General features: G+C 46.5%; 1 protein-coding gene across 1 annotated transcript; it reads right to left on the reverse strand.

Moving 5' to 3' along the window:
• Positions 1-14,701: 14,701 nt before the first annotated feature.
• agap1 (ArfGAP with GTPase domain, ankyrin repeat and PH domain 1) lies at positions 14,702-174,345 on the reverse strand. Its single transcript, XM_042336078.1, has 17 exons — positions 174,302-174,345; positions 170,142-170,153; positions 166,647-166,732; positions 166,040-166,181; positions 162,612-162,746; positions 152,026-152,153; positions 150,749-150,904; positions 147,171-147,263; positions 124,060-124,164; positions 113,828-113,996; positions 105,077-105,238; positions 82,379-82,540; positions 61,039-61,193; positions 55,526-55,616; positions 54,768-54,990; positions 16,683-16,938; positions 14,702-16,163 (listed from the first exon to the last, which is right to left on the reverse strand). Exons 2-17 carry the CDS (start codon positions 170,149-170,151, stop codon positions 15,903-15,905), a joined length of 2,334 nt encoding a protein of 777 aa, XP_042192012.1. The 5' UTR covers positions 170,152-170,153; positions 174,302-174,345; the 3' UTR covers positions 14,702-15,902.
• Between the last annotated feature and the right edge of the window lie 114,013 nt (positions 174,346-288,358).

The following is a 288,358-nucleotide window of genomic DNA, read 5'->3' on the forward strand; positions in this document are numbered from 1 at the left end:
GACAGGTGTTGATTCGCTGGCGAGTCTTGACCTGAAATAAACGCTACACGCCAAGACATGGCGAGAACAAGACAAACAACTGCGCTTTTGATCGCTGTCATCATTACCATCATCAGGGGCTTTAATTTGGCTGCCTAATGAGTCAGATAGAGAGAGAGGAGAGAGAGAGGGGGGAGAGAGAGAGAGAGGAAAATTGTCAATCGCTACGGATTTTAATGAATTTTTTTGCAAATTGTAATCAAGCTGGAACGTCGCAGTTCAGTGAATAATGAGCCCCAGGAGGGTGCACTGGTACCTCGCTTTTCATTACATTTCATACACGCTGCACTAAATTAACAGCAACTTGTCTGCGCTTAAAATTAAGTCCCAATGATTAATTTTGATGGGGAGGCTAAAGATTGCTTCGTCCGAATAGTTAGCGGCTCGGGATCTTTTTCCTGAAATTAATAGAGCTCCGAGCTGCTATTTGGGGCTGTTGGTGCTCCCCCCCCCACCCCCCCACACACACATTGAACAATACCCGGGTTTGAGATGAGTGAGTACAATATCATGTGCCCCCTTTTATTGTATAAATAATCCACACAAGAGAGAGAAAGATGGAAGAGAGAATTCATTGAACCACACACACGATTTTCAAATATATCAAACGTAGATTTAAAATAACAGCTACAATCAAATTCCTTACAAATGTGTTCATTTTTTTGGTGTGGGGGGGCACCAGACAAGAAAGGGTTAATGTTGTTAACTGCTCACTTTTCGGATTTGGGTTTATGAATCTCCGTTTGATTTAATCAGGAATTGGGAGAAGGGAAACGCTGTTATGTTATATATATAATTGTAAAAATCCCTGTTAGCAGCAACATACATTATATATACATTATATAATAATAATATATGATATATTATACATTACCATCAACTCAAAAATGTACATTGGTTCAAAGCAAACTTGACAGCCCGCGTTCCTGGGTGAAAAAACTGTCTATTTACATAATCATTTATTCCGTTCCAAAAAAAATATACACATTTGCTGACTCTCGATCTAATTTGAGAGGGGAGGGGAGGCAGTCAGGATTTAAAAGGATAAAATTAAAGGCGGCAGAACAATTAATAAGAATGCTTGCTGTCACGATTTCCTCTATATTCAAGAAAAACACCAACTGTGAGAGAGAATGTGAAAGCATCCGCTCATTTCCATAAGAAGCGGCAGCGGACAGGAACACAATATAAGTGCACATTGTAAAAAGAGAAGGTGCTCTCTCTCTGTTCTCTCCTCTCCCTCTCTCTGTTCTCTCCCTCTCTCTGTTCTCTCCTTCTCCCTCTCTGTTCTCCCCCTCTCACTCTCTCTGTTCTCTCCCTCTCTCTGTTCTCTCCCTCTCCCTCTCTCTGTTCTCTCCCTCTCTCTGTTCTCTCCCTCTCTCTCTCTCTGTTTTCTGCCTCTCTCTCTTTGTGGCTCTCTCTCTCTCTCTCTTTGTGGCTCTCTCCGCTTACAGAAGGGTCGGTTTGGACAAACCAATTTGGTCATGTTAACCTTCTCTGCTTTGGTGCCTAGCAGTGAGACCCTCTCCATGTGTGGACCAGCCAGTGACACAGTAGACCCCCTGAGACCACCACCCCCCCTTTGCCCCCCCCCCCCCCCCCCCCCCCACACACACCCCCACTGACAAAAGGCGATTCTTTAACCGCGAGCGGTCAATGGAGCTAAATTAAGTGAAATAACACATTTTTATTTCAATCCCTGTCTCCTCCACGTATACAAACGCATACACGCAAATATATACACACACACATGCCTGTACGCACACATATACACCCCCAAAAAATATACGCAAATATATAAACACACAAAAAGATGCATATACACACACGCATATATATATACACACAAAAACATACACATCTACATACACACATGCACATCTACACACACACACACATACATACGAGAACCAACTAATAACAAAGGCATTTATAAAAATTTGGATAGCGGTGGTGCAAGAGCGAAATGCATCGAGTGTAGCAATCTTTGGCTGTGAAAACGAAACAAGATAGAGAAAAGATAGAGATAGAGATTGCGAGGTAGCAATGTGTCCGCTTCCCCCCAGGGTGACAAGTCGCAGTGGATTGGAATCGCCACCCTCTTTACATCATTACCAAATCTCAATTCACTGCAAATTCATATCACGGATTTCTGTTCTTAAAAAAAGTTTAAGAGAGAACAAAAACGAGCCACGTTTCCAGAGTTTAACAGAGCGGGATTGTCTCCTGTGATTGAAAGTGCTTTCATCTCTTTAAAGTGTTGGCCAGCTGTGCCAGGTGTGTTTATAGCCCGTTAGTGACAGCCACGCGTTTGGGTGCCTGACTTTCAGTGGCCGCGTTAATATAGGTGCGAGGTAATAGCAGCTCTTAAAAAACCAAACGAGATAGACTCCAATAAAACCTATTAGACAGCTTTGTTTCTCCACCTCCCATTGACTCGTGTACTGAAACAGTTGCTCTGCTTTTCACCCCCCACGAAAAAACATGTTTTTCCTGACCATACCACCACATCTGGACTACAGATAACAGCAATAACAACGAAAACAAATTATATTTGTACGGTACCTTTCACATCGGGAGAACATCCCAAAGCACTGGACAGTCAAGAATTTGCCCCTGAGCTGGGGGTTCGGATGGGCGGGGTGGTGGGCTGGGTGGAAGGCAGGGGGTTGGAGTATGAGAGGACTGTGGGATGAAGTTCTAAACGTTGGGGCAGAGAGGCTGAAGGCCCGACCACCAATGCTGGAGCCTGTTGAGTGGAAGGAGTGGACAGGCCAATGTGGGGCAAACAGATAGCAGAGATATGGAGGACTAAGGCCGCAGAGGGCTTTGAAAACAAGGACAAGGATTTTGAACTCTATGCTCTGGGAGATGGGGAGCCAGTGGATCTGGTGAGGATAGGGGTGATAGGAAAAATACTACAAATAATAATAACCCTTGCATTTGATACCATGCTTTTCATTTCTGGAGGTCGTTTGTGTAGTGGCTGTGTGTTTTGCAGGCGAGTGCCACAGCTAATTTATGCACAGCGCAGCGAACTTCCCACAAACAACAAACTGTGAAGCGAATGATAGATGCAGAGCATCCCTTGGAAATGCCCCCCTCCTTTAGACAGCCAGTTCTTTTTTTTTTTGGGGGGGGGTGGCTAACATTTGTGGAAACCCATCACCTTGCTTCAGAGTATCCAAACCAAACTTAGAATTCCATGCATCCCACCTACACATTGCAATTCCAGAGATAGTTTGTTGGAATGGAATGCACACTCTCTCCCTGGAGAGTATTAGATGCAGGTTGGCAACAGCCAAAGTTTGGGGACCACAGAGTGTGCGTTGGGATCTAACCAGGTAAAACTGAATAGCTTGTCAATGTATGGCGAAATAAACAAGCCTTAGAGAGCTGAGCATTGGGCTGACACTCACAACACTTGCTGGCCTCAGTCACCACACACAGAGAGAAAGAGACAGACAGAGAGGAAGTGTTTTTTATACTTTGGCCAAAACAAGATTTGTTAAAAAAAATTGAAATTCAATTATTTTCGTAACTGGAGAGTTCATGAACAATTTCAAAGTGCTTTATTTGCACTTAACATTCAGGCTGAAAGAATACAGTTTTTATTATTATAATATAAAAATCGGCAGTGATGGGGGAGTCTGACATTAATATGCTAAAAGGACAGGACATCATACAGGAGCACATTCACTTTACCACACATTGGTACAGACTCACTGACTGTATAACACAGATTGTTACTGTCTGATTCACTATTAAACACATAAATGTACTTTTAAACACACTGAGACAATACCGATAAATACATTAGGAATATACAGGTGATAATCACAATCCTTGAATTTGATATAGTGCCTTCAAGGCAGCTCATAACGGTTCACATTACTTTTACTGTAACGTGTAGTTATTTCATAGGTGAACACAAATACTATTTGCATAAAGCAATGTCCCACATAAAACCATGAAGCGAATGATCAATTTTATTTGGGGGAATTGTTGGCCAAGACACCAGGAGAAACTTCCTTCTCTTTTCAAAAAGTGCCAACTAGGACCTCAGATAGTCAGATACAGTGAGAGTCTACAGCTAGATAGTCGGATACAGTGAAGTGCACAGGTAGATAGTCAGATAGTCAGAGACAATGTACGGATAGATAGATAGATACAGTGAGAGTGTACAAGTAGACTTAGATACAGTGACAGTGCAAAGGTAGACTCACTTCCGATGCTAAGTGCGAAGAGGTCCTGGATTTCTTTATCTCTGAGATACATAACATCCACCTGGCTGCCTCCTCCTGCCCCCATGTCACCTACGCGTGTGCAACTTAGGGGGTCAAATTTGATGCCCAGTTTTTCTTTCTATCCCACATCCGGTCCTTGACCAGGACCGCTTTTTTCCACCTCCCTCACATTGTCCACCTCCGTATGTACCTCACAGCCAAAATCCTCGCCTTCATCACTTCCTGGCTGAACTATTCCAATGCCCTCCTCGCTGGTCTCCCCAGCTCCACCATACACAGAATTAATTAATCAAAAACTCTGCCGCCTCGCACAAAACTCTATACCCCCATCACAGCAGTCCTTGCCAGAGTCCATTGGCTCCCAATTAGCGAACGGATCGATTTCAAGATCCTCTCACTCATTTTCAAATCCCTTCATGCCCTCGCACCTCCCTCCCCTCTACCATCATCAGCCACTCCCCCCTCCCTCTCCCCTGGCTCCGTGTTGGACTCCAACACTGTCAAGCGCTCCGCTCTGCTACCCTACGTGAAGGGCGCTATATAAATGCAAGTTGTTGTTAACTATAAGATAAAGTTTGAGTGTGTAGGCAGACTGTCAGATACAGGTAGACTGGTAGGCACACAGAGACACAGTGTTCCAGTTTTACAATACATAATTTGCTGCTCACAGTCTTTGTAATAACAACTTCTGTGGTTATAAAGTCAGTCCAGTATATCCGTCTTTACTTGTTACACATGTTATACAGGTTGCATCAATTGGGATCTGAAGTTAGGGATCGTCGCTTGCAGGCAGTCAGTGCAGAGCAATAATGCGTTTAAATCCGAGTGTGTGTGTGTGTGTGTGTGTTGGGGGGCAATTCAGAACTGAGGTGCGGAGTGAATGAAGTGATGAAGCGCTACGTGTAGAGGAAAACCACAGGCGCTGGATCCTCACTGGCCTTTCAAAGTGACCGATCTGTATAGGAATGCACAGAACACGCAGAGGGAAACTGGGCGTTGAGAGTGCAGATCTCGCTCGCCTTTTGCCCGTATCCCGGGGCGAAACTGGCCACGGATCCCCCCTAATCCGCTTTGGGCCACTTGAGCCCCTGTTGGCGGCTTTGTGTGGCCGCCAGCCCTGCCTTTGTGATGTGGCCGCCGCTGGTTAAACAGCCCCATCGCTGCCCCGCTTTGTGGCTGCCTCAGTCCAGCATTGCGGGGATCTGAGGCATGTCTGAATTACAATGGATCAAGCGGGGATTACACTAAACCCAGCCTTTTTAATAGCAGGAATCAATCTCCACGATGCTGCACGCCTGATCTGCAGTCTCACTTAAAAACCTTCCTTGACTTACTGATTTTTTTCACAAAAAGGCTAAATATTTTATGTTTGAGATGATGGGCGCCAGTCATTATCTCTGGGTAAAGAGAAACTTCCTGGTGTTTGTCCTGAAATGATCTTTTTGATACTCTAAACCTGTGTCATCTTGTTGTGCTGTACTTGTTGCTATCCTACAGTATTGTTCTGGGTTTTCTTTTTCAATACCCATTTAATTGCTGGAGAGTAATCAAGAGCCAGGACCCTGGTTAATTTTCCTCTCCCTAACCTGGGGAGGGGGAAGGGAAGCTGAGGTCAATTGGTGTCTCCCAACTGCTGTCCCACTTCCCAGCTAGGATCAGATAACTCAGCACACAACCGGCAGGACTTCCAAGGACAAATCAGTCACTGGAGGTAAGGAATCCTCCCACTCAGCTCTTGTTAATGCTCCCTGCAGGCCAAAGCCCTAATGGGTAGGGTCGTCCTTGCTGGACAAGCAGTGGGAAAGCTTGCCAGACAGTACTCTCAATGGCAAGCCTTTGTAAATTTAAATGAATGTAAATTTTCTTTTAAAAACCCTCAATACTACTTAATAAGTGCAGGCGTCTGCTGACTATATTGAGTTAACTGGTCTGAGTTACAGAGGTTAGGTGGGGAGTGCTAAGAGGCTGAGGTGGCCTGAGTGCCTCTTGACAAGGGAATGGGTATGGGGTCATTTTGGCATCTCACTCCTTGATGGCGGATTTGGACCTCGAGACCATCAAGGTGGCTGCCACATCACAAGCTGTCCTACAGAGGCCCTCCGAGCTGGACAAGCATCAGGAAAACTTGTCAAATGATGGCAAGCTATGTGGTTTTAGCTGGTTAGACTTCAGTGGTACCCAATGCACACTCTGGAGTCACTAAGCCTTGGCTCTAGCCAATCTGTGCCTAATACTCTCCGGATTTAGCTAAGCAGGATGCATCCTTCCAGGGAGAGAACATGCAATCCATGCCAATACATGAGAATTTCCAAGTGTAGGTAGGATGCTTGGAGTTCATTCAGATTTGGATGCTCTTTTTAAGCATGATAGTGTGTTGCTGTATGTGTTAGAAACCCAGCTGACCAAAAAAAAGGGTGAAGTACTTGCTTGAATGTTAAACAGGAGCAGGGTTGGCTTTAATAGTTCTGCTTCCATCCGTGTTGGCCTCCCACACTTCCAAAGCTTCACTGCTCTTCACTGCCTGGGATCCTGCATGAAGCAGAGACACTTGCATAAATTGACACTAGGGATGAACGTTCCTCAGCACAAGTCAACGCCTTCAACATCCACCACTGCAGCTCGTTCTTATATGTTTACACTGTGTTTTTCAGAGGAAGGTTAAGTCTCAAAGTGCCTTATTGAATAAGGCTGGGAAGGGGAAGGGAGTTTCTCCCGGTGTCCTATCCAACAACCACCCCCTGATAAATTATGATAATAATATAACAATCCTTGCATTTGATACAGCGCCTTATCATGTCGTCAAGACATCTCAAAGTGCTTCACAGGATATACAGTAAAGTGCAGTGACTGGGGTACTAAACTCCCTACCTCCATCACACCAGTGCTCGCCAGGCTCCACTGGCTCCCTATCACAGAACAGATCGACTTCAAGATCCTGACACTCATCTTCAAATCTCTTCATGCCCTAGCACCTCCCTACCTCTCCGACCTGCTTACTATAATAATAATCCTTGCATTTGATATAGCGCCTTATCACGTCTTCGAGATGTCTCAAAGTGCTTCACAGAATATAATGTAAAATGAATTGTGGGCGAAATGTAGCAGCCAATTGCGTACAGCAGTGTCCCACAAAGAGTTGTGGATTGAAGTGACCAATTTATTATTACTATTTTTTTGAAGGAATTATTACCTCCAGGTTACTGCTAGGTAAACAGAGGCATGTGGAGTAAGGAAACCTACCCGACATTTTGCCCTGCTGGGAATTGAACTAAGGTCTCTCGCTTGCGAGCCAAGTGCTACCCACTCCACCACCTGCCGTCTCCGCTCAACTGGCTCCAGCTTCCTGCTTGTCCTTTGTCCACTCCACGCCACATCGGTGGCTGCACTTTCAGGCACCACACCCCGAAACTTGGGAACTCTCTCTTTCAATTCCTCCGTCTTGCAGATCACGCTTGAAGATCTTCCTCTTCGATCACGCCTATGATCACCTCCTCATTCCCCCTTGCTTAATGACAGCCTCCGCCACTATTAAGCGCTCTGAGATGCTACCCCGCTATCCCGCTTGAAGTTAAGAGTTGGGTTTTAAAATTCCTGGTGGCCATTAAGCACATCTCGTGGTTCTTGTACCTCCTGTTGCTGGAGGTTTGTATGATTTGCTTATGCATTTGACTGCATTAATCAGAATATTGAAAAAAATAATAAAATTGGTCACTTCAATCCACGACTGTTTGTGGGACACTGCTGTGGACAATTGGCTGCCGTGTTTCACCCACAACTATATAGTGAATTCACTTTACAGTATATTCTGTGAAGCGCTTTGAGATGTCTAGAAGACGCTATGTCAAATGCAAGGATTATTATCAAAAGAACTGAGGTAAAAACGAGGTTTGATTTCCCGTTAAGAGGATGGGACTCATTTGGATGGACTTTGTTTTATGGAACTCAAGGGGTAACAGGCGTTTTATCAGGAGGTCCCTTTTAGTGTTTAATCATTTATCATCTAACAATGAGACCATTCTTAGGATCCTCCGCCTCATCCCCTTTGCCCATCTTCAGATCGCATCTGACTTTCCACTTGAACCATGCCTATGGTCACCTCTCCTCTTGCCCCCTGGCTTGGTATCAAACTTTGCCACTGTTAAGTGCTCTGAGACGTTACCCCAAGTGAAGGACGCTGTATAAATGCATTGTTGTTGGTAGTTATGGACTCAACAACAAATTACATTTATATAGTGCTTTATGGAGGATGTCCCAAAGTACTAGACGGTCAAGGATTTGCACCCGAGTAGAAGGTTGAGATCAGGAGGGGTGGAGGGCAAGGAAGGTGGGGCTAGGAGGGTGACTGAAGGTGCGGTGGAAAATAGAGTCTTGAGACCTGCCTTGAAGGAGGGGAGGTGGCGAGGCGAAGGGACTGTGGGATGGATTTCCAAAGGGTGGGGGAAGAGAGACTGAAGATCCGACTGCCGATGGTGGGGTGCACCTGAGCGGAGGGAGTGATATCATGTGTCTGCTTCTCTCTCTAATGCTCCAGCACTGATCATTTGTAACTCGACTTGTGTAAAATTGATCCAGACGCGAGCGTTGAGCTGCCTGTCACACGCAGAATTAAAGTCTTTCTAGATTTTTATGGCTTCTTGTTGGTGTCTGTGAGCAAAAAGTCACTGAAAACTCAATGGTGACGAGTGCAAATCTGAATGTTCTGTGTCAGAGCGCTCGCTGATGGATTAAGAGCACAGAGCATTAGCCAGCTGACAAAATATAGATTGGGGTTGGCATGGGAAATGCTGTGTGTAAAAAAAAATGTCAGTGTCAGGCTGGGCTGCTTGCCGGCTGATCACAGGAGCAATTGCTGAGGCATACTGTGAACCGCGAGAGACCCTGATCCTCAGCTGAGTAAAAAGTGGGCCACAGCATATCCTGCCAGGCCCCAGTGATCGAAAAGCTTGGTGGGTGGGAGGGGGGGTGGGGGTAGGGGGAGAATGGGACAATTCTTATCAGCAGAGAGAATGGAATGAGCTCACGGAGCACAGTCTACATCAGAGATTGTCCACTCAGCTCCTGTTAACAATGCAAGCCAAAGTGGTCCTAGCTGGACAAGCAGTGGGAAAGCTTACCTGATGGTGCTCTCAATGGCAAACTATGCGATTTTAGCTGGTTAGACTCCAACGCTCAATCTGGGTCCCCTTGGCTTTTGCCAGCCTCTTTGAAATTAGGTAATAACAATAGTAATAATCCTTGCATTTGATATAGCGCCTTATCAGATCATTGAGACGTCTCAAAGTGCTTCACAGAATATACCATAAAATAAATTGACCATATATTTTGTCGGCGATAACAAGCAGGGTGTGTGAGATTGTGCATTCTATTCCAGACACAGGAATGTGTAGGTGGAATACATGGAATTTTTAGTTTGGATCCTCACAGAACTTATTTATACACAAAAAAGTTTGCATTTGATATTGCACTTTACATGTCAGGCTGCTAGGTTTATTGAAATCTGGTGTAAATTTTTTGGGTCAGTGAGTTAAGGCATTAATCTAATGTGCAACTGTGATTTTGTAATGCAAAGGTGGGGTGTGTTGCATTGTCGGAGGTGCCGTCCTTCAGATGAGACATTGAACGGAGGTCCCGTCTGCCTGTTCAGGTGGATGTTAAAGATCCTGTGGCACTATTCGAAAAGAGAAGGGAGTTTCCTCTTCCGGTCCTGGCCAACAATCCTCCCAAAAGGGTCATTCACTTCACGACTGTTTGTAGGATGTTGAGGTGTACCTATTGATTCATCCGCAGATATACAGTAAAATCCTGTGAAGCACTTGAGACGTCTTGGTGAGTCCCTATATCAAATGTAAGGATAAATTATTACACGGTGGCAGGCAGTGGCAGAAGTAACGGTGAATGTATGGCACCATTATCTTCTGCTCCAGCACGCTATCCGTCACTCTCCGCACTGCATTGAGAGGGAAGGTGGTGCAACAAATCACTCATCACCCCATCAGGTTGCAAACTGGTGGCAGTGATTGAAGCTTGTCTCGCTTTAGACCTTCTGAGCCTGGCCCGGATTCCAGAGATGGGGAGGATTGGGATCTCAGTTTTCTTAGTCCATCATTGGCAGTGGAGCACTTCTGACTAAATTACGCTGTCACGACTCAACTTTGCTCTAGAATTTTGTATACATGATTCAATTTCAAACCCATCGTAATCTGAAAGATGCCAGCTAGCTCAGGGAAGAAGGTCGTGGGTTCAAGACCAGGATTTGCCAGAAAATAAAATATGCTTGAAGTCCAGTCAACCAAATACTAGTCCAAAAATAGCTCAATATTGTGCATCGCATCCTACAGGGTAGTAGCAGAATGGCCAATTTAAGCTCGTGCTTTTCAAACTAAGGTCTTCAAAGGAAAAAGTGTTGCCGATTTAAATAAAAAAATATTTTTTTCACCCAGTCCAAGAAAAACATATCCAATTAGGGGTGAGTTCACCCAATCTGGCAACATTATTCAAGCCCCACTTTGGGGCTTTGAGCACATAGTGTTGACACACAAGTTAGGTGCTGGGGGAGTGCTGTATTGAAGGAGATGCATACTTAAGGATGAGACATTAAACCAAAGTCCATCTGAACACTTTTCAGGTGAATGTTGAAGCACTGTTGGAAAAGGGGAGTTTCTCCCAGTATCCTGGCCAACAATCCCCCAAATAGAATTGATCGCTCACTCCATGGCGATTTGTGGGATATTGCTGTGTCCAAATTGGGTGCTCACGTTCACCTGCAAAATAGTGATCACGCTTTACAGCAAATCGTGTGCAATGCTTTGTGACGTTTTGATGTTATAGGTACTAGATCAAAATCAAGAAATATAATAATCCTTGCATTTGATACAACGCCTTATCACATCACGAGGTACCTCAACCAGATATGTGCACATGTGGGTGGAACTCTCAATTTGGTTTGAATAATCTTAATGGGATGGGTTTCCTTGGTTGACCAAAAAACAAAAGTCTCCCTTTAATTGAATGAATCTCCAAAACCACAATGTATTACGAAGTTTTTCTTTATTGAAAGGAGACGTACAATTGCAGAGTTCGGTCTCCTTGCCCTTACTTTACAGTCTTTAACAGAGTACTGTACAGGTGACCCACACACAAAAAAAATCATAATACAGAACTGGTATGGTCAATTGTAATGTGAGGCAAACAAAACTCCACTGGCAAAAAAAATACAGGCAACGTCAAACTGCTTTTATTCTCAGTACAAACATATAAATAAAAGCGTCTAGTCATTGTGAAACAGGAACTGCCAAATGAGGTAATAGTAGAACCAAAAATCCATTCACTCTGCTTGAGTCCATATTACACCTATTTACACTGAGGAGCACACATCACGCATTGCTCCACACACAGGAGTTCCAGGTTACCACTGTATTATCCAGGATGTTCACAAAATCCTATTACCCCCCCATGTTTTTTTCTTACAATGAATTTTTATTTGCTGTTGCAGATGAGTCGAGTGCAACAATGTCTGACACCAGTAATTTCCTCATTACTCCATCATGTTACAGAAGACGTCGCACTGAACATGGCAACAGGTCATTATCTGCCATGAAAATGATGGCACTCACACCAATCCTCTGGATGTCTAAATAATGTAGTTAAAAACTTGTACTGAATACAATTAAGTACTTCTAAATACAATTATCATCATTTTTCCACGTTTCAGTTGTTGGTCAGCGTACTATGTAAACAAGGGGGGTAACAGGATTTGTGCACACCCTGTATAATGGGGGCCTGACTGAATTCCAGGCTGCCCTGACAAAACAGGCCCAGGGCGAGGTCTGGGATCATGTGCTATCTCATCCCCTGTAAAGTGTAGTGTTGAAGTTCGCAAGGGCTCCTTCCCAGTGAATACTGACAAGGCAATAATCCAACAAAGAGCTTTGCATCGTGTCCATATGAAGGTGACTGTGAGCTGGGATTGTGCTTGCTCCTCACTGGGAGCTGCTTTGTCGTTGGGTACAATATATACACCACAGGGAATTCAGACAGATTCTTTTCATTGCCTTTAGCACCAGTTTTCCTCTTCCACCCCCTCCCCCCACCCCTCCAATCCCTCCACCCGCTCGACCTCCATCCCTCCTCCTGATCCATGCTGAAGGAATGTGCCCTCTGCTATTTTGTCACGTGTGACCCAAAGACTGCGATCCTTACCAGTCTAGTCAGTGGTGAGAGGCATCACAGCCAAGCCTAATCCTGTCCCCACCAAACACACACCTCTCACACACATACACATACACATCCGACCCAGTATTGGAAAGGGGGGGTTGGGGTGGGGGGAAGGTGATTGCTATTAGGACTGGCAATTCTGCCTGATTTCCACTTCTCAGCCCAGGGGCGCTGATATCAATTGTGGCCCCAATGGCTAACCCAGGCCTGAGATCAGGTAAGAGCAGAGACCGGGATCAGAAACAATGACGCGGCAGGCCCTCCAACAGACCCTCCAAGGAAATATAGTGCCAGATTTCTCTTGGCAATTTGGGAACTGGAGACAGAGAATTTTAGATTCATGATGGAGGGCAGTGCTTACAGGCCAGTGTTACAGTGTAGATCAGAGAGATGCTGCCTCCCTTGTACAGATTACACTCAGAGATGAAGTTAAACATACTCAGTGTTGGTTTGGCACGAGGCAGATGAGAATGTTGATAGATTGGGGACTATCCCACACTTCACTCACCTCACTGCTACTGCTTCCTGAGTGTTGCCGCTACTCTTCCCAGTTCTGTGCTTCTGATATTACTTACGCCTGTGATTATTTTCTGCCTGAGGTTTACTCTCCCCCTTGTCATTATCCCCCATGTCACACACTCACACTGTGTCATACACTCATACTGTATCATACACAATCATTGTGTCCCATTCACTCACACCATGTCACACTCGCACTGTGTCACTCACCAATATTGTGTCACACAATCACTGTAATATTCACACTGTCACACACTCATACTGTATCGCACACCGTCACTATGTCCCACTCTCAAACTGTGTCCCACACTCACTCGCACCATGTCACACTCACACACTGTGTCACTCACCGATATTGTGTCACACACTCATTGTGTCATACAATGACTGTAGACAGCTCATCTCATTTGAAGGGAAAATACTGAGGCGGATCCTGGACATTTGAGCTCAAGACCGTCTCTCCAGTGGCAGAGGTGTAGCCAAATACAGTGAAACCTTGCCTGAACCAGAGGAGGAACCAGCCGGGCACTGATAGCACAAAGTCAAAGTAATCTAATTAAATAACACAGGAAAAGTCAGCAGTTTATACGCACACACACACACTCTCGCACACATATGTATATATATATATATTTAAATAGTGCTCTTATGGTTATGGGAGGGAGTTAAGCTTGTACAATGTAGCTCAATGCTCCTAATGACAGAGAATAGAGAAAAGCATTAGCCAGAGACAAGTTCACAAGACATCACAAACACTAGAAAAATAAACATATTTGGACTCGACAGTGGAGTGTAAAAGTAATTGAGGTGAAATTGTGCATCACTGGTTAGTGTTCTTCTGATATCTCTACCCTCCAACCCTGCCCCCAGTAAAACACCACCATTCAGTGTCTCACTCCGGGCCCCACTAACCTTGGGACCACATTGGTGCTCAGCCTAGAATGAATCTGTCCATTCACCATCCCAACCTTCTCATGTCCCCCCACTCCCCACCACGCACCCCCCTCCCCCCACCCACACGCACACAAAAAAAAGGCTAAATCCCCTATGGAATGAACAAAATTATATACAACATATAAATACTATAGCGTCCAAGTTTACAGAATATTTACAAGCAGCACATACAATCTTCTCAGAAATTCCTCCCTGTGAGCATTGCAACACTCAACTGCCATTTGTCAACATGTGAGAGCATGTGTCAGCACATGAGAGCATGTTAATGTGTGTCAGCGTGTCAATGTGTTTGAACCTATCAGTGCGTGAGGATGAGAGAGCACATTAGTCAGTCAGTGAGTGTGTGTGAACATGTGTGCCTGTGAAAGTCAGGGTGTGCTAATAAGTCTCAGTGTTTGTGAATGGATTTGTGTATGTGAACGTATGCATCACCATTATGTATGCGTGAACCAGTGTGTTGAACACTGTGTGTGTGGATGAGTGTGTGTGTCATTAAGTATGTGTCAGTCAGTGTGCGTCTGGGTGTAAGTCAGTGCGAGTGTGTGTGTATGAGTCAGTGTGAGTATGTAAGTCAGTATGAGTGTCAGTATCAGCCAGTCAGTATGAGAGTGAGTTTGTGTGTGTGAGTGTATCAGTCAGTATGTGTCAGTGGATGAGTGAGTGGATGAGTGAGTGTGTGTGTCAGTGTGTGTGTAAGTGAGTGAGTGGGTGTGTCAGTCAGTGTGAGAGTGTGTGAGTGAGTGTATGTCAGTATCGTGTTTTTCCCTCTTATTTCCTTTAAACACATAGCCAATGAGCACGCAGGTCAGAAGGGCAGTGAGGAGCGCCTGAGAAATGAGGCTGCGACTGATCGATTCCCTGTCCTTTCTTTGAAAGGAGGCCGTACTCTCTTCCCTTTAATCATAGACATGGTTCCTATTCCCTGCACAGCACCGGCTGCTTGACCTGACAATCCAGCCAGCGCTCTTTGCCTTTCACCGTTCAAACAGATTGCATTGCAAGGTGGGAAGGGGGCTATGAGAGAGAGAGAGAGAGAGAGAAAGAGAGCACGCAAGTGAGTGAGCGAGTGATCGAGAGAGAGAGTGAAAAAAGACCCCCATCCCATTCTTCCAATGCAAGAAAGAATTAAATAGACACTAAATTATGACAGTGAATTTGGGAAGGAGGGCTCAGAGGACTGGAATTACATGACTGAGCTAATGTGCTGCTACTGAGGATATTGCAGTCACATCCCAGTAACCACTGAACCATAGCACGTAACTACCTTCTCAGCTAATATGCTTTTCTCTATGATGACTAATCATGTTCTATTAAACAGTGGTAACGGTGGAAGAAGGCAACTACACAAGTGTAATGAAGCCAGTATTCTCCCCGGACAGATTAGCCACAACTGATTTGACACATACCATCATAGGATCTTCAAACCTGACAAACTCCGTGCTCTGGGCTGATTTATGTCAGCGGGCGTCTGCGAGAAGAGCTGAATCAACCAGTTTGGTAGAGGTGAAATGTACGAGCGGCTAATTGGCAGCGCTTGAAAGTTCCCAACTCGCTCTCCTTTCTTGCTAACAAGTCTCCCCTTTGGCTCAGGCTGGACGAGCCTTTATAAGTCAAGTCACTTATCAAGTGGCTTTGAAGCGGGCAGGGTTTCTCCTAGGGGGAGCGGGGGGGGGAAGGGGGGGAATAGGAAGAGAGAGGAAGAAGGGACAGTTGTCTGTGAGGGTTTGTTTCCCATTGCTCCAAGCTCTTTCCTCCTGGGACAAAGGGTGGGTAGGAGCACGTCAGAAGTTACCGCTGAATAGGGTTGGGTTGGGGTTGGGTGGGGTGTCACGGGCACAACACTGTATAAAGGCAGAGGCTTTGATTGCAGGCTGGCAGAACAGCCCTGTTCTCTATAGACCGCTTCCAACAAGCCGGGAGAAGGGTTCCTCATATAACGGTGGGCAGCCTGGTGTCCATCCTCATCCCCCCACTATCGCCAACCCTGCCATCGCCATTCCCATCGGCACTGTTGTTGTTGTTGCGATTGGGGTTCTTGCGACTCAGGTTGGGTGTGGCCACCAGAATGAAGTGTTCGTCTGGGCAGCCATACTGCAGCAGCACCTCACTGCACTCCTGGCTCAGCGCCTGCCTGGCGTACACTAGCGCCGTGTTCCCATGAGCGTCACGTCCCATCACATCAACCCCATACTGAAAGGCAAGGGTCAAAAGTTAGGAGCACCGCAGCCAGCTCAGTGACACAATCACTGAAAGACAGACAGACTGAATCACACACACACGTTCACTCACTGATTCACAAACTTACTCACGCACCCATTTGCACACATACTGATTCACACACTCACTCATGCATCCATGCACACACTCACACACGGGCTGATTCACACACACTTGCTCACACATACACACTCAGTCTCTCACACACACTTTGTCTCATCTACACTCTCTTGTCTCGTACACAGATATGTGAGAGCATGTATCAGCAATCCGTCAAATAAAATTGGTCACTCACTCAACGGCTGTTTGTGGGACATTGCTCTGCGTAACCGGTGTTTTGCCCACAAAATACAAAGTCACTTCATTTTACAATAATATCCTGTCAAGAACCTTGGGACGTCCTCCTGACGGGAAAGGTGCTGTATCAAATGCAAAGATTATTATTATTATTGTTGTTAAGTTGCTGCGAGGACCTTTGTGTCCCACACGTACCCAGATCAGGAGCTGTGTGAGGACAACATTGCCTTTCCTGCAGGCCAGGTGCAGGGCATTGCGACCGTCTCCCTCCCCGAACGTCTCGTTCACCTCCTCCTTGGAGCCGTGAGCCAGCAGCAGGATGACGGCACGCAGGCTCTCCTCGGCGCTGGCACACAGCAGCTGCTGTCCCAGCGCCAGGTCCGAGCACGGCAGAGGTGCCAGGAACAGCTTCTGCTCGTACTTGGCACGGATCCAGCGCTGCTTCTCTTCTCTGTGAGACACACAGATGCCAAAACACACGTTAAAACTCGTATTGGTTAGAGCACTCGCCTCGTAAACGAGAGGACCCGGATTCAATTCCCAGGTAGGGCAACACCTCAGGCAAGTTTCCTTACTCCACATACCTCTATTTGCCTAGCAGTAAGTAGGAACCCAGTTGTTAGTCAATTGGCAAATCGCTTTCCGGGGACAATAATCCCTTCAAAAAATAATAATAATTTGGTCACTCAATCCACGACTGGACACAACGTTTACAGTCAATTCACTTCACACTATATTCTGTGAAGTGCTTTGAGAAGACTCGACAATGTGGTAAGGTACTATATCAAATGCAAGGATGATTATTATTGTTGATACCTTGTGATGCTTTCTTGTCAGATGCTCCAGTGCGGCACTGGGGGGAGCACTAATAAAGTGTTAGCCTGGCTCAGTCTCACATCTGAGTCAAAAGATTGTGGGATCAAGCCCCAGGTCAGGACTTGGAACCCATATAGTCTAGGCCAGCAATGCTCAACCTTTTTAGTTGGCCAACAAAATAAGCATAGAAATATCAAAATAGCATAGATTTATGTCATAAATCAAGAAATATTAAATCAAAGAGGTTGGCTACCATTGGTCTAAGATGACCCTCTAGTGCAATGCTGGGGGAGTCCAGTGAACTGTATTGTCATGGGTGCTGCCCTTCAAATGAGACGTTAAACTGAGGCCTTTTGGAAGAGGGAGTTTCTCCAACAAATACCCCAGACAAAATTCACTCACTTCATGGCTGCTTGTGGGACATATGCTGTGTGCAAATTGACTGCTGCGTTCGACTAAAAAATATTCAGTCACAGTAAAATCTTGTAAAGCATAAGAATTATTGAACCCGTATAAAACCCTTGATTGGTTACATACAAAACCTACAGCTCGCTCAGCACAGGCTGGGCTGTGTCCGGTGACCTGTGGTACAGTCCTTTGCATATTGTGAGCCTGCACTGGGGAAGGCAATCTGACCAGGAAGAAGGAAGGAGACAATAAGGAAAAATTAAAAGGAAATCTTTTTGCGTGGAAAAAGTAAGCTTTAAATTAGGTTTGCGTTGAATGCAAGGTGGTTTTGAGGTAACCTCACCAGCTGCCTGAACATCTAAGGCTGTGTTTACACTCTTATCTGTAATCCAGTGCTGTGTTCATTCCCGATCTGAATTAAAATGCTAATGTAAACAGCTTAGCTGGCCATGAATCTGGATTAGTTGCGCGTCGCTTCCTGGTGGGTTAGATTAACTCCGTTGTGACCTTATGTTCACCTGCACTGTTTACAGCCCCTCAGATCACGGCAGTGATATCGGCCGCTCAGCACACGCCCTGCTCCGTCTGCTCGAGGCGACGGGATATGGCTTATTCTGACCTACTACCCCCACCTCACGGAATTCTCTGAGCAGACAGTGGGTGGAGCGCTGTGCCGGACACTGTGCCAAGGAATCCATGGATCAGCAGAGCAGGAAGCTATGTTTGGTTGTAGTTAATATTAATAATAATCCTTGCATTTGATATAGTGCCTGTAACATCATTGAGACGTCTCAAAGCACTTCATAGACTATATTGCAAAGTGCAATGACTGTGTATTTTGTGTGCAAAATGCAGGAGCCAGTTTGCGTACAGCAGTGTCCCACAAATAATCGTGGAGTGAGTGAGCAATTATATTTGGGGGATTGTTTGCCAGGATACCAAGAGAGAGAAACTCCCTTCTCTTTTCCAATAGATATGGGATCTTTAACGTCCATCTGAACAGGCAGACAGGACCTTGGTTTAACATCAACTCCGAACGACAGAGCTAAAAACTCTACGTCCCTCCCTCTCATGTTAATGGTAATTGTGTGTGCGTGTTTGTGGGGGGGAAGGGTGGGGGGACCTGGTGTGTGTATGGGGTGTGGATGAAGGTGGCGATGATTTTAACTAGTCGGGGAGGGTGGTGTGGCTGATGGCAGTGATGGGTTATCTGAAGGCTAAAGGCAGACAGAGAGGGCCCATTGCGTGGTTGAGCTTTGCCCCCAGGCCCCGAGCAGACAAGAATGAGGCTGTGATTCTGTCTCTGATGAGACACTCAGCACTAGAGGGATGGCTGTGGCTTAGCTCCTGTCCACTACCCACAAGCACTCGTCCCCAGCACATCCAGCAGTAACAGTCCGTCCTGGCTCATCTCTCATGAGTAATTCACGAGTAAACTGGTTTCATGAAACCAGATAAAATCAGTCACTCACCCCATGGCTGTTTCTAGGATGTCACTGTATGCAAATTGGCTTCTGTGTTCACCTACAAAAACGGGGAGCAAGTAGAGCTGGGGGATGATGGGTTCACAGAGGACACAAGCTGCAGAGCTCTGAGTGATCTGCAGCTTGTGGAGGGACGAGTTGGGAAGTTTGACGAGCAGGGATTTAGCGTAGTGGAGCCTAATGTGTGCCTGAATGTGGGTCTTGCCAGCCTGAGGTGAAAGGCAGTGGCGGAGGTGGGCAATATTACAGAGATGGGGGAAGGCAGAATGGGTTGTGGGTCCTGGCATAGATGAAATATCCCTTCTCTAATCAGGGATGGAATATCACTGACTTAAGGGGGCGGTCAGCGAATGGAGGCAAAAGGAAGTTGGTGGTAGATGGACAGCTGATGCACGGTATTGACAAAGTGATAGCAGTGGTCAATCCGGCACCGAGGAAGAGAGCAGGGAGCAGGTCAGAGAAAGAGTCATTGTTTCTGCCTTATCAAACACCCATTGTACCCAACCACTGTGTGTTGGTTCACGATCCGAGGCAGTCAATGACAGAGTCAGGCGCTGTTAGCCAAATAGAGAGGAGTTCTGAGATCCCTGAACAAATGTTCTGAGGGGCACTAGGCTATTTAAATTAAAAAGAAAACGTAGTATCAACCTTTGCTTGCACTTGGCTTCCTGAATTTCTCTCCAAGTCCTGGCCAACACTCACCCCCCCCCCCATCCCCAGGTAAATGGAGGTTCACTTCATGGCTGTTTGTGGACTGAGTGCAAACTAGCTTTGCAGGCGATTGATTGATGACTGTGTGTTCCATAGTCAGACCAGCAGCCAATTTGTGCACAGCAATGTTCCACAAACAGCCGTGGAGTGAGTAACTCCTGGAGTCTGAACAGCTAAAGCTGCATAGTTTGCCATTGATAGCCCTGTCTGGCAAGCTTTCCTGCTGCTTGTCCAGCTAAGACCACCCTACCTGGTATGGCTTTGGCTTGCAAGGTTAACAAGAATTGAGTGGGATGACTCCCTGCCCCCAGTGACTGGTCTGCCCTTCCAGGTCCTGCTGATGAGTCATCAGTAGTGCCCAGGAATTGTGCAGACCTGTCTGGCTCAGGAACTAGACTACCAAGACCACCACAGAGGGCTGTCTCGATTCCGACATTCTATTGCCAGGCATGTCACCTTGGAGCCAGTTCAGCTCCAAGGAAACCCCGCTTACCTCCCCCCCCTCCCAGGAAGACAGTCACGAGTTGGTCGTTCGACATCCGACAAGCCCGTGTTTGAGCCTTCACTAGGTGGATGGTAGGTACCAGGAACTCCCTGCAAGCTTCCCGGTGGACAACACAGCTCAGCATGAAATGTGTGAGAGCATTGCCACTGTCTTCCTTCACTGGGTGTTAAATCTAGGAATTCTCTGGGTGTAAAATCTGGGAATAGCCACAAACAAACATTCACTTTACAGTCTATTGTGTGAAGTGCTTTGAGACGTCGAGAAGACGTGAAAAGCGCTATATCAAATGCAAGAATTATTATTATTATTATAACCAGTCCTCGCCAGGCTCCACTGGCTCTCTAGCAACCCCTCCATGCCCGAGCACCTCCCTATCTCTCTGATCTTCTCCTAATCTATTCCAGTTGAGTATTCAAATCGTTTCACGGTTCACCCCTTCTTTCCCAATCTCAATCAGATCATTCTCTCCTCCATACCCTCTATCCTTATGATTCTGGTGCGTTGCTGGCTCCTCACCCTCTCTGTCCCACTCTTGGTGACCTCCTCTCTGCAATTATACTAAAATTGCCTTGCCTTCCTCCTGCCTTTACAATCCTGCTTAGAAAATGTATCTCTTCGGTTCAACACCCTCAATTCTCAGAAAAAAGAAGGGAGTTTCTCCCCATGTCATAGTCAGCCATCCCCCTCAATAAAATTGCTCATTCACTTCATGGCTGTTTGTGGGACATTGGTGTGAGCAAATTGGCTGGTTTGTGGCCCACAAAATACAAAGTTATTACATGTTACAGTAAATCCTATGAAGAACTTTGAACTGCCCTCCCAACATCAAATGGAAAGATGATCATTACGTGGAGTGTAAGCAAAATCTGACACCTGGCCTTTGAAAGGGTTAACTCTGCCTGTTTTATTCCCATGGGAAAGGTGCTGGGCTGAGGTTAATTCGGTACGGTTCTGCATCTGGATTCCTCTTTGTCTCCGTGCCGCCACATCTTGTTCGTTATTTGGCTGCTCACACGGTGGTGGTGCTGTGGGGACTAGACCCTCCAGCCAGGGGTTAACAGCTTTCGTTTGACTTGTTCTGAGCTCTAACCTTGCATAATAGATGCTGCCAGTGGTTTAATTAAAAACGAGTGTCTCCAAGATATCAAAGAAATTGCTGTGTGCAACCCCAGCGAGTGCCCATTCTCTTAGCTTTTTCTTATCACCATAATAATCATGTCAAACATCTCCCTTCACTCTCTCAAACCCAAAACAGGGGCTATCCTAAAAGTAACCTCTGACATTAACACAGTATCCAGGAATGGAGGGAGCGATACCATCCTCCAACAAGCCTCCGTACACATGTCTTCCGGAGTGCCCATGCGATTAACAAGATACGGAGTTGTAGTGAAGTCAGTACTGCTGGGCAGGGGAATGATTCTTCACCCTGAATTCACTGCATTAGAAGTGTTTCATCACTCCCCCCTCAGTCTGAGCAGATGGTTAGGAGCTGCTGTACTTTGGATGAGGCATTAAACCAAGGTTCGATCTATCAGTTCAGGTGAATGTTAAAGATCCCCCAGCACTAAACAGAGTTTCTCCCTCCCAGTCTCTTGGTCAACAATCCCCCAAATAAAATTGGTCACTCACTGTATCAGTAAATCTTTGAAGGTGGCAGGACAGGTAGATAAAGATGTTAAAAAAGCATAACGGATACTAGACTTTATAAATAGGGGCATAGAATAAAAGTCAGAAAGCTATGATGAACCTTTGTAAAACACTGGTTTTAGTGTAGCTACAGCACTGTGTTCATTTCTGGGCACCACATTTTAGGAAGGATGTCAAGGCATTGGAGAGGGTGTAAAGGAGATTTACTGGATGGTACAGGAATGAGGGACTTCAGTTATCAGGAGAGACTAGAGAAGCTAGGATTATTCTCCTTGGAGCAGAGAAGATTAAGAGGAGACTTAATAGAAGTGTTCAAAATTATGAGGGGATTCGATAGGGTGAAAAAGGAGAAAATATTTCTACTGGCAGGTGGGTCGGTAACCGATTTAAAATAGTTGTTAAAAGAAACAGAGGTGGGGGGATGTGAGAAGAAATGTTTTCACACAGTGAGTTGTTCAGATCTGGAATGCGTTGCCTGAAAGGATGGTGGATTCGATAACAAGTTTTAGGAGAGAAATAGATAATTATTTGGAGAGAACAAGTTTGTAGGGCTATGGGGAGAGAGCAGGGGATTGGATCGTTCTTTTCAAAGACTGGATAGCTCTTTTCGTGGCACAGACATGATGGGGCGAATGACCTCCTTCTGAGCTATATAATTCTATGACTCTATGATTCTACTTCATGGCTGTTTGGGACACACTGCTGTTTGCAAATTGGCAGTTGCAAAATACACAGTCACGCTACACTTTACACTAAATACTGTGAAGCACTTTATATCATGATGATGTGATGAGGCGCTGTATCAGATACAAGGATTATTATAATTCTAATAAAGAAATGAATGTTCTTATATTGCTTGTAATGTCAAAAGTGTTTCCCAATAATTTCAGCGTGACATGTTGTATTTTATGTGTGTATAGTGTGTGCGTAGTTTGTGTGTCCACACAGCAGTGCCTATGTATACAGTAGTGTGTGTGTGTATCTATGTAGTGTATGTACAGTATCACGCATGCATACAGTAGCAGGTGTGAACGGTAGCACATATATGTACAATAATATGTGTGGGTACAGTAGTGTACATGTGTACATGTATATAGTAGTGTGTGTATAGTAGTGTATATACTATATATATATAATGTACAGTAAAACTCGCATGAGTCATCTCATGCGTCCCACTCCCATTAAGTTTCCTACTGAAAACAGCTCAGATTTCTTTGCACTAGTTGTATTTTCTAAGTCGAATAAACAGCTAAATCGTAACCATTGGTCCCAAATAATTGTAAATCTTATGCAAATCATCTCCTAACTCATAACGCTGCCACCACATTTACTGGCTGCATTGAACTACACGTGCGCAGTATTCCGCTTGAGTACACTGCTTGAAATAAGTGTGGCAAATGAAGTTTTGACTCGTCACCGCATGCGCAGTGCAGTGTACTCTGCTGAAACAAGAGTGGAAAATTAGGTAGTTGCTTACAATCCAGTAAAACTCACATAATTCTGATCTGTGGAAATAGTATATTCGCTTAAATCGTACATCTGCCCATGTACTGTTGAATTTCCTATTAAATCCCCATAAATTTAAATGTATTAACAATCATGCAGCTTGTAACACTGCTACTGCACTTGCTGCTACCTCACTTGCCGGCTGCAGGGTTAAAACCTGGTTTCACGCACCAACCTGAAACACAACACCACACAGGCCACCCTGAGATTGTTAATATGGTTTCCTCCAGCTGTGTAAAGTATAAGACTAGATATACCTCCCTTTATAACTGAGACAATTAAGTGGACTCTTAACATTCCCCTTCAACTCTTAAATAATTAGTTGTATTTTGTGTATTGTGGAGCTGGGGAGATCAGCATTGGAATAGTCCAGCTGGATGTGACAAAGGCGTGGACGAGGGTTTCGGCTGCATTGGTTGTGAGGTATGGACAGAGGTGGGCAATGTGATGGAGGTGGAAAAAGCGATCCCGGTCTGGGAATGGATGTGGGGTAGAAAGGAAAGCTGGGGATCAAACCTGATGCCTAAGTTGTGCATGGGTTCGTGAGTCTGAGGGAGAGCCCTGGGAGGTTGAGGAGTTCAGACCCACAGGAAAGAAGACATTGTCGGGAGCCAAAGAGTATGACTTCCGTCTTGCTGACATTCAACAGCAGGAAATTTGTGCTCATCCAGACAAGCTGACAGGACATTAGCGGCTGGTGGTCGCAGCTGGAAGAGCAGAAGGAGATTTGGGTATCATCCGCATATATGTGGAAGTTGACCCCAGGTCTGTGGATGACATCGCCGAGACGAAGCATGTAGATAAGGAAAAGAAGGGAGCCAAGGATGGAGAAGAAGTCCAGGACCTCAGAAGTGAAGATTAAGGATGCTTGAGGGGGTGTGGAGGAGGTGGTGGGTAGTGGAGAACAGGATTTTAGGGTTGTTTTTGGCCTCGAGAATGACTTGGGTAGAAAGCGGTTTAGGCTTGTAGAGGGAGCGGTGGTAGGTATGATGATGCTCGAGCCACAGTTGGCGGTGAACCTTAAGGCTGGTTTTATGCCATCTGCATTCCAGCAACCGAGTTTGGGATTAGAGGGAGCGGAAATGACTCTGGGACACCCAGTCTGGCACATCGGCCACAGGGCGATGTGATACAATTTATGTGAGGTTTACTATATTTGTTACATGTGTTAGCTGTATAAAATCCGACTTATACATTTTGTATAAGTCATATATTAGATTTGGAAATTTGCCTGTAACTCATACTTCTTGGGTAAGTCATATTGAATGTTATTGTCCCGATTAATACCACTTACGTGACTTTTACTGTAATCCTCCAGCGGGATAATAAGCACCAGCACAGACATGACTGGCTGTGTGTGTGTTTGTGTGATAATACAATACAGCTTGTATTTACACAGCACCTTTGATATTGGGAGGATGCCTCAAATTACCTATGATAGCTTGTGGTCGTTCTGAAGGTGAATCGGGATGAGAACGGAGCATGGGCCATGAAACTCGCTGCCTGTCCTGCAAACAGTGCCATCATTCGGACTGTCGGAAGCCACAGAACAGCAGATGCCATCAAACACTCACAGCTTCCCCATCACCACCGCTCGGCTTGTTAACTCTGTGACCGCTGTACTTCCCAAACAGTGAACAGTTTTTTTGGGGGGTAGAAAGCTGTGCTGTTTAGGAATTATACCGAACATCTCGCAGACATAAATTAAACATGGAAAACATGCAGTCACTTGATTCAGGTGTTGTAGCATTTAATGGGGTCTTCTATTTTTTAAATGCCTGAATGAACCAGCGCCTCAGGCCTTATAAACGCTACACTGCTTTCCAACAATGATATTATTGCCATAATAACCCTAAATTAGCTCTGTACTGTATTTCATCCTAACCTTTACACTGGCTCTCAGTTCATTATAGAGATGAGCGCTTTGAGATAGCAAATCAATAGATCTCTGATCAATGAACCTAGGATGCCCTTCATAACAACACAGGGGCTGCTTATTTTGTCAGATCTGCGTGTCACCTTTGAGAAGCCTCTCTCTCCACTAGTTCTGTGTTTGCAGGCACCTTGGGTGCAGGGTACCTGCCGTGTGGGAGGGAACCCGTGGTACTGCGGCCACAGCTCTACATCCAATGCTTCAAAAAAGCAGCTTTAATTTTCCCAGTGGAAGAGTCTTGTCCCAGGGCAGAGTCATCAGCTGTAGATCACTTAACTGCTTCCCAAACCTCCAGAGTACAGAGGTTTATATCCCTACTAGCTAATGAGCTAAAGATCAAATTACTGAAGCAACCAGCATTGGGAGGGGGGTGGGGGGCTCTTGTCATACACACCACTGTTCCTTTGTGCTATCTCCCTGTTAGCCACTGGAGATAGAGACAAAAGAAAGAACAGCACAACAAATGAGATTTATTGGGGTGGGGGGGTGGGGAGGAAGTAAGCCTTGTGTCTGATTATATGCCTGATCACAGCAAAGTGCTTCACATGCAACGAGTCACTTCGAAACCGTAGTGACTGATGCTGTGGTGAGGAGAGGGGAGAGATCGCCTACAGTCTGCACTTTTACAGAAAAAAACCTGTGAAGCGCTTTGAGATGTCTGACAGTGTGATAAGGCGCTGTATTAAACGCAAAGCTGTATTGTTAATCCTTGTTGTTATTATTATAAATGCAGGTGTGAATTTGACAGTGGCGTCCCCCTAACAGCAATGTGATGGAGGACAAAGAAACCTGCCTTCTGGTGAATGAAGGGGGGAATACTGGCCAGGCTGCAGAACTTGCTATTCTGTTCATTCACAAAATACACAGTCACTACAGTATACAGTGAATCCTGTGAAGCGCTTTGCAGCATCTTCCTGACATGAACGGCGCTATACCAAATGTAAGGATTATTATATTATTATTAATAACAACACTGGGGATCTTTTAACATCCTTTTTTTGAGCAGCTGAGTGTCTGACACATGAGGAAACTCTTCATCATGTTTAAGAGTATCTAAACCAAACTGAGAATTCCAGGCACCTCACCTACACATGGAAATTGCTGAGTGGGACGATTCCCCTCCCCCTGGAGACTGGTCATTCTGAACAAGCAGAGGATAGACCTCAGTTTAAAGTCTCATCTGAAAGACAGCACTCCTGACAAAACTGCGCTCCTCATTACTGTATTGGAGCCTCAGTCTGGATCATTACTGCAATGGAGCCTCAGTCTAGATTGTGAGCTCATGTATTGGTGTGGGTTTCAAACCAGAGCTGTCAGTGCTAGACTGTGCTAGATTGACACTGAGCTCACAGTCTGTGTGTGATAACTACAGCCTCAAAGTATGGAGAGAATATTATGGGGAAAGAGCAGGGGAATGTGGTTGGAGTAGAGAGCTCCAATGGGGGAGTGAGCACCAGCTCAGATACAATGGAGAGAGAGAGAGAATGGTAATGGGAATAGAGTGGAGAGCTCCAGTTGGGGAATGAGCACCAACACAGACACGATGGCGATTAAAGTGGAGAACTCCAGTGGGGGAATGAGCACTGACACAGACACAATGCGGATAGAGCAGGGGAATGGGATAAGAGAGCTCCAGAGGGGGAGTGAGCACCAGCACAGACGTCAGAGCGTTTTTACAAGAATGATTAGCCGTATCTTGACTTATTTGTAGATAAACACGGAAGCCATTCAGACCAGCAAACTGCATGACCAACTGCAGTTCTGAACAACAATCTCCCAAATGAAATCGGTCATTCATTTCATTGCGGTTTGTGGAACACTGCTGTGTGCAAATTGGCTTCCGTGTTCACCTAAAAACACAGTCACTCTACTGTACAGAATATCCCGTGAAGTGTTTGGAGTTGTCTTCCTGAAGTGAAAGGCGCTGTATCAAATGCGTGGATTATTATTATTATAAATAATATAATAGACAGAGTTTCCAGTCAGTTCCTGACCTTTAAGTTCCTCCAACACCTCAGATAGAATAAATTATTTTAGACGAACTCAGTTACGTGGCACTTTGTAACAGCAACAACAACTTGCGTTTGTATAGCGCCCCTCGCGCGGGTAGTGTATCAGAGCGCTTAACAGTGGCGGAGGGGTAAGTGACCGTAGGCACGTCGAAGAGAAAGGTCTTCGGGTGTGATCTGAACATGGGGCAAGAGGGGGTAAGATGGAGGGAGAGTGTTCCAGATTATCATGGCATAATGTCTGAAAGCACGGCTGCCGATGGTGAAGGGGAGTGGAAGGGACGAGGGACAAACAGAAGGCTGAGTGAAGGCTGTGAGTAGTGGATTGGTAGTGATAAGCAGGTCGGAGAGGTAGGGAGGTGCCTGGGCATGAAGTGTTTTAAACCAGTACAGTCTTTGACTTGATCTAGAAGGATTCAATAATGTACTGCACTCACCCAAACTCAATTAAGTTCCTCCCACACCTTGGTTGGAATGACTGGAGTGTACTGTACAGTCAGGAACTGACTAGAATCTCTGTCTTTTATATTAATAATAATAATTATCTATGCATTTGATACAGCGCCTTTCATGTCAGGAGGATGTCTCTAAGTGCTTCACAGGATAAACTGTAAAGTGGAGTGGCTGTGTTTTGTAAATCGCGGCAGCCAATTTGCGCGCAGCGACATACTATGTTACTGAGACACTACAATATATCATGTATTTATACTTTCTAGTACACATCACAGTGACACAGTAATGGACCACGATACTGAGTCCTTCTGGAACAAGTCAAGGTGAATAAACAGGCAAAGTCCCAGTCGTAAAGAGTTCACAGCCCCTAAAAATCAGGCTCAGGAAATGAGAAGAAAGGCTGGAGTCTGAGGAGTGTAATATACACAGTGTCTGAGGGGTGTAATATAAAGTGTCTGAGAGGTGTAATATACACAGTGTCTGAGGAGGTATAATATACAGTATCTGAGAGGTGTAATACACAGTTTCTGAGGGGTACAAAAATACAGTGTCTGAGAGGTGTAATGTACACAGTGTCTGAGGGATATAACATGCAGTGTCTGAGAGGTGTAATATACACAGTGTCTGAGGGGTGAGATATACACAGTATCTGAGGGTTATAATATACACAGTATCTGAGGGGTATAATACACAGTGATGTAATATACACATGTCTGAAGAGTATAATACAGTGTAATATACACAACAACAACAAAATTACATTTGCAAAGCATCTTTCACGTTGGGAGGACATCCTAAGGCGCTGGACAGACAGAGTTATGGACCCGAGCTGGGGGTCGGGGTGGGGGAGGGTGGAAGGCAGGGGGGGGAAGAAGGGAGATCGAAAACACGGTCGAAGAGGAAGGTCTTGAGACGGGTGTTGAAAGTGGCAAGGGAGGGGGCGAGGCGGAGGGACTGCTTGGTGGAGTTCCAGAGAGTGGGGGCAGAGTGACGGAAGGCTCGCCTGCCAATGGTGGGGTGAGTGAGGCGGGGGACGTGGAGCAGGCCGGAGTCCACTGAGCGGAGAGCACGAACAGGATGTTAGGGGATTAGGCATGAATTTGCATAGTCAAGCCTCGATGTAATGAAAGCATGTATGAGGGTTTCGATGGCCTGCGGTGTGAGACAGTGGCGGAGCCGGGCGATGTTGTGGAGGTGGGGGAAGGCAGAGTGGGTCCTGGTGCAGATGTGGGGTAGAAGGGATAGTTGAAGGTCAAACAAGACCCCAAGATTCCAGACTGGCTTAGTAAGGTTGAGTGTGCGACCATGGATGGTGATGCTGTCAGCACCTGAGGTGTGGAGGCGCTGACGGGAGCCAATCAGGAGGGCCTCGGTCTTGTTGACGTTCAACTGAAGAAAGTTAGCTCTCATCCAGGACTTGATGTCTGACAGACATTCTGTCAGGACAGCAGTGGTCCTGGAATCAAGGGTGGAGGCAGAGAGGTAGAGTTGGATTTCATACGCATACAGTGTCTGAGGGCTGTAATATACAGTGTCTGAGGGGTGTAGTCTACGTTGTCTGAGGGATGTAATAAACTTGGTGCTGACACATGCAAACAGCAGGGAACTACCCACGACCACAACAATCACAGCCGTGAGCTGACACATCCCATACAATAGCCTAAGCACACATGGTCTTTATTGCACTAAAAGATATAAAATGAATAAAAATTGAGATGTGTTTTAAAGAAGTGAGTGAAGTGACAGCAACATACATGATGGAAGGTCCTCACACTATTCCCAAATGATCAGCCCAGACGAGAACCCATTAATCTCCCTGGATCCTGACATTATTGAAGCTTATAATAAATACAGTGGCTCTTCAAAGACGATTTTTTAAACATCTTCTATTTTTCCTTCACAAAAATGTACTCAACATCCCCTCTCATCTCCCCACCACACCCCCACCCCCCACATGACAATACTGGTGTTCTCGTCCACGTTGTCTAGACACACATCTTCTGTCCAGAGATCACAGGATTTATAGGAAGTGGCTAATTAGAAGGATCTTAATGATATGAATTAATTTGTGACAAATTACTTTCAGTGATAGCTTTTTGCTGCCGTCCTTTCTGGTATTCCTACAGATTCAAAACGTTCGTTCGCTTCCTGCCACGGCTAATTAGATTTAATTTGCAAACTTGTTTTGTTAATTGTAACCCGAGCACTGATGGAACCTAGTAAGTGTACACTCAATGGTGTCAAATCCAGCGCCTCATAAGGCTGCTCTCTCAAACCCTCCTACTCGCCGGCCACCAAACCTTCAACTCATACCAAACTCTGCTGCTTTTATCCACTCCCTCCGCATATCCGGTACCTCCCATCCTACTTGGAAAGAGAAGCAAGTTTCTCTCTCCCGGTGTCCTGGCCAACAATCCCCCCAAATAAAATTGGTCATTCACTTCATGGCTATTTGTGGAACATTGTACTGCGCAAATTGGCTGCTGTGTTTGCTCATAAATACAGTAACTACATTTTACAGTAAGTCCCGTGAGGTGCTTTGATGATGTGATAAGTCTCTGTATCAATTATTGTTCTTGCCAGGCTCTAGTAAGTCCCAATGGCTCAGCCGCACATTCCTCGCTCTGGCCATCGAATCCCTTCACGATCTTATCCCTTTCCAACCTCTGCAATCTCATCAGGCCCCACTCTTCCGCCCACGCCCTTCGCTCTTTCGACTATGGTCTACTGCTCCTCTCTCCGTTTCACAATCGGCAGTCTGGCTTTCAGACACCATATCCTGGAGCTTTCTCCCAAAATCCATTCACCTTGTGCCTTCTCTCCTTGCCTTCAAAACCTTCTTAATGTAATAATAATAATTTACCAAGAGAGCAGTTATTAGCAGGTATGTTCACCCTTGTGTCCCACCAGCCAGTGTTCGTTGTGTGGTTCTTGCTGGTTAAACTCCAGCAGTTACCCAAGTGCGCAGAGTGGGGGTCCCCTCACCAAGTTTCGAACTAACCTGCGGGTTGAGGTGAGCGGGGTGCGTCCCTCTGGGGAGAGAGAGCGCACATTCTATACCAGACAAAGGGAAATCGTAAGCAATTGGGAGTCTTAGCAGTTTAATGCAGATGTATTAGTGATGGCTGGTCTTTGGCTGACCCCCTCCAAAAAACATGTATCACACAGTGCTAGATGACACTATCTATAACAGTGCCACTGGGTCTAGCTCAGTGCAAACGTTTCCACACACCCAAACTTTCCCACTCCCCTGAAATCCCAGTAAACAAAAGACTAGGCAGGTGTAGGCAGTCACTGGGGGAAGGGAACCTAACAAAAATCTATTTGCTAACATTCCATTAGCCTTTTTGATAACTGTTTATATCTGTGAGCTTGTTTTTAATAATTCGTGTATGTGGACACCCAAATCGCTTTGCTCTTCCACAATTCTAAGTTTCTCACCATTTAGAAAACATTCTGTTTTGCTATTTTTTGATCCATAGTGGATGACCTCACACTGAATTCCATCTGCCATAATTTTGACCCTTTGTCTACGTTCCTTTGTAACTTCCTGATGTTATTTACACAATTTACTGTGCCTCCTAACTGTGTAATCTGCAAATTTTGATATAAAACTCTCTATTCCTGCATCCAAGTCATGTATGGTGAAAAGCTGAGGCCCCAGTACAGACCCTTGGGGAGCACCTTTGTCACGTCTTGCCAATCAGAGAACGTTCCGCCTACCCCCACTCTCTGTTTCCTGTCTCCCAAATAATTTCCAAGTCACATCACAAGGTTACCTCCAATTCCATGCGCTTTCATTTCTGCTAATAACCTCTTGTGTGGAATCTTATCAAATGCCTTCTGAAAATCCATGTAGACGATATTCATAGACACTCTCTTATCCATCATCCTCTCATATCCACCATTCACCCTATTTGACCTACCCTTCACAAATCCACATTGACTCTCTTTGATTAGCTCAGACTTGTCCAAGTGCTCAGTCACTCTGTCCCCGATGAGAGATTTCACTAACTTCCCCATGACTGAAGTTAAACTGACAGATCTGTAGTTACCTGGTTTCTCCCTCCCTTCTTAAATAATGGAATCACATTTGCAATTTTCCAATCCAAGGTCACAATTCCTGAATATAGAGCTTTGGAAAATTATGACTAACACTCTTCTTCCCCTACTTCTTTTAACACCCTGGGGTGGAATCCATCAGGTTCTATAGATTTGTCTATCTTTAGTCCCATTATTTTCTCCATTACCGTTTTTTTTATTTGTATTAAATCCATTTAGTACTTGTCTTTGGCTTATTTTTAGGTTCCCTTGTATTCTATATTCTGTCCTCTTCCTCTACTTGAAAACGGAAGCAAAGTATTCATTCAACAAGCCTGCCATTTCCTTATTATCCATTATTAGTCTCACCTACATCTGTCTTTAATGGGCCTATATTCCCCCTTACCGCTCTCATAGAATCATAAAATATAACAGCACAAAAGGAGGCCATTCAGCCCATCGTGCCTGTGCCGGCTCTTTGGAAGACCTACCCAACCAATGCCACTCCCCCGCTCTTTCCCAATATCCTTGAAGACCTATCCAATTCCCTTTTGAAAATTGTTATTGAATCTGTTTCCGCCACCCTTTCAGGCAGTACATTCCAGATTATAACAACACTCTGTGTGAAACATTTGTCCTCATCTCCCCATGGGGCTTTTGCCAATTATCTTAAATCTATGTCCACTGGTTATTGAACCAACTGCCAGTGGAAACAGTTTCTCCCTATCTACTCTATCAAAACCCCTCATAATTTTGAACACCTCTATTGAATCTCGCCTTAACTTTCTATGCTCCAAGAACAATCCCAGCTTCTGTAGTCTCTCCACATAACTAAAGTCCCCCATCCCTGGTACCATTCTGCTAAATCTCCTCTGCACCCTCTACAAGGCATACATATCCTTCCTAAAGTGTGGTGCCAGAGATAACCACCCTCAAGGTCCTGGGTTTTTAATTTAGCTCCTAGCTTTTGATACTCCCTTAGCAGGACCCACTTACTGTTCTTTCCTCTACCGCTGGTTACAACACGAAACACAACAACTGCTTTATCCCCTCCTTTTTCAACTTCCTTTCCAGCTGCTTCGAAACATCCCTGACCCTGGCAACCCTCCCTCCTGGCCCCTCAATCGCTATTGAAGAGGACACCATCTATCCCCTTAATTATCAAATCCCCTATAACTACAACATTTATTTTCTGCTCCTCCCCCCCTTGCACTGCTTCCTGCTCTACGTGCCTTGGTGACTATTCTGGCCACCCTCCCCACAGCCTTCTTCCTTATCCCCACAGGTAACAAGTACATTGTACCTGTTGGTCAGGGCCAGTTCCTGCAGTTCCTCCTTCTCTGCCACCACTAGGTTGCCCTTACCCTGCTGCTGTCAGTCACACACACCTCTTCATGTAGCTGTCTTTCTCTATGTGGTGTGACTGTGTTGAGGAGTAAACTGTCCAGATATTCCTCCCGCTCCCTTATGTGTCTCAGTGTCTCTATCACACACTCCAGTTCAAAGTTTCTGAGCCACAGTGACTCAAGACTTAGGCATTTCATAGAGATGTGATCATCTAGGACAGTTTCACTGTCCAAAAATTCCCACATTCTGCAGTCTCGACACACTGCCTGTGCTGCTATTTTCTATTTTTTTAGAACACTTATTTATTTTTATTTTGCCACCATGCAAGGATGCACACTCCACCTTTCTAAGCCAGTCTGGAACCTTGGCGTCTTGTTTGACCCTCAGCTATCCTTTCTATCCCACATCCGTCCCATGACCCACTTTGCCACCCCCCACCTCTGCAACATCGCCTGGCTCCGCCATTGTCTCACACCGCAGGTCGCCAAAACTCTCATACACACATTCATAACATCCAGGCTTGACTATGCAAACTCCCTGCTTGTCGGCCTCCCCAACTCCTCCCTCCATAAGCTGCAGATCATCCAGAACCTTGAGCAAGTTTCCTTACTCCACACGCCTAATAATAATCCCTCCAAAAAAACAAAACAATAATAAATTGGTCATTTTACAGTATATTCTGTGAAGCGCTTTGGGACGTCTAGTAGACGTGAAAAGCGCGATATAAAATGCAAGGATTATTATTATTATTAACTCTGCAGCCCGTGTCCTCTCCCGCACCAGGCTCTGTGACCCTATCACCCCCATCCTCGCCCGACTCCACTGGCTTCCTGTGACGCAGAGGATACAGTTCAAGAATACACCTTCAATGCTCTCCATGGCCTCGCTCCCCCCTACCTCTGCGACCTCCTAACCCCCTACCAACCTGCCTGCTTCCTCCACTCAGCGGGCTCTGGCCTGCTTCATGTCCCCCGCCTCACCTGCTCCAACATTAGCGGGTGAGCCTTCAGCCACTCTGCCGCCACCCTCTGGAACTCCATCCCACAGTTCCTCCGCCTTGCCCCCTCCCTTGCCTCCTTCAAGACCCATCGCAAGACCCTCCACTTCGACCATGCTTTCAACCACCCTGCTTCCCCCACTGCCCTCTACCCTCCCCAATCCCGACCCCCAGATCGGGTCTGAAACACTGACAGTTCAGCGCCAAGGGATGTCCTCCCGACATGAAAGGTGCTTTACAAATTTAATTTTGTTGTTAGTGTTGTTGTCTATTGCTTTTTATTTAATGTAGGTAGGATGAATGGATTCTCAGTTTGGTTTGGATATTCTTAAGCGTGGTGATAGGTTTCCGCATGTATCAGACACCTGGCTGACCTCAAAAAAAAGGTGTGCAAATTTCACTGGCACACTTCTCTGAAATCATATAAGCTTCACCCACCCCCCACCCCCACCAATTCTCAATTCACTTTGGATCCACAAAAATGTGTGACAAAGTTTTGAATGTAATGATTGAATATCTCAGCACTGAGCTGCAACACTGTACAGACACAGCCAGCGGGCACAGAACTCGGTGTAACCTCCACATGGCAGAGTGCAGAGAATTAATGTTTTTTTATTCACAAAACCACGCGATCAGTTTGGATGAAGGAAACCCTTTAGCTCATCTGATCTCTTCATTCCACAATACCCATCCAACCATCCTCCCATAACAATAATAATCCTTGCATTTGGTATAGCGCCTTATCACGTCAGAAGGACTTTTCAAATCGCCTCACAGGAATTACTGTGAAATGGAGTGACTGTGTATTTGTAGGCAAACGTGACAGCACAATTGTGCACAGTAATGTCCCATAGCCCCCACACTCCCACAGTGAGTGACCAATTTTATTTGGGGGATTGTTGGCCAAGACACCGGGAGAAACTCCCTTCTCTTTTGGAATAGTGCATTGGGATCTTTAATCCGGGATCTGAACATTCAGACGGGACCTTGGTTTAACGGCTCCTCTGACAATGTAACATATCCCACCACTACATTGGAATGTCAGCTTAGACTATGTGCTTCCAAGTCATGACCTGGGGCTTGTGCAGTTACATAGGCGCTAAATCAAATGCAAGGATTATTATATTATTATAATCATTAACTGAGGAGCAAAAGGCTAAAAATGGCTTCACACCAATCTTCATGTCTGGTCCCACGCGCTCAACACGCGCACTCTCTCTCTTGGCCTCTGTTGAAACAAGGCAAGTGGAGCTTCTCAGCTCTACACAGGCCAACCACTTGCAAACGTGGAGTCCTGTAGCTCAGTAGTTAGAGCACTCGCTTTGCAAGTGAGAGACCTGAGTTCAATTCCAGGCAGAGGGCGAAACCTTGGGCAAGTTTCCTTACTCCACACAGAGCCTAATAATAATCCCTCCAAAACCCCAAACAATAATAAATTGGTCATTTTCAATCTACGACTGTTTGTGGGACATTGCTGTGCGCAATTGGCTGCCGCGTTCGCCCACAAATATACAGTCAATTCACTTTACAGTGTGTTCTGTGAAGCGCTTTGGGACGTCCTCCCGACGTGAAAAGCGCTATATCAAATGCAAGGATTATTATTATTATTATTAAACACAGACCCTTTGTATATACAGTCAAACACAGGCCGAGCTGAGGGGGACACAATAATAATAATCCATGCATTTGATATAGTGTCTTATCATGTCATTGAGACATTTCAAAGCGCTTCACAGAATTTATTGTAAAAGGGATTGACTGTATTTTGTGGGCGAAATGTGGCAGCTAATTGCGCATAGCAGTGGCCCACAAATATTTGTGGATTGAGTGACCAATTTTTTTTTGCAGGATTATTACCCCTGGAAAGTGATCTGTCAATGGACTAACAACCGGGTTCCTACTTACTACTAGGTAAACAAAGGTATGTGGAGTAAGGAAACTTGCCTAGGGTTTGATCCCGCCTAGCAATTGCACCTGGGTCCTCCTTGTTGCGAGGCGAGTGTCCTAACCACTACACTATGGGACTGAACAAGAAAGAGGTTTGGCTGCCAGGTGTGCAGTAATCCACCAGGGAGATACTGAGTTCAGGTGCACGGTATCTTCACTTCGCACAGTGTAAATAAGACACTGCCTCGATGTCTCCCACAGAAGGTATTAAACAGTCTTTGCGGAGCATCGGAGCACGGAATGAACTACCTGGTGACCCAGGGAAGAGGATGGAGCACAATTCCCACTGGAAGGGAAGAAAGGAGAGCTAGCAGCAAGGAATTTCCCAAGAGCGTTTTTTTCCTGCCTTGGGCAAAGTGAGAGGAGCAGTGGAAGCATGTCAGAGGAGCTGGAACAATGTGCTGAGAAAAAAAGGATCTCTTCCTCTCTGCAGGAGCAGCCCAGTGAATAAGGCACAGGAAGTTTTCAGCACTTGACTGACTTCATATATACATGCCTTCCCTCCCAAGCAGGGTTGCTAGGGTAAAAGGCAGGCAGCTGGGGCCACAGCTTGTGAACAATCGCCAAGAGATGGCACACAATGTTACATGGATATTTATTCCTTAATTACGGAATTCTTCAGGATAGCTGGGTGCTGTAAATCTTACCATTGGGCAGCCTCATTTCTTAAAAAAAGATTTACGCACGACTGTTGAAAAGGAAATAAATATCACAGCAGCTATCAGTCGATACCAGGAATGTGTTTTGCTAACTACCCGGGTGTTTTACGAGGTTCAGTGAATGAGACAGGGAACCCAACAGCCAGTCGCACAAAACTGAGCCAATGTTAATTATTCCCTAGCATCAAAAAGGCACATTCTCCAGCAAAGGCTTTCAAAAAATTAAGCCTTTTTTTTACAAAAAGAAAACGGTTCAGGAGAGTCTCATGTTCACTCACAATCCCTCTACACTGTCGGTACAGCTCTGAGTAAAGAGTAAAGCTCCTTTACACAAGATGTGTCAGAGGATCTTACAGAGGCAGAGGCAGATAAAATGTTAACTGGAATTGAGAAATTCAACTCAGAACAATGCTTCCAAATAATGCCAAGGGAGCAGGAAAAGAGGGCACAGGTTCAACGGTGTGAAGGGCAAATTTAGGGCAGACACCAGGAAGTATTTCATAACTAGAGGGTAATCAACGACTGGAACAAGTTACAGGGAAGAATGGTTGAGACCAGGACACTGGACTCATTCAAAAAAGCTACTTGATTCTGTGATGGTCGGGTGAGTGTTCTGGGAGGCTGAGATCAAATGGGTCGAAGAGTCCATTTCACCCAAACTTCTCATGATCTTTTAATCTAGCATGACTTTGAGCACTGGTCATCAAAACCAAACTTGGTTGATGCTCCCATGGCCCACAATGAACCTGGTTCAATTCCATCTTGTACACTCGGCAAGTACAGCAACAATAAGAATCCTTGGATTTGATACAGTGCCTGTAGAATTAAAATGTCTCAAGGAGATTCACAGAGAAATGCTGCCAAATACAGTGACTATGAATTTCGTAGGTGAACGTGGCAGCCAATTTGGGCACAGCAATGTTCCATTAAATATCTTGAAGTGAGTCACCCATTCATAGGTATTTTTTTGTGGGGGGGTGGATTTTTGGCCAGGACACCAGGAGAAACCCTCTACTCTTTTCCAGTAGAATCAAGGGGACTTTAGAAACAACCTTAACAGGCAGAGGACTTGGCTGAGGTCGTGGAGAGCAGAGCGGGTGAGAACAAGGAAATTAGTGTTGGAAAATTGCAAGAGAAAATAAAAGAATCATCCATTAACTGTACAGGTTGATAGATGCCCTGTGTTTCTACATGAACAACACAACTCTCCAGTGATTTAATGGAGTAAAATCCCATCGGAGACGTCATCAGCCAACGGTAATACCAGACTCACATGTGTCAAACGCAAGCACTTCACCACTTCCGAAGCCACTTGCTTGAATTATTGCCTCTCCTCCCCCTAACCCTGGCAGCAGTGTTATTTTTCTAATTTATCGTAAGAAATGTTCCCCCCCTATCCCCGCCCCAGCTGAATGAACTTTTTGCAGCATTACACACAGACTGGACGTCGAAGGTAACAATCCTGTAATCAGCTGATCTAATTCGGGGGAACCGCGGGTGCTATAGATGGTATCATGCATCAGCCTGTCTCAGCTAGTCGGGCTCTTGCCTCTAAGTTGGAAGGTTATGGGATCAAGCCGCACTTCGAGACTTTGAACTCATATAGTCTAAGATGACACTCTGCTGCTGTATTTCGGATGAGATGTTAATCCAAGGCCCAGTTCATTTTCATGGATGTTAAAGATCCTATCACACTATTGGAACAGAGAAGTGAGTTTCTCTCGGTCTCCTGGCCAACAATCCTCAGAATAAAATTAATCATTCACTCCTTGGTCATTTATGGGGCATTGCTGTGCAAATTGGATGTTGCGTTCATCCACAATACACTTTACATTAAATCTTGTGAAGTGCTTTGAGACATTCCCCCTGGCATGATACCAAGGCATTGCCAAATGTAAGGATTATTATCATCATCATCATCATCATCATCATCATCAGTGGGGATAATCAGATAGGCGATACAAATTCAAAATTGTCTACAAAATACAGTCACTACACTTTACAGCCATTCCAACTTTGAGACATCTCGACAACGGGACAAGGAAAGCTATTATTATAAAGACCCCTTTCCTTTACCACCAGCCCCACTGGTTGGGCATGCGGTGAGGTCAGAATGGTTGGATGTCCCACGAAATTCTGTGAGACATTTCAACAACATGATAAGGCGCTGTATCAAATGCAATGATTAGTGATATCCCTGCCAGGCACTGATAGCCTGGTGAGTGGTGCTTCCCCCAGTGTTTGGAAAAGGTGTCAAATGCTTTTGAGAAGAGAGAAGGAGATGAGAAATGCTGTAAGAAACTTTAGCGAATAGCTAAACCGGTACCTGTTGTCCTGATAGGGTCTAACCAAAGTGGCTATTCTCACTTAACAACAACAAATTACAATTATATAGCACCTTTCAGGTCTGGAGGACATTCCCAAGGCACTGAATAACCCTTTCACTCGATAAAGTGCTTTATCGTGTCGTTGAGATGTCTCAAAGAGATTCACAGAATATACTGTAAAGTGAATTGACTGTATGTTTTGTGGGGGAAAAGCGGCAATCAACAACTTCCATTATATAGTGCCCTTCATGTGGGGTAGTGTCTCAATGAGCGCTGAAAAATAACCCTTGAGCAGAGGAGGAACGCATCATTTTTATACATCTCACAGCGCACTGGCAGTGTGGTGAATGCTGTTCTGGACAGGTGTCCGTGGCAGACACTCCAGCAGAGCACAAACCACCAATGGGGTGATGGGAATCATTCATTTGGAGACCTGAAGGTCTGGACGCCAGGAGATGTTTCTGAGGTAACAGAGCATCATGAAGACAGTCTGGCTGAGACAGTAGCGCTCTTGTCTCCGAGTCAGAAGATTGTGGGTTCAAGCTCCACATCAGGATTTTGAACTCATAGTCCAGGCCTACACTCCAATACAGTGCTGGGGGAGGTGTTAATGTAGGGCGGTTAAGAATATTGGAAGATAGGTTCTTGAGTTCTAACTATTGACTATTCCTCAGTAACTATTATATGAGGATTGTCTCTTAGCGTCAAACCACAAAACTTTTAAGAATTCATAGCACTACTGACACTCCCAGTGAGGTGCCAGGAAGGAAAGGGGGGAACATAGCATTGTCAGTGTTGCCGTCCTTTGGATGAGACGTTAAACCAAGATTCCGTCTGCCTGTACAGGTGGACTTTAAAAATCCCATGGCACTATTCAAAAAGAGAAGGGAGTTTCTCTCTCCTGGTGTCCTGGCCAACAATCCCCCAGATAAAAATTGGTCACTCACTCCATTTGTGAGATACAGCTCTCTCACTCTCTCCTCCACAACTCGCTCTTTATCCTTCTCTATCTCCCTCTTCTCTCTCTCTCTCTCTCCTCATCCACTCTCTCCCACCTCTCACAATCTCTCTTCCCTTATTCTCTCTCTCACTTTGCCCCTCACTCACACTTTCCCCCTCGAATTCAAGATCTTCATCCTCACCTACAAGGCCATTCACGGCCTCGCTCCCTCCTACCTCTCTGACCTACTATCCCCCTACCTACCTGCCTGTACCCTCCGTTCCTCTGGCTCCGGTCTGCTCCACATCCCCCGCTCCAACCGCCCTACTATCGGTGGCCGGGCCTTCAGCCTCTCAGCCCCGAGGCTCTGTAACTCTATCCCCCAGTGCCTTCGCCGCCTCCTCCCTTTCCTCCTTCAAGGCCGGTCTCAAGACCTTTCTCTTTGACTGTGCCTTCAGATCCCCTCTCGACTCTCTATCCTCTCCTCGCTCCCTCCCTTCCCTCCCCTCACCCTGACCATTTCCCCCCTGCTCGGGTCCTGACCCAACTGTACAGCGCCTTGGGACGTCCTCCCGACGTGAAAGGCGCTCTATAAATGGAATCTTGTTGTTGTTGTTATTCTTGTTCCCTCTTCCCCTCTCTCCTCATTTCTCTCCCCCGGTATCCCCTCTCTCTCCCCTCTCGCGCTCTCACCTCTCTGCAAGATGACCCTGTAATAAGAAATGACTGTCAATCAATGCAGTGCACTCACTTCCTCAAACTATTAATTGGATTCCCAGCTGCAAACAGGGCCTTGTCTTTTGACTCCTTTCTCGGGGCTATTCAGGGAGGTGGGGGGGAGGGAGTGTGGCCTCTGCAGTGCTGCGGCCCCTTTGTCTACAATGTTTGCTCACAAATGCAGCTTCCTGAATTTGCCCACCTCCCCTTCCCGTGAGGCTGCCAAGTGTTTACCAACCTTTCAGTGTTTGGTTTGCCGGCAGTATGGTAATCAACAGCTGTTTCCATGCATGGAGGAAAGGAAATACTTTCGCCTGTCTCCCCTTTGAACGGACCCAAACAAGCAGGCTTTTAAGAAACTGACCAAGGGGTCCAGAGTGACTGTATATCATTACCAGGCATCTGTCAATCACTTCCAGGCAGCCCCTGCTTGCTCTGTGGTTTGACGTGACATTCCACCTGTTACTTGATTTCCACGCCACCTCAGAGCGAGTGGTGTAATGCAAATTCTTCACTTCTCTCTTAATTTGTGAAGCCACTTTTTTCTGCAGTTCTTGAAAATGAGGCGGAAAAACGGTTTCAAAATGATCAGAATCACAACAACCGTAGCATTGTATACAGCGGCTCATTATGTTATCAAGACGTTCGCCCACAAATATACAGTCAATTCACTTTACAGTATATTCTGTGAAGCGCTTTGGACGTCTAGAAGACGTGAAAAACGCTATATCAAATGCAAGGATTATTATTATTATTTTGAAGCGCTTCACTGGATTTTTTTTACTGTAGAATGTAGTGACTGTTATTTGTTGGGAAATGCCAATAGGTATATCATTATCTCTGCTGGCCTGGTGCACACCAAAGGAGCTGCAAGTGTGTCTGCATGCTTGCATGCACATGTGTGTGTGTGTGCAGGAATGCGTGTGTGTGAATGCATGCATGCATGTATGGGTTGTCCCAGTTACCCTATTCTTGCAGTCTTTTGTAATGTGTAAATAATATGCATTTATAACTGTATAATAGTATTTAAGGGAAATGGGCAAGCCTGCCCACAGAGTTAGCAGCAGCCAACACGAGTTACAACAAGCTGATGGACGTCAGTTAACAAGCAGCCGCAGAGTAAAATAACACGTGGGCGCCAGCGCAAGAAAAACCCTCGCATTCGCATCATACAGTGGGCGGAGCCACACGCGGATATAAGGCAATGCTCGGTGCTCCTCGTGGTCGCTAACTGACGTGTACAGGACTACTGTGCAGTCAGCGTTGGTTTCATGTTCCTTCACTAATGCAGTACTGTGCTGCTAACTGTTATAATTATGTGTGATTGTTATGTTTGATCCCATTGTTGTGTTCCTTATATACAAGTTTGCCTAAAGCAGCTAGGTTTTAATAACCAGCTGTTGTTTCTGCAGACTGTATCCTCAAGTCTCTGTCGTGTTCTAAACAAGAAAACAAATAAATACTTCGGAGGGTACTCTGCTACGAGTGTGAGCAGACTCCGATTAGACATTCCAGTTACCGGGCATTGGGGTTAACTGGGAATACCTGTATGTGTGTGACTCTGACTTGGTTGAGTCACCTTTGAAATAGGGTTGGGAGAGAAGCAGAGGCTACTTAGTACAAAAGTGTTAATAAAATTTGCACATACATCAAGGGGTGAGAACAACAACAACAAGGTTACATTTGCATAGGGCCTTTCATGTCGGGAGGACGTTCCAAGGTGTTGGACAGTGTACAGCATTTCAGACCTGAGCTGGGGTCGGGAGAGGAAGGGAGGGGAAGGGTGGCCGATGGCATGGTCGAAGAGAAGGGTTTTGAGGCGGGACTTGAAGGAGACTAAGGAGGGGTCGAGACAGAATGACTGGGGGATGTAATTCCAGAGGTTGGTGGCAGAGTGGCTGAAGGCTCTCCCGCCAATGGTGGGGCGGGTGGGTCGGGGGACATGGAGTAGGCCAGAGCCGGCTGAGCAGGGGTTAGGAGGTCGCAGAGGTAGGGTGGGGCGAGGCCATGGAGGGCTTTGTATGTGAAGACCAGGATTTTGAACTGGATCCTCTGAAGGATAGGGAGCCAATGGAGTCGGGCGAGAATGGGGGAGATGGGGTCACGGAGTTTGGTGCGGGAGAGAACACGGGCTGCAGAGTTCTGGATTATCTGCAGCCTGTGGAGGGAAGGCCGACAAGCAGGGCGTTTGTATAGTCGAGCCTGGAGGTGATGAAGGCATGAACAAGAATTTCAGCGGCCTGAGGGGTGAGGTAATGGCGGAGTCGGGTGATGTTACGGAGGTGAGGGAAGGCAGAGCGGGTCATGGCTTGGATGTGGGGGAGAAGACAGTTGAAGGTCGAACAAGACACCTGGGTTCCTGACTGGCTCGGTGAGTTGAAGTGGGCAACCATGGAGGTTGATGTTGCCAGAGCCTGAGGTGCTGAGGCGCTGGCGCGAGCCAATCAGGAGGGCCTCAGTCTTGTTCACATTGGAAATTTGCACTCATCCAGGACTTGATGTCCGACAGGCAGTCTGTCAGGACAGCAGTGGTCCTGGAGTTGAGGGTGGAGGCAGAAAGATAAAATTGGGTGTCATCCGCATACATATGGAAGTTGACCCCATGTCTGCGGATGATGTCACCAAGAGGGAGCATGTAGACATTAAAGAGGAGAGGGCCAAGGATAGAGCCCGGGGGGACGCCAGATGTGACAGTGCGCGGGCTGGAGGAGAAAGCATTAGAGGCAACGAAGGGGAGACGGTGAGAGAGATAGGAATCGAACCAGGCAAGGGCAGGTCTGTGAAGATTGAGTAAAGCGGATAGGCGGTGTATGAGGATGGAGTGGTCGACAGTGTCGAAGGCAACAAGAACCTTCGCAGGGTGCATACATGCTTGCATTCGGGTAATTGTGCAGGCATGCATGTGTGTGTGCATGCGTGCGCACATTTAGAGCATTAAAGCTAAAATACCTTCCACTCAAAGAGTTAAACTCCTGAGCAAGAGAGAGGCCTGACCTCTCGCTGACACAATGCGGTTCTGTGGAGGGGGGGGGACACCACTGAGAATTTTAACAGCAAAGGTTTTGTTTACTGCTAAACAAGTGCCAAAACAAAGACCCCCACCTCGGGCTAAGCATGTGGCAAACTCGCAGACATGATGCTGCAATCATCAAAGTGACTGAACGAAAATACAGCACACACAGCACATGTGAAGCTAAGAGTCTCACATTAACGCAGGCAAACCCCGTTTCTGCGGAGGGCTTTACAGACACCCAAACGTCAAAACCTGGTTGGTGCTTACAGCTGAGTCACAACAAAAGCACCTTTGATCCGGGGTTTAGCGGGGGGGGGGTTACATCAATGTAAATCTTCCGACTTAAAAGATTCTACAGACGACACAAAGTTGCCGTCTTTATGTGCATAACGTGAGCCATTAACTCCGGGAAAAGCATCGTAAAGAGTAATTGAGAGACACACAGGGAGAGAGACGAACACGCCCAGGAATCACTCCTGCGAGGCTTGTGTGCTTTGCATTTCGGGGCAAATTGTTTCTCTCTCTCGTGTGCTTTGACATTTTTATTCCAGCGTCACTGCTGTGTGAAATAACAGCGTCAACACGCCGGCGAGTGGTGGGCGTGAGGAGTGTCTCAGCACTCGGCCTGGGCTGTGGATGGAACATCGGGGAAGGCTAAATTTGGACACTCATTAGCAGCGAATGGCCCAATCATAAGGCCATTACTCAGCCATGTAAAAAAATGATCACAGCTAATTCTATCAGGGAATATTTTACAGATGAATTAGGCCACGGAATCTAATTATTTTTAACGTTCTAACTGCGCTGTCTGTCAAGCCGTGTTTAAGCTACTTAAGATTCGGTAGATAAGTTTGCCCCTATCAATGGCAGGGCTGATAATAGCAGCGGAATGACATGTACAATCAGCTAGTTACATTGATCAAACTGATCTCACCCAAGCTTCATATTCACTAACTAAGCCAAATGACTTATTGCTGGAATATATTGGGTTAGACAGGATGATTTGCTAACTGTGCCGATGACTGACAGTTATTGGGGATTTTGTGACTCCTATTAAACCTCCCCTTCGTCACTGGACGAATGAAGCTGGCTCGCGGGACACGGGGAGGGAGACCAGGGAGCAGTCGGGGTCTCGGTTGAAAAATAGCAACATGTGACAAATTAATGACCTCCTGATGCCACACCGAGGAGCGGAGTTGGGGGGAGGGGGGATTAATGAAATTAGCCAACGGAGGATATGACTGACAAGTGTAGTGCTTTTTCACCACGGTGCAAATCCTGTAATAGCTGCATGCAAAGAGCTTGCACCAAGAACTCTTCCCTCACCCAACCCCTTACACACACAATGCCATGCTCGGGAGCTGCATCTGATGTGATCATGTGATTTATGCTCTGAATAGCTCATGTTAAACACTGAATAAATCACTATGCCTCGTGTGTGTTTGTGTGTGCAAGCATGCACACACCATGCACACACGTGTGTACATCGCTTACAAAACAAACAGCCGCTAGCTACCTTGCAGTGTAAGTTGAGAAGCACTTTGAGGTGTCTTCCTGCATCAAGTGTAAGTATTATTATTAATACTTTGACTGCCATAGACAACCGGGCTATTAAACTCACCCACTCATTGGGAGGGGACAGTGACACCAACCAATCAAAAGGCCTCAAATTCTACTTAATCTCAGTCTATGAGACTATTTAGTGTTTAAGACTGCAGAACTGTGGAAAATTGTGCAATCCGATCTTAATTTGGAAACCAGTTTTCTTTTTTTAAGAACTGCAGAAAACCAGCACCAAATTCCGCATGGATTCAAGTGTTTTTCACAGTTATGCCCCAAATTAACTATTAAGACAAAATGGTGTTCTTGCCAAGACAAGTGGAATTTGGTCACCTGCAGGTTTTATATTAAATGTTTGGTCTCATCTTATATTCTTAACATTGTTACCACATTTCTGAGGCTGTTTAAAGATTAATATCCTCTGTTGCTGTCTCTCTCTCTCTCCCTTGCCCCCCACCCCCCCGCCAGTGGTCTTGCCGATGACATCATGGGCCGAACCCTCAGCCATGCCTGCTTTCATTACCTCTTCAGCCCGTCAAACCACCCACTGGAACAGCTGATTTGTAAAGAGAGAAAGCGACGCAGTTCTGGCAAAAAGACTGAGGGAGCAGATGTAGGATTTTGCAGCCTTTTAATAAGGCCTGCGTTGGATGTCAGAATGTACCGAGCGTAATGTCAGAGCGCTCACTTCAACTCTACACCCAAAATCCCATTAACACAATCCAATTCTATCGAAATTAAACCTCAGCGTCCAATTCATTTTGGCTCAATCCTTATTAAAAAAAACAGCCCTGACGCTAGTCTCAGGCAAAAGATGACTTCCACCCCTGCCCAGTGCTGGAATAACTCAAACACAGTCCACTGGGTATGGCTGATTTAACACTGGATTTAACATTGGAGGACTTCAAGGCTTTGGATGTGAAGCAACAACAGACATTTACAAAGTTCCTTTCAAATCCCAGTTTCCCTGTGTGAGGAACCCTTCTCTCTGTTCTGCACTGTCTCCTAGGTTGGTTGTTTCCCACCCTTGGGTAAAGAGATAGACGTGAGTTATCTGTAGCCCGCACCACTGGGATGGTTGCAAGCAAGATGTTTATTGCCAGCCAGGCTCAGTTGGTTCAATCCACGTCTGTTTGTGGGACACTGCTGTACGCGCAATTGGCTGTTGCATTTTGCACATAAAAATATACAGTCAATTCACTTCACAGTATATTCTATGAGTGCTTTGAGATTCTCGAAGATGTGATAAGGCGCTATACAACAACAACAACAAGATTCCATTTATAGAGCACCTTTCACGTCGGGAGGACGTCCCAAGGCGCTGGACAGTTGGGTCAGGACCCGAGCAGGGTCAGGGTGAGGGGAGGGAAGGGAGGGAGCGAGGAGGGGGTAGAGAGTCGAGAGGGGAGCTGAAGGCACGGTCAAAGAGAAAGGTCTTGAGACCGGCCTTGAAGGAGGAAAGGGAGGAGGCAAGGCGAAGGCACTGTGGGATAGAGTTCCAGAGCCTAGGGGCTGAGAGGCTGAATTTATACGAAATGTTAGGATGATTATTCTTCTTCTTATCGTTTTCTCTCAGCAATGCAATGACTGGTGTGGGGCTCGAACCTACAACCTCTAACTCAGAGGCGAGATCAGTGTCAGCTGAGTTGGGTTGATGCACAAGTAGGCTGTTTTCTCTGGAGCTGAGGCAGGGGCAAGAGTAAGGAACCTATCAAGGGTGTCAAGTGTAAATGAAGAAAGGCTATTATTACTGATTGGTGAGTCAGGAACAAGGGGACTGAATATGTGGAGTAACAACAGAGGACAAAAAGCCTGAGGTAGCAACAACAACTGATGCTGAGCCAGGGGGAGAGGTGACCATAGGCAAGATCGAAGAAGGCTGATACGTTGTGGAGGGCTGTGCCACAGACAAGGTGGTCAGCCCCAGTATATCACAGCATTTAAAAGGCAATCAGATAAATACTTGAGGGAAAGTTATATTGAAGCGATGAGGAAAGAGCAGCACAATGGGATTGGATTTGAAGGCTCCAATGGAGGGGGCTGGCACCACACAGACACGATGGGGTGAAAGGCCCCCTTCAGTGCCATAAACTTTCTGAGATCCCAGGAATACCGTGTTGGGGGGGGGGGGCAGGGAGTTAGAGAGAGTGAGCAAGAGAGTGACTGAGAGAGACATTTAGCCCCCACCTCATGAAAATCCAGGGGTATTTTAAAAACCTCTGGAAGCACCGTACCATAGACCGCTGTGACGCTTGGTTGGAAGCTTTGCTGACAGACATTCACGAACTGTCCAGTGTAAACGCTCCTTGAAGGGGCCTGTCACGCCCAAAGGCCTTCTTCTGCTCTAATCCAGGACGACACTGCGTCTTAGAAAGTTTGTGTATGTGTGCGCCTGCTTGGGAGGGAATGTTGTTACGCAGTCAGACTGTGTGTGAGGTGTTAAGGGGTAATAATAATATTACTAGTGGAGTCCTTTGTGGAGTCCTGTAGCTCAGTGGTTAGAGCACTCGCTTTGCAAGCGAGAGACCTGATTTTAATTCCAGGCAGAGGGCGAAACCTTGGGCAAGTTTCCTTACTCCACACAGAGCCTAATAATAATCCCTCCAAAACCAAAAACAATAATAAATTGGTCATTTTCAATCCACGACTGTTTGTGGGACATTGCTGTGCGCAATTGGCTGCCGCGTTCGCCCACAAATACACAGTCAATTCACTTTACAGTGTGTTCTGTGCAGCGCTTTGGGACGTCCTCCCGACGTGAAAAGCGCTATAGCAAATGCAAGGATTATTATTATTATTATTACTAATTCTTGCATTTGACGTAGCGCTTTATTATGTCATCAAGATGTCTTAAAGTGCCTCATGGAATATACCTTAAAGTGAATTGACTATATTTTTGTGGGCAAAACGCAGCAGCCAATTGCGCATAGCAGTGTCCCACAAACAGTCATGGATTGATTGATCACATTTTTGGGGGGAATTGATTATTACCCCCAGAAAATGATCTGCCAATCGACTAACAACCAGGTTTCTACTTACTGCTAGGTAAACAGGTGTGTGGAGTAAGGGAACTTGCCTAAAGCTTCGCCCTACACAGGAATCAAATTGAAAATTTGATCACTCAATCCGCAACTGTTTGTGGGACATTGCTGTGCACAATTGGCTGTCATGTTTTGCCCACAAACACACATGCAATCCACTTTATAATATATTCTGTAAAGCGCTTTGAGACAATTCAATGACGTAATAAAGCGTCAAATCGGCGTCAAGTGGCTGAAAGCAAGGCCGCTGATGATGGAACGGAGGGCGGAAGGGAAAAGCAGAGGTGATGGGTAGTGGATTAGAGCGTCTAGTTGGTATTTTACAGAGATCAGTGTGGAAAACAAAGCTTTTTGTGCAATTATTCCTTGAAAAATTTAAGTTCTAACTCCGCTCCTCAACTGTGACACCAAACATTTGGTGGGATGGCAGATAGTGGGTCCTGTATTGATTCATTCCTTGGCGATTGCAACTCTGATTCTCTTCTAGACCATCCACACCCCCCTCCCCCCCATCCACCACCACACATGCACAAGCTGCCAGTAGTGATACTGTTGAGCCAATAAACAGTCACCACTTTATAATATATTCTGTGAAGCGCTATGAGACGTCAGTTTGAGATAGTGGCGCCTTGACATCAAATAACACCTCAGAGCGTTTTACAAAGAAAAAACCATCACCAACTCACCCCAAGCAGATGCTAGTTGGGAAAAAGGCTGGGGAGGGAGGTGCTCATGCTCAGACTGGGAGCGGGTGGAATTTGACCATGAGAGAGCCCCAGCAGGGCTGTGGGAGCGCTGAGGAGCTGTACGGTGCTGACGGTAATTTATGGCGAGTTACAATTAGTGTCGCTGTCGTCGCTGTGTGCTCGCGACAATTAATTAAATCTGTCAAAGGGGAAAAACAGGAATGTTCACATGATAATTAATACGGAGAGAGACAAGCGATGGTCGGGCGAGATAAGCAAGCTGCAAGGCACAGGATAATTCCCCCTTCTAGCATTAAGAGAAGAGAGAGAGAGAGAGAGAAGGCGGCCAAAATTGCCCCATAATAATTGTCGTTACTCTGATCGTTCAAGTGGAAGAGGGTTGATTAAAAAATAAAGTCAAGCCTTGCAAGCCTGAATATCGGAGTGCGGGAATGATAAAATCGGAGGAGTTTATTCATACCATTAAGCCTGGAAGAACTTAATTGAAAGGAGAGCCGAGACTGGACCTTGACAAGCAGGAGGTCACTGTAATTGCTGCTGGACATATTTAACATTAAGATAATCAGGCCATTAATTACCTCTCGGATCATTAAATCAGCCAGTTGCAAAATGAAATTTCTGCCTCTATTACTCACATGAGAGATCACAAGGGTGGCTTTCATTTATCAGGGAAGCTCAGGTTACAATGGGACCTTGGCACAAGTGAGCGGCAGGCTCGCTCGCCAGGAATGGGTTGCTGTTTCTCAGGCCCTGTGGAACATTAAACAGGTTCTGTTTCTGTGTGAGCGAGCGAGGGAGTGAGTGAGGCAGGGGGTTATGGAAATGTGCTGGGGGTTGTGGAGGGGGGGGGGAGTTGGAGCCCTTGTAGGAAGAAGAGGAATAAAGATCTAAGGGTGCTCACTACTTAACATTGTAATAAGGAAATCATCCTCGATTATCTGAGCTAATTTGGAGACCGCCAGTAGCTGGTTATGCGGCTTCTTGGTGACATTTCATTAATTCAATTGCTTGTTAATGAGGAAAATGACATGTGGGGAGCAGATGCCATCCAAATACAGATGAGGCCTGGACAGACGACTGCACAGACACACCGCTGCTCTGCCTCTTCCTTTCTCTCTCTCTCTTCCCCCTCTCAAAGGCACCATTCTGTACACACACACCGCACATTTTCACTCACTTACAGGAATTCGAATCTACAACAACAACAACAACTTGCATTTATATAGCACTTCTCACGCAAGGTAGTGCCTTGACAGTGGTGGAGCATGATGCCAAGCTGGTGGAGTGGGTAGGTGACCATAAGCACGGTCGAAGAAGTTGGTTTGAAGATGGAGAAGGAGGGGGTAAGGTGGAGGGATTGAAGGAAAGAGTTCCAGAGCTTTGGGGCGTAGTGGCTGAAAGCAAGGCTGCCGATGATGGAATGGAGGGTGCAAGGGAAAAAGCAGAGGTGATGGGTAGTGGACTGCAGAGTCTAGCCAGTATTTTACAGAGATCAGTGTGGAAAAAGAAGCTTTTTGTACAATTATTCCTTGAAAAATTTAAGTTCTAACTCCCCACCCCAACTGTGACACCAAGCATTTGCTGGGATGACAGACAGGGGGTCCTGCGTTATTATAATAATAGCGCTTTGACGTCAAATAACACCTCAGAGCGTTTTACAAAGAAAAAACCATCACCAACTCACCCCAAGCAAATACTAGTTGGGAAAAAGGCTGGGGGAGGGAGGTGCTCATGTTCAGACCGGGAGCGGGTGGAATTTGACCATGAGAGAGCCCAGCAGGGCTGTAGGACTGATGGTAATTTATGGTGAGTTACAATTAGTGTCTCTGTCGTATAAATGAAAGCTATATATAATAATGCATTGATAACAGTATTATTAACGTCCATGTTTGGAGCTTAAACCCAGATCCGTCCAACCCAGTGACACTGTCTCAGAGAAAGACAGCTGCCAGTGCGAGGGAGTTGTCATTAACACTCTGATCCCGAAAGTCACGGTCCCTCGAACACTCTGACCCAAAGTCAACTTCCCCTTTAACACTGTAACCCCCAGAGTTACCGTCTCTTTAACACTGTGACCCCAAGAGATTTGCAGCAATGACTGGCTGATGGTTCACACAGCCACTGAGGAACTGACTCTGAATTAGAAAATGAATAGCTCCAAATTTAGTAAAAAAAAGCTCACAAATAATTTGTGGAAGATCAAGTTAATTCAGAATGCATTGATTTGATCTAATCTCCCATTCCATGCACTCTCTATGCTGAGAACATTATATCGAGCTAGACGAAGGAGGGGAACTTGGAAATTTTAGATCATTTTATTGAAAGATTTTTCAGCAAGTAATGAAAGGTGCTGTGAGGAGTAATGTCTCCCGTATAAAAATGTTAAGTCAATAGGCTTTTAAGCAGTTGTCGGTTTCAATTTGTTTCTTTCTGTGGGGAAGTTCGGAGGGCGGTTTGGAGGCTGCTGCTAATTGCAGGAAACCATTAAAATCATGCGTAGTGGACATTAAAGGATTAACAAATAGAGCGCTTGCAGCAGACCAGAGTGCTGGGGAATGTGGGGAGGGAGGGATTGACGAAGGGAGGGAAAGGAGAGAGGGAAAAGGGAGAGGGAGGATGCGTTTAACAGACAGCTAGATATGCACATAAGGAGCGAGGGCAGGGTGTGAGGGAGGAGAGGGAGTGAGGGAGAGTGAGAGGAGAGGGAGTGAGGAGAGGGAGGAAGCGAGCGAGGAGAGGGAGTGAGGAGAGGGAGGAAGGAGAGGGAGGGAGAGGGAGGAAGGATAGAGAGGGAGTAAGAGAGGGAGGGAGCGAGGGAGAGAGCGAGTTAGGGAGCGAGGAGAGAGAGTGAGGGAGGAAATGGAGATATAGTGTGACACCACGCTGAAAGGCCATACTGCCTAAACAGCCGGTGCCAGCATTTATATTTCCACAGAAGCCCCTACCCTCCTATTCGTCTCTCCTATACCCTTCGATTCCCTACTCCCTCATGCAGGTATCAAGTTTCCTCTTAAATACATCAATGCTTTTTGCTTCAACCACAGCTTCGAGCAGTGAGTTCCCATTCTAACCGCCCTGTGTGTGAAGATGTTCGTCCTAAACTCCCTCTTAGATCTCCTGCTGACTCCCCTGATATTCACGCAGTATAGGGTTGTTTGCATTCTGGTCAGTGGCCGAGAAGCTACCCTGCGTTAAGGGTACATTTAAGTAATAAATGCAAGCTATCATTTTTAAGCCAGCTCCCGATCACTCTGTAAATACAGAATCAATTCACTTCACAGTACATCCTGTGAAATACTTTGAGAAGTCTCAACGACATGATAAGGCGCTATATCAAATGCAAGCTTTATTTTATTATAAAGAGCCCTGCGGTGAAGGGCGCGTGGATGGTGAGGACGGATGGAGCTCTCCCTACTCATCTGAATAATGAACCCCTGGGCGACAAACAGGAGGCATCTGTGTCTTCAGAGTTGGTCAAATAATAATAATAATAATCCTTGCATTTCATATCACGCCTTATCACATCATTGAGACATCTCAAAGCGCTTCATAGGATATACTCTTAAGTGGATTGACTGTATATTTTTGTTGGTAAAATGCAGCAGTCAGTTGCCACAATTAGTTGTGAATTGCGTTTTTTTGAGGGATTATTACCCCCGGAAAGTGATCCGCCAATCGACCAACAACCGGGATCCTACTTCCTGCTAGGTAAACAGGCATGTGGGGTAAGGAAACTTGCCTAACTAGCCCAGGAATTGAACCAGGGTCCTCTTGCTTGCGAGGCAAGTGCTCTACTCTACAGGACACAGAATCCATTCTTAATCCCTCAACACTGTCTCCCACAACAGTGCCTGGCTGTGGAGAGACTTTGCCAAATGAGTGCCGAGGGGAGAAAACAACAATAATAATAAGCCTCACATCTGATACAGTGACTTTGAACAACAACAACAAAATTACGTTTATAGAGTGCCTTTCATGTCGGGAAGACGTCCTAAGGCGTGGAACAGTTAGGGATCAGGACTTTACAATTAATTCATTCTTGTCGGGAGGACTTCCCAAAGCGCGATTTATTTCAGTGCGTCTCTCCGCCCGGCGGAGAGATAGAGAGAAAGAGAGACGCAGAGTAAATGCTGTCACAGTGGTTAAGCGCCGAGCTGTGCTATAGGGATCCTGCACAAACCTCAGCGACCCAAACAATCCCTTCACAATTTCACACAATGCACCGAACACGATTATTACACCAGTCACTGTTTCACAGTCTCTGTTTTGCTGCTCCAGAGACATTCCTGATTTCATTTCTTACCAAGCGCGCAAGTTATTATAAAAAGTTATTTTTTCCCCTTCATTCAATTTTCTTTCCTCGGGAGAGACCGACCGCTGCCCTCACCCTCTTTCTCCGCCCCCACCAGCCGCTCCCCATCTTCCCAGATGGATCCTAAGCCTAATGCAGGACATTTGCAAAAGGCCTTGTGAAATATAGTCGGGGTCTGACCCCCATTCCTGCCAGCCCGAGCTGACAGACTCTGCTCAGTCATTCACAAAGTCAGGTCAAACGTGAGAACGGCTCCAAGTACATCTCCAGGGCTCGGCCTGTGGGAGCCACGTTTTGCTCACCTTGCAAATTAGACCATGGAGAGTGACCATAGGTTTGTGTGAGTGAGTTTGTGTGTGAGCGTGTATATGAGTGAGTGTGTGTGTGTGTATGTGTGTGTGTGTGTGCCTGTGCATCACCTTTGTGACTCCCCTCTGTGACACCCAGACTCCTGATTTGGAAACCCCACTTTCCGAAGCTCCACTCTCCCGGCTAACATCAGGTGCACCGATTTCCAGTTTCTCATTGACATGAAACTCAATTTCAAACCCTTACATCTTTTTAATTAAAAAAAAGCTTCCCACTTTCTTTCAGTCATTAGGGCCATCTTCAGTCCATTAGAGGCCGGCTATCAGCGCTCATTAGAAGCAAATGTGAAGCTTTGAAGGTTTACAGGCAAAGAGCACTGGCAGTAATCAGCGTTCCGAGGATTCGGGTCAACATCTGTTCCTCTCTGGGCTGCTCTTCCTGTCCTCCCAACCACGTTCCTGCTCCTTAAAAGTATTCCCATGTTCTCACCGCATGTGTGTGTGTGCTCCCAGCAAACTCACCCCCGCGATCTGTTACTCTCAACATAAACTGTCTAAACCCCTGGATTAGCCTCCAGCCTGTATCTCACTTCCGGGATCAGTTACTCTGTACATAATCCACCCAAATCCCTGGGTTAGACTCCCACGCGTTTATGAATAGGGATGAAATCAGGTTGTAAGAAGATTGACATGTTAAACTGTATCAAGCAACCGCCGATGAGGTGTGCTCCCCAGGTCACAGTGGGGTGGTTGTGGCTGCTTGTGGGGTGGACGGCAGGTGTTGGATGTCGCCTGGTGTCTGACTGATGGCCCTTGGCTGAGTCCCACTCTGGCTTGATCACTGGCAGCTCGGCTCGGGAGTAACGGAGCGTGGCAAGGAATGAGCACTTACCGTGGGGAATCCGGCGAGGGTCTCGTGCGCCCATGAGTGCTTCCTTCCCACACGCTGTTGGCTAACTCGTTGCCAATGGATGACATGACCCGGATAAGCTCAAGTGGCCAATCATCGAGGTCCAAGGAGCGAACCCGCGAGAGGTGTGTGCCCAGGTTGCGGTGAATGCCTGAACACTCGATACACATCAGTGCTCCCAGGTTCAAGCTGGCCCAGTCGGGGTCTGAAAGTGATCAAAGTGACAGTCAATATGCAAGTCTCTCCCTCCTCCTCCTACCCCTTGTTTTTTTTATTACAATGAATTTTTATTTGCTGTTGCAGATGAGTTGTGTGTAATAATGTCTGATAACAGTAACTTCCTCATCACTCCGTCCATATTACGAAATATGTCGTACCAAACATGGGACGGGTGAAATGAAAATGATGGTGCTCACACTGATCCCCTGGATGTCTAAATACAGTTAAACACTTGTACAAATAAGTACTTCTAAATACAATATCACCATTTTTCCACATGTTTCAGTTGTTGGTCAGTGCCCTGGGTAAAAAACACACATGGAGTTCACAAGACTTTGTGGACAACCTGTAGAACATGCATCCATGTCCAGTCCGGGATGAATAGAAAATAGCCCACCTATTCCTCAATCCAACTCCCAGAACATTTCCTCTCCTCCAGCTTCACTTCCCTCGCAGGAGTGGTAGAAAACGAGAGAAAACCCAAACTAACACACTCATGAGAGATGATCACAAGGACTTACTCAGTGCCTCACAATCCACACAGTGCGAGTTGCCCCTAATGTTTCGGATCGACTGAAGGGCGATGGCTTCATTCTGACTCGTTAATCGCGACTGAAAGAAAATTGGGAGACAAAGAAACAGAACGTTAGTGCCTTTCGAGCCGGACATCGACTACACAGAGCTGACTTAACAACATCCTCCCCATGGTGTTAGCCTGGCTCAGTCTCCAGCAATCTTGCCTCTGGGTCAGAAGGTTGTTGGTTTAAGCCCCCACATTGGAAGTCTGACCTCGATGCTGACACTCCAATGCAGTGCTCGGGTGCTTTGCATTGTCAGAGGTGTTGTCCTTCGGATGAAATGTTAAACGGAGGTCCTGTCTGCTTGTTCAGGTGGACATTAAAAATTCCATACTATTATTCGAAAGGAGTAATTTCTCCCGGTGTCCTGACCCACAGTCCCCCAGATAAAATTACTTGTTCACTTCATGGTTGTTTGTGGGATGTTGCTGTGCGCAAATTGGCTGTTGGGTTCACCTACAAATTACACAGTCATTCCACTTTACAATAAAATCCTACAACCCAGAAGCGAAAGTGCTACCAACTGTGCCAGGCTGACAGACTCAGAAGGTAAAACTCCATGTAATGGAAGGACACACAACAAAGACAAGCTTGAGAGTGTCCTTCAGGCTGTGATACACTTCAAAGTTCCTTTCGATGGGAGACAGCCTCATAGCTCATTCCAAAGCCATCTTGCAATAATAGTTGGCCTTACATTTGGTATCCCACCTTTCATGTCAGGAGAACATCTGATACGAACATAGGAACAGGAGGAGGCCATTCAGCCCTTCAAGCCTGTTCCGTCATTTAATTCGATCATGGCTGATCTTTATCTCAACTAATCCTTTCAATTCCAATTTCCCACTTTCTCCCCATATCCCTTAATACCCTGACCTACCAAAATCTATCAACCTCACTCTTGAAAGTGTGGATGGATCCAGCATCCACGGCCTTTTGGGGGAGAGAATTCCAGATTTCTACCACCCTTTGAGTGAAAAAATACTTCGTGATTTCACTCTTAAATGGCCTGGTTCTAATTTTAAGACTGTGCCCCTTGTTTTGGATTCCCCCACCAGAGGAAATAACTCTCTCTAACTTATCAAGCCCCTTTATCATCTTAAATACCTCAATCAAATCACCCCTCAATCTTCTAAACTTAAGGGAATACAATCCACGTTTTAACAGTCTTTCCTCGTAACTTAACCCTTTTAGGCCTGGTAACATTCTGGTGAACCTACGCTGCAACCCCTCCAGGGCCAATATATCTTTCTTGAGGTGTGGTGCCCAAAACTGAATGCAGTGTTCCAGATGGGGTCTGACTAATGCTCTATTCAGGTGAAGCACCATTTCTTCCCCTTTGTATTCCAGGCCCCTCGAGATAAAGGCCAACATTCCATTCGCCTTTTTGATTAGTTTTTACATCTGGGAACTAGTTTTTAGTGATTTGTGGATACGGACACCCAAATCTCCTCCACAATTCTTAATTTCTCCCCATTGAGAAAATATTCTGCTTTATCTTTTTCGGTCCATTGTGGATAACCTCACACCTCCCTACATTGAACTCCATCTGCCACAGCTTTGCCCACTCACTTAATCTGTCTTCCTGTAACTTCCTACACAGCTTACTGCGCCTCCTAGCATAGTGTCGCTTAGTGTAGTATCTCAAAGTGCTTCACAAGATTCATTGTAAACTGCAGTGACGGTATATTTGTAGGCCAATGCCGTAGATAATTTACATACAGCAATGTCCCACAAACATCCATGAAGTGAGCGATCAATATTTAGTTGGGGGATTGTTGGACAGGACACCAGGAGAGATAAACTCCCTTCTCTTTTCGAGTAGTGCCATGAGACCTTCACCGTTCACCTGAACAGGTAGACGGGGCCTCGGCTTAATGTCTCTTCCAAAGGATAGTACTCCAACAATACAGAACTCCCCCAGCACTGTATTGAAGTGCCCCTGGAAGAAGTTACCCCCACAATCCTTAACCACTGCCTTGGAGTCTTCTGAACTCCTCTCCCTCTGGCCTTCAACCCTCAATGACCCCTCTTCTGCTCTCACCCTCCTCAACACCCTCTCCTCCACACTTGACACTCTTGCCCCCATCACCTCCCGTACTGTCTCCTACTCTCGCTCCTCCCCCTGGTTCACCACCCACCTCCGCTCACTGAAGAGCCAGGTGCGGGCCGCTGAATGCACCTGCCTCAAATCTGGCCTAACGGTCCACCGACAAATCTGGCTGAACCTCCTCAAAATCTACCGCTCCACTCTAGCCTCGGCCAAGTCGTCCTTCTACTCCAGGATAATCCTGGAGGCGAAGAATAACCCCAGGCTTCTGTTTTCTACCACATCCCGACTCCTCCGTCCCCCTGCCACCCCGCGCAGGTCATCTCTTCCAACCTTCACTGCGAGGAGATGCTGGATTTCCTTGAATCCAAAATCAAGGGAATCCGCTCCGCGGTCACTCCCCCTCCAACTTCCACCCACCCCCCACTCCTTCCCTCCCCATCCTCCCCTACACACCTTCGAACCCGTTTGCCCACCCTCTGTCACCAAACTCATCCTGTCCCTGAAACCCACCACCTGCTCCCTTGACCCCATCCCCACTCCACTCCTTATCTCTCGGCTCCACCTCCTTGCCCCACTTATCACAGACATCATCAACCTGTCCCTCTCCTCTGGCTCTGTTCCCATTCTCCAAAAAACTGCCATCATCACTCCCACTTTGAAAAAACCCTCCCTTTGATGCGTTGCAGCTATCAAGCTACCGGCCCATCTCCAACCTCCCCTTCCTGTCCAAGGTCCTTGAAAGAGTTGTCGCCTCCCAGCTGCGCTCTTTCCTCTCCACCCATGCATTATTCGAACCCCTTCAGTCGGGTTTCTGTGCTGCCCATAGCACAGAAACTGCCCTGGTCAAGGTCACCAATGACATCCTGACCATCTGTGACCAGGGCTCCCTCTGCCTCCTCGTCCTCCTCGACCTATCGGCAGCATTCGATACGGTCGACCACGCTATCCTCCTCCACCGCTTGTCCTCCCACCTCAACCTTCAAGGCCCTGTCCTTGAGTGGTTTAGGTCGTACCTCTCCCACCGTCTTCACTTTGTCTCCACAAATGGCTTTTCCTCCGGCCCCCGCACTGTCTCGTGCGGTGTCCCTCAGGGCTCTGTCCTCGGTCCCCTCCTCTTCACCCTCTATATGCTCCCCCTTGGTGACATCATCCGCAGACATGGGGTTAACTTCCACATGTATGCGGATGACACCCAACTCTACCTTTCCTCCTCTACCCTCAACTCCACGACCACCGATGTCCTGACAGCTGCCTGTCCGACATCGAGTCCTGGACGAGAGACAACTTTCTTCAGCTCAACGTACGCAAAACTGAGGCCCTCCTGATTGGCTCACGTCAGCGCCTCCGCACCTCAGGCGCTGACAGCATCAGCATCCAAGGCTGCACTCTCCACCTCTCAAAGTCAGTCAGGAACCTTGGGGTTCTGTTCGACCCTGAGCTGTCCTTTCTCCTTCATATCCGCGCCACAACTGGCACCGCCTTCCATCACCTCCGAAACATCGGCAGACTACGACACTACCTCTCCCCTCACGCTGCTGAAACTGTGGTCCACACCTTTATCACCTCAAGGCTGGACTATGGGAACTCTCTCCTCGCCGGCTTTCCCGGCACCTCCCTCCACAAGCTGCAGGTCATCCAGAACTCTGCAGCTCGTGTACTGTCCCGCACCAGGCTTCGCGACCACATCACTCCCACCCTCGCTCGCCTCCACTGGCTCCCCATCCCCCAGAGGATCGAATTCAAGATCCTCATCCTCACCTACAAGGCCATTCACGGCCTTGCTCCTCCTACCTCTCCGACCTACTATCCTCCTACCTACCTGCCCGTACCCTCCGTTCCTCTGGCTTCGGTCTGCTCCACATCCCCCGCCCCAACCGCTCTACCATCGGTGGCCTGGCCTTCAGCCTCTCAGCCCTGAGGCTCTGGAACTCCATCCCCCAATGCCTTCGCCGCCTCCTCCCTTTCCTCCTTCAAGGCCGGTCTCAAGACCTTTCTCTTTGACCGTGCCTTGAGCTCCCCTCTCGACTCTCTACCCCCTCCTCGCTCCCTCCCTTCCCTCCCCTCATCCTGACCATTTCCCCCCTGCTCGGGTCCTGACCCAACTGTACAGCGCCTTGGGACGTCCTCCCGACGTGAAAGGCGCTCTATAATGGAATCTTGTTGTTGTTGTTGTTGAAGTGTCAGCTTAGACTGTGAGCTCAGAGTCCCAATGTGAATCCATAACATTCTGTCTCAGAGGCAAGAGTGCTCCCAAATGAGGGCAGGCTGAGACGCTGACATAAACTGGCAATGTGCTGTAAACACTGGAGGGAATTGTCAGGAACCAGGAACTCCGATGGTCCAGTGACAAGGCACACACTATTACCTGCCTTGAAGTACCCAGACCCTCGTAAAGAAAATTACAGCCCATTCGCTTTCATACTCTCTGTGCAAGTTTGCTCAAAGAAATTGTAACTTGCACTAAACACAGATGGCACACAAAGAAAAACTCTGTGGGTTGTGGGATTGGAGACTTATGAGAGAGAGATCCAGAGATCCCTTCATTGTTTCACTCTCCCTGTAAGCATAGTAAAAATAATAATCATTGCAATTGGAAGAGCGCCTTATCACTTCGGAAGGAAGTCTCAAAACGCTTCAGAGGATTTACCGTGAAATGGAATTGACTGTGTATTTGTAGGCAAACGCAGCAGCACAATTGTGCACAGCCATGGAGTGAGTGACCAATTTTATTTGGGGGATTGTTGGCCAGGATACTGGGAGAGAGAAACTCCCTTTTCTTTTCGAATGGCACTGTGGGATCTTTAACATCCACCTGAACAGGAAGACGTTGGTTTAACGTCTCGTCCGAAGGACGGCACCAGCACTGTGTAGTCAGCTTAGACTATGTGATTCCAAATCCCGATGTGGGGCTTGAACCCACAACCTGAAGATAATTCAATTGGAACATTAAATACAGAACGTAAGTGAAGGTTCTGGAGAGTTAATGAAAGGGAGTGGCATATATTTGACTGACTAACTGACTGAGTGACTGACTGATTGATTGACAGTGTGACTGACTGACTGACTGAGAGTGTGACTCACTGACTAACTGACTGAGTGACTGACTGACGGTGTGACTGACTGATTGATTGACAGTGTGACTGAATGACTGACTGACTGACTGAGAGTGTGACTCACTGACTAACTGACTGAGTGACTGACTGACTGTGTGACTGACTGTGTGACTGATTGACTGTGTGACTCACTGACTAACTGATTGTGTGACTGACTGACTGTGACTGACTGACGATGTGACTCACTGACTGACTGACTGTGTGACTGACTGATGGTGTGACTCACTGACTGACTGTGTGACTGACTGACTAACGGTGTGACTGACTGATGTGCGCTGTCGTTCTTGCCTCACCTTGTTCTTGCTGCTCTCACAGGACTGCAGACTGGCCAGGATCTGGCTCTCGATGGCCTGGACCCAGGCGTCCCGCTCCTCGTAGGAGGCCGCTTCAAAGTGCCACGTTTGTCCCGTGAGGGAGACAATAATGAATTCGAGATTTTCTTCCTGCTCTGTGAAGACAAACAGACCACGCCTTTCAGACAGGGACGGCAAGAGCTCGGCAGCAGCGGGCAGAGCTTTGGCATCGCTGAGCATTGGTTAACCCCAGCATTTAACCCTGGCATTTAGCCCCAGCGCTCCTCTGAGGTCAGGGGGATGTGTAAGTGAAGGTCAAATGTTGAACACAGTAATTGATGAGCACTAGGTGAACGACTTGGCGAACACAGCTCCATCAAAGGTGCCATACCAATGCACATTGTTGTTGACTCAGCAAACACTGGCTCCTGGGGCCCACTGTCTGTCTGTGTGTCTGTATGTCCGTGTGTCTGTCTGTCTGTGTGTCGGTCGGTCGCATTATCTCGGGATTAGACATTAAACAGTTAAAGAAGGGGGCAGAGGCAAAGGGTTCACATTTGGAAGCATTTTTGCTGGCAAAAGAAAATTGGCCACAATACTTTTTCATCAGCTATTACAAAGACAACAGATGCCATAATTGGGAATCCCTGGTAGCATTCAGAGAGCAGCTCGGAAAAGACGCTGTCGTTCAAAGGAAATCTTACAACCTGATAGCCGGGGGTCAGGGCAACGCAGGATTGCTTGCTCCTGCTTATGATTTATAACGTTTCAGCATCTGTTCAATCAGCCAGTGTGAGAGGTGAGCGGCGGAACGTGGGGTCAGGCTTGATGATTTGTGCCCCCCCACCCCCCCCCGCCAGATCAGGCCCCCTGGGGGGGAGGGTGAAGAGTCTGAGCAAAGCCCCGCCTCGTCTCCAACATTCACGCAAATATGTACACACGTGCGTACCGATTTGCTAACATACTCCCATACACGTGGAAACACACGCGCAAAGATAGGCATGTGACTCATACCGTACATTCACTCACACTCACGCAGAGATACATACATATATGCACACATGCAGATATATGTGCAGAACAACCGCACACAAAAACAGTACATGGCACCACACAAAAATACATACAGGGTTGCACACAAAATAGAAACAGAAGACGCACAACATAATACAGTGCCACACACACAAATTACATACAGAGCAGACACAAAGTACCTACAACACACACACAAAATACATAGAGTGTACACACAAAATACCTATAGCCTGTACACAATACATACAGGCGCGCACACAAATAATAATACTTGCGTTTTGATATTGCGCCTGATCACGTCTTCTAGACACCTCAAATCGCTTCACAGAAGATATTGTAAAGTGAATTGACTGTCTATTTTGGAAGCCAATTGCGCACACCAGAGTCCCACAAACAGTCATGGATTGAGAGACCAAATTATTATTATTTTTTTTTGAAGGGGTTATTATCCCTTCAAAATTATCCCTTCAGGTATTATTTACTGCTGTGTGTGAACAAGACGTATGGAGTAAGGAAACTTGCCCAACATTTCACCCTGCTCGGGAATTGAACCCAGGTTTTCTTGCTTCCAAGGTGATCACTCTAACCACTAAACTACAGGACTCCACCAAAATCCATACAGCACACAGAAAATAGATACACCACACATACAGAACACATACAACACACTCGCGTGTACAAAAGCAGTGAAAAGCAGAGGAGGCTGCTGTTGATGGGACTGTAGTGAAATGTAGTGTAGCCCAGCCTGTGTTTTGATCTGAATGTTGGAAAGCTGAAATCCTCAGGCTGGCTGGAATATGGCAGCACTGCTCAAACATGAAACCTCGGACATAAAACCTCGGAGACAAGGTCTGGCTCCTAGCACCCAACGCCCCGCCCATCACCTTGCACTGTCCTCCAGCTCCCAACACTGAATCAACACACCTTTACTGTAATAATACTTGTCTGTGGCAACAGTAAGATGTCTCTAAATCAGCAAATAATTATTTACAGCAGAAAATGTTTCAGGTTTAGAATTGATGCCTGCACACTGGCCCGGGAGTAAAGAGATAGTCCCATCTATGCATTCAGGTACTGTGCAGATCTGGCAGTGAGGCGGGGAGAAGGGGGGGAATTGTCTGGTGATTAAGAAGCTATTAATTGAAAACCAATGCAAAGGATATGTGTAGAGTAATGGGGATGTGGGTGTTTAAAGCTTTTGGTTATCCAGCACCTTTCAGAATTCCATGTACAGGGCTGTACCACTCGCACAGCTTGTTGGATAAAACTTACTTTGCATTCTGCCCCTCCTCCCCACCTCACAACAACAACAACAACAACAAGATTCCATTTAGAGAGCGCCTTTCACGTCGGGAGGACGTCCCAAGGCGCTGGACAGTTGGGTCAGGACCCGAGCAGCGGGGAAATGGTCAGGGTGAGGGAAGGGAGGGAGCGAGGAGGGGGTAGAGAGTCGAGAGGGGAGCTGAAGGCACAGTCAAAGAGAAAGGTCTTGAGACCGGCCTTGAAGGAGGAAAGGGAGGAGGTGGCGAAGGCACTGGGGGATAGAGTTCCAGAGCCGGGACTAAATCACAATCCCGGGACTCCAGTTGTTAAATAAAGAGCTCAAATTGGGGCGAGGGGGGAGGGGGAATAGGAATAAATTGACCTTTGACTTTCATATATACAGTACATTATGTATTTTTTTTAAAATGCACACTCGAAATATAATTTACAATTTTCTCGTAACAATGAAAAAAATTTAATCTGGCATTTAACAAAGCTGGCTCCCCTTTCGCTGAAAGCCTTTCTTATTCAAGTCAATTTATGAACTTTGACTTAGGGGGTGACCTTCAGCGAGGGGGAAGGAAAGCAGGACAAGACTGTGCAAGCTGACGCACATGCAAACGCAGCCCGGCACGCAGGGGCTCAGGGCTCAAAGCCCGGCGACAAAGGCACATTACGGCAACCACTTCGCAAAACAAATTAAAGGCCGTACTTAAATGTCACAGCACACAATTGTATTTTGCTACAGATCATTACACCTGGTACTTGCAACTTAAAGAGTAATAACTTGGGAAATATTACATTGAATGCCAGCGTGTACGAGAGGAAAGGCAGGGGGGGTGGGGGGGATGGGGCTGTTGAGGTTGGGGGAGATGAGAAAGGCAATAGGATTTTCTTAAAGTAATTTAAACATCGCTATTCTAAGGGCTACAGGGAAAGGTCAACATTTAAGTAACAAAAGAAAGGAACATGTATGACATGAATGAAGCATAATAACTAAAATTAAAGGCCACACACGTAGGCAAGCATGCTCCAGGCAAACCAGGAACAATTCCTGCTGGGGTGCCGTGTTCTGTGGTCTCTCCCCCCACCCACCCACCCTTTACATTCATTACCTTCTGTGTTGGTGCTGCTGCTGTTGTATATGTTTCGTAAGCTACCTACACGGTTTAGTTTCCATGCTTTACGTTTGGCTGCATCCAGAGAGCAGAAACAGAAGACAAAAGGGAGAGAGAGATGTCAAAGTACAGCGAGGCAGTAGATAACAAGGTGGTTGAGGTTGGGAGGGGGGGGAGGGGTATGTGTGGTGTGAGGTGAGGAGGGGGTTTGTAAGCAGCTGGACAGGAGGCAAAGCACGGCTGGAAGCGAGAGTCTTGGAGAGGTGCGATTGTGGCAAGCAATCAGTCTGGCTGGCATTTGCTGCAATTCTGTAGCAGGACCATGCAGTCAACGAGAGGGCTAAGCTGTGACAGTCACAAAGCACACTCAACAAGCTGAACTGCGCCGAATTATACTTAATGTTCCGCTTTTGCGAAAAAAGAACTGTGAATTGCAAGACGTCTGCTGTTTGATAACAACAAGAATACTAATTGATCCACTGACCTAGCACCTTATCATGTCATTGAGACGTCTCAAAGTACTTCACAGAATATACTGTAAAGTGGATTGACTGTATATTTTGTGGGAGAGATGTGGCAGCCAATTGTGCAGAGGAATGTCCCAAAACAGTCGTGGATTGAGTGACCAAATTATTATTTTTTTAAAAAGGGATTATTACCCCTGGAAAGCGATCTGTCAGCACACAGCAATGTACCACAAATACCGACAAATTGAATGACCAATTTTATTTGGGCGAGTGTGGGCCAAGACACTGGGAGAGAGAAATTCCCTTCTCTTTTGGAATAGTGCCACAGGATCTTTAATGTCCACCTGAACAGTCAGATGGCACCTCAGTTCAACGCCTCATCTGAGGGACTCTCGACAATGCTATGCCACTCCCCCACTTCTCTCCTAGCACTTCTTTGGGAGTGTCAGTGTAGATGGTGATCTTGAAAGTCATGGGTCTTAAAAGCCGCGGGACTCGTGGTCTAACGAGGAGAATCAATCCTCATATAAAGCTACCGAGGAAGCCAGTCCATAGAGCTCAAGAACCAATATTCTCTACCCTCCAACACACCAACTTTAAAGCTATCTCTTCTTTCCCCTTTAGATAGGTCTTTGGTGCCCACATTCTGTTTGTGTCTGTGTTTGGGGAGGGGGAGGGAATAACTGTCCTTCTACTGGTGTCTATCAATGCCACTGTTGATCACCATTGTCCATTGTCACCATAACTCAATCCATCGTCATCAAAGCTCAATCCCCTTTCACCGTAACTCAACCCATTATCACTGTAACTCCAATATCTTCAGGTTCTACATCGTGTATTTCTCCGGGCAGTAAACCAACATTTACAATGCCATGACTCAGATGAAACAGGCCCCATATGACATTATCTTTGCACAATATCAACCCTACCATTTTTCCATTACTGCATCAAACAATCCCTTTCCAACTAAAACTAAGCTGTGACACAATATTCCAAGTACACATTCGCAGCACAAAGTGATCTGTATAAAGCAAGAAAGAGGTGAAAATGACAGAGGACAACAATCAATAGTCAACAAAACCGAACTTTCAGGAATTAGAAGTGGAAGTTTGTGCAGATGTAGCACATTACACAAAACCTCTTTGGAAGCAAAGATTCCAGGCTCCAAACTTGTAGGCAGTGCAAAATGGCAAGAGTCAGAAGGTTGTGGGTTCATAGTCTAGGATGACACTCCAGTGCAGTGCTGTAGGAGTGTCAGAAATGCCATCCTTTGGATGAGATGTCAAACTGAGGTCTTATCTGCCTATTCAGATCAATGGCATTATTCAAAAAGAGAAGCGAGATTCTCAGTGTCCTGGCCGTAAACACTAGGTAGAATGAATACTCGTTTCATGGCTGTTTGTGGGACATTGCTGCACTCAAGTTGGTTGCCCCGTTCTCCCATAAATCCTCATTCACTACACTTTGCAGTAAAATCTTATGAAGCGCATTAAAACATGACAACGTGATATCAAATGCAAATATTATAGAAGCACCAACAAGAGTGTAAAAGATCTGTTCTCACAATTTGTGACTTTGAAAAATCACAACCTATATCCATATATAGGGGTCAGTGTTGTTCAGTTGGTGACAGTCTCATATCGCAGTCAGAAGGTTGTGGGTTTAAGCTTCACATAAAGAGTTCAGCTCTTATAGGCTAAGCTCATCGGCCGAGTCGTAGACTGACTCCACTGGAGTGTTACCGGAGTGTTGTACTGTCAGAGCTGCAGTATTTGGATGAGACTCTATACCATGGTTCTGTCTGCCTGTTCAGGTAGATGTTAACGATCCCATGGCACTTTCCAAAACAGTTTTTCTCAGTGTCCTAGAAAACGGTCCTCAGGGCGAAATGTGTAGGACATTGCTACGTAATTGTGTGGGACATTGCTACGTGACAGTAATTGTCGCGAAATGCTGAGTCATTACAACACAATGAAACGTCATAAAAATGCAAGTTCTTTCCATCTTAAAGCATGAGGTCAAAGATATTCCATGGTGCAGTACAGGCCTGGAATCAAGGCTTATCAAATTCAGAATTCGAAACTTACAGAAAGTAGCATTAGCAGATGTTACTGAGCGCAGAGGGCAGAGAACAAGAGGGCAGAAGCGAACTTTAAAAGCCATAAAGCACACGGAAGGGTAAAAACACTGGGGTCCATGTATTATTGGGGAGATAAGCAATCGAGTCTGACTGCAAAGCTCTGCCATCATTCAGTGCAATTTCTGGATAGGATCAACAGAATCTCAGCTCAACTCCAAATCAGTCTAACGTTGAGGCACATTCATTCAAGACTGTTTCCAAAGCTATCCCAATGAGCTGTCTGTGGCTGTCAATGGGAGCCGAAGACTGTCAGTGACAGAATCATAGGATGTTAGAGAACAATGATAGAGTAAGGCAGTTTGGACAGTTATTATAGGTGTCAACCTGGCTCAGTTGGTAGAGGCTCTTACCGCCAAGTCAGAAGGCAGTGGGATCAAGACCAACATTGGGACTTTGAACTCACAGTTTAGGTTGGCACTAGAGAATGTTCTGTATTGTCCGAGGTGCAGTCCTTAAGATGAGATGCTGAACTGAGGTCCCGTCTGCCTGTTAGGTGGCCAACAATGCCTCAGATAAAATTGATCATTCTTTTTTACGTCTGTTTGTAAGTCTTTGCTGTGTGCAAAACAGATGCCGCAATTGCCTACAAAATACAGTCGCTACACTTCACAGCCATTCCCTGCAGAGAGCAACAAGACATCAAATGCCAGGATTATAGAACACGACGGACAGAGACCTACTGGCAGGTCTGTGTAACGACACCTTACACAGCAGAGGATCGAGGCTCTTCCCCTATGGCTGACTCGGAAAAGACGCCTCTCGGGATCGCGTTTGAGCCAGAGAGTTTAATTCACACACAGTGCTGAAATAGCAGAACTCACCTTGAGCTGCAGTTTGAGCTCTATGAAAACCTTTTGGGCAGGAAGGGGGAGGAAAAGAGAACAAGAAATATAAAGTTTACCAGGATTCCCATTCCTGGTCAGTGACACACCTGTCCCAGGGAAGGTGGGGGTGTGTGAACATTGACTTGGGGGGGTGGGGGCTATTCAATCTGTGACAGGAGCGATCTGGGGTCAGGATATAGGGTGAGATGAGCAGTCACTATCAGGGAAAGGGTAACCATTCCAGGTAACCATCAGTCGCCAGGAGTCCCACATTCCACCACCGCATGCGGACGCCATTTTGCACTGTTATTAATCTGCAGCCTCCGGGTCCACTCGCAGCTCTGTTATTTTAATCGAGTTGCAGCTACAGCTTCATCCAGCAGTAAAAATAACCCTGGGCGTCTCTCAGTGTCTCCAATCATCAGGCGCTCCCAGCACCCTACAGCTTCATTTACACGACAGTGCGGAACCCAGGGACGGTGATTAATGGGCTGAAGAGCCACTGCCATATCCCATTCTTCCTGTAATGACACCCCAAGTGAAAAGCGGGCCTGTTTCTAATGCTGGGTTGCGGACTCTCTCTCTCTATTTCATTCTCTCTTTCTTCCTCTCTCTCACTCTCATTCTCTCACTTGTTTTCGTGCTCTCTTTCTCGCTCACTCTACCTCATTCTCTCTTTCTCTCACTCGTTCTCTCGCTCTCACTCATTCTGTGAGGGTATAAACCCTTTCCCTCTCTGATGGCTCACTTGGCTTTCACAGGAAAACTGAGCCATACAGACCAGGAAGCATGTGGCTTGGAGCTGACTTATCTGATCGGAACTCGGTGGGGGGGAGAGCTACATTTGGAGTCAATGGCCCTTGGGTTAGAGAGGGCAAAATCAGCAGTGGGAAATCAACAATCGCTCCTGATCCCTGGGCTAACTCCCTGCTCATTGGACTTCCCAACTCTTCCCTCCACACCCTGTAGATTATTCAGAAATCTGCAGCTCTGCCAGAGCACCGAGTGGAGAAAGCCAGGTCAGGGGACATGGAGCAGGCCTGTGCCTGCAGAGTGGAGGGAGGGGACAAATTGTTGAAGTTTTGATAGGTCACAAGAGGGCTTTAAAGGTGAGCCCTGACCTTCGAGCAATCCAATACTACTGAGAGCCAGCAGGAGGTGCCATTTAACTGGTGGTGTCCTGGACAATATATTTCTACTGCCCCTCCTCCACCGCTGGGCTTCCACTTGTTGTTCCGATCTTGCTAACAGCTACACATTGGGTGGCACGAGGCTGATGACATTAATTCTGGTCTCTGACGGCCCAGCTGTGGGAATGATCCAAGATCACTAATGCGCAGGACTGCAGACATGCAGGTATCAATACAATTAGTGTTACTGATGCTCATGCATGTTTGTGCCTCCGTGTGCATCTCTGTAAATGTGTATCTGTCTAAGTTTGTGTGTAAGTTTACGTGCGTGTGCATGATGTAGACATTGTTTGTGTCTGTAATTGTGTGTCTAAGTGTTTTTCTCTGTGTGTCTATACGTGTGTGTGTGATTGCATCTGCATGTGTGTGCACGAGAGTCTGTTTGTCTTTAATTTTGTGCGTCTAAGTATATGCTTGTCTGTGTGTGTATGCGTCTGCAAATGTGTGCTTATGTGCGTGTGAGTTTGTGTAGGTGTGTCTGTAATTGTATGTATGCATCTGTAAGTGTGTGGATGTGTGAGCACGTGCCTGTGCGTGTCTCAAGACAGTTTACAGTATATCCTGTGAAGCGCTTGAGATGTCTTGATGACTTGAAAGGTACTATATCATACTATGTACGCTCTCTCTCTCTGCATGTGCCTATGCTAGGGAAGCACGTGCCAAATTCTCTCTGTCATATTATTTTGTCTGAATGTAAAGATCTAGTAAAGGTCTAGTGCTGTAAACAGGGCAATTGAAATTTCCAGTAAAGCTTTTCACTCTGGTCGATGATTCTGTGCAGACACAGTACAATCCCAGGACCCTTTATACACAAAGGGGCAGCTTCTGCACTTCCCACCGAACCGTGGGTCAGGATTCCAAGAATTCCCACCGGACTTCACATTGATCTGATCTCTGACCACTCAGCACCGCCGCTGCCTCGGCACAAACCTAGGCTGCCAAATAAATAATTATTGACCATGGAGCATGAAGACGAAAGCAGTAGGTTTAATGTAATGGCCACAGGACACCACAGATTAGCACCTCCTCTGACTATCACAGGGAGGTCGAGCGCTCGAACACAGTTTTAACTGCACGATACGCCCTTTAGGTCATTCAAAAGCCACTAAAAGGTCCAGGGAATTAGGTGTGGAAATAATTAATCATTCAAGCCTCTCCTGTCACTGAAAACCACTGCACCAGCCCGGCTCAGTCAATCATACTCTCACTTCACAGGCAGAATAACAATAATAATAATCCTTGCATTTGATATAGTACCTTTCAAATCGTCGAAACATCTCAAGCACTTCACAGGATATACTGTAAATAAACTGGCTGCTACGTGAGAGAAACATAGCAGCCAGTTTACACACAGCAATGTTCCACAAACTGCCATTGAGTGAGTGATCAATTGTACTTGAGGGATTGTTGGCCAGGACACCGGGAGACACTCTCTTCTCTTTTTGAATAGTTCAATAGTTCTATGAGATGTTTAATGTCCATCTGAACAGGCAGATGGGACCTCGGTTTTAACATCTCTTTTAAGAGAGAAGTAGATAATTATTTGGGGAGAACAAGTTTGCAGGGGAGAGAGCTTGCAGGGGTGAGTGGGATTGATTTGGATAGCTCTTTTCAAAGAGCTGGCACAGACACGATGGGCCGAATGGCCTCCTTCTGTTCTGTATGATTCTATGATCTCATCCTAAGGATGGCATATCCGACAATTCAGCACACCCCCAGCACTGCACTGAAGTGTCAGTTTAGTCATCTAATTCCAAGTCCAGGTGTGGGGCTTGAACCCACAATCTTTGGACTCAGAGGTGTTGTGGGTTCAAGTCCCAGCTTGAGACTTTGAGCTCAGTCTAGGCTGACACTCCAGAGATATGCTGCAGAGTTTCTCTGGTGATGTTAAACCAAGGTCCCATCTGTCTATTGAAGTGGACGTTAAAGACCTCCCATGGCACTATGCAAAAAGAATTTCATAGAATACGACAACACAGAATCAAGCCATTTGAATCACCTAGTTCGTGCCAGTCTTTATACTCCAGATGAGCCTCCAACCATCTATTCCCCTCTCCCTCATGTATGCAAAAGAACCCTAACCCTTTAAAACCCAAGGATTTTCTCATTTAAAAAAAANCAGGCATCAGGTCAACATTTTACAAAGCAATTTAGGAATTCAGGTTCACAACATCATGGACAATATCAGAGTGCCTTTCACTACCCCCAGCCTCCTCACCATTTCTCTGGATATTTCTACTTCTTCCCAAGTATCGATCCTTGGCACTGCTTTCCAAGCTCTCACTGGTGTCAGCATGGCTCAGTTAGTAGCACTCTCACCTTTCAGTCAAAAAGACCAACGTTGCAACTTTGAACCCACAGACTAGGCTGACACTCCAGTGCACAGTTGGGGGTGTCCTGCATTATCGGAGGTGCCGTTCTTTGGGTCAGATGTTAAACCAAGATCCCATCTGCCTGTCAGATCACTGGTATTATTCAAAAAGAGAAGGGAGTTTCTCCTTAGTGTCTGGCCAACAATCCCGCAAATAAAATTGGTCATTTACTTGATTGCTGTTTGAGGGACACTGCAGCGCGAAAATTGGATTATGCGTTCACTGCCAAAATACTAGATCACCACACTTTACATTGATTCCTGTGAAGCGCTTTGAGACACCCTCCTGATGTGAAACATATCTTATACAAGGATTTATCATTCTTATTAATAATGCAAGTCTAGAGGCCGAGGTTAAAGCCATCAGAGGTCTTTTGTGGATGTGTAATTGGGTCGTGATAATTAGAAAGAAAAGAAACCGCCTGATGCGGGATGAGTGAACGGGAAGCTTTCAGCCACAATTTATGTAACTGCACAGTTCAGAATAACTTCCTGAAAAAACAGACTACAGCCTGTCTTGGAGCAAAGATTCTTAAGGATCAATTTAATGTGCCGTGACTTAATCATGCTATTTTTAACCCTTAACAATAATAAATTCCATCTTACATTAGGGACAAAGTATAGACAACAATAGTCTGCCAATTATAAACCATAAGCTGCCCAGCATTTGCTGATGGATTTCACTAATGAACATACATGGATCATTTGGAACGGAGGAGATGTCATTGCAGTATCAGCAAAGCTTCATGATCATCCATAAGGGCCAATCTTTCCAAATTATTTCTGCTCATTTCGGAAATCAGCAGTGCTGGGTGATCTTGATTTTTTTCCCTAAAGCTGGCCATGCTGCAAGAAGGATTGCTCTGGCTTCTAGGTCAGAAGGTCAGAAGTTTGGACACCGTACACCGGCCTGTCCAGTTGAGGTGCAGTGCTGGGGAAACAGTGTCAGTGGTGCAGTGATTCAGTTAGAAGTTAAACAGAGAGGTCCCGTCTGCCGGAGGTACAGGTGGACGTTTATGATTTCAGCCCATTAGCTGGAGGAAGAGCAGTGAGATCAGCCACTCTCCATGCCAAGAGTGGTCTCTCATCCAAACCTTACCAGAAAAATTGTTCTTTTATCTCTGTGCAGTGGTGACTGTTTTGTACCACTCTCTGGAGCTCCATCCTGGAGTCCCTCTGACTCACTCCTTCACTCCCCTTGCTCAAGGTCTGTCTCAACACCTGCCCCTTTGACGGTGTTTTCAGTCATCTTTCCCCTCCTCACCACCACTCTCCTCACTTCCCACCGCTCTCAGCTTATCAAAGTCCTTTTCCCTCAGATTGACGAGTTATCAGGAGTTTACTGTATATTACTTCTCCACACCACACATCCCCCTGGCTCGGCATCAGGCTCCACCACTGTCAAGCGCTCTGTGACTCTACCCTGTGTAAGGGGCACTATATAAATACCAAGTTGTTGTTGTTCTTATTCACCAAAGAAAAGCTAATGGCAGAAGTGTGACACTTGAGGCATCATCTCTTTACAGAATAAACCGCTGGATGGTGTGGGAAAAGGAGGTCATCGGCCATTAATAAAGGCATCTTGGTACTACTCAGGGTAAGGACGAGAGGCTCATCTGAGACACAACAGCAACTTGCATTTATATAGTGCCCTTCATGCGGGGTAGCGTCCCGGAGCAATTGACAGTGGCAGAGTCTGACAACGAGTCAAGGAGAGAGGGAGATGGAGCTGACCGTCAGCATAATCAAAGAGGAAGGTCTTTAGGTGGGATTTGAAGCATCCTTCACCCAGCAAAGCATCTCGGAGCAGTGCACAGTGATGGGGTTGGATCCTGAGCAAAGGAGAAGGGAGAGTGGAGCTGACCAGCAGAAGACCATTCAGCCCAAAGCTCACTCCACCCCAGACCATTCCAAACTCCACACACTACGTCGGGTATCAGATTATAATCATCTCGCCTCTCGGGCAGAAGGATGTGGGTTCAAGCCCTACATGAGTGATTCTGAACTCACAGTCTGTGCTGACACTTGGAAGTGCCATCCTTTTATTAAAGAGATGTTAAACTGAGGTCCTATCTGCCTGTTCAGGTGAATGTTAAAGATGCCATGGCACTATTCAAAAAACAAAGAAGAGAATTTCTGCCAGTGTCCTAGCCAACATTCCCCCAAATAATATTGGTTATTCACTCCGTGGTTGTTTGTGGGACATTGCTGTGCACAAACTGGCTGCAGTGTTTGCCTAAAAATATATGGTCACGAGAGTTCACGTTGAATCCTGTGAAGCGCTTTGAGATGTCCTCTTGATGGAAAAGATGCTGTACAAAAGCACAGATTAGTATTACTTCAGACAGCAGTTCCCTGTGAAGCACCATGAAATACATAGACATCATGACACATGACTATTACAACCTAAATGAGCTGCTACACAATTTAGGTTGTTTCCACACACACACGCGCACTCGTGCAAGACAACAACAACAACAACAAGATTCCAGTTATAAAGCGCCTTTCACGTCAGGAGGACGTCCCAAGGCGCTGCACAGTTGGGTCATGACCCGAGCAGGGGGGAAATGGTCAGGGTGAGGGAAGGGAGGGAGCAAGGAGGGGGGAAATGGTCAGGGTGAGGGGAGGGAAGGGAGGGAGCGAGGAGGGGGAAGAGAGTCGAGAGGGGAGCTGAAGGCACGGTCAAAGAGAAAGGTTTTGAGACCGGCCTTGAAGGAGGAAAGGGAGGAAGCAAGGCGAAGGCACTGGGGGATGGAGTTCCAGAGCCTGGGGGCTGAGAGGCTGAAGGCCCGACCACCGATGGTAGGGCGGTTGGGGCGGGGGACGTGGAGCAGACCAGAGCCAGAGGAACGGAGGGTACGGGCAGGTAGGTAGGGGGATAGTAGGTTGGAGAGGTAGGAGGGAGCAAGGCCGTGAATGGCCTTGTAGGTGAGGATGAGGATCTTGAAATCAATCCTCTGGGGGATGGGGAGCCAGTGGAGGCGAGCGAGGGTGGGAGTGATGTGACTGCCTACAGCCTCTTACTAGTGACTGGTGTTCTGTGGAAAAATGGATCTGTGTGAAAGGCCTGGATGCCAGGGGCAGCAGGTGACTGACACTGGCAGCGATTAAGTCACAACAATCTCTGAACGAGAATGGATGGACGGACGGACAGACAGACAGGACCTTGTCTTTTGAAGGAATAAGGGGCTTCTATTGGAAAAATGTGATTGATGACCAATTGATAAAATAGACAGAGTTATTTGTGTGACAGATGGACACACAGACAGCAAATAATCACGGTGGCCTCTCTCTGCTCTGTGTTTTATAGCTGCTACAGGGGCCAATAATGAGGATTGCTGAGCGCTGGACCAGCATTGCAGGCTCAGTTAGGATCTGAGAAGAGTATTCCCTGGTATTTTTCATTGCCCGTGCACCCCCCCACCAAAAAAAAATCAATTCGTAAACCACTGAGGGTGAAATAAAAGCCATTAGCAAAGTGTTTCCACCGGGCAGTGAAGCCAAGCTCCTCAGTGCAAGAAATAGATTCTGTCAATACACCAGCGGCTTTGGCGCTTGCTGCAGACTACTCTGTACTTTATAATGCATGTCACCAGCTCACAGGCGACTGGGAAATTTGAACTTTGGGTGGGGGGGTTTTCAAGCAAAATAACTGACTTGGATCTCTCCATTCGCAGCCCAAGGCAGCCTCCTGAGTATTAAGAACCAAATCAGATCAACATTTTACTTGTACGTTACATGGTTATAAATGTCAGGCCGAAATCAGAAAGTCGTTGCTCCCCCCCCACCACCACCCACCTCCCTCTCTCTTTGTTTAATGTTACTTTCTTGCATTTTAATAGGATCAAAAACGTGAACCTTGAAAATTACTTCACCTACATAAAAAATGGGGCTGGATAAATTGGCCCCTCCCCCATCTTTTTAGTTCCACACAAGTTGGCAAGAATTGAGCTATGCGTGCTGTGTTTTGACTAACCACTAGTAGGTGATCAAGAATCCCATCCAAGGGAAACTCTCACTCCCTGTGTGAAGCACTTTGAGACGTCTTCCTGACGTGAAAGGCGCAACATGAATGTAAATTGCTGTTGTGGTGGAAAGTCCCAAGAGACAGATAAAAATAATAATAATTCTTGCATTTGATATTGCGCCTTATCATGTCTTTGACATGTCTCAAAGGGCTTCACAGAATATACTCTAAAGTGGAGTGACTGTGTATTTTGTGGACAAAATGCACAGCCAATGGCTGATAGGTGGGAAGAGGTGGGGGCAGCGATTGCAACACATTGATGGCCCATGGTTAAATATCTTTGTGCTGGCAATGCCAGGGTTGAGCTCCACGGCTGTTAGTTTTCCAGGTAACATGCCCTCCCACGCTCCCATCTCCTCATTACTGCTGGAAGAACTCTACTGTCGTCTCTCTTTCTCTCTCTCTCAGGCACATCTAATGATCCTGATAATCGACTCTGTCGTGGAGCTCGTAAAAAATAAACGACAAATGCATTTTTAACAATGTCTCGAGATTTAAAAGATAATGCGACCTTAATTCTTTTTGGTTTCCATGACGATTTTTAAATTTGTTATTTTTTTGGAGGGGGTGGAATAGGGGATTTTACAGAGTTTTCATGTTGGGGATTCTGAGGCTGAATATTGTGATGTTAAATGAGGTTTATATTCTGTGTACTCTGCAACGTAGCTCAAGCTTGGTCCCAGACTTTATAGGTATCAGCCTGGCTCAGTTGGTGGCATTCTAGCCTTTTGGTCAGAAGGTTGTAGGTTCAAGCCCCACTTCAGGCTTTGAACCCGTCGTCTAGGCTGACGCTCCATTACTAGGGTAGCTCTGCATTGTCAGGGGTACTGTCCTTGAGGTGACTCGTTAAACCAAGCCTGTTCAGATGGACTTTAAAGATCCCGTGGCCCGATAACACCCTCTCCTGGTGTCCTGACCACAATTCCGACAAATCAGTCATTCACTCATGGCTGTTTGTGGGACATTGCTGTGTGCAAACTGGCTGCTGCGTTCGCCTACAAAATACAGTCACCTCTCTTTACATTAAATCCTGCGAAGTGCTGTGAGATATCCTCTTGACGTTTCTAAGACCCTAAATCAAATGGAAAGATTATTATTATTATTATCCAAATTCACTATCAGAGAAAATCCCTGGTACACTCAGTCCTTGATAACGGTTCCTCCGACTATACAAAACACCCCTAGCACTGCACTGGTGTATCAGCTGACACTTGATTCCAAGTCTCAATGTGGGGCTTGAACCCACAACCTTCTGATTCAAGAGGTGAATGCGCTTACCACTGAGCCAAGCTGACAAATGACACTGTGGTGCATGTACTATACTGAAATGGATGTCCTATGTACTACAGTATATTACCCAGCGTTTACAATGGAACCTCAGTGTGGCTGTAAGATCCATCCCTCAAATCACTATCTCCACTAGAATCCAATCCATCACACATTGCAGCGTGACTGTACAGAGCCTGTGCCCCTGCTGGCTGCTTGCCATGCCCCAGACGAATCCTATGAATGTTCCCGACCATCACAAGCTCATAGGGGCCATGCGTAATTGACTAAAAGATGGGCTAAAACTGTGGCCAATCAGTTTGTGATCAAAACGTGTAGAATATTCAGTGCCACTTGATCACAGAATACATATTCTTTGCTCTCTTCCTCTAACACATCACATAATCTCTTCAAGGTCTGGACTGCCGTAATATGATCATTACTGTCAAGCGGTGTAAAGCGTTCACGAAGGCAGCTTCTGCTCTCATTCTTCATCAGCGCCTCTCTGCCTTTTATTTTACTGCTTTTCACAGCGCAATCTATTACAGGATACAGGCAAGCAGGCAGGCAAAGGATTGTATCCAAGCACACAAAAGCACAACTTCTGTGCTGGAACAAGGAATAGTTGCGAGACTTTTTATCTGTTTTTAGTTCACCAGGAAAACACACAGTCACTACACTTAACCGCATACTCTGCGAAATGTGTTTCAATGTGAAAGTGCTGTATCAAATTCAAGGATGATGGACCTTTTCATTTCTCTCCCCGTCTCGCCCTCTATATATTAGAGATTTTTTTAGCTGCCCTCCATGGTCGTGCGTCCCCCTACCTCTGCGACCTCCTAACCCCATGTCAGCCTGTCTGCTCCCTCTGCTTGGCGGACACCGACCTGCTTCAGATCCCCCGCACTTCCCGCCCCACCATTGGTGGCTGGACACGTTGTTGAGATGTCTCAAAGCGCTTCACAGAATACATTGTAAAATGAATTAACTGTGTATTTTGTGGGCAAACCGCGGCAGCCAATTGCGCACAGCAGAGTCCCACAATAGTGGATTGAGTGACCATTGTTGTTGAGGGATTATTAGCTCTGGAAAGCAATCCGCCAATCGACTAACATCTGGCTTCCTACTTTCTGCTAGGTAAACAGAGGCACGTGGAGTAAGGAAACTTAGGTTTTGTCCCTCCTAGGAATCGAACCTGGGACCTTGCGAGGCGAGTGCGCTAACCACTAAGCTGCAGGACTCCTAGAGAGCATTCAGATGTGAAAATCATCGCTTGCATCGCACTAAGTTCAATACGTTCCCCCCCTGAGCTCCCAATAGTTTATACATTGTAACCACACAACTGCTTATTGAACACAGACTCTCGGGTGAAAGAATTCTAAGACCGTACAGCACGGAAACAGCTCAGCCCAACCAGTCTGTGCCACATGGGTCTCCACCTATTCCTTTATCTCCAACCCCCTTCTATTCCGCTCTCCCTCAAGTGAAGGTCCAGCTTCCTCTTGAATGAACCTACACTACCTGAATCAACCACCGCTTCAAGCAGTGAGTTCCAGAATCTCACTCCCCTTTCCTTGAAGTAATTCCTCCTAAATTCTCTGTTTGATCCCCAAGTCACTATCTTATTTTTGTGTCCCCCTAGTTACAGACTCCCTAACCAGTGGAAACAGCCTATTCATGTTAACCTTATCAAATCATTTTATAATTTGAAACACTTCTGTTAGGTTCCCCCCTTAAACGTCTCTGCTCCAGTAAAAAAAAGGTCAATTAAACTTCAGACCCTTTGTCCTAGCAACTAACAACAACAACAACAAAATTACACTTATTGAGCGCCTTTCACGTCGGGAGGACGTCCCAAAGCGCTGACACGAACACAGCGACACACTGCAGTGCTCAATTTGTCATGTGAGAAAAGTTACAACTCTGGTCGAGCGGTGTCCACTGATAAATGTTGATGCGAGTGTTATTAATACACTGGGTTCTGCCAAGGCTAATACGCTTGTTTACCGGTTATCACCACTTGCTTAGGGAGAGTACCTGAAAAGCCTTTGGGAATCAGTTTTCCTGTCACCATATATTTGCATAAATGACTGTCTGCTCATCCTACAGGCCTCGTGCATCAAGATTACACATCTGACCATGCGGTTCAATGCGCAATTTATAATGACCCCTGCAGTGACGACCTGAAATCTACTGCTGATTAGTTGCTGCATAAAGGTTTTAAAAAGTAGGTACAAAAATCAGAAGGTCAGTCAGATCCCGAGAGAGAAAAAGAGAGGGTGAGAGCCCAAGACACAGCAAGAGAGAGATAACTCCCCCCCCCCCCCCCACACCGAGCAATGGGAATTTGCATAAAATTGCAAGCATAGTTACACAGAAGCAATATGAGCTACTGGTAACTCTTTTATTTTGGTCAGCCAGGTTTCTGATACATGTGGAAACCCATGCTTAAGAGTATCCAAACCATTCCAGAGATAGATATTTGGAATGGAATGTGTTCTCTCTCCTGGAAGGACGCACCCTGCTTACCTAATTCCGGAGATTATTAGGCACAGGTTGTAAAGAACCAAGGCTTAGTAGCCCCAGAATGCGCATTGGGGTACTGCTGGAGTCTAACCAGCTAAAGTCACATAGCTTTCCATTGATAGCACTGCCTGGCAAGCTTTCCCACTGGGAAAGGAATACCCATTGGGGCTTTGGCTTGCAGGGTTAACAGGAGCTGAGTAGGAGGATTCCTTGCCCTAGTGACTGCCTACACCTCCAGTCTAGACTCCTGTTTACTAGGATTTCAGTGAAATGGGAAAGTTTGTGTGTGTAGAAGTTTGCACTGAGAAAGACCGAGTGGCACAGTTAGAGATAGTGTGCTCCGTGGCACAGTCCGGACAGTCTGAGTGACACAAATGTTTTTTGTAGGAGGTCAGCCAAGGACCAGCCATCACCATGCTTACATTTCTGCATTAAACTGCTGAGACTCCCACTTGCTTATTATTTCCCTTTGTCTGGTATAGAGTGCGCACTCTCTCTCCCCAGAGGGACGCACCCCGCTCACCTCATCCCGCAGGTTAGCTCAAGGCTCCAAGGTGACATGTTATGCGACGGAATGTCGGAATCGAGCCAGCCCTCTGTGGCGGTCTCTGTAGCCAGGCAGGACCGCAGTACTCCAGGGCACTGCTGATGACAGCATAGCCAGCCTGGCTCATCAGCAGGACTTGGAAAGTAGACCATTCACTGGTGCAAGGAATCCTCCCACTCAGCTTCTGTTAACCCTACAAGCCAAAGCCCTAACAGGTAGGGTGGTCCTAGTTGGACAAACAGTGGGAAAGATTACCAGACAGTGCCATCAATGGCAAACTATGTGGTTTTAGCTGGTTAGACTCCAGCAGCACCTCAATGCACACTCGGGGGTCCCCAAGCCTTGGCTCTTGCCAACCTGTGCCTAATATTTTCCGGAATTAGGTAAGCAACAAAAACAACAAAATTACATTTGTATAACGCCTTTCACGTCGGGAGGACGTCCCAGCAGGATGCATCTCCACTAGGGAGAGAAAGCACATTCCATTCCAATAATCTATCTCTGAGATTTCCATGTGTAGGTGGGATGCATGGAATTCTAAGTTTGGTTTGGATACTCTTGAGCATGGTGATGGGTTTCTCCATGTTTCAGACACCCGGCTGACCAAAACAACAAAAAAATCTGATTAGAGTGGAGGAGATTAGAATGAGAGAAAAGACAGGGAAGTGAATGTACTGCGAGGAAGAACTTTATTCCAGTAGGAACTGTTATACTCACCTAGTGTGCAAGGCAAGGATTATTAAATAGAGCACTGGTCTTGGCGGCAGGTTCAATGAGGCTTTACCCTGGGAAAGAACTGCTAATAGTGCTTTCAAATATCTGGAACAAATAGTGAACTTTAAAAGGCTCTGAGTTAACGACTGATTAACCGATCTGTGTGATGTGTGAAATGGAAATGTAAAAAGCACAGGCTGGAGTTGTGACCATTGACGATGCCGGGTTATGCCTGCTGATTTAATCGCTGAGATGGGTAATTACAATTTTTACGGTGAAGAGAGAGAGGAATTAAAGCTTCTCCTGTCCCCGCGCATAATGCTTCTGAAAGGCAGGCCTCTGGGTGTTGTATACCAGTCACCTCCCAGTTACCCCAGGCCAGAGGGTCCTCAAATTGCTCTGCACCCTAGCCTGTACCAGCATATTTTGTTGTAAGCTTTAAGGCACCTGGCTAATCAATGACTGTAACAGGAAGGGTGGTGGAGGCAAGGACACTGGGACTCATTTAAAAAGCAGCTTGATGCTGTGATGGGAGATGGTAGTGTGATTGGGGGGGGGTTCTGGAGGGATGAGATCAGATGGGCAGAAAGGGCCTTCTTCATTCAGATCAAGCTTGTGATCTTGTGACGTGAAAAAATTATTTGCTTCAGACTTAGTTTGGAAGCTGGTTTTATTTTGAACAACTGCAATTGGCTTCTAAACAGGGACTGGATTCAGAAATTCTGCACCAATCCAGGCGATCTTAAACCATAACAGCAAACAGGCGAAGGCTGGTGGAATCCCAGTGCCTCAGGGGACAACAGCCAATTTTAAGCAACCATAGGACAAGACAGGACAGGCTGGAGAAGGCCTCCACAAGATCAGTTTGGATGAAGAACCTTTGGCCCATCTGATCTCATCTCTCCTGAACACCCACCCTACTGTCCCCCCATCACTGCATCAAACTACTTTTCAAATGAGTCCCAGTGTCCTAGCCTCAAACACTCTTCCTGGCAAGTCTGTTCCAGTCATTGCTTACCCTCTGGGTAAAAAATATTTTCCTGGTGTCTGTCCTGAAATTGTGTGTTCGTGCACAGGAGGGGCTGGACAGGCTGGTTTCATTCTCGAACCTATTACCCCTTCCAGTGGCGGATGGAATAAAACAAAATGTCAGCGTAAAACTAAAACCCAGGTCGCGACTGAGTGAAGTCTCAAAACCTCTGCAGGCGGCTCCAGGTGGACTGGAAAGGGAAGATTGGACCACTCGGGACATTGCAGGATAATTTGTGCATACAATCCTCTGACAGGGAATTAAAAGTGTCCATATCACACAGGATATTTCAACTTTCCTTTTTTCCCTCTCTTTCTGGGAGGCTGATTTTCACTCTCAGACCTCCTGACACCAATTGTTCACCAAGACAGTAAATTGTAAATTGAATTGTGGGTCCTGCTGCCAGGCCTCACACACGACCGGAGAGGAGCACTGTCTCTTTCTCTCTTCCCTTGACAGTGGCGATCGGGGGGCGGGTCCACGGGGGGCTCTGCTCACCACTTCTTTTAGGTGATCAGAAAAGCCTGATGCACAATCTCCTTCCACAACCTGCAACTAGTGATGTAGCAGTGGCCGATCAATAGCAAACACCTCACTCGCAGACTCACGTCTGAGCCACCCTATCTGCAGGTGAAACCTTCCACCGACAGCCAAGACGAGGCACTGGCATGAGTGGTAGAGTTCACAAGAGGCTTTTGGATGAACAAAGTTCTTTTGATCTCATTGTTAACCTCCCGTTACAGTCATGAAATGAACCCACAACATGCAAACTCTAGCCAATAAAAGCGATCCCAGATCAGTAGCTGTAAAGACATTACTAACCTTCTGCTGTGCCCGAAATGCCATCTGCTTTGAAGTTGCTGGTGCTTTTCTTTCTGCGATGCTTCTTCCTGTTAGCGTGAGGGGAAGGTGGGGGCTCCAGCTTGGGGCTGGTGGTGCTGGAAATACTGGGGCTTGAACACACCGAATCTCCCAGGCCGGTATCTTCAACACAGAAAAACAATTCAATTTACAATAGTCAGAAGCATTCTTACCTTTGATATAGCTCCTGGGGGGTAAGGGAGGTGGGGAAAGATAGCTACAAATGGCCAACATACATCATCAGAGTCCCCAAAACCGATTGTGATCAGGCCTTCTGTAACATTTCAGATTGTGCAGAATTTTGGAGAGGGTCTCATACTCAGCCTTCATTTGGAAAACGGTTTGCAGTGATTCTTAAATTTTAAGACAACGGACGTGAGGCTAAGGACTGAGTGCAGGAAGGGACTGCACTCTGTGCTCTCAGTGGAGACCATTACCAGATCAGCGGGATGGCAGCAACGTGTAGCATGGGTTGGTTGGTAATAGTAGAGTCTATAGTGTGGTGGTTAGCACGCTCGTCTCGGAAGCGAGGGGATCTGGGTTCAATTCCCGGGCAAGGCGAAATCTTAGGCAAGTTACCTTCCTCCACACACCTGTTTACCTAGCAGTAAGTTGGACCCGATTGTTAATTGATTGGGGTTTGAACCCACAAGTTCCCAATCGCTTTTTCGGGGGTAATAATCCCTCAAAAAAAAATTGGTCACTCAACCCATTACTGTTTATGGGATATTGCTGTGCAAAATTGGCTGCCGCGTTTCGCCCACAAAAATAAACAAGTCAATCCACATTTCAATATATTCTATGATGTGCTTTGAGAGGTCTCCAAAGACGTGATAAGGTACTATATCAAATGCAAGGTTTATTATTATTAATACAGGGAAATCCCTGTAGCAGGGGTCTAAAAGAAGCATCAATCACATGCTGTCCATCTGTTTGTGGGACCTTGCTGTTCGCTTATCGATACTGTGAATCACTTTGATATCGCAAGTGTGATAATAATAATAATGCAATACAGTACCCATCACATCAGGAGGTTTTCTCAAAGTGCTTCACAGAAATTTCTGTGTAGTGGAGTGACTGTGTTTTGCAGATGAACGCAAGGATAAAATGCAGGGATGATCATCATCATTGCTTGTAATATCTTATTCCTTGCTTAAAAATGTACAAGAAGATGTTTGCTGGCGTGACCCCGGCGAGTGCACCCCCCACCCAAAACACACACACTCGCCCACTCGCTCACCATTGTATTAAAGCCACTGTCCCTTTAAACAGGATAAAAGGCCCACTTCAAATCCCTTGTTAATAATGATTTGGTTCCGCATGCTGCATCGTGTAACTATCAATTTCTATACTAATTGCTGACATGTAAGCCTGACTTGAAGAGAAAGGGAATATTAATTACGATAATTGGAAAATGTTTTACATATAATGTGGTACGTGTAATCTGTGCATAATTTGCAAAGCAAAGGAACATATGGGCATCAGCTTAGCGGAGCATTTACTGCATGACAACAGTAATGATACTAACCACACAATGTACCAGCACTGGTAGGTATCAGCCGGGCTCCGTTGGAGGCACTCTTGCCTCTGGGTTGGGAACTTGTGGGTTCAAACCCCAACCTGGGGAGTTTGAGTTCACAGTCTAGATTGACGGTCCAGTGCTGCTGAGTGCTCCGAGACGCAACCCTGCGTGGAGGGTGCTATATAAGTACAAGTTGTTGTTGTTGTTGCTGAGGTGAGCTCTGCATTGTCCTTTGGATGAGATTTTAAACCGAGATCCCATCTGCCTGTTCATGCCTATTAAAGATCCTGTGGTGCTACTCAAAAAGGGAGTTTCTTCCAATGTCCCGGCCAACAATCAAGTCAGATAAAATCGGTCATTCCCTTCATGGCGGTTTGTGGGACATTGCTGTGTAAATTGGCTGCCACATTCATCAACAAATACATAGTCACTACGCTTCAAAGTAAATCCTGTGAAATGCTTTGAGATGTCTACCCAATGTAATGTGAAAGAGACTATGTCAACTGCGAAGATTATTTACTTAGAATTTTAAAAATAATTATAATATCCTTACATATGCTTCAGCACCTTTCACTTAACCTTGGAAGTATCTATAAAAAGAAACTTCACAGGATATTCTGTAAGGTGAAGTAGCTGTGTTTTTATACCAAATGTAAGGAATATAATTAGTGCTGTATCAAACGCAAATATTATTATTATTCGATTTCACAAGACCTATCAGCTGGAATCATCCTTCACTGTTAGCCAGGGCTCCGGCTCGCAGTGTTAAGGACGTGATTACAGGCATCTTGCTAACCACAAAGACCTGGGCTGGTTCAGGACCAAACCGTTGTGCCAAAGTGGTGAGGGAGGTGTGCTCACCAAACCTGCTGAAAGTTGTGGTGCTAGTTTTTGGCAATGTGATAACAAATGTTGCATTTTAAACCCTGTTGGCACTAACCATAGTGTTCCAACAACAACAAATTGGGAGTGACCAGGGATCTCACTCAGACAACTACTAAAGGTCGGGTGCCTGTGTTTAGGAACCACTGGACATACATCATATATTTTTACAGCACTTGAGGCGGAGTGGGTGGGCAGAGGCAGTGATGACATAATGGGGGGGAGGGGGAACTGCTCCCCCAGCGGCCTTTAGGCACCTTTACCTCCTGCTCTCTTTCCATCGCTCTCCACACTGTTTGGTACAATCTCATGAGAGGCAGCTTGGGGAGTGACAGGCGCTACTAATGCACCTCCCCCCATCCTTTGCAAAACCCGGCTCGACCACTGGGTAGGGATGAGCTTTAGAGAAATGGTGGGGGAGAGGGGGGGGAGATGAGTTCTAGCTGCTGGAACACTGGAGAACAGACACAAGTTGGCAGAGGGAGGTGAAGCACATCCCCGGAGTTGGTGTGTACGAGCAGTGAGATGTTATTTGCCATGCAAGATTACTTTTATTACACATTACAGTGATGTGTGGCATCAAAGATTCAGTCTTTAATGGACTGTACTGGCAGGCAGGCAGGCAGGCACCAAAAGGGATGTTGTTCAGTCTGTTTTTTTNACTGTTCTGCAAATTACTCTTTTCGCAGGTCAGAATGGTAGAGACACAGGACGAGCCATGTTACTCACTCTTACACACGCGCGTGCACACACATAGTCACAGGTACTTATATACAACAACTTGCATTTATATAGTGCTCCTCATGCAGGGTAGTGTCCCAGAGCGCTTGACAGTGGTGGAGCACAACGCAGAGCCGGGGGAAGGTGGGAGGTGACCATAAGCACAGTCAAAGAGGAAAGACTTCAGGCGTGACCTGAAGAGGGGGAAGGAAGGGGTAGGGTGGAGGGATAGAGGAAGAGTGTTCCAGAGTAGTGGCTGAAAGTGCGGCCACCGATGGTGGAACGGAGGGCACGGGGAACGTGCAGAAGGCTGGAGCCAATCGAGAGGAGACAGTGGGTTGTGACTTGGGGAGCTGAGCAGGTCGGAGAGATAGGGGGGTGTCAGGACATGAAGGGATTTGAAAACGAATGTGACGATCTTGAAACGATCGGTTCGGCAATAGAGAGCCAGTGGAGCTGGCTAAAACTGGTATGATAGGGGTAAGGAGTTTAGTGCGGGTGAGTATGCGGGTGGCGGAATTTTTTAGTTCAGCTGGATCCTGTGCATGGTGGAGCTGGGGAGATCGGCAAAGAGGGCATTTGAAAAGTCGAGTCAGGAGGTGATGAATGCATGGTTTCGTTATGTGTTTCGGCTGCATCTGAGGTAGTGTACGGGTGGAAGTGGGCAAAGTGGCGGAGGTGGAGGAAGGCGGTCCTGGTCAGGGAACGCATGTGGGTCGAACCTGACGCTTAGGTTGCGCTGAGTCTGAGGGATAGGCCAACGAAGTTGAGGAGGTCAGAGCCGCAGCACACAAGATGTTGACGGGAGCCAAAAAGTATGGCTTCCATCTTGTCAACGTTTAGTTGTAAGAGGTTTTCGCTCATCCAGGTCCTGATGTCCTTGACATAAGCCGACAGAGCATTGGCAGACCTGGAGTCATAGCTGGAGGAGAAGTAGATTTGTGTGTCATCTGCTAACACGTGGAAGTTTACCCCGTGTCTGCGGATGACATCACCAAGAGGGAGCACACAGATGAGGAAGAGAAGGGGGCCAAGGATGGAGTCCTGGGATAAACCACAGGTGACCGGGCGGGGCCGGGAGGAGAAACCATTTGAAAAGACAAAGTGAAGGTGGTTTGTTAAGTTGGACTCAAACCTGACTAGTGCGGTAACACTAAGGTGGATGACGGAAGAGAGGCGGTGGATGAGGATGGTGTGGTCGACCGTGTCGAATGCAGCCGAGTGGTCCAGAAGGATGAGAAGATAGAGGGAGCCCCGGTCGCAGAGAGAGAGGATGTCGTTTGTGACCTTGACAAGCGCCATCTCTGTCCTGCGGGCAAAGCGGACACCAGACTGGAGAGACTGGAAAAGGGAGTGGAGGGAGTGGTGAGAGCAAACCTGGTTAGCGGAGCTTTGGCAAAGAAGGGCAAGATGGAAATGGGTCAGTAATTTGTGAGGTTGGAGAGGTCAAGGGTGGGTTTTTTGAGGAGGGGAGTGATGACAGTGGTTTAATGGGGAGAGGAACAGAACCTGAGGAGAGTGACTGGTTGACTGTATCGGCCAGCAGCGGGGAGAAGAGGGGGAGTTGAGTGACCAACAAATGGGTGGGGAGGGGGTCAAGGCAGCGGGTGGTGGGCCTCACCTGTAAGATGGTGATTGAGAGGGAGGGGGGAGTAATCGGGGAAAAGAAATATAGGGAGGGTGAGAAGTAGGGGCCATGGTGGAAGGAGGAGATGGTGTAGACGGTCTGGAGGGTGCGGATGTTGACACAAAGGAGGAGGATGCAGTCAAGTGGATATTTTCAATCTTTAATACAAAGAGGTCGAGGACCTCTTCGCACTTGGCGTTTGAAGTGAGGATGGAGGCAGCTTGGGGTGGGGTGGGGGGGGGTGGGGCGTGGCGGCGTATGTGGAGGATGTGATGGATGGTGGAGAACAGTGCCTTTGGGTTGTTTTTGGCATCCAAAATTGTTATGGAGTAAAAGGCAGATTTGGTCTGTGAGAGGGAGAGGCAATAGTTACGGGAATCCTTGAGCCACAGCTGACAGTGGATTGTGAGACCGAATTTGTGCCATCTGAGCTCGAGCATCTGGGTTTTTATTTTGAGGCAGCGGATGTGACTGTTATCCCAGAGAGAGTGGGTAGATTTGGAGACAGACCTGGATTTCAGAGGGGGTAAGGGAGTTGAGGGTCGCAGAGAAGCGATCGTTTAGCAGTTTGATGGCTGCATCAAGATCGCTGCGGGTGGAAGTCCAGAGGGTGAAGAGATCCGAGGAAGAGAGGGTGTTTGTGTGAGACTTGGGTGGAAGCTTTCCCAAGATAGAAAAAAGATGGTAGAGGGGAGGGGGATGTGGGAGAAGAGGTAGATGAGGAAATGGTCTGAGTTGGCCTGGTCTGTGATGAACAGATCGGAGATGTCAAGGCCGTGAGTAGTAACGAGGTTAAAGGGGTGGCAATGGTTCTGGGTCGGGGAGTTTATGTTGAGGGTGAGGCTTAGTGTGGGGATGAGGGCAATGAAGTCATAGGAGATGGGGCAAGAGGAGTTTAGGTGAAGGTTGAAATCATCCATTATGATCAGGTGTTTAATGCAGAGGCAGAGGGATGAGAGGAGGGAGATGTCAGGGATGAAGGAACCAGGAGGTTTGGGAAGATGATAAATAGGAGGATTTTTAAGGAGATGGAGGGATGGTGTAGGATTAAATGTTCAAAAGAGGGGAAGGAGCCGGAGGAATAGGGGGATAGAGCGAGGAAAGTTTGGGAGATGAGGGCCACCCTGGTGTGAAGAAAGGTGCAGCCACATACACACAGCGGCGTAGGCACAGGTATACATACACAAGGACACACACACGAGACATACGTATATACACACAATCACAAGATTTACGTATACACGCACAAGCACAAGTACACACACATAAGAAGACATACGTGCACACACAGGCATAGGGACAGGTACTTATACACACAGAGAGGTAAAGGCGCAGATACATATAGATACATAAACGTACTTGCAGCCACGCACACACACAAACACAAACACACAGTGAGGCTATCATTGAAATGGCTGTGGCGCTGCTGCTTTTTCAGTAAAACCTGTAAGTCTGGAGCTGAAACAGATTCATGAGTGGGCAGAGTTGGGCTGTTTCTGATTTACAGCAGTTGGTGGTGGCTGCCGTTTTGCCTTCAGACCACTTCTCGGTTGAGAAAAGAGCCGAGAAGTCCAACTGATGATCAGGAAGCAGAATTCCTCCTGCTCTCTCTCTCTCTCTCAGTTTGCTCACAAGGCTTTCAGAGACTCCATTGTTATATGTCTCATAGCCCAGGTGACGGCATGGTTGACCACACAAAGCAACAACCACAACAAAGTTCATTTATATAGCGCCTTACACACTTTGAGGCACAGGTTCAAATTCAGGTCTATGAATTCACTCCCTATCGCTATCCAGAGATAGCCCTGCTTCCCCAGCTAGCCTCCTGTTACTCTCGGGGTTCAGCGATGCCCCCCCAGCACACATCTGCATAGGCCCCCAGCTCACAGGCCCCCAGGTCACAGGTCCTCAGGTCACGGGCCCCAGGTGTCCAGGCCTTGCAAAACGAGAGCCTTGTAAACTGAGGCTGAGCTAAGAACAGGCGGCTCACTTTAATATCAATCACCAGTGCAAAAGGGGGCAGGAATTAGACAAGAGGGGTCATCACTCTCACTTGGGAAACGGCCTGTGACAGGAGCATTAATAGGCGCACGGTTTCATTTCATCGGTGGGAGGGGGAAGGTTCAGCAGCGGGCAGGCGGCCAGTCTCGGATATTAGGTTTTTCCAACGATGGTGGGGAAAAAAAACCTAATAATCATCTGCAGGAGCTGAGCTACGGCACTTGAAGTACAAGTAGAGAAAGTGGTTTCACTTTTCACTTCAGAAGCTGACAAGCATGACTAGAGGGTGAATAAAATAACATTCAGTTCACATAAATATCAAGCAGCCAGCTTGAGACTGATGGGACCAAACGTGTTCTCAGCCATCATTTCACAGACAAGCCCAAGGACACCCATAACTTATTTTACAATCATTTAGTTTCAGCTGATCTGGAAAACTGACAACTTATCTCTGCTGACAAGATGCCATCTCAAAGCTTACAATTAACTGTACACGATTAACTGCCTGTCCTGTCATTAACTCCATCATGATCAACGGTGTGTGCGGCCAGGACCTACCCTCCTCGCCCCCCCCCTCCCCACCCCACAACGAAGCGTGCAGCAACCAGGCTCTGGCAGGAAGATCCTCACAGACTTCCCGTTTGCCCTCCTCCTCTTCTTCCACCTGATAGCCCCTGGGTACCCACCACCCAACCTGAGAGCCAGCGGATTCTAACCCCCGGGCGGGGCACTGAACTAACCACAGCCGCAGAAGCACTGGGTGGGCTGCCTGGCATTCAGGGCGGGGAGAAAAGCCAGGGTTCCTGCTCCTGACGGCTGTCTGGACAGGTGGGGGCATGTGTTTGTTTGTATGAGTGCGTGTGTGTGTATGGATGGTATAATCTGTGTGTGTATATGTGTGTCTGGACAGTATGCAGATGTGTATCTGTGTGTGTGCGCATGTGTGGATGGTATATCTGCATGTGTGACTATGTATGAGTTTGCATATGGAGTAGATGTGTGTGTGTGCATGGTATGTCTGTGTGTGTGTGTGTGTGGTTATGTGTGTTTGGGGAGTGTGTTAGTCCCCCCCCTCATTGGTTCCTCATTTCATGGGTGTTTGTGGGATACTGTGTGCAATTTGGCTGGCACGTTCTCCCACAAATACACAAGTCACTGCATTCTACAACAATTCCCAAGAGGCATGGTGAGAGTTTGCAAGTCTGCAGAGGGTGATATCATTGTAATATTCCTACCAACCCAGGGAATCAATTGATACCCAGTGTCTGAACAAAGATACACAGTCACTGCACTTTACCGAAAATCATATGAAGTCTTCCCAACGTGAAAGACGCTGCATAAATATGAACTGTATTGTACTTCAGCTCGGGATAGAGGTGACCACACCCTCAAAGGAGGGGAGAATGGGATGGCGAGATAAAAAACATAAAAGGGTCTGCAAGTGAACAAGTTAATAATAATAATCTCTATGTTTGATATACCGCCTTATCACGCATACCAAAATGCAAGTATTATTATTATTATTATCCTAAAATCCTTTTTTCCACCACCCACTACCTCCATGCCCCCCCTCAGGCCTCCTCAATCTTCATATCCAATGCCAAGTGCGAGGAGGTCATGGACTTCTTTTCATCTAAAATTTACAACATCCACCAGGCAGCCTCATCCACCTGCCTCTTGTCACCCATCACCATGCCTTCTCTGTGTCCCTCACCCTCCCCGTCTCCGACCACGACACCCATCCTACATTCCTTCCTCCTCATCTCTCCCTCCTCTCTCTCACCCACCATCACCTCAATGAAACCCACCACCTGCTGCCTCGATCCCCTCCCCACCAACTTGCTGGTCACCCAGCTCCCCCTCCTCTGCCGACTACTGGCTGACATCATCAACCAGTCCCTCTCCTCCGGATCAGTCTCTGCCCCCCTCAAAACTGCTGTCATCACTCCCCTCCTCAAGAAACCTCTCTAAATCCCTCAAACCCCAGCCACTACTGCCCTATTTCTAACCTGCCCTTCCTCGCAAAGGTCCTAGAACGCGTTGTTGCAAATCAACTCCGTGCACACTTCTCCTCCCACTCCCTCTTCAAACCCCTCCAGTCCGGTTTCCACCCTGCCCACAGTCCAGAGACTGCGCTTATGAAAGTCACAAACGACATCCTCTCTATCTGTGACCAGGGCTCCCTCTGCCTCCTTGTCCTCCTGGATCTCTCCACCGCGTTCGACACAGTCGATCACTCCATCCTCCTCCACCACCACCTTTCCTCCGTCATTCACCTCAGTGGGACCGCACATCCGGTCCCTCACCAGCACCGCTTTCTACCACCTCCGACGCTTCGCCCGTCTCTGCCAATACCTCACTCCAAAAGGTGCTGAAACCCTGGTCCATACCTTTGTCACTTCTCGGCTGGACTAATCAAACGCCCTCCTTGCCGGCCTCTGCTCCACTACCATCCATAAAATCCAGATTATACAAAACTCTGCCGCCCTCATTCTTACCTGCACCAAACTCCGCCCCCCGATTACCCAGTCCTTGCCAGACTGCACTGGCTGTCTGTCCCAGAGAGGATCGACTTCAAGATCCTCACCCTTGTCTTCAAATCCCTCCACTCTGTACTCCCCTACCTCTCTGACCTCCTCTCTCCTCACAACAGTGCACGTTGCCTTCGTTCTGCCACGTTGCCGGGTCTGGCCTCCTTCTCGTCCCCCGAGTCCTCCGCTCTACCCTCGGCAGCTGTACCTTCAGCCACTATGCCCCGAGGCTCTGGAACTCCCTTCCTCACTCCATTCGCCTCACCCCCTCTCTTCCTATTTTCAGGTCTCGGCTGAAGACCTTTCTTTTCGACCCCGCCTTTGGTCACCTTCCTCCCCCTCCCCCTGACTCGCCCCCGGGATCCGTTACTGTGAAGCGCTCTGAGACTCCGTCCGGTGTGGAGAGCACTATATAAATCCAAGTTGTTGTTGTTGTTATCACGTCGTTGAGATATCTCAAAGCGCTTCATGGAATATAGAATCATAGAATTATACAACACAGAAGGAGGCCACTCGGCCCATCTTGTCTGTGCCGGCTCTTTGAAAAGAGCTGTCGAATTCAATCCCACTCCCCCGCTCTCTCCCCATATGCCCTGCAAACTTGTCCTCCCCAAATAATTATCTATTTCTCTCTTAAAAGCTCTTATCGAATCGGCTTCCACCACCCTGTCAGGAAATGCATTCCAGATCCGAACAACTCACTGTGTGAAAAAATTTCTCCTCGCCTCCCCTCTGTTTCTTTTAACAACCATCTTAAATCGGTGTTCTCGGGTTACCGACCCACCCGCCAGTGGAAATAGTTTCTCCTTGTTCACCCTATCGAATCCCATCATAATTTTGAAAATTTCTAATAAGTCTCCTCTTAACCTTCTCTGCTCCAAGGAGAATAATCCTAGCTTCTCTAGCCTCTCCTGATAACTGATGTCCCTGATTCCTGGTATCATCTGGGAAATCTCCTTTGCACCCTCTCCAATGCTTTGACATCCTTCCTAAAATGTGGTGCCCAGAACTGAAGATAGTAGTCTAGCTGAGGCCTAACCAGTGTTTTATAAAGGTTCATCATAACTTCCTGACTTTTGTATTCTATGCCCCTATTTATAAAGCCTTGTATTCTGTATGATTTTTTTTAACAGCTTTATCTACCTGTCCTGCCATCTTCAAAGATTTACTTGTATGAACCCTCAGGTCTCTCTGTTCTTTCACACAATTTAAGATTGTACCATCTAGCTTATATATACTGTAAAGTGGATTGACTGTGTGTCTTGTGGGTGAAATGCAGTAGCCAGTTGCGCACAGCAATGTCCCACAAACAGTCATTGAGTGAGTGACCAATTTTATTTGGGGGATTGTTGGCCAGGACACTGGGAGAGAGAAACTCCCTTCTCAGACACTTACTCTTCCTACATCTAACATTGTTAAAGATACAGATGTAAAGAATGCAGCATTCCAGGTGTGCAGTCACTGGGTTTTTGTGGACTTTTATTTTGGCATCCACCAAAAGCTCTCTTTCCCCATTTGTTCTTCCAGGGAACTCTTTGACTGACCCTGTCAACATGATTCGGTGCCGTGCGGGTTGATACATGTCTTATTCACAGCTCGGAGTTTGGACAATTGTCTGTCAACATAAATAAATGTATCTCACAAAATATCCTCAACAAAGGCTGTGGAGGTCAAGGTTATCCGTGTGCTGTGATGCTCTGACTACATGCCCTGTGCTGCCTCGGCACGGACGAATGAATGGGGCAGCACACCTCCAGTCCGTATCCCAAACCACAGAGCATTCCTGCAATCTACATCTGTCCTTTTTAAACACAAACCATTCAGGGCTTTCTGCTAAACCTGAATGAATACACAAATAACAGCAGTGAGTGGAGTCACCTGGCTCCGGTAAAACCAGGCTTCAGTTAAGTAGTTTATAACAATGAACACAGGGTATCAGTAGAGGTACAGTCAGTGACGCAGGGCACTGGCTAGGAGCTACTGAGCCCTGTAGTGCAAGGGAGCTGGAGTAACATGAGTAGAGGGAAGGAGGGAGGGAGGGAGGAAGGGAGGGAGAGAGAGAGAGAGAGAGAGATGGAGAGCCTTCCTATCTGGAAATGCACCCATGCTTTGTTGCTGATGAAGTGTGCGCTTCAGATTATTTATGTCTGGATTTACTCCATTGCTGCACGGCCACAAATCACGACATTATTCACAACTGTGCTGCTAGGCTGCTCTCACTGAAAACAACACAATACCAGACAGCCACGTCTTTCTACCCAGCAAACCACTGAGAATCCAGTCCTGTGTGCGCGTTGTCTGCCACACCCCATCTCTGCCTCACAATCGCCCCTGACTCACAACCTCGACTCCCAGCTCCCTCATCCCCGCCTCCACCCCCCAACACTACACCCCAGCACCCCCACCCTGCCTCCCAGCTCCAAAGAATGTTACCAAATGAGCCTGGCTGACCCAAGGAACGAGTGGCAATACCAATTTTGAAGATTAAAAGCCTGCTACAATGAGTCAGACTGATCAGATAGTTCCCATGTGTCAGCTTGGAGCAGTGGTAGCACTCTCACCTCTGAATCAGAAGGTTGTGTGTTCAAACCACACCTCGGGACTTGAACTCACATATTCAGGGGTGTGATACATTGTCGGGGGTGCCGTCCTTTGGATGAAGTGTTAAACTGAGGTCCTATCTGCTTGTTCAGGTGGACATTAAAAGTCCCATGGCACAATTTGAAAAAAGAAGGGAGTTTCTCCCAGTGTCCTGGCCAACAAACCCCCAAATAAAATTGGTCACTCACTCCATGGCTGTTTGTGGGATATTGCTGTGTGCAATTGTGCTACAAGTAAATTCCGCGAAGTGCTTTGAGATGTCATCCCAATGTGATAAGATGCTATACCAAATGCAAGGATTATTATTACAAGGTACAGGAGGACGGGAATGGGCTCCACTGTGTGTTCATATGAACAGGGAGATATCCAGGAATGCCTCCAATATTCTGGCCACCTACCCTCTAGAAGGCATCCAACTCCTTGTTCACTCTATCAGGTATAGTCCACAGGCATCCTCTGGTACCCGTCCAAGCGGCTGTTATTTATGTAAGACCCTTGACGGTGAGTGTCATTTAATGGAGTGGGGGTGGGTGGGGGGGAGAAGAGCCTGATTGGGAGAGGGAGCATGGTGCTGTCCTCACGCAGATGCACCTTTCAGTTGGGGATGGGCGGGGGGGTGGGCCTGAGACAGAATATACCCCAATCTGTGTTCCTTCCGAGATAAAATAATAATCCTAGCATTTGACATACAACACAATTACATTTGTAAAGCGCCTTTCACATCGGGAGGACATCCCAATGTGCTGAACAGTCAGGGATCAGGACCCGAGCATGGGGTGGGGCAGGGTTGGGCGAGGGAGGGCAGAGAGGTAGGAGGGCGGCTGAAGGCACGGTCAAAAAGGAGGGCCTTGAGTTGTGCCTTGAAGGAGGCAAGGGAGGGACCAAGGCAAAGGGATTGTGGGTTGGAGTTCCAAAGATTGGGAGCAGAGAGGCTGAAAGCCTGGCCACCGATGGTAGGGTGGCTCGGGCAGAAGAGATGGAGCAGCCCGGAGCCTGCTGAATGGAGGGAGTGGACAGGTTGATGGGGGTCAGCAGATCAGAAAGGTAGAAGGGGACAAGGCTGTGGAGGTCCTTGAAAGTGAGGACAAGGATTTTGAATTCTATCCTCGAAGGGATGGGGAGCCAGTGAAGCCGGGCGAGGGGTGGGGTGATGGGGTCACGGAGCCTGGTGTGTGAGAGGACACAAACTGCAGAGTTCTGGATAATCTGTAACTGGTGGAGGGAAGAGTTGGGGAGGCCAACAAGGAGGGAGTCTCTGTAGTCAAGCCTTGAGGCGACAAATGAGTGTATGGGGTTTCTTCAGCCTGAGGGGTGAGGCAGTGGCTGAGTCGGGCAATGTTGGGGAGGTGGGGGAAGGCCGAGCGAGTCATGGCACGGATATGGGGGAAGGACAGTTGAGGGTCGAACAAGACGTCCAGGTTCCTGACTGGCTTGGTGAGGTGGAGTGTGCAAATGTGGATGCTGATGCTGCCAGTGCCTGAGATGCTTGAGGTGCTTGTGTGAGCCAATCACGAGGGCCTCGGTCTTGCTGACATTCAGCTGTAGAAAGTTGGCTCTCATCCAGGACTTGATGTCTGGCGGACAGTCTGTCAGGACAGCAGTGGTCTTGGAATCGAGCTTGGAGACAGAGAGATGGAGGTGGGTGTCATCCCGCGTACATGTGGAAGTTGACCCCATGTCTGCGGATGATGTCACCAAGAGGGAGCATGTAGAGGTTGAAGATGAGGGGACCGAGGACAGAGCCCTAAGGAACACCACACAAAGAGAATCTGTTGGCGGAGACAAATTGGAGACGGTGTGAAAGATAAGACCTGAGCCATTCAAGGACAGAAACTTGAAGGTTGAAGCAAGAGGAGAGGCAGTGGAGGAGGATGAAGCAGTCCATGGTATTGAAGGCAGCAGAGAGGTCGAGGAGGACGAGGAGGCAGAGGGAGCCCTGGTCACAGATGGGCAGGATGTCGTTTGTGATCTTGACCAGAGCAGTTCCACCAGGCGATGCAACTATCCTACTTACTGCTAGGTAAACAGAGCCGTATGGAGTAAGGAAACTTCCCTAGGGTCGAACCCGGGTCCTCTACCGTGCAAGGTAACCACTATGCTACAGGGCTCCACAGGAGATGATCTAACTCAGCCTGAGGTATGGGGCTTACAACTGTGGTTGCAATCAGTCACTGGAAGATTAACCTGGGGGGAGGGAACCATGGTGTTGAAGGACTGAAGGGGGAGGGAGCGAGGGGCTGAGGTGAGGGTAGTGAAAGCTGCCTTTACGGTTACTCGGTGGTCACTGTTTAATTAAATATCTGAGATAACTGGAGCTGAAATAGGGCAAAGCTTTGATGCTTTGGAAGAAACCGGACCCACCTTCCTCATAAGGCCGCATGCACCCTGTCATTAGTGGACCTTGAAATTCTTGCCGGCCTCAAAGCGAAGCAGCCTGTGTGGGCACGCTCCAGCCAGCTCCCCTTTCAGCTCCAACAATGACACCCTTGATACGCTGCCTGCAGCTGCCCTCGGCTCAGTCGCTGCGCTCAAGCACAGGCACACGGCAACTCGAAGTCCTGTAGCATAGGGGTTAGAGCACTCACCTCACAAGCGAGAAAACCTGGCTTCGATTCCCTAGGCATGGTGAAACTTTAGGCAAGTTTCCTTGCTCCACACGCCTTGTTTAGCGAACAGTAAGTAGGAACCCAGTTATTAATTGATTGGCGGATCCCTTTCCAGGGGTAATAATTCCTTCCCACAAAAAGCAAATAATGCGGTCACTAAATCCACAACTATCTGTGAGACACTGCTGTGCACAATTGGCTGCCGCATTTCGCCCACAAAATATACAGTTAATCCACTTTAGAATGTATTCTGTAAAGCGCTTTGAGACATGATAAGGCACTATATCAAATGCAAAGATTATTAATATTCTATTATGAACTCAGATCATCACAGTAACAAGAAGCAGGGAGCCCATTGGAAGGCGGGAGGGGAAAAGAGTAAGGAAGAAGCTGCCAGCATTTGCTCTCAGGCTTGGTGCCTTGTGCTGCACGCGCCAGTCATCTAACAGAAGATCTGTCTGCACAAGCAGAGTGTCATCCAACATTTACAAATGGAGATAAAAAGCAGCGGAGACAAGAGAAGGCAGCGGCCCAAACTGAATTGTACAGACGAGCTGTCTTCCGAGACAGTTTTAAGCTCAGTATAATTTATTGATATGCACTTCTAATTACTGCTAGTCTACATGTAAATCAATAGCCTCTCAGGCAGGGCACAGTTCCAATAGGTGTGGTCCCTGTTTGCTATTTTGGCAGCGTGTGCAGAATAATAATCCTTGCATTGTGATACAGTGCCTTATCACGTCGTTGAGACGTCTCAAAGCGCTTCACAGAATATAATGTAAAGTAGGTTGACTGTGTATTTTGTGGGCGAAACACAGCAACCAATTGTGCACAGCAGTGTCCCACAAACAGTTGTGGATTGAGTGACCAAATTATTGTATCTATTTTTTAAGGGATTATTACCCATGGAAAGCAATCTGCTAATTGACTAACAATTTGGTTCCTACTTACTGCTGGGTAAACAGAGGCACATGGAGCAAGGAAATGCCTAAGGTTTTGCCCCACCCGGGAATCAAACCTGAGTCTTTCTTGCGAGGCGAGTGCACTAACCAATATGCTACGGGACGCCATGTTTTGTTCAGCATTACCGAGCCTATAGCCTAGGACTCCTGGCACTGTGGTAATCGGTCATGCAGGGCCACGTGCTGTTAAACACCGTACCCTTTACCATCGCTTTCTTGGCCAAACAGTGCCCATTCTGAAATGCTGCATTTACAGAGTAAATATACATCCAGGTGGAATTTCTACTCTGCTAAGACACCAGCTGCAACCCAATGGATGATGGCACAAATGGCCGGACCAACGAAGAGCGTGTTATGCACAGGCCTGGATCCAGGAATAGTCAGTTACGCACCTGCCCAGGCATAATACACAGAGTATATTATGCACACGGTTGCATTGAGAGGGAAGAGTGGGAATGTAACATCACTGTGTGTCTGACACTCATCTGCTTGTGGGTCTGATGCTGTGTCTCATTATGTGCAGGTATCAGTCTCAGACAAGGAATGGTTGACAAGCCCAGTCTATTGTACCCTGCACCCAGAGACTGTGACACAGCCTGAGTCACTGATGCTGACCAAGCTGCTCGCAATGGCTAGCACTTTCTCCACTCATCCTGGCTCGGGGAGGTTGGAGTTTGGCTGTAACGGAGGCAGCTTGTGTTTCCAGTGGTAAACAAATCTCAGCTGCAGTTAGCTAGCAGTGCACAGTATATACTATCTAAGGTCCCAGTGCCTGGGAACCCATTACAGTTTACCTCGCACCTCCAACCCTCCCATGTCAGGACTTGAACACATAGTCTCAGGTGACACTCCAATGCAATACTGGGGGGTGTGTGAATTGTCAGAGATGCCCTGCTTCGAATGAGATGTTAAACCAAGGCGTCATTGACCTGTTTAGGTGGAAGTTAAAGATCCTATGGCAATATTGGAAAACAGAAGGGAGTTTCTATCTCCTGGTGTCCTGGCCAACAACCCCCAAATAAAATGGGTCACACTCCATGGCTGCTTGTGGGACATTACAGTGTGCAATTGTGCTGCCGCATTTGCCTACAAAATGCGCAATCCCTTTATTTCACAGGAAATATAGCGACGTGATATAGCGCTGTACCAAATGCAAGGAATATATTTAATCCCCGCGCCTTGGGATGTTCTCCCGACGTGAAGGACGCTATACAAATATAATTTTGTATTGTATTTATTATCAGAGCACCGGCTGGTGGTTTCAGGGCAAATGGCTGGAATTAGAATCATTTTAGCCGCTCCGCATTTTACATCCAATCAGCAGCAGATTAAATAACCCCTCCATCGATTTAGATTTTGCACCCCCCCCCGCCGAAGGTGTAGTCTCCTCCCCACCGGTTTGACGGTGGTGCCTGTACGACTGCCGTAAAGCCTTGCAATAGCTCCTCCCATCTTGATGCCTCTCACACAACAGCTGGAGCCTGCCTCACAGCACATCTGCAGCTGCTCTCAGTCAGACTCACCATCTGGACAAGGATGCAGTTCAAAGAGTACAACTGGCCACAGCTGGCGCTGGTCTATAGATGTTCTGCGGCAGTGTCCTCCCCCCATACATACATACATACATACACTAACAGGCCCCCCCCACACACTTCCTCTCCCACCCAGACCCCTCTTCCGCCCTCACACATAACAACACGCCCTCTCCCCCCTTCACACACACACACAGCAACTAACACTCCCGCTCCCCTCTCATACACTCCCTCTTTTGCCCCTACACACACATTCCCTCTCCCTCCCCCCACACACACCCTTTCCACCCCCACACACAGACACAACTAACACTCCCTCTCCCTCCATACACACGCACACATGCTCCCTCCACCGCCCCCACCCCACACACATAACTAACACCTGCTCTCCCACCGCACACACACACACACACACAACTACTCCCCCTCACACACAAACTAACATTCCCACTTGCCCTTCACCCACACAACTAACATTCCTCTCCTTCCCTCCCCCCCACACCACCACAAATGCCAACGAGCATTGCCAGGCACAGAGTGCAATCTTACAGGGCCCAGCATACGTGTGTGTGTGTTTTGTGCTTGTGCTATGCGTGTGTGTGTTTTGCGTGTGTGTGCTATTTTTGTGCATGTGTGCTATGTGTGTGTGCCATGTGTGTGTGTGCTATGTGTGTGTGCCATGAGTGTGTGTGCCATGTGTGTGTGTGTGCCACGAGTTTGTGTGCTGTGTGTGTGTGTGCCATGAATGTGTGTGCTATGTGTGTGTGTGCTATATGTGTGTGCTACGTGTGTGTGTTCTATGAGTGGTCGAACCTGACGCCTGTACGCAAACTAGGTGTCAGGTTCGACCCCCAATTATCCTTTCTCCCACACATCCAGTCCCTCACCAGCACCGCTTTTTTCCACCTCTGACGCCTCACCCGTCTCCACCAATACCTCACTACAAAAGCCGCTGAAACCCTGGTCCATGCCTTTGTCACCTCTCGGCTGGACTATTCAAACGCCCTCCTCGCCGTCCTCCCCTCCACTACCATTCACAAAATCCAGATTATTCAAAACTCTGCACCAAACTCCGCTCCCTGATCACCCCAATCCGAGCCAGATTGCACTGGCTCCCTGTCCCAGAGAGGATCGATTTCATGATCCTCACCCTTGTCTTCAAATCGCTCCACTCCTCCGCACCCCCCTACCTCTCTGACCTCCTCTCTCCTCAAAACAGTGCCCGTTGCCTTCGTTCCTCCGGGTCTGGCCTCCTTGTCTCCCGAGTCCTCCGCTCCACCCTCGGTGGCCGTGCCTTCAGCCACTATGCCCCGAGGCTCTGGAACTGCCTTCCTCACTCCCTTCGCCTCGCTCCCTCTCTTCCTATTTTCAGGTCTCTGCTGAAGACCTTTCTTTTCGACCGCACCTTTGGTCACCTTCCCCCCCCCTCCCCCTGGCTCGGCCCGGGGATCCGTTACTGTGAAGTGCTCTGAGACGCCGTCCTGCGTGGAGGGCGCTATATAAATCCAAGTTGTTGTTGTTGAGTGTGTGTGTGCTATGTGTGTGTGCTATGTGTGTGTGCTATGTGTTTGTGTGTGTGCTATGTGTGTGTGTGTGTGTGCGCTATGTGTGTGTGTGTGCTATGTGTGTATGCTATGTGGGTGTGTGTGCTATGTATGTGTGTGTGTGCTATGTGTGTGTGCTATGTGTTTGTGTGTGTGCTATGTGTGTGTGCTATGTGTGTGTGTGCTCATCTGTGCATGTGAGGAAGACGGAGCTTTACCATCTTCTTATTGGGCCAGTTGTCCCTCTCCTTTTGACTACAAAATACACAGTCACTGCACTTCACAGACAATGAAGCGCTCCCCCAGCACTGCACTGGAGTGTCAGCTTTGACTGTGAGCTGAAGTCTGGACATGGGTCCTGATCCAGAGGTGATTGTGTGACTGAGCCGGGCTGATGCAATGAAACCTACATAAGAACATAGGAAATAGGAGCAGGGGTAGGCCATTTGGCCCCTCGAGCCTGCCCCGTCATTTAGTAAGATCGTGGCTGATCTTCTAACCTAATTCCATTTACCTGCCCTAGCCTGATGTGAAAGGCGCTCCATGAATGTAATTTTGTTGTTGTTGTTGTATCCCTATATCCCTTTAGCTTTTAAAAATCTATCAATCTCAGTCTTGAATATGTTCAATGACTGAGCATCCACAACCTTCTGGGATAGACAATTCCATAAATGTTTTCTCAACTCAGTTCTAAAGGGCTGACCTTTAATCCGGAGACGATGACCCCTAGTTTTAGATCAATACAATTTACATTTGTACACATCCTTTCACGTTGGGAGTGCATAACAGGACTGGCTGGGCATCCGGGCCGGGGGTGGGAGCCAAGGGGGATGGTGGGGAGAAGGTGATCCAAACTGTGGTCAAAGGAGTACGTGTCTTTGAAGGGGGGAAGGAGGGAACATACACATTGAATGTGCTCAGGACAAAACCTGCTGGTTTCAAGATCCTCACTTTCACTTTTCAAATTTCTTCATGCCCTGTCACCTCTCCATCTCTCTGATCTGCTCACATCCCATTCCACTACCCACCACCTCCATTCAGCTGGATCAGGGTTTCTGCTCATCTCCCATCCCCTCTACTCCACAACTGGTGGCCATACTTTCAGCCACTACACCCCGAATCTCTGGAACTACCTGTTTCAATCTTTCCATCTTGCCCCCTCTTTGCCCATCTTCAAAGTACACCTGAAGACTTTCCTCTTCAACCGTTCCTTCGACTACCTCCCCTCCCTTTCCAGCTTGGCTTCAAACCACACCACTGTTAAGCGCTCTGAAACTCTACTGCTACCCGCGTGAAGGTCGCTCTATAAATGCAAGTGGTCGTTGTTGCTGGTCAGATCAATTGTTGAGACGTCTTAAAGCACTTCACAGAATATACTGTAAAGTGAATTGACTGTGTATGCTTGTGGGTGAAACAACAGTGTTTCACAAACAGTCGTGGATTCAGTGACCACAATTTTTTTAAGGGATTATTACCCCTGGAAAGCGATCCGCCAATCAACTAACAACATGGCTCCTACTTGCTGCTAGGTAAACAGGGGCGTGTGGAGTAAGGGAACTTGCCTAAGGTTTCGTCTTGCCCAGGAATCAAACTCTGGTTCTCTTTCTTGCGAGCAACCTATTCGCTACAGGACTCCATATATAATCGATATATTGGCAGAGAGAGAGCTGGATAGAATCCTCTCTATCTTTCTTTGCAACACATTAAGGAGAACTGAGCTCACCAACCACTCCACTTCTCTAAGCACAATTTACTGCATATGGTGTTAGCACAGGCTGGAAATAATAACCGAAGATTAAACTCAATCTCTCGCTCAGCCCTGGCACACAAGAACAATTCATCATTGCAGCCCAGCTCAGATCATTAAAGACTAAATGTGACTGGAACCAGAACGGTTACAGGGAAATCAACAGACAAGTGTCACTGGCTGTTAGTTTATAAAACATTGCACGATGGAAATCAAACTGCCTTTTCACTGAGGGACGGGGCAAATACCCCTTTGCAAATTGTTATAAGTTGATGCGCTCAGTGCCTGTGACACCATTAGCATGATAAACAGTGGAAGGTGTATTGGAGTCTGAGCCTTGGATCGAATGAGGCTGTGATAAATCTACACAGGCAGTTAGTTACTGGGAACTAGGCTCGTTGCTCTCGGCAGTATTTTGCTCACAATTTAACTTTGCATCTCTTACTTCTCAGCTCGGCCTCCTCCAGCTCCATTTATCTAATGATACACGGGATCTCCTTAAACGGCCTGGGCCCTGGGGAACAACAATCGCTGCTTAATAAGGATAGTAAAACGCTCCAGCTTCCAAAATATCCGCTGCTTTTGTAAGTTACACACAAAAGCTCTGCTCACTGGGGAAGACGAAGGCAGTTTTGGTTTGTAGAAACAAACCCCCTCCCCCCACCCCTGTGCTCCTGAGGTCTGAGAGGCCTTCCCCTGCTTGGAGCTCCTCCTCACCAACACCATGAGACTCGGACTACTGCTGATCGCTGGGTGTAACGCGGGCAGGGCACAGAACGTACAGGCACAGAACATATATGTGATCCAGTGGTGAGCAATGTTTTACACAAGCCTAAGCTTAATTAGAAAAATGATCCCTGATACTTGCCCCACACGAGCTCAACCAGTGACACTTGTCTGTTGATTTCCCTGTAACCGTTCTGGTTCCAGGCACATTTAGTCTTTAATGATCCGAGCTGGGCTGCAATGATGAATTGTTCTTATGTGTGCTGAGTGAGAGATTGAGTTTAATCTCACTGGCCGCATCTCTCACTGGTCACAAACCAAATGTTCTATCAATAAATACTCCTCGTCTTTGATACAGCAAGTTAGCACCTCATTGAGACGACCCAAAGCGCCTCACAAGATTTACTGTAAAGTGTTGTGAGTGCGTGTTTTGTAGGAAACTGGGCAGCCAGTTTGCGCACAGCAATGTCCCACAAACAGCCATGAAGCGAATGACCAATTTTATCTGAGTTGGGGAATTTTTGGCCAGGATGTCGGAAGACAAACTCCTTTCTTGAATAGCGCCATGGGATCTTTAACGTCCACGTGAACAGGCAGACGGGACCTCGGTTTAACGTCTCATCCAAAGGTCGGCAATGCAATGCTCCCCAGCTCTGGAGAGTCAGTCTGAGCTGTGTGTTCAAAGCCCCAACTCACAGCCTTCTGAGCTGAGAGTGCTACCGACTGAGCCAGGCTAACACGTACAAAACATCACGAGAATGCAAGACCAACTCTTGGTAAAGAGAGCCACTGGCTTCTCGGTTGGGGATTACCAGCAGCGCTTGAAAAGACAGGATGCAGACTGAACCAGTCAATAGCCATGATCTGCGCTCAATAATTCAGTAACACAAATGTATATTTGTTACACCGCTGACACCTCCAATGACTGATCAATGCATTTCCTTTGGAACGAATTACTGGCTTTCCTTCACATTCTTTCCAATTAACAAAGTGAAAGTGTATGCAATATCAATATCTAATTTCTCTTTAAACGTGATATAAAGGCAGGTTTAGCGTGTATTAGTTATGTTGGCTGACAAACCATTGCTCATCCGAATCAATAAGGGATTAAGGCATACACCACTTATTTACTTTTCCTCATCTCCCTCTTTGTTTGCCTCTTCAACTGACTCTCCTTGGTGCTTGGAGGGACCATCCCAGGAGATCCAACATGAATTGGCTTGCACCAGGAAAGGTCCAGTAATAAACGGGGAGTGGGAGAGGAACATGCTAGTGTTTCTCCAGGATCAGCTGTCCAATCACACAGAGCTTGGAGCACACTTCAACTGAGCGATTCTGGATTCGGGAAACATGGTCACCTGTATCTGACAGACAAAACACATACCGGATCAGCCCTGGCAGGAATGTATTGGTTGTGACTGACAATCCAGTCGTGAAGAGATATTGATTTCCAGGGACAGCGTCTCTCTCTCGCTTTCTGAACAGCGGGTTTTCTATCTGAGATCTCAGTGCAGCCGAGTCATAACATTAATTGGACAGTTTGTTTTAAATTTAAATCTAAATTTGTGAAAACGAAAGATGTGACCATTGATTCGACTGTCTCCCCCCCGCCCCTTCCCCTCCCTCTCCCTGGGGGTCCGGGAGGCTGCGACGCTCACCGCTGCTGATCCCAGAGCTGGCGATGACGGTGGCTTCGCTCCACTGGTCGGCGCTGGAGACGGAGTAGGAGCGCTGGTGCATGCCCTCAGGGCGGCTGTTAAAGGAGACCAGACTGATCCCACTTGCCATCTGAGACGCGGAGCCGGTCGGTGTCACATTACCTGTCGGGGTGCAGAGAGAGAGAGGCAGTCAGTCACTGAATGAACCAGGAGGTGATCGGCCCTATGATTAAGCTGGGAGCACAGCCAGACCTGACCCACAGCAGCATCACTCTTCCTGCCCTTCAAACTGTTTTTTCGCTAGGACACCAGGAGAAACTCCCTTATCAATAATATTAGGGCACCTTTAACATACGCAATAATAATAATACTTAAATTTGGTATACAGTACCTATCCCATTGGGAGTATGTCTCAAAGCGCTTCACAGGATTCACTGTGAAGTGTGCTGACTGTCAAAGTCACTAACAACACTCTGTCCATCTGTGACCAGGGCTATCTCTGCCTCCTTGACATCTCTGCTGCCTTCGACACTGTCGACCATTCTATCCTCCTTCACCCCCTCTCCTTTCATGGACCTGCCATTCAAAACCTGCCTCTCCCACTGTCTCCACTTTCGCCTTCTCTTCAACCCTTGCACCGACATGTGTGGCTCCCTCAGGGCTCTGTCCTTGGTCCTCTTCTTTTTAACATCTACATGCTCCCCCTTGGTGACATCATCATCCATCCAGCTCCATGACCTCATCACCCCCATCCTCACCTGACTGCACTGGCTCCCCATCATTCAGAGGATACAGTTCAAGATTCTGGTCCTCACCTTCAAAACCTTCCTGGCCTTGTTCCTCCCTACCTCTGCGACCTCCTAATCCCCTACCAACCTGTCCACTCCCTCCGCTCAGCGGGCTCTGGCCTGCTCCAAGTCTCTTGCCGTGACCGCCCCACCATTCGCAAGCGGGCCTTCAGCCTCTCTGCCCCACCCTCTGAAACTCCATTCCACAGTCCCTCCACCTCGCCCCTTCCCTTGTCTCCTTCAAGATCCATCTCAAGACCCTCTTCAACTGTGCCTTTGGTCACACTCCTACCCCTACGCTCTCTACCCTCCACCCTCCCCGATCCCAACCACCTGTTCGGGTGCGGTTCCCTGACTGTCGAGCTCCTTGGGGCGTCCTCCTGAGGTGGAAGATGCTATGTAATTTGTTGTTATTGTTGTGTATTTGTAGGCGAATGCAACAGCCAATTTGCCCATCGCAACATCCTACAAACAGCCGTGAAGTGAGGTAACAACGTTTATCCGAGGGAATGTCGGCCAGGGCACAGGAAGAAAATCCTTTCTTTTTTTGTACATTGGGATCTTTAATGTCCACCTGGACAGGCAGACGAGGCCTCGGTTTAACGTCTCACTTGACGTACGGCACCGCTGATAACGCAGCATTCCCCTAACACTGCACTAGGCATTTGACTGGGCTGTGAGCTCAGAGTCCCCAAAATGGGACTTGAATGGGGCAAATGAGTGGAATGACTTACTTTTCATGTGTGTCAGCCTGGCGCAGTGGTAGCTCTGACGCCTCTGAGTCAGAAGGTTGTGGGTTCAAGCCCCATGCCAGGACTTGGAATCACATGGTCTAAGATGACACTCCAACAACAACAACAACAACAACTTGAACTTATATAACACCCTCCATGCCGGATGGCGTCTCAGAATGCTTCACAGTAACGGATCCCGGGGCCCAGCCAGGGGGAGGGGGAGGAAGGTGACCAAAGGCGCGGTCGAAAAGAAAAGCCTACAGCAGAGACCTGAAAGTAGGAAGAGAAGGGGCGAGGCGAAGGGAGTGAGGAAGGGAGTTCCAGAGCCTCGGGGCATAGTGGCTGAAGGCACGGCCACCGAGGGTGGAGCGGCGGAGGACTCGGAGGACAAGGAGGAGGCCAGACCCGGAGGAACGAAGGCAACGGGCACTGTTTTGAGGAGAGAAGAGGTCAGAGAGGTAGGGGGGGTGCGGAGGAGTGGCGGGATTTGAAGACAAGGGTGAGGATCTTGAAATCGATCCTCTCTGGGATAGGGAGTCAGTGCAGTCTGGCAAGGACTGGGGTGATCGGGAAGCGGAGTTTGGTTTGGGTGAGAATGAGGGCGGCAGAGTTTTGAATAATCTGGATTTTGTGGATGGTAGTGGAGGGGAGGGCATTTGAATAGCCCGGCCGAGAGGTGACAGAGGCATGGACGAGGGTTTCAGCCGCTTTTGGAGTGAGATATTGGTGGAGACAGGCGATACGTCGGAGGTGGAAGAAAGCGGTGCTGGTGAGGGACTGGATGTGGGGGAGGAAGGATAATTGGGGGTCAAACCTGACGTCTAGGTTGCGTACGGGTTTGGAGAGTTTTAGGGGGAGGTCAGGTAGGTGGAGGAGGTGAGAGCCGTGAGATTTTAGATGTTGACGAGAGCCAAAGAGTATGACTTCCGTCCTGTCAACGTTCAGCTGAAGGAAATTTGCGCTCAACCAGTCCCTGAGGTCTGACAGGCAGGCTGACAGAACATCAAGGGACTGGGGGTCGCAAAGAGAGGTGAAAAATAGAGTTGGGTGTCGTCTGCATACATGTGGAAATGTACCTCATGTCTGTGGATGACATCCCCAAGAGAGAGCATGCAGATTAGAAAGAGGAGGGGGCCAAGGATGGATCCCTGGGGGACCCCACAGGTAACCAATGCAGAGCTGGGGGGGATTTCATTGTCAGAGGTGCTGTCCTTCAGATGAGACCCGTCTGCCTGTTCAGGTGGTTGAGAGAGAGAGAGAAATCCCATGGCACTATTCAAAAAAAGTTTCTCTCTCTCTGTCCTGACCAACAATCTCCCAAACTAAGTTGGTCAATTACTTCATAGCTGTTCATGGGACATTGCTGTGTGCAATTGTGCTCATGCTTTGAGGCATCCTCCTGATGTATTAATTTTATTATTATAAAAGGATTGTTATTAACATTTATGAACCCTGCCCTTTACAGTATAATTTGTTTACACTCACATTATCCTTAACACTAACGTGGAGTCCTGTAGCTCAGTGGTTAGAGCACTCGCCTTGCAAGCGAGACACCTGGGTTCAATTCCTGGCAGGGCGAAACCTTGGGCAAGTTTCTTAACTCCACACGCCTAATAATAATCCCTCCAAAACAGAACAATAATAAATTGGTCATTTTCAATCCACGACTGTTTGTGGGACACTGCTGTGCGCATTTGGCTGCCGTGTTTCGCCCACAAATATACAGTCAATTCACTTTACAGCATATTCTGGGAAGTGCTTTGAGACGTCGAGAAGACGTGAAAAGCGCTATATCAAATGCAAGGATTATGATTATTATTTTTTATTATTAACACTAATCCTCTCCTGAGGCTGCCACGCAGGTCCTGAAGCAATGAAACTTGTGCCCTTGGCTGAGCTCGGCATGGAAAAGGTTAAATGCATCAGGCGTCTAATGATGTGCCTGACCACTCACATCTACTGCAACCGGTAGCGACACCAGGGAGCACTCGCTCTGCTGTTTGCAAATGGATTTTTAGTAACTACAGCACTTAAACTGGTTTCCCCCCACCCGCCCCCCACCCCCCATCAACTCCCTCCAAACCTGTCTCCCAGGGTCATCAAACAACAGCATAAGGCAGGCAGACCCACAACAGCCAAAACAAGTGGCCTTCAATGGCTGAGAATACATCTGTGAACCTGGATCAGTCAGTAATGCTTTTGCCTCAGTCAGAAGGTTGTGGGGTCAAAGCCCAACTCAGGACTTTGAGCTTACAGTCTAAGATGACCCTGCAGTGCAGGGCTGGGGGAGCGCTGCATTGTCGGAGGTGCCGTCCTTCAGATGAGACATTAAACTGAGATCCAGTCTGCTCGCTCAGGTGGACTTAAAGATCCCGTGGCACAATTCAAAAGGTGTCCTGGCCAACAAATCCCCCCAAAATTCAGCAGGGGGAGGACAGAGTGCCACAGTCAGGGGGAGATAGAGAGAGCACTGCACTCGTCTCCTGTCGGTCATTATCATTGGGTAAAACATAAACCGTGCTCAGAACTCTTTGAACCTTCATTCAAATGAAATAGCGAGAGACAGCAAAGGAAAGCCCTGAATCACATGTGCAGAACATTTCCAGGACCCTGACTGCAGCAGGAAAAACAACACCCATTATTTCTCATCAAATCTGTCCCTTCCATTTACTGTAGCATTTTACTCATTTTGTTCCTTGCAGCCTCCCGCGCTGGTTACATGCGATTATGTGCTGCTCACAGAGGTTCTCCCAGGGTTATCCCAGAGAGGCAGCTGTTTGTCAAAACTGGGCACTTGGAATCAAGGAAAGAAACCAAACGCAAAGAGAATGCTTGGGACCACGATTCACGGCTCCTATCCTCTCTGCGCACAAGCCCAGTTCTCTCTGGCCTATGGGGCATAAGGCGGTGGGTCGTACGGCAGTACTGGGGTAAACTCTATGTTGTCGGAGGTCACGTCCCTCAGACGTGACATTAACCTGAGGCCCCTGTTCTGCCTGTTCAGCTGGCATTAAAGATAATAATAATATTAATAATAACCTTGCATCTGATACAGCGCCTTATCCCGTCATTGAAACATCTCAAAACTCTTCACAGAATATACCGTAAAGTGTAGTGATTGTGTATGTTGTGGGTGAAATGCAGCAGCCAATTGCGCACAGCAGTGTCCCACAAACAGTCATGGATTGAGTGTTCAAATTTTTTTTTTTTGAAGGGATTATTACCCCTGGAAAAGTGATCCACCAATCGACTTAACAACACATCCTGTGGCTGACCTGGGAGTGTGAACAGGCAGTGTCAACGGAGCTTTACTCTGTCTTTAACCTGTGCTGGAGCTGACCTGGAGTGTGGGTGGACAGTATGAGCGGTGTTCAGATAGGGGGTGGGTTGGTGTAGGGAGAAAAGAGGGTGAGAGGATAAGATTATGCAGGGACAGAGCAGAATGAAACCAAAAGCAAATAGCCTTAGTAGGGCTGATCGCTCTCTTATCATGCCATCTGAATATTAACACCTTGACTCTAAGAGGCTCTTAAACCAACAGAGTTAACATGAAAAAATATCCTGTCAGGAAAAAGAACCCTTTCTGACTCTAGCGGGTCTTTCATTCTTGACATGTTGAACTGTAACAGACGCAACACAACACAAAGGGACATGGCTTCTTTAAATAGTGCCCGTGAACTGCTCCTCTGTACAGCCAATTACCTCCCTGTGTCTGTCAGTCAAGGGAAGAATGACTGATCGCATTAGATCAAACTTATGCCGCTGTTCTCAACGCACTCTCAGGCCTCATTAATCCGAGTCAGGCGGACGGTCTCCAGTGCTTGACAACGCAGCGGAGACCCACCCCCACAAGCACGTGGCCCCTCACATCTCTGCAAACAGCGCTAATCAAGCTATCCCTATTACCCCAGCCGCTGTCATGTGGCCACAGTCGCTCGTAACTGCTCTCATTATGGGCTGCTTCAGAACCGACTGAGTGGAAAGAAAGTCTGATCGCATTAATATTCATGACAATAATTAGTATTCTAGGTCACTGAATATTCATGCTATTATTTTGGTTTTATGGGTTGGACAAAGTCCTTACTGTCAGCACAGAGGGGACTTACATTCTCTGGCTTTTAGATATCAAACACTGTTACGTGTATAATCCTTCGCTGGCACTATGTGTGCGTGTGTGTATGTACATAAGCAAAAGACACAGTGTGTAAGTGAGAGAGAAAGAGAAAGAAGACAGAGAGAGTGAGCATGTGTGTAACTGAGAGTGTGAGAGAGAGAGATATGATGGAGACTGTGTGTGTGAGTCAGTGTGAGAGAAAGTGATATACGAGGGAGAAAGTGAGCATGTGTGTAAGTGACAGTGCGAGAGAGAAATAGACAGATGAGGGAGTGTGCGGGTGAGCATGAAACAGAAAAACAGATGAGAGTGTGGGTGTGTACGAGAGAGGACACAGATGAGTGTGAAAGTAAGAGAATGTGTGATGTAAAAATAAAGACATAAGAGTTTGTGTGCAAGGGAATGAGGAGTAGACAAAACAGAAGAGAGTGTCTGATGTGTTTAAGTGACAGTGAAAAAGAGTGTGTGTGTTGGTTTGAGTGTGAGAATTAGTTACGACTGTATGTGTGAGAAAAAGAGTGCATGTGTGTGCTTGAGAATAAGAGCACGTGCATGTGAGAAACAACAGTGTGTTGCGTCCATACTTGAGAAAGAGTTAGAGATCAAGAGTGTCCGTGTGTGTGCACATGCAAGCAGCATGACCGGTGCGTCTGTGACTGTGTGTGTGGGGAGGGGTCTGATGTTTTCCATTCACAACACGCAGCGCAGTGCAAGTGCTAACTGATCTGAAGTTACATGTGAACTTTACATCCGTTAATGTTCGTTTTATAAATTCAGCATTAAAGCAAACAAGAAGTCCGGTGCAGTCAGCGGTCACCCTGTCTGAGTGGGGTGTGTTTTATTAGGCGAATGACATAAAGGCACAACGCGGTTTATCGATCGGGGCAAGAAGCAATATAAATAAGCTAATAACGTGCTGGAGGGTGGTTTTTCGTTCTGCACAAATAATGGTAAATTCAGATTAATGTCAGCAAGTCATCCAACGCTGTAGTCATTGGGTCGTCCCCTGTGGTGGAACTGAGCCGTGAACAGGCCAGTCACCTGCTGCAGGAGAACTGGGTTTTGATATTCATTCCTCACTCGAGGAGGGGAACACATAATAATAATAATAATAATACTCCTTGCATTTGATATAGCGCTTTTCACGTTTTCTCGACGTCTCAAAGCGCTTCACAGAATAAACTGTAAAGTGAATTGACTGTATATTTGTGGGTGAAACGCAGCAGCCAATTGCGCCCAGCAGTGTCCCACAAACAGTCGTGGATTGAAAATGACCAATTTATTATTGTTTTGTTTTGGAGGGATTATTATTAGGCGTATGGAGTAAGGAAACTTGCCCAAGGTTTCGCCCTGCCTGGAATTGAACCAGGTGTCTCACTTGCAAGGTAAGTGCTCTAACCACTGAGCTACTGGGCTCCATAATAATAATGCTTGGATCTGATTTAGAGTCTTATCACCTTGTTGAGACATCTCAAAGCGCTCCACAGGATATATTGTAAAACTGTGTATTTTGTGGGTGAAATGTGGCAGCAATGTTCCACAAGCAGCCATGTTCCACAAGCAGTGACCAATTTTATTTGGGGGATTGTTGGCAATGATACTGGGAGAGAGAACCTCTCTTCTCTTTTCGACGCTCCCATAGCCAGTGGGATCTCGGTTTAAAGTTTCATCCGAAGGGCGGCATCTTCGACAATGTAACACACCACCAGTGTGGGATTGGAGTGTCAATTTAGACTACGTGGTTTGAAATCTCACCGTGGGGCTTGAACCCACCACCTTTTGACTCAGAGACGAGAATGTTACCACTGCGCCAGGCTGACACACTACTCACAGCCAGGCATGTTATTTTTAAAAGGAGGCAAATATTGTTCAGTCATTCTCCCTGTGAATGAGCAACACCCCCCACACCCCCATGTTCCTCCTGGTGGGCGAATCAGAAATCTGGTCACCTGATGAATAACACGTTACCGAGAGGAACAAAGAGCAAACAAAAAAGACTCAGCAGGGGAATTCAGACAGGAAGGGAGGGTTTGAATGAATTCAAGTTTCTGCCTTTTGTTGGAAGATCTTCCACACATGTCAGTTAGTTTTAAACTAGATTCCCAGCATTGTATGGCAGCTCCTCAGATATGTAAAAAAATGTCCACTTAACATACACTCAGACACTAATATATACACGCACACTAACATACACACTAACATACACTAATATATATACAAACAGACACTAATATATACACACACACTAACATACACTAATATATACACACACCATTCATGCACTAACATACAGTAATATATATACACCCACAAATGTATATACACGCACTAACATACACTAATATATACACACACCATACACACACACTAACATACACTAATACATTTATAAACACATACACTAATATACACACACACTAGCATATATACACACACAAACATACACAAACACACTAACATACACTAATATATACACACACCATACACACACACTAACATACACACACTAACATGCACACACACTTGTACACTAAAATACAGGCAGACACACTAATGTACGTAAGTAGGCACTAATGTGTACACACAAACACACTGCAACACTCTCTCCGCTGGTCATACACACTCCGTTCAGCTCCCAGATAGCTGAAAATACAGGGTGCTATTCCAATTGCATGTGAGACGCTGTTTGACCAGTGATCTGAACTGCAAGAGGCTGCAAAGCCCCTCATTGACACAGCATTCCACACTACCTGCACTCAGACAAGGTATAGGCAGTGGCGACACATACATACTTACTTAAAATCAGTGACTCACTCTATGACTGTTTGTGGGACACTGTTGTGTGCAATTGGCTGCTGCATTTCACCCACAAAATACATGGTCGTTCCATTCTACAGTATATCCTGTGAAGCTCTTTGAGACGTCTCGATGATGTGATAAGGTACTAGCAAGAATTATTATTATTTTTCTCTATCTCTACTTCCAAAACTGGTTAAGAAATCTGCCTCTGTGACTCTGTCTCCAATTCTTTGAGACAAGGTTACAGATCCAGGTTGTTTCACAAGCCAGCGTGGTTGATCAGACCAAACAGGAGCCAGACGCAGGGAGGACTCACCGGAGGTTTGGGAGATGTGCAAGCTGCTCAGGTCCTTAGGGAGGCCGTTGGTTTTGGGACTGGAGATGGGGGCGCAGGCGGAGATAGCTCGGGGTGGCCGCTTCCCAGGGACCTTCACCGTGGTCCTGAGCAGGTCAATCTCCTTACCATGTACGTTCTGCATGTAATCCTGCAAGGCAAGGAGAAAAGCTGTCAGAAGCAGCCTCGGTATTCACATGCTGCTGCTTTACAGCTGTCCCAGCGACATCTCAGATCAGACATCTCAGATATGCGGAAACCTGTAGTGCAGTGATTAGAACACTCGCCTCTCAAGCGAGAGGACCCGGGTTTGATTCTGGTGTGAAACCTTAGGCAAGTTTCCTTACTCCTCATGCCTCTGTTCACCTAGCAATAAGTAGGAACCCGGTTGTTAGTTGATTGGCGGATTGCTTTCCAGGGGTAATAATCTCTTAAAAAAACAAAATTGGTTACTCAATCCAAGACTGTTTGTGGGACACTGCTGTGCGCAATTGGCTGCCGTGTTTCGCCCACAAAAAATACAGTCAATCCACTTTACAATATATTCTGTGAAGCGCTTTGAGACATCCTAACGACACGATAAGGCACTATATCAAATGCAAAGATTATTTTTATTATTATAACATTGAGTCATCTTTCACTAGCATTTAACTACATTATTGTTGTTGATGCTCCTGGTCTGACCATCTCTCTCTATCCTGATGCTCAATCCTTCACCATCTTGCCCTCCTCTGAAACTTCTGCTCCACCAACCCTAACTTCCTTCCCCCCTATCACCCTGCACTCTGATCTGCAATGCTCACCCCTCACCCCTCAATCGGTGGCCAAGCCTTCAGTCTTAAACCATTGTTCCCTGCTGTGGCTGTGCCAACAACAACAACAATTTGGATTTATATAGGGCGCGAGGCGAAGGGAGTGAGGAAGGGAGCTCCAGAGCCTCAGGGCTTCGTGGCTGAATGCACGGCCGCCAATGGTGGAGTGGAAGATTCGCGGGACAAGGAGGTGGCCAGACCCGGTGGAGCAAAGGCAACGGGCACTGTTGTGAGGAGGGAGGAGGTCAGAGAGGTAGGGGGGTGCAGAAGAGTGGAGGAATTTTAAAACAAGAGTGCCACATGGTTTGGGCACACCCCATCCCCCAATCTGTCTGCCCTGCAAGACACACCTGCCTCCCCCAGACATGCCCGCCCAACATAAATCACCCCCGCCCACTTGATCCCATACATTCTCTCTGGCTATGACTTTTGGTTGATTTCCTGCTTCCTCCTCACCACACTGTCTGATTCCCCATGGCTGTTGTGAATGGGCTTTGAACCCTAGGTTTATTCTGTGTGAGAAGAGCTCGACAAAGACAAATTGTTGGCTTTTCCCAGCACCCGTTCCGGTGTCAGCCTGGCTCGGTTGGTAGTCCTCTCACCTTTGGGGCAGAATGTTGGGGGTTCAAGCCCCACTTCAGGACTTTGAACTCAAGGTATTGACCAACACTCCAGTGAAGTACTGGGGGAGCACGGCATTATCAGAGGTTTCATCATTCAATTGACACATTAAATGTTTGTGGGTGAAACACAGCAGCCAATTTGCACACAACAATGTCCCACAAACAACCATGAAGTGAGTGACCAATTTTATCTCAGGGATTGTTGGCCAAGTCACCGGGAGAGAGAAACTCCCTTATTTTTGCCAAGATTGCTAGAGCATCTTTAACTGCCACCTGAAACAGGCACAGACGGGACCTTGGTTGAACATCTCTGACAATGCAGAGCTCCCCCAGCACTGCATTGTAGTGTCAGCCCAGACTGCGAGATCATAACCAAAAGTCCTGAGGACATTTACTTATTGGTGAACTTAATGTTTTATGAAAATGAAAACAAAAGACTTGCAACTGCTAGATCTGAAGAGCAAATCTACCCTCAGAGTTGGCAGCGGCAGAGTGCGTGTGGGGCTGCAGGCCACGGCCGTCAGGCAGATACTAAACCCAGTGGAGACGTAGCGTGAGGAGCCGGCAAGCGGTGGGTTTGATGTGCAAATGTCGTCTCTGTAATCAATGGTGTCACTTGGAGCCGAGCGCTGATCAGAACAGAAACATCTTAACAAGACACAAGGGCAATTCAAACCAAAGTGCTCAAACAACACTTAACAAGTCACTGGAGACCACTTGACACAGTTCTTCCCGAGTGTGGTCGGTGGAGATGCTGTGCCCTGGAACAGCTTGAAAGAAGTTATTGCAAGGCCGTTTGCATGTTCCATGGTTAATTATCATTTGCCTCCCCACCTCTCCAAAATGCTCCCCCTCCCCCAATGTAACGTGTAGAATTTCGCTGTCTCTCGGAACAAATCAAGATGAGAAGTGACCGGGTGCATAAATCCACTCCTTTGCTCCTGTGTTGCTGCTTGTTTTTACATTTCGCTGCTAATTATGTTGCATCTATTGCCATCACTTAATGAGCTGCCTTAATGTCATTTCTTCTCACAGACGAGCAATTACGATCCGTGATTGAGTTTCATTCAATTAGCCTCAACAAACATGCTAATTGATGCCCCACATGCAAATGAGCTGACATGAAAGAAGCTGGCTTAAGAGACAAGACGCCATTCTGTCAGGGAAGACACCGACAGGCTAGACCCAGGCTCAGGCTAGGCCCAGGCAGGCTAGGCCCAGGCAATGCAAGGCCGATTCTCAGGTCCAGGTAGACTCAATGAAGGCCCAGGCACAGTTCCAGGCAGACTCAGACTAAGGCCCTGGACCTGAATTTGGATTATAGCCTGGACCCGAAGACTTCGTCATCAAGGAAAACGTCTCCCGATAAATGCCCGTGTGCATATATTGGGAGATGGTTTTCCCTTGATGAGGACATCATTAAATCTGTGTGTAAGGTTACATGGCAGACCTAAAGGGACCACAGTTATCAATAATCCTTGCATTTGATACGGAACCTATCATATCGGAAGGATGTCTCAAAGCGCTTCACAGGATTTACTGCTAAGCATAGTGACTGTGTAATTATAGGGAAATGTGGCAACCAATTAGTTCACAGCGATGTCCCACATACAGCCATGAAGTAAGTGACCAATTTTTTTGGGTGGGGGGGATTGTTGGTTAGGACGTTGGGAAAGAGAAACTCCCTTCTCTTTTCGTGTAGCAAATCTTTAACGTTGACCTGAACAAGCAGAAGGAGCCTCAGTTTAATGTCTCAACTGAAGGACGACACCTCTGACAACACAGTGCTCCTCCAGCATTGCATTGGAGTGTCAGCCTAGATTGTAAGCTTAAAGGACGGTAGCTCAGTCTTGATAAGGGGCCACAATCTGCTTTCTCAGAAATGAGAGTGCCACCAACTGAGCCAGGCTGACAGTCACTTTTGCTACATTAAACAAAATTTGCCATCTATCTGGCCTTGCTGCAAGCCTGTTTGTCTTCCTGCATTCCTCTGCAAACCCTTTCACTGTTTACCGCCACTTGGAGCCCTGTAGCGTATTGGTTAGAGCACTCGCCTTGAAAGCGAGAGGACCTGGGTTCGATTCCCGGGCAGCGCGAAACCTTAAGCAAGTTTCCTTACTCCACACGCATCTGTTTACCTAGCAATAAGTAGGAACCCGGTTGTTAGTCGACTGCCGGATTGCTTTCCGGGGGTAATAATCCCTTTTTTAAAAAAATTTGGTTACTCAATCCACGATTGTGCATGGGACACTGCTGTGTGCAATTGGCTGTTGCATTTCACCCACAAAATATACAGTCAATTCACTCTACAGTATATTCTGTGAAGCGCTTTGAGACATCTCAACAGTGTGATAAGACTATCAAATGCAAGGATTATTATTATTATTGTTATTACCTTTGAAGGCTGTGAACTCAAGGTCAGTGTCTTGTTCATCCAGTGAAGGATGTGACCAAGAAAACACGTGAAACTGGATGCGGTTCTTGCTTTGTAGAGAAGTAAAACAACTGTTCTCTGTACAATTAGCTCTGTAATTTGAGCTCTTGAATTGTTAATGACACCCAAAGGCCTGGACAATTAGATTATTAAGTACAATTTCAGTTATCAGACAATTAAGAAAGCTCCGCAAATTGAGGATTGTTATTGATGGAGACGTTTGCCACACTGGGGCCTCGGGAGCCCAGATTACAGGGATTTTCAAAACCAATTGTTTGAACGAGCGAACTGCATGAACCCACACTATGGAACATTCCGGCGTAGTGAACGAGATGTGGTCACGCAGTACCAGGACCCAGGGTGTGAATATGCTGTCATTCCTCTGTTATCATCATGGCCTTCGCAAAGGGAACCAGGGTTCCTCTCCTTCCCCTCATCACCTTGTGAATTCATATCATCCAGTTGACGCTCCAGGACAGTGCTGAGGGGTGTTGCATTGTCAAAGGTGCCGTCCTTCGGATGTGATGTTAAACCAAGGCCCTGTTCATATAGACGTTAAAGATCCCACGGGACTATTTGAAAAGAGAAGGGAGTTTCTCTCTCTTGATATCCTGGCCAACAAACCTTCAATTAAAATTGATCACTCACTACATGGCTGTTTGTGGTACGTTGTTGTTTGTGGGACGTAAATTGGCTGCTGCGTTCGACTACAAAACACAGTCACTCCACTTTACAGTAAATTGTGCGAAGCAATTTGGGATACTCTCCCGGTGTGAAAGAAGCTGTGTCAAATGTATATACTATTTATTAGTATCACCAATTTTCATGTAATATAGGGCATTTCATGTTGGGGGAACGTCTCAAAACATTTTTCCAGGACTGAGTGAGCCTGCTCTGCTTGGGAGCTGAACATTCTAACCACCCCCAGTGTGAAGAAATGTTTTCTAATCTCCCCTCTGATTCTTTGCATGATTATGTTAACTACGATGACATAATCAGATAAATTAAGCAGTGCTTAGGTGACTTGGGGTTTGAAAGCTCGCAGAGTGTGGGAGGAAGGGCAGCCTGAGGGAGGTGAGGAGCTCCACGGTGCTAAGAGATGATTCAATTCGAGTCAGAGACAGGGAGGCAAATCCTTGCATTTGATATAGCGCCTTATCACATCTTCAAGACATCTCAAAGCGCTTCACAGAATATACTATAAAGTGAATTGACTGCATATTTTTTAGGTGAAACGTGGCAGCCAATGTCCCACATACGGTCAATGATTAAAATGACCATTTTATTATTATTTAACATTTCACCCTTCCAGAAATCGAACCAGGGTCTCTCGCTTGCGAAGCGAGTGCTCTAGCTATTGAGCTACAGGACTCCACATAGGAAGAGAGTGTATATGGAGGACAGTGTACATAGGAAAGAGTATATAGGAGAGTGTATGTAGGAGAGTGTATACAAGAGTAGAGTGTATATAGGAGGAAAGTGTATACAGAAGGAGAGTGTATAGAGGAGTGTGAATATTGCAGAATGTCCAGAGGTGGAGAGTGTATACAGGAGGAGAGTGTATATAGGATAGTGTATTTAGGAGAGTGTATATAGGAGAGTGTATATAGGAGGAGAGTGTATATAGGAGGATAGTGTACAGAGGAGAGGGTGTATAGAAGAGAGTGCATAGAGGAGCAGAGTGTATATAGGAGAGTGTATATCGAAGAAGAGTATATAGAGGAGGAGAGTGTATATCAAAGCGAGTGTATAGAGGAGGAGTGTATATCGAAGGAGAGTATATAGGGGAGGAGAGTGTATATCAAAGAGAGTGTATAGAGGAGGAGAGTGTACAGAGGACAGTGTATTTGGAACTCAGAACAAGAGATATTCAGAGGTGAAAGTTTACCACAGTTTACAATAAAGACAAGAAAGATTCTAATGGGGAGACAGATAGACAAAAAAAGAGAGACACACCCACAGAGATAAAAGAGGGATACACACGTGCCTGCACGCGCGCACACACACACACACACAGAAAAAGACGGGCACACATAGAAAAAAGACACACACATATAAAAAGATACACACACGCACGCAGAAAAAGGACACGCACACAGTAAAACTCAGAAATGCGTACAGAAAAACACACACACATTCCTGGCTGTTTATGGGACATACAGTCACTTCATCTACAGTAAACGTATGAAACGCTCTGAAACAATCTCTTGATGTGAAAAGGTTCTATGTCAAATTTAAGTATTATATATTTATCATAAAGGGTTTTGAGGCACTGAGACGTGATAAGATAAGACAATATGAAGTTGTTATCATTTGTGTCACTGCCACACAGGGTTCTCAATAGGCTGCTGAGAGTCCAAGCAACTTAGTCTCAGATATTGCCCACGTCTCTTTCAGACTTCCTGGGAAGCAAGATCAAAACAGGTTTACAGTAAAGGAGGCTGTGTCCAAGACAGAGCCTGGCAAATGGCTGCAATCTCACAGGTGCCGATGGCTCAGGCGGGTGGGCTGACACAAGGCATAAGACAAGTGCCCCACACACAAGTGTACCCCCCACCCTCCAAAACAGAGGAGAGCACCCGGCGAAGGAACGCATAAACATAGGCTGGGATTAGCATAGCCAGAGGGGCTGGGCACACGCTTGTGAGATGTGACAACCATTGCAAGCTGCCTGCTCCAGCACAACAGCTGTTTCCGAGCAGTAATTTGCATCAATTTCCAAAAATATATATATTTTAGAACGGGAGTGGGGGTGGTGAAGGGGGGGAACAGAACGTAGAGGGGAGGTGGGGTAGCGTTTTGTGCAATGAACAGACAGAGCGTGTTGTTTGTCAGAAAACGGTGTCTGGAAAAGATGCAAAACAAGCCGGTGGTAAAACACACCACAGCTCCCGAAGCTTACAGAGTTCAAAGGCACAACATACAGCGCCCCGAGCTAATGGGAAGCAGCACTAATTTTAAAACCATAAAATGCTATAAACTGGCCTTGGGGGCAGACTACTCCGAAGCTAGTTGCACCTAAATAAGACACGGATCATTTACTTCACAGCTTAGCCTAATGTAATAATCAGCAACGTCTTGCCTAAAGTTGCGCATGGAGATGGCTGATGTTGCGGGGGAGATGTGCGAGATGCGGCGTTGCCCCCGGACTCTCGCTCTCTCTCTTTTAACGGCAGACTATTTTTCATGTCGGACAGGCCACGTAATCTAAAGCTCTCAAGATAAACGACGGGGGAATAGAAACCCGCTTTTCCTTTCCTTAACCCTTTCCATTTACACAACACCCGAACAAACCTGGCACTGGTCGTTACCTCTACGAGACTCTCAAATGTTCCGAGACAGGGTGTGTGTGTTTGTGTGTGTGGAAGGATTAAGTGAGCAGGAAATTGCAACAACTGCAGCCTGGTTAAAGGAAGAGCGCGATTAATCGCAATGTATTTTACACAGATCATCTCGTGGGAGAGGCCCCTATCAAAGGTTTGGACCGTGTTGTCGGTCATCTTTCCTCTTCCAACCCCCTTTGCCCTTCATCCTCTCTGCTCCCAACCTACAGCTCGGGTGCAAACCCCTCATTGTCCTGCACCTTGGGACGTCCTCTCAACCGCTATGTAAAGGCAATTTGTTGTTAATAATAATAATCATTATTATTATAATAATATGTTGTTGAATAGCGTCATGGGATCTTTAACGTCCACCTGAACAAGTAGATGGGACTGTCTCATTCGAAGGATGGCACCTCTGACAATGCAGCGCTCCCCACCCCTTGAGTTCCCCAGTTAGCCGATCTCAGTCATTCGCCTCACGTGAGAGACCTGGGTTCAATTCCTGGCAGGGTGAAATGTTAGATAAGTTTCCTTACTCCACATGCCTCTGTTCACCTAGCAGTAAGTAGGAACCTGGTTGTTAGTCAATTGCCGGATCACTTTTCTGGGGGTAATAATTCCTTCAAACAAAAATAATAAATTGGTCACTTCAATCCACGTCTGTTTGTGGGACAGACCGCAATTGGCTGCCGCGTTTCGCCCACAAAATATACAGTCAATTCACTTTACAGTGCATCTTGTGAAGAGCTTTGAGATGTCTTGAAGACGTGGTAAGGCGCTATATCAAAATGCAAGGATTATTATTATTATTGGGGCCACAGTTGGCCTCAGTGCCCTGAGTTTGGGTGATGTGGGGGGGTGGGGCACGGTTCTCAGGGTGCTCTGCTCACTATCTGGGCTCGGGAGTAGCTGTGATGTCATTGCTGATACGCACATTCAAGCCTCCCACGTGAACAGTGGCGGCCTGGATGAGGTATTGATGCTGCCCGGCCAGCATGCTGGAGGATGGGGGGCAGGGCGGTGATCACTTCAGGAGCGAACAGAGAATAATAATAATCCTTGCATTTGATATTGGGCCTAATCATGTCGTCGAGAGATCTCAAAGCATTGGATATACTGTAAAGTGGATTGACTGTGTTTTGTGGGCAAATTGATTACATACAGGATGAAGGGACCTCAGGTGAGCGCATTATCTGCTTATAATACAGGGGGCTCTGCCTCCTAGGAATGGGGTACAATAAGACGGACAGTCCGCACTGGAAGCTGGAAGTGACATCAGCCATAACCCGATGAGCTTGAAGCGGGGCTGACCACCGATTCTCTTACTCCAAGATCTCCAGAGCAGAAGTGGCCTGAACAACAATAACAACAACAAATTGCATTCATATGGATGAATGGATTGATGTGTTGGGAGGATGTCCCAAAGCGCTGGACAATGAGGTGTTTGCACCCAAGCTGTGGGTTGGGAGCAGAAAGGGGTGGAAAGCAAAGAGGGATAGAGGAGCGAAGAGGACCGAAGGCACGTTAGGAACGGAAGATCTTGAGACGAACCTTGAAGGAGGCAAGGGAGGGCGCTAGGCGGAGGGGCTCTGGGATGGAGTTCCAGAGGGTGGGGGCGAAAGATGCCTACAACCTCAGCAATAAACTGACCCCAAATATCATCGCAAGATACAATATTAATTACGATCTCTTAAGATTAACCACTTCGAGTTTCTGATTTGCAGCAAAATTCTTTCCCCCACCACCCCCACCAACTCCCCAGCCAGCCAGAGTTCAGGCCTGCACCCCATCTGGAGTTAGTTCTCAGCCTGTTTTAAACACTACTGGAGTGCGGAAAGAGAGGAAGGGAGAGAGACAAACACACACACACACACACACACACACAAACCCTTCTAATGTCCCATGCGAGGAACTTAGTGCACAGTTTTAATTTGGCAATTGCTCCAGATGGAATTATCATTTTGACAATTGCCCCGAGGTCCACTTTAAGCACGCTTCATTTCCGCCCACAAAACCAGGAATTTACACATTAGTTTGAGCCGATAGAAACGCAAAAGGGCGGCAAGGCAGACGCCAGCCTAATGGTGTCACTGGCTGTTTCAGCTTTAATTGTAATGAGGAAAATCACAGTCACAGCACAACAGGGAGAACATTAAACACAGAGTGTTGGACAGCACATGCAGTTTGTAATCCAGCTCTGTACAGCGCGTGTGGTGGATTTAAACCATCTTCACAGTATATCCTGTGAAGCTCTTTGGGACGTCTCGACAACGTGATAAGGAATTATATCAAATGCAAGGATTATTATTACAACAACTTGCATTTATATAGTGCCCCTCATGCAGGCCAGCATCCCAGAGTGCTTGACGGTGACAGTGACGATGCTGAACCAGGGGGAGATGACTGTAGGCACAGTTGAATATGAAGGTGCAAACTGAAGATGGGGAAGGAAGGGCTAAGGCGAAAGGATAGAAGAAGAGTTTTCCGAGAGTTTCAAGGCATAGTGGCTGAAAGCGCGGCCACCGATGGTGAAACAGAGGGCATGAGAGACATGCAGAAGGTCGGAGCCAGTCGAGGGAAGCAGCGGGTTGTGAGGTAAGCAGGTCGGAGAGGTAGGGAGGGTGAATGGATTTGAAAACGAGTGTGAGAATCTTGAAATTGATCCGTTTTGGGTTAGGGAGCGAGTGGAGCCTGGCAACAACTGTGTGATGAGGGTATGGAATTTAGTGCAGGTGAGTATGCGGCTGGCAGTGCTTTAAATCAGCTGGATCCTGTGCATGGCGGAGCTGGGAGAAGAGGCCATTTGAGAAGTTGAGTCGGGTGGTGAAGAATTATTATTATTATAATTATTATTGTGGTTATTATTATTATTATTATTAGACACCAGCAGATCTGTACCTCAACTCCATTTACTCACCTTTTATCCATAGGCCTCGATACCCAGCAAATATCTATCGACCTCAGACACGAAAATTGCAATCTCGCGATTGCCAAAAGCAACATGCAAATGCTGGACACTTACATGTAAACTGGGATGATAGGTCAGGACCCCATTGTCGCACAGTGTCACGTACTTCTTCTTCCATTCTTTGTTCAGAGACTTGCCACCTCTCTTCAGTAACATGCCCTGTGAGAAAGCATAGAGACGTGGAGGTGAGGTAAAGGGCTGTGGGCTTTACAGCATAGAACAAGTTCAGGTGGGAGTCAGCCTGGCTCAGTTGGCAGTACTCTCACCTCTGAATCACAAGGATGTGGGTTCAAGGCCTATGTTGTAGCCTTGAGTTCACAACATCTAGGCTGTCGCTCCAGTGCGGCGCTGCGGGAGCGCTATATTGTCAATGCTGACGTTAAACCGAGGTCCCATCTGCCTGTTCAGGTGGATGTTAAAGATCCCATCTCAGTGTCCTGAGCCCAGATAAAAATCGGTGCTTCATTTCATGCTTCATGGGCTAATAATCCCGGGCCACTGGAAGTTTCTCCCAGTGTTCTGACCAAATAAAATTGGCCACTCACTTCATGACTATTTGCGGGAAGTACCTTTGCGCAAATTAGCTTCTGCATTTGCTACAAAATACACAGTCACTGTACTTAACAATAAATCCTGTGCACAGCTTTGAGACCGCCTCCAGATGTGAAAGGCATTGTGTCAACGCAAAGATTATTACTGTGAATGAGATTTTTCACGTCTACCTGAACGGGACTGTCCATCTCGCCCGAAGGACATCACCTCTGATCTCTGATTGCCAATACAGCTGTCTCCCCCGTACCCGAACTGTGCTGGGGGGGGGGGGGGGGCAGGGGAGACTGGAGAGGGCTTGCGGAACTGAACCCCAATGGAAGGAAAGAAAGGAAATAAAACACTTTACATTTACACAGTGCCTTTTACGCCAGGAGGATGTCTCAAAAAGCTTTAAAAAGAGAGGCAGATGGAAAGTGGAGGTAAAGAAAGAGCTTGCCAGGTTCCTTTACAAAGAGAACACATAGTTAGTGTAGTCTTTATGCAGGATATGCAGTGTGTGGAGGGGGAGGGAGATGGACACAATGTACTCTCAATAGAGTCCCACACCGAAACAGATGTGAAAACTTCAGATGTTCCAACTATTTCCCTCGCATTTTTTCCTGAATAATTTGCCGAGCTGTTCCGAGCTCTGGAATTTCCTGCTGCTCCCTGCGCTGTCACAGAGGTGCCAGGGGGCACACACAGTGGAGTGCACAGTCTGGGAGTAAAGGCTAACTTTCCCATCAATTAAATGTTCCTTGTTTTGCCAGAGTCTCGTCAACGTTGAGGTGGAAAACGTTATAGTTCATCCAGCAACTGACAGAACAGCAGTGGTTCTGGAGTCGAAGTTTGAGGCAGACAAATGGAACTGAGTGTCACCCGAAGACATATCATTATAAACCTGACATTTGATGCCTTTCATGTCAAAAGGACTTCTCAAAGCGCTTCACAGGATATACTGTGACTATGCATATTGTGGGCAAATGTGGCAGCCAATTTGCTCACAGCAACGTCCCACAAATAGCCATGGAGTGAGTGACCAATTTTATTTGAAGGATTTGTTGGCCAGGACACTGGAAAAAAATTCTCTTCTCTTTTCTAATTGTGCCAGAGGATCTTTAATGTCAGACAGACTGAGCATCGTTTTAACTCATCTGGAGGATGGCGCCTCTTACAATGCAGCGGTCCCCCAGCACTACACTGCAGTGTCAGCTTAGACGGTGAGCTCAAGTCCCGACTTGGAGCTTGAACCCACAACATTCTGACTTAGAGGCGAGAGTGCTACGGACTGAACCAGACTGACATATAAAGAGAACCTCACTTTAATACTCAGATGGAAGTTAATGATCCCTTGGCACAATGGGGTTCACCTGAGAATGAGGTCACCATGGAGGAGCATGAAGTTGAGGAAAAGGAGAGGATGAGAAGACAAGGGAGCTTCTCTCTCCTGGTGTACTGGCCAACAATCCCCCCCCCAGATAAAACCAGTCATTCAATTTATGGCTGTTTGCTGTGTGCAAACTGTCTGCTACGTTTGCCTACAAAATACTCAATCATTGCATTTTGAGATGTCCTCCCGACCTGAAAGGCATTGTATCAAATGTAAGGACCATTGTTGTTTCTTCTCTTGTTCTGCTCCCCAAACACTCTCTCTTCCCCCTCATACTCCACTCTCTCTCTCACCCTTATCTCCCTCTGCATAATAATAATCCTTGCATTTGATATAGCGTCTCAAAGCACTTCACAGAATATACTGTAAAGTGAATTGACTGTATATGCTGTGGATAAAACCCGGCAGCCAATTGTGCACAGCAGTGTCCCACAAGCAGTCGTGGATTTAAGGGATTATTAAATCCGGAAAGCAATCCATAAATTTGCTAACAAGAGGGTTCCTACTTAGTGCTAGGTAAACTGAGACATGTGGAGTAAAGAAACATGTCCCTAAGGTTTTGTCCCACCTCGGAATTAACTTCTTCCATCTCTTCCCCTCCAAAACACTTCCAAAACTGCGTGTCAGTAATGCCCGTCTGGCCTGTGCCTAACCTGGGCTAACCTGGAATGGGCTGCCATCTATCTATTCAGGTAATTGACTGAGCCCCCCTCAGGACAGGCGGCTGTGGACCCCTGGCTGGACACATCCTCTGATGGAGACGAAGGGCTGGCCACAGCAGACAAGATCTAGGTACTGAGCCTTTGAAATCCACCTGCAGCTCGCCGATAAGAATCGCCTTGTGCTTTTGCAAAGGCAGCTTCATGTTATCACTGGGCTCTCCACCCTGGTCCTGAGTAGCCCAGTGCACTGGGCTCATTCACACAGACTTATTGTAACACAACAAACCTCTTTGTGCTTACGTTGAAGTGTTTGCTGAATGCAACATCCATCATCAAGCGGCCTGTTGACTTTCTCATCCCCACTTTCTATGCCCGTTCATTTATAATAATAATAATCCTTACATTTGGTTCAGCACCTTTCACGTCAGGAAGACATCTTAAAGTGTTTCACAAGATATACTATGAAATGCAGTGACTGTGTATTTTGTGGGCGAAACGCGGTAGTTGCTCACAGCAATGTCCCACAAGCAGCTAGGAAATTAATGATTATTTTTACTTGGTGAGTTGTTGGCCAGGACACTGGGAGAGAGAAACTGTTTTATTTTCCGATGGTGGTATGGGATCTTTAACATAACCTTGAAGAGTAGGTAGTTGGGGCCTCGGTTGATCATCTAATCCGAAGCACGGCACCTCCGACACTACACCTCCAGCACTACACTGGAGCATCAATCTAGATTGTGCGCTCAAAGTCCTGATGTGGGAGGTCGAACCTACAATCTTTTGGCCAAAGCCTAGAATCCCACCATATGAGCCAGGCTGACACCTGAACTTCAGGAAAAATGTGTGTGTGTGCGTATGTGTGTGGGGGTGTGGGCATTAAGACCGAAGATGGAGTACATATCTGGGAGTTTGGGTTGTAAATTTTCTGTGCAGATTTCTGCTGTGTTTAAGTTCACTTTTGTTCATTCAATCTCCCCGACACTGCGAGGGGTCAGCAAGCCTCTAAGAAGCGTTCAAGTCACTTGGTAGGTTTCAAGCTCCCTGAACCCACAAGGGGGAAGTGGATGGGGGCCTGAACTGTAAGCCTATGCCGGTTAAATAATTCACACAACGCTTGATATTAAATCCTTGTGTATGTAATAAATGTAAGCAATATCTGAAATCTATCATTCGGCGCCTCGCTGTACCCACGAGCCATGATAAAACACTGCTCATAAATTTATATTAAAACTCTGCTCAATAGCAATTATTTACCAACAAAGATTTATTGATTGTGTTTGCCACCGGAGACTTCTGCTAACTGAGCCAATCAGTCAGCGACGCTGAAGGATTCTGTGCCAAAGGGCAGTAACTCACACTATCAGGTTAAGTCCCTATAATCATTACTGCAACAGTGCAAACAGCTAATGACGGGTCGAGTGAAACGCTCCCCTGAGACCATCATTTGTACATGAGGTGATGTTAACACCGGGAGGGGAGTGGTATTCTTGTACAGGAGACAAGGAGTTGTACCCAGCAATTAAATTGCCATCACATCTCCCCAGCGCTGTAAAATATACTGCAGCGCTGATAGAATAGTGCACTGCTAGGAGGGAACAAACAAGGCGCTGTCTGACACCATCAAGGGGGTTCGGACTTCTTCCCAACAGGAGCAATGTCTAACAGGGATTAGGTATTAAAGCGAGGTATATGATACAAAGGTTGGCAGCGCTCTTGCCTCATTGTCAGAAAGTTGCAGGATTGAGCTCCATATCCAGTCTGATACTCCACCACAATTCTGGGGGGAAGAGAGCCATTGTCCGGTGTCGTCTTTTGGGTGATTCGTTCATAAAAATAATAACCTTTACATTTTGATGCAGCACCTTATCAAATCGCCAAGGCCACTCAAAGTGCATCATGGAAATTTACTGTGTGTTTGTGGGTGCATGTGGCAGACAATTTGGCATGGCAAAGTCCCACAAATAGCTACAAAGTGAGTGACCGATTTTATCTGGGGGATTGTTGGCCAGGACACAGGGAGAAATTCCGTTCTCTTTTCCAATAGTGTCATAGGATCTTTAGCATCCACCTGAAGAGGCAGACAGGACCTCAGGTTAACGTCAATAATCCAGGGCACCCCCAATAATGCAGCAAACCTATTGTCCACCTATTCCAGCTAATGCAGCAGTGCTGTATTGGTGTGTCACCCTAGACTGTGGTTCAAGATTCCAACTCAGTCACACCACAGTAAAATTCTGTGAAGCTTTGAGACATCTCATGACATATGGCACTGTATCAAATGCAAGAATTATTATTTTTATTATTATAACAACAGCGTACTAATTAACGCCACTTCCTAGCTCTTTCCCCTCGTGTCTTCATGTTTTTCCAGTTCCCTTTTGAATGATCCCATTGATGCAGCCCCTGCACAGCCAGGGCTCCCGATGCCATCATGCCCGAACACGGCTTAATGGAAACACGTCAAAGACACCAATGGTAGCGGGTGAGCAGCCCACTCGCGGGTGACAGGGTGACACTGTCCTGTTCAGCTGACAAACAGCCACAGCACCAGGCAAAAAAGGCACCATCAGTCCCCAGATCATAATAATAATAATGATCATCCTTGCATTTGATATAGTGCTTCATCATGTCTTTGAGACGTCTCAAAGTGCTTCACAGAACATATTGCGAAGTGGAGTGACTCTGTATTTTGTGGGCGAAACGCAGCAGCCAATTGCACACAACAGTGACCCACAAACACCCGCGGACTGAGTGACCAAGTTTTTTTGAAGGGATTATTACCCCTAGAAAGCGATCCACCAATCGACAAACAACCAGGTTCCTACTTACCTCTAGGTAAACAGAGGCAAAGAAACTTGCCTAAAGTTTTGTCTGGGAATTGAACCCAGGTCCTCTTGTTTGCAAGGCGAGCGTGTTAGACTGTATTTCAAGATTCCAACACAGGAATCATTATTACCTCAGCCTCACACTACCTCAGCACTGAGCACACTCCCTGACTCACTGTATCTCATCACTGAGCTGGACCCACACCAACTGGTGAAAAGCAGGCAGCATGTTCAGAGGGTAATTAACTGGTTAAAATCCCTCGCCTTGCCATCATTAAGCAGTGGTGTTAAGATCGTGCTCAAGAGCAGTGTAACGGGAAGCCTGTGAGCGAGTGTCTCCTGGCTATGTATGCCCTGCTCTTGATTGACACCTTTCAGTCCAGATAACAATGGTCACCGTGTCTAATAGGCTGGAGAACATCACCGCCTCGTCTCCGCCAAACTGTAAGTGTCATATGGGAGACAGTGAGAATACAAATGTAATGTACCCACAGTTCAGCTAATGGGATTTGACACAGGCTTTAAGTTTAATGAAGAAAGTTGCCAGTAGCAACATAAACTGTCACTGCTTGCAAACTGCAATTAATAAAGTCTCAGACAACATTACTGCAGCGTTGGAGCCGGTAAAAGGCACTCCTAGTTCAAGCTGTGCTAAATTGGCTGACCAATTTTTCTTAAGTATCTGCACCATTTACAGAGCAATTTATTAATTTTAGTCTGCCACTGGCGCTGGAAAGGATGTAATTTTACACCAGAGGTCCACCGCAGATGTGACTGAGTTAATGATAGTGGTATTTATGTCTGGTAATGAACGGTTTGTCACCAGGCTCTTAAGCTACTCGTTCGGGGGAAAATACAGCCCTAGCTACAACATCACCTCAGTACAACTCACTCCCTCACACATACACTCAACCATGCATACTCACTCAAACACACACTCATTCATTCACACACAAACACACTCACTCACACACACACAGACATGTACTCTCACACATACTCATGCACACTCACTCACTCACTCACACATACAAACACTCACTCACACACAAACACACTCACACTCACACACACACTCACACACACACACACACACACACTCAGTTACATAGGACGAGGCCATTTGCTGTACGCTGCAGGACTGACATACGTAAGATAGAAGGAAACAGAGATCTCCCGCAGGATGGGTGGGGGCGTCTGTGGAGTAAAAATACCTTCAGGGACTGGTTGGACTGAATGGCCTTTTACCGTGCCATATCCTCTGTCTACATATAGGGAGGGACGCCAGGATAACCAGCCGATGGGGATAACCAGCCAAACACAGTCACTACAATTTACAGTATATCCTGTGGGACATCCTACTGACATGAGAGAACACCAGGATGATTAATATTCTAAATTTCTGACCCAGCGGCAACAGCTCACAAATGAGCCAAGCTGATCCCCTGTAGGGTACAGCGTCAAGGCCACTTCCTGCACTTAGCTTCACATCCTGCCCCACCATCAGTGGGGGAGCTTTCACCCACCCTGCCCGCCTACCCCCCTCGAAACTTGTTCCCTGAGAGTCTCTCCAGCTCGTTGCACCCTCTCTGTCTTCAGAGCCCACCTGGACACCCACTCCATTGGCTTCCCATCACACAGAGGATACAGTTCAAGATCCTGGTTCTCACCTTCAAAGCCCTCCCTGTTCTTGCTCCCTCCTACCTCTCCGACCTCCTAACCCCCCGCCATCCTGTTCTCTCCCTCCGCTCAGCAGGCTCTGGCCTGCTTCAAGTGCCCCGCCTTGCTCACCCCACTATTGGCGGGCGGGTCTTCCGTCACTCTGCACCCACCCTCTGGAACTCCATCCCGCAGTCCCTCCATCTCGCTCCCTCCCTCGCCACCTTCAAGACCCATCTCAAGACCCTCCTCTTCGATCATGCTTTCGATCTCCCTGGTTCACCCCCTGCCCTCCCCCACCTTCAGCTCAGGCCAGAAACTGTCTGTCCAGTTCCTTGGGACATCCTCCCTCCGTGAAAGGCGCTATACAAATGTAATTTTGCTGTTGTTGTTCTTTGATTGTACTTTTGTCCACCTTCCCCTCCCCCCAGCTCGGGTCGTCAGTCTCTGTGTGAAGCAACTTAAGAGGGCTCCGAATGTTCACGTAAAAGTAAATTATTTACCATGAACATTTCTGAGGCTGTGGGCTGTAGCTGGCCATCTCAGAGAGAGATTTAGTCTGTATCTCACCTCCACTGCAATCGACCCGGCCTTGAGCCAGTATACGTCAGTGTGTCAGTCTGGCTCAGTGGTAGCACTCTCGCCTCTGAGTCAGAAGGTTGCAAGTTCAAGGCCCACGTCAGGAATTAGGAATCAAATTATAATAATAATAATCCTTGGCACTGCTTGAAAAGAGAAGGGAGTTTCTTTCCTCCGGTGTGCTGTCCAACAATCCCCCAAATAAAGTCGGTCATTCACTCCATGGCTGTTTGTGGCACATTGCAGTGTGCAACCGGCTGCCGAATTTCCCCCACAAAATATTCAATTAATCCACTTTACAGTATATCCTGTGAAACGTTTTGAGACATCTCAAGACGCTGTATCAAATGCAAGGATTTAAAAATTAAATCAGTATTTTACCTGCACAGTGATCAGTAATAAAGGGCTGAGAACCTGCCCCTGAGCAGCCAAGTGAAAAGCTCCATAAAGATCAAATCAAACTGGAAAAAGACCTCATTTCCAAACCACGGGAGCATCCGCAAACACAGCGAGGATGGAACGAGAGAATCTTTTTGACCTAAAGTGAGATGCCGTCTCAGTTAGCTTCGAGTATTAGAGGCTTGTCTACTCCAGAATCTGTATCTAGCACGGAGCTAGGAGTGTCAGACGCGAGTATAGCGTTTGTATATAGAATGGATGGCTGGGAGTGATAACAAGACACTAATCCTGTCAAACAATAAAGATGTTAAACAGTGAGAAAGAAACACAAGAGAGCTTTACATCAGCACTTTATTAACAGAGCTGGTGCTGTATTTGCTTTGCTAAATGGTCCCATTGCTAATACCGATGCTTGGGGCTGAGTCACTGTCAATCTGAGTAAACATCTGCCACAATCTGTAACTATAAGTTTAAGAAGGGATTTGCATTTTGCTGCACCTGATCACACAGAAATGAAAGTCAGAGTGCTTCACACAGGTTACTGTCAGAGTGTAGTGACTGGTATTTGTTGGAAGAAAAAAACAGCCAATTTGCAGTGCCACAAATTGCCATGAAGTAATCGGCCCACTGTTTAGCTCTGTCTCAGACAGGGCGGGGCAGGCTCAACATTTAGTGTCACATAAAACCCGTGGAATCCTGCAGCATAGTGGTTAGAGCGCTCACCTCGTAAGTGAGAGGACCAAGGTTCTATTCCTGGGCAGGAAGAAATCTTAGGCATGTTTCTTTACTCCACACTCCTCTGATCACCAGCAGTAAATAGCAACCCGGTTATTAGTCGATTGGCAGGGATAAAAAATTGGTCACTTAATCCATGACTGTTTGTGAGACACTGCTGTGTTGCAATTGGCTGCTGTGTTTCGCCTAAAAAATACACAATCAATCCACTTTACAGTATATTCTATATAACAGTAAGTAGCAACAACCGGGTCGCTACTTACTAATAGGTGAACAGAGGAGCATGGAGTAAGGAAACTTGCCTAAGATTTCTTCCCGTCAAATGGGCAGACTGTTGCACACAGCAATGTCCCACAAACAGCCGAGGAGTGAGTGATCAAAGTTATGTTGGGGAATTGTTGGCCAGTAAACTGAAAGAAACTTTATCTTTTGAAACAGTGCAATGGGATCTTTAACATCCACCAGAGCTGGCAGGATGTTGGGAGAGGTTCATGTAAGATTATCTATTATCCAGTATCCAGATTATCCACTATCTAAAAAGGAGAAATATGGAAGAGTGTGTGGGGGGAGGAGGAAGGCTGGAGAATGGGACTAAACAGAGCGTCCTGTGTTGTGTGTCAGCCTGCTTAGTCGGAAGCACTGTTGCCTCTCAGCCAAAGGCCACCTTGGACCTTTACCTCACTAGTCTAGGCTGACGCTCCAGGGCATTGCTGGAAGAGCGCTGCATCGTCAGAATTACCATCCTTCAGATGAGAGGTCCCGCTATGTCTGCTGCTCTGGGGACATTAAAGATCCCAGGACACTACTCAAAAAGAGCAAGGTGGTTCTGCTGGTGTCCTGGCCAACAATTCCCCAAATAAAATTAATTGTTCACTTCATGTCTGTTTGTGGGACATTGTTGTGTGCAAATTGGTCTGCCTACAAAATATCCAGTCACCCCACATCACAATTTGAAAAGCATTGCACTATCCATCCTCTCGACATGAAAGGCGCTGTATCAAATGCAAGAATTGTAATTATTCCCAGGATTCTATGGGGAGACACAGACCCTGCAATAGGAATCAAGGAATCTTCTGGGAAGAAGGATGGCGAGAGAGATTGTTGGCAAGAAATAAACCTTTCTGATTCCCGGGAACAAATATCACAAAACATCAAATGGAAATAATTGCTGAGTATCATTGTGGAGAGGTTATAAACGGTCTGTCACAAAACAGGAAGGCTAGGGAAAACCAGTCCCCCTATCAGCAACTGGGATCTTCTATAAATATTGTCCGGGAGTTTCAGAGGGACGGCTTCAAAGAGCTCAAGGAAATCTTTGAAACTAGAGAAGCTTCTCCAACTTTGATGTTTCATTCAACTGTGAAAGTCCCTCTGTTTGAGATACTTTTAAACTTTGCAATATAGTCCTCTACAGGGAGACAGACAAAGGGGAATGAGGAAGACTGAGAGAGGGAGAGCGAGACACAAGTAGGGGAAGAGGAAAAGAAAGGGGAATGAGAGAGAGTGGGAAAGGGGGAAAGAGAGGACAAAGAGGAAAAAAGAGAGAGAAGAGAAAGAGAGAAAAGAGAGGGTGGAGAGAGAGAGGGGGGGGTGGCGAGAGTGTGGAGAGAAAGAAAGAGAGGGAAGGAGGAACATACTGGCGGGGGGAAGGGGATTTGTCAATGGTTGCTCTGATCCAGTTATCAGCACAAGATGAGGTGTGCAGTGACAGCAACTGGGACAACACTCCAGGATGCTACCCAGCGTAAAGGGCTCTTTATAAATGCAAGTTGTTGTTGTCCAAGACAGAGAGAAATATTTGAGGTCACTTCTGCAAACGCAAAGAGAGGACCTCACGCTGGCAGTCCACGTGCCTGAAAACCAATAACATAACACACGATGTTCACTGCACCACTGAGAAACCAAGGCTCAACCGCGATCTGATCTGAAAGGCTGCACATTGACAACACTACAGGTCTTGTCCATTATCTTACCTGGAACTACACACACATTCCTCCCTAATCCAAATTCACCCCAAAATATACCGTTTACTTGGCTTCTCATCTCACTGAGGGGGACCCAGACCACAGGTACATTTATGTTGAACATTTTAAAGTTATGAAACTTTTAAAAGACCTTTTGTTGCTTGGACAGTTAGATCAGTGAGCGCTGCTGGGAAGTGAGGGAATTAAAGTATCAAAGCTAAACAGATAAGACTCTCTGAAAGTCAGGGATTTCTATACAGATACGGATGAAACACACAGAGGTTTTCTGTGTGTGGAGCCATCCTTTCTGTCTTTAATTTCAAATGGGCAATTCTTTGTCTGAAGCTGTCCGCAGCCAGTCAGTGTCCAGGCGAGAGTGACGGACAGATGGTGACAAGTGGCCCTATCGATAGGCTGATCGGCACTGAGGCTTAATGTCCCCCTCCTACAGCTAATTCATCATCTCAGTCTCAGACAGCGCCCGTGATTGTAACACTTGCTTGCAACAAGGGAAGAGTGACCACAGGACACTGTAGAGCGAGGCCAGTCCTTAAGAAGAGCAGTGATAAGTGCAACCTGTCAGCATGGGGACAAAGGAGGACAGGCCCCAGGGAGAGGAGAAAGGAGAAGGAGTGAAATCGCTGGGCCCACTTTATCTGATGAAGATTATGGGTAATTAATTATAAACTCAATTACCCAAACCTGACTGCAGCGATCTCTATTCATTAAGAGATAAACATTTGAGCAGCGTGTACTTTTTCCGCAAACAATCTAACAATGCACTCCTTTTCCGTTCCTCTGCAGGCTACTTAACCCTTTCATAGCCCTGTCCGCTGTGAATAGGCAGGTTCACATCCTGAGAGCAGCTCAGCGATCCGAGTGCATTACACTGTACAGTAGTGCTGTACTGAGATCAGCCGGGATTGCCCAGGAGAAGAAGGAAATGGGCGACGGATGAGTGTAGAGGGAGATGGCAATTATATTAATAATAATCCTTGCATCTGGTAGAGCGCCCTATCACATCAGAAGGATGTCTGAAAGCGTTTCAAAGGATTTACTGTAAAGTGGAGTGACTGGATTTGTAGGCAAAAGCGGCAGCACAATTTCACACAGCAATGTCGCACAAACAGCCAATGGAGTGAGTGACCAATTTTTTTGGTCCAGCCGAACAGGTAGCTGGGATCTCCATTTGATGTCTTATCTGAAGGACAGCACCTCCGACAATCCAACACACTCTGCATTGGAGTGTCATCTTAAACTATGTATGTTCAAGTCCTAACATGGGATTTGATCTTGCAACCTCTTGACTCAGAGGCGAGAATGCAACCACTGAGCCAGGCTGACACACAATGAACCAGGCTGACACACACTGAACCAGGCTGACACACACTGAGCCAGGCTGACACACACTGAACCAGGCTGACACACACTGAACCAGGCTGACACACACTGAACCAGGCTGACACACACTGAGCCAGGCTGACACACACTGAACCAGGCTGACACACACTGAACCAGGCTGACACACACTGAACCAGGCTGATACACACTGAGCCAGGCTGACACACACTGAACCAGGCTGACACACACTGAACCAGGCTGACACACACTGAGCCAGGCTGACACACACTGAACCAGGCTGACACACACTGAACCAGGCTGATACACACTGAGCCAAGCTGACACACACTGAACCAGGCTGACACACACTGAACCAGGCTGACACACACTGAGCCAGGCTGACACACACTGAACCAGGCTGACACACACTGAACCAGGCTGACACACACTGAACCAGGCTGACACACACTGAACCAGGCTGATACACACTGAGCCAGGCTGACACACACTGAGCCAGGCTGACACACACTGAACCAGGCTGACACACACTGAGCCAGGCTGACACACACTGAGCCAGGCTGACACACACTGAACCAGGCTGACACACACTGAACCAGGCTGACACACACTGAACCAGGCTGATACACACTGAGCCAGGCTGACAGACAATGAACCAGGCTGACATACACTGAGCAGATTGACAAACACTGAGCCAGGCTGACACACACTGAACCAGGCTGACATACACTGAGCCAGATTGACACATTGACACACACTGAGCCAGGTTGACACACACTGAGCCAGGTTGACACACACTGAGCCAGGCTGATGCACACTGAACCGGGTTGACACTCACTGAGCCAGGCTGACACACGCTGAGCCGGGCTGACAGAAATGAAGTGTCTCCTTCACTGGGCTGCTCAGTTTGGTACATCAACCTTTCACCTGGCAATACTGCCTCTGACACCAGATCTGATGGGTGGAACCAAACTCTCAATCCATCCAAAGTAAAATAGAAGGGACGAATCTGCCTGCCCACCCTCCCTCCTCTGCAGGGCGTGGGCCCCAACACTACTCTGATGTGTAATGTTAAGAGAAAACCAAGGGTGAAAATCTGGTGTTTGTCACTCACACACGCTCCTCGTGCCTCTCACCAGCATCACTGTGAACCCGGAACCCCACAATCCACTGCCTGTCAGAGCCCCTTCCTCCACGCTTCATGGTGACTCAGCCCTGAGCCCAGTCACGGCGCACAGCAGATACAAGAACTGAATGACCCCGCATTGTTGCAGTCAACAAAAAACACTTATATCTAGCGCTTTCACATGAGGTAGCGTCTCGGAGCAGCAACAACAACAAATTTCATTTATACAGCGCTTTTCACATCCCAAGATGTTGAAGGGTTTGTACCCGAGCTGAGGACTGGAGTCAAGAGGGGTGGAAGTTAGGGAGGTGGCGATGGGAAGATGACTGGAGGCACGATTGAAGAGTAAGATCTTGAGATAGGGCTTGAAGGAGGCAAGGGAAGGGGGTAAAGCAGAGGGGCTCCAGGATGAAGATCCAAACGGTGGGGGCAGAAAGACTACTGAAGGCCTGACCACCGATGGTGGAGTGGCAGGGCAGGGACATGGAACGGGCTAGTGCCCGTTGAGTGGAGGGAGCGAACAGGTTAGTAATATTTTAGTAGGTTGCAGAGATAGGGAGCAGCAAGGCTAGAGGGGGCTCTCAAAGTAAGGACGAAGATCTTGAACCTGATCTTCTGGGGGATGGGGAACCAGTGAAGCTGGGTGAGGAAGGGGGTTTGTGGAGTTTAGTGCGTGAGAGGTGAGAACCCAGCCAGTCAGCTCTGTGAGCTCCTTAACCAGCCCCTCTGCTTCCACTTCCTAATGCGCTCAAAATACTGTCGTACATTATTCCTCCATAATGGTTCCTCTGTGTAATGTTAAAAGAAAACTGAATAAAGTAAAAAAATCCCACATGAGGCAGATTTTGCCTCCTTTAAATTTAAAGCACGACAGAAGTTTTAAGTACACATTAGCACCATTAAGACAGTAGTTAATTTAATTAAATTCTACCCTGGTGAATGAAGCAGACTTCACGACATCTTTCATTACAACGGCATGAAATTACAGCCTGCCAGCTGCCAATGGGAGAGTGAATGAAATAAATTGCTGGGTAAATAACAGACATGTCTCAATATTAGGCAGACAATTTAACGCTGATTGCACCAATACTACCTAATCCCACACATCCACAGCAATAACCTGCCTCTCTCTCAGCCTCTGGTAAATTCTCCTGTATATTTTCCACAATTTAATCCCCCCACCTACCCCAAATTCCCCCGAAGACATTTGACTCTTTTTTTCTCACTGCTGCTCGGGGGCTGTTCCAAGGCTCCAGACCAGCCTTTATTAATGCAGGATACATTTCCAGTATCTGGAAGTCCCCTGAGCAGCACAGTGCATCGCTGCTGTGTATAGATGGGTGCAACGCAATGTGAACCTTACTCAAGTGATGCCACAAACGACACTGGAGATCAACACTGAAAAATGCCCAGATAGATATACACACACTCAGATATGGATATACACTCACATGTGTATCTTAAGTGTGTTTGTGTATGTATCTAAGTGTGTGCCTTTATATGTGAGCCTGTCTTTCTGTGCATGTCTAAGTATGTATCTATGAGTATGTGCATGCGTATACAGATACAGACATTCAGATATAGATATGCACTCACATAGATACACACATATACACACTCAGATATAGACTTACACACACGCAGATATAGAATAGATACTCACCCGTACCCCCATCACACCAGTTCTAGCCAAGCCTCCACTGGCTCCCTATCACCGAATGGGTCGATTTCAAGATCCTGACATTCGTTTTGAAATCCCTTCATGACCTGGCACTTCCCTACCTGTTTACCCCACAACCCACAACTTTCGCTCGATTGGCTCCGGCCTCCTGCATGTCCCTTATGCCCTCCGTTCCATCATTGGTGGCCGCACTTTCAGCCATTACGCCCTGAAACTCTGGAACACTCTTTCTCTATCCCTCCGCCTTGCCCCTTCCTTCCCCATTTTCATGTCATGCCTGAAGACCTTCCCATTTGACCGTGGCTACGGTCAACTCCACCTCGCCTGGCTTGGCGTCGTACTCCGCCACTGTCAAGCGCTCAGGGACGCTACCCTGCGTGAGTGCAATATATAAATGCAAGCTGTTGTTGTTGTAAATATTAGATTAACTACCGGCTATCGCATTTCTCCCACAAAACTACACAGTAGCTCCACTTTACAGTGTATCCTGTAAAGGGCTTTGAGATGTATCAACAATGTGTTAATGCGCTATATCAAATGCAAAGACTTATTATTATTAGGTATATACACACTCAGATAAATACAGATAACAGACATACATTCTCATATACGCAACAAAGTTTTGGCTTCGATAAGTCTCGCTGGCAGCCAAACGGGCTGGTCAGCCAGGAGCGGTCAGTGGACTGGCCAGGCGTGTCTGCTCGAGGACAGTTGAGTCCCCGGGAGTCTCCCAGGATGAGGTCAGCACACAGCGAACACTCAACCAGGGCAACGATCGGTCTCTGTTCCTGATCTGATCTGGAGGCCGACAAGGTTACGACTTGCTTCCCCTCTTCCCACAATTTATCGCTCCGAGCGCGGTTGCTTCATTTAAATTAATTTGCCATGTCTCGGGACGGAGCGGGGCAGTCAGCTGGCTGACAAACGCTCGTGCTGGAGTCTCCCAATTAGCTGGTAATTAGCCACACAAGCCAGCTGCTGGTACACCACACGTCATACTCCGCCTGTACACAACCCTCATAAATCTCTCTGCTTACCACTCGCAGCATCCACATTAGGCATGTAATAGGTGGACCGTGTGTTACACATTGCTGTAGGTATACTACGTCAGTAGCTATCTGAGTATGCGTAAATCTATATCTGAGTGTGTATATTGCTGTAAGGTAGCAAAGCGCTTCGAGACGCTGCGCTATATAAATGCAAGTTGTTGTTGGTGTAGGTACACTATGTTTAGCACACAGGAACGGGCCACAGACAGCCATGAAGTTAGTGAACAATTTAATCTGGGAGATTGTTGACCAGGACACCGGAAGAGAGAACTTCCTTCTTTTCAATTAGTGCCATGGGATCTTTAACTTCCACCTAAACAGGCAGACGGGGGGTTTAACATCTCACCCGAAGGACGATACCTCAAACAAAGCAGCGCTCCCCCAGCACTACACTGAAGTGTCTGCCTCAACACTGAGCCCAAAATTCCAAAGTGGGGTTTCGAGGCACAGCTTCTCACTCGGAAGCGACAGTGATAGCGACTGAAGCAAGCTGGCACGTGTATACCTGCGCAGCTCTCACTTCTAGTGTTAGTGCAGAGTTTATGTAATTAGCTGCAAAGGAATATTTTGACTGCTGTGGGAGTGAGTAGTGAGTGCATCATGTATAGAGCAGCAGTGGGGAAGCAAAGAGCCAGGTAGCCTGAGGGGAGACTGAAAATCAATTAACGGTTCAGTCAAGGTCCAATGTTATCACTGGCTGTTTGCAGGAGGCTGTATCTTTCACACGCACCGTAATAAGCATCTTCTTAACTGTCCCATGAAAGGCTTGTTTTTTAATAGAAGAAGCACTTTCAGACTGTAAAAGCTGAAGGGAGGGGGTGAGTGGAAAGAATGCATCACAGGCTCCTGGCAACAGAGCTTTGCCTTGAGAAGCTCCTCTCATCTGGCAAAACAAGCTCCTGTTATAAACAGTATAGCGCAACTCTGGTAAAAACGCACACTATAGTAAACAAGCAAAAGAGCTGGAATATGAAACGCAGACTGCCCGCACATCGCAGCTGCTGAAAAGACTTCTGTCTGCCTCAAATTTCAATGCAGAGCCTCTCCCTCCTTCACATCAGCTTCCTAATAGTCCTTGTGGTTGGAGGCTGTTTAAACATACCTTTCCACTTGTTTCATTTCCTCAACTCCCGACTCCCGGCAGTGCGGAAATGGGGAATGAGGAAAGTTCCATCCCACCGACAAGAGCAATACAAACCAGGAAAATCCTGAGAATTGTCAGAGATTCCCAAAGTTTTGTTTGCGGTGAAGTACCAAAACTCTTATTACCTCTCACTGCAGACTGTGTGCATAGTGTTAGTGAAATCACGGCTGCCTTGCGGCTTAGATTGTGATTAGAACAGGTGACCGTGTGTATGGAACAGACAACCAATTGTGTGTACACAGAACAGGCGATCGCGTTGGGAAGAAGAAAGAGAGAAATATTCACTTAACAGGAGTTATAAAGAGTCTGTCATTGGGACTGATCACTGCATATGCCGACAGCCACAGCTTTAGCTGTCAATTTCCATTTTCCGATCAGCTGCTGGCTTTAAGTGGGAGTTGACTTGTTTATAAATCAATACTTCCTGCATTTCTGCCCTCTGGCTACTAATTATTTATCAGCCTGCTCTTTCCTCATTATAAGGCAGTTGCTGCACTTATCTCTGGGCAGATCAGTAACAGTAACACAATGTAGAACATTGCTGCCCCTGGTGAATGGGGCTACGAGACAATCTTCTCTGGGGACCTCTGTACAGTATGTGTGTGGCCAGTTACACACTGTGGGGCTAGAGACTTGTGTCCACTATCAGTGTAGCTGGTTACATTCTGTGGGACTACACCAACTTGCATTTATATTGTGTCCTGGGTACGGGATAGCGTCTAGGCTCAGACATGTACTCCCTGGGATTGAGGAGATATTGCACAGGGAACTATAATACAGGCGAGCCAGTGAATAGAAAACATACTAACCCGTCAAATGAATCGGTAAAAGGAAACAAAGTCTGAGCAGATGTCAGGCTAGCTTAGTCGGTGACCCTCCCACCTCTGAGTCATGGGGGTTCTAACAGGTTCAAGCCCCATGTATCTAAGATCACACTCCAGTCCAGCGCTGAGAGGCTGTTGGATTGTCAGAGGTGCTGTCCTTCAGATGAGATATTAAACCGAGGTCCCATCTGCTTGTTCAGGTGGACGTTAAAGATCCCACAGCACTCTCTCTGTCCTGGTCAACAATCCCCCAAATAAAACTCACTCCATGGCTGTTTGTGGGATGTTGCTATGAGCAAATTGGCTGCCGCATTCACCATTAAAACACACAATTATTACACTTCACGGTAATATCCTGTGAAGCTCTATAAGACAACGACATTAGAGCACTCATCAAATGTGGGGATTATTACTATTGCTAATGGATATATTAGGTGAGGGTTTAGAAGCAATTTCCAAATTTGTGACTAGGGAGGGGCGTTGGAATTCATTTGGAGTGGCAACTGAATTTGGATCAATGGAATCATTCAAAAAGGAACAGGATAAAAGCTGAGTAATAATAATCCTTGCATTTGATATCACATCTTCAGGATGTCTCAATGCGCTTCACAGAATATACTGTAAAGTGAATTGACTCTATATTTGACGGGCGTAGTAAAAGCACGAGGGGATATGGGGGTGGGAGAGCAGTAGAAATAACCAGAGGGTTTTAGTGGCAGACATGGGCCAAGTGGCCTATATGCTGACCATTTCCATTTTTCTGTGAGCACAAGAAGTTAATAATAATAATATTTCTTGCATTTGATACAGCGCCTTATCACGTTATTGATACGTCGTCTCAAAGTGCTTCACAGGATATAATGCAAAAGTTGGTGGGGAATGAAACAAACCAGACTCTCTTTGTTTCATAAAAGAGCCAAGCATTTGAACCTGCAAATCCCCTATTCTGACTGCTGTGCCACGTCCTATGCTGTGTGCTATGCTGTGTGCCAGGCTGTGTTATGTGCTATGCTGTGTGCTATGCTGTGCACTGAGCTGTGCTGTGTGCTATACTGTGCTGTGTTATGCTGCGCTGTGTGTTATGCTGCGCTATGTGCTATGCTGCGCTGTGTGCTATGTTGCGCGCTATCCTGTGTGCTATGCTCTGCGCTGTGTGCTATGCTGCGCTGTGTGCTATGCTGTGCCATGTGCTATGCTCTGCGCTGTGTGCTATGCTGCGTTGTGTGCTATGCTGTGTGCTATGCTCTGCACTGTGTGCTATGCTGTGTGCTATGCTGTCCCATGTCCAATGCTCTGCACTATGTTCTGTGCTATGTGCTGTGCTGTTGGGACAGCAACGATGCACCAGTTCTGCCCATGAGCAGAGACCTGTTCCTCACATATTTTCAGATAATGGGTCGCAGTCTGGCCGACAGGAAGCTGTGCCCCCACTCTGGCCGACAGGAAGCTGTGCCCTCACTCTGGCCGACAGGAAGCTGTGCCCCCACTCTGGCCGACAGGACGCTGTGCCCATACTCTGGCCGACAGGAAGCTGTGCCCCCACTCTGGCCGACAGGAAGCTGTGCCTACACTCTGGTCAACAGGAAGCTGTGCCCACAGTCTGGCCGACAGGAAGCTGTGCTCACAGTCTGGCTGATAGGAAGCTGTGCCCACAGTCTGGCTGACAAGAAGCTGTGCCCACAGTCTGGCTGACAGAAAGTTGTGCCCACACTCTGGCCGACAGGAAGTTGTGCCCACACTCTGGCCGACAGGAAGCTGTGCCCATAGTCTGGCCGACAGGAAGCTGTGCCCATAGTCTGGCCGACAGGAAGCTGTGCCCACACTCTGGCCGACAGGAAGCTGTGCCCATAGTCTGGCCGACAGGAAGCTGTGCCCATAGTCTGGCCGACAGGAAGCTGTGCCCATAGTCTGGCCGACAGGAAGCTGTGCCCACAGTCTGGCCGACAGGAAGCTGTGCCCACAGTTTTGCTGACAAGAAGCTATGCCCACAGTCCAGCTAACAGGAAGCTGTGTACAGTTGGCTGGTAGGAAGTGGTAACATGTGGGCAGCGAGCTCCACGACTGGCCGACAAGAAGCTGGTAACATGCCCCCTCCCCCCCAATGTCCCTACCATGGCAATGTCCCCTCACTGTTCCAATGTCCCCTTCCACCACTCACCCCTCCTTGCGCAAATGCAAAGGTTCCACCTTGCGTGCATAGAAACACTCCCATGTGCCCACAGACACACATGCACAGCAACTTGTGCTCAGATGCTCGCACACATGTGCGCGCAGACACATGCAAATACACACAACAACGACAACTTTATATAGTGCTCTTCACGCCGGTCGGCGTCTCCGAGAACTCACATCAGCTCACACTGCGACTCACCATCTGAAGAACATGTGAGGAACAGGTCTCTGCTCATGGGCAGACCTGGCGCATCATTACTATCCAACAGCACACAGTACAGCATAGCACATAGCACAGCATAGCATAGCCTGGCACACCACAACATAGCACAGCATAGCATAGCCAAGCACACCACAGCATAGCACACAGCATAGCATAGCCTAGCACACCACAACATAGCACACAGCACAGCACAGCATGCACACGAGCAGGAACTATAAATAGTAGCCGGCAGATCACCCAAATAAGAGTGAAGAGTGTGCAAGGGGCGGTTTGACGTGAGAAGTGAGGACACTTGTGCCTGTGAGGGACCCTTGGCCTTTGGCTGCGTGTGGAGCGGCCACAGTAGCTGACACTCTGACAGCCCGGCCCCCTCACGTGCAACCCAGCTGCGATCCCATCAACACACTCCCATCTGCCATCAGCAATTTCCATGTCACCTTCTTTGAGCTCATTTGTACTTCATTAACTGCCATTGACTTAACAAGATATATGCAAATGACACCGCAGGAGCACGCCAGCTCCCACTCCAATCAAGCCATCATGTACATACTGTATGAAAAATTAAAACTGGCCCAAACAAAGAGACAGTATTTATCCCCCCCCCAATCCCTGTCCCTTTCTCTCTCAACGTTTTACCATTTAAAGGGATTGCGTACGACAGTGTTAAGTGAAATTTACACTGGGAATTAATCAGTGGCGAGTGCTAATTTATGTGGATACAAAGCACGCGGTCACGGACAATAAGTAAATGAATCAATCTGCTGTTTGCAACCGCATGCACGCACGGATAATGAGCTGGAGAACTGTGCAGCACACTCCGTGCATCGACCCCTCGGCTTCAGAGAGGAGACTGTGTTGCCCACACTCCGCAAACCTGCAAATCACACGTGGCCCATTCATTTCCAGGAAACACACAGAGTGGAGGTGGGGGGATGGAGAAATTCAGACAGCTCCCGTCACTCCCTCCACACAGCTCCCGTCACCCCTCCACATGGCTAACTTCACCTTCACCACATGGCTAACCTCACCCACTCCACACGGCATCCGTGACTCCCCACACACCAGCTGTCACTCACCTCCTGGAATCTGTTAATCTTTAAACTCCCCCCACCCCCAAACTCTCTGGTTAGACTCAGAGAAGCTGTAACTCGCTGTGCATCCTTTATGCCATCAAACAGTCACTACACAGAGACAGATATTGAGGCGAAGTACTCCAAGACATTCTGACAAGACAAAGCACTATAAAAATGTAAGTGGCTGTTATTCTCTACTTAAAATTCGTTAAAGAGGACTTCCAGCCGGTCACCAGGCAATTAAACATCAGACAACTGGACTGATGCTGGGCCTCGAAAAGGGTGACATTCCCTTGTGTCAGCCCTGCGCAGTGGTAGCACTCTCGCCATTGAGTCAGAAGGTTGTGGGGTCAACTCCCATGTCAGGACTTGAACTTACATAGTCTAAGCTGACACTCCAATGCAATGCTAGAGGAGCTTGCAATGTCGGAAGTGCCATCTTTTGGATGAGACGTTAAACTGAGGTCTCATTTGCCTGTTCAGGTGGAGGTTAAAGATCGCCCGGCACTGTTCGAAAAGGGGAATTTCTCTCTCAGTGCCCTGGCCACCAATCTCCCAGATAAAATTGGTTATTCATTTCATGGCTGATGTGGGGCGTCACTGTGCACAAACTGGCTGCCACATTCATCCACAAAATACAGTCACTACTTTACAGTATATCCTGTCAAGCACCTTGAGATGTCTCGACGATGTGATAAACCGCTATATCAAATGCAAGGATTATTATTATTATGTTCCTGTAATCATCCTATCTAATGTTAGGATTAGCATTCGCAGAAAGACACAGCCAGCACGGAGAGTCATAGTGCGTGGCTTCAACATCTGAGGCACAGACGAGATATCATCTATGAACACAGTTTGGCAGCACTCAGTGAGAGAACCAGAAATAGCAAAATACAGGCATTCCCGAGGCTGCCTGAGACACACAGAATGTCATGGTTTAACCTGAGAAAACTCTGACCCACCCACATGCACATATCTATTCACGTCAGATGCAACATTCCCTACACAGATGCCGTGTCACACGGTCTAAGATCACGATCAAGTTTGGGTTTAAAAAGAAGATTTTAAAAAGGCAGAGGATCGGGCTATGTGCGAATGGTGCGTCAGCGGATAAAGACGGTGATGTCTGCAGGCACGCTCCCAGCTGTCAAACAATCCCCCCGTGTATTAAAGAAAGGCAGTTCATTTGCACTTATTTGAGGCAGCCCCGGGAAGAGGCTTCATTAAGAGATTTGCAAACAAGAGCAAACGGGTGACACGTGGGCTTATCATTAGCGGGTGGCTAATTGCCTCCGCGTCGTGAGTGGGGGGAACAGAGTTGTGCTCACAGGGTCTTCTGCACAGGGCAAATTAGGGGACACGTCAAAACGACACGGCAAGATCACAGGAGCTCCCGTGCCGGCCAGTCTCCACTCACTCGCTGGCTGGCTGCTAATCACAGGCTGGGCTTTGAAGGAGGAAAGACTGGAAGCTCTCCATATGCAGATGGACTTGCAAAGCTGCAAGCTCATTAAAGGCCCCCTCCTTTCAGCCAACCTCCTCTTGGGCCACGCTCCGCTCGGCCTTGCCGGCAGCTTTCCCCTAATGATGCCGTTTTGCCGCGCCAAGGCCAAAGCTAATTGAAGTCAAGTGTGCGGCGGCTCCTGTATTAATAAAACGGAGGAGCACTAAACAGGTAAAAGGTCTATCAGAGTGTTAGAGGCTAGTAAGAAGTTTCGTCTCCAATTAAAGCGAGCAGCGGGGGAAGCAGGCGACGCAGCACCTCACCTGTTTAATTGGTATTGCCCGACCACTTCCAATGCTGTCTGCTCGCGAATCCAAGTTCTTCTTATCCTTGTCCATCTCATTGCCTTTCCGAGACTGCAAGACAGAGGCGCCAACTGTAACACAGCCACCGGTCACAGAGAAAAGCATCGTCCGACCTTGACAGCCGGCCCCATCAACACAGCATGACACCGGAAAGCACTTCATGTGTCACTGTCAGCCTGGCCCAGTGGTAGCACTCTGGCCTCGGAGTCAGAAGGTTGTGGATTCAAACCCCACTTTGAGACTTGAAATCACATAGTCTAAATTGATATCCCAATGCACCGCTGAGGGGTGTTGCATTGTCGGAAGTGCTGTCCTTCAGATGAAATATTAAACTGAGGTCTATCGGCCTATTCAGCTGAATGTTAAAGATTCCATGGCGCTATTCGAAAAGAGAAGAGAATTTCTCTCTCCCGGTGTCCTAGCCAACAACCCTTCCCCCAGACAAAATTAGTTACTCATTTTATGGCTGTTTGTGGGACACTGCTGGGCGCAAACCGGCTGCCACATTTTGCCCACAAAATACACAGTCATTGTACTAAAGCACTATATCAAATGCAAGGATTATTATTATTATTATTGTCATCGAGTGGAGAAACTGCTTTTGGAGGTAAACCCAGCACCTATTTGCTAACATGATGTCCCGCAAATAACTTTTTCACCCAGTGTCTCTTCCCCTCCCCAATGAACTTGGAACATTCACTGAATTGCTGTTTGTGGGAAGTTGCCGTATGCAAATTGGCTGCTGCTTTCGCTTACAAACAGTCACTCTACTTTACAACACATCCTGTGAAGTGCTTTGAAACATCCTCCCACATTAATGACAACAACAAATTACATTTGTATCGTGCCTTTCATGTCGAGAGGACATCCCAAGGCACTGGATAGTCAAGAATTTGTACCCAAGTTGGGATCAGGAGGGGTGGAGGGTGGGGATACGAGGGTCGAAGAGTAGGGTCTTGAGATGGGCCTTGAAGGAGGCAAGGGAGAAATGACTTGGGCACTAGTGCCCAAGTAGACACCAGGAGAAACCCTCTTCTCTTTTCCAAGACATCTTTAACACCCAGCCAAACACACAGTTTAATCCCTCCTAAGCCCCCAAAACACACACATAGTATTATATTGGAGTGCCATCCTGGACATTGAGTGCAATGTGGGGCTTGAAGCCAGAGGCGAGCATGCTTCCAACTGAGCTGTTTATACATTAAAAACAGGGAACACTTGATTCTGAAAGCCTGAGCTTGCAAACACTAAGCAATCCTGGTAATAGAATTTGTAGTAGAATACAAAAGTCAGGAAGTTATGGTGAACCTTTATAAAACACTGGTTAGGCCTCAGCTAGTATATTGTGTTCAGTTCTGGGCACCACACTTTAGAAAGGATGTCAAGACATTGGAGAGGGTGCAAAGGAGATTTACCAGGATGGTACCAGGAATGAGGGAATTCAGTTATAAGGCGAGGCTAAAGAGGCTAGGATTATTCTCCTCGGAGCAGAGAAGATTAAGAGGAGACTTAATAGAAGTTTTCAAAATTATGAGGGGATACGATAAGGTGAACAAGGAGAAGCTAATTCCACTGGCGGGTGGGTCGGTAACCCGAGAACACCGATTTAAAACAATTGTTAAAAGAACCAGATGGGAGATGAGGAGAAATTTTTTCACACAGCGAGTTGTTCGGATCTGGAATGCATTGCCTGAAAGGATGGTGGAAGCCGATTCGATAACAACTTTTAAAAGCAAGGTAGATAATTATTTGGGGAGGACAAGTTTGCAGGGCTATCGGGAGAGAGCGGGGGAGTGGGATTGATTTGGATAGCACTTTTCAAAGAGCCAGTGCAGACATTATGGGCTGAATGGCCTCCTTCTATACTGTATAATTCTATGATTCTATGAACGCCAAGTAGTGCAACATGAGGCCCAGGTCTGTGGCAGTCTTTGAGAGACACAAAATAGTCAACATTTGCACAACTGGTGAGTATTGCTTTACCCCGTGTGGTTGGGCTTGCACACAGCAGGAACTCTACTGCAGGGGTTCAGCTCTGTTAGAGCTGGACCACTCCCAACCCACTTTACCAGCTGATCAAAGACGAGCCAACTGGCCAGCGAGCGAGCTGGGGAGCAGACGTCCACTTACCCTTTGGCCCCGGAGCTGTGAAGCTGCTCGATCCTCTCCCTACCTCATCATACCCTTTCTGGTCCATTCGTGCTCTCTATCTACCTCAGCGCTCAGCTCTTTACAAGGACTGAGATTATTTATTGACTTCCAGATTCCTTTCCTCTGGTTAGCAGTGTTTGTGATGAAGTTGCGGATGAGGGTTTGAGCAGCTCCGGGGGGAGATGGTGGGGAGTGGTGAAAATGGGCGATGTTGCGGACCAAGGGGCACTGCTGCAGTAGCTCTGTTCGGCCATTAGAGGGAATGCTGACACCTACATAGCTCACTAAGAACCTCTAGTGGTGAAAATAGGGCACTGCAGGACAAACATGAACATTCTTAACCTACTGACCAGGGTCCTGGCCTCAACCATCTTTCCTGGAAACTACAACAGCGCCTTTCACATCAGGAGGACGCCCCAAGGCGCTGGACAATCAGTGTTTTGGACCCCACCTGGGGGTCGGGATCAGGAAGGGTGATTGAAGGCACGGTTGAAGAGATTAAGGTCTTGAGACAGGTCTTGAAGGAAGTACTTAAATAGCAATTAGTACGAAATCAGGCCTTCTATAATTTGTATTCATGAGCATCTCTGCTCATGCAAGGAATTATTTTAGGAGGCACAACCTTTATTGCATAGATCTTGCTAATTTCTCACATGAACCCAGCCGTTCCAGGTGTTCATGATCCTGTGTGTAAAGAAATACTTCCCGGTGTCCATCCAAAACTTGCAGTTTGCACCCCTGACTGTGGCCTCTTGTCCTGCTGCCTCAGTGTATCTCAAAGTATTGTACTTTCTCTATCTTGTTTTCTGTCCTTACACCTCTACAAGGCTTCCTCACAGACGTCTCCTATCAAGACCAAAAAGCGCTAGAGTAGGGAGGTCCAACCTTCTGGCTGTTCAGGGCCAGATGCTAGATTTTAGGAATGCCCGCAGGCCACATAAGCATTATTTTATCCTGATTGGCCAGTCCTGCTGCCAGTGGAGCCTGAGCCAGTCTCCTGCATGTCATCTGTATTTGCTCGTCGGACAATGAAATTAGAAATGCTTTGCAGGTCAGATAAAATCATGCCCCGGGCCGAATCTGGCCCCCGGGCAGCCAGTTGGAATACCTTGCCTGAGAGAATCAGCTCGTTCCCCATAGTTCATCCTCACCCTCTGCACAGCCAATGATGAGCTGACAGAGCCAATGGAGGCAGATGCAAAATGCAAAGTGTGAGGGAAGCCAGGGGGAGGATTTATTCTGTGCCTTTTTTCCTGTTGCCTTAAACCTAGGTGAAGGATACTTTATATATATGCAAATTGTTGTATCCCGAGAAGTGACAGAGAGAGAGAGGACCACAATGTGTCCTGTGCTTAAACCTAGCACTGGGATGAGGTGATACTCACAGCGAATATATTGGATCGGCGTTTGGATTGTTTCCGGACTGGGGTGGGGGTGTTGGCCGTCTGTGGGATGTCGATCCGCAGCTCCTTCTGGCTCGTGCTGGGGGTCGAAGGAACAGAGGAGGAGTAGTCACTTAAACTCCCTCCACCGTTACTGGTCTGTGAACAGAGCAAGAGAGAGAGAAAAATAATAATAATACTAGCATTTGACCTAGCGCCTTATCATGTCTTTCAGACATCTCAAAGCGCTTCACAGAATATACCGTAAAGTGAATTGACTGTATATTTTGTGGGCGAAACCCAGCAGACAATTGTGCACAACAACAACGTCCTGGATTGAGGACCAAATTATTATTTTTTTTTGAAGGAATTATTATCCCCAGAAAAGCGATCCGGCAATCGACTAACAACTGGGTTCCTACCTATAGAGGTGAACAGAGGCGTGTGGAATACAGAAACCTGTCCAATGTTGCGCCGTGCCCGGGAATCAAACCGAGGTCCCTCGCTTGCAAGGCGAGTGCTCTAACAACTAAGCTGCAGGACTCCACAATCTGGGGTGAAAGCTGCCTTTACAAGCACGTCCCATCCGGTTTGACACACATCGATGGCACTTTTGACCAAAGCACACCCATCACCTATTTCCTACAGTGAATGTCAAGTCCATATCAACCAATGCAGATCTCAGTGGGGGAGCGCCACGCTGGCAACGGGTGGTCCTGGTGGTATGGAGACACACCGAGCAGTGAGGAGTACCCTCTGTGCCTACAACGCATTGTGGCCAATGCCCGATGCAGGCACGTGTGGCCAAAGCCCCAGACTTACAGCACTGAGTGCGACCAATGCATTGCTTTCCCTTTTCCCTGTTCCCTAACAGTGCCATGGGTTCTTTAATGTCCACTTGAAGAGGCAAATGGGACCTCCAAAGGACAGCACCTCCGACAATGAGGTGCTCTACCTCCCCCACCCCCCACACTGCTCTGGAGCGTGGTGAGATCAGTGTGGGGAGGGGGGCTTGAACCCCCAATCTTCTGACCTTCGACCCAGAGGTGAAAGAGCTTCTAACTGAGCTGATGCCTGGTGGGCGAGATCAGTTTATCGCCAAAGAGAAAGAGGCAACACACCGGGAGACCGAGACCGGTGGTCACTGCGAGTCTGACCTATAACCTGACACTGTGAAGGGAAGAATGCTCATTGCAAAGATGCCCCTCCCCATTTCTTGCGTATGGTAGAAAGGAAAGAGCAGGGAGCCCCCCCGACACCCCTCCCTGGACCCTGCGTACCTGACTGATGTGAACAGCCGTGACGGGCGCGGAGCACACTGAGGAGTGGCTGGGCGAGTTGGGCAGTGACTTGCAGGGGCCAATGGAGAGCTGCTGCTTTCTCCGAGTGGCCACAATCTTCTGGGCAACTGTTGACAACAAGAAAATATATATAAAAACCCAATGAAACAATTCCAAGACAAGGCAGTGGTTTGAGAACTGCCTCAAGTTTTGGAAGACCATAAAGAGAGCACATTGACTACTTCTACTACTTATAATCCTTGCATTTGATTCAGTGCCTGATCACGTTGTTGAGATGTCTCAAAGCACTGCACAGGATATAATGTAAAGTGGATTGACTGTGTATTTTATATGAAACGTGGCAGCCAGTTGCATACAGCAATGCCCCACAAACAGCCATGGAGCGAGTGACCAATTTTATTTGGGGGATTGCTGGCCGGGTACTGGGAGAGAGAGAAACTCCCTTCTCTTTTCGAATAGTGCCATGGGTTCTTTAACATCTATCTGAACTGGCAGTTGGGACCTCGGTTTATTGTCTCATCCAAAGGATGGCATCTCTGGTAATGCAACACCCACCCCCAGCGCTGCACTGGAGAGTCAGCTTAGACTATGTGATTGAACCCATAACCATGTGACTCAGAGGCAAGAGTGCTACCACTCCGCCAGACTGACGAGGGGTGATTCTCATTGGTAGGTAAAGGGTTAAGAGACAACCTGATGGATGTTGACAATTATGATGGGTTCTGAGAAGATGAACAGTGAGAAGCTATCTCCATTGGTTGGTGAATCAGTAAACTGGAAGGTAACAGTTTAAGACTGTCATACAATATATCTATAAAGCGCCTTTCACGTCGGCAGACCATCTTAAAGTGGACAGCTCATTAAATTGGATAACTAATCAAAAGCTAAAGGGGAGAGGTTAGAGAATTGTTAGGAGTGGGTTACTAGGATGTGGAATTCATTGCCAAACATGGTGGTTGAAAGAGCCTTTAAAAGGGAATTAATAATAATCTTTGTATTTGATATAATGCCCTCAAAATGCTTCACAGAATATATTGTAAAGTGAATTGACTGTGTATTTTGTGGGAAAAACACAGCAGCCAATTGCGCACAGCAGTGTCCCACAAAGTCATAGATTGCGTGACCAAATTTTTTTGAGGGATTATCCTACTTATTGCTAGGTAAACAGAGGTGTGAGGAGTAAGGAAACTTGCCTAAGGTTTTACCCTGTCCAGGAATTGAACCCGGGTCCTATCACTTGTGAGGTGAGCTCGCTAACCACTACACTATAAGCCTTTCCAAATTAGAGAAAGGTAAAAAATATAACTGGTAGGACGAGATGGAGAGCTTGTACATGCACGATGGGCCGAGTGGCCTCCTTCTGTGCTGAAAAATTCCACAATATTAATTAGGGTTTTTTTGTAAGTTTTGCCTCCTCTACAAGTGAAGGACTCTGATGTGTCTGCCACTGCTGACATCAACTCTCCCCAAATATAGAGACACCAGCTTCCTGAGGGGCCACAGAGGTGCAATTAGTCGAAATGACAAGGCAGGGAGATTCAAGTGAGAAAGAGGGAAGAGACTCGCACCGAGTCTTCCAGTGGTTTTGCTCGTGTCAAATCTGAAGCACATTTATATAGTTCAAGGATACTGAAGCTCCCAGACGCCTCCCTTAAGAAGCATAGAAATTAGAGGCATTCACAGCACAGAAGGAGGTAATTTGGCCCATTCTCCTATCTTCTTCTCAAACCCTTTTATAATCCTCCTTAATCCCACCTTTAAAGTAAACAACTTTAAACAAATATTCCTTGGGGTCTTGGAAGTGATAATAATAATCCTTGCATATGATATATTGCCATATACATTGTGAAATGTCTGAAAGGTTTCACAGAATATACTGTGAAGTGCAGTGACTGTATTTAGTGGGCGAAACGCAGCAGCCAATTGCGTACAGCAGTGTCCCACGAACAGTCGTGGAGTGAGTGTTCAAATTTTTGGGGGTGATTGTCGGCCAGGACATTGGAGGGAGAAATTTGCTTCTCTTTTCGAATAGTGCCAGGAGAGCTTTAACATCCAACTGAACAGGTGTCATCTGACTGGCAAAAATAGATCACCAAAACCCATCCACACACTGAATGGTAAGTTGAAAGGTTCAATTTCACTCAGTGAGAAGGCTGGAGTTTGGTTCCAAAACAACGCTATGCTGATCAATTAGCCTCAGCATTAGTCACCCACTGATCAATCGGCACTTCAGTTGTTGGTAACTGAAATGTTTCGAACGACGATTCTGATGCTCCGGTTAGTGCAGGATCATTTTACTATTGATTGCACAGACCTCGTTCTCTGAACACTAATAGAAATAATAATAATAATAATCCTTGCATTTGATATAGCGCTTTTCACGTCGGGAGGACGTCCCAAAGCGCTTCACAGAACACACTGTAAAGTGAATTGACTGTATATTTGTGGGCGAACGCGGCAGCCAATTGCGCACAGCAATGTCTCACAAACAGTCGTAGATTGAAAATGACCAATTTATTATTGTTTTGTTTTTTGGAGGGATTATTATTAGGCTCTGTGTGGAGTAAGGAAACTTGCCCAAGGTTTCGCTCTGCTGGGAATTGAACTCGGGTCTCTCGCTTGCAAAGCGAGTGCTCTAACCACTGAGCTACAGGACTCCACTGTAATAAGAGGATTGCTGGTCACCAAGTGTCATCCCCACCTCTTAACCCATTCCCCTACTCTTACCCCATCAGACATGACCGTGGGGGAGCGAGCACAGGCACAGACACGATAGGGAGAAAGTATGGGAATCGGATTAGAGATGCAGTGGGGGAGCGAGTAGCAGCACAGACACCATGGGGAGAGAGCAGGGGAATGAGGTAAGAGTAGAGAGCTCCAATTTCTGATATTTCTGAAATACAAATGCGGTGCTGCTTTCAATACTTTTTACATACCTTACATCTTGCAATTACCATAGACAACTGGGGCTTCTAAATTCTGGATGACAGAGTAAATAGACAGATTGTCTCCACTCATCAGGGACTCAGTGACAAGACACGCATACATACACTACCCACCAACCCCCACCCTTACAGGCACACACACATATACATCCATATATAGAGACAGATATGCACATACAGAGACACACAAGCACACCCACACATATACACAGATTGGGAATGATTTACCACTAATGCCTGTTGAAATCCATACTAAATTCTAAAAGTGACCTGTATAAATACATGATGAAGATAATATTTCAGGGGAAAGAGCAGAGGAATGGGATTAGAGAGCGCCAGTGGGGGAGCAAGCACCACCACTGACACTAAGTGACAAATGGCCTCCCCTGTACTATAATCATTCACTGGTGTGTTGTGGAGAAACTTCTTGGAATTTCACCTGTTTTTATTGCGGCCAAAGTGATTTCCCTCACTGGGCCATTTCTCTCTCACACTCTCATTATCTTCAGTAAGGACGCCATCTGATGGCCATACACACATACAACAACCACTGCAGTCTTCATACACAACAACAAAATTACATTTATTTCACGTCGGGAGGACATCCCAAGGCGCTGGACAGACAGAGTTTCCGACCTGAGCTGAGGGTCGGGATGGGGAGGGCAGGGGGGGAAGCAGGGAGATCGAAAGCACGGTTGAAGAGGAGGGTCTTGAGGTGGGTCTTGAAGGTGGCGAGGGAGGGGGCGAGAGAGAGGGACTGTGGGACGGAGTTCCAGAGGGCCGGTGCAGTGTGGCGGAAGGCCCATCCGCCGATGTGGGCCGAGCAAGGCAGGGGACCTGAAGCAGGCCAGAGCCCACTGAGCGGAAGGAGCGAACAGGATGGTAGGGGGTTAGGAGGTCGGAGAGGTAGGCGGAGCAAGAACATGGAAGGCTCTGAAGGTGAGGACAAAGATCTTGAACTGTATCCTCTGTGTGATGGGAAGCCAATGGAGTCGGGCAAGGATGGGGATGATAGGGTCATGGAGTCTAGTGCGGGAGAGGACACGGGCTGCAGAGTTCTGGATGATCTGCAGCCTGCGGTGGGAGGAGTTGGGGTGGCCGACAAGCAGTGAGTTTGCATAGTCGAGCCTCGATGTAATGAAAGCGTGCATGAGGGTTTTGGCAGCCTGCGGTGTGAGACAGTGTCGGAGCCGGGCGACGTTGCGGAGGTGGGGAAAGGAAGAGCAGGTCATGGCGCGAATGTGGGGTAGAAAGGATTGTTGAGGGTCGAACAAGACCCCAAGGTTCAGGATTGGCTTAGCAAGGTTGAGTGTGCAACCAAAGATGGTGATACTGTCAGCGCCTGAGGTGAGGTGGCGTTGATGGGAGCCAATCAGGAGGGTCTCGGTCTTGTTGATGTTCAACTGAAGAAAGTTAGCTCTCATCCAGGACTTAATGTCTGACAGAAATTCTGTCAGGACAGCAGTGGTCCTAGAGTCAAGGGTGGGGGCAGAGAGGTAGAGTTGGTCTCTCAGCTGATTTTTTCTGATCCTCCAGTGCAGTGCTGGGGGAGCGCTGCATTGTTTGAGGTGCCAGCACCGGTGATAATGCAGGAACCCCCAGGACTACATCTGTCTCAGTTGACATTTGTGTGCAATCAGATACCGAGACAAAGAAACTCCCTTCACTTTTCAAATAGTGCCAGATTGAAGGGGAAGCATTCTGGTGTTCTGCACAGCGTTGTCAGAGGTGCTGTCTTTGGGTTAACATATTAAACCAAGGTCCCGTCTGCCTGTTAATAATAATCTTTGCAATTGATACACCGTATCATGTCAGGTGCACGTTTTCTGTAAAGTGCGATCACTGTGTATTTTATAGGGTGGAATTGACAGCTATATTGCGCACAGCTGTATCCCACAAATGGAGTGAGTGACCAATTTTTATCTGGGGGATTGTTGGCCAGGACACCAGGAGAGAGAAACTCCCTTCTCGAGTAGTGCCATGGGAACTTTAGCATCCACCTGAACTGGCAGATGGGACCTCGGTTTAATGTCTCATCCAAAGGGCCTGCTGGCATCTCTGACAATGCATCAATATTATTTAACACTTGAAATGTCTCGCATCCTCTCTCTCGCCTTCCCTCTCTCCTCCTCTTCCCCTCTTCTGCTCTTTTCTTCCCCTCCTCCCTCCTCGTCCTCTCTCTCTCTCTCCTCACTCTGTCCTAACCCCGAGGCTGCAATCCAGATCCAGTGAAGAGTTCATTTTCCGCCCATTAAGACCAATTTCCATCTCCTAATAAAAACATGTCAGGACGAGGTTTGGCCGAGATGCTGATCGGAAGACAAGTCAGTCAATTTGTTGTGAAAACACAGTGGAACTAATTTATCTTACTATTAGTTTTAAATGCTGCTTTTTTATTGTGTGACTGATTCAATCTCATTAAAAAAAGGCCAAAGAAGCCACTCCCATCACCTTCACCCCCTCTCTCCAACACCCTCACCCCCTCACTCCCAACATCCTCACCCACTCACTCCCAACATCCTCACCCCCTCACCCCTCATTCACATCACCCTCATCCCCTCACTTCTATCACCCTCACCCCCTCACTCCCGTCACCCCTCATTCACATCACCCTCACCCCCTCACTTCTATCACCCTCACCCCTCACTCCCGTCACCCTCACCCCCTCATTCACATCACCCTCACCCCCTCACGTCTATCACCCTCACTACCTCACTCCCGTCACCCTCTCACCCCCACTCACGTCACCCTCACCCCCCCACTCCAGTAACCATCAGCCTCACCCCTTCACTCCCATCACCCTCTCACTCCCATCACCCCGACCCCCTCACTCCCGTCACCCTCTCACCCCCGTCACCCCGACCCCTCAATCCCGTCACCCTCACCCCGTCACTTCCATCACTCTCAACCCCTCACTCCCGTCACCCTCACTCCTGGTCCCCCTCACTCTTGTCACCCTCAACCTCACTCCTGGTCCTCCCCTCACTCCTGGTAGCTCCCTCACTCCCGGTCCCCCTTAGCCTCACCCACTCATTCCTTGTCCCCATCCCCCCCGAGCCCCTCATTCCCAGTCGCCCTCACACCTGGTCACTTCCAGCACCTCACTCCATCGCCCTCATCTGTACTGAAGTGTCAGCCTGGGACTGTGAATCGAAAGAGGGCTTGAACCCAGAACCATAATCAATATCTCACAAAACCTACCCCCAGTTCAATGTTTGCAACTCTCCTTAAAACAGGATTAGGATCAAACAGTATGTTGCTATGTATCAGTAACACCTGTTACTATGTACCAGTAACACCTGTTACTATGTACCAGTAACACCTATGCTACTATGTAACAGTACAGTAACACCTATGTTACTATGGCAAGTTATGTGGTTTTAGCTGGTTAGACTCCGCCAGTGCCCTAATGCACACTCCGGGGTCCCCAATCCTTGGCTCTTCCCAAGCTGCGCATAATACTTTCTGTAATTAGGTAAGCAGGAAGCTTCCCTCCAGGGAGAGAGTGTGTATTCTATTCCAACAACCTATCTCTGGAATTTCCTTGCATGGAATTCTCAGTTAGGTTTGAATATTTGCAGGTGAAAGGCTTCTGCAAGTGTCAGACACCCATCTGACATAAAGAAATGGCGTGCCCATGCAGGTGAACTCTGGCACTGAGCCCAGCAGGCTGCCCGGCTATATCTAACACACGGTTAGCTGCGAGCGTGTGAAGGCAGCAGGGAGCCGCAACAACAGTGAAATCCACGCGTTGGTGCGTTAAACGCACACAGCTCTCCTCGGGAGGGCCCGGCGGAGCTTTGCCAAGCATGCAAACGACAGGAAGCGTTACACTAATATTTTTCACTTGCATCAATAAGCCCCGGTATGATGGGTAATTAAAAGCCATGATTAATTGTTAACGTACAGACGCAGAATCGGAAGAGACAATGTCAGCTGGAATAAGCTGCCTCTCCTGTCAGGCCTATTATCGGTGCCCAGGAAGTTTCACTGATGCCACAGAGATCACAGCAAATTAGTGCACAAAAGCAAAGATGTCCCAATTGTGTTCAGTCCCAGCACTGTGTACACTACAGTGCTTCAGTGTAGAGCACAGCACGAGCAGGGGACATATGCTTTAACCCCTTTGCAGCCAAGTGTTCAAACATAGCTAGTCAACATCTGAGCGGTAAGTAACGGGAAGAGTCCAGGCTGTTTGTTTTCACAATGTCATCTCTAGCTTAATCTATAAACAACGGATAGGCCAGGAACTGCTAAACTGCAGACACAAGGCCTTGGCTCTTCACAGCAAGTATTATCATGTCAAAAACTCTGCACAGAATGTCTCGAATATAATGACTGTGTATTTTGTAAAACCTTGCATTTTGCATCTAGTTCAGCCCCTATCATGTCGGGACGATGCCCCAATGCGCTTCACAGGATTTACTATGAAGAGTAGTGACTGGATTTTGTGGGCGAGTTCGGCAGCCAATTTGCACACAACAAAGTCCTACAAACTGCCATGGAGTGAGTTTTTAATTTTATATGGAGGATTGTCGGTAGGACACAGGGAGAGAGAAACTTCCTTCCATTTTTCCAACAGTGCCAACATGGGAGTTTTAATGTCCACCTTAAACAGATAGACGAGACCCCGGTTTAACCACTCATCCAAAGGATGGTACCTCGAACAATGCAGCACTCCCCCAGCACAGCACTAGCGCACCAGCCTAGGCTTTAGGGTCAAGAACCCACAAGGTGCTTACTCCTTGGTGACTTTGCAGGCACTCATTTCCAGGTGACGGCAGAGGAAAGAGTGATTGAAGACTCCAGTCTCCTGGCGGGACGTGGGTGACTTTGTCTCTGCTATCTCCAGTTCTGCATTGGAGAGGACACAGTGCGCTCCCAGCAGTCACTGCGCTCCCAGCAACCAGGGGATCTCACTGCACAGTAGGATGTCCAACTGTACCATGTTAGCCCAACACTGTACACAGCTTCTTCATATCCTTTCTGCATCTTCGCACTCCCCGTCAAGCTCCACCACTGTTAACGTGCTTCCCTGCATGAAGGGCACCATTATAAGTTCTTGTGGACATTCAGCACTGTGCCTGGGGGTCTCCGCTTAGCCAGAGGTTAACAGGAGGACGAGTGGCCCAGCTCCACCCTCATTCCTCTTCCAGCTCTTGGAGCAACTTCATGGACCAGTCAGGCTCTTCCCAATCACTCCTCCTCCTCCCACTGGATTACGGAATCTCCAATTTGATCCTTTCCTTTCCGAAGAGCTCCAGACAGGAAGGTTTTCCTAGCTCAGCCTCTTCCACAATCTCCGACCATCTGACGATTCCACTTCACTCCTTACCTTACAAAGATGCCAGTGTTTTTAACTCTTTACTACCCAGGAAGTTCAACCTTTTGGGCTTTGCATTGTGCTGCACTCTGCAGAGTGATCTGAGGAGCAGCTTTCTGAATTGATCTGAGGGTCAACTGTCTAAACAATGTCTAGTCTTTGTGCTTTATTGCCAGCTTCTAAATTGCACACAAAGACATCCTCAAACATAAAAACACTCACATAAATGCACACAATCACAAACATACTCAATTATGCACTCGAATATACTCACACTCTCACACAGACAAACATATATATACATACACACAAACATATATACCCACACAAACATATACACAAACACACAAACATACATATACAAATAAACACACACACACACACTCAAATAAATATACACACAATCACGAATACACACACACAAATATTCACACGATCATAAAAATATACACAAACAGATACACACACAAACTCACACACAGACTCATAGAATGAGATAAACCTGACTCCCCCTCCCTCATTACAGGATACCATGAGAAGAACTTGAACGCCCACGTGTCAGGTGCCAGCCCCAGTAATGTTCTGAGCTTTTGAGAGTGGATTATTGGAGTTCTCCGGGCCGGGGCTGCAGGCTGTGACCCACCATGTGAAGATGTGGGAAGACAGTTCAGAGGCAGTTCTCTGTGGCTTCATGCTCTGTGAGCTGACAGTTTGGAAGTGCAGCGCATCCCTCAGGGGATCGGTCATAAAGTGGTTAGGAGATGCCCTGAGGAAAATGAGTGTCTCTGTGCGCGCGTGTGTGTGCGTGTGTGTGATTACAAATAAATATCATCAGCTAAAGAGGACTGGGAATTATTCCACTAATTTACTGTGAACAGCCCTGAAAGCAATCGAGAGGGACCTGAGAACCTGTCAGCCAGTGCCCACAGCAGAGTTTCTGTCTCTCTCCCGGTGTCCTGGCCAACGAATAAAATTAGTCATTCACTCCACTGCTGTTTGTGAGACATTGCTGTGGGCAAATTAGCTGCCACATTCACTTACAAAATACACAGTCACTACACTTAGGGTATTGACTGGGTACTTAAAAAGGAAGAATTTGCAAGAATATGGGGTAAGAGCAGGGGAGTGGGCAGAGTTGGTAGCTCTTTCAAAGAGCCAGCACAGGCATGATGAACAGAATGGCCTCCTTCTAAGCGGTAAAATTATATGATTCTACTTCACATCATATCCTGTGAAGCACTTTAAGACATCTCACTTACTAACAAATGCAAGGATTATTGTTTTGTTAAAAAACAGAATGCTTCACAGGTTAAAGGCCACTGAATACATCCAACAAAATCACTGAATCTCTGCGATAAAACAAAAACCATTGAATGCTGCAATTGGACCCTCACAGCCCACAGACATTGGTTTTCGTGCCACTGACACCAGTGAGGAAATGTTCAAGTGCTGTTATGCGGCGCCCTCTGCTGTTCCACACAGAAATACCCGTGCAGGATAATCACCAAGATCAGGTTAGTTTATTTCCCAGGAGGGTTGCCATCCCTAAGATTTGAGAAAAGAAATGGCCACAGACTCGAAAAGCATCTGCATGCTAAGCTCATTGTTGCCTTTGGACACTACATAACACCAGGGGACCTTTAATGTACAGCTTGAATAAATTCAAACATTCTCGCCTCTGAGTCAGAAGGCTCAAGCCCTAAACCAAGACTTGGAATCACGTTGTCTAAGCTGACACTCTAAAGCAGTGCTGGGATGTATCGCCTTGTCGGAGGTGACGTCCTTCAGATGAGGCGCTAAATCGAGGTTCAATTTGCCTGTTCAGGTGGGTGTTAAAGATTTCATGGTTCCACTATTCGAAAAGTAAAGGAAGTTTCTGTCTCCTGGTGTCCTGGCCAACAACGCCCCGGTCATTCACTCCATCGCTGTTTATGGGGCATTGCTGTCGTGTTCATCTACTAATCTAGTCACTCCACTTTAAAGTGCTCCTGTGAAGTACTATGAGACATCCAATGATGTGACAATGATGTATCAGTGGTGGCCAACCTTGATATTCAATCAAGAAAAACTGAAAACACACTACCAATCGAACTATGACTTACCGAGACTCGTGCGAATGTTCAGGGGGGATGGGGGGGGCACTTCATGATGGCCCAGTGGGCCACAGGTTGGCCGCCACTGCTCTATATCAAATATAAGGATTATAGAGTATAACTGCCCTCCTGTCCTTTCTCCCACCCCCATCCCGTCCCCAGACAGTGAGGTTATAGAGTTCAGCAGATGGAGCTTGTCTTTACCGTCCTGGAAGACACGCTCCACATTCAGACCATACGTGGCACACGTCTCGTAGTAAGTGCATCGCTTCAGATCGTTGGAGAGCTTGCGTGCTCGGCAGTCATCGATGACCCGGGGGTTCGCTGCACTGATGGCATCTGTGGAAAGAGAACAGGTCACGGGATTATACATGGAGTCCTGTAGCTTAGTGGTTAGTGCGCTCGACTCACAAGCGAAAGGACCCAGGTGTGATTCCTGGGCAGGGCGAAGTCTTGGGCAAGTTTCCTTACTCCACACGCCTCTGTTTACCTAGCGCAAGAGATTAAGACTTCCCTTTTTGATCACCCTCCCACCCTCTTGATTCTAACCCCCAGCTCGGCAAACCCTTAACTGTCCTTCTGTCGTGAAAGATGCAATATAAATGTAATTTTGTTGCTGTTGTTGGGGATGACAACTCATACACACATCGCCGCTTGTGTGAACACTAAGACACCTAATACACGTAAAGGCACCTAGTACACACACCGACACATAGAAACTATTTTGTTTCGCCCATAAAATACAGTCAATTCACTTTACAGTACATTCTGTGAAGCGCTTTGAGATGTCTCAAAGACGTAATAAAGCGTTGTATCAAATGCAAGGATTATTATTATTATACATGGACTCACTCATGTGCAGACACATAACTGTGTCACATAACACGCAAACTAATGTATAACACACTGACAAACATATATACACACACACAACACACACACATGCATGAATGGCCTCACTAATGTGCACACAAACAGGTACTATTACAAGCAAACTAATGTACACACATTGGCATACACAAACACACTGACACAGACCAACACATACACACGCACACACAATGATACATACACAGACCCATTCATATGCACACTAACATACACACCCACACACTTGCCCTCAATCAGTGCGAGGGTCCAAGTGTGGGCTGTGGTCAGGGAGTGGTGTGAGGGGAAGGGGTTGGTCAGGGAGTGGTGTGAGGGGTAGGGGTTGTTCAGGGAGTGGTGTGAGGGGTAGGGGTTGGTCAGGGAGTGGTGTGAGGGGTAGGGGTTGGTCAGGGAGTGGTGTGAGGGGTGGGTTTGGTCAGGGAATGGTGTGAGGGGTAGGGGTTGGTCAGGGAGTGGTGTGAGGGGAGGGTTGGTCAGGGAGTGGTGTGAGGGGTGGGTTTGGTCAGGGAATGGTGTGAGGGGTAGGGGTTGGTCAGGGAGTAGTGTGAGGGGTGGGGTTGGTCAAGGATGGTACCTCCAACAATACAGCACACCCCAGGCACTGCACTAGAATGTTGGCTGGGACTGTGCGCTCAAAGGCCCAATAGGCTCAAAGGCTTGAATCCATAATCTACTGACTCAAGTAAGAGTGGGGCCAACTGAGCCAGGTTGACACCTAAAGGATGAGCAGTTGAGGATGTGTGGTCGGGGCTTGGGTGTGCTTACTCTCTCCGAGTGTCAGAGTCGGGGCGTCCTACAGGGCTGTTCACTCGCCTGATCTGCTGACCAAGTGAGCGATTAATGTACAGTGAGGCCAGTCTTCACTCTCAGAGATACAAAATGTCGGACAGAAATTTAATAGAAACTACCCCCCCCCTCCCCACTCTGGATCATCTAAAACCCACGTGGAGAACATGAGATTTATAAAGCAAAGTTGCACTTATTTCATCCCAATAACTGGACAATCGTAAAGAAAGCAGAGCAGTACCAGTATCTGCCAGGAGACGGCAGTGTTCACCAGCACGCACACACACTCTAATATACCAACACACACATACTCTCTCTCTGATATGCACACACACTCAAATACACACTTTCTCCAATGTACACACACACTCTAATCTACACACACAACACCACCAAAATTACTTTTCTAAAGTGCCTTTCACGTCGGGAGGACGTCCCAAGGTGTTGGACAGTGTTTCGGACCAGAGCTGGGGGTTGGATTGGGGAGGGTGGAGGGCGGGTGGGGGGAAGCAGGATGATCAAAATCAGTCATAGAAGAGGGTCTTGAAGAAGTGTATCTCTCTGATACACACACACACTCTAATATATACACACTCTAATATAACACGCACTCTCTTCGATACTCTCCGAACCCGTATGCAACCTAGGCGTCAGGTTTGACCCCCAATTATGCTTCCTCCCCCACATCCAGTCCCTCACCAGCACCGTGGTCTTTCTTCCACCTCTGACGCATCGCCCGTCTCCACCAATACCTCATCCCAAAAGCCGCCGAAACCCTGGTCCATGCGTTTGTCACCTCTCGGCTGGACTATTCAAATGCCCTCCTCGCCGGCCTCCCCTCCACTACCATTCATAAAATCCAGATCATCCAGAATTCTGCCGCCCGCATTCTAACCTGTATCAAACTCCTCTCCCCGATTACCCCAGTCTTTGCTGCCTGACCCAGAGAGGGTCGATTTCAAGATCCTCACTCTTGTTTACAAATCCCCGCTACCTCTCTGACCTCTCTCCTCACAACAGTGCCCACTGCCTTCGCTCCACTGGGTCTGGCCTCCTCCTTGTCCCCTGAATCCTCCGCTCCACCATCGACGGCCGTGCCTTCAGACACTACACCCCGAGGCTCTGGAACTCCCTTCCTCACTCCCTTTGCCTCGCCCCCTCTCTTCCTACTTTCAGGTCTCGGCTAAAGACCTTTGTTTTCGACCGCCTTTGGTCACCTTCTTCCCCCTCCCCTTGGCTCGGCCCCAGAATTCGTTATTATGAAGCTCTCTGATACGCCGTCCAGCGTGGAGGGCACTATATAAATCCAAGTTGTTGTTGTTGTTATACACACACTCTAATATACATATACACACACTCTAATCTACACACACACTCCAATACACACACACTCTGATACAGACACACATACACTCTGATATAGACACTCTCATACTCTGATACACAAACACATACATTCTGATACACACTATGATACACACACATTCTCTAATAAACACACACACAAACACACTCTGATACACACACATTCTCTCCAATACAACACACACACACTCTTACAGTCTCTCATACACACACACTCTTATAGACCACACTCTATTATGATACATACACACTCTTTGATACACACACATACATACAGAAGCACACACACATACAACACTCTGATATACACACACACTGTGTGCGTTGCTATGTTTGGTGCTTCCTCTCCGGCTCTGCATCTCCGCCTGTGTGTGCCAGCTAACCACTGTGTTGGAGCCTGTCATGATAAGCTGACAGGTGAACAGACGGCCAGCGTTCTACTGTACTTTCAGATTCCCATTTGAATTCTTGCCGACTGAACAGTGGCTGAGAACTGCGCCCACAACAACAACAAATTACATTTGTATAGCACCTTTCACATCAGGAGGACGTCCCAAGGCACTGGGGGCGAACAGTCAGGAAGCGGCTCTTACCCTGCGTCCCAACCAGCACCATGGGGATCTCGGCCGTGCTCCGATAGTTGGCCATCCTGGTGTAATAGTAATACACAGTGTTGAAGGTGATTTCATCCTCCAGGCTGAAGACAAAGATCACAGCGTCCACCCACATCGCAAACTGCAAGGAGATGGGACAGCAAGTCAGGAGTAGACAAAGAGCAACAGAACACATGAACCAAAGCTCCATGGCAACACTTCATTACGCACCCACTTCACTGCACCACTCGTACACACACATACACACTCACACACAGGGGTAGGGGGGGGGGCAGGGGGTCAGGGAAAATACTAATAATAATACTTGCATCTGATTTAGCGCCTTATCACGTCATTGAGATGTCTCAAAGTGCTTCATAGAATATATTGTAAAGTGGATTGACTGTGTATTTTGTGAACGAAATGTAACAACCAATTGTATACAGCCGTGACCCACAAACAGCCATAGATGAATGACCCAATTTTTTTTGAGGGATTGTTATCCCCAGAAAGCGATCTGCCAATCAACTAACAACTGGGTTCCTACTTTCTGCTGATAAGAAGTCTCAGCACTAAGTAGAGGGGAAATGTACACTGTAATACGCACCTGTGCCTCCGGAGGGCCCCCTTCGTCCCTAATCAGCAGCAGGTAGCTCTGTCCATCCACCACAATCTCCTTCTTAAAACGCCCACCTGTCGCACAAGCAGGTTATTGTGAAAGGCAGAGGCACACACACACACACACACACACTGACAGGGACCAGGGCACAAGAACGACACAAATCAGAGACACGCACAGACACAGAAACACACACAGCCGCAGACACACACTCAGACATGCACACAAACGGGCACACACGTGCATAGACACACACACACAGGCACTCACACCCACGCAGACAACCATAGTCAGACATCCACACACAGACAGATATAGATAGCTACAGACACATATAGACACACAGGCCCGCAGAGACACTCTGAGCTTTGAAATGAGGTAGATGAAATTTAGAAAGACGAGACAGGACTGCAATGTGAAGGCTGGTTGTCACACACTGAAACACACAAACTAAACACGCCAGACTCACACAGAACACCACTGGTCCAGGGAGCAGTGACAGGCCAGCCTGTGCCATGTGGCTGAGGTAAGTCATACTTTGGGAAGAGCTGTTCCCAGCAGATTCCTGTCTGAACACGAAGAAGGGCTCGAGACTCAAATTGTGTTCAACTTCTGACTAGTATATCTCTCCCCGCACCAGACCCCTCCACACACAATAGAATCAAAGGCTTACAGCATAGAATGTGGCTGTTCAGTCCATCACGTCTGCGCTGGTGCACACTCTCCTACTGGAGATCCTGACTCTAATCCCATTCTCCTGCCCTTTCCCCAAATGCAGTAACATTTTTGCTCAAGTGTTTATGCATTTCCTTTTAAATGCTGTTGCCAACCCGGCTTCCACAATCATTCTCCAGCAGTTCTCTGTGCAAACAAACAATTTGAATCTGCCTTTATTCTTCTCCGGATGATCTTCAAATCAGACCATACCCTCTGGTTACTAATTCACCTATTAATGGAAACTCTCTATTCGCTCGATCAAAACCATTCTGATTTTTTAAAGTGCTCATTATCTGCATTAATTTCATTGCAGGTAAGCAAACAGTGCTGACAGCTGAACCTTATGCAAATTACAGCATCAACTAAAAACCTGTTGTGTCAGAAGTTACATTGCGATGCTGTGCGAGAGCTCCCCTCTCCACCACATTCCCTCACTCTGCACTCTTTCTCTCTCCCTCTGCGTTTTCTCTATCTCACTCACACATGCTCCAATGTGAATAACTGGTGTGCAATAACTACATTCCCAGGAATCTAAGCTTGGGAAGGGGAAAGCTCCAACACTCCACAATGTGACAGGTGAGCCCTGGGGCGGGGCTTCAGGTGAGCACTGGGGCGGGGCCTCAGGTGGAGCACTGGGGCGGGGCTTCAGGTGAGCACTGGGGCGGGGCCTCGGGTGAGCACTGGGGCGGGGCCTCGGGTGAGCACTGGCGGGGCTTCAGGTGAGCACTGGGGCGGGGCCTCGGGTGAGCACTGGGCGGGGCTTCAGGTGAGCACTGGGGCGGGGCCTCGGGTGAGCACTGGGGCGGGGCCTCGGGTGAGCACTGGGCGGGGCTTCAGGTGAGCACTGGGGCGGGGCCTCGGGTGAGCACTGGAGTCAGGTGACCATCCACAGCTGAGCAGGAGCCTCTCGTTCTTGCAGAATGTACAGAATGACCGAGAAAGGCTCTGGAGGTTTGGAACCAGTGCTGCTCAGTCACTGATTGCACAAACCCGCTGGCAGATGCCCGTCTGCACTGCTGTGAGGCATGCGTCACTCCACATACCTGTTAATGCAAAGGGGAAGTGCTGAGAGCCACCTCACTGGTTACACAGCATGCCGAGGGAACCAGCCGGGGCACAATTATTGATCATGAAATAGGATTTGGCTCATTAACGTAAGCATTTTGTTTCAAAAATGCCTTACTTCCTCTTATGAAACTTGTGATTGCAAAACAAACTCAACTTCAATATTGTGCTGATTTTTTTGCCTCATCATCTTAACAGGTTTGGGATATAAAGCCCAGTGCTCCTCATTCAGGTGTCAGGATTTGCTTTAAAATCAACCAAGATTGCAGCTAACCAGCCAAGCCTAAGATGCAGAAGACACTTCGACCCATTTGATCTCATCCTCCCAGAATACAACAACAACACAGGAACATTCAGCCCTTTGAGCCTGTTCCACCATCCATTAGTTCATGACTGATCTGTACCAACTCCAATTACCCGCCTTTGCTCCGTATCCCTTGATTACCCTGACCTATCAAATATCTATCCACAAACAGAAGTCGCTCGGAACACTCAGGAGGTCAGGCAGCATCTATGGAGAAAGCGTCTACGGAGAAAACAACTTGCTTTTTCTCCATAGATGCTGCCTGACCTCCTGAGTGTTCCCAGCGACTTCCGTTTTTGTTTCAAATTTCCAGCTTCTGCAGTATTTTGCGTTTTGAATATCTATCCACCTCAGTCTTGAAAAATGTAATTGATCCAGCATCCACAGCCTTTTGGGGAGAGAGTTCCAAATTTCTACTACTTGTCGTGTGATAAACTGCTTCCTGATTTCACTCCTAAATGGCTCAGCTCTAATTTTAAGATTATGCCCCACTTAGGAAATAGTTTCTCTGTAGCTACCCTTTCAAATCCCTTTATCATTTTGAACACCCCAATTAGATCATCCCTCAACCTTCTAAATTCGAGAATACAAGCCAAGTTTATGTAACCTGTCCTCATAATTTAATCCTTTAAGCCCTGGTACAATTCCAGTAAATCTGTGCTGTACCCCTTCTGTACCCACTCCAGGGCCAATATATCTTTTTTGATACACCAACTTGCATTTATCTTCACACACAATACCCACTGTACTAGCCTCCCTTACTGAATTTACTGATTCCTAAAGATTACTAAAGAAATATTTCCTGGTGTCTCTCACTCTTTCCCAGGCCCTAGTTCAGCGTGAAAGCAAACCTTTCCTAAGCCTTGAATATTGGGTCTGCCAACAACCCAAGAGTACAAAGGGGACAGGAAGGCTCCATTACATAACACGGCCATGTAACTAAGCACATTTTCCAGATGGTGACCACAGCCCACAAGTAAATGTACAATGACTCTCTCCCATTGAATTACAACAATTGACCGGATGGTAGAAGACCTTTCAACCCACTGTACACAGTGTCGTTGTGTGCTCCTCCTATGAAGCCATCTACCCTATTCCTTTTCCCTCTTTATCCTCTCCCTTACAGAACAATGAGGCTACGAGGCACAAGTGCTCTGGACTTCCTTGTCAACATCAACAAGACAAATGGGGTCGATGGCCTTTGAAGATGGATCTTTATAGACAATAACATGGGGAGGTGGTGACTAAAGTGAGATGCCTAATGGACATATAAGACTCAACATTACAAGGATGGCACACTGAACAATCAGACTCTACTGTGTTGTGCAGTGTGGTGCTGGGCCACGTCCTCCATGATGAAAAGATTTGCTGCTGTCACGATTACACAGTAAAATTACCTGCATCCATGTCTGCAAAGAATGGAACATCCCATTGTGAGTTACGGCACTGAGAGAGAGGTCCACACCACCACACACTGCTCCCCCATCTGGCTAGTGCGTGCCCACAGGCCAAACCCAGCTAACAATAGACGGTTAGGGTTTTTTGCTCTTGCAATTGGGTCGGAATAAAATAATTCTCGCATTTCCTCTACAAAATACACAGTCAGCCAACTTTACAATATATTCTGTGAAGTGTTTTGAAACGTGATAAAGCACTATGGCAAGTATAATCATTATTATTATTGATTTGTAGTGCCTTGTCACGTAATTGAGACGTCTCAAAGTGCTTCACAGGATATGTTGTAAAGTGCAGTGGCTGTATTTTGTGGGTAAAATATAGCAGCCAGTTTTGCACACAGCAATGTCCCACAAAGCCAAGGAATAAGTGGCCAATGTTATTTTGGGGGATTGATGGCCAGGATGGTAGAGAGAAACTCCCTTGTCTTGTTGAATCGTGCCAAAATAAGTCCCTCTGAGTGCAGGAGCTGCTGTGTGATGGCTTCACATTCCCGCAGCCTCACCTGAACACAACCACCACAGCTCACAGCCGGCCTGCTATTCAGTCATTCATTTTTTCAGCAAGAGGGCAAAACAAGCATTTTTTTTGGGTGTGGGGTTGGGGGGAGGAAATCAACACCGCGTCTGTTCAAAACAGACACCAGGCACTGATACCAGCTTCCTGCGGGGCTGCAGAGCTCAAATTAAGGAAGCTCGGTGTTTGAAATCTCCAAATCCACATATAACAGTCTGACGTCAGCACAGGGCTCTGTTAATCATCTCTTTTGCCATGGGTTATGTTGGAATTTAGCTGTGACCGAAGAATAAACAGCACTCCCTCCCCTGAAGATTGAGCTGGGTTGAGCTTTGTTAGGTAAGGGTATAAAGGGATATGGCGGGTAAATGGAGTTGAAGTACAGATCAGCCATGATCTAATTGAATGGCAGAACAGGCTTGAGGAGCTGAATGGCCTACTCCTGTTCCTACGTAGGTGGTGGATCCGTCACTGTCTGCGAGTGTCCAGCCTTTCTTGGCTCCTGGGCCCACTGGCTGCCCTCTGTGAATCTGCCATTTGTCAACACTCACACACTGGAGATGAATAGGAATAGGAACAGAGAGGGATTCCCAGGCCCTAGTTCAGGGTGCCCTGAGGATGACCGTACTGGATGAGCCACGCAAACCCAGAGGCAAGTGACATTGCCCACCTTTGGGTCTGTATGTTACGCTGCACTAGGCAGTGAGCTCACCACAGGAAACAGAGAGAAACTGCACTGTTTTAAAAACAGTCCACTTGTACCCCTCTCTCTCCCACTCTTCCTCCCCCTTGTGTCGCACTGTTGTTAACCAGGAAACAAAGTGTTTCCCATTCATTTGCCAACATCATTTTGGCATCTGGGGAAGCAGAGCCCGGAACCATCAGGTGCACGTACAGGATGCTGTAACTGTTTTTTTTTTACAGCTTTGCAGCCAAACTGAAATCGGAACTACATGTACTGCATGAAGAGATTTTACTGCCTGAAGTGAATGAAGATGGGTGCGTGGGCGCTATCTTTTAAGAGCCTCTCAAACTAATAATAATAATAACAATCCTTCCATGTGATATATGCCTTATTATGTTGTTGAGATGGCTCAAAGAGCTTCACAGGATATACTGTAAAGTGGATTGACTGTGTATTTTATAGGTGAAATGCAATGCGGCAGCCAGCTTGCACATAGCAGTGTACCACAAACAGCCATGGTGTGAGTGACCAATTTTATCTAGGGGGTTTGTTGACCAGGACACAGGAAGAGAAAAACTCCCTTCTCTTTTTGAAAAATGCCACGCGATCTTTAACATCAGCCTGAGCAGGCAGACGGTTTACCGTCTCATCCAAAGGATAAGGATAAGAAATGAAAACCAGGAGGGAGTGAGTGGATTATAAACCATTATAATCATTATTGGTGTTACCAAATTTGGAATACTGTGTGCAGTTCTCATCGCCGCAGTATAAAAGGGATATTGTAGCGATTGATAAAATACAGAGGAGGGCAACTAGAATGATTGAGGGGATGGAGGGACTGGATATGAAGAGCAATTCCAGTGACCTGGGCATGTTCACACTGGAAAAGAAAATGCGAGGCAACATGGTTGTGTTTTTTAAGATTCTAAAGGGACGGATAATGTAGACCATGATAAGCTGTTCTGTCTTGTCCAGAACAGTAAAACCAGAGGACATGGCCTGCAATTGAAGGGGGGTAAATTCAGAACAAATCTGCGGGAACACTATTTCAGCAAGTGAGTAGTAAATGTATGAACAGGCTCCCTATGGAGATGGTTGAAGCAGACAGTGTTGATTCTATCATAAGCAAATTAAATAGATTTATTTTAGGAAATAATATCTCGGGATACAGTATATAGTTTGGGACATGACGTGCACTCGGTGACTGCCAGGAAGGTGGAAGGTGAACTGGATGGACTTTGGTCTTCCCTCATCTGGCAATTCTTATGTTCTTATGATGGACTGTGTATTTTGTGGGTGAAACTGCCACAAGCTTTCTCTTGACTGAGGTCGTTTTGACAGAAGGAACGATATGTCCAATCAGAAAGATCCCTGGAAGTGGGCTGTCGGAGAGAAATGAGGCCAGCGGAGATTGAATGAGGAGAGCGCAGGCAGAAAGTCTGTGTCTGTTTGGCAGAGTTCACACTAACCAGGAGAAGCAGGGCAGGAGCAACTGTACATTTAAAGGCGCATTTATGTTTTGGAGCAAAGAAAACAAGATCAGCAGATTTGTTCAGCTTCTGCAGTAATGAGTGGGAAGGAGGAAATATTATACAGCGGAACAAAATATCTGTGCGTCTTACAGCGGAACATGATAAATGAAGCATTTTCATGCAAAAATACTGATCACAAAATTCAGCAATTTCATCTAAAATTTGGGTGAGAAGGTGACGTGAGAATTCTCACTGTCTGATGGTCCACTCCTGACGATGCGCCAGTGGTTACGCTCTCAGCACTGCACTAGCAGAGACCTCCTCACCGGTGTTGTATAAATCAGGGACTGACAGCTGGGGGCAATTCCCAGGATACGGTCGGTCTGGGCAGAGAACAGCTACAACAGCACAGGAGCAGAGGTGTAATGGGAGGATCTTTATACCTAACCATGTCTATTTGAATCCCACTGTGGAACTTCAGCATGAGCTGGAGTCCTGAGGACATGGAGGTGAGGAGGAGATATTAATACTAATCTTAACATTTGATATGGAACTTTTCACATCGGTAGGGCCTCTCAAAGCGCTTCACATAGCGACGGAATATACAGACGATCACGACAGTCAATTGCACCTAGCAACATCCCACAAACAGCCATGAAAAGTGAATGACCGCTTATAACTGGGGGATTGTTGGCCAGGACACCAGGAGAAACAAACTCCCTTCACTTTTTGAAGACTGCGATGGATCTGTAACGTCCACTGGAACAGGCAGCTGGGACTTTGGTTTAATATCTCATCTTAAAGATGGCACTTCTGACAATGTAATGCTCCCCAGCACTGCACTGGAGTGTCAGTATTGACTGTGATCTCAAAGTCCTGACGTGGGGCTTGAAACCTTCTGACTCAAGAGGCGAGAGTGCGATTGGCTGTTCCAGGCTGACATCCACGGTGTGGAAAGGGAAAGAAACCAAATCAGTGAAGGATGATATTATCTCACATACGAATGAGTCTTATTATTATTAATATTATTATTATTCGTGATTATTCAAGTAATTCTCTGCTTTGAGTAAATATTGATTTCCCCGAATTTTGGCGGGGTTTCTCTGGGATTTGTTTCTCATCCCCTTAGCCAGGAGAGACATGGCGGAGGTGGGGGCTCCCTGAGAAATGGGCTTGATAATAATAATAATAATCCTTGCATTACATTCAGTGCCTTTGCGCCACTAGGGGCTTTTTCTCGCTTTTTCCAGTCCATGTATCTACATAAATAAGGCCAGATATAACAAGATTAGATTAGACCGGAATACCTTGTGGGTCACTCGGGCCCCCTTTAAATCAAAGCATTGTTTCATATGCCAGCCTAATGGCAGCGCCCCACATACAGGACTGTAACAACCATACAAGCAGAAAGTGACGTCTCTTTTATTACCTTCAGGTGACTCCTCCTGGACATAGGTCCCCGTTAGGTAGCGGTGAACCAGGGCTGATTTACCGCTCGCTAAGTTGCCTACGATACCCTGAAAGACAAAGCAACAGACCTCGGTAAGAGGCCGGGAAGCAAGTGGCAGCTGCTTACACAGAGACTGCATTAGAGTTTCAAAAATGTACGCACATGCATATCCAAAAACACTGTACATCCTATGTGAACATGGCTAACACGGATCAATCAACTGGTAAGTTTCATTTCAGCCCAACCCCCAAGATCTGATTGACAAGTTTTTGGGTTGGACCTGCCAGTTGATTGGTCCGTGTTAGTACGATCATCTGACGCAAGCGAGAAAACTAAGACCTTTAACTGACAAGTCTTGGATTGGAAATAAACTGGGTACACAGTGCGCACCGTGTGCCAATTTTTGTGCACAGGCAGATTTTTTTGCATAATGTGCACACAATTTTGTGTTAATGTGATCTCCGTTACAGAACGGCACACAGAGCTCAGAACCTCATTCACGCTTGTTCATACAGCTATTTATAATAGTAATGGTCAGAGATGGCCCCTTTCATGTTGGAAGGGCAGAATTTACTATAGTGTGTAGTGACTGTATTTTGTAGGTGAATGCGACAATTGATTTGTGCAGAGCAACGTCCCGCAAACAGCCATGGAGTGAATGATCAGTTATATCTGGAGGATTGTTGGCCAGGATACCAAGAGAAGCTATGGATCTTTGACATCTGACAATGCATCCCCAGGACTGCACGGGAGTATCTGCCGAGACAGTGGTAAACATACCCCTGGAGTATTTATAGGCAAGTTTGATCAGGATCGTTACAGCAATATTCAAGTACACCTAAATCAAGAGGAAGTGAAGAGAATGTTTGGCCAGTCAACCGAGCTGTTAAAGGGATACATCGCACACAGTGAGAGAGTAGGATGGAACCTGGGATCACAGATTTAAAGGAGTTGAACTTAATTGGAATGGACTTCATCAGAGTTGCTGGCACTGGGATTGCAATGTCACGCAACCAATAAACCAATTTACACCCCATGGAATAATGGGAGAAATTGAGGAAATGAAGTGCAGACCCAATCATATAGCAGGAGGGACACACCGGACGTCCAGGCCTGGCTGACCACATCTGAACACTGCTGACAGTAAATGCAGAACAGTGCATCCTCACAGTATATCTACCTTACTGCTGGGAGGAGGGGGGCGGCGATCGTGAACGAGGGGGCATAAATTTAAGAGCAGCATCAAAAGGCTTTTTATTTTGGTCAGCCTGGTGTCTGACACTCGCAGAAACCGGATCACCATGTTTAAAAGCATCCAAACCAAACTGAGAATTCCGTGTATCCCATGTATACATAGAAATTCTAGAGATGCTTACTGGAATGGAATGCACACTTTCTCCCTGGAAGTATGCATCCTGCTTACCTAATTCCAGAAAGCATTAAGCATAGTTTGGCAAGAGCCAAGGCTTGAGGAGCCCAGATATTGCGTTGGAGGTAATTGCTGGAGTCCAACCAGCTAAAACCACATAGCTTGCCATTGAGAGCATTGTCTGGCAAGCTTTCCTGCTGCTTGTCCAGCTACGACCACGCTACTTGTTAGGGATGTGGCTTGCAGAGTTAACAGGAGCAGAGTGGGAAGAATTCCTGCTACCAGTGACTGGTCTGCTCTTCCAGGTCCTGCTGATGAGCCAGGCTGGCTGTGCAGTGTCATCAGCAGTGTCCTGGAATACTGCGGATCCGCCTGACTCAGGAACTGGACCGGAGACCGTCACAGAGGGTTAGCTTGATTCTGATATTCCGTGTCTAAACGAAGAGCTCATTCAGTGAGCAACACACGATGGGCCAATGCCTCCTCCTGTGCTGTTAAATGTGATGATTGCATGTATGACTGAGGAAAACACATGCGAGTGATTTGCTGGCAGCATTCTCATCTCCAAGTCCCGATAATTACAAAGTACTTTGGTTTTACAACCTTATCTGATGCCTTAGGTATTTGCAAGAGCCCCCCTCCCCCGCTACCACCCTAGTTCTCTCTCATTTAGTGTGAGCATTAGTCCAACTGTCCAGCGCCTTGGGACGTCCTCCCAATGTGGAAGGCGCTCTATAAATGGAATCTTGTTGTTGTTGTTGTAGTTGGCAGCAGGCCGTTACTCCCATCACTGGGTGAGTGATGGTCGCCACTCTCAACGTGGGTGGGCTGGGCAGGAGACTGCTGCTTGTCTAGCCCGGGCTTTGTGTTTTAGTTCATCATCAGGGTGTCAAATGTGTGACAAATGTACCTGGAGAGAGGACAGCGCTCGAGTGCTGTGGGAGCTTGATGAGACATGTATGTAAGGAGGGAGGGAGAGAGAGAGGGAGGTGTCTGAAACAGGACGAATATTGGATTCATCGTCACAAACAGAACTCACATCCAAAATCATTAAACCAGACCTCACTCTCACTCTGAGCACCATCCGACCTCCTGTGTAAACAGACAGTCTGACAGACGGTTACATCCTTGGCATAAAACTTGCCAGAACACACTTTCCTCAAATGACTTCCATAAAATGACTTTCCCTTGTGCAGGTCATCTGCATCAGTCACCCACCCCTCTCCCCACCATCCGCTCAATAACTAGCCTTTAAAGGAGCTCTCTCTTTGGTATGTCAAAGATTCCAGCTGCACAAGCAAAAACTGCAACAACAGCAACAACAACTTGTATTTATATAGCGCCCTTCACACAGGGTAGCATCTCAAAAACACTTGACAGTGGTGGAGCCTGATGCTGAACAATGTGGGAGTTAAGGAAGGTCTTCATGCACAACCTGATGATAGGGAAGGAGGGGGCAAGGCAGAGGGATTGAGAGAGAGTGTTCCAGAGTTTCGGGTTGTAGAACAGAGGGACAAACAGGAGACCAGTCGAGCAGAAGCGATGGGCAGTCGATTGGGTAATAAGCAGGTCGGAGACGTTGGGAGGTGTCAGGGCATGAACGGATTTGAAAACGAGTGAGAGGATCCTGAAATCGATCCATTTGGTAATTGGGAGCCAGTGGAGCCTGGCAAGGACTGGTGTGATGGGGGTTTCCCAGCCTGTGCACAGCATGAGGGGCTCAAGCAACAGTGCCATCACCAGGTGCCCCCCCACCCCCACTGCATCTGTTCACCAACAGGCCATAGCAAGGTGAGCTGGGCCAGGTCAGCGGATACAACCAAAACATCAGATTTATTTTAGATGAAACGCAAACTCAGGAGCAACCAAACATCTAATCTAAAACATCTAATCTAAGCCTCACTCACACTTGTGTTCAAATCCCTTCACTCTCTGGCACCTCGCTACCCCTCTGACCTCCTCACTCCTCATTCCACCAACCAGCGCCTCCGCTCAACTGGCACCGGTCTCCTGCTCGTCCCTCACACCCTCCGCCCCACCATTGGAGATCGCGCTTTCAGCCGCTACTCCCCGAAACTCTGGAACACTCTCCCTCAATCCCTTTGCCTTGCCCCCTCCCTCCCCTTTTTCAAATCCCTCCTGGAAACCTGTTCCTCTTCGACTGTGCTTACAGCACCTCCCCTCCCACCCCGGCTCAGAATCAGGGTCCACCATTGTTAAGCGCTCTAGGACACTACCCTGCATGGAGGGTGCTATATAAGTGTAAGTGGTTGTTGTTGTAAAAGCATAGGTTAGGAAACGGTTACGTGTGTGAAGAGTGAATCTGCAGCACATGCAGCAACTATTATGGAGGGAAATAGACAGCAGATCACACCTCAACACTTCCCAGCTTGCTTGTGTGCCACTGCAAACCATGGTTAGAAATTATTCAATCCGATCTTGCGATATTGAGCTGCCATGATCTGATAAAGTGTCAAAACAGTGAATAGCCGCCCTCCTGGTCTTGTTACGAGTTCAATCCCCACACTGGGAATTTGAACTCACAGTTCACGCTCTCCAATGTGCTGCTGGGGGGAGGGCTGCATCATTGGAGGTGCCGTCCTTCAAATAAGATGCTAAATTAGGATCCCGTCCGTGCTTGCTCAGGTGGATGTTACAATAACTTGTATTTATATAGCACCCTGCACCAGGGGTAGCGTCCCGGAGCGCTTGTTAAAGATCTCATGGTATTTTTGGAAAAGAGAAGGGAGTTTGATTTCAACATATAATAATAATTCTTGTGCCTTTCAAAAGTTGAAACTTTTCAAAGAGAATCGCTGTCAACTGTAATGATTGTGGATTTGTCAGCATAAAAGTAAAGGCGTGATTGTCACTGTGACACTCTGCTGCATCTGCTGCAATTTATTACAAACACAACTTCACACACACGCACATGCATGCAATGACACACACACATCCTTAAACACACACACACATGCATCCCTACATACACACGAGCCTGCAACTACACACACATCACCCCTACACACACACTCTTGCACCCATATGCACACCCATGCAACGCTACACAAACACACACGCACCCCTAAACACAGAAGCACCCCTACACACTCACACACCCCTATACACTCACACATTCCTACACACTCACACACCCCTACACACTCACATACCCCTACACACAACCATACACACACACCCCTCCCTATACACTCACGCACTCAACTACATGAACATGTACATGCAACTATACAATCACCTACACACATCCAACTACACGTACACAAATAAATACATGCACATGCAACTAAACACACAGAACTACACCAACACACACACAGATGCAACTGTGCACACAGAGCACTCTGTCCTCTTGTCAATCTCTGCTCTCCACATCCTCCGCAGCCCTCGATGTCTCTGACAGGCACTTGTGGTGATGGGGACATGGATCAGGATTAATTCAAGCCCCATTGACCTTGTACTTTCAGTGAGTAGCCAGGCTCTCTCCACTGTACTCCCTTTATCAGGCCCCACTCGCAGTATGCCGCATTGCTGACTGACTAAAATGTCACCAAATAGGCACACGTTCATGTAATAAATGTTCTCTCCCCTACTAACATCGCTTAATAATAATAATAATCCTTGCATTTGATTTAGCGCTTTTCACGTCTTCTAAATGTCTCAAAGCATTTCAAAGTGAATTGACTGTATATTTGTGGGGGAAATCACTGTAAAATACCAGTGAGCGGAGAAGGCAGAGAGTTGCAGAAAACGCAGCTTAGACACTGAAGGCTCAGCCATAGTGGACGAGGGAGGGGGTGAGAAATGAGCAGCAGAGCATTGGGGAGAGTGAAGGGAAGGGAGACATGGTGTGGGTCAAGGTGCCTAACCATCTGCTGTCTGAGGTTCACTTTGCCTGATTTACACAGGACAGTACAGTGTACCCCACGTCGTACCATTAGTGTGTCAGCCTGACTCACACACTCCAACTGACGCTCCAGTGCAGTGCTGGGGGAGTGCTGCATTGTCAGAGGTGCTGCCCTTCGGATGAGATGTTAAATCGAGGCCCTGTCTGCCTATTCAGGTGGATGTTAAAGATCCTGTGGCACTATTCAAAAAAGAAGGGAGTTTTGCCTGGTGTCCCGGCCAACAATCCCCCAAATAAAATTGGTCAGCAAATTGGCTGCCACGTTCACCCTCAAAACACAGTTACTGCACTTTACGGTGGCTCCTGTGAAGTGCTTTGGGACATCTTTCTGCAATGAAAGGCACTGCACTAAATGCAATTATTAGTTTACTTTCAAATACACACTAAACTTGACAGGATACTCACTGAAACACACTGAATTCTTCCTACATGATAAGGAACAATCTCAAATCCAGAATTATTATTAGTCAGAAGCTGCGTGAAATCTAGCAATCGACAGCCCAGTTTGAATCATTGCCAGCAAATGAAGCATCTCATTCCCTCTCAACTCCTCTGTGTTCCTTCACCATAAAAGCTCCAGCAGGAAGGACTCAAACTAAATGTCAGTGAGAACTCAGCACAGCCTACTCCAGATCATCCCCGCTCGTGAGTGAAGCGACATTTTCTCAGCACTCAACAGCATAATCCTGCCAACTTTCCATCAGATAAAATTAGTCATTCACTTCATGGTTGTTTGTGGACGTTGCTTTGCATGGGTTCTGTATTACATTCGCTATACTTAAGAATAGTAACCGTTGTATTTGATACAGCATCTCAAAATGCTTCACAGAATATACTGTAAAGCGAATTGACTGTATATTTTGGGGCGAAAAGCAGCAGCCAATTGTGCACAGCAGTGTCCCACAAACAGTCGTGGATTGAGTGACCAAATTATTATTTTTTTTCAAGGGATTATAATTCCAGGAAAAGCAATCCGCCAATTGACTAACAACCAGGGTCCTACTTACTATTAGGTAAACAGAGGTGTTCGCCCTGCCCGAGAATTGACGCAGGACCTCTTGCTTGTGAGGTGAATGCTCTAATCACTACGCTACACCACCACCAGTAATTCCAGGGAAGCACATAACATCTCAGCCATGTGAAAGGCGCTGTATCAAATGCAGATATTTTTATTTATTATAACCAGAAAGAAAGTTCAGATCCCGTTATCCAGAGCACTTTCGTCCCCGGGTTCTGACTCCACAAGCAATCCATCTCTCTGGGGTCATCACACAATCACACACACAGTAAACACAGAGTGATCACACTCACACAGTAAACATAGAGTAATCACACTCACACAGTAAACACAGAGTAATCACACTCACCCAGTAAACACAGAGTGATCATACTCACACGGTAAACACAGAGTGATCACACTCACACAGTAAACACAGAGTGATCACACTCATACAGTAAACACAGAGTGATCACACTCACACAGTAAACACAGAGTGATCACACTCACACAGTAAACACAGAGTGATCACACTCACACAGTAAACACAGAGTGATCACACTCACACAGTAAACACAGAGTGATCACACTCACACAGTAAACACAGAGTGATAACACTCACACAGTAAACACAGAGTGATCACACTCACACAGTAAACACAGAGTGATCACACTCACAAAGTAAAAACAGAGTGATCACACTCACACAGTAAACACAGAGTGATCACACTCACACAGTAAACACAGAGTGGTCACACTCACACAGTAAACACAGTGTGATCACACTCACACAGTAAACACAGAGTGATCACACTCACACAGTAAACACAGAGTGATAACACTCACACAGTAAACACAGAGTGATCACACTCACACAGTAAACACAGAGTGATCACACTCACAAAGTAAAAACAGAGTGATCACACTCACACAGTAAACACAGAGTGATCACACTCAAATAGTAAACACAGAGTGGTCACACTCACACAGTAAACACAGAGTGATCACACTCACACAGTAAACACAGAGTGATCACACTCACACAGTAAACACAGAGTGATCACACTCACACAGTAAACACAGAGTGGTCACACTCACACAGTAAACACAGTGTGATCACACTCACACAGTAAACACAGAGTGATCACACTCACACAGTAAACACAGAGTGATCACACTCACACAGTAAACACAGAGAGATCACAGACACAGTAAAACACATAGGGATCACACTCACACAATAAACACAGAGGGCTCACACACACAGTAAACACAGAGGGATCACAGACACAGAAAACACAGAGGGATCACACGTACAGTAAACACAGAGGGATCACACATACAGTAAACACAGAGGGATCTGTGCTCTCTGTCTGTGTGTGGTGGTGGGCCCAAAGAGGCAGGAGATGACGTCCTGGAGCCCCTCAGTCGGACTAAACCCCCCACCGGAGTGAGGGGGATTAGTTCTGACTGACTAATCAATAATTTTGTAACAATTTAATATGTATTATTTCTTCATGTTTAGTTTTTATCAATAAAGTGAAAACATGTAGGTTGGTAGTAAAATGTACCTCACAATAGTACCAATCAACCCGCTGCAATTTCCCACAAAATTTACCAAATTTTCCTACAATTTTTGGAAAATATTTCCCCAGTGTCATGGCATGGCCAAAGGTGGGAGGGAGAATGGGAGAGGGAAACAGTAGACTGGATTCCAAAGGGCAGAGCACACTGGATGCCGGGTACAGGGAGCACAGGGTTGCAGGAGGGGGTGTCACACTCAGTAACCACAGTACAACATAAACCAGGAATTACAAAATGAAACTAGCAACTTGACAGCACATAAAAAAACACATGCAATTCCCCAGCCTCTGCAGTATTCTCACAGGTTTGTTTCATTGTGAATTCAAGCAATCAGACCCATGCCGTGCGAAAGCACGATGACATACAAACGAGTGGGAGCAGAGCGTTTGGTTTATAATGTGCAGGCAATAAAATTGGATGGTACACTGCAAGTTAACAATGCGGACAGCCACGCTTTGTACCGTTTCAATCATGGGCAACTTCACTCATAGAGAAAACATACAGTTCTGCACTAATATCACTTGCGAGTGTTATTGAATTTCTACACCCGTGTTGAAAGCTTATCAAATACTAGCCTGCAGCTAGAGAGCATTTCACAACAAGCGAGGGAACCTGACACATCAGGCTGGCCAGACACATTTAGAATCTGAGTTGCAATACTGATAAGGAGAAAATAATAATTATTCTTGCTTTAAAATATGACATCATCAAGGTGTCACAAAGCACTTTACAGGATTCTACTTTGTAAGTGTAGTGACTGTTTGTAAACAAATGCAGCAGCCAATTTGGGCGCAGCAGTGTCCGAGGAAGAGCCATAAAAAGTGAATGACCAATTTTATTTATTTTATTTTTAGCCAGAAAACCAGGAAGAACTCCTTCTTGGTTTGAATAGTGCACCAGGATTTTTAAGGTCCACCTGGACAGGCGGGCTGGGCTCAGCATGTGTCTTGTACCACGGCCACTGTGCACATCCCAAAACACCACCGGAATGTCAGCCGAGACAATGAGTTTCAAGTCCAATACTGTCCATATAGTTTTAAACATCCCGTACCTCTCCTTCTCTGCACAGCCACATGAAAGGAGTTGAGCTCTGCCACTGTCTTCTCTTAACACTAAGCCCTAAGTGGGGAAATCATCCAGGTCTCTTATCTAAATCCTCTCCACCCCTCCATATTCTTTACAAAGCTCTGTGCCCAAAACTGCACACCATGAGGTCTGAGTGACGAGATTTGTAAGGGGATTAATAATATGGAGTCCTGTAGCTTTGCTACAGAGCGCTAGAGCGCTCACTTCCTACTTACTCGAAGTAGGAACCCGGTTGTTAGTCAATTGGCGGATCGCTTTTCCATGGGTAATAATCCCTTTGATCAATCGATAGATCGATAGATCGATAACAATTTGGTCACTCAGACTACGACTCTTTGGGACACTGCTGTGCGCAATTGGCTGCCTTACTTCATCCGCAATATAGACAGTCAATTCACTTTACAGTACTACTACTACACTACAACTTGGCTTTATATAGCGCCCTCCATGCTGGACAGCGTCTCAGAGCGCTTCACAGCAACGGATCCGGGGCCGAGCCAGGGGGAGGGGGAGGAAGGTGACCAAAGGTGTGGTCGAAAAGAAAGGTCTTCAGCCGAGACCTGAAAATAGGAAGAGAGGGGGTGAGGTAAAGGGAGTGAGGAAAGGAGTTCCAGAGCTTCGGAGTGTAGTAGCTGAAAGCAAGGCCACCGATGGTGGAGCGGAAGATTCGGGGGACAAGGAGGAGGCCAGAATATTATATTCAGAACAGTATATTCTGTGAAGTGCTTTGAGATGTCTAGAAGACGTGATGAGGCGCTAAATCAAATGCAAGGATTATTATTACTATTATAAATAGTGGATCTTTTCAGTATTCAGATGTGTGAGAGGCTGAGCCTCTGGAAATGCACTCGCTGCTGATTGATGGCAATATAGAGTGTGGTGATGGCAGTATAGAGTGCGGTGATGGCAGTATTGAGTGCCGTGATGGCAGTATAGAGTGTGGTGATGGCAGTATAGAGTGCCGTGATGGCAGTATAGTGTGTGGTGATGGCAATATAGAGTGTGGTGATGGCAGTATAGAGTGCGGTGATGGCCATATACAGTGCGGTGATGGCAGTATATAGTGCCATGATGGCAGTATAGAGTGCCGTAATGGCAGTATAGTGTCGTGATGGCAGTATAGAGTGTGGTGTTGGCAGTATAGAGTGCGGTGATGGCAGTATAGAGTGTGGTGTTGGCAGTAGAGAGCGGTGATGGCAGTATAGAGTGCGGTGATGGCAGTATAGTGTGTGGTGATGGCAATATAGAGTGTGGTGATGGCAGTATAGAGTGCGGTGATGGCAGTATAGAGTGTGGTGTTGGCAGTATAGAGTGTGGTGATGGCAGTATAGAGTGCCGTAATGGCAGTATATTGTGTGTCGTGATGGCAGTATAGTGTGGTGATGGCAGTATAGAGTGCGGTGATGGCAGTATAGAGTGCGGTGTTGGCAGTATAATGTGGTGATGGCAGTATAGAGTGTGGTGTTGGCAGTATAGAGTGTGGTGTTGGCAGTATAGAGTGTGGTGTTGGCAGTAGAGAGCGGTGATGGCAGTATAGAGTGTGGTGTTGGCAGTATAGAGTGCGGTGTTGGCAGTATAGAGTGCGGTGTTGGCAGTATAGAGTGCGGTGTTGGCAGTATAGAGTGTGGTGTTGGCAGTATAGAGTGCGGTGTTGGCAGTATAGAGTGCGGTGATGGCAGTATAGAGTGTGGTGATGGCAGTATAGAGTGTGGTGATGGCAGTATAGAGTGCGGTGATGGCAGTATAGAGTGCGGTGATGGCAGTATAGAGTGTGGTGATGGCAGTATAGAGTGTGGTGATGGCAGTATAGAGTGCGGTGTTGGCAGTATAGAGTGTGGTGATGGCAGTATAGAGTGCGGTGATGGCAGTATAGAGTGCGGTGTTGGCAGTATAGAGTGCGGTGATGGCAGTATAGAGTGCGGTGTTGGCAGTATAGAGTGCGGTGATGGCAGTATAGAGTGTGGTGATGGCAGTATAGAGTGCGGTGTTGGCAGTATAGAGTGCGGTGATGGCAGTATAGAGTGTGGTGATGGCAGTATGGAGTGCTGTGAAGCCAGATTGCAATCAGCGGAAGCTCCCAGTTGCCCAGCGATGGAGGAGGATCCAGCAGGTTAGCCTGAGTCTCACCTGGGTAATTGCAAGATCTGCTAATTGCCCATTCAATGACACATTACTCATGTCAGCCTGGCTCAGCTGGTCCCACCGGCCCCAAATCCCCCAGATAAAATGAATCACTCAATTCATGGCTGTTTGTGGGACATTGCGGTGCGGAAATTGGCTGCCACATTCGCCAACAACAACTTGCATTTATATAATGCCCCTCACGCAGGGCAGAGCCCCAGAATGCTTGACAGAGGCGGAGACGATGCCAAGCCGGTTTAATTATATACAAAAGCATGGAGTACCTTGCAGACTGAGAGGAAGAGACAGGCTGTATGCATCTGTGGCTTTCTTACGTAACATGCATTTAAGTTCCACAAGGAAGGAAGGAGGGATAGATACAGGGTCAGCTGGGAGCAATCACACAACACCATCCTCGGGCCCGAGTCACAGCCAGCTGTGGGACAGCAGCCAGCTTATTACAGTCCAGGAATTCGACAGCAAAGATCTGAGCCCACTGTTCCCGGCTCGTCACTGATCTGGAGGAAAGGCAGAGCCGCCAGTCTGGCTTGTTTATTGAGGTAAAATTGCACTTGAGATTTCAGCAGATCCGATTCTCAAATGCTACTATAAATGAGGGTATCAGGTAACAATCCTATAGTCTCAGCAGTTCACTACAATCAAATGAAAACCATAAGGCAATCCTCACAGACCATCACCTAGACCAGGACTGGGTCTCTTATCAAGGCAGGCGAGGAATTCCTGAAAGTGTCACCACACTTAATAGTGCTAACTACCTCTCTGAAATTAAACAGTTACAAAGGACTGAGGGAAATATGCTCACACACATATCTCACACTCTCTCTCATACACATACTCACACTCTCGAACACCATATTCTCTCATACACACACTCCCTCTAATAATAAAAATAATAATAATCCTTGCATTTGAGATATCACGTCTCTGAGATGTCTCAAAGCACTTCACAGAATATACTGTAAAGTGCAATTACTGTGCATTTTGTGGGCAAAACGCAGCAGCCAATTGCGCAGATAAATACACACAAACACTCACTCTAATAAACACACACACTCATTTTAATATACACACACATTCTTTCTCTCTCACATACTCACATTCTCTGATACACATACACTAATGTATCTGCATATACACTGCAAGGTAAACACACTCTAATATACACATACAATACAAATTGCATTTGCAAAGTGCCTTTCACGTTTGGAGGACGTCCCAAGGCCCTGGACAGTCAGAACTTTGGACCTGAGAGGAAGGTGGGGGGGGGGGGGGGGGGGAGTTGGGATCAGGGAGGGTGTAGGGTAGGAGGGTGGTCGAAGGCGTAGGTGGAGGGAGCGTAGGAGGGAGCGAGGCGAAGGGACTGTGGCTAGAGATATAGACACACACTGAGGCACACACTCAACTAACACACACTAATTCACATGTGCACTCTTATACACAAACACTAATACAGATATGCATGCACACATACATAAATACACACTACACAAACAAACCTATTAATACAGACACACACACTAACACACACAGATAGACAGACACACAGAGACTAACACACACACACCAATACAGACTAATACACAGAGACACACACACACACACAGAAGAATCAACAATTAAACAGTGAGTACTTGAGGTGGGGGAGGGGGAGGGCAGAGGCAGCGTTCAAGTGGATGAGAACAAAACGAGCTGACTGTGTGAATCACGGCATTGTCCGCACGGCACTTTCACTAACAAGTGTTCTGTAAGCAGTGTGGGGTGATTGGCCCTCTGTAACCACCAACAGCTCAAAACGGCACAGTTTATGATTTTAAAGAAAGCTGTGTGTCTGGGAACCGTGGGGTGGGAGGCTCTCAGGACAACAGGATCAGGCTGTCACTTCACCATCCGTTATATAACAAACTCCACCACAACCTTTTTCAAAAAAGGCAGAGAAGTCTGAGAGGGTATAAACATTCAAATAGTAATTCTCTCCCCAACCCATCAGGCGCCATCAAGTACTAACAGTACTACTAATAATAACTAATAATAATCATTACATTTGATAAAGCCTTTCATGATGGGAGGACGCCTCAAAGCGCTTCACAGATTTTATTGTGTATTTTGCAGGCGAACGCAAGAGTCAATTGCGCACAGCAATGTCACCACAAACAGCCAAGAAATGAGTGACCAATTTTATTTGGGGAATTGTTGGCTAGGACTCCAGGAGACACTTTCTGCTCTGTTTGAATGGTGCCATGGGATCTTTAACTATCACCTGATTAGGCAGACTGGATTTCGACACAAGGCATCATCCGAAGGATAGCACCTGCAACAATGCAGCACATCCCCAGCACTGAACTGGAGTGTCAGCCTGACTTTGTGAGTTTGAAGTCCTGATGTGAACCCACAGCCTTCTAACTCAGAGAAGAGAGTGCTACCCACTGAGCCAGGCTGAATAAATAGCACAAATAAATAATAAATAAATGAAATAAATAACATAGCAATAAGTAACGGCTCAGCTGAGATCCGTTCACTCAGCACGGAGAAGAGATGAAACCTGGGACTCTCTACACCTCGATCTCCATAGAATACCATTCAGTGCACGTACTCACTGAGCCATCAGTATAACTTTACACTGTATTCTTTGCCAATTTTTCCTTTCTTCCTTCATCCAGAGACAGTACCTTCAGGGGAGCATCTGTCCCTCCCCACACATCGTACCGCTCTCCCCGTGTGTCACATTGCACTCCCCCCCGCTGCACCGCTTTGAGACGTTCTCCCGATGTGGAAGGCACAATATCACATGTAAAGATTATATAGATAGGACAGCTCGGGTGCCCTACCCTCATTATCCAGTGCTTTGGGACATCCTCCTGACATGAATGGCGCTGTATAATTGCGATTTTCTGTTGTTTTTGTTGCTGATTTTGGGGGTTTATTAATTTGATTTTACAGGGGTTATTTTGAGTAATTTTGGAGTGTTTATGAATCAGGGGATACAGAGCTTTCGTTACTATATTGAGAAATGCGAATGTGCACATGGAAAGGAGAGAGAGGCATAGAGACACAGGTGCAATTTCACATCAAGAGGCCTCCAAGAGCAAGTGAGTGAGCGAGAGTGAGAGAAAACCTCACCTTGGAGTTACGTCAGGGTTAGTGTTTTGCTGGTATTTGTTGTACTAACACTCATTTCATTTATTTTGGAACCGGTGTGGTTTAATCGGGATTATCAGTTAAACCCTAATTATAGGATTTTTATTGAGGTCCAGACTCACAACTCCACAGAACAGCCTGGCCGGCCCACAGTGGCTGGGCACAAACTCAGGCAAGAACGGCAAACACTGGATACAAAATCTCAGCGGCTTCAGCGAACTGTAGGCTGGAGTGTCGTAGTCCACCAATCCCCCCAGCGAGGGCGTGATTGGGTGATTGCGCGCTCCCTGCTCTGCTTGCTGTGGTGTACGGGGATTTAGCACTCACCACTTTGAGTTCTGGCACTGAGCGGCTGAGAGTCCACTCCTGACTGTTCACAAAGGCATCTGCAAAAGACAAGAGGAATTCATCATCAATCACCTCGCAGCGGCAAACGGGCAGTTTATAAACGGCGACAAGCAGGTCAGGGCACAGCACACACAAACACACACACACACAGATACCAGACATGTGGGCACATACACAGATACCAGACATGTGCCCATATACACACACACACAGATACCAGGCATGTGCACACATACACAGATAGCAGGCATGTGCACACACACACACACACACACACAGATACCAGACATGCACAAGCACACACAGATACCAGGCATGTGCACACACACACACACACACAGATACCAGGCATGTGCACACAAACACACACACACAGGTGGACAAGTTTGCAGGGCTATGGGGAGAAAGCAGGGGAGTGGGATTGATTTGGCAGCTTTTTTAAAAGAGCCGGCACAGACACAACAGACCGAATGGCCTCCTTCTCTGCTGTATAATTCTATAATTCTATGTGCACACACACAAAGAGACCAGGCATGTACACACACAGAGATGCCAGGCTCACACTCACAGTGTGCAAAGCCACCCAGAGCGTGCATAAGGCACAATATCAATATCACTTGAATTGCCAGTAGTTTTATTAAAAGCCCAGAGTGTGATTACATTGATTAGAATATATTGATTAGAAAGGCTAATCAATGTATTCTCCACTTTGCAATTTGCACAACAATGTCCCACAAACAGCCATGTTGTGAATTTTGGCTGGAAAATTGTTGGCCAGGACACAGGGAGAAACTCCCTTCTCTTTTCAAATCGTGCCACAAGAACAGACAGACAGGACCTCACTTTAATGTCTCATCTGAAGGACAACACCTCTGACAATACAGCACTCACAGCGATTCATGGATTGAAGTAGTAACTGAAAAGGTTAAAAATATAACATTCTTCTGGAAACTATTTATAATTGCGTGTAAAGTGCTTCCACTGAGGATACTTCATGACAAAAGTGATTCGAGATGTCTAGGAGTGCAGCTCTCTCAGGTCAGTGTCTGCCTTGTTCTGAGTGTTGCAACTGATCCAATAACCTCAGCACCTCAGGCTCCGGCAGCATCAACCTCCATGGTTACACACTTCAACTCACCGAGCCAGTCAGGATACCCAGGTGTCTTGTTCGACCCTCAACTGTCTTTTCTCCCCCACATTCAAGCCATGACCCGCTCTGCCTTCCCTCACCTCCGTAACATCGCCCGACTCTGCCGTTACCTCACCCCTCAGGCCGCTGAAGCTCTTGTTCATGCCTTCATCAACTCCAGGCTCGACTATACAAACTTGTCGGCCTTCCCAACTTCTCCCTCCACAGGCTGCAGATAATCCAGAACTCTACAGCCCGTGTCCTCTCCCGCACCAAACTCCGTGACCCCATTTCCCCCACCATCGCCCAACTCCATTGGCTCCCTATCCTTCAGAGGATCCAGTTCAAGATCCTGGTCCTCACATACAAAGCCCTCCAAGGCCTCACCCCACCATACTTCTGTGACCTCCTAACCCGCTACCAACCCGCCCATTCCCTCCGCTCAGCCGGCTCTGGCCTGCTCCACATCCCCCAACCCACCATTGGCGGGAGAGCCTTCAGTCACTCTGCCCCCAACCTCTGGAATTCGATCCCCCAATCACTCCGCCTCGTCCCCTCCTTAGCCTCCTTCAAGTCCCGCCTCAAGACCCTCCTCTTCGACCATGCCATCGGCCACCCCCTGTCACCTCCCCTCCCTTCCCCCCCCGACCCCAGCTCGGGTCTGAAATGGTGTACTCTGTCCAGCCTCTTGGGATGTCCTCCCGACGTGAAAGGCGCAATACAAATGTAATCTTGTTGTTGTTGAAACCGAGAGCTGGCCTTCACTTTGCATCTGAGAGAAATGTTGAGAATGCAGACTCAGAGGGAACAGCTTCCGACCAGCCAAAGACTGGTCTCACCATCTGGGGAGAAAGCTGTAAGCTTTCTCAATTAGTGTCACATTTCAGCAGCAAACTGCCTGAGTGACACATTCAGTCAGTGAAATCAAACTGCTGCTTGTTCTCCTGGCACCCACCTCTGCTTCAGCACCCTAGACCAGGAGAGACCGTCCACTCACACTCGGCTCCAGACAATCGTCATGATCTCTGGATATTACAGAGCTTGGATCAAACGGCGATCACACTGTCACTGGTAAACACAACAGACATGCCCACATGTGCCGGATATGCACACATAATAATAATGATGATGCATACAAACAACACAACCGCGCACATATAATAATATTAAATCTTGCATTTAATATAGTGTCTTATCACATCATTGAGACATCTCAAAGCACTTCACAGAATGTAATGTAAACTGAATTGACTGTATTTTGTGAGCAAAATGCAGCACCTATTTAGCATAGCAAGCAAGAAGAACCATTCCCGAGCAGGGCGAAACCTTAGGCAACTTTCCTTACTCCACACGCCTCTATGTAACCAAGCAGTAAGTATGAACCCAGTTGTTAGTCGATTGGTGGATCGCTTTCCGGGGGCAATAATCCCTCAAAAAAAATTTGGTCATTCAATCCACGACTGTTTGTGGGTCACATACATACAACCCCACATACACAGACACAGACACACAAGCAAATTGTGAACACCAGGGCAGGTTTCAGGTGTGAGCTGTGGATCTCTTGGGGCCACATTCACTTCAGCAGATGGAAGGTGGACGATCAGTTACTTTTACCTGGAGTTACATTGCAACCCAGAGAGCTCAGGAAACCAGAGCACTCTTAACAAAAACACTTAAGCAGCTTTGCTGCTGTATAAGGCGCGGCATTGAGCGATAGGACAGGCATTTGTGGAGTTTGATGCAGACATATTGCAAACAGTAGTCCATGATAGGTGCAACGTGGCTGTTTATTCTCCTCTAAAAGCCAGGTCTGTCCTAAATTTCACGTTCACACACCTGAGGCTGTGTCCTCTTTACTGCCTTGCTGTAGCAGCATAGGAACAGGAGAAGGGCATTCAGCCCCTCAAGCCTGTTCTGCCATTCTATTAGATCATGGCTTATCTGTACCTCAACTCCATTTACCTGCCTTTGCCCCTATCCTTTGATACCCTGACCTAACAAATATCTATCGAATTCAGTCTTGAATATGTGAATGGATGCAACATCCACAGCCTTTTGGGAAAGAGTTCCAGATTTCCACTACCCTCTGTGTGAAAAAGTGCTTCCTGATTTCACTCCTAAATGGCTTAGCTCTAATTTTAAGATTTTGCTCCCTTGTTCTGGATTACCTGACCAGAGGAAATAGTTTATCTGTATCTACCCTACCATTCCCTTTATCATTTTAAATATCCCAATTAGATTACCTCTGAAAACGTTTGTGGCTTTATGTGCTCAATGTTCCCCAGCATCTTACATAACTAACTCTCCGAGTGCTCCTCGAGACATCTAGTTTAAGGTTAGGGCTGATTCAGACATTCACCCCTCAGGGATCAGCCTTGTTACTCTTCATTACATTGCTTCTCGGGCCTTGACTGGTGCTCACAGGATGGAGGGCCACAGGAGATCCTGTGGATTGAATCCCAATTCCCTGCTCGTTCCCCATATCCTCTCATCCCCTTTCTCCACATGTGTTTATCTCATTCCCTTTCATAACTTGAATCAAGACATTCCCACTCCAACCTCCTCCCCCGTAAACTATTCCCACTCCAACCTTCTCCCCCTTAAACCATTTCAACCTCTCCCATAAACCATTCCCACTCCAACCTCTCCCATAAACCATTCCCACTCCAACATTCCCCCATAAATCATTCCCACTCCAACCTCCTCCTCCGTAAACCATTCCCACTCCAACCTCCCCCATAAACCATTCCCACTCCAACCTCCCCCATAAACCATTCCCACTCCAACTTCCCCCGTAAACCATTCCCACTCCAACCTCCTCCCCCGTAAACCATTCGCACTCCAACCTCTCCCATAAACCATTCCCATTCCAACATTCCCCCCCAAAATCATTCCCACTCCAACCTCCTTCCCCATAAACCATTCCCACTCCAACCTCCCCGTAAACCATTCCCACTCCAACCTCCTCGTAAACCAGTCCCACTCCAAACTCCCCCATAAACCATTCCTACTCCAACCTCCCCATAAACCATTCCCGTTCCAGCACATCATTCCACATTGTGTTCTCCGCTGTACCATCCTCATGTGTTTACGCTGACCGACTTCTCTTCCATCATTCTCCCTCCAGGACTTCCATAATGTAAAATTTGTAACCACTGGGAAAGGCTCCAGCTCACATCTTTCACAATAATCTTCCTTCTAATTTTATCAGTTGAACTCCCCAGGCTGTTCATAGGGCTGCCTCCCGCAACAGAGATTTACAAATACCGAAACAGCTGTTTCCTTGTGGCCTGAATACAAATGGTGCTAAGTGCCTTGCCCAGAGGAAAGCCCAGAGTAGAGTGGTAACTGGCACAGTGTTGTATAATAGCACCCAGCAAACCACGAGGGTCTAGCACTGCTTACTGCAATTAGTGAAACTCCAGTCAGTGTGAGAACATAAGTCTGGCCCGATAAGTAACAGCATGGGCAATACCTTAGGCAAGTATCCTTACTCCAAATGCCTGTGTTTATCTTGTAGTAAGTAGGAACATGGAATTATATGGTGTCTTGGACATTAATTCTGACTGGAAGTGGAATTCCAAGGCCGTCCTGCACCTTTCAAGCCCTCTGCTTAAATGACAATTGAAGCTTCATAATGCAAAAGTACCAACATGGCTTTAATCTCTCCCAGCAGAAGGACCACAATGGAACCAGAGGCAGCACTGTACACAACTGCTTTTATACCCAATATTCTGCATTCACAAAGGGCGAGTGCAGACTTTATTATATTCTATCTCTTGCTGGCACTGCACAGGGTTTACACACCTTGTGGCCATTTATTTGGAAGCTGTTCTTCTACAGTTCTTAAGAATCATAATTCTAATAATAATAATAATCATCCTTGCGTTTGAAATAGCATTTTATCACATCATTGAGACGTCTCAAAGTGCTTCACAGGCTACACTGTAGATTGACTGTGTATTTTGTGGGCGAAACAACAACAACAAAATTACATTTGTATAGTGCCTTTCAGGTCGGGAGGACATCCCAAGGGCTGGACAGTCAAGAGTTTCGGACCCGAGCTGGGGGTCGGGATCAGGGAGGGTGGAGTGCGGGGGGGGGGGGGGGGGGGAAGCAGGGTGATTGACAGCACGGTCGAAGAGGAGGGTCTTGAGATAGGTCTTGAAGGAGATAAAGGAGGGGGTGAGGCGGAGGGACTGTGGGATGGAGTTGTAGAGGGTGGGACAGAGTGGCAGAAGACCCGCCCACCAATAGTGGGACGAGTGAGGCAGGGGATGTGAAGCAGGCCGGTGCCCGCTGAGTGGTAGGGGGTTAGTAGGCCACAGAGTTAGGTCGGAGCAAGACTATGGAGGGTTTTGAAGGTGAGGACCAGGATCTTGAACTGTGTGATGGGAAGCCAGTGGAGTCGGGCAAGGATGGGGGTGATAAGAGTCACGGAGCCTTGTGCGGGAAAGGACACAGGCTGCAGAGCGCTGGATGATCTGCAGCTGATGGAGGGAGTAGTTGGTAAGGCCAACAAGCAAGGAGTTTGCGTAGTCAAGCCTTGATGTAATGAAAGCGTGTATGAGAGTTTCGGCAGCCTGCGGAGTGAGACAGTGGCAGAGGCAGGCAATGTTGCGGAGGTGGGGAAAGGCAGAGCGGGTAATGGCACAAATGTGGGCGAGAAAGGATTATTGAGGGTCAAACAAGAAGCCAAGATTCCAGACTAGCTTAGTAAAGTGGAGTATACATCCATGGATGGTGATGCTGTCAGCACCTGAGGTGTGGAGGCGATGGAAGCCAATCAGGAGAGCCTCGGTCTTGTTGACGTTCAACTGAAGAAAGTTAGCTCTCATCCAGGACTTGATGTCTGACAGACATTCTGTCAGGACAGCGGTGGTCCTGGAGTCAAGGGTGGAGGCAGAGAGGTAGTGTTGGGTATCATCCGCATACATGTGGAGGTTGACCTATATCTGCGGATGATGTCACCAAGAGGGAGCATATAGATATTGACGAGGAGGGGACCAAGGACAGAGCCCTGAGGAACGCCGCAAAAGACGGTGCAAGGGCTAGAGGAGAAACCATTTGTGGAGATGAAGTGGAGGCTGTGTGAGAGGCAATCTGAACCAGTCAAGGACAGGGCTGTGAAGGTTGAGGAGAGGCGGTGGATGAGGATAGAGTGGTCAACAGCTTCGAAGGCAGCAGAGAGGTCAAGGAGGGCGAGGAAGCAGAGGGAGCCCTAGTCGCAGAATGGACAGGATATCATTTGTCACTTTGACCAGGGCTAGGGCTGTTTCTGTGCTGTGGGCGGCACGGAAACCTGATTGGAGGATTTATGAAGGGAGTGGCGGGAGAGGAAGGAGCGAAGCTGGGAAGCAACAACTCTGAGCGGATCCCCTCAACTTTGGATTCAAGAAAGTCCAGCATTGCCTCGCAGTTGGCATTGGAGGAGCGGGTGGGCGAGGTGTGAGAGGGTGGGCGGAGGCGCCGGTTGGTGAAGGAGAAGAGGAGCCTGAGGTTGTCCTTGGCCTCCAAGATTGTCTTGGAGTAGAACGACGATTTAGCGGAAACGAGGGCGGAGCAGTAAGATTTGATAAGGTTCAACCAGATCTGCCAATGGACCATTAAGTTTGGTTTAAGCCAGGTTCGTTCAGCGGCACGTTCCTGTGCTTTAAGGGAGCGGAGATGGCTGGTGTACTGTGGTGACTTACGTGAATAGGAGACGGTTTAGGAAGAGACGGGAGCAAGGGAAATGAGAGTGGTGGAGAGGGAGTTGTGGAGAAGAGTGACCGAGGAGGAAAGGTCATTGTGGGAGGAAGCCCTGAGGGAAAGAAGTTCAGATGACTCCAAGGCAGCCGAGAGGGAGGGGGGAGAGATTTTTTCCAGGGTCGGTAGGAGATGGGAGATGGGTTGGGTGGCGGTGGGGAGAGGAATTGAGGAGTTAAGGGAGATGGAGTGATGGTCCGAGATCGCTTTGTTGATGATGGTGAGATCTGAGACAGTAAGACCCCGAGTGATCACCGATCAAGGGGTTGATCACGGAAATGGGTGGTGGAGTGGATGTGGAGGGAGAGGTTGAGGGAGGACATAAGGGAGGAGAAGTCAGCAGAGGTACAGCAGGAGTGGGGTGAAGTGAAGGCTGAAGTCACTTAGGATAAGGAGCAGAAGGAGACGGAAGATAGGAGGGTGGAGGTGTTGGCGATGAAGTTGAGCAAGGGGTTGGTGGGGGGGTGGGTGATAGATAAGGAGAATTTTGAGGAAAAGGTTGGAGGTAACGTGGTAATTTACAGCACAGAAGTGTAGTGAAAGTATGTATGTGTAGACAAACGCAGCAGACAATTCCAAACAGCAATGTCACACAAACAGCTATGAAATGAATGATTTTATTTGTGGTATAAAAAGAAGTCGCTGGGAACATGCAGCAGGTCACGCAGCATCCATGGAGAGACGGAAAAAAAGGGGAATGCTGTAGCTCAGTGGCTAGAGCACTCGCATCACAAGCGAGAGAGAGGTTCAATTCCCAGCAGGGCGAAATGTTGGGCAAATTTCCTTAAACTCATTTTCCTTGGATACTGCCTGACCTGCTGCATGCTCCTAATGACTTCTGTGTTTATACCAGATTTCCAGCATCTGCAGTGCTTTGCCTTTTGATTTTATTTGCAGGATTGTTGGTTAGGACACTGAGAGAAACTCCTTCTCTTTTCCAATAGTGCATTTGGCTCTTAAGGTCCACCTGAACAGACAGACAGGACCTATCTGGCCACTGAGAGACAACCTGTTGGCCAGGCAGTCATAGAGACAAGCCTTCCATCCAGGCCCTTTGCTTTAAATACCAGCGGGGAAGGGAATACGTGCCAATTGTGAGTCTATTGACTTCACCCTAATAACCTGTTTTCTTTCAAGTGACCTTCACTCGTCTGGGTGCCATAGCAACTGAATGTGTGATCAATTCTCTTTCTCTCCCCGCTCCTGCTACAAGTAAAGTCGCTACACTTTACAGCAATTCACTGTGACATTTTGATATTATAAGTACGATATCAAATGCAAATGTTATTTTATTGTTTTATTATTTTTAATAATAATATTCCTTGTATTTGGTACAGTGCCTTTCACGGCACGAGGACGTTTCAAAAAACCTTTACAAGATACATTATGGGTATAAGTGCAGTGATTGTGTATTTTGTGGGTGAACGCGCCAGCCCATTTGCAAAAAGCAATGATCCACAAAAAGCTATGAGTGGATGACCCATTTTATTTTGGAGGATTGTTAGTCAGGACACCGGAGAGAAAAACTCTCTTCTCTTTTCTGTGAGACTGCTGTATTGTCAGAGGTGCCTTGTCGTCCTTTGGATGAGATGTTAAACCGAGGATCTGCCTGCCTTTTCAGGTAGACATTAAAAATCCTATGGCACTATTTGAAAAGGGAAGATAGTTTCTCCTGGCACTGGTCAACAATCCCTCAAATTGTGTCGGACAGCTCCACAACCTGGGACAAAAATGAAGCAAAGGCGGCAGGATTGCAGAGACCGGAGGAGCACCTTTGAACATTTCACACCTGTTCAACTTCAACTAAAACTCTAATCCTTCAACATGGAGTGGAAACATCAGCATCGGTGAACATCTGGAGCTCGCTTGTATCAGCTTCAACATTAATGCTTCCTCCACAGCTTCAACATTTTTGCTCAGCACCTGTTCCTCAGCCTGAGCAGAGCTCTGTACCAAAGCTCAACAGCAGCCACACGCTAACCACTACACTATAGGACTCTACAGGGTACCATCCTAGAGCTCTTTAATCCCCCTGATAGATTGTCATTAGCTTCACAGCTGCTTATGGCGTATTGCAGTGCACAAGAAGTGCCCCCCAAATACCCTGCAAAGCACATTTGAGAAATTTATAATAAATTCTAGTTACAGAGCCTCAGGTTTCCTCTGTGCAGTAAGAGACCAGACTTGAGCTCAACACCTTTGAATCTGACCCCAGGGATTCTCTATTTCATGTCCTGTCTCTGTGAGGCTCTGGGACCGCTATTGGAAAGCTGAATTGATTTTTGTTTGTCTGGATGAGGGTCGTCCACCTGATGGCCCACGGGCCACATCCGGCCCTGTGGGGGGGTAATCCTGCCCCCCCCCCCCCCCGAACCATCTCCAACTTCATTGTCCGACGAGCAGATGATGGCCCCGAGCCAATCAGGAGATGGTCACCAGGGGCTCAGGGCTCTGCCTGGCAACAGGACTGGGCAATCAGGATAAAATATTATTATTATTATTATTATAATATTGCTTATGTGTAGCTCAGTGCTGTAGCTCAGTGGTTAGAGCACTCGCCCCGCAAGCGAGAGACCTGGGTTCGATTCCCGGCAGGATGAAATGTTGGGCAAGTTTCCTTACTCGACACTCCTCTGTTTACCGAGCAGTAAGTAGGAACCCAGTTGTTTGTCGATTGGTGGATCGCTTTTCTGGGGGTAATAATTCCTTCGAAAAAAAAATTGGTCACTCAATCCATGACTGTCTGTGGGACTCTGCAGCGTGCAATTGGCTTCCACTTTATGCCCACAAAATACACAATCACTCCATCTTACAGTATATTCTGTGAAGCGTCTTGAGACATCTCAAAGACATGATAAGGCACTATATCAAATGCAAGGATTATTATTTTGCGGCCTGCAGATGTTTCTCAAATTCAGCATCCAGCAGCCAAAAGATTGGACCACTCTGGTCTACATAAACTGCAAAGACTTCTCCTGTCACCGAAGGTGGGCGGTAGATAAAACACTAACTATTCCCTGCTCTTCACCCCCCCCCCGCACCACCTCATTGCTCGCTGATTGTCACATAGAATAGAAGTCAAGGTCTCTGACTGAATGTTACAGAAAGTGGCTTAGAGAATATCAGCCAACGGTCCGGTCCCTCTCCTGACCACAATTGGTGATACCCTCACCCTCACTACTCCTGTGTTGTTGATGACAGGGGCAGATAGCGTTGGGCTTGGCTCCAATGTGGTGTCTGGGTTCACACGTAAAGAACGATAACTTGGCAGGCACAGAAAGTATCTAACGACCAAGGAAACAAACCAGTGACTTTGGTGAGAACGAGAGAGAGAAAATGCTTGCAAATACGTGAGAGAGAATTTGAAGAGACAAAAAAGACAGAAAGACATAAAAGGAAAAGAGAAACAAAGTAAGGAAGTGAAAAGGAATCAGAGAAATGCAGAGAGCACGAGAGAAAGACCCTTCCTCCCAAATTCCAAGATTTCATTCTTTGGCATCTCTCCTCGGTAGCAATGTGGACAAATTGCAAACAATGTATCTTGGTGCTTTACACACGGACTACACAGCCCGTGCACCGACTATATAGCCCGTGCACTGACTACGCAGGCCATACACTGACTACACAGGCCGTACACTGACTACACAGCCTGAACACTGACTATACGGGCTGTACACTGACTACACAGCCCGAACACTGATTACATAGGGTGTACACTGACTACACAGCACTCTGAGATGGCGCCCAGCATGGAGGGCGCTGTATAAGTGCAAGTTGTTATTGTTGTTGTACACTAACTACACAGCCCATACACTAACTACACAGCCCTTGCACTGACTACACAATCCGTGCACTGGCTAAACAAGCCGTGCACTTACTACACAGGCCGGTCACTAACTACACAGCCCATACACTAACTACACAGGCTATACAATAACTACGCAGCCAGTACACCACACTACACAACACATTGCAATTAAACAACAATATCACTTGAGGCAGTGAACTGAACGGTTCTGGGTTGTGAAACGGGACGGCTGGGTGCAGGCTTCCATTGAGGTCACTGGAGCAAATCATCCGGTCCTCACAACAGGGGGCTTGTGCAGAGAACCTCTGCTGCTGGCTGTCTCCAACCAGCCTCATAAAGAGTAATTCCTCTCATTTTCTTTTTCTCCCCTTCCTCTCTACTCCATGCGCACATGCACCCCCTCATACTGACACACACACTCACGCTCATACGCACACGCATGCACACATGAACACACACACATACACACACGCGCACACAATCCATTCTGCCTTGTTCCAGGAGAGGCCTGAGCAGTGGCTGGCACACACGGCTGATTTGTGGGGAATGGCGGGGGTTGGAGCAGTTCCTAGTCATTCCAGAGAAATGCCGTAACTGTCAACAGCACAGCCACAAGTAGGGAGACAGCCACCCCTTCCTTCTCAGACAAAGTTGAATGTTTAAATCCTAAGTGCCATTGTTTTATTGTGGGACCAAAGCTTCTCCTCAATTCTCAACAGATTGCTCTCCCTCCCTCTCCCCATCTCTCTCTCTCATTCTCTTTCCTACACCCCCTCCCTATCTCTCTCACTCACTCTCTCTTCAGCACCCTTTCCCTGTCTCTCACTCACTCACCCACTCTTTCTCCAGCACACGCTCCATCTCTTTCTCTCTCTCCAGCTCCCCTTCCCTGTCTCTCATTCTCCAGCACCCTCTCCGTCTCTCTAGCTCCTCCTTTCTCCCTCCCTCTCTCCCCCATGGAGTGGGGGGGGAGGAATAGATTAAGACGTAAAGACAACAATGTGGGGCCAGAGTGCCGCGCACATCCTCAAGCTGTGTGTCCTTCCCCATCACTAACTGCAGATTTCCACTCCCAGGCGTAGGCTCTGTACTGAATTGTGCTGTTCCCTATATAAGTGCAAGTTGTTGTTGTTGTAATGCAGTCACACATGTGGATACACAACTGAAATAATCCAAAGCAAGCCTCAGGCAGGTTACACTGTGTAGAGCTAAAGCGGGTCCCTGCAAGCGAGAAACAGGAGTTGGAAGCTAACTGAACGATGTATATTGCTCACACTCAGATTATCTCACTGCACATCAGCCAGAGTTCTCTCTCACCCACCCCCCAACATCAATAGCTCAGCCCTGGTTCACCGGCAGCTGCAATCTGCTGGCATGGCAAGTGGCTTGGTGTGGAGCAGAACGGGGTGGAGTGACGTGGAGTGGAGTGATGTAGAGGTGAGTACACCAGTCCGACACTGCTCCGCAGAGCCTGGCAGCTGCCAACAGTGTTCTTCGCTTTCTGAATCATTAAAGACAATGAAGTGTTGCATTTCCAGCTGTAAAGTACATGCTATAAAACCTGTTCAGTTAGAAAGAGCTTGCACATAATGGACCATCATAAAGTCATTCACGAGTGAGATAAGCTGCTTTATGGCTACATTAAGTAATAGCTTTGTGTCCACAATCAATGAACATGTTAAATTGGTGCATGGAGGTGAAGGGGATCAGCAATAAGTGACCTGTTGAGAGGGGATCACGTCTGTTTGCAAATGCACGCGTTTCCTTCAAAACAAATCTGCCGCTTCATTTTGAACAAACAACAGCTGATCTGGTTTGCCACCATTTCTTTCTAATATCTTTTTCCCCACCTTGCCTTCCTCTAAGGAGTTAAGGTTTTCCAAGTGCCCTCTGGTCCCTGGCTTCCCCGAGGGCTTATTATGAAATACTCTCGCATTTGGAAGAGCTCATCAGCCCATCTCCAAGACTTGCACACTGCGAGTTACTCTGATAAGCAGTGCCTGGAATGGAAATAAATGTGGCACCTAATTCGTTCTCATACTTGTCTACACATCCCTTCATGCCCTGGCAACTCCTGATCCCTCTTATCTACTTTCTCCCCATTTCCCCACCCGCTGCATCCACTTGGCTGGTTCCAGCCTCCTGCTCGTCCCTTGTCCCCTTCGCTCCACCATCGGCGGTTGTACTTTCAGCCACTATTCCCTGAAACTTTGGAACACTCTCCCTCAATCCCTCTGCCTTGCCCCCTCCTTCCCCATATCAAATCACGCCTGAAGACCTTCCTCTTTGACCATGCTTACAGTCACCTCCCCCTTCCCCCAGCTTGCCATAAGATTCACCACTGTTAAGCACTAAAAAAAGCTTCCCCGCGTGAAGGGTGCTATGTAAATGCAAGTTTTTGTTATTGTCCCACAAACATTTCCCAGAGCTATGACCAAATGATCTGTTTCTTGCTGAATTTGGATGCAGGAAGAAATCTCCCTGGTACGTGCTAACAACACTCTGCTCTTCTTCCGAATGTTGCCATGGGACTGAGGAGGAAGGTGACTCAGTTAGTAGCACTCTCACAAGAAGGTTGTGGGTTCAAACCAAAAATGGGAACTCTGAGCTCAAATTCTAGACACCTGGTCAGGTGGACCTCTGTGTGAAGCACGTGAATACGCAGACAGGACCTTGGAAAAATGTTCCATCAAAAGCATGGCACCTCTGATAATGCAGTGTTTCTCCAGTACTGTACTAGTGTCAGTGTAGATTACAAGCTCAAACAGGTGGGTCTATTCCCTCTATTGTTCAGGGATCTGGCATCTATTACTCGGTGATCTAGCAAACCCCACATGCCAACGTCTCCTGAGCTACCCCCATGCCCTGAGCTGAACCCCCTCCACCTCATCAATGAGCAGCTCACAAAGCAATCTGAGTCACACACGCACTGTGTGGGAGCGAGAGTAAGATTGCTATCTATTAGAGCAAACTGCATGGTTTTATATAAAGGTGAGCAAGGGGACAATAGCGTGGTTGGTAAATTTACAGACTACAGGGGATGTTAAGCAGCAAGCAAGCACTAATGTTCTGCTCTGTTAAAAGCAGCAATGTGCCCTGCAGATAATATGCAATACAGTCACATTTGACATCAAAAGAGTCGGTGAGGTTCTAAAAAACCCCAAAACTGCTGAATTTTAAGAGGACTGATTTTCTGCACTTGAGAAGTCTGGTCGGAGTGGGCCTGGCAGGCTTAAATATGCCAATGGGAGTGGAGGACCTATGGAGTTCCTTCAAGAAGCTGATTATGAAGGCAATGGAACAATGTGAACCCATGCGAAGCAAAGGTACCAGCTTAAAGGCACTCCTGCCTGGGTGGATGGGGCTTCAAAGCAAATCATAAAGAGAGAAAAAAAAGCATTTAAGGCCATGAAGGAAAATGGCATGGAATTAAGTCGGACTCAATCCCAGAAGGCATGCAAAAAGACATCAGAATGGCAAAGAAAAGCTTTGAATTGAACATGGCAGGAGATGTGAAGGATAATAATGAAACATTTTTTACATTTAGAGTAGAAGAAAAACAAGCAATGGAATAGGGTCACTGAAGGTGGGTTCAGGAGACAACATGACAAATAATGCTGCACAGGCTGTAATAGTGCTAAATAAGTTTTTTGCATCAGTCTTTACCAAGAAGGAGACGGGTAACCTATCTGGTCTGGAAAGAGAACTCAAGGATGTCGCAGAGAAAAGTTGCAACACTATTCATAACACTACCAACATGGTTGCCGAACAGCTGTGTAAACTTAAATTAACTTAAGGTAACTTCAAGCACTCTGAGTCCCTACCCTGGATGGAGTTGTATATAGTTGTATATATATGCACTATATAAGTGCAAGTTGTTGTTGTAAATAAATCTCAGGGGATGGATAAATTGCATCTGAGGATTCTTAAGGAACTAAGGGAGGAAGTCGCAGAGACGCTGGCACAAATCTTTCAAAAATCACCGAATACTGGAGAGGTGCCCGGGGACTGGAGAAAGGCAGATGTTACTCCTATTTTTAAGAAATGTAACAAAAGTGACCCAGAAAACTACTGACCAGTGGGTTTGACGTCCATTGTGGGTAAAATTATGGAGACTCTTATTAAGGATAAAATCATGGAGCATCTGGGCAGAAATAAAATCATAAATGATAGCCAATATGAGTTCATGAAGGGATGGTCTTGCCAATCTAATTTACTGGTTTTCTTTGATGGTGTGACAAGGGAGCTTGATAAGAGTAAGGCTGTGGATGTTGTACATCTGGATTTCAGTAAGGCCTTTGATACAGTTCCTCTTGAGAGGCTGGTACTCAAAAGTAAAGAAAGTGGGAATCAGTGGAGGTATATTACAATGGATACGCAACTGGTTGACCGGAAGAACCCAGAGAGTGGTACTACAGGGAATATCATCAGACTGGGAAAATGTTACCAGTGGAGTTCCGTAAAGGTCTATTTTAGGACCTCTTTTGTTTAATATTTTTATAAATGATCTGGAAGTAGTAGTCACAAGCACAGAGGCTAATTGTGCAGATGACATCAAGCTAATGAAGGTGGTAGATTGCGAAGCTGAACAAGATAGATTACAGGAGGATTTGAACATACGTGGGAATTGGGCAAATCGGTGGCAGATGAAAATCAATGTGGAGAAATGTAAATTACTTCACATGGGGACAAAAAATCCTGGAAGGGATTATTATTTGAATGTAAGGAAAATAATATATATGGAAAATGAAAAGGACCTCGGGGTCCTGATTGACAATAAATTGAAGCTCTCCCAACAATGCTCTGTGGCAGTGAGTAAAGCAACCCAGATGTTGGGATGTATCAAAAGATCAATAGCAAGTCGCAATAGTGGGGTAATCCTGCTACTGTATAAATCACTGTGTGCAGTTGTGGTCAATACAGTACAAAAAGGATATTGGAAAAATCGAGAAGATACAGAGGAGGACAACCAAAATGATTGAGGGAATGGACTATGAAGAGCGACTAAGTAAACTGGGCATGTTCACGCTGGAAAAGAGAAGATTGTGAGGTGACATGATTACTGTCTTCAAGATTCTAAAGGGGCAACCAATATAGATCATGATAAGCTAGTTCAACTTGTCCAGAATAGTAAAACCAGAGGACATGGCCTGCGATTGAAGGGAAGTAAATTCAGAACAAATCTATGCAAACACTATTTCAGTGAGGGAATAATGAACCTGTGGAACAGGCTCCCTCGGGAGACGGTTGAATCAGGAAGTGCTGATTCATTCAAACACAGATTAGATAGTTTTCTTTTAGGAAGTAACATTATGGGATGTAGTACATAGGTAGTTTGGGCCATATGTGCATGCGACCACCAGGAAGGTGGAAGGCGATCTAGATGGACCTTAGCCTTTTGTTGTCTAGCATTTCTTGTGTTATAATAATAATAATAATAATCCTTGCATTTGATATAGCGCTTTTCACGTCGGGAGGACGTCCCAAAGCGCTTCACAGAACACACTGTAAAGTGAATTGACTGTATATTTGTGGGCGAACGCGGCAGCCAATTGCGCACAGCAATGTCCCACAAACAGTCATATGGATTGAAAATGACCAATTTATTATTGTTTTGTTTTTTTGGAGGGATTATTATTAGGCGTGTGGAGTAAGGAAACTTGCCCAAGGTTTCGCCCTGCCTGGAATTGAACTCAGGTCTCTCACTTGCAAAGCGAGTGCTCTAACCACTGAGCTACAGGACTCCACTTAGAACTCCAGATGCAGAATATTAAACTGTTCTGAAAAGGGTTCAGAAAGCGAGTTAGCTACAAAGAGGTATGACTGTGATCCAGGTTTTCTGTCCATTTCTTAACTGAGCGTACTGATGGCATCAGGAGCTCGAGCTAGCTAAATGCTGACTGACTGCAGAATGCCCTAGGCAATTTCCTCCCTCGGTCAAATACAAAACAGATTGGATGTGGGATGCTGCTAGCGCAAATTTAGGGAGCTTCATCACACTGCACAGTGACTGTGTGAAGCAGATCACAAGAGAGGATCCAATGAGGTTCGGCTCATTTAATAATAATAATTTAAAAAGAAATGGAAGAACAAAGCCTAGATATGAACAAGATATTGTCGCCTTATCACGCCCTAGCACAATTGAAGCATCTGAATAGACATAATAACAAAGCTAAATATATTCACTAGACAATTTGTAAACACTTTGATATTGATGTAAAGACCAACTGGTATAAACATCAACCACAAAAGTGACATCGAGAAACAACATCACAATAATCAAGCACATACAGACGGGTCAATTATCTGTAACAGATTATATAAAGAATTAAATTGCACGTGTAGTATTATTGATGTGACTATGCCAAATGATTACAATGTGAAAAATAAGGAACTAGAGAAGCTCAGGAAATATAGAAGTATCTACAAATTGAATGCGGACATATATGACAATGTAAAACCAGTTCCTATAAACATCAGTTCAACTGGGACTGTTAACAAAACTATTCAGAAATGGCCTGACAAAATACCTGGTGCAAATATCAACCTTCAGCAAAAATTAGCTATTCAGGAAGCTCAAATATATCAAGAAAAGTAACATCTATTTGTATGTAAAGTGGCAGTGTTATTGACCCATCACTGAAAACCATTAAGAAGTTATCTCTACAGAATTATTTAAACTATTACAACATAATAATTCTTGCATTTGACGTTCACAGGATGCATTGTAAAGTGTAGTGACGGTGTATTTTGGGGGCGAAAATCTCATCTTTCCTAAACAACTACAATACCATTCTCCCACTACAGCATTGCTAGGGCAGGGACGTTTCCCACTCAGCTCATGTTAATCCCAAAAGCCAAAGCCCTAATGAGTAGGTCTGTCCTATCTGGACAAGCAGCAGGGGAGTTGGCCAGACAGTGCTCTCAATGGCAAGCTATATTGTTTTTGCTGGTTAAGCTCCAACAGAATCCCAACGCACACTCTGGGATCCCCAGCCTTGGCTCTAGCAAACCTGTGCCAATCACTCTCCAGATTAGGTAAGCAGATGCGTCCCCCCAGGGAGAGTGTGCAGACACAGAAAAATGGTCATGGGTAGTTCACATACATATATGGAACTCTCAGTCTGGTTTGGATGCTCGCTCATGGGTTTCAGCATGTGTCAAGACATCCAGCTGACTAACAACAAATCCTTAAACAGCATCCTTAAACGAGTCCAGCATCCTGGCCTCAGCCATCTTTTGTGTAATCAATTCCAGCTTGTGTAAAGAAACACCCTCTCTCTAGTGTCTGTCCTTCATCCCCCATTGGTGCCCGTTGATCTGCTGCCTGGCTGTATCTTAAAGTATTGTTCTGGGATTTCTTTCTCTGCCCTGTTAAGCATATTTTTGCATTATTAGTCTATAATAATACTTACAATCCTTGCATTTGATAGAGCGTCTTATCACATTGTCGAGCTGTCTCAAAGCGTTTCACTGAATAAACTGTAAAGTGAATTGACCGTAAATTTTGCAGGCAAAACGCGGTAGCCAATTGCGCACAGCAGTGTCCCACAAACAGTTGTAGATTGAGTGACTTTTTTTTAAAGGGATTATTACCTCCAGAAAGCGATCTGACAATCGACTGACAACCGTCTTCCTATTTACTGCTAGATAAACAGAGGTGTGTGGAGTAAGGAAGCTTGCCCAACATTTCTCCCTGCCGGAAATCTAACCCAGGTCCTCTCTCATTTACCTCCCTGCTCTCTGTGGGACGCTGCTGTGTGCACATTGTCTTCCCACAAATGAACAGTCACTATACCTTACAGAAATTACTATTTAGCATTTCTGTGGTACAGGTATATTATATTTTATGCATTATATAGTACAGCCATTATTTGTAAGGTATTATAAAGTATAGCCATTAATTACATTGTACAGGTATTCTATCAAATACAAATATTGTTCTAACATTTTTACAGTCAGGCCAGAGGGAAAGAAGAGGCAAATCCCACAGTAACAGGTTACTCTGCTGAGGTCTGGTTAGGTCAGTTATTCAAACAGTTCCTGATTTGAATGGGGGCTGGATTTAAATAGTACGGTACGTATCAGTGAAGCTCAGAATCAAGGTGAGCCAAGGCTGAAGCAATGGCTGTGTTCGCTTGAGGGAAACTGTGCAGTGGATTCCAAGAGACGGAGGAAGGTCAGGTCTCGGGATGTGTGTGGACTCCGAGAGATGAGAGGCCGGCACGGGGACAGGACTGATTTATTCTGAAAGTAAATCTGCGCCCTCCCCCACCTGTGCCATGAGCAGCTCAATCACCTCTAATCATTGCGGGAGGAAGAGGAACGGAGGCCTCTGCCTGTGGTGTGAGAGGTGACCCGAAAACAGAGGCTAAAGGGAGAACGAGGAATGCAGTCACACTGGCACGGACATGGGTATGACAGTCCTCTTACATAACGTGCTACTTACACAACGTGCGTGTTCCCAGAGGTCGCTGGGCGGTCATACTCCACCCCCCAGCCCCCCATTACACCACACAAACACACTGAACTAAGCTCACATCATGCGTCTGACAATGAACCCTCTGTGGGCACTTAAAGTTCGGATATGACCACTACACAAAGGCCCCAGTGCGGTTACTGCGTTTCAGTCATCAAAAGTTTCACCTGCACTGCACGCAGCACTGGCTCATGCAAGATTCCACGCTCTCATTTCAGCAAGTCTCGCCGTGTGGCGGAGTGTAACACCGTTAGAGAGAGGGGAGGGGACCGGGCTTGGTCAGAAAGGAAAGTCTTCAGGTGCGATCAGGAGGCAGCAAGGCCGAGGGATTGAGGCAGGGAGTTCCAGAGTGAGAAAATATTGCGCAAAACTTCCGAGCACCTCTGGAAGACTGGATGTATTTACACAATAAATGCAGGAGTAGACAGACCTTGCGCTAAATGAGAAACTAATCTCGACAGAAATAAACTTTTGCTGTGGGAAGCTAATGTAAACAGAGACCGTGTTTCTCTTTGGTTGGCCAACAAAATAGATGTTTCTTGATAGAATATTTCTTGATTTATGGCATAAATCTATGCTATTTTGTTATTTCTATCAATATTTTGTTGGGTTGGCCACAACTGCTTTCGACGTTTCTCAAGATTTCCCCTCAAGTCACAAATGGCACAATGGGTGCATCAGTGAATGTGTACTGAATGGAGCAGTGTGTCAGACCACACAAAATTATGCAGCAATCTTTGTTTACATGTTTTATAACCATAGATTCAGGATTCAACATCCCCAAACCTGATAAAAAAGACTTGACAACTGACTATCTGCACGGTGTAATAAAAAGTGCTGGATATATTAGTTTCTGCAGGGAGATGCGCTCTGTGTTCTTACATGACAGGGATTGTTCAGTGCAAACTGGAGAAATCAACTGCAAATCAACCTGACCTGTCAGCAGTGAAACTCACAATCATCACCTCTGCTGTTCAAACGCACCAGGGAGTGCTTGGAAGCACTGAGTTAGATTCAAAATCGAATGTGCTCAAGCCAATAGAGAACACTTATCATTCCCTGTCCAGGAACTGGTTCTTTGCAATTTTATATAAAATAATAATAATAATCCTTGCATTTGATATAGCGCTTTTCACGTCGGGAGGACATCCCAAAGCGCTTCACAGAACACACTGTAAAGTGAATTGACTGTATATTTGTGGGCGAACGCGGCAGCCAATTGCGCACAGCAATGTCCCACAAACAGTCGTAGATTGAAAATGACCAATTTATTATTGTTTTTGTTTTTGGAGGGATTATTATTGGGCGTGTGGAGTAAGGAAACTTGCCCAAGCTTTCGCCCTGCCTGGAATTGAACTCAGGTCTCTCGCTTGCACAGCGAGTGCTCTAACCACTGAGCTGCAGGACTCCACCTCTATGTTGGTATTATTTGGGGTGAACACAGCAACCAAATGTCCCACAAAAAGCCATGAAGTGACTGACCAATTTTATTTGGATGAGGGGGGGGGGGGGCGGGGGTGGTTGGGAGAAATTCCCTTTTCTTTTCAAATAGTGCCACAGGATCTTTAATGCTCAGCTAAACAGGCAGATAGGCTAAACATCTCATCTGTAGGATGGCACCTTACAGCACACCCCCAGTGCTGCGTTGAAGTGTCAGCTTAGATTATGTGAGTTCAAAGCCCTGACGTGAGGCTTGACCACACAACCTTCTGACTCATAGGCATGAGTGCTTACACTGAACCAGGCTGACAGAGAAACTGACTGAAATGTATAAGATGGAGCCCTCAGCCATCACCATCTAACATGATCAGTTAGTGTTCAGGGTTCCGAATCATAGCTTAGCTTAACATGAGTCAGTTGATCCAGGAGAAGCAGCGGGAGAAAATCGGAAGTAAACACAGACAGTGATACACAATATTGCAAATCATTTGTTCCTGACAGTTCTAAATATACATCGTCCGGTTCCCGTTCTTTGGAAGTTTCCTAATTTTTTTAAACTATTTTTTCCATAGGAAAAAAAACAATTTTCATTATTGTAAGGAAAGGTTTCACCAAATTCCATCAGAAAGCTAGCAGGCTGATGCCTGTGCTTAAAATCTGCACTTCAGGGTAAAAAAGACCTGGAGTTTATCATGACAGTTCTGGGATATTACTCAAGATATCATTGCTCCCGGACTGGCTTGCATTCATTTACAAAGCAACAATTGCAGGAATTGAGTTAACAGTAACTGGCTTTTGTATGCTGATATTGAACCATAAAGCTTGCATTTAATGAAGCACCTTATCACGTTGTTGAGCTGTCTTGGGAGCACTTCACAGAACATATTGTAAAGTGGATTGAGTGTGTTTTGCAGGCGAAATGAGGCAGACAATTGCACACAGCAATGTCCCTCAAAAGTTGTCCCACAACTAACACTAGACTGAAGATCGCTTTGTCAAACCCTTTCCCAGAAACAACAAGGCAGCTCTGAGGTCAGGCTCACTGCGCCACCCCCGGTTATCCTGTGCTTGATTTATTCCAGTTCTGAAAGACACTCCATTTTCTGAACTTTGAAGAGTGTTAAAAGTCAAACCATCCAGAAACATCAAAGCTTCCACACAAATATCACATTTAAGCCAATAGGCGACTTCAGGTTAGAAACAATTGGACAGAAAGCTATTTCTCCAATGTTTGCCTGCAAATACACAGCCATGTTTACAGAAACTGTGAAGCGCCTTGAGATGTTTTGTCTCAATAAAGTATTACATCAAACTGCAAGGATTATTATTATTAGAGGGATTTCAATCCTCCCAATTAACCAGGTACAGGGATGACCTTGTTCCAGTGCTGCAACCAGTGAAAATCTCACCCTACTAATAGTTTGGTACCTGTTCATGTGGATATCAGGCTCTCAACGGTGCAAAAATCTCTCTTCATGAGAGATTTGTGCAGATTTGCAATATCAAAGCAAATGAACCTTGAAGGTAGAAGAGAGATTCTCCATTACCTGCTGACAGTTTGCTATTACCAGCAACCAGCGACTGTGAGTTAATATGACAGGACCTGAAGTGTCTCCATCAGGTGGTTGACAGGTGCTGGTTGCTATCTCCAGCAGACCTTCCTTTAGGTGTAAATTGAGACAATTGAACTGTTCACAGCCAAAGGAAATGCAGTTACCTGCAAATATCCACATGCTTGAGCTTTGCCCAAGGGGTCACTAGGTTGAGATCAGAAATGCAAACCCATGTGAATCTTTCCCTTTCCTTGCCTGGGACCATTGAGGCCAATTGTATCACAATCCTCCTGGCAATAACCCTGGTCCCAACACCCGAAAGTCACTGCTGTGTGGGTTGGGCATAATACAACAGAGCCACATCTGACCCATTCAAACAGCTGGTGAAATCATAATAATCTTTGTACTTGATAGAGCTCCTTTTATGATAATAATGATAATCCTTACATTTAGTATATTGCCTTTCACATGGTGGGGGTTGGGGGGGGGGAGAAAAGGCTGTCTCAAAGCCATTCGCAAGATATATATATTTACAATATATTCTGTGAAGTACTTTGAGACGTCTCAACAATATAAGGCGCTATATGAAAAGCAAGTTTTATTATTACTATATACTGTAAAGCGACTATGTTTTGTAAGTGAACATGGCAGCCCATTTGCACACAACAACAACAATAAAATTACATTTTTATAGCGCCTTTCACGATGGGAGGATGTCCCAAAGCGCTGGACATTCAGTGTTTTGGACCCAAGCTGGGGGTCGGGATTGGGGAGGGTGGAGGGCACGGTCGAAGAGGAGGGTCTTGAGATGGGTCTTGAAGGAGGCAAGGAAGGGGGCGAAGCGGAGGGACTGTGGAATGGAGTTCGCAGAGGGTGGGCGTAAAGTGGCAAAAGGCCTGCCCGCCAATGTTGGGGTGGGTGAGGTGGCGGACTTGAAGCAGGCTGGAGCCTGCTGAGCGGAGGGAGCGGGCAGGATGGCAGTGGGTTAGAAGGTTGCAGAGCTGTGGTGGGGGCGGGGGTGGCAAAGCCATGGAAGGCTTTGAAGTTGAGAACCAGGATCTTGTACGCTCTGTGTAATGGGAAGTCAGTGGAGTCGGCCGAGGATGGGGGTGATAGGGGTCACGGAGCCTGGTGTGGGAGGACACGGGCTACAGAGTTCTGGATGATCCACAGCCTATGGAGGGAGAACGTGGGGAGGCCGATAAGCAAGGAGTTTGCATAGTCAAGCCTGGATATTATGAATGCGTGTATGAAGGTTTCGGTAGCCTGCGGTGTGAGACAGTGGTGGAGCCGGGCAATGTTGTAGAGGTGGGGGAAGGCAGAGTGGGTCAAAGCACGGGTGTGGGGTAGAAAGGATAGTTGAGGATCAAACAAGACGCCAAGGTTCTGGACTGGCTTAGTGAGGTGGAGTGTGCAACCACGGATGGCGATGCTGTCAGCGCCTGAGGTGTGGAGGTACTGACGAGAGCCAATCAAGAGGGCCTCAGTCGGAGTCCTGTAGCTCAGTGGTTAGAGCACTTCCCTTGCAAGCGAGAGACCTGGGTTTGATTCCCGGCAAGGCAAAACCTTGGGCAAGTTTCCTTACTCCACTCGCCTGATAATAATCCCTCAAGAAAAAAATAATATATTGGTTACTTTAATCCACAATTGTTTGTAGGACACTGCTATGAGCAATTGGCTGCCACGTTTCGTCCTCAAATATACAATCAATTCACTTTACAGTATATTCTGTGAAGCGCTTTGAGACGTCTAGAAGACGTAAAAAGTGCTATATCAAATGCATTATTATTATTATTATTGTTGTTGACGTTCAACTGACAGACATTCTGTCAGGACAGCAGTGGTCCTGGAGTCAGGGGTGGAGGCAGAGAGGGATAGTTGGGTGTCATTCGCGTACATGTGGAAGTTGACCCCATGTCTGTGGATGATGTCACCAAGAGGGAGCATATAGATATTGGAGGAGGAGGGCACCAAGGGCAGAGCCCTGAGGAACGCCGCCAAAAGTCCCCCAAACAACCATGAAGTGAATGACCAATTTTATCTGGGTTTTGGCCAGGACACCAGGAGAAACTTCTTATTTTTCCAGGGGACCACTTTACGTCATCTGGAAAGGCAGATGCGACTTCAGTTTAAAGTCTCATCCGAAGCACGCCACCTCCAGCAATGCAGTGTTCCAGCCAGAATGTGTTGGAGAGTCAGCCTGGACTGTCCAGCTTCTTTGTAATTCTTTGTTCAAAGCTCTGACCCGAAACCCACTGATTCGAAAGCGAGATCGCTACCAACCGAGCCAGGCTAACACTGGAAATCTCACTGCCTCTTGTGTTACAGTGAATCTACAATATAGTTCCAGAGCATGTGCATTTTAACCACAGAACAGCAGAAATCGTGATCACAGTGCAGGATATCCTGAAGCATTATGTGAGATTTACACATTACATTTCAAATAAATTTCCTTTTGGTGTTTGGCATGGCTATACCCAATGCTATGAGCTGAAGCACAGCAAGGAGTCCTGCCCGACAAGTCTACAATTTTAAAGTGAAAGTGAAGGCTGGACAATTTGTGCTCAAAAGGATTTAAATAGATAGATTGTGAGAAATGATTACAAGGAAGATGGACTGCATTATAATACCAGCATATATCAGTGCCTCAGATTGTCACCAAACCATATTATTAGCTGTGACAATGTCTTTCCATTCAGATGATGGCAGAGGGGTGATTAATCCCTGGAAAGGATTGAGAAACCCATTCTCACCACACTAGCGTTTTACTACTGCAATTAAACTCGCACCTTCCAGGAGGGAGGGCACAAAGTAGAAGGGAAGGGTCCCTTCATTATCCAGCTCATAGGGAGGGGGAAACGATCGAGGAGAGGTTGCCCTTTCGAATGAACGGCAGTCATAATTATCTATGCCTCATCTCATTTCCCTCCTGTCTTCTCAAGGATAGGCGATTTTTAAAAAAGCTTTTCCGCCGGGTTTCTTGACACGTGGAAAACTGTTACCGGGGTTAAAGGGCATCCAGCCCAGACTGAGAGTTCCACATGCGTTTGCCACCAAATGGACATTTTGCTGTTTTTCTGGAATAGAATGCGCACTCTCCCTGCCGGTAACTGGTCTGCCCCTTCCAAGTCCTGCCAGCGAGCCTGGCTGGCTGGGCTGTCAGCAGAGTGCCCTGGAGTATTGCGGACCCATCTGGCTCAAGAAACGGACGATCACATAGAGTCGGTTCAATACTGACGTTCCATTGGAATGGTGATGTTGCTCCCAACGTTATTCTTAGGAAAAACAGTCTGAAACATGAGCATTATACATGGACTCTGGCAAATACTGGAAGCTCAGTGCCCTACTCTTTCAATTACCACCTTTAACATGAAGACAAAATGACATCATCACTGGAAGAGAAAATGGGGGGAAGGGGTGTATAAAGAAAAACTTGGCCAGATGGACTGCTCGTCTCTTACTGCAAAAGGCTACTGCAGCCAAAAGGGAATTGGGCAAATATTTGAGAAAAAGTTTATTGGAAAAGGGTAGAAGAACAGGATATTAGAGTAAGAAGATTCTGTGGGAGAGTTAACACAAAAGAAATGGATGATAGCAATAATTCTTGCATTTGGTATGGCACTTTTCACGCTGAGAGAATGTTGGGAAAAAGCGTTTCACAAGAATTACCGTACAGTGTAGTGGCTCTGCATTAGGAAGCCATGCAACTCATGGCGCTGGTATTTGAGTCAGATGTTTATGGGTTGAATCCGCTTTCGACTTTAAGCTCACAGCCAGGCTTACTCTCCAGAACAGGGGAAACACTGCATTGTCAGAGGTGCAGTCCTTTGGATGAGGTCCTATCTGCCTCTTCAGGGGGACATTAAAGATTCCATGGCACTACAATATTCAAAAAGAGAAGTTTCTTCCAGTGTCCTGGCTAAGAATCCTCCAGAAAAAAACTGGTTATTCACTTCATTATTATTTATGGGATATTGTTATGCATATTGCTGCGTTCACCTACACAAGCACAGTCACTACACTTCATAGTAAAATCCTGTGAAGCACTTTTAAGACGCTTTGATGACGTGATAAGACGCTATATCAAAGGTGAGGATTTTAAGGAAAGAGTCCAGGCCTATTTCCTCAAAAATTCAACAAACAGAGAAGTTAAGCTGAAATAATTTTCAAGAAGAATAGAACAGAACAGAGGGCGATCACTGAATTCTAGCAGAATGCAGCAGAAACGGCATTAAACAAAGCAAAGCCACTTCCAATTCAAATGGTTTACATTTAATGTGAAGAGGCATAAAGAGAGCCTGAGAGACGGGGTTTAGTCTTCTGGTGGCGCTAACCATCATGGCTGCTCTTTCATATCCCCATGGGGCTTAATAATGGACCTCCATTCCTCATCTCTGAGCTGGGTACTTTCAGCAGGTCTGTTTATTATTAATAGTATGGTGATAACTGCAGTGCTGTTTACTCTGCACAGCCAGAACTCCCAGGAGTTAAAATACCAGGACAATTAGTGTGGGTGGAGAGGAGGGCTCCAGGCATTCTTCAGACTCCTGCAGTGATCCGAGACCCAGTTCTTTTCTTCTCTAACAAAAAAAGCTTCATTTTCTAGATTGATGCAGATTTTATCTTTTAAACTCATCAAATAAACAAACAAACAAATCTGACCAAACAGCAGAGTTTGGGGAAACACAGGGCAGGGCTGCTCTGATGGATGTACAGGAGCAGCAAGATGCCTGGACACAGAGCACTGACTGTGAGAGCAAGAGATTGGGTGGGGGGGTGGGGTAGTGGGGGAGAGCAGGGGGTGGGGGCTAAACGTCAAACAAAGTCATGTGCAATATGTTTCACTAACGCCCAATACAGATGCTGATCGATATGTCGAGACTTGGAATCACATAGTCTAAGCTGACACTCCAATGCAGTGCTGCGGGTGTTACATTGTCAGAGGTATCATCCTTTGAATGAGACATTAACTAAGGTCCCATCTGCCTGTTCAGGCGGACATTAAAGATCCAGTGCATGATTGGAAAAGAGAAGGGAGTTTCTCTCATCTAGTGCCTGGCCAACAATCTCCCCAAATAAAATTGGTCACTTACTCCATGGCTGCTGTGTTTTGCTCACAAATACAGTCAATCCACTTTACAAGTATATCCTGTGAAGTGCTTTGAAATGTCTCGACGAAGAATGAGGCTATTGTGAAATGCAAGGATTATAATTATTATTAATAATGGTGTAGCGTAAATGGTGCGAAGTATTGCAGTGAACAAAAGCAACAAGACTGGTGGGAAGACAAAGCCATTCAGTCAGGCGATTGTGCCTCACTGTCCCGACAAATGAATGAACTACAATCCAACACTTCCATTTGGTCATACTTTCATCCTATTTGCGTGTCGGCCCAATATCTGAGCTGTCCCACTCCAGGACAGTGCTGGGGGCGAAGTGCTATCAGGAGGTGGCGTCCTTCGGATAATAATAATCCTTACATTTGGTTCAGCTATTTTCAGCTACAGAGCGTGTCCCAAAGGCCTTCACAGGATATACTGTTAAGTAAAGTGACTGGCTTTTGTGGACGAACATGGCAATCAATTTGTGCACTGCAACATCCCACAAACGACCATGAAGAGAATGACCGATTTTATTTAGGAGATTGCTGGCCAGAACAGAGAGAAACTCCTTTCTCTTTTTGAATAGTGCCACAGGATTGTTAAATTCCACCTAAACAAGCAGACGGGACCTTGGTTTAAAGTCTCATCCAATGGACGCCACCTCCGACAATGCTGGAGCCCCCAGCACCCCAGCATTGGAGCGTCAGCTTAGTTCCAAGTGAGCGAGGAGTTGCAAGTCTCAATTGGAGCTTGAACCCACAACCTTAGTAGCGAGACTGCTACCAACCGAGCCAGGCTGACACATGGATAAAACGTTAAACTGAGTTCTCGCCTGGTGGACATTAAAGATCCCACAATACTACAACAACAACAAAATTACATTTGTATAGCGCCTTTCGCATCGGGAGGACATCCCAAGACGCTGGACAGACAGAGTTACAGCCCCGAGCTGAGGGTCGGGGTGGGGGAGGGTGGAGGGCAGCGGGGGAAGCAGGGAGATCAAAAGCATGGTTGAATAGGAGGTTCTTGAGGTGGGTCTTGAAGGTGGCAAGGGAGAAGGCCAAACGGAGGGACTGTGGGATGGAGTTTCTCCCATGTAAGGATTATTACTGGCATTCACCACTGATCCATCTAGGATAACACATGCTACACTTTGCTGCCAAAACTATTGATGAGCAAACAGTTAACTTCTGAGAAATTAGTCAGTACAGTTTACCATTGAATGGCAATACACCAGCTGAGGAAGTCAGTGAAGAGACAAGGTGTATGTATTCATGGGAGGACATTATTTTAGCCGTTGAACGTCCACATGGAGGATTGTGGAGGGGGAACAGAAAACCTCTTTTGATTGCTGGTATTGCAGACTACAGAAATCAGAGCGCAGCTCGATTCACAAGATTCCCCAATGCTCTGCAGACACATACAACACCCGGTCCAGGGCTGAGCCAGATAGACAAACGGTGGATGTTTCACTCACTGCTCTGCATTGATCAAACGGGGAAAGCGATGGGATTGCTGTAAGTGGCCTCAGCACCCTGGAAGACCTCAGTGGAAAAAACACATCACAGAGGTGCTATGTAATCATGGGAGGACATGGCAAGTTACACGGTTTCAGCCGGTTACACTCCAGCAGTTACCCCGACGCAAACTCTGGGAACCCCAAGTCTTGGCTTTTGATCAACCTTCACCTAATACTAATACTAATACTTCACCAAATACTCCATCCCCCAGTGCCTTTGCCTTGCTTCCTCCCTTTCCTCTTTCAAGGCCGGTCTCCACACCTTTCTCTTCAACCGTGCCTTCAGCTCCCCTCTCGACTCTCTACCCCATCTTCTCTCCCTCTCTTCCCTCCCCTCACCCTGACCATTTCCCCCCTGCTCGGATCCCGACCCAACTGTCCAGTGCCTTGGGACCTCCTCCCGACGTGAAAGGCGCTCTATAAATGCAATCTTGTTGTTGTATTGGATATTTGATTGCGGCAGAGAAGGTTGAGGGGGGAACCTGATAGAACAAAATTATCAGGGGTTTTTAGAGTGTGTAAATAGAGAGATATTATTTCCATTTCAGTGATTTATAGATATGGTTATAAGATAGCGAAGGAGAATTTAGAAGGAATTTTTTCATGCAGACTTGTTGGTATGTGAAGCATCCTGCTGAGTAGGGTGGTCAAAATGGAGTCTATTGTAGCTTTCAAGAGGGTAGTAGATATATGAAAGATAGGGGCTTGAAGGGGATGGGGATAAGGCTGGCAGTGAGATTAAATTAATCTCCCTGGTCTCTAAACAAGTGTGGACTCAAAGGGCCAATTCGCCTCATTCTGTGCTGTAGATTTCTATGTTTCCAGTTAAACATAATGTGTCCCTCCAGAGAGAGCATTCCATTTCAAACAAGGGGAAATTTTCATGTATAGGGGACACACATGGAATTCTCAGTCTGGTTTGGATATTCTTAAATACAGTGATGGCTTTCCACAGGTGTCAAGACACCTGACTGACCCCAAAACAACTTTCTGATCATGACCCACTGACTTACTGCAAAGAAGAGTGTTTGTGTACATGAGTGCTTGTGTGAGTGTTTGTAAAGCGCTTTGAGACGTCTAGAAGATGTGAAAAGCACTATATCAAATGCAAGGATTATTATATTATTATTATTATTTGTGTGCGGGTGGTGGGGAGGTGGGGAGCACACAGACAGGAATGGACTCAAGTCACTGGTCTTGGGGTTGGGGTGGGGTGGGAGGGGCACTGGGAGTTTGCACCCTTGGGTTGCTGGGGAGAAAATTGATTCACTTTTACACCACAAGGTTTTTCGTCTGAGGGACACCTGCCTCAGAAAATAACCTGTGTTGTAAAGATGTTCGTTTTTCCAATTTCCCGATTCCTACTTCTCGACTCAACAATTGGATCTCCCATTGCGGAAACTCGTTTGCCACAGACGTTCTCTGGAAGATAATAATAATAATAATAATAATCCTTGCATTTGATATAGCGCTTTTCACGTCGGGAGGACGTCCCAAAGCGCTTCACAGAACACACTGTAAAGTGAATTGACTGTATATTTGTGGGCAAACGCGGCAGCCAATTGCACACAGCAATGTCCCACAAACAGTCGTAGATTGAAAATGACCAATTTTATTATTGTTTATGGTGTTGGAGGGAGTATTATTAGGTGTGTGGAGTAAGGAAACTTGCCCAAGGTTTCGCCCTGCCTGGAATTGAACTCAGGTCTCTCGCTTGCAAAGCGAGTGCTCTAACCACTGAGCTACAGGACTCCACTAAGTCCTAGGTACAAGTCCTAGGCACAACTAGGCACTCCAGTTGTGTTATAGCAGCGGAGGCTCAACGTGCAGGGAGCCTCCTGTTTAGCTCCCTGTTTTGAGGCCCTGGAATCAGTGTAAACATTGCAATTAAAGAGAATTTCACCCATGACAAAATGTCAATTAACAGGAACACAGGAAAAGAGAAGGGAGTTTTTCTCTCTCCCTTCGTCCTGGCCAACAATCCCCTGGAGAAAAAAACATTTCTCACTCATGGCTGTTAATGGGGGCGGGGGATTGCTGTACACAAAATGGTTGCTGCGTTCACCTACAAAACACCCAAGCCTTAGTCTGCTTTGAGATATTATGATGTGATAAGTCGCTCAGTGGAGTCCTGTAGCTCAGTGGTTAGAGCACTCGCTTTGCAAGTGAGAGACCTGAGTTCAATTCCAGGCAGAGGGCGAAACCTTGGGCAAGTTTCCTTACTCCACACAGAGCCTAATAATAATCCCTCCAAAACAAAAAAACAATAATAAATTGGTCATTTTCAATCCACGACTGTTTGTGGGACATTGCTGTGTGTAATTGGCTGCCGTGTTCGCCCACACATATACAGTCAATTCACTTTAGTGTGTTCTGTGAAGCGCTTTGGGACGTCCTCCCGACGTGAAAAGCGCTATATCAAATGCAAGGATTATTATTATTATATCTACATCACATTCAAGAATTATTCAGAGTGTAAAACAGCTGAATACTCTTGACCTGGAGTAGAGCTGGAGCTTTGTAAAGTGCAGTGACAGTGGATTTTATTTACAAATGTGGCAGCCAATTCTGTACAATGTACAGAGGGACCAGCCTGGAGAGCCTACAGTGTCAGCTTAATCATAATAATACTCCTTTTGCTTGATACAATGCCGTTCATGTCAAGAGGACGTCTCAAAGCACTTCACAAGATTTATTAATCAACCATTATTCTTTCAACAGATCGACTTCAAGGTCCTAACCCCCACCTATAAACCTCTTCACGCCCTCGACTTGCCCATCTGTCTGGTTTCCTCCGACCCCACTCCTCTACTTGCTCCCTCCGCTCAGCTAACTCGGGCTTGTTGCGCATCCCCCAATCCCTACATACCTCTATCAGTGGGCAAAAGTTCTGCTTCTATGTCCCTAACCTCTACAATGTGTCTGCCTTAAAATTTACCGATTTGCATACCTCAATCCCCCACAAAAAGCATAAAGAGCACAGGAAGGCATAAATGATGCATTTCTCACATTAAACACCAAAACATGTCTGCAAACTTCTGTGATCCAGTGGAATCCAGTCACCTTTATTTTGTTGCCTTAAATCTCTTTTCTATTTAAAGAAAAAATGCTGCCTGGTTGATCCATACAAAGCTACTGAACTCAACCTTGACAGATATTTCTTCTGAGAAAGCTGCTTTTTTTTGAAGTGGGGTAGAAATTCTAGAAGGACTGGATAACATAAAATCAGTCATTCACTTCATGGCTGTTTGTGTGCAAATTGGCTGCTTCGTTCACCTTCAAAATATAGCCACTCTACTCTACAATAAATAAAATAATCACCATACTCACCTACAAATCACTTTATGTCTGCCCTACCACCTCCTGCCCTCTCCAACCTACCCCTCCACTCGAGCCTGGCTCAAATTTTCATCCCTCGTCCCCTCCGCTCCACCATCAGCGACTGTGCTTTCAGCCACAACGCCCTGAACCGTTGGAACTTTCCCCCTCTGTGCCCATATTCAGATCACACTTGAAGACTGCCCTCTTCAAATGTGCCTACGTCACCTCCTCTGCCTCCCTGACTTGGTGTCAAACTAGGCCAATGTTCAGCCCTACTGACATGCTATCCCGCGAGAAGGGTTCTGTATGAATGTAAGCTATTTTATCGGGTGCTTCATTCACATGGGAGAATGTCTCAAAGCCTTTCGCAGGATTCACTATAAGGTGTAGTGACTGTGTGATTTTGTGTGAGAATCCTAAAAAGCGATTTGACACTTCAGGTGACTGACAGCGTGTTCATATCCACTGCTTTGTCTTTTATTTTAAGCAGCACCATTCCTAGCGTTTGCTCTTGATTTGTACAACTTTAAAGGTGTCTTTAATCTCCACAGCATCAGAGCCCTAGAGTCTCGTGAGTATCTAGTTAATATACAGTTTTCTGATCCTTCACTCGCACTCGATCCTCCCCTGTCTGTCCCATTATCTCCCCTCTGAAACAAGCACCCCCTCATTCTGCTATTTTATTCCCTCCACAATCTCCCCATTTCACCCCCATCACTGTAATTAAACCCTATGTTTATAATATTCCTTGCATTTGATATAGCGTCTCATTACATCTTCAAGATGTCCCAAAGCACTTCACAGGACATATTAAATGTGGATTGACTGTATTTTGCAGGCGAAACTCGGCAGCCAGTTTCTCACAGCAGTGTCCGACAAACAGTCGTGATAGAATGACCATTTTTTTTGAGGGATTATTACCCCCGGAAAGTGATCTGCCAATCAACGAAAAACCGGGTTCCCATTTACTACTAAGTAAACAGAGGCATCTGGCATAAGGAAACTTGCATAAGGTTTCGCCCGTCTGGGAATCGAACCTGGGTCCTCTTGCTTGCGAGGCGAGAGCTCACCACTGAACTACAGGGCTCCATTTATACATGTAAAAAATCCATGTCAAGGCTCTCAGCTACTCTCCAGCAGTCCTGTCCTATAATACCAATGACCTGATTTATGGCAATCGAGGCACTACTGGGAGGCCCTGAGATAATCTCCAAGCGTACGGCTGCCTGCTTCCACTCGCATCGCCTGTCACTCAATGCACAAGGCATCATTTCTGTACAATGTACAGAGGAACAAGCCTGGAGAGCTCACAGTGTCATCTTAATCATAATAATACTCCTTGTGTTTGATACATTCTCAATTCAGGAGGGTGTCTCAAAGCGCTTCACAGGATTTATTAAGCGACCATTATTCTGCGAACGGATCAACTTCAAGGTCCTCACCCCCACCTATAAACCTCTTCATGCCCTCGACTTCCCTGTCTCTCCGGTCTCCTCTCGCCATTCCTCTACTCGCCCCCTCTACTTGGCTAACTTGGGTTTGTTGTGCATCCCCCACCCCCTCCACGCCAACATCAGTGGCCAGACCTTCTGATTCTACGAACCTGACCTCTGCAACTCCCTCCATCTCGGTCTGCCTTAAAATCTATCTCTTTGACATAATCATGTAAAGCTCCCTTTCCCTCCATCGCTGTCCATCCCGTCAATGTAAAGCGCACCGAGTCGTTATTCTACACGAAGAACAAGACATTGTTATTATTTACACATAATCCTAGACTAAACATAACCTGTCCCGTAGCGTAGTGGCTAGCGCGCTCGCCTCGCAAGCAAGAGGGCCTTGGTTTGATTCCCAGATGGGACAAAATCTTACTTCACAAGCCTGTTTTCCTAGAAGTAAGAAGGAACCTGATTGTTTGTCGATAGGTGGATCGTTTTCCGGGGGTGATTATCCCTTCAATTTTATTTTCTAATTTGGTCGTTCAATCCCCGACTGTTTGTGGGACACTGTTATGCACGTTTCGCCCACAAAATACAGTCAATCCACTATACAATATATTCTGTGAAGCTCTTTGTGAAGCGCAGTCTCAACTACATGATGAGGTGCTATACTAATTGCAAGGATTATTATTAGTATATCAGCAGGGTGGGTGGAAGATTGTAACAACTTCACTGACAACCGAGCTGAGATCAGCTAACTCAGCACAGAGCAGGCCTGTGCAACTGAGCTGCTCACTGGATAAGGTCACTGAACCAGTTGGTGAGCACACAGATGGATTTTAATGCAAGTGCAATTTAAATGGGCATCAGAGGAATAATACAATATTCCTCTGCAAAATCTCCACATTATAAACTGCAGTGTTCTGTGGCACGAGGACCACTTAACTCAACACAGGAAAAACATAGAAAGCTGTGCTTCGGGCAGAAATGTGATAAACAAATACATTTTTAAATCCCCCATGAAGGGCATTATATACATGTAAGTTGTTATAATAATAAATAATAATAATCCTTGCATTTGATATCAGCCTTATCATGTCATTGAGACATCTCAAAGAATATATCGTAAAGTGGAATGACTGTGTACTTTGTCGGAAAACGCAGCAACCAATTGCATACAGCAATCTCCCACAATCATGGATTGAGTGACACAGTTTTTTTTGAGGGATTATTACCCATGGAAAGAGATCTGCCAATCGACTAACAACCAGGTTTCTACTTACTGCTAGGTAACAGAGGTATGTGGAGTAAGGAAACTTGCCTAACCTTTCGTCACACCCAGGAATCGAACCCGGGTCCTCTTACTCATGAGGCGAGAGCACTAATCATTACGCTGTGGGAATCCACAAATTGTTGTTGTTGTAAATTCCAGCCAGCATACAAGGTGCTGCTTTTAAATCCTGAAACTGATCATCGCCCATTCTTAGCCAGAACCTATCAGATTGGCCACAGTTTTCCAGCGCATGCTTCAAATTCCAGGACTTGAGGCTGACACACAAGAAATGCTGTGTCAAAGATATGGCTAGCCTCTACACCCAGGGCACGAGCCACCACCTCTCAGCTGCCAAAGGAGAAAGCAGCAAAGAAAGGCTCTCCCATCGAGGAAAGAGAGAGGAACTGTGCAGAGGTGCAAAGCTGTCAGCCTCGTATGAAAAGGGATAATGGTGAGGCAAATAAAGTGCATGCATGCAAACAAAGATAAACGTTGAAGCTAGGAATGAAACGGTTACGTCATCTGACACATCATGCAAAACATATGATGCCAGGATTCTCTCTCTCGCTCTTGTTCCACAGCCCGGGGCTACAAGAGTACAAATACTGAACAATGTTAAAATACACGACCGATGCTGACCGTGCTCTCAGTCAACTTTTAAATTCCTCCCACTTCTCTCTCAGAGTCTGCTGCTCCCATTTTTAAGTGTTTTGCGACTTTCTTTTATTTAACTGCATGTTCTAGTCACGTGCACAATCAGAGACAGGTCACTTTTTAAACAAATACAGAATTCCCCATTGCATTTCTTTCTTTCTCCGATTCCCTCACAATATCACATCATATTTCCCTCTCTCTCTCCCCCCCTCTACCAGATCAGGAGAGCAGTGGTTTATCCATGGACTTGCCAATGGTTAAACCATCCTAAGCTGTGCTCAAGCAATTTATCTGTGCTCTCCAGTAAAGAGCGAATTGAGGCCTGGAAACACCATCCCTGTGGGAAAAAGCCTAAATGCAAATATCTGCTGTTCCTGTTGTTCTTTCAGTGATCAGATGGCAAGGGTACAACACACAAATTCTCTCCACACCCTCCTCAGCAACTAACAGGTTAACCAAGCTATCCATCCTGCCCTGTTTGCTCTCTGCCTTTCATCTTTGTGACCCAACACTGCCTCTTCTGACCTCCTCTGCTAAATCCCGTTACAGAGCCTGGGTGTCTCCCATTGAAAAAGTACTGGATGTCAAAGGAACACAAGCGCAGTGACCAAAACGAGAAAGCTCCCTGCATTGTTCAACTGAAAACCAAGAAAACTCAAAATGGCGCTAACTAATTCTGTCCTTTAAATATTGATGCGAGATAAACAGTAATTAAATCGCACTCCGGTCTGTCCCCTTATCGTTTGTCCTTCAGATGTCAAGAGCGACCGACTCCGCTTTCAACATCTGACGGGGGATTTGCTCCCAGTCACCAGAGACAAGGGGCGAGGCTTTGATTCTTGCCACACTGGTAGCCCGTGCTTACTCTCGCCATCTGGCACGCCTGTGGATATTTGTGCAGCCTTTAATCCCGATACAGATCCTGACCTTAATTCTAAATCTTAATCATCCATGGCTAAAGATCTCAACATAGCAGGCAGCAATGCCACTTTTGACTTGTGGTCAAATTACAAGACCCTCCACAAATCAAAGATCATACCAAATGCACGGCAGTGCCTAAGCTGCATCAACTTCCCATTTATTTAAAGGATTTGGTACTATTTACATGGTAATCTCTCATCACAACTGGCTGCGGTTGATGCCCTATTTCAAACATGTATATTTCATGAATACAATTAACGTAATAATCAAGGTTTCTGATGTCTGAACTTGAACCTGTTCAGCTGAAAAAAAAATTGAAGATGACTTAAGAGAGCAGAGAGCTCTTAAATCCAGTCGTAATTTACAAGCCGGTTGCTTTTTAAGAAATCCAGCTTCCAAATTCAGACCTTAAAAACCTTCCACTGCTGTACCATCATACAACACCCAAGCCTTAAAGGTCTCACTGCTAAAGGCGAGCCACTGATCATTCCCATTCCCAGAGTCAGTCAAAATCACCTCTAAAAGCTACACACAAATGTTGCACTCATCTCACTTTCCATTGCACTTCTTATTCTAACCCGTTTACCAAAAATTCAATTTACAATATATTTTGTGAAATTCTTTGAGATGTCTCAACGATGTGATAAAGCGCTACATCAAATGTAAGAATTATTATTATTAAAGCCAAAGCTATGAGGAGTTATTTCATCTTCAACTTTCAGATCACGTGGGCCAGTTGTGAAGACACCAGTACTCCTTTACACCTATTTTTCTCCCAATCCCCTCATACTCCCCAGAGGTGTTCCCTTCTCCTGTGGTAAAGTTCCTCTTCTGTATCTTGTTCATGTAATCATTACTGAAATATGACTCTCAGCACAATGAGCATTGTAGGGCGTTTGGCAACAGTGACATCACAGCCAAGTCTGATTCTGTCATCACCGAATGCCACCCCAGTGCACATTGCAGCCTGTGTGTGTTTAGCCGTCTTGGGATGTCATTGTATAAGTACAATTTACTGTTGTTGTTGATGTATGAGGGTGACAAGTGGGAGGAAGGGAAGGGTGGTGGGGCGGGAGGGAGTCTATTGAACAGCAACCAGGAACGGGAGCCCAGTTTAAATTTTCAGTCCTAACGCAGGGGCATGGACATAGAGGACGACTTGTACAGTATCATTCCCATTCTTCCAAATTACAATGGGAGTTCGGGATAAGCTTTGTGACGGGGAAGGGTGTGCCAGTGACGGGATGCCTCAGCGAAGAGGTCGGGCTCTAACTTGATATTTCTTAATGGGATCACGTAAATGCAGATTCCTAATCATAACCGGAAATACATCACACTGACCCTGCAGGAATTAATTCCGAGGCAATCTACTTCCTCACCAGAATTCACACAAGAATTCCAACAAATTGCTGAATAAAAGATTTCTTATTAAGGAATCCTGTTAAAAACACTGTAAATTAGACCCAGCTCTTTCCTGCTATCCTCATCCACCAACTCCCAGCTTGTGGTGTGTGCAATGGCACCCAATGTGGTTTTAGATGCTTAGACCTCAATGGTACCTTGAGGGGACACTCTGGAACCCCTGAGCTTTGTCTCTCACCAACCTAATAACAATCTGGAATGAGGTGAGCTGGGTGCATCCCTCCGAGGAAAGAGCGCACACTCCAGTCTGGACAACAGGAATTCATGCATATGTGAAACTCTCAGCAGTTTGGTTTGGAAGCTCTTAAGCACGATGATGGGTTTCCAAATTTGGCTGAACAAAAAAAAATCCCAACTCTAACCTGCTCTGCAGGTAGGGCAAGGGAGGAGGGAGCTGAGCTGAAACAGAGACTCCTCCAATCTCAGGCAGCGACTTCTAGCCTGTGACAGCCCAGCATGAGCAGGGACTGGGGTGTTTGGCTGCCGTCTTCTCCACAGATGGAACGGTTCAGAAATAATAATCCTTGCATTTGACATAGTGCCTTGTCACCTCGTCAAGAGTCTCAAAGCGCTTCACAGGATATACTGTAAAGTGGATTGACTGTATTTTATGGATGAAATGGGTACAGGGAAGAGAATAGAGACCGAGAAAAAACAAAGCCAATAATAATAGAATAATAATCCTTGCATTTGATATATGACTGCAAGATTCAGTGAAAATCCTCACAGATATCATAGGGATGGAGAAGTACAGGGTGTGAAAGGCTACCTGAGGCTCCGTGGGTTAAATACATGGAATGGGTTTAGCTGACTAAATGGGTGGGTTAAACATTGTTAATTTGACACATATCCTTTTGCCTGCTCTCCCTACAAGCTGACTCCCAGCCTCAGTATGGTATGCAATGGTAACACCAATGTACATTTCCAGTTCTCTGCCTAGGTCTTACTGAGTGAATGATACAGGTCAATTGTCTCCATCGCAGGTGTTTCTCGCACCAAAACCTTCTGCAGGTATCCCTTTGTGTGAGAATGCCAGCAGGACGGCCCTTTCCGCCAAACTACAGCTTCATGCCACAGTCAGTAACCATAACCCGGTACACTATTTCCACCCTGTGAGGATGGGTTTTGTTCAGCTCCCATCAAATGCACAATCATGCAGATCGCACACCTGATGTCTCACAGAACCAATTCCCACTTCTTTTGCCTTTACTTTGTACAGAACCATCAAGCCCTATTTAGAGGTTACAGTCTCTAACCTCAGCTCAGCATTCCAGTTCCATGTCATAGCCTCCATACCTCTTAATCAACTCCACTTAAACCCTGTAACCTAATGTATTGCGTGTATTTATATTTTCTCATCCATATTAATGGTTTGCATATTCCGAGTAAAGTACTCATAAGCCTTCTGCTTTGAAACTCACCTTGTGCTCTCTGCCCATTGATCTATTAAAGGCTTCCTTTGTTACATTAAACCCTTACCAGGCAAGTCAGCTTTCAGGAGCAGACACCTGGCATGTCAAATTAGCATAGGTTGTTACGATGAGGGCACAGAGAAGTCAGGGAACACCCTACCGTTCTGTGAGGTGCTCTCGTTGATGCTTTCGCTGCTGGATTGCTCCAGTGAGGGTGCACTCCTCTTTTGACTGCCGCCACTTCCTTTGGATTTGGAGCCATTATCCCGGTGCCACTTCCCGTGCGGACTTGTCACGGGGGTGGAGGTCCCATCGCGTTTGGAGAAAATGCCGCTGAAAAAACGGAAAAGTTTATGTTCCTGAGAGGAGGACCTGCCACCTCCGGCCAGGAAGCCGGCCTTGGCCAGCTCCAGGTTCTCTGACAGCTTGTGAAGGTCGCTGTTGTCCAGGGTCCGGTTCTTGCCTTTGCCCCTCTCCCAGCGCCCCAGCTCGGCCCCGGGCTCAGGTTTGTTCAACACTTCGCCCACGTCCAGTGTGTTCCTCTTCTCGCTGGGCTCCCCGCTGGGCGGCTGCGGCTTGTGCAGCTTCAGCTCACTGCCGCTTCCCACCCCAGGCAGGCAGGTGGAGCTTCCGTGGTGCTTCTCCTTGGTCAGGGCTTTCAGCTTGACCAGCTCCCCATTCCAGTGCCTGAAACTGAAACTCCTTCTCAGCAAGCTCGGGTGCCTCTTGTCTGTCGCCAGAGGTGTCAGGGGAGCCGGTTTGGGAGCCTCGGAGCCATTGGATTTGGCATCTGATGCCAAACCCGGGACACGCTGCTTGGACAACCCGTGCTCTGATCTCGGAGACGGCCCTCTGGGAATCTCCTCACCTCCTGCGGGGCTCTTCAATAAATCAGTTGAGCTCTCTTTAACGAATCCCTCCACCCTCCCCCAAGCCGCTTTGCCATCCGCCATGGGCGATCCTGCAGAGGAAGACAGGGTGGGTGCCCCGAGCTCTCTCACGCATCTGCCCCTAGACACAACCCCCAGGTCTGTGCCACCACCGCCGACAGCCACCACCAGCTCCGTGCACTCACCCCCAGAGCCCGCACAAGTCCAGTTTTTCTTGTTCTTCAGCTCCACATTGACAGCGGCCAGCATGCTGCTGGGTCTGCCAGAGCCCCCATCCCTGCGCTTGGTGGGGGCAACGGCTGGCTCCCTGGCAGCACTGCGCTCCCTCTCCCCGGCTTTCAAGCCCAGGTCCTGTTGCCTCCTGGCGATCTGCAGACGGCCGAGCTCCAGGTGACCGGTGCTGAAGGTGCGGAAATTCCTGAGACTGCCCTGAGGCTCAAACTCATCCTCGGCTTCTCTTGCCTCAGCCGTCACAGGCTCGGGGGCTTGTGCTGGCGGGGGCTTGGGGGCTTCAGGTCGGGGGAGGGTGGCTTCGGCAGTGCTGGATTCCCTCTTGACCAGAGTAAGGGAGATCCGATAGACAGTCTTTCTCTGCGGGGTGCCCCTCTTCATCATCTGGGGGTAAGGCTCGTTGTCCAGCAGGTACATGACTTCCAGCCGACTCTCTCCGACACACTCTGACTGCACGAAACATCCAGAGAGCACCAGCCCACCCAGCCTCGCTGCACACTGCACTGCTAGTCCACTGAATGCAAGCCAGCAAGCAGCTTTTCCCCTCTCTCTCCAAATAAAAAGCAAACTGAAATGATTCCAAACAAAACGGCGACTCAGGTGTACAAGGAATGAGAACAACTGGCTCCCCGGCTGCCTCGCATGGCTCTGTGTGAATTGTAATCCGATTATTATTCTGATTATTGTCTCTTTTCTCTCTCTCCTCCTCTGTGAAACGCAAAGGCTTTTTGTTGAACGCTACATCCCCGGTGCGGATAGTGCAGTCTGCTCGGTGTGTCTTGGTGGATCAGGTCTCCCTGCTTCCCGGGGAGAGTGATTGCTCAGGAGCCAGGTGAGCATCCTCCCAGCGAGGCGCAGGCGGGCGGACAGACAGAGAGAGCAAGAGAGAGAGAAGCCTCAGCGTGTGCGATGGCACCAACACCCGGGGGAGGGGAGGGGAGAGGTGGAGACCGAGAGAGTTCCAAAGTGTGGTTCGGATCAAACCTGGAAGGGATTCCTGCAGCTGCTCATGCCTCAGCTTTCTGCAATGGCATTGCTACAAACAAATATACAGTCAATTCACTGTGCAGTATATTCTGTGATGCGCTTTGAGACGGCTAGAAGACGTGAAAAGCGCTATATCAAATGCGGGGATTATTTTTATTATTATTATTATTACAACAGTAATTTATAATCCTGGCATTCGATACAGTGCCTTGCATGTCAGGTGGGCATCTCAATGTGCTTTGCAGTTTGCAGTCACCTCAGTAATCCAGCAACCGTGACGGCACAATTGCGGGCGCATTTTCACAGTCTCTTTCATGGTCTATATTAAAAGATAGTCTGTCTGCTTCCGGGCGCCTCACTATTCAGGTCAACAGTCATTGATTGCGGCCGCTACAAGCGCCCTCCTCCGCTACAAATGCGGAACAAATACCACCCTCCACTACTAACCTGTACAGTACACAGTGCGCTAGAGCTCGGGCGTCTCGCGCTGTTTCCTTGACGCTGCTACTATGAGCGGAGTGGGCTCCAGTCACACACGAGCGTCCCGGGGAGTGTTGGGATCGTGGAAGCGTCATGAGCGGAAAAGCAACTTCACCCGGTGCTAGCGACCTAACATGGGCTCCTGCGGTCAATTCTTGATAAGTGCTGTAAACATGCCACACGGAAGGAGTTGTCCTTACGTGAGAGATTGAACTTAATGAAAAACAGTGAGGGCAAAAGTCATAGACTATTAGCTGTTATCTATGGCATTCGCAGAACACAAATTGGATGCATTCTCAAAAGGAAGGCTGAATACATGACGGCTTTTGTTTTAAATGTGACAATGCATTAGAATACCTTAGAATATACAATACAGAAACAGGCCATTCGGCCCAACTGGGCTATGCCAGTGTTTATGCTCCACATGAGCCTCCTCCTGCCCTTCCTCAACTAAGCCTTCAAGCATAGCCTTCTATTTATTTCTCCCTCATGTACCTATCTAGCTTTTCCTTAAATACATCTATGCTATTTGCCTCAACAGGAGAAACTCCCTTCTCTTTTCAAATTGTACCATGGGATGTTTAACGTCCACCTGAACAGGCAGATGGGACCTCAGTTTAACGTCTCATCCAAAGGACAGCACCTCAAATAACGCAGCGCTTCCACAGCTTAAAGTGTGAGCTCAAAGTCCCGACATAGAGCTTGAAGCTCCAACCTTCTGACTCAGAGACGAGAGTGCTACAACAACAACAACAAAATCACATTTAGAGAGCGCCTTTCACATCGGGAGGATGTCCCAAGGTACTGGACAGTCAGGGGTCAGGACCCAAGCATGGAGGAGGGGTCTGGTAGGGGTGAGGGAAGGCTGAGAGGTGGGAGGGCATGAGCGAAGAGGAGGGTCTTGAGACCGGCCTTGAAGGAGGCAAGGGAGGAAGCGAGGCAAAGGGACTGTGGGATGGAGTTCCAGAGTGTGAGGGCAGAGAGGCTGAAAGCCCGTCCACTGATGGTAGGGCGGGTCGGATGGGAGACATGTGGCAGGCTGGAGTCCACTGAACGGAGGAACGGGCAGGTTGGGAGGTAGGAGGGGGCAAGGCCATGGATGGCTTTGAAAGTGAGGACGAGGATTCTGAATTCCATCCTCTGAGGGATGGGGAGCCAGTGGAGTCGGGCGAGGGTGGGAGTGATGGGGTCACGGAGCCTGGTGCGCAAGAGTACACGAGCTGCAGAGTTTTGAATGATCTGCAGCTTGCTACCAACTAAGTTCGGTTGACACCAAATTCATAATAATCATTGCATTTGTCATCAAGCCTATCATCACGTCGGAACATCTCAAAAGGCTTTCACAGGGATCTGCTGCCAAGTGCAGTGACAATTTGAGGCAAAAGTGGCAGCCAGTTTGTGCACAACGAGGGCGCACATGAAGTGGCCACATTTGCTTAGGTGCAGGAACCCTCAAGGCTGGGACTGAATTCGCAGCATGACATCACTTTAAGTACACAACCAGAGAAAACTGACTGAAGCTGCCCAAGGCACCAGTGATGAAGGCTCCACAGTGGAGTATGGAGGCATAGTCACACAAAATGTGAGACATCACACAATTTTTGTTCCCTCTGTTCCTTGTTGCCTGCCTGCAGATTGCAGAAACATAGAAACAGGAGTAGGCCATTCAGTCCCTCGAGCCTGTCCCGCCATTCTATAAGATCATGGCTGATCTGTACCTCAAGTCCAATTACCTGCCCTTTCCCCATATCCCTTGATACTCTGACCTAACATATATCTATCTATCACAGTCTTGCAAATGTCATCAGCATCCACAACTGTCTGGGGGAAGAGTTCCAGATTTTCACTAGCCTTTGGGTGAAAAACTGCCTCCTGATTTCACTCCTAAATATCCTAAATCTAATTTTAAGATTCTGACCCCTTGTTCTGGATTTCCCCATCTGAATACTTTCCCCCTCAACCATGCCAAAGGTCACCTCCCCTCTTTCTGTGGATCGGCATTAAATTCCACCACTGTTTAGTGCTCCGAGATACTACCCTGCGTGAAAGGCCCGATATAATCAGCCTGAATTCACTCTTCTGACTTCAAGACGGTGACAACAGCTGGGATATATATAATAATCCCTGAATTTGAGGTTACGCTGTATTACAACATTGGGAGACATCTCAAAGAGCTTCACAGGATATACTGGCAAAATGCAGTGACTGTGCAGGTGAACGCGGTAGTAAATTTGCACACAACAACATCCCACAAACAGCCATGGAGCGAGTGATCAATTTTATTTGGGGGATTGCTGGCCAGGAAACTGGATGTTATTATTATTATTATTATTGATAATCTTTGCATTTGATACACTGAGCAAGAACCAGATTACCTCCACTGAGACATTCCCCACAACCACACTGACAGTCCCTCAGTGATTAAACTCACACTTGAAGAAAGGAAACTGGGCGAGGCTGCAGGTAGCGTGGATGGTGCAGGAAGTGTGAGAAAAATTGGGAATGGAGGGAGAGGAAAATATAGGAAAGCGTTCTCAAACACCAGCATTACAGCTGGATACACTTCAGGCGATGAGGGTATTTCCTCTCTCCCCTCCTACTACCATTTGTCGATGACCATTTAGAAGTGCGGTGCCCAAAACTGAACGCAGTACTCTAGCTGGGGTCTGACCAAGGCTGTATACAGTTGAAGCATCATTTCCTCTCTATATTCCAGCCCCTTGAGATAAAGGCCAACATCCCATTAGCCTTTTTGATAACTTTTTATACCTGTGAGCTTAGTTTATACCTGTCAGCTTGTTTTAGTGAGTTATGTACTTGCACACCCAATTCCCTTTGCTCTTCCACAGTTCTTAGTTTCTCACCATTTGGAAAATATTCTGTTTTGTTGTTTTTGATCCATAGTGGATGACCTCACATTTCCCCACATTGAATTCCATCTGCCACAGTTTTGCCCTTTGTAACTTCCTACTCCCATCTACAACAATTTACTGTGCCTCCTATATAGGATATGGATCCCATGTTCCTGCCTTAACAGCAAATTATTTTCAAAGTTGCTTAAACGTTGCAATGTAAAGCATTTCTACCGGGCAAATCCCATCCACTATCTTTTCTACATTGTGAAAAAAAGAGGTTTGACGCAAATACCATAATGTAACATATGAAACAGCACTTCAAGACAAATTGAAAAATAATTGGAGCTCCTTGAAATGACAATCCAAACAATAATAATCCTTGCATTTTGGTGCAGCACCTGGAATTTCCAAACGTGTCATGCATATATCACTGGAAATTATAATAATCCTTGCATTTGGTAAAGCGCATTTCATCTCAAAATCAAATTCGGTAGCCAATTTGCACACAGCAGTGTCTCACAAACAGCCGTGAAGTGAATGACCAATTTTATTTAGACTGGGGATTATTGGCCAGGGCACTGTGAGAGAAACTCCTTTAGCTACAAAGTGTCATCATGTGCAGTCACAGTGGATTCATCCACAAATGCAGCAGACAATATGCATACATCGAATCCATAAATAATCGTTAAGTGAAAAATATAGCCAGAGGACTGATGGCAAGATTAACGGGAGAAATTCAGTGTTGTGAAGGGTGAATGTTGGACAGATACTTGGAAGTATTTCTTTACACACAGAGCTGATCAATACTTCAGAAAACTGAAGTCATTTAAGAAACGGCTTGATGCTGGAAAGGAAAAATCATAGGGTAGGCATTGTGGAAAGATGAGATCAAATAGGCTGAACAGTCTGCCATTTGAACCTCTTGTGAGCTCACTGGATTTATGGAACCATGGTAAGCAGGATCTCCTTGCAGCTAAGCTGACTCCAAGATGCCCCGCTTGGCAACCAAATGCTGGAATCGAGACAAACCTCTGCAGTGGTCTCGGCAGTCTGACAGTGATGAACATGGTTCCATAACCCTAACGAGTCCACAAGAGAGAATCAAATGACAGAAAGTCTCTGACCCATTTGATCTCATCTTTCCAGAATGCCCACCCTATCATTTTCCCATTAGCTGGACAAGTAGCAGGAAGCTCCCATTGCTCTCAATGGCAAACTCTATGGTTTTAGCTGGTTAAGAAGGATTTTCTTTATGGGAGGGGGGGGATGTGCCACTCACTCCGAGTTTATGTAGGTTCCTCCATTGAACTCTAAACCTCCCCATCAAGGGAGTAGTGGACGGTTGAGGACAGAGGACAGGGGTGGGAGCATATTGGGTGTTAATTCCAAGTTTCCCAAAGGGAAGGGGAGAACTCAATTGAGTGTCCAGTTAACTGAAGTCAGTCTTGTCCATCTCCAGCAGGCTGATTCCAGAGGAATTCGGGAACAGGAGATTCGGTATTTCTTCACATGGGGCTAATCAACCGGTCGAACAGGTTTCCAGTAGGACAGCAAGGAGTCGGTGTGTTTCAGCCCTGGAGTTGGTCCCACCACTGACCATTCCAAGCCATGACGTATCACCTCCCCTAATTCCACTCTTCTGCCTTCTGGAAATGACTTTCTCTGGGTGTGTAGTCCTGGTGGTGCACTGCATTGTTGTCCTTCAAATGTTGTCTGTTCAGGTGACCTTTAAAGATTCCGTGGCACTATTTAAAATAGAGAAATGAGGTTCTCCCGGTGTCCTGACCAACAATACCCAAAATTGGTCATTCACTTCATGGCGGGTTGTGGGACATTGCTGTGCACAAATGACTACCGCATTCGTGTACAAATACACAGTCACTACACTTTACATTACATCCTGTGAAGTACTTTGGGACATCCTCCTGATGTGAAAGGCATGGTACCAGATTTTTTATATTTCAACTTCCAAAATATTCATCCACCTTCTTCTCAAATCGCTCAAACGATTTCTCACATATGCCTTTCAGGGTAAGGATTGCCAAAATCACATTTATTCTCTGTCAGAAGAAATTCATTCTGGCCTCAGTCCCAATCCACACTTGTTGAATTAACCCTGCCACTAAACATCTACTGTCTTAGGTGGAACAAACTTCAAAACAAGAACAATTGTCAAAAGACTGGTGCTAATGCTACAATCTTGATAATTTTGCAGTGTACTACTGAGAGACCATGCCGTCACAATTTCCTGGAACTAAATTTTTTTTACACTAAATACGGTGAACTCCTGATAAGTCATCACTCCAAAGGAAAATAGCTCAGTGACAAGTTATTGGGAGTGGTGAGTTAAGCATATGTAGAAATACATAAATAAATGCAGCATGATGACTTAAGCAGTAGTGATAAATTAAGCCAGGGTCGAGTTATCAGGAGTTTTCTTCACAACAAAAGATCTGCTTTTAATTTAAAAAATATAGCTGTCAAAGAAATGTCTAGGGATTTCCAAATGGGAGCAGAAAAGCATATCTGGAAATAAACCGGTCTCAAAGAGAAGTCTCTCCTGCCTCACCCTGACTTCCGTTTGTCAACTTGGAAAGTCCCGAATTTGAGTTTTAGCCTTCACAAGAGAAGAGTTTCTTTAATAATGTTCCATCAGCCATGGACAAGATTACTCCTGTTAGAACTTCACAAAAAAAGAGATCAATCTGAGGCAGAAAATGACACGTTCAAAAATATTCACTTTCTTTTATTGGAAAAACAAAAGAGCGTATATTAAGGCAAAGCAGAAAAGTGTTGGCGTCAAAAAAAACCTCAAAATGGGAACGTATTTAACAATCCATGGTTTTGTCGGACATTGCATTTGCTCACAAAATACACACAGCAATGCCACTTTACAATATATCCCCGAGATGTCTCAACAACATGATAAGGAACAAGATCAAATTTAGGGATTACATTTTACCAATTGGAGAATCCTTTGCCACTGTAAAGCGCTCTAACATTATTCAATGTGATGGGCACTACATCAATACAAGTTGTCATTGCCCGATTAGCTTCTGCGTGTAAGTTCAACAATGGGGCTACTCCCGACCATTTTCCAACAGCAGAGAGTTTCCTCCCTAAACAGAATGCTGCTCATGCACTGGGGATAAGCCTGAAGCATCTCCATGAATCCCAACTGAAAAGGCCTCACTTGTCCATTGCTCAGCGCTTCTGGCTCCAACCTTGTGGGCAGCACATTCCCAACGAAACACCAAACTATGGGAGATGTTGTTCTATTAGCCCCGCCAGGCACTGTGCGTTGGGAAGGGCTGCAAATTCAGCTCCAACAGCTGCGGAATCTTGTCTTGGATCAAAGCTGATACCAGGGAGGAACGAGTGCAGTTTGATGTACTGAAGTCGATGGGAGGATAGGCGTTCCTCCAATCTGCACGGAGTTAGCTGATCGGTGAAGCCCTGCTACAATCGCCCTGAGAGCTCTTGTCTTAGGGAAGGGGAGAATGAGTCACTGATGCTGCTTGTTCTCGCTACCCCCAATGGAAAGTATCCAGACATCACTCAATACAATAATAATCATTATTTCCCTCAACATGGATTTCCCTCTACAATCCAACTGCTGACATTTAATGTCTATCCACATCTTTCACAAGTAAATCTTGTGAAGTGCTTTGAGACATCGTTGCGTTACATCAAATGTAAGAACTATGATTAGAATCACAAACTTATGTTAAGAGGAAAACTAGTTGAGATCTCTGACGGTGGTCTACAACAGAGATTCAAGCTGTGCAGCCAGAGCACAACTGCGAACAAAAGAGCCTCCATACAGGTGTTACACAGTTCCCGGTCACTGAACCATGAAAGCTTCTTTAACCAGATCTCACTAATTAGGTTACTTGACGGCTTTGTACTAAGGTTTGACAGGGTCATGGAAAACCCCAGGTACAGCATTAGGAAAACGTCTTTACGAGGGAAATTATTTGGGCAGTCATAAAAGCTGATGTAGGGGGCCTTTCTTACAGTGCATGGTCAAGATAAGAGACAAACGATTGGAAAGCACAGCTCCAGTGAGGCTGCAGTCAATGAGCATTAATGGAACTCGCTATCCACCCTTAGAGTTGCTCCCTGAGCCCAGTTTGCTTATGAATCAAGAGCAAAACGTTTTTTTTAAAAGGCCAAAGCTCACAGTCTAGGCTAGCATTCTAGTGCAGTGCTTGAGGGAGCGCTTCTTTGTCGGAGGTGCCTTCCTTTGTCAGGTCGATGTTAAAGATCCCATGGCATTATTTGAAAAGAGGAGGGAGTTTCTCTCTCCCAATGTCCTGGCCAACAATCCCTTGGACAAAATTGGTCATTCACCTCATGGCTATTTGCAGGACATTGCTCTGCCCCCAAACTTGTTGTCACGACCGCCAACAAAATACACAGTCAATACACTTTACAGTAAATCCTGTGAATAATAATAATAAATAATAATAATCCTTGCATTTGATATAGCACTTTTCACGTCGGGAGGACGTCCCAAAGCGCTTCACAGAACACACTGTAAAGTGAATTGACTGTATATTTGTGGGCGAACGCGGCAGCCAATTGCGCACAGCAATGTCCCACAAACAGTCGTAGATTGAAAATGACCAATTTTATTATTGTTTTTGGTTTTTGGAGGGATTATTATTAGGCGTGTGGAGTAAGGAAACTTGCCCAAGGTTTCGCCCTGACCTGCCTGGAAATGAACTCAGGTCTCTCACTTGCAAAGCGAGTGCTCTAACCACTGTGCTACAGGCCTCCACTGAAGCAGTGAAACACCCTCCAAACATAATAAAGTGCTACATCAAATGCAAGGATTAAGTGAAAATAATTATCAGCCAAAGTCAGAGTAAGGCAGGTAAACTGAGAGCACAAAATAGTGTTAGCTTGATGTTTTGGTGCTGATCTGCATACTTGGATGTGGCGATTACATAAAGAGAAAACACAGGGCTCAGCACACAAGCCACACATTCCCCTTGTCCAATGCAGGGTTGGAATTTCGCTCGGCATTCCGATGACATCAAACTCAATTGGGATTGCTCCATTCTAATCCCACATTGCCAAAGTGGCTGGATGAAATGCCGAGTGGACTTCAGCCATTTGATTCACATGAGGCTCCTTTGTTTCCTCCCTGTGAACCGGTTGGTACTTTTCCTTTCCGTTTCCCTTCCTCACCATATGTTACACAGAGCTGAAGACTGCTGGCACTGTGAGAAGCTGGCAGGTTGCAGGAAGGCACTTTGGCAACGACTGCTGCTTCCACTGAACTGAACGTAAGGAGCCAGATCAGCTCTTCTCGCACGTGGCCTCCCAACAAGAAGTGTGTTGCTGCCATGTAACTAATCAATGTCAACTGCATCCAGGAACTCTAAAACACAACAATACATTCTCCTTCCGTCTCCTCCCGCTACCCCAACCTGGCTCAATTGGTAGCACTTTCGCCTCTGAGTCAGAAGGTTGTGGGTTGAAGCCCCATGTTGGGACTTGGAACTCAGACTTGGCTGACACTCCACTGTTGGAAGTGCTGACCTTCAGACGAGAAGGTCAATGCAGGTCAAGTCTGCCTTACAAGACAAGAACTGTAAGCCAACGCACTGACAAATCCTTACAGGGCAGTCACCGGGAGCCGAAGCCCTGAACCAAAAAAGTCACGAGCAGGGCTGGAACATTAACACTCAAAATCAAAAAGTTGAAATAAATAATAATAATAGTCCTAGCATTTGATATAGCACCTTATCAAGTCTTCTAGACGTCTCAAAGTGTTTCACAGAATATACTGTAAAGTGAATTCACTGTATATTTTGTGGGTGAAACGCAGCATCCAATTGCGCATAGCAGTGTCCCACAAATAATCGTGGATTGAGTGACCAAACTATTATTATTTTTTTTGATGTGATTATTACTCCTGGAAAAGCGATCCGCCAATTGACTAATAACTGGGTTCCTCCTTACTGCTTGGTAAGCAGAGGTGTGTGGAGTAACAAAACTTGCCCAATGTTTGGCCCTGCCCAGGAAACCCAGGTATTCTTGCTTGCGAGGCGAGTGCTCTAACCACTAAACTACAGGATTCCACGAAGATAATTAAAAAAGGGTGATGGTGGTGGGAAAATGACCAAAGGCACTGTTGAAGAGGAAGGTCTTGAGTCGGAAAGAAGGGAAGGTGTGAGGCTGAGGGTGAAGTTCCAGAGGGTGGGGTCAGAAAGGCTGAAGGCCCAAACACCGATGGTGAAGGTTGGTAAAGTTGCAGAGGTAGGGAGGAGCAAGACTGAGGAGGGCTTTGAAGGTGAGGACAGGGATCTTGAACTGGATCCTCTGGGGGATGGGAAGCTAGTGAAACCGAGCGAGGATTGGTGTGATCGGGTCACTGATCTTAGTGCGGGAGAGGACAAGAGTTCTGAATAATCTGCAGCTTGTGGAGGGAAGCATTTTTCCCTGTTTATTTCTGGAAGCTTTGCAGAGTATAATATTAACAGGTCCAAATAGCAAAAAGAATACCAACAGTACGAGGAAGCAAAAAACAGAGAGAGAGACTATGCAAGAGGCAGCGCTTTAACAACTAACAATATGCAGTCAGGCTTCGAACATATAAACACCAGCTATCAGACTGTCCAGGAAGCTTATCTTGGCAATATTTGAAAACAGAAACATAAAAGAGTCTAGGGAAAAGTCAGGAGAATGTGAGTAAACGGAGAGCTATTTTTCAGAACCAGCACAGGTATGATAATAATAATCTTTGCATTTTACATTGTGCCTTATCAGTCATCGAGACTGTTCAAAGCGCTTCACAGGATATAATGTAAAGTGGACTGACTGCATTTTGTGGGCGAAACGCAGTGATAATAATCATAATCCTTGCATTTGATATAGCGCATTTCACGTCTTCGAGACGTCTCAAAGCGCTTCACAGAATATGCTGTAAGGTGAATTGACTGTATATTTGTGGGCGAAACGCGGCAGCAGTGCCCCACAAACAGTCATGGATTGAAAATGACCAATTTATTATTGTTTTTGTTTTTGGAGGGATTATTATTAGGCGTGTGAAGTAAGGAAACTTGCCCAAGGTTTCGCCCTGCCTGGAATTGAACTCAGGTGTCTCACTTGCAAGGCGAGTGCTCTAACCACTGAACTACAGGACATCAAAGCCAGTTGCCAATAGCCAGTTGAGCACAACAATGTCCCACTAACAGACATGGAGTGAGAGGCCAATTTGTATTTGGGGGATTGTTGGCCAGGACACCAGGAGAAACTCCCTTTTCTTTTCAAATAGTGCCATGGGATCTTTTACATCCACCTGAACAGGCAGACAGGACCTCGGTTTTAATGTCTCAACCTAAGGACGACATCTCTGAAATGCAAGACATCCCCAGCACTGCATTGGATCGTCAGCTTAGGCTATGTGATTCCAAGTGCCGACATGGAGCTTGATCCCACAATCTTCTGACTCAGAAGCGAGAGTGCTACCAACTGTGCCAGGTTGACACACGATTAGCTCAATTGCCTCCTTCTGTGCTATAAATTTTTCTGGTACTAAACCGTAAGCAGGACAGCCAGGGCATTAATCTGAGCTACAATTGATCTCAGCGCTCCTGATTACAGAGTAGAATATCAGCCACTCCTACATCAGTCACAGTGATCGTGATAATAATAGTCCTTACATTTGACATTGTGCCTTTCCACTTCGGGAAGACGTCCCAAAGCTCTTCACAGAGAGTGAAGTGCAGTGACTGTGTGTTTTTAGCAGTATGATCCCTGAACAATGGAACTGCCTTCACACACTCGCTGTGCTTATAGCTGATGACTGCAACTGAACAGTTGCAAGGAGTCAGCACCTCAGAAGAGGAGGGGAGGGAAAAACAGCAAACCAGTTGAGAAATCTGAAGCCAAGGTGAATCCACTCTGATTAGATAGTTTTCTTCTAGGAAATAACATTATCGGATATAGCACATAGGTAGATCGGGACATATGTGCATGGAACCGCCAGGAAGGCAGAAGGTGAACTAGATGGGCATTGGTCTTTTTTTCGTTTAGCATTTCTTATGTTCTTATGATTATGGAGAAGATGGAGGGTTGGCAAGTTAACAGACTCTTCTTGCTCTGAGACTTGGTTTATCCAAGAGTCTGGGTTACTGTTCACGTTAATCTAAAAGTCACACCACTTTCTATTGTGGCAGCGTCAGTAAAATGAGCGAGGGCGTATTTCACATCTCAGTCGGGTTGCAATCGCGGGTGTGAACTGTGCACCAGATGCATCGGGATTCTAAATGCTGCAGGAAAAAAAAATTGCATTATTTATATCCTTCAACAAGTCTCCAGATTCCCCGTGATTTTACAATGTTTTTGATCAGAGACATCTGATAATAATGACAGTGATGAGATTCTTTGTATCAAAACATCTCAAAGGGCTTTGCAGATGATTGTTGTCGAGTGTACGCACTATCGGTTTTGTAGGAAAACGCAATAGCCCAATTTACACAAGCGACATGAAAAGACACAAAGAGTTTGACAGCAAAGCTTCCGATAGCTGATAGAAAAGCACTGCTGCGCTCATGCATTGCAAACCTCGTTCAGTCCAGACTGAAATCTACTTCTAGTTTTGCTGCTCGCCCTACTCTCCCTGTGAGAGGAGACTCAGGCCAATGACTGGAAGATACCATCTTTCAACTATTACAGGGAGTTTCCGAAGCTTTGCTTAACTTTACATATAAACTGGATCCCTGCAAATCCTCAATCAGCATTTCAAAATTGCAACCAGATGAACGTGCAGATTCTGTAACTACAGGTAGCACGTTTACTGTGAGAAGTAAACCCACGTTCAATTATATCAGAAAGCACTGTATAAGACAAGGGAGTACATGCTCTGGACTCTTACAAGCCTCCAATGGTCAGTTTACACTTGGCTTGCTACAGGTACACACAGCTGACCAGCTTCCTGCTGGTGATTTACTCCAAACACCCTCCACACACAGAGGCTGGAGCGACAACCCAATTCATCCACCGAATTCAACAGCTCACAATTCTCTGGTGTGAAACCTCATTTCCAAGATCCCAAACAATCCCACGTACCAGATACCATTCACGTCTGGCTAATCACCTCAAAGTTTGCTTCTGTCAGGTTGGTTTTGGGCACATTAACAATAATCCAAGCATATATACAGTATATAGTTTGGGACACGACATGTCAAGTGACTACCAGGATAGTGGAAGGCGAACTAGATGGACCTTGGTCTTCTTTCGTCCAGCAAATTCTTATGTTCTTGTATTTGATACAGCGTCTTACCATCTCATCAAGATGTCTCAAAGCATTTCACAGGATTTACTTACTATTAAACACAGTGACATCGTGACTGTGTATTTTGTAGGTGAATTTGGCAGTCAATTTGCACAGCAATGCCCCGCAAACAGCCATAATGTGAGTGATTGTTGGCTGGGACACCAGGAGAGAGAAACACCCTTCTCTTTCGAAGCATTGCGGTCGGATTTTTAACATCCACCTGAGCAGGCGGATTGGACCTCGGTTTAACATCTCATCCGAAGGACAGCACCTCTGACAATGCAATCCCTATTACTGCATAGGAGTGTTAGCTTAGACTATGTGATTCCAAATCCTGACATGGGGCTTGAACCCACAACCTTCTGACCATGAGGTGAGGATGTTGCCACTGAGCCAGGCTGTAAAAACAAAAGACTCGAAATTCCATAGTTTTAATCTGTCTTAAAATGTAAGATACTTGCAGAATTATGAAAGATTCTTAAAATCAGTCACGATTTCAAAGACTATTTGCAGCGCTTAGTGTCAGGATGATTTTCCACACGCCCTCTTTGTCTTCACAGCCACACAGTTGATATGAGGGAAGCAGCGCACTACTGGGTTTCTCCACTCCACGTACATGTTGGATTTCTACCTTAAGATCAGGATGTCTCTTTAAGCACTTCAAGGCACAACCCCCGTATATATGTAGCTATAGAAATGAAAGTTATTGTAATTGATATGTGAAACACCAGAACAGGCAGAATATAAATGAATGTTACACAGGGAATGAGATGGATCTCTCACTGAAATAGAAAGCTCCCTCCTCCACACCTCTCTAACAATGGGTAACGTTAGCTACTCAGCACCAGGACTTTAACAGCACCATGTCTCTGCACAGCAGCTAACCATCGGTTACCAAGGTTACAGACGAAATGAGTCGACTGCAAGGGTGAAGTGATTGTGAAGGAGTTTGGATTCATTAAATGGTCTTTTAAATTATTGGGCGGAGGGGAGAAGAGAAAGAGAGCAGAAAAAAACACTTTAGTGAGGTTCAACTCCAAAAACAAGCACTTCAGGAGCTGGGCTCTGGTCACAGGCTCAGTGATTAAAGCAATTGAACACGTTCTCCAACCTATCCCGAGATGAGATACTTCCTATAAAGCAAAGCTGATTGATTCTTACATCTGCTCTTTGCTTTCCTATACGATGGTTATAAAACAAGACATTCAGGGCAACATCAATGCCTGGATTGTCCAAAATGAACTTTGAGAATAATATTAATAACAATCCTTGCATTTGATATAGTGCCTTATCACATCATTGAGAGATCTCAAAGCACTTCTCAGAATATATTGTAAAGTAAATTAACTGTATATTTTGTGTGTGAAATCTATTGTGAGAGAAGTTTACATTAAGGAAAAATACCCTCCCCCAACAACCATGATGTAATGCTTCCCCTTTATCAATGAATCAGTCAAATTTGATACATGTCAGCAGAAAATCCCAAAGTGCTTCACAGGTTATAATGTAAAGTGTAGTGACTGTGTATATTGTGGGCAAAAGCAGTAGCCAGTTTCCCGCAGTAAGTGTCCCACAAACCCTCATGAAATGGAATTGACTCTTGTTAATACAACAGTACCATGCATTTCTCTGCTCAAAGCCATTCTCGTAAATGGACCAATTCTTTCAATATCACTGAACAACCACACAAAGAGGAAACACCCGATCTTGGAGCTCTGGCATACATCCAGCCAAGGGTTCACACTACGCCAGAACCGAGCGCCACTTTTGGTCTCAATGTCAAGGGAGGAAGCACAATCCGGGCTTCCCTCTCCACTCGCAACGAATCAGTCTCACCCCAGGCAGGATATAGCCAGCATCAGTGGTCTCCACCAGTCTGGAATCCAGAGACACTTTGTCATTGGAATGCTACATTTGTTTCACACAGTTATGGAAAGCAGCAAAAGAAGTGCCCGAGACAGGAAAAAATTGGTGGAATGTAGAAAGAATGAGGGCATCGCGGAAATAACAACAAATTTACATTTATAGAGTGCCTTTCACGTCGGGAGGATGTCCCAAGGCACTGGACAGTCAGGGGTCAGGACTCGAGCATGGGGGATGGGTGGTGTAGGGGTGAGGGAAGGCAGAGAGGTAGGAGGACGACTGAAGGCATGATCGGAGAGGAGGGTCTTAAGACCAGCCTTGAAGGAGGCAAGGGAGGAAGCGAGTCAAAGGACTGTGGGATAAAGTTCCAGAGTGTGGGGTCAAAGAGGCTGAGAGTGGCTGAATGGAGGGAGCCGGAAGGTTGGTAAGGAATCAGCAGGTCAGAGAGATACGAGGGGGTAAGGCCATGGATGGCCTTGAAAGTGAGGACGAGGATCTTGAATTTGCTCCTCTGGGAGATGGGGAGCCAGTGAAGTCGGGCGAGGGTGGGAGTGATGGGGTCACGGAGCCTGGTGCATGAGTACACGAGCTGCAGCATTTTGGATGATCTGCAGCTTGTGAAGGGAAGAGTTGGGAAGGCCAATGAGGAGGGAGTTCCCGTAATTGAGCCTTGATGTGATGAATGTATGGATGAGGGTTTCGCAGCCTGAGGGGTGAGGCAGTGGCGGAGTCTGGCAATGTTGCGGAGGTGGTGGTAGACAGTGCCGGTCATGGCGCGGATGTGGGAGAGAAAGGACAGTTCAGGGTCAAAGAAGACACCCAGGTTCCTGACTGGCTTAGTGAGGTTGATATGTGGATATCCATCTTTCAAATGCCACTGGACCTGCTATGCATTTGCAGCGTCAGGGTTCGTGTGGCTGTGCTTAATAACTGTCGCTCTCTCTCTTTCTCTCTTCTGGAAAAATGCCTCCAGTGGTTCATCAAAACAACGCTTTATGTAAACTTCTCTAAGTTCCTTTTGAACAATTTAAGCGTATCTCGCCGGCCGGCCACTGCCTTACGTAAACTGCACTGTAACGCTTCCCCTGGGCTGCTCCTCAATGACTAAATTAGGCTACAGTCGCACTTCAAAAGCTTCCAACTCTTAAAGAGGTATTATTGCTCTATTGGGGTTGAGACAGGGAAAGATGCCGAGCACATGGAGAGCTTCCTGCTGCTTGTCCAGCTTGGATGGACCACTGTTAGGGCTTTGGCTAGCACAGTTAACAGGAGGTGAGGGGGAAGAATCAGCTCATGTGAGTCCACATGGAGGGCACTTCGTTCACTCAGTGTCTGAAAGGTTTGCAGGTCACCCAGCCAAACACACAGACTAACAGAGGCAGCTGATTCACGAGTATGTACTGAAGACTGGTACCCACCCATTGGTAATCTGTCTGAAAATGTAAAATACTTGCAGAAGATTCTTATATTTGTCGCGATTTCAAATACTATTTGCAGCGCTCCACCTAGCACTGCCTTGGTGTCAGGATGAGATGTCCTTTGATTTTCAGACGGTTCCAATGGGACCCACTTAATTGAGTGCTTATGCCGGAAGGGGAAGGGGTTGGGAGAAGGGGTGACACTGTCTGTGGAGCAAACCAGGATTCTAAGTTGAAGCAAGGGCTAAAGGTTGCGCAAGTCTTTTTCTTTGATTACAATAACCAGTGTCTTCAGTGCAGAGATTTCCCCAGAAGGTGGAGTGGGTGGACGCCAGTCCACCGGGGAGTAGCTGCTGAATGGTTTGAGGAAGAAGGGCTTGATGGGCAATCAGTGGAGCAGAAAGTCAACATTAAGGCTTTAAAACCCACCCGGAGAAGTAACTTTTACACTACATGCCCGGTCTCAAGTCTTTCTGTTCATAAATACACTGCATTCCTCTCACTGAAATTGTAAAGTAGCCTTTGCATCTGGAATCTTTTCCATGTGTTAACACAGCCATTCGCACAGAGAATCCTTAAAGATAATAGTAATCTTTGCATTTGATATTGCATTTTATCATGTCTTCCGGGCGTCTCAAAGCGCTTCACAGAATATGCTGTAAAGTGGAATGACTGTATATTTTGTGGGCGAAACAATGCATTAAAAATGAACACCTCTCTAATAGCTCCAGTATTCAGGGCACTGACTGGCCTCAGTGAAACTCAGCCATACAGACCATTGAAGTATGGGTTTGATCAACACCATGAGCTGATTTAGCTTCACCTCAGCCCGGCTTTCACTGGGTGCTACAATACAGCCTGGAGGCCAATACTCGAATGGAATGTTAGGGATTCCATCATTCAGCTGAAATGTTAAATCAAGGTCCTGTCTGACCGCTCAGGTGGACGTTAAAGATCTCATGGCAAAGAGAAGGAAAAGGGAATTTCGCTCTCCCGATGTTGTGGTCAACAATCTTCTAAATAAAATCGTCACTCACTCCATGGCTATTTGTGGGACATTGCTGCGTGCAAATTGGCTGCTGCGTTCACCTACAGATACACAGTTCCTCCACATTACAGTTAATCCTGAGAAACACTTTGTCATCCTCCTGACATGAAGGAACTGTATAAAATGTAAGGATTCTTGTGGCCACCATGAAGGTTGGCCAGTGCCCAATCAACTGCACTGCAGCACAAGCCAGTGTTTCAGGGGAGGTAGAGAAAGATAGAAAAAAAGGATAACTGATCACTTACATAAGTGAACATTCACTGGGAAGAGTCTTCCACTGGTGACACCAGTTTCTGATTAGCTAAATCACAGTCAGACTGGTTGAAAATGTGGATGGTTTCCAGTGGTTAATGTGATCCAAAGCCATTTCGGGGCTGAGGAATTCGAGGGGAAGATGTCAAGAATCAGGGGGGATTCAGAGATGTATTGAGTGTTAGCAATTCCAAAAAATAACAGTCCTTTACAAAGTACTTAATTGTTCCGACCACAAAATATACAGTCAATTCACTTTATAGCATATTCTGTGTAGCGCTTTGATACATCTCGAAGACATGATAAGGCATCATATCAAATGTATTAGTATTAACTGAGCCCCCACTTCAAATTTATACCTGAAACAAAGCAAGTTTCAAAAAATGCGTGCACTCACAGGGACATATGTACACTCACACACATTCTCTCTCCCTCTGGCTTGGTCCAGTATGTGATATCATATATATGATATATATAACAAGGACACAAGATTGTTTGGATGAAGCCCATCTGATCTTATCCTTTCAGAACACACTGCTGTCCCTCCATTATAAGAATCCCAGTATCCTGGCCTCCACTACCTTTCCTGGCAACCCTGTTCCACTCATTGATTACCCTCTGCGTAAAGAAAAACTTTCTGGTATCTGTCCTGAACTTGTCCTTTACAACTCTAAACCATAAATGTATATATAATGAATGTTATATATACACTATAGACACACAAGAATGTGTTACATAGTTTCAGATGCACCAAAACAGATCAAGAGGACACAAGTTTAGAGTTGTAAAGGGCAATTTCAGGACACACCCCAGAAAGTTTATTTACCTGGAGGGTAATTAATCACTGGAAGAGGAGGCCAGGAAGCGTGGCTCAGGCCAGGACACTGGACTCATTTACAAAACACAACTTGATGGGAAGACCATAGGGTGGGTTTTCTGGAATGATAAGATCAGACAGGCCAAACGCCCTTCTTCATCGAAACTATGTGCATAAATATATATATACCATACAACCACAGAAATTTACAGCAGTGCAAGAGGCCATTCAACCCATTGTGCCCTGTTATATACATCTAAAATAGGTCACTATGTGACAGTTTTGAATCAGATTCTTCATTGAGTGAAGTGGAAGTCAGGCACACTGACCACTAACTCGCTACAAACTCCGCTCCAGCAGAGACTGACACTTTCCCACAGGCCAACAAGATATGCTTCCGAAAGGAATCTCCACTTTTCCTTTTTACAGAATCCAGTTAGAAATTGTCCCAGACTCACCAAAAGTGTGTGTGTTTGTGTGTGTGTGGGTTGTGCATGTATTATTTATATTAATAAACTGTATATTTATTCAGTGGATGTACGTGTTTGTATATCCAGTGCTTGGAATCTACTTGATTGGGCTGCAGATGCAAGCAGCTCCTGCTTCAATTCTGCGTCTCCAATTGGTGGAACCATTGCTCAATGGGAAAGGCTGTTGTCCAAACTGCGGGCAGGATGATGGTGGCAATGCTCAGCTTTTCAGACGTCAAATGACCAACTTGTGACTGTCTTTCTTGGGGGGAGGGGTGGGGGAGGAGGTAAGTGCGGTTTCCTTGTAGCTGAACTGCCTCCAAGGTGACATGTTTGGCATCAGAATGTGAGAACTGAGCTTACACTCTACTGCAAGTTGTCCAACAACAAATTTGTAAAGAGCCTTTCATGTCGGGAGGCCGCCCCAATGTGCTGAGCCAGATGGGTCTGCAGTACTCCATGACAACACATCTAGCCTGGCTCATCAGCAGGACTTGGAAGGGCAGAGCAGTCACTGAGGGCAGGAACTCTTCCAACTCCTGTTAACCCTGCAAGCCAAAGCCCTAATGTGTAGGGTGGTCCTACCTAGACAACCAGTGGGAAAGACTGCCAGGCTGTGAGGAGCTGGTTAGTCTCCGGCAGTACCCCAACGCACACTCTAGGTTCCCAAAGCCTTCGCTCTTGTCAATCTGGGCCTACTACTTTCCGCAATTAGGTAAGCAGGATGCCTCCCTCCAGGGAGAAAGTGCACATTACATTCCAACAAATATCTCTGAAATTTCCATGAATAGGTGGGATACATGGAACTCTCAGTTTGGTTTGGATATTCTTAGCATGGTGATGGGTTTCCGCAAGTGTCAGACACCCAGCTCACCAACATTTTTTATAATATATTATTTATATTAATACATTATTTATTAATATATACACACTATATATATATAGAGAGAGAGAGATCCACAATACACACACACACACACACAAACAAAAGTCACCTAGTGAGTTCATTTCAAGTTACAAGGTTGGGAACAGAAAAGACCAGTCAGGTAAGTGTTGAAATCTCCTCCTGTGTTTATTGGTTTGAGGAATATAAACAGCCTGGCAACACCCCCTTCCACCAAACCCCCCCCACCACCACCCCCACTAAAGCATTGCTGCAGCATGAATGGAGGTGCCTTCCATGAACTGACAGCTGGTGCATTTGAATGCTCTGACCTGGATTCAAGGAATAATCAGGCATTAGATTAACCCAAATCTGAAATCTTTACAGGCTTTCCAAATCACCTTGTCCAGCGCTCTCTAAGAAAATATTTTAATATTAATAATAATCCTTGCATTTGATATAGCACTCTATCATGTCTTCGAGATGTCTCAAAGCGCTTCACAGAATATACTGTAAAGTGAATTGTGTGGGCGTATGTTTTATTGCATATAATATGGATAAGAATTTATTTCGCTCGAAGGACTAGGTGTGGGTTGGGAGGGAAGAAGAAAGAGGGAGAGAATGAAATAAAAAATTGTGGCAAAATATTCACTTTTAATCCTGGCTTTAAACTTGTGTTGATATTGAGTATTTCCAGCAAAAAGACTATTTGCCTGATTTGTAGCACCAACCTCCAGCACTTGTGATATTAAAGCTATGAAAAATCTAATTGTTTTAGAGAGAGGAACTGGTTAAAAACAGATCCACATCTCACAAGTTGACCTAAAGGAAGTGAGTTTTCTATAATTGGAAATGAAGTTCCATTCTTGGCTTTTGTTCCTTACAGCGAGTGGTTAAGCAGTAACAGCTGTCCAGGAAATACCATAATACTTAACACAGCAACTGGATGGTGGGAAAAAGATTCTTGTCCAATGTTTTATTCACTGCGTGTAGCAAAAACCATTAACCCCCAAACACTTAAGAGTACTCGTGTTCTTAAAAAGCACTTTTCAATTCTGAAATGGCTGTTTGTGGGGCATTAATAATAATAATCCTTGCATTTGATATAGCGCCTTATCACGTCATTGAGACATCTCAAAGTGCTCTACAGAATATACTGTAAAGTGGATTGACTGTGTACTTTGTGGACGAAATGTGGCAACCAATTCACAGAGTAGTGTCTCACAAACAGTCGTTGTGGTCATTCAATTCCCAAAACATTTTTTATTACCCCAAGAAAGTGATTGCCAATCGACTAAGAACTGCATTCCAACTTACTGCTAGGTAAATAGAGGCATGTGGAGTAAGGAAACTTGCCTAACATTTTGCCCTACCCCACCCCACCTCAGGAAATTACTGTGTGCAAATTGGCTGCCGTGTTCTTGTATAAAATACAGTCCCCATACTTTATTCTTTGAGTTGTCTCGACGAGGTGAGCATAATATCAAATACAGGGTTTTATTATAAAACACACTGTCACTACACTTTACAGTATATTCTCTGAAGTGTTTTGAGACATCTGCCCAACATGAAAGGCGCAACATTGAAATGTAAGAATTATTATTATAATCTTATTATTAGAAATAAACAAGTGTAGTCCTCACCTCCCAAACTGAAGTGTTCAACTTTAATAAAGCCATAGAGCAAATAGGGGGGGTTTATTCAGAAATAGATGCAAGCTGGAGGCTATGAGTTGACAGTTGGGATCTAAGCAAAATGGCATCTTTAAGGTGCAGCTGAACAGGCTCACAGGACCTTGGACTAACAGCTCATCTGAAGCACAGAACTTGTAATTGTGGAGCGCTGCCCAGCACTGCACTAGGATGTCAGACTAGACTGGGAGCTCAAATCCTGAGGCAAGGCTTGATCCCACAGCTTTCGGATTCAGAAGCAAACGTGCTACTCACTAAGCCAAAGTCTCTCAATGACAGAATGCCGACACTGTACTGCAGACCAAACAGAAACTGAAAAGAAAACTCACATTTTGTTACATGAATTAAGAAGCAACATTGATAACAACAAATATCCACTTGCCTGAATTGTGCCTGATCTGTCCATTTTGTAAATAACTAGTTCAACCGGCATTTTTATAGCACCTTTCACATAAAAGTCACTGAATTTCACAGTAAAATCTTTTGAAACTCTTTGCCACGTCATGATTACAAGATAAGATGCTAAATCAAATTCAGGGATTACTGTCATATTTAAATATTTTCAAAGTGACGAGAGATGCACATTATCTACTATTATGTATTATCTACTAGGCCTACGCTCATCTATTTGTACAGTTCAAATGGAATGGGACTTTCTCACTTCCGAATCTCACCAAACCCAATTAATTTGGTTACGTGTTTATTCTGGGTAATCAACAACAACAAAATTACATTTGTATAGCGTCTTTCACGTTGGGAGAACGTCCCAAGTGATCAAAAACACGGTCGAAGAGGAGGGTCTTCAGATGGGTCTTGAAGGAGGTAAGAGAGGGGGTGAGGCAGAGAGATTGTGGGATGGAGTTCCAGAGGGTGGGGGCAGAGTGCAGAAGGACCACACGCCAATGGTGGGGCGGGTGAAGCAGGGGACGTGAAGCAGGCCGGAGCCCGCTGAGCGGAGGGAGCATGCAGGATGGTAGGGGTTTAGGAACTCGCAGAGGTAGGGGGGAGCAAGACCAAGGAGGGCTTTGAAGGTGAGGACCAGCCCAACTGTATCCTCCGTGTGATGGGAAGCCAGTGGAGTCGGGCGAGGTGGGGTGATAGCGTCACAGAGCCTGCTGCGGGAGGACACAGGCTGCTGAGTTCTGAATGATCTGCAGCCAATGAAGGGAGAAGTTGGGGAGCCGACAAGCAAGGAGTTTGCATAGACAAGCTTCGATGTTATGAAGACATGTATGAGGTTATCCATCCAATGTCAACTTCTTCCTGTTCATTCGGAGAGGAAAATAGGAGTAATTTCTTCAACCTGAACTATCTCTTTGGCAGACACTCTTTGGAAGAGTTAATCGCAGGGAGTGAGGCTAGACAGAGAGTTGTCAACTTGACTCCTCTCCACCTGTCTCTTTCCCCGGTGTCCTATGCGCCCAGGAAAGATCCAGGCAGAAATGAAGGCAGAATCCTCTTCCTCACTTTGTTGCTTCCAATTGCGGTTCTGGCTGTGATCAGCTAACTCAACAGAGACCAAGATTCGAGCATGTGCCCATCAGCGCCATCTTTACCCACAAGAACTCTCCATGAATAAAAGTACACATGGTGAACAGAAGGAGCAGAGCATGAAATGGGAAGGGGGCGAGCGTTGAGTATGGTCAGGCAGATCTTTCTCGTCGAGAGAGAGAAAATTCACGCCTTCTGTTAATCAGAACTTGCTCCAGTATCTACTTGTTCATCAGAGATCCCCCAGGTCAGCAGGAATTCCACTAGATTCCTTATTAAAGAATGCTTTAATAAGAGGAGAGCCCAAAGATGTCCAAACATATATGTTATCCCTCCAACAAATTAAGGCAACTGCCAGGGAGGGAAAATAGCAGCTTTAGCATGGTAATTATGGTCAGAATCACAGAACGGATTTAAAGAAGGTGAAACACAGACATTTGTTTCAGAAAAGCAAAGGGACAGGTTCATTACAAAACTCCCTCATGATTTAACACAGAAGGGCCTCCACCAAAATAATAATAACAATCCTTACATTTGACTCAGTGCCTTTCATGTTAGGAGAACAACTCCAAGGGCTTTGCAGAATTTAATGTGAAATGAAGCGATTGTGTTTCTGTGACAATCTGCATACTACAATGTTCTACAAACAACAACTCGCATTTATATAGCGCCCCTCACACAGAGCAGTGTCCCATAGCGCCTGATAGCGGCGGAGCACAACGCCGGGCCGGGGGAGGTGGCCGTGAGCACGATTGAAGAGGAAGTTCTTCAGGAGCGACCTGAAGATGGGGAGAAGAGAGAGTTGGGTGACCAGCAACTGGGTGGGGAGGGTGTCTAGGCAGCAGGTGGTGGGCTTCATCTGGAACATGGTGGTTCAAAGGGAGGTGGGAGTAGTCAGGGCAGAGGAGTGTGGGGAGAGAGTGGTCAGGGCCTGGTGGAAGGAGGGGGTGGTGTAGATGGTCTGGGGGGTGCGGAAGGGCATGTAGTGAGGAGAATGCAGCCAAGCGGATATTTTCAATCTTTGACACGAAGAAATCTAGGACCTCTTTGCACTTGGCGTTTGAAGGGAGGATTGAGGCAGCTTGGGTGGGGGGGGAATCGTGTGCGTAGGACATGATGGATAGTGGAGAAACACCCGAGAAGTGAATGACCAGTCTAATCTGAGGGATTGTTGGCCAGGACACCAGGGAAAACCCTTTTCGAATAGTGCCATAGGATCTTTAATGTTCACCTTGTCAAGAAGATGGATCCTCAAGTTTAATGACTCATCTGAAGAGTGGCACCTTCAACAATGCAGCACACCCCCAGCACTTCAATTGAGTGTCAGCTTAGACTGTAAGAGTTCCAAGTCCTGACATAGGGCTTGAACCCACAACCTACTGTTTCAGAGGCGAGAGTGCTGCCAACTGAGCCAGACCACATTAAGTAACATACTGCGTGAATCTAAGCACAAAGCTTTAATACATGTCCGATTACATCATGCTAGTGTAATGCATGTATTTCCAGACTAAATGGAGACGATTTGCAGAACGATTTAGCATTTCCTCCTCTTTGCGCTGACCTAAATCACTCCTCGACGATGGTGCATTCCGTTTTCAGTCTACTCCAGTCACTCTTTTATTGAATGGCTTTGTGTGTTGGCAGCTTTCAATTTTTTTTAAAAATTAAGCCTGCAAAAGAGATCGCAATAACGTGTTGACTCTTGAGTATTTTGTTTTGCAGCGAAAGACATTTTCATTTGAATTGGAAGATCACCCGCTTCTCTTTTCCTCACTGTGAAACACACACCGGCTCCACAGCAGCCGCACAAGAAAGGAAATTACATCGAAGCACAATTAAAACCGGAAGATGAAACAGGAGATATTTACAACATTGCAGCTAATTATAAAAAAAGCTCACAAATAGATCGATAACTTGCATTTATGCAGTGACTATCATGTAGGATTACGGCGGGAGCGCTTTAGAGTGACAAGGTTGGACTTTGAGCAAGAGAAAAGAGCAAGTTGGTCATAGGTGCGTTCAAAAGAGGTAAGATTTTAGACTCAAAGCCAGATAGAGGGGTCGAGACAGTATGGTCGAGGGAAGGAGTTTCAGAGGTCAGGGGTGTAGGAACTAAACACTCAGCCACCGACGGTCGCATGAAAAGGGCAGGGGATCAGATGAAGACATTATGTACAGAATTGTGCAAAGCATTAATTATAGAAAAAAAACAGCAGGTCCAGTGAGAAGAATGCCACACCCTGCTGATCAGTTTGTTAGTGCCCCACTTTAAAAGGACTCATTATTTCTCAAAATTCGCTCCGTGAGTAAGTGCCCTCCGTACCTGTCTGGCTCAGTTAATAGAATCCTGGTCTCTGAGTCAGAAGGTTGTGGGTTCAAGCCCCACATGGAGAAAAGGGACTGGGACTGTGTTGTACTATAGCAGCTTCTGGTTAGCACAGCAGCCAAATTTTACTTGTTGACCTCTTATCTGCAATGTTTCCATATCCATACGGTGCTGGAGCCAATCAGTGCAGATATAATGTACAGATCTCAACTATAATGTGGAAGCAAGTGAGGGATTTCTAACCATGTTACAGCTGACGAGCTCCTAACAATCCTATAACAGATCTTTACATTACAACTCAAATAAACCATGCTGCCCATTCAAAACTGATCAATCTAATTGCAAAGTGAAGTCTGTGCCAGCCAGAGGGATGAAGTGTCTGTTTCAAAGATAGTCATCGTCAGGCTAACCTAATAGCAGGAAACTGCAGAGAGGTAATCTGGGGCCCGATCTGCAGAATTCACCCACATTTAGCATCGTATTTCCTTCCAGTTTTGGTCAGTCTTCCCATCCCCATCTCGAGTTTCAGTGCAGAGGCTGCGAGGCCCTCAGGAACACAACTGGACTGCACATAATCACCACATTTCAAACTGAGCAACTCCCACTGCTCCCAGCTTCTTTCACCTCGGAAAACAGATTCAGCCCCTCTTCCGTCTTCCATGTTTTGCATTAGTCACAAAGGCACTCTTCATCGGGTACCTGCCTGTATTGATTTCCTTGGGAAATCCAATTTGGTCTCCTGTGGGAAACATACTGCGCAGTGAAAATTCATCACACGCATTATGTGGGTAGATGTAAACCCAAGTTTGGATACATTTCAGGGAAGGGGTTGTAATATACACCAGTCCAATTGATACCATTTGCACAACTGGACAGGAATGAAATTATGACAAGTGGGAGAGGCAGTGGGGGGTTGGGGGTGAGAGAACAGTACTGATCAAGAAGCAAGAAAAATGATTTTAAGACACCAAGAACGAAAAGTCAGCCTTGGCTTCACTCAATGTTTTTCAATCCTTGTGACAATGAAATAAAACTGAACTGGTGAGGGTTGCCCAGCTCAGGAACAATCATTGGGACCTTTCACTGTACAGCGGTGATGTTACCAAAATCTCCACAAAATGAATACCTCGGTTTGACTACCTTAAAGGTGCTGGTTAGGCACAGTTACTAGCAATGTTTCTGGGGTGGAAGGTTGTGAGTTCAAGCCCCATATTGGGACTTGAGCTCACCGCCTTGGCCGAAACTCCAGTGCCGTACTGGGGGACAGCTGCAGAGGTGCTGCCTTTTTGATGAGACCGAGGATTCGTCTGCCTTTTCACAGATATCAAAGATCTCACATCACAGCACTGTTGCCAAAGCATTTCCCCCTGTTACTGGCCAACAATCCTTCAGATAAACTGGCCGTTCAGTTTGTGTTTGTGGGACCCTGCTGCCCGTAAAATACCTGCCGAGTTTGCTCAATAAAACAGTCACTACGTTTGACAGCAATCTTGCAAAAAGCTTCAAGACATTGAGATGTGATGAGACGCTTGAAAAATACAAGTTACTTATTTTTCTCTTTCTTTCTTTCTTTCTTTCTTGTCTACCTTTTTTTCCCCAAAAACTGGAGTTACGCTGGTCGAACAGGGTTTTGATCTTTGATCTCTGTGTTTGTATTCCCTTTCTCTTCGCCCACCTCCGCCACACACTCTCTCTCTCTCTGTTTGGATCCCCGCTGCTACCTCCTACCATCTTACTCCTCCTTTCAATCGGAAGAACAAGGAACAGACTGACTGCAGACATCCACACAGCTGTCAGCATATAAATGCTGGTCTCGGCAGCCACACTGAGGTGTATTGCAGCAGTGTGGCACCTGCCAAGTGGCTTTCGGTGCTAATGTGAGCTGGAGGTGGGGGGGGGGGGGGGGGGGGGGGAGATTGGAGGAACAACTCTACAACATTCTTGTCAGATTTATTACTGATGACTATCAAACCTTAGCTCTCTCCACACAAACATAGCTTTAGAGATATCGTTAAATATTAACAGGGTGAATCTCAGTGCACGAGACTCTATGGAGAAGCGGAGCTGGGTTTTTAATTTGTAAAGAGGACACGATTCTCGCTGCACCAATTAGCTTCAGTCCCATTCAGCACACAGCCAGCCTATTACCAGTTGTTCAATTCGTCACCCGCTGACACAGTGTGACATGTTGTGGTAATGTTCCCCGCCTCACACATTACCCACCCACCACACTCAATGCAAGTTTCCCCACACCTCCCTCTGCAAAATCCAGGCTGTCAGGACAATAGGACACCTCTCTGCAAGACTGGGCTGCAACACACTGGCATTAACCCTTGGTGGGCCAAAGCACTGCTCCTGCACTTGGACTGAGTAACAGTTAAGAACTCTTCTGGAATTTTAAATGCAATTCCTATTCTGTGCCATCAGCAGAAAGGCATTTGCTGAACCTTCAACAGCTCTCAATATTGGAACCATGCAAAGGTGTCAGCCTGGCTTAGTTGGCAGCACTTTCACCCCCGAGTCAGAAAGTTGAAGATTCAAGCCCCCACATTGGATCTTTGCGCACACAGTCTAAACAAACGCAGTCACATTGCTGGGAGAGCTGAACCGTCCTTCAGACAAGACGTTAAACCGAGCTCCCGTCTTCCTGCTCAGATGGACGTTAAAGCTCCCATGGCATTGTTCGAAAAGAGAAGGAAGTTTCTCCCAGTGTCCTGGCCAATAATCTCCCAAATAGAATTGGCTGTTTGTGGGATATTGCAGGGCACAAATTGGCTGCCTTGTTCACCTACAAATGCGCAGTCTCTCCACTTCACAGTAAATCCGGTGAATGGCTTTGTGACGTCCTTCCGACGTGAAAGGCTTTACATCATATGGAAGGATAATTAGAATTATCAGTAACTGTTGGGAGGTGTTTTGGATCAGATGTTAAGTTGTGGTCCCACCTGCCTATTCAAGCCCGCTGCACGACTCAAAATAAGAGGGACTCCCAGTTACCGTTCCCCCAATAAAATTCTATAATTCGCTATGTGGCTGTTTCTGAGGCAGTGTGCACAAAATTGGCTGCCAAGTTCACCTACAAAATACAGTCATTACTCTTTACTGCGCTCTGAGACATCTTCCCAATGTGAAAGGTCCTTATTAAATACGTATAAGTATATTAGGCAAAGGTTGGGGAGAGTCAAGGCTTGTGGGTCTTAGTGTGTGTGTCTTGGGGTACGAGAGGTGAACCAACTAAAACAGCACAGCTTGCCACTGAGAATCCTGTCAGGATGGGGGAGGGAGTGGAGAGAAGCAGAATGTTTGATGTAAAGTTATTTCCAATTTCTCCCACTCTCTTCCAAAGACCATTAATGCTGCTTTTGTGCATCTGTATCAATGTAATTGCAGGTCTGAGATGAGCCGTAATGAAAGGCTCCAGTCCCAACCTGTTCCAAGTCACCAAAGGATGTCCAGGTTTGATGATCTGTGCAGGTACTGACATCCCGACATCCCAACCAAGGTGGTGTACTCACCCTGCTTTCAAATATTTCCTCCAAGGTAGGAGGTGTCTTTATTGTATGAAGGGTGTTTTGTGAGGAGGTGGGGAAGGGGGTGGGGGAGAGAGAGAAAAAAAAGTGTGTTTTACTTTGAAAATGCTGCTATTTCTCTTTCAATGGAGACACTCCCCTCCTGAAGGCATGCATTGTGGAATTATTTACTGAAGTAGAACACATTCCTCAGGGTGGAATAGCTCTACATACAGTCCCTTGAGCTCTGATATTTTCACAAAAATAATACACATACACGACAAACAAAGCATATCAGCACCACAAAGTCCCCTGCACCACTCTCCCAGCACTGAGCTTATCTGTGCAATAGCTACCAATACGCACAGCGAAATACATTCCCATTAAAATGTTATATATTCTCTCTGCCTACCATTTCATACCTCTCCTTTACACATTCCCTTCCAACTACACTTCAGCCAAACACGTCATTTAATTCACATCTCCTCTGACCTGGTTACAACTCTTCCCTTTACCCTCACTCTATTTCTTTCCTTTATCTGTCTGATGCGAGACACATTTGTCTGCCAAGAAAGATCAAGTGGCTGCTCATCGCTACCTGAAGTCGTACACTGAGGCTCAGGAAGATCCCAGTCTTTGTCCCTGGTGTGTGTCAAGTCAGCTTCTTTCAGGCGTGGCGGAAGCTGGGGTGTTAGAATTGATTTAGCAAGAAAGGGATGGGCCAGGGGAGGGGCTCAGAGGGACGTGGGTGAGAGGGGAGGTAATCGCGAGGTCCCCGATTACCCCAATCCTTGCCAGACTGCACTGGCTGCCTGTCCCAGAGAGGATCGACTTCAAGATCCTCACCCTTGTCTTCAATCCCCTCCACTCCTCTGCACCCTCCTACCTCTCTGATCTCCTCTCTCCTCAAAACAGTACCCGTTGCCTTCGTTCCTCTGGGTCTGGCCTCCTCCTTGTCCCCCACGTCCTCCGTTCCACCCTCGGTGGCCATGCCTTCAGCCACTATGCCCTGAGGCTCTGGAACTCCCTTCCTCACTCCCTTCGCCTCGCTCCCTCTCTTCCTATTTTCAGGTCTCTGCTGAAGACCTTTCTTTTCGACCGCGCCTTTGGTCACCTTCCTCCCCCTCCCCCTGGCTCGGCCCCGGATCCGTTACTGTGAAGGGCTCTGAGACGCCGACTGGCATGGAGGGCGCTATATAAGTCAAAGTTGTTGTGGTTGTTGTTGAGGGGAGTGATTATTCCAGAAACAGCTGGATATCGCAATGGGACGATGGTAGGGTGAGAATTCTGGAAGGATGAAATCAAACGGTCCTTTATCCGACCCTCTCTTAATAATCTTTGCGTTTGCCTTATCACATTATTGGGGCATCTCCAAGTGTTTCACAAGATACAATCTCTGACCTGCTGCCGATAAAAGTCCTTAATTTATCAGGATGGGTCATTTCCAGAGGGAGGAAGATTTGATTAGTTTAAGCTAGTCAAGAGTTTGTTTTAAAAACAAGTTATTCTGTCGCTTGTCTGACTTTCTGCAATATCAAGAAAGCACAAGGCCACACAAAAGCATAAAGAAAATCACTCCATGCTGCAAGTCACTTTATCAGCAGTGCTTTCTGCCTGTTCCTTCAAGTCAGCTCCGACCCAAGGGAAATGCTTATTTTCCATTCCGCAATGTTTCATTTTTTTTCTTCAACAAATAAAGGCTAGCCGGTGACATTTTGCTTGGTTTCTGGAAAGCACTTCAAAAATAAATTCCATCTCCCTAAGTTCATTGAGCCATGGCAACAGGAAATGGCACAAGCCAAAACCTGGCTCCAGCCAGCCTCAAAGGGGCTTACTCTCTCCTACATACAGGAAAGTCTCACTGTTTTTGCCCAGCGCCCAACAAGGAAGGAGAACCCAAAGCATTGAGGCCTCACAGAGCAAAGAAAGGATCCAGTTTTGGGCTATCACAGAGCAGTGAGACTGAGATCCATCACAGAAGGTATTACATGATAATAAAAAAAAGCCACTGAACTCATCAAGCCTGCTCCTTCTGCAAATCCTGCCAAGCCCAACTTATCCTCGGTGGCTGAATTGGCCAGACTTGGGACTAGAAGTTCTTGGGTTTGAGTCCCTGTAGGTTCACTGGTCTTTCATTGCTTCAAGGTCAATAAAATGAGTGTTAATTTTAAATACAGTAGTTTAAATACTCTCGCCTCTGAATTAGAAGGTTGTGGGTTCAAGCCCCAAGTCAAAACTGGTAAATTGTATAGTCTATGCCGATACTCCAACATAGTGTTGGGGATGTACTGCATGGTCGGAGGTGCGGGTTTGTTGGATGTGCCTTCCCTCAGAAGATACAACTGAGATTCAATTGAGGTCCCATCTATTGGCAGCCCCGTTCACTTACAAAATACCAAATACAGTCACTACAGTTTACAGTAAATCTTGTGACGCACTTTGAGAAGTCTCAACCGCATGATTTGGCATTTTAGCAAAAGACAATGATTTTTTAAAAATTCTAATTCTAATATTTATTGTTTTGATGTATCAATCAATGGAGGAAAATATACGGATCATTCCAACTTCCTTATTATTAAGATTCTAACCAGATCAGGAGGGGGGTGAGAGGAGGGAGAGGAGAGGAGGGGGGGGGGAGGGAGAGGGGGGAGAAGAGGAGGGGTGAGAGAGGGGAGTGAATAGGGGGGAGAGAGGAGGGGCGAGAGAGGGGGAGAAATGAGAGGGGTGAGGAGGGGAGTGATGAGTGGGGCGAGAGGGGCAAGAGACGAGGGGGGGAGAGAGGGGGGAGGGGAGAGAGTGTATGTGTGCGAGAGGTAAGAAAGGGGGAGTGAGACAGACATTGTGAGAGGGGGAGGTGGTGTGTGAGAGGGAAGAGAGAGTGTGAGAAGGGGATTGAGAGAGAGTAATTGAGAGTGTGTGTGTGTGAGAGGAGAGATTGCCTGAGAGAGGGGAGCGAGAGAGTCCTCCTATCTTTCTACCCTCCCCGCCTCTGTTTCTCTTTCTCCCTCTTCGTTCCCCCTCCATTTCTCTCACCCACCCCTCTCCCGAGCTCTCCCCCTCCCCCACCAATCTCTCTTCCCCCCCTCTCTCCCAATCTCTCTCCCGAGTGTGGGTCACTTTCTGCAGCGGCAGGAGCAGGCAGTTGGTTGCTAAGGTCACAGTTGGTAAGAGACGCACTTGCCCTCCTGACAAACTGCAGTAATGGCTGGTATCATTCACTCTCCGCGCTGTGTCCCAACCTCTGGCTCCATTCTCCTCCCAACACCGGCTGTTGCCGCTGCCCTGGGACGATGTTCACCAGGGAGGGAGGGAGCGGGTTGGAATGTTGGAAATGGTCTCGGGCCGGATGCGGCCCAGGGGCCGCCAGCTGGCCCACGCTGGATGCAGCCCGCGGATCTTTCTCAAATAGGAAATGTGCCCCACTGAGGCCAAAAAGGTTGGAACACTCTGATTTAATGAATGACAGCAAATGGGTTTAAGAGTTACTTGGTTACGCCAGTGACTCATTTTGGCTTGAAGTAAAGCAGTGCTGTGCTAAAATCACAAAACTTCCTTCTCCATTATTCCCAATTATTGATCTGTTCAAGGAATTTGATTGCCACAAAATCCAATATGTAAGGCACACATTCAGGAAAGTTTAGACTAATGTTTGCAAAGCACAGGATGGAACTGAATGGCATTTTACAATGGGTGGGGCTGAAATTACACAATTATTTTTACAGCATGATAACTGGCTATTTGGCCCAAGTAGTTCATGCCAGTGTTTATACTCCACCAGCCTCCAACCCTCCTAGTCCTCCCACAACCACCTATTTATTCTCTTCTCCTTCATAACCCAGTTTTAATCAATTAATGGATCACTTTTCTGGGGGTAATAATTCCTTCAAAAAAAATTGGTCACTCAATCCATGACTGTTTGTGGGACACTGCTGTGTGCAATTGGCTGTTGCATTTCACCCACAAAATATACAATGAATTCACTTTACGGTACATTCTGTGAAGCGCTTTGAGACATCTCAAAGACATGATAAAGCGCTATATCGAATGCGAGTATTATTATTATATACAAAATGCACAGTATATCCTGTGAAGTGCTCTGAGACGCTAACCACATGGACACTATATAAATGCAAATTGTTGTTGTCTTGACAACATAAGGAGTTATATCAAAAGTAAGGATTACAACATCAACAAATTGCATTTATATAAATCACGCCTCAGGCAGGATAGCATCTCATAGCGCTTGACAGTGGCAAAGCACGATGCTGATCCAGAGAGAGGTGACCGAAGGCCCGGTTGAAGAAGGTCTTCAGGCGCGACCTAAAGTTGGGCAAGGCGGAGAGATTGAGGGAGAGTGTTCCTGAGTTTTGGGGTGTAGTGGCTGAAAGTACGATGGTGGAACAGAGGGTACGAGGGACAAGCAGGACGCCAGATGGAGCCAGTCGAGCCGAGACGACAGGTAGAGAGCTAGGGAGGTGCTATTATTATTAATTATTATTATTATTACTCAATCCCTCACATAGCTGTGCAAAGATGCCCAAGATTTTTTTTGAGTTATCAAAAGAACACCTGTGGAGTCCTGTAGCTCAGTGGTTAGAGCACTCACTTTGCAAGTGAGAGACCTGAGTTCAATTCCAGGCAGAGGGCGAAACCTTGGGCAAGTTTCCTTACTCCACATACCTAATAATAATCCCTCCAAAACCAAAAACAATAATAAATTGGTCATTTTCAATCTAGGACTTTGTGGGACATTGCTGTGCGCAATTGGCTGCCGCGTTCGCCGACAAATATACAGTCAATTCACTTTACAGTGTGTTCTGTGAAGCGCTTTGGGACGTCCTCCCAACGTGAAAAGCGCTCTATCAAATGCAAGGATTATTATTATTATAACACTGTTCCAACCTTTATTTAAAGAGCTCACTGGTTTAGAGCAATTGTCAGTCACACTGGTATAATCTTTCTGCAAAAGTTAACAACTGAAGTAATGAGCAATTAAAAGTTGGCGTTCTGCATGTCTATGGATTTTTTAAAATTCAGCCAGTGAGCAAGTGAGCATCAGAGAGCGAGCAAATAAATGAGCAAACGATTGTGACAGAAAAAAAGTGAGAGAGAATAAATGAGCTACAGTGTGTGAGAGAATAAGCGACAGCGAGCGAGCAACAGAGAATGAATGACAGAGTGAGTGAGAGACAGAGATTGAGTGACAGAGTGAGTGAGCAATGGTCAAGTATGTAAAAAAGAAACAACACCTTTGAGAAAGATAACTTTCAGATCATTCGCTCGCAAATGTATTTGTTGAGTTGCTGAAGGCAATTCTTGCTGTTGAATGAGATGCAAACTGACTGCAGTTAAATCATTATACTTGTGGCACAGTATAAAGAACAAGCCTGCACTAACCTATAGCCTCTGCTTGTCATTTGTACCACAGCAATATGACAAGTTAGTTCATCTCACCGAGTTCTGAAATTCAGAGGGACCATAAACCAGCTCCCGACATCCCAATGCAAGAATACACTGGCATTTCAATGATTTCTTACTTTGATCACTGTTTTTTTCCCCACGAACAGTTATAATAATCCTTGCATTTTATGTAACACCTTACATCTCAAAACTCTTTACAGAATATACTGTGAAATGAATTGACTGAATATTTTGTTGGCAAAGTTCAACAGCCAATTGGGCACAGCAGTGCCCCACAAACAGTCGTGGATTGACCTAATTTTTTTAGAGGGATTATTACCCCTAGAAAGTGATCTGTCAATTGACCAATAACTAGGTTCCTATACTGCTAGGTAAACAGAGGCATGTGGAGTAAGGAAACTTGCCTAAGGTTTTGCCCAGCGAACCTGAGTTGAACCCGGGTCCTCTCGTTTGCGAGTGCTCTAACCAATGCACTACAGGACTCTTTGAACCACTTTTCTGTTTTGTCCGTTGGGTGTGTGACACATGCTGAAACCCATCACCGTGCATACAAACCAGACTGCCACTTACATGTAGAAATGCTGTGTCTGGAATGGAAAATCTACTCTATTCCTGGAGGGATGCACCTCGCTTACCTAATTCTAGAGACTATAAGGCTCAGGAAGGCAAAACAGTGTGCGTTAGGGTGCTGCTGGAGGTTAACCAGCTGAAATAGTATTGCCATCGAGTGGGTGCTCAGTGCACATGGAATTGTACTGAAGATGATATCCGATGACTTCAGATAATAGGGTCCGTTGCACTGATTAAGTTTTGTGTATGCTGCTAAACAAAGCTGTTTAAATTGTTTTCTTCTGTCAGTAACCTCTGGAGCTCCTACCTCTATGCCTCCACCTCACCATCTCTTTATCTATCTTGTGAAGTCCTGTAGCTCAGTGGTTAGAGCACTTGCATAGCAAGCTAGAGGACCTAGGTTTGATTCCCGGGCAGGGCGAAATGTTGGGCAAGTTTCCTTACACTGTTCACTGAACAGTAAGTAGGAACCCGGGTTGTTAGTCGATTGGTGGATCGCTTCTCCGGGGGTAATAATCCCTTAAAAAAATTTGATCACTGAATCCACGACTGTTTATGGGACACTGCTGTGCTCAATTGGCTGCTGCATTTCACCCACAAAATATAGTCAATTCACTTTTAGTATATTCTGTGAAGCGCTTTGAGACGTCTCGAAGATGTGATAAGGTGCTATATCAAATGCAAGGATTATTATTATTATTGAAATCCCACCTGAAAATTTCCTCTTTGAGTAAGCCTATGGTCACCATCCCCTCCCCCTTGCTTGGTATCCAACCTGTACAGCATTCTGAAATGGTATAGAAATGCAAGTTGTTGTTGGGAACAGGAGGAGGCTATTCAGCCCATCAATCCTGTTCCACCAGATTATTAGATCAAGACAGAACTTTCAATGCTTTCCCCTGCCTTTCCCTCACACCCTTAAATACCCTGCCCTACCAAATTTCTATCTATCCTCCTTTTTAATCATCCCACTTGAAGTAAAATTCCTTTCCTCGCAGAAGTTGAAGACAGTGATAGAACTGATCACATGTCTGTGACATCAAGGTTACCTCTGGACTAGATGTCATCAATTTAAGTGCAAAGATCTCTATTTTCCATCAGTGTCTCAGGCCCACATGTGGTGGTGAATTTCCTGCAATTTATTTGAAACAATAACCTGGGAACACTGGAGTTCCTCGGTCATTAATCTAATATATTTTCAGGTTTAGTCAATATATCTTCAGGTTACAAGTCAGAAAATTGATAAGGCCCCTTTTATCCTATGTCATTCAGTGCTGTACTTTCATCTTCGAACTGGAGTCGTGTCACTATAATGGTTTGAAAACTGTGTGTATACGTGCAGAATGACTGACAAGCCTTCAATGAACTGAAGACAATAACCCAAATTCAGTTAACATAAACCACCTGACCTTTGATCCTGTGGTTTATCCTGGCATCTGGGCCCCTCGATTAAATTACTGTTTGTAACTCACCACCTCCAGGTAATGGCTGCTATCTTTGAGGATGTTATGTGTATGGTAGTTTTCAGGCACTGCGTTTAGATCACGACACAATCGATGCCGTGATAAAGACAGAAACATGGTTCAGTGCTCCAAGACCCTACTCTCCTGTTGTGTGAGTCAGTTAATCCGAAATGTGAGGGAAGCAAGAAAAATTAAGGTGTTCTCCACGGTCTTGCTCCCCTCTACCTCTCCGACCTCCTAACCCTCTACCATCCTGTTCGCTCCCTCCGCTCAGCGGGATCCAGCCTGTTTCACGCCCCCCGCCTTGCTCACCCCACTATCGGCGGGCGGGCCTTCTGCTGCTCTGCACCCACCCTCTGGAGCTCCATCCCGCAGTCCCTCCGTCTCGCCCCCTCCCTCGCCACCTTCAAGACCCACCTCAAGACCCTCCCTTTCAACCGTGCTTTCGATCTCCCTGCTTCCCCCCCTGCCCTCTCCCCTCTCCCACCCCAACCCAACCCTCAGCTCAGGTCCATAACTCTGTCTGTCCAGCGCCTTGGGACGTCCTCCTGATGTGAAAGGCGCTATACAAATGTAATTTTGTTGCTCTTCTTCTTTTAAAGGGGATCTTTAAGTTGTGGTGCAAAGCTTGGATCATCATCATCGGCGAAACAGCCCATCTTCACAATATACATCTATATTCCACCGCCTCTAATTGTCGATGGCTCCTTGAGGAATAGTGATGGTTTACTGAACCCCCTGTAACATAACTTTCACTGGAACGTAATTTCTGAATGACTCCCAAAGGACAGGTTATAAAGAAGAATTATAGTTAATTTCTCACAGCAGGAACACTCTCGATTCCCAACATTAACAGAGACTCATAAATCGTGACAGCACCACACGGACAGTGGACCTGAGATTTTTTTTGCCCATTCACTCTCTTCCCACGATGCTTTCATTCCTGCACCTATCGGGGGGGGTTTTCGCCCCCGTTCCTTCATTATTTCTCTTCCATCGTCTTGTTTTCATTAACCTTTCCCATTACAAGCAGCTCCACCAACAGGCTCAGCTCTGCTCGTTTCCTAGCGACACAAACCCACGGCTCAAGGCCTTTTTATTAACAGTTCTCAACAGCGAGGCACGTGGGCCCTACCCGAAGGAATTCCACGTGCTGAGGTTTTTATTCAGAAAGCAGCATTCACGTCAAAAAGCAAACAGGAGCTTGACCTATTAATTGTTGCTGCAGGCGGCCCAGGTAACCTCAGCTTACATGAAAAGCAGCTCAGACTATCCCAGCTCACAGGAAAAACATTGAAAATCACCACCTCGGTATCCGTGAGCTGCTCTGTCCACCCACCTGCTAATATCAGTCATCACTTCACACTGTGTCCATTTAATGCTACAAGTACAATTTGTGCCGTTAAGTTTGTTTTTTGTGCTGGGTTTAAACACTCATGTTGATGCAAACACACTCAAAAGCTTTTCATTTCTGCTCGCCCCCTGACTCGTGACTAGTCTAACCAGTAACCATCAACTCCTAACCTTTGGAGCCCTATAGCATGGTGGTTAGCGTGCTCGCCTCGCAAGCAAGGGGACCCGGGTTCAATTCCTGGCCGGGCGAAACCTTAAGCAAGTTTCCTTATTCTACACGCCTCTGTTTACCCTAGAAGTAAATAAGAACCCAGTTGTTAGTCGATTGGCGCATTGCGTTCCAGAGGGAATAATCCCTCAAAAAAATTGGTCACTCAATCTATCACTGTTTGTGGGACACTGCTGTGCACAATTGGTTGCTGCATTACACCCACAAAGTACACAGCCAATGCACTTTAGAATATATTCTGTAAGCACTTTGAGATGTCTCAATGATATGATACGGTGCTACATCAAATGCAAGGATTCGCCTGACATCCAGTCCCTTTACCAACTGGACACTGATCCTAGTTTAGTTGCCCATCAATTCCTTGGATAGATACCTAACTCTGGTTACCTTATGACTACAAATACCACAGAGGATTCAGAAAGTGACTGTCAACCTGGTGAGTTTTCAGATTAACAGCCAAATCCTGTTTGTGGCCAGATTTCGATGGCACCAATGTGAAGAGTTTCTGTGCAAGTATATTTCTGGATATTTGCGATTGCAAAGAGTACGGAGGTCCCTGAACCCTAAAGAAGCAAGGTCTGTAAACAGGCCATCTGCTGAAACATCATTCCCACAAAATTTGTAACATACAATTTAAAGGAATTCATAAATCAAGGCTTAAGCATTCATAACAAAATGGTTAGAGCACTTGTCTCAGCAGCAAGAGGACCCGAGTTCAATTCTCGTTTGCGAGGCGAGCATACTAACCACTACGCTATTGTTATAACCCACCATCAATCCAGAAAAACACAAAGATATTTCATACTGTATGAGCAGGTGAATAATATAGAGCGAATCAAGAGCCTTCATAATAATAATCGTTGCATTTGATACAGCATCTCATGATGTCGTCGAGACATCTCAAAGCGCTTCACAGGATTTTACTGTGAAATGTAGCGACTGTATTTGTAGGAGAACATGTGTGAGATGTTACCAACCACTATGAACTCAGAAAAATAGAGCTATTTCATACCGTAACAGGAAGAGAAAATAAAGATAACAACCTTAATATTTACATTAGCTCAACTTGACCTCTAAAAGCCCTAAAGGCCTTCTAAAAGCAACTTCTAAAAGGTCACAGGGCTGTGAGCTCCACTGATGTACAAACCCTTATCTGTTCACACAGGTTGTGTCTCACAGGTCTTACTGCTCATGGATGCTATTTCAACCTTCCTCCATCAACAGGTAGAACCAGAAATACAACTGGCTTTGCTGTCACCCAACAGTGGGCATACCTGTCAGCACACTGCATTACAGACACAATACAGTCCTGAAATGAAATGACCCATGAGAAATCCATAGCATCCCAGGAGCTGGTGCTTTCAGGAATCCTGTGTAATTTTACACTGACTGAGCAATGTGGCGTGACTTGCGGTTTAAACACGCACTGTTAATTGCTTTTTGAGGTCAGACCCAATAAAGACTCAGGGCAAAAAGAGACCAACACAACACACACTTAACCGCTCAGTCCAATCCTACAGCCTGCATAATTTGCAATGTAAAAAGGCTATGACAAAAAGAGAAAACCTGAATCGAAATCCAATCCCACCACTTTGTCACCAAGTGGCCTCTAGGAAATCCAGGAGGAGCTGTTTTTACAGTTCAAAAAAGACAAGATCTCTGTCCATTGGTTCATTGCAACCAAGATAATACTCCAAACACCCAGCAATGAGGTTATGATAAAACAACATCTATCCTATTAAATCAGAAGTATTATAAAAGATAATAACAATTTTCACTTAGATATTGCACCTTTCACGTTGGCCAGACATTGCAAAGTGCTTCACGGCATTTAGTGCAAATGAGGTGACTGTGTATTCTGTACACATATACAACAGCTAATTTGCACCCAGCAATGTCACACAAGCTGCCATGAATTGAATGACCAGTTTTTTTGGGGGGGTTGTTGGTCAGTGTAACAATACTGTAAGCAAAGCTCCCTGGCCAAAAACTACAAAGACTGCGGAATGAACATGGGAATGTAACTCAGCCAGGGTAAATAAAACACACCCTCAAGTTACAAACTGCCTCACCGTCTGGGGTAAGGGAGGGAAGAATCAGATGGTGTTCTTGCTGCTAATTCCTCCTCCTGCAAAAGATGCGAGGCTTTGAGAACAGGTTTAAACCTGGCTGTGATGCCTCCATGAATAGTCCCACTTAGCTACCAGAGAGCCCAGTTGGAGTAGAGAAAATTAAAAAGAGAGGAAAAAAGGTTGAATAAAATGAAAAACAAATCTTTCTGAAGTGACCTGAAGACAGGTGTGTGATTCTCTGCAAGGTTGTGTATTTCAAGTGTGGAATGCATAAAAGGTGCGTCAAGCAGCCAATCACCTTATCACATCACCTTTGATTCTCTTTGTAACATGTTTACGTGCAATATCAGGAATGTGATTGTCTCTTCCCCACCCCCCACCATATGTACATACACACACACTCTACCCAGTGCTACTGAGGCCAACAATTACACCACAAGGAAATCACTGCCATGGCTGACAGGTCTGTGCCGACTTTGCTGACCTCAGGCAGGGCATTTGTCCCGATGCTGGAATTGGTCTCAGTGCACTTGGATTTTTGGACCAAGGTTCATCCTAATTGTCTGGAACTGAAATCCCAATTTCCCATTGCAACAAAGGGAAGAGTTTCTACATAGAGACAGAGGAAAAAAGGAAGAGGAGCCTGTCCCATCAGATTATTACATTTTAGCAAATCCAATATCCCTTTCTCTGCACCCGGAATACCTCCACTGCCCAATTATCTATCAATTGGTTATAAACATGACATTGAAAAGAAAACTTCACAAGAGAATTTGATGGCAATCTTGGTGCTATTACCTGCCAAAGGGCAAGCGAGCTGATAACGAGCAAGACTGAAAATGGTCTTGGTGATGGAGAGCCGAAGTAGATACACGGACAAGTGTTAGTCTATGACAGTGGTGGCCAACCCATGGCCCGCAGGCCTCCTGAACATTCGCACTAGACTAGGTTCAATCAATAGTATGTTTCCAGTTTTTTCTTGATTGAATACTTCTTGATTTATGGCATGAATCAAGAAATATTCAATCAAGATCACTTATTTTGTTGGCTGACCACTAGTCTATGAGGTCAGCAAGCAGCAGAGCTGTGGGGATTATAACCTGCTATAATCCTTCATCACTTGGTCCATTTTTACACAATGGTAATAGAGAGGATAACTTAAGAGGGACGGTGAAACATTTTCAGCAAATGATGAGGCTCTCTCTCTTGCTCTCCTTCCTCCCTATTTGCTGGCACCATGCCACAATTATGTGGCTTTGGTGATTATTGTTTAGAAATTGATCGTAATAGAGGAGCTATAAATAAATCGTGCAGTTAGGCTAAGGATAGCAGACAGATTTTTAATGCACGTCGATTAAGGAAACATGAAGCGGGTACACAATGGATGACTGTCCACAATGGTGGAAAACAGGATGTTGGTACAACTATCAAGCACTTAAAGAACCCAGTCAAAGTGAAGCTGATTTTGAATTGTTCTGGGATCGACGATTGAAGAGGAGGGTCTTGAGACTGGCCTTGAAAGAGGCAAGAGAAGAAGCGAGGCAAAGGGACCGTGGGATGGACTTCCAGAGTGTGGGGGCAGAGAGGCTGAAAACCCGGCCACCGATGGTAGGGCGGGTCGGGTGGGAGACATGGAGCAGGCTGGAGTTCACTGAACGGAGGGAGCGGGCAGGTTGGTAGGGAGTCAGCAGCTCAGAGAGGTAGGAGGGGGCAAGGTCATGGATGGACTTGAAAGTGAGGACGAGGATCTTGAACTCGATCCTCTGGGGGATGGAGAGCCAGTGGAGTCCGGTGAGGGTGGGAGTGATGGGGTCACAGAGCCTGGTACGCGAGAGAACACCAGCCGCAGAGTTTTGGATGATCTGCAGCTTGTGAAGGGAAGAGTTGGGAAGGCCGATGAGGAGGGAGTTTCCGTAATCGAGCCTTGATGTGATGAATACGTGGGTAAGGGTTTTGGCAGCCTGAGGGGTGAGGCAGTGGCAGAGTCTGGCAATGTTGCGGAGGAGGTGGTAGGCAGCACTAACTTGGGGCTTTTAGAGAACAAAACATTCTTCTTTTCTGATTTATTATAATAGCATTGGAGACAATTAAAAGCCGTTAAATCATCACTGCCAAACCCTCCTAAAGCTAAATTTCTAATAATAATAATCCTTGCGTTTGATACATCACATTGAGACGTCTCAAAGTGCTTCACAGAACACACTGCAAAGTTAACTGACTGTATACCTTGTGGGCGAAACGTGGCAGCCAATGACAAATACTCTGCATGATGTAGTGATAAAAAAATTCTCACTGCAAAAGTGATTGTGATTATGAATGTGATTATAACTGTTGAAAGGCTGAAACAATGCAAATGTGTAGCAGGCAAGTTAACCAATCAGTTCAGTCTGAACCTCCAACCACACAAAGCACTGCAGAGATCAAACCTAAACATTTAGATGTGAAATCCCAGTTATCAAATGTTTAGTACTACTCATCGTACTCACGTTGGCAGCAGTGGTTAGAGGTATGACATTGTATGAACTGTGTCCACAGGGAACCTTTCATATTGTCCCCCCGCTCCCCAATTGGCTGCAAGATAACTGTCAATGGCAGCAGAGACCAGGATATTCAAGACCTTTCTCTTCGCTCGTGCCTTCGCCCATCTTCCCACCTCCACTCTCCTCAACCCCTACCCCTCCTGAAACCAACCTCCCACTCGGGTGCAAACTCTCAACTGCCCAGCTACTTGCGACGTCCTCCCGACATGAAAGGTGCAATGCCAATGCAATTTGTTGTTGTTCTTGAGTTGAGCCTGAAGATCAGATGACTTTGCAGCTTTGTCTAATGTCACTATTTAACACAGTGACGAGCAAAGGTAAAGCATGTGAATGGCAGACCATGGAACTCGCTAGTTGTGAGGCAGAATCTGCCTTCAGAGAGAACCGTGCTGCCCTCCAGAAGTGCTTTGGTGCTTGCAGGTGCTTGCATTCTGTGGTCACAGCTTGAGAAGCCTCAAGTGAAACCATAAATGATAAAGCTCTCCCTTGCCTCTATTCCAAAATATAGAATCACAGAATGTTTACAAAGCAGAAAGCGGCCATTCGGCTAGCTCATCGTGCCTCCACTGCTGCTCACTGCCCCACTACCTGCTGGAGATTGGAATACCCTGTGCGAAGGACGCTCTGTGAATTTAAGTTGTTGTTGTACTCCTTGTATTTGATACAGCGCCTTTTCACGTCATCAACACGTCTCAAAATGTTTCACATGAAATACTATAAAGTGTAATGTATTTGCAGGTGAATACGGTAGGCAATTTATTCACCACAATGTCCCACAACCAACCGTGAAATAAATATCCAATCCTTTATCGGGGTGGTGGGGAGGATTGTTGGCCAGGAAACCAGGAGAAACCCCTTTCTCTTTTTGAGTAGTGTCACAGGATCTTTCACATACATTTTAGAGGGCATCAATCAAAATTTTTTTAAGGTAATAAATAAGTAAATGGGGATACAGGAGAATTGTTTTTTCACTCACAGTTAGTTAGAATACGCAATGCTCTGCTGGGAGCGGATGAGGCAGAATCCATATTGGCCTTCAAGAGGGAACTATACAAATATCTTAAAAAGAATCAGCTACAGGGTTATGAGGAAAGGGCAGGTACATGGGCTGAAAGGATTGCTCAAGGGAGTTAGCACAGACATGATGGACGAGTGACCTTCTTCTGTGCTGAAAATTTCTATGGTTCTAATGCAAGCACTAATACAGGAATAAAGACTACAGTCAAAGACTGAAAAATAGTGGATGAATAAAGAACTGGCAATGAGGTGAGATAATTCCACTGCTATAAAGATATAATCCAGGCAGAGGAGTTGATCACCTCCTCGAGGCACACACAATCATGTGGGTCCCTGGAATCTCATCTGAGGAATGCAACCATGGTCTGGAATGAATGAGTAGATTGCAATATTAAAGCGTTATCATCCTGCAATGTGACTTGTGGCGATTCCTGTGGCTAGGCTCTGCCATGCGGGGGCTGAATATTTGATGAATCTCCAGGACAATGCTAATGTCTATTGCTGTGTTAATCACAACCTTCTCTGGGGAGCACAAGTCCTACCAAGTCTTGCACAAGGCCTGTGCTCTCTGGGTGTTGTGCTTTAATGTACTGCGAGATAAGATGGATGAGCTGAGATAAGATGCACAAGAACATCCTTTGGATAGTAGTGAGACATGCAATGTCGATAATAATAATCCTTGCATTTGATAAGGAGCCTTAATTGAGACGTCTCAAAGCGCTTCACAGAATATACTCTACAGTGAATTGACTGTATTTGTGTGGTCAAAACGCAGCAGCCAATTGCGCACTGCAGTGTCCCACAAATACTTGTGGATTGAGCGACCAAATTATTAGTTTATTTTGAAGGGATTATTACACCCGGAAAGCGATCAGTCTATCGACTAACAACTGGGAACCTACTTACTGCTGAGTATGTGTAGTAACGAAAGTTGCCAGGGTTTCGCCCTTCCAGGAAATTGAAACAGGGTCCTTTCGCTTGCGAGGAGAGTGTTCTAATCAATACACTACAGGACTCACCCTCATGTCACATTGGTTTCACAGGCTCAGACTGGGTGACTGCTTGGGCTTTGTTTTATTCCTATTGGAGGAGTCTTGTAGCTCAGTGGTTAGAGAACTCGCTTTGCAAGCGAAAAACCTGGGTTCGATTCCTGGCAGGGTGAAACCTTGGACAAGTTTCCTTACTCCACACGCCTAATAATAATAATCCTTCCAAAACAAAACAATAATAAATTGGTCATTTCAATCAACGACTGTGGGACACTGCTGTGCGCAATTGGCTGCCGCATTTCGCCCACAAATATACAGTCAATTCACTTTACAGTCTATTCTGTGAAGCGCTTTGAGACATGTATCCGGGACAGAATAAATCTCTACTTAGAGGAACATGAGGTAATTAGAGACAGCCAACATGGATTTGTTAAAGGAAAATCTTGCCTAACAAATCTAATAGAATTTTTTGAAGAGGTGACTGCGAAGGTTGATGAGGGAAATGCGGTGGACGTTATTTACATGGATTTCAAAAAGGCTTTTGACACAGTACCGCATAAGAGATTAATAACAAAAATTAGAGGCCCACGGTATTAAGGGAACAGTGGCATTTTGGATTAAGAACTGGCTGAGTGACAGAAAGCAGAGGATGGTGGTTAATGGGTGTTTCTCGAAATGGAAGGAGGTGTGCAGCGGTGTCCCCCAGGGATCGGTATTGGGACCACTGCTCTTTCTAATATATATTAATGATCTGGACTTGGGCATAGAGAGCACTATTTCCAAGTTTGCAGATGATACAAAGTTAGATAGGGTAGTAAATAGTGAGGAGGACTGTAACCAACTGCAAGCAGACATACACAGAATGGTGGAATGGGCTGACATGTGGCAGATGGATTTCAATGTGGATAAGTGTGAGGTGATACACTTAGGTAGGAAAAATGATAGGAGGCAATATAGACTTGGTAGCTCAATCTTAAGGGGGGTGAACGTACAGAGAGATCTGGGTGTTCAAGTAAGCGAATCATTAAAGGTAGCGGGGCAGGTAGATAAGGCAGTAAAAAAGGCATTTGGTGTACTGAGCTTTATTAGTAGGGGCATAGAGTATAAGAGTAGGGAGGTTATGGTTAATCTATACAAAACACTGGTTAGGCCTCAGCTGGAGTACTGCGTCCAGTTCTGGGCACCTTACTTCAGGAAGGACATTAAGGCACTGGAAAGGGTGCAGAGGAGATTCACGAGAATGATACCAGGAATGGGGAACCTTAGCTATGAGGACAGGCTGGAGAAGTTAGGACTTTTCCCATTAGAGCAGAGAAGGTTACGCGGGGACCTGATAGAGGTCTTCAAGATCATGAAAGGTTTCGACAGGCTAGATAAGGAAAAGCTGTTTCCGCTGGTAGGTGTGTCTGTGACTCGTGGTCACAGTCTTAAGATATCTACCAAAAGAAGCAGAGGGGAGGTTAGAAGAAATTTTTTCACTCAGCGAGTTGTTTGAATTTGGAATGATCTGCCCGAAAGGGTAGTGAAGTCCAATTCGATAACAGCTTTTAAGAGAGAACTGGATAGGTATCTGGGGAAGATGGGTTTGCAGGGTTATGGGGAGAAAGCTGGTGATTGGGGTTAGTGAAAGTGACTTGCTCTGTCAAAGAGCCGGCACAGACTCGATGGGCCGAATGGCCTCCTTCTGTACCGTAACATTCTATGAATCTATGAAAAATCTATGAATCTAGAGGACGTGAAAAGCACTATATCAAATGCAAGGATTATTATTTACATATTATAAACAGAGCTGTTGCTCATCATGTAATGGGTGAGAACAACAACAACCACCACAATAGAATTACATTTGTATACTGCCTTTAACGTCGGGAAAACGTCCCAAGGCACTGGGCAGACAGAGATTTGGACCCTAGCGGGGGGTCGGGATAGGGGAGGGTGGGGAAGTAGAGAGATCGAAAGCACGTTCGAAGAGGAGGATCTTGAGATGGGTCTTGAAGGAGGCAAGGGAGGGGGCGAGGCGGAGGAACTGCAGGATGAAGTTCCAGAAGGTGGGGGCAGAGTGGCAGAAGGTGTGCCCGCCAATAGTGGGGCGAGCCAAGTGGAGGACGTGAATCACGCCGGAGCCCGCTGAGCGGAGGGAGTGAGCAGGATGGTAGAGGGTTAGGAGGTTGCAGAGATAGGGGGGGAGCAAGACCATGGATCAACTTGTAGGTGAGAACCAGGATCTTGAACTGTATCCTCTGTGTGATGGGAAGCCAGTGCAGTCGGGCGAGGATGGGGTTGATAGGGTCACGAAGACTGGTGCAGAAGAAGACACAGGCAGCAGAGTTCTGGATGACCTGTAACCTATGGAGAGAGGAGTTGGGGAGGCTGACAAGCAAGGAGTCTGCATAGTCAAGCCTCGATGTAATGAAAACATATATGAGGGTTTTGGCAGCCTGCAGTGCGAGACCGTGGTGGAGCCGGGCGATGTTGCGGAGGTGGGGGAAGGCAGAGTGGGTGATGGCGCAGATGTGGGGCAGAAAGGATAGTTGAGGGTCAAACAAGACTCCAAAGTTCCGGACTGACTTAGCAAGGTGAACTATGCAACCATGGACAGTGATACTATCAGCGCCTGAGGTGAACAAAATTAGCTCTCATTCAGGACTTGATGTCTGACATTCAGTAGTCCTGGAGACAACAAACTACAGAGACCGGGAATGGTGTGTTCTGCGTGTGTGCTTCAATTGTAATCCTGCTCAATTCTAAAACCTTACATCTTCGACTATACGTTCAGCCAACTATCTCCGACCCATGCCCCTACTTGTTTGGTGTTTCACATTGCTGTAAAGCAGTTCAAGATATTTTCCTAGTAAAAGGTTCTGTAGACATGTTGACATCTTGAAGATATCAAATGCAAGGATTATTATTATCATTATTATAATAGAAGTGCAAGTTGTTTATCAAATACTGTGGCCTGATTCAAATCATCCTAGGATTGATAACTCAGGGCTTCTCTCCTGATTCCCACCTGCCTGTGCTGGGCACTGGTTGAGAACGGGATGAACTGTAATGACTTTGTGCAATAACCAATAGATTTGCACAAAGTATCGAGAAGCATTGAACCAACACCATGTAGAGAGGAGCGAGAACATGGACACAGGAGAGAAAAAAAATACTCCTGTGAAATCTGACCAACTCCAGACACAGAGAACAGGAAGGTTCATGTCTCACATCTCACCATAGGCTGACACTTCATTGCAGTGCTGCACTGTTGATGTACCTTTGCCAGCATATTATTGCTGCCCTGTAGTTACAAGAATATCAACCCAACTTTAAGATAGGAGTGGGGGGGAGCCGGAAGGTTACAGCTACAGTTAAACGTAACCGACAATGCGAGGAACAGTCAGAGTAGCAACTTGGGAGATAAAGAACAGAATGCGTCAAGTAGGGACAAAAAGCTCAACAAAGAAAATAGGCCATTTATGAGTAGAGGAAATAGTAAGAAGTCAAAATTAAAGGCGCTATGTCTGAATGCACGAACCATTCGTAACAAGATAGGTGAAGTAAGTGCACAAATAGAGATAAATGGGTACGATCTAGTGGCTATTACTGAGACGTGGTTGCAGGGGGACCAAGGGTAGGAGCTAAACATTCCGGGATAGTCAGCGTATAGGGAAGATAGGTAATATGGAAAACAAGTGGGGCGGGGGGGAGCGGGGGGGTAGCCCTGCTAATAAAGGATGAGATAAAAACAGTAGAGAGGAAGGATTTTAAAATCAGAAAATCAGGATGTAGAGTCAGTATGGGTGGAGGTAAGAAACAACAAGGGGCAGAAAGCACTAGTGGGAATAGTTTATAGACCCCCAAACAGCAGTTACAGAATTGGGCAGAATATTAATCAGGAAATTAGAGGAGCATGTAACTAGGGTAATAGTGGGTGATTTCAATCTTCATACAGACTGGGAAAACCAAATGGGCAAAAGTAAATTAAGAGGATGAGTTTACAGAATGCATTAGAGATAGTTTTCTAGAACAATATGCTGTGTTTTATGTAATGAAATTCCACCAATCTGGAAGTTAAGGCTCCTCTAGGCAAAGTGACCATAACATGATGGAATTTAACATTAAGTTAGAGAGTGATATAGTTAAATCCGAAGCAAGGGTCTTAAATTTAAGTAAAGCCAACATAAGAACATAAGAATTAGGAGCAGGAGTAGGCCATTCGGCCCCTCAAGCCTGCTCCGCCATTTAATAAGATCATGGCTGATCTTCTCACCTAACTCTAATTACCTGCCCTATCCCTATATGCCCTAATCCCTCTACTTTTAAAAAATCTATCAGTCTCAGCCTTGAAGATGTTCAAGGACTGAGCATCTACAGCCTTCTGGGGTAGTGAATTCCATAAATTCTCTGAGTGAAGGAATGTTTCCTCAACTCTGTTCTAAAAGGGTGACCCTTAATTTTAAGACTGTAACCCCTGGTTATAGTTTCTCCTACCAGGGGAAAGAGTCCCTCAATGTCTACTTTATCCAGCCCTTTAAGAATCTTATATGTTTCAATAAGATCTCCCCTAATTCTTCTGTACTCTAGAGAATATAGCCCCAGTTTATTCAGCCTATCCTCATACATCAGTCCCCTCATCCCAGGAACTAACCGAGTGAATCTACGCTGCACCCCCTCGAGGGCAAGTATGTCCTTTTTTAAATAAGGAGACCAAAACTGCACACAATACTCTAGGTGCGGTCTCACCAAAGCCCTGTACAGTTGCAGCAAGACTTCCCTACTCTTGCACTCTAAACCTTTTGCAATGAACGCTAACATGCCGTTGGCCTTCTTAGTTGCTTGCCGCACCTCCAAACTAACTTTTTGAGACTGGTGTACAAGGACACCCAAATCCCTCTGAACACTAACACTATCTAATCTCTTCCCCTCTAGAAAATAATCTGTTTTTCTATTTTTGCTACCTGGGTGAATAACTTCCCACTTCCCCACATTAAATTCCATCTGCCACCTACTCGCCCACTCCCCGAGCCTATCTATATCCCGTTGCAATCTTTTTAAATCATCCTCAGCTTACTCTCCCACCTAGTTTAGTGTCATCCGCGAATTTAGATACGTTACATTCAATGTCCTCGTCTAGATCATTGATGTAAATTGTAAATAGCTGAGGCCCAAGCACTGATCCTTGTGGCACTCCACTAGTCACATCCTGCCAATTTGAGAATGACCCATTTATCCCTACTCTGTTTTCTACCCGTTAGCCACTCTGCAATCCATGCTAATATGTTCCCATTAATCCCGTGGGTCTTAACCTTGTGCAATAGCCTTTTGTGTGGCTCAACTTTGCAGGTATGAGAGAAGATTTGGCTAAAATAGACTGGGAAATTAGATTTAAAAATATGATGGTAGACCAGCAATGGCAAACGTTTCAATACAATACATAATTCCCAGCGATCACACATTCCCTTGAAAAATAAAAATACCCCTGGAAAAGTGGTTTCAACCTTGGCTTACTAGAGAAGTTAGGGAAAGTATAAAATTAAAAGAAGAGACCTATAATACTGCCAAAAAGAGCAGTAAACCTGAGGATTGTGAGGGCTTTAGAGATCAGCAAAGGAAAACCAAGAAACTGATTATGAGGGAGAAAATGGAATATGAGGGTAAACTAGCTAGGAACATAAAGACAGATTGTAAAAAGTTTTTACAAGTACATAAAGAGGAAAGGACTATCAAAACTATCTTAAGGGTCTTGATAGGGTAGATGGCTTCTGTTTCCCTTGGTTGGAGAATCTAAAACTAGGGGTCATCGTCTCAAGATTAAGGGTCAGTCTTTTCGAACTGAGTTGAGGAAACATTTCTTCACTCAGAGGGTAGCGAACTTGTGGAATTCTCCACTTCAAAAGGCTGTGGACGCTCAGTCCTTGAACATATTCAAGACTGAGGTTGATAGATTTCTAAAGGATAGAGGGATTAAGGGATATGGGGATACAACAGGTAAATGGAATTAGGTTAGAAGATCAGCCATGATCCTACTAAATGGTGGGGCAAGTTCGAGAGGCTGAATGGCCTACTCCTGCTCCTACGTCTTATGGTCTTATAGGAGACTTTTCCCCTCATGCTGCTTTCAGGATCAAGCACTGAAACAGGTACAAACCCTTTCGGGCCTGAAATTCCAAAATGATAGCCTACAAACACTCAACAACAACTTGTACTTATACAGTGTCCTCCTCGCAGGGTCGTGTCTCGGGGCACTCACTGAAGTGGTCTTGAGCCTACAGGTTAAATCGCTGCTGCTGCTTGCAAAACAGAGGCAACCTAACTCTTATCCTCTTCGCAAGGTAAATCTATGTCCCAGTTCAGGCGTGAGGATTTTTCTATTCATTCGGCACTGAGATAAGCACCTTCACCCTTCTTTTCAAAGCAACAATACATTTGATTCAAACCCAGCATTGTTTCAGTGCGTGAATGTTATCAAACCACCTCGTTGTTCGCTATTAAGCTCCTTTTAGCTCTTACATTTTCTACATGTTTGTAATTAATCTCACAAACGCGCGCACACGCACACACACACAGGCACGAGCAACCATAGGTGCACACACGCGCACACACACACACAGATATACACAGGCACATACAACACAAACAGGCAAGCACACAGTTACAAAAAAGACAAACAGGCAGGAGTGTGCATACACACACAGATAACCATGCATACACAAACTGCAGACAGACCTGTAGACACACACTCACAAAAAATGCAAACACAAATACCCTCTGACATCCACATGGACAAACGCATACATGTCCACAGAGATATATACATCCTCGCGCATGCAGACACATATGCAAATGCACAAGCACACACGTGCACATGCACAAACACACACACAGATACACAAGCAGACACATGCGCAGACGCACACAGGTGCACATATACTCAGAACACAAACATTACACCAGGGATCAGCTGAGACAAGGCCAGCCTCAGACATCGCCACAATATTTCAACCCTCCTTTCCACTCCCGATTCCCAGAGATCTCCCCCTGGGCTCCTCTGAGCGCAGCAACAGACTCAACCACTGGCTTTCCTCACCGACCACTTTCACTGAGATTACACCGTGCCTTTCTCACAGCAGAGGGATACTGAGAAGACCGGAATGGCTGAATTCCAAGAGCCTCCTGGGCCAAGACACGGAAAGAGGTAGTCCCAGGATTCAATTTTTAAGGTTTAGTTTTTTCCACTGTGACTTCAACTTAGCGACTCAAAGCTACTGATTCTCGCAACTATTTGCTGAAACACAAAAACCATGCAAGTTAATTTTCAGCTGTGGGGGTGTGAGTTAATTCATATTATCCACCACCTTTCCAGCTGAGGATGGTGAAATTCTAGCTAATTTGCACTTCTTCATTAGCAGATAACCCCGCATGGCTTGGGCTGCCGTTGCCATGGTGACAGCCTCTCGGCACCTCCATCATCAATTATTTTTCCTAATTATTCCAAACGAGGCACGGATACGCATTCCTTCCTAACACTTGTCTGCATAATGCATTAACACAGCCGTGATGAAACAGGCTTCTTAAATCTAGACAACAAGCACCTTGGAAACGAGAGAGAGAGAGAAAAAGAGCGAATGGGAGAGGCAGGTACAAAACCTCACATTGTCACACACGTGGAAGTGCTCATGATTAACAAGAGTTAAGGACACCACATTAATGGGAATTCTTATTCCAGCACCACTCATGCCTGTCACCAGGAACACTGCAAGGCCCACGCAATATGGAGCACACACACCTACGTGCAGTATTAGCATAAGGTATCTTTGCAAAGCGACAGGAGACATCAGAATTGAAATGACAGCATTTTCATAATTACCAGCACTCTCAATGCACTGTTTCCTGGTACGCTGCCTACACAGTCCTTAGTCCCTCTCTGCGTGGGCAGATAAAACCAGCTCCAAAGCTCAGAGGCACAAATAAAGCTTGAAGTGCTGTGAAATCTGCCTCACCAATGCACTTCACAGGCTCTCTTCTCAGAGGTTTATAGCTGAGGACTTTCACCTCCCTCAAGAGCTCCAACAGAGCAAACCACATGAAGGACCAGTTGTGATGAGCCCCAATGGCCTAAATTCTCATATAGAAATCCTCCACATACCAGAACCTCCCTATTTCCCTATCTCTCTGCTATTATCACACTGCCAGGCTGGTCACCATCACACTGCCAGGCTGGTCACCATCACACTGCCAGGCTGGTCACCATCACACTGCCAGGCTGGTCACCATCACACTGCCAGGCTGGTCACCATCACACTGCCAGGCTGGTCACCATCACACTGCCAGGCTGGTACCATCACACTGCCAGGCTGGTCACCATCACACTGCCAGGCTGCTCACCATCACACTGCCAGGCTGGTTACCATCACACTGCCAGGCTGGTCACCATCACACTGCCAGGCTCCCCCACCATCATACTGCCAGGCTGGTCACCATCACACTGCCAGGCTGGTCACCATCACACTGCCAGGCTGGTCACCATCACACTGCCAGGCTCCCCCACCATCATACTGCCAGGCTGGTCACCATCACACTGCCAGAATTTGTCAGAAAGCCGAGACAGCCAGGCCTCTTACTGCGGGAGTTAGCGTTTCAGTGAACGCTGGCTGCCTGAGTGGGAAGTTTATACCAGCGAGGGCCAGCAACAGAGAGTTCAGCATCTTGGTGCAGTTTGCTTTGGTTAGCTTTTCTAAGGATGATTTTATTTGAATCTTCACACTTCCATCAGTGACGCTGACTCAGCTCAGGAGATGCAACTTCTCTTCTGGCACCTATAATGGCTGATCTGACTCCAAATCCAATCTAAGGGAAATCTGGAGCCGGAAAATCAGTTGTTTTACAATGTGTGTTGTCTCCTGAGGTGGGGTTGCAATTGTGACAATTTCTGCTCTACTGGCTAACAGCAGTGTGGATCAATACTGTGTATACAAACCACATGGTTCCTACAACACCATTAGAGAAAGAAATCACAACCTTACACTTAGAATGGGATTTTAATGCAGTGAATGTTTAATTATTACAGAGCACTGCTGCTTCAGTGCAGCCCGGACCAAGCTTTAAACATCTATTTCTCACCTGCCACCATTGTCTTCTATTTGTGCCATGTTTACACTGCTCAGAGCTAAGCAACGCTGATCACAACAGCACAGAAATGAGAAGGGGCAGCCACATAAGAGACTTTCTGCTTCTCATTCCTTTGTGGCTGTTTAAATGCAAAACGCTCAATTCTTTAGCCATGGGCATGTGCAGTCCATACCAGGGGTACAGTTTCATATGGAGCATGCTTCTATTATTAAAGCGCTGGACACACCATTTACCAAAACTCCTCCAGTTTGATACAAAGCTCATAGAACATCAAAACTCCAGAAAGCTCTTCACAGGTATCTGCTCTCAAGTGCATTGAATTCACATTTGTCAGCAAATCAAAGGCAAATCTTTAGTCGGGCTTCAAGAGTGAGGAAGGAGAGAAAGGGACTTCCGATGGAGTTGCACAGAACAGGGGAAGGTTGGCTGAAAGCTCGACCACCGATGATGGGACAGATCGGGCAGGGAACATGAATCAGGCCAGTGTTCTCTAAGTGGACGGAGTGGCTGGGTGTGTTGGGTTATAGGTGGGGATAGAAGTCGCGTGGGGGCAAGGCTGTTTTAATGCAAACACTCATCATCCGTGAGCATGGCAGAGAGCTGTGGAAGTCCACTCTAGTGCCAGGCACCAACAGCAGGAAAGGAGGAAGCAACATGAATGAGCATTTGCATAGCATCTTATTGCGTTGAAACATCTCAAAGTGTTTCACGGTAATTACTGTCAAGTGTGCCAATTGTTTTGGTTGCCGGCAGCCATCAGTGGCAGCAAGGTCCCACAAACAGCTGGGAGGCGAATGAGCAATTAATTACAGGCCTGAAATTACACCCAGCCTCAATGGGGAAGAACAATTTATGTTTCAAAAAGATAAATCGACACGATCCAGGAAAAATGGGGAAAATGCTTACATTCAATCTAAATTTTTGAGCAGCCGGTTCTTTAAAACTGCAGTTACCCAGTTTCCAAATGAAGACTAAATTGAAGACTTGTTGACAATTGTGCACGATCTTAAATTTACGTATTAGCCTGATGCAGTGGTAGCAATCTCACCCCACGTCAAGACTTGGAATCACATAGTCTAACCTGACACTCCAATGCAGCACTGGGGGTTGTTAGATTGTCAGAGGTGCCGTCCTTCGAATGAAATGTTAAACCAAGGTCCTGTCTGCCTGTTCAGGTGGATGTTAAAGATCCTGTGGTACTATTTGAAAAGAGAAGGGAGTTTCTCTCCACTGGTGTCCTGGCCAACAATCTCCAAATAAAAATGGTCACTCATGGTCATGGCTGTTTATGGGACATTCCTGTGTGCAACTGGCTGCCACATTTTGCCCACAAAATACACAGTCGCTCCACTTTACAGTATATCCTGTGAAGCAATTTGAACCATCCGTGCATGCGAAAGGCTCCATCAATGCAGGGTTTATTATGGCCACCTTTCTGGTTACCTGCACCAACTGTTAATTACCCTTTGTGCAAAGAAACACTTCCTGATACATATGCTAAGCTTGAACACAGCCCTGAACCTGTGCCCTGTTGTCCAGTTGCCCTGGCGGGATCTTGGTGGGATCTGACAGTAAGTAGACCAGTTGACCCCCACAAAGGTTTGATAAGAGAAAACACACAGTCAAAGCATGAATAAATAATGAGCTCATCTGCACGGCTGATGCTGACAGACGATTCACACGGTTGAGAGCACAGCAGGTGTTAAAGGCTCTGCAAACAGCAGACTTTCAAAAATAGCCACTTATTCGGTAACAGCCATATGCCAATTTGCAATAAATTAAAAGAATTGAAATGTAATGTTTAATGGAGTGTCAGAGGAGGAAAGGCACAGAGCACACTCGAGGTGAGCCAAATATCTTAAATTTTACCAACAGATAGTTTGTAAAATCTACTACAAGCACCTCTGCTAAGCGGCAAACCACATTGTTTCAGATTAAACAACAAATTTCAGAATATAATCTAAAGTTCTCTCGCTGGCCTGGTGTAGAACAGAAATAAATAGAGGTTAACTGGGCAAAGGATCTCACAAAATTCTTCACTGAAGCAATTTGAGATTTCAACTAGTGCAGTGGGAGCAATGCATCAAAAGAGGAGAGATTAAATGGAATTTTCCTGCAGGGAATGTGGCTGTTCCAATACTGGCACCAATGTCCCTTGAGACCAGCCTTCAGATATGCCTGAGACTGTCTGAGCGAGGCCCTCTCGGTGTTACTGGCCTTAGACCAAGCAAAGCCACTGCAGTCACCAGAGAAATCTTCCAACTAATCTAGGGGTCAAGATGGACTGTGGCCGCAGGGACAAGATGCACAAAACCCTGGAAAGGGGGTCCCTAACGCCTCATAGCCTCCTTTGTGTGTAGCTGCCTGAGGCTATGCCTGGAGCCCCGCTGCATCAGCAACAAATGCCGCTACGTGCTGGATTTCTACCTGTACCCGGTGCTAAGAAGGGTGGGTCTGGCAGAACTGCCTTGAAACATTCCATACATTTGGAGCCGAACCACCTATCCTATGTTGAGAAATTCCTGAAGAGCACAATTCCAGACCCCGGCATTCACCGAGTGGTCCGCGCGACAAGTAGTTAGAAAGGGGCAGAGGGCAGACCCGATCGGAACCTGCGGCAGCAGCCAGCTACATCTGGCAAAATGTCTCATACCGGCCCTGACCAACAACCATCAGGACATGGCCTGGCTGGCGCTAAAAGGGGCCCTCCCCCTCAGGGCTTTCATGCACAGTTGAGGTTTAGGCCAGTCAGCACTTTGCCCTTGGGCCGGCTGCAGAGGCCAGGAGACCGTGGACCACCTCCTCCTGGAGTGTTGTTTTGCAAAGGCGGTTTGGAAAAAGATGGAATGGATACTCTCGCGGTTCGTTCCTGGGGACCTGCTATCACAGCACTTGGTGCTGTATGGCCTCTTCCAGGGCAATCACAGTGTGCCTGGAGGATCATAAACTCGGCAAGCTTTGGCACTCCCGAAACCAGGTGTTCTTCTAGCAGAACAAGGGGACAGTGAGGGCCTGTCTTAGGCTCGTGCACGCAAGGATCAGGGACTACTTACTGAGGGACAAGCTGAAGTTTGGTTCAACCGCGGAGAAGGCCAGATGGGGCCTGACCCCGGCAGGAGCCCCTCTGGCACAAACCACTCAGGGCACACCCAACGGTTAGCCGAAAACTGACTGAAATAAACGTAAGGGTACAGAAGGACGCTTGAGATGTAACCAATGAGTGTCCCACAAATGTATGTACGGTAAACGTGCACATGGAGCCACCTTCCGAAAGCAGCAAGTGCATCTCATCATGGTGCACGCAGGAGCGCACATAGATGTATTGCACTCTCAGGAGACTCCCGGCTGTTTTTTGTATCGGGAGAAAGGGAAACAAAATTGTATCAGAAGATGTTGTATGTTGTGTTTGTTTTGGATTTCTGTTGTACCAAATATTATATTTATAAATATACATTTTCAAAAAAAGAGAAAAAAATGTACCTGAGATTGTCTGGGCCAGTCACCTCTCTCCCCTCCCCACCCCCAGACAGTGGGCGTTAAGTGGGCAGATTCATTGACAAATATGTTTAACTTAACAGGCTGCATGCAGAAAATAATGTGCCAAATCAGAAAATATACACAGTAAACTCCTGATAACTGGCTTAACTCATCACTATCACTTAAGTCATCATGCTGCCAGTATTCCAGCCGCATTTATTTATGTATTTCTCCAACCTACTATCCCCCTACCTACCTGCCCGTACCCTCCGTTCCTCTGGCTCCGGTCTGCTCCACGTCCCCCGCCCCAACCGCCCTACTATCGGTGGTCGGGCCTTCAGCCTCTCAGCCCCGAGGCTCTGGAACTCCATCCCCCAGTGCCTTCGCCTTGCTTCCTCCCTTTCCTCCTTCAAGGCCGGTCTCAAAACCTTTCTCTTTGACCGAGCCTTCAGCTCCCCTCTCGACTCTCTTCCTCCTCCTCGCTCCCTCCCTTCCCTCCCCTCACCCTGACCATTTCCCCCCTCCTCTCTCCCTCCCTTCCCTCCCTCACCCTGACCATTTCCCCCTGCTCGGGTCATGACCCAACTGTGCAGCGCCTTGGGACGTCCTCCTGACGTGAAAGGCGCTCTATAAATGGAATCTTGTTGTTGTTGTTGTTGTTGTTGTTATACATATGCCTAACTCACCACTCCAGCAAACTTGTCACTTAATCCTTTACCCTTGGAGTGACGAGTTCTCAGGAGTTCACTGCATATTTCACGCTGATCGCTTATTAAAAATAGCAAGACCATTCGTTCTGAATCCAATTTACCGGGCACAGCATCACCATCCATTCATTCTCAGCAATACCGTAATCTAGACAGTCATATCACTGGGATTTCATGAAGTTATAGCTGGGCAGTTTTTAAAAGCCTGGGGCCACAGATTAAAGACAAAGCTCCTTTCATTTTAACTGTCCACACCAAACCGCCCTTCCCTTTTATCACTTAAAAAGGTTCCCAATTTCCCATTCTGCCCCATCACTGGAATTCAACCATTGAACACAGAATGAAAGAAAGATCAAACAGACTACCAAAGTCCTCTAGAAAATTCATTTTTTTAAAAAAAAACTCAATACAGATAGACATTTTCACAGCCTTGTAGCCTGGTAATTAGTGCACGTGAGACTGGTGTGAACTTCTACTTAATAGCCGCTGACTGCATTCTGGAATTAACAACAACAACAAGATTACATTTGTACATCCCAAGGCGCCAGTGTACAGCACTTCAGACCCGAGCTGGGGTCAAGGGGGAGAAGGGAAGGGAGGGAAAGGGGGGTGGCCGATGGCATGGTCAAACAGGAGGGTTTTGAGGCGGGACTTGAAGGAGGCTAAGGAGGGGGTGTGGCAGAGTGATTGGGGGATGGAATTCTAGAGGTTGGGGGCAGAATGGCTGAAGGTTCTCCCGCTAATGGTGGGGCGGGTGGGCGGCTGAGCGGAG

This window comes from Callorhinchus milii, unplaced genomic scaffold (genome assembly GCF_018977255.1).
Source record: "Callorhinchus milii isolate IMCB2004 unplaced genomic scaffold, IMCB_Cmil_1.0 Scaffold6, whole genome shotgun sequence".
Lineage (NCBI taxonomy): Eukaryota > Metazoa > Chordata > Chondrichthyes > Chimaeriformes > Callorhinchidae > Callorhinchus > Callorhinchus milii.

Bases quoted from the DNA above. Each gene is read 5' to 3' on its own strand.
- agap1 (XM_042336078.1), bottom strand. The intron at 162,747-166,039 runs GTAAGAGCCGCT...CTCTTTCCACAG, and splicing joins GGTGCTGGTTGGGACGCAGG to ATGCCATCAGTGCAGCGAAC. The intron at 105,239-113,827 runs GTGAGTCCTCCC...GCACCCCGACAG, and splicing joins GCACATCTCCCAAACCTCCG to GTAATGTGACACCGACCGGC.